The sequence below is a fragment of the Aptenodytes patagonicus genome, chromosome 12 (assembly GCF_965638725.1).
Source record: "Aptenodytes patagonicus chromosome 12, bAptPat1.pri.cur, whole genome shotgun sequence".
NCBI lineage: Eukaryota > Metazoa > Chordata > Aves > Sphenisciformes > Spheniscidae > Aptenodytes > Aptenodytes patagonicus.
Genome location: NC_134960.1, coordinates 3,410,821 through 3,674,293, shown reverse-complemented (window position 1 = coordinate 3,674,293; position 263,473 = coordinate 3,410,821). Strand labels below are relative to the sequence as shown.

Sequence of the window (263,473 nt, the reverse complement as noted above, 5' to 3'; positions counted from 1 at the left end):
TTTGGATCCAAGATCTCCACCTTCTGCTCCTCTGAAATTTGAGGACGTTGATTTAGTCTTTTCATCTCCTGTTAGAACGGGACTAAAATGAGGCTCATGCTGCCATTCACGCAGATCCACAGAGCGCTTTGCTGAGCAAGCTGCTTGCCACGTAGGCAGCCGGGTCCCATCCCATGCGCTTTTTGCACCGCAGGTCCGTTTGCTGGCATTGCCAAGACTGGAAAACACCGCTCCCACACAACCGGGACCCGCCACGTGAGCTGCTTCTCCGTTGCCGCTGAAGTGCGATTGCTGGAGGTGCGACGCTCAGCACGGCATGCAGGGGAGGAGTGGAGGAGGACCCGCTGCACCAAACGCCTGTGGAATAATCCTGCTAATTTCATTTCAGTTATTCTGGTTTGACATAGCCAGATAATCCACATTTTATGGGAGTAATTTTCAAATCATTTTTAGGCTATGTAGTTAGGAGCAAAGTCTGCCTGTAAATTCAAGAAAGCTGCAGCCATAATGTTTATTTCGTTGTGTCTATAAAGCCAGAATGGCCACCCCACAGTCCATGGGCATGCAGTCATCCATGCCAGGGTGGGAAAATAAGGGCATTTGAATTTTGGTCACAAATCAGACACTTTTCTGGTCAACTGTGGAAGCCAGAGTGGGTTCACCACCCTCAAATGCCTCCAAGAGCAGCCCTAGCTGAAAGCTCGGGCACTGTTCTTCTAAAGGAAGGAATGAGATTCCTGCAGCCCTCTCCTGGCTTCATGAATTCCTCCTTGCCTGGTTCTGCTCCTCTTTTAGCCATTTCTTGGATAGCTCGTGTGGCGTATTGTCTGCTTCTTCCTCCCTCTGTTTTCTCCCTCTGCTACCCACTGCATTTTTCTTTGGACAATCCAGTCCACTGATCCTCTTCAGCAATCATATTCATACCAAATCGCCGGTTATCTGCCCTTCCACGCTCGCTCATCTCTCTCCATTGCAGAGCATGCTTCAGTCTGCCCCATAACATCCCACCCTGGGCAGCACAGTCAAAACTGAGACTGGATGTGCTGAGCCGAGCCAAATCCCTCGTTTTTCTCACCCAACTTCCTCCATCCGCTCTCCCGGTCAGAGGAGCAACGCACATCTGGCACGGCTCAACTGGTATGTTGTCAGAAGCACCTTATATGATGAATGATATGATGAATGCCAGAAATGCGTCTAAAATAACTTACGTACAAGAAGTGGCTGGATGGATGAATGGACGGGACAGCTGATTCACTGGCTCATCAGCCATGGAGGGAAAGTACAACACACCAGCAGGACAACCTTCTGGGCCACATTCAGAAGAAAATACTTTCAGTACTGGTAGCTCCTTGCAGAGGGGATCCCACACTGAGCATCGCTCTCCCGCGAGCACGGAGGACCTCAAGGTTGTACACCATATTTGTAAAATAACACAGCAACGAGAGAGGCTCCATCATCTTGTAGGATAGGATTACAGCCCCTCCGCAGAGGACATAGCAGCTATTTATTTGAACTGACATTAACCCTTTTACAATAGGCCACTCTTGATGAGTACTGCCGGGTTGCTGAGCAGCCCCACATTCATCCGAGCCGTTTTCTGGTGAGCTCCACGGATGATAGACAACCATCGAAGCAACAACTCCTGCATGCCAGGACTTTAACACATTGTATATGCAACGCATACCCCTTTTATAGTGGTTATAGTCTTCAAATCAATCATACCTGGCAGCGGAAGTTTAACATTAATGACTTTCTTATTATGGATGGAAAAACCTCTCGGAGCTAATGAGCAGAAACAAGACCGCTTGGCTCCTACCTGAGGAGGTGACTCCACGGTCATGACCAACACTTGGAGCAGAGCTGTAGCGATGCTTGCTTTAGCACAGCAAATCCCAAAGAGTCGGTCTGGCAGGCTACGCCGCCTCTGCCTTTGGAGCCGAGACCTGCGTTCAGAAAGGGCTTTAGGGATCTCAACTCATGCCCACCTAACAGCAGGGAGGAGACAGCGCATTACCCACCACGCAGCCATCGACCCAGATGCATCACCCTTCCCTGCAACGCGAGCTGGGACTGCGGTCCCAGGGGAAGCCTCGCTCTCCCCAGCCATGGCACAGGGACAGCTGCCGAGGTGTGAAAGGGGGGGGGAGGGGGTTCAGTTTAATTTTATCTTGACAGCCAGGAGAAAACAGGACCCAGTGAGTTACACGTTTCATTCCCAAGCTGGTCGCGCAGGGCAGAAGGAGCGGGTGAGCCAGGGAGGGTGTGCACGGCATCGCATGGTGCCCCAGGGGGTGGTGGCATCTGCCCTGGCATACCTCAGGGAGCAGCACGTTGCAAGCCTGGCTGCTGGAGGAAAAATAAACAAATACAGCGAGTCACAAAGGCAAACGGCATATGACAGGGACAGGTACTTATGCAAATAGACTGTTAACACGCAGCCAGACAGAGCTGATAAGCCTCCTAGGCCAGCTGGAGGTTTCTCCATCCTGCTGGGGGGAGGAGGAGGAGAGCTTTAGGATAACAATAGAAAAACTGAAAAGCAAGAGCAAGGTAGCTCTGGGAAGGTTGCACAGGGCTGCCCAGCTTTGGTACCAATCTGCTGCACCCTGCCACGCCGGCGTGTCGCTGCGCTGCTCGGCACCAGCCAGGGCAGCCACGCTCTGCTCTGCTTCCAGAAGCATCCTCCCGTGCCGATGCGGGTTAGCGTGTGCCATGGCGCCCATCACCAATACCTCCTTGGGGTGGTGGGCACCTGCCAGCACGCATCTCCCTGCACGCCTGGGGCAGCAAGGTAATCAATCACGCAGCAAAGTTTCTCAGATTTGTGAGGCTGCAGTACAGGGGGTGCAAGGGGAGCTGCTTTCCCCCAGTCTTGTACCATCCCCATAACTCTTCCCCCACTCTCTGCTGACCAACCCCCTCCAGGAGCATAAATGAGGCAAATTATCCTTCTGCAATGCTGCCGGAGATCCCCCAGGAAGCTTCATATCTGGCCTGGCTGTGCCACTGATAATCAGATAGAGGGGGTTTAAAATAATCAAGTCTAAGCAGCTGAAATCCAAACTGGAATAGGTAATGGGGTCAGAAAATAAACACTGCAGCCAGAGGGTCTGTGGGGCCCGATGGACGGGGCACCACACACACACTCAGGGCAGGGTGAGCCAGGAGCTGTGGCACTTCTTCAGGATGCTGCCCAAAACCCAGACTCCTCACATGTGCTTTTCTAGCACTGGGAAACCTGCGTGAAAGACCCCACACGTGTATCACATGGATCCCCAGGGAGCTGAGTGGCTCCTTTCCCCCCCCACTGCATCCATCACCATAAGCCTGAGTCATAGAAGAAAGGATTTTGCTGCCCCAGAGCTCCATTAGTCTCCAGGGCTCCAGTCCCAGCGCTGCCAGCAGTTACTTCACTGTCACTTCACCTGCCTTACCCGTGGGCAGGGAAGAGGGAACAGAAGCACCAAGGAAAGGGGGGATTGCTAAATTCACAGAATATTTGTTTCACCCGCCACTCAGATTTCCAGCTCACATTAATGACATAATACTCCAGTGGTGAGAAGCCAAAGTTTGCCCTTCCTGTGGTGTTCCCTTAGGAAAAAAATATTACTGCGATGTAAAACTGAAAATTGAAACAGCCTGGTGATTCACCAGAGAAAATGCCTCTCCCCTTTCCCTACTCAGTGAGGTGGAGATGAACGTTGTGAGGTTTGAAAGAAAAACTGAAAAAGCCTTTAATTAATCCCTGGAGGCTAAACTATGCCAGATATAGACAGGATTTCTCCTCTGCCTCCTTTTTGGAGCAAGAACATGCTGCTGTCTTCCTGCTGCAGCTCTTTCCGGGGAATTCTCCGGTCCCCAGAGGAGGATCCAAAGCATTTTCCAAAGCTTTTTTGGGGGAGAGGGTGGCTGCCAGGGAAGCCTCGCTGCTGTCCCAGGGCAGCGAGCAGACCAGGAGCCCCCTCCAGCATTTCCCAGATCAGCGCAGACTTTTGGAAGCTCCTACCTGCTGGGAGGAAACTTTCCAAGTTCAAGGTCAGGTTTGTTTGTCTTCCATCCTGACAGACAAACTGTTATGCAATATTCAGGAAGTCACTTTTATCAGACTCGATTCAATTTATAAGATTAAGAGCATGGAAAAACAAATACTAGTGCTGGGTGGAAAGTGCTGGCACTAACCAGGCCAATGGTTTGTTTGGACAAGGATTGTTAATAGGGTATCTCTTATTTCCACAAGTCAGTAGGGGCAGGATACACAACGTGCTGCTTTTTATAAGGGGCTGGTGATGAGAAAAATTAACCCTTGCTTAGAGAGAGAGCAGAAACCATAGCAAAGTTGGTTTGGTTTTGGGTTTTTTTTTTTTTGAGAGCAACTTCTGTGGTTGCTACTGCAGCTCCTGCAGAAAGAGCTCTGGCTCGGGAGCATCCCCTGATGTAAAGCCAGGGCTCGACCCCCAGCAGAAGGCAGAGGACCGCAGCTGCATCGCTAGCAGTACCTGTGCTGGCCAGGTTTGCTTGGATATAGCTACCTTAGCGCCAGCAGGAGCGCGGCTGCAATACAGGTAAAGGCTTCGCTCACTAAAAACCCGACTCGCAAAGTAATGGGTAAAATGCAGAGCATGTGCAATTTTCACAGGGGTCGACAACAGTTGGCACAGCCAGATGACCTCATTCAGAAAATGCACCGGAGAAGAAATCTTAACTTGCAGAGGGAAAACAGTACCAAGTAAGGCCCAGGCTGGCCCCCTGTCTGATCTGCAAGTCCTAAAGTCTTTAAAGAAGAAAAGCGCCAGGAACTGCAACGGAGGAGCATCGATCATTCATCCCACGGAGCGGAGGCCCGTGCCAGAGATCACATCAGCCACAGTCCAGCAAACATATCTGCCTTCTTGACACTTTTTCCAACCAAGGCCCTTACAAAGTTTCAATAATTGCCGCTATTGAGACTAGTTCAGACCAGTGCTTTCTGTTGATACAGGAAAAAAAAAATTGGAAATTTAGTTTCCACCGTGAACTCCCTTAATTCAGTACCACGTATATGTATATAGATACTATACACAGAAATTAAAATGTAGTAATAAGGAGCTATGGACTTTGATAATAGCTAAGGGAGAGCCTGAGTTTTGAAAGAAAACTATTAGCAATAGCAGATTTGCAAGTTCAGTTATGGGAAGGACCACAAAATCTGAGCACATGCTGTACATCTTCCTTTTATTGACTGCTTTGTGGGGAGCTGCATTTCTTGTTGAAGTTGGGAGCTGCAGACTGCACTCTGTGTTGATTCTGATTATAGAGTGGTGGTAATTAAACCTCTGGAGCATTAAGTCACCATTTTAACCAAATGCCTGCATTTTCTCTTGATGGGAAATTGAGAGCAAGATTCAGTTTTTCACAGTAAATAAAAACTGTTGGCTGTTTCACAGATAATCAGTTTCCTCATCTTATATGTGAGCAAATCCTCCTGTGCAGTTTCTTCTTCCCTTTTGTGAATGCGCACGCTCCTTGAGGAAGCTCAGCAGCAGCACTGCCAGCTTCTGCACACTGTTCAGCCTGTAAAATAATAATTATAATCATAAATGTGGCTCCTTAACACTTTTAATCCAGGGACCAGTATCCTTATCTCCATGTAAGAAAACAGAAGCACACAAAGTTTTGCTCCAGTGATAGAAGTGGCCAAGGCCAAAGTCAGGAATAACCCAGCACCCAGGTTCACAGTCTGTCCACCAGCTGTATCCACTGCCTGGCTCTCAAGTAATGATCTCGCCTACAAACAGATATTCAAGGTGCAAATCTAGTTTATTCTTAGGCTCAGTTCTGTGATGACAACCACAGGTCTGTGTCCCTGCACACCTGTAGCTTAGGAATTGGGGAAATACAGCCATTTCAGGTCACGTAGATACAGGCTAGCCTTCTAATGGTGGTCATTTTCACTGCATACCAACCTGAGCCCTCTTGAACAAGGAACCTAAACAAGTGAATCCCTTAAATCCACTATTTTATCGCAATTAACAGCAATATATTGCTGGAGCAAGATTCAGATACTCAGCAGCACTAGCAAAAGGCTGCAAGGCTGCAGTGTGCGCTGGCTCCGTTTCTTGCAGGCAGTGGCGTTAAATACTTTGGGAGATCAGTTATTCTGATAATAAAACAGTTGCTTGTGCAGACGATTGGGCTCAGTCGCTTTCAAAGCACAGCCGTTGCCACAAAGGCTTTCATCCTCTGCTTTCGGAGTAAAGTGCATCCTCCCTGCCCAGAGCAGCAACAGGTTTACCACAAAATACTTGCAGCATTTGATGTCTGCAGAGGCAGGTATTACTCAGTTGCTTCTTATGCAAATGCGCTATCATCGCTGGGAGAGCAGGGTGAGGAGTCTGTGAATCGAGGGCTGCTGGAGATGCCCGTCCTCGTGTGTCATCCGAGTCCAAAGTACAGACCAGCCGCAGGGCTCGTCTGGGGCCGTATTTCTCAGCAGATAGTCTTCCTGTGGATCTGGGGCTTGACTTGCCACCTTATAGCATGTACCAGAATCCGAGGCTGCATCACTTCACCTTCATCATCATCATCGCTCCACCTCCAGCCATCTGTTCAGTGGAAACAACGGCTGTCACAGCACACGGGTGTACGTACACGGAGACGTCTGCAAAGCCTTGGGAGAGCTCCTGCCTGCACAGCTGCCTTGGCGAGAGCTGCCAGGAGGAGATGCCTCAAGCGCACAGACCCGCTCCCTCCCCAGCAGGCGTCAGCTTGGCCACGTGAGCCCAGACATGATCCGGAGTGTCACCTCCCGGAGATCCTCCCCAGCTGAGTGACACTGGCAGCACCGCTCCTCGCTCTCCCACCCCATCCGCAGTTTGGGAACTCCTCATGGAAACCCAAGCAAACTCAGAGCCAAAGTTGCAATGAAGGTTTCTCCACAGATAGAAATGCAGTTGTCACTGGTGTGGTTGAGAGTTAAAAATAGAGTAAGGCAGCTTTGTGTTTCTCTTCAAATCGGAAGAAGTGATTTATTTTGGAGAAATCCGTGTTCGCTCTTGAAATTATTCACATCTAATAAAGGAAATGAAAACTAAAGGAATTATTGCTACTGATGTCTCTGGATCCAGGATTTCATACCTTCTTTCCATCATACCATACTGGGATATGATGCTTTCCAAGTCTAACTGGTTGTATATACAGATATAATTCCCCACCCGTGTTCAACTATTCTGCACCCTGTCTTTGTACTCCAACATGAACAAACCAAAAAATATAAAAAGAATTTTTTTCCAGCCAAGCAAATGAAAGAAGGAAGACAAATCTACTTAACATTTCTAGATGCAAATATTTGGGGTAGGAGAAAGAAGTAGCTGATTATCTTCTGCATTTGACAGGACAAATATAAAAATATCTTCTTTGAAAAAAACTCATCTAGGCATTATTCTGCCTTCTGACATTAAGGGAAACGCTACTTGATTGCGTCTTTTCTCAGGAATGGGTAAACTGGTCTGGTGGTTTGGAAAAATATAAGTAAGCATATATTTTTTAATTATTTTTCTTTTTCCCACAAACCACTGCCATTTTTTGAGTGATGGCCAGAGTTAGAACGGATAAACCACCGCAAGACAAAATTTTCTCAAAGTATTTTTCTGCTATGAACTTCTGGAAATAGCAAAAGAAACCTTGTTTGCACGAAGTTGGTGTCAGATGAAGAATCAGGCTGACTGAATAGCCAGGATACCACCCGCAGTCACCCACATTTTGTGACGCTGGGTAAGTTACCAGAATCAGCAATGATAAAAATAAAGATCCATTAATCGAAGAATAAACTGGAAAAATACTCAAATAACTCAAAAAGACTGCAAACAGCTCTACAAAACAGCTCAGATCCCCTCCCGGTAAGCCAGGTGGAGGCAGTTCGCTGCCATCCTCCCTCTTCTCCTCCTTTCCTTCTCACCCAGGTGATATCCCATCTTCCCACTCACTGAGGCCCACAGTCTCATCCACCACATGCACAGACTGGATTTCTTTGGAATCATGTCTCAAGCTTGCTCTTTTTAACATCTCTAAGGCCTTTTTCTTAAATAAAAAAACCCCAAATATTCTCCTCCAAGCCTCCCTCCTCTCTTCCATCAGTTATTGCAATCTTCAGTTTTAACAGCTGCCTTCAAGACCACATCAATTCACACCACAATCATACAGTCCTTCGTTTACATAATTTACAAGCTTCTTGCCTTCTCCTCTTTATTCCTGTTACCTTTCCACATCTCCTCTTACCTTGCTGAACCAATAACCTACCTACCATACGGCCAGCCCATAACCTTTGCCCCACCAGCCTCTATAATCCATCTGTCAGCTCCTTCCCTAAGCACAGACTCGCTTTCTCCCCAGCTTTCTTTTAAGCCTGGGAAAACCTTCCCGATAAAATCTGAACAGCCACTCCTTTCTCCTCCTTCAAAACTATCCTTACAACTCACTTCTGCCAAAAAAACTACCAAACACAACCTTGGCTATGGCTGGGCAACTGATGAACTAAGTTTTTCTTTCCTCCTTTCCTTGCTCCCTGCTTCTGCTCTCAGCTAAGCATTAGCCAAACCAAATTACACTACCAAAGAAGGGTCCTTGCCTTATATATGTTTTTTGTATACTGTATCCCCATGGTTATTAAGTCCCTCAGGGCAGGGATTAGCCTTTTTCCTGCTTTTGCAAAGCACCTAGCACAACCGTGGCTCAATTCCCTGTGCATACTCCCAAAAATATGAACACATCCCGATAACTGCATATTCCCTGAAGAAATACGGCAGAGCTGGGAACCACCAGTGAACCGCAGCTGTCACTAGCACAGAACAGGAGGGCAAAGAGATCAGAGTAACTGGACAAGAGTGAAATAAGAGAGCACAGAGCACCGAAACTGGCGGTATCGCATGTGGGAGCAAGTGGCCACCAGCACCTCCAGAAGCTCCTGCATTTCTATGCTCCAGCCCATCACAAAGCTTCGACAGTTGGAAGTGTCCCAGTTTCCCTATACTTAAAGCAAACTTTGTTTTCAGCAAAAAACCAGTGCTTTCAAGCCTTCACTTCTAAACCAAACCCATATTACGATAGCTAAAATGTCAGAGCTAATTAAGAAGAGGAAGCTGCGCATAAGCCAGCCAAGATGTGCATCTGCCGCTGAAGAGAAAGCGCCTATTTTCTACAGCCCTCTCCAGGAGCCGGAGCACACAGCAAGTCTTCCCCTAGAAGCAGATAGCTAGCTGGCAGTTTGGTCAACCCCGAATTATATGCTGGAGTGCTAACTTCCCTTGCGGTTGCAAAAAAGAAAGGCTTTAAAAACATGATTTTAAATGATGCCCAGGGTATATTTAAAGAATAGCTAGCCAAATTCCACCCTGCCTGCCAGGGTGCCATCGGGCTCCAGTGGGGTTGCACAGCAGATAAGAGAGCACAGCGTTTGGCCAATTAGTTTTAACCATCATTATACAATATTGATGTCATATTGAATACACGTATATATTCTGGCATAGAGACTGAAATTACGTTGATTTATTAAGTTGATAGCACACACCGGTGCCAAGCTACCAGGTAATTGATCAACTGCCTGGGCTGAACTTCAACATGTAATTTCCAGCGCAATTTGACTGATCAGCAATACCATAATTGGTTGCAAATGTCCTTCCTTCTATTTGTTTTGTTAAGTGGCTTTTTCATTAACACAGCAAAGCCAAGTAAATAAATATGACTTTACTATTGGACTGAAGGCAGAGAATAGTTGAGAACTGGATACAGACTGGGACAGGACTGTGCGATATTGTCAAGCCAGCATTCTTTTTCTATACATTCTCCATTTCACCGCATTTAGGGCCCTGGTTGCTTCAGAAGAGACCTTTCAGCAAAAGGGATGTGGCCAACATTATGCTCAGTAAACCACAAATTTATTGCATTTATGCCCCCAAATGCCCTAAGTCAATAGGTTTATTATTAGGCAAAGCCTTAATGTCTCTACTTCGAATATGGTCCTCAGGTGTCCCTGCTAAGAGAGGAAACCAAGTCAAATCTCTGGGAACAGGCTCTTTGCTCTGGAGGGCAGCACACAGGCATCTGAACAAGCCAGCAAACCCAAAACTGGGCAGAGAGGCTTTAAGGGAGGTGGCACCTCCGTCCTCCAACCCGCTCTAACACCAAAACCTAAGCTGACCCGGGTGGCAGGTCCCATCTCCAGAGCCTCAGATCTGCTACTGCAGGCTGCTCACAGCCCTGCGCTTTTACAGGACCACGTGGACTGAGCCTTGCTATTTTAAAAGACCAAGAAGTGTCAGATACAGTCTGAGGCCAAGTAAGTTGCAAAGTCCCTGAAAATATTGACTCAAGCATTGTATCTGTGAGCAAGCGCAATTATTTGAACAGAAGGGTTCAGCTGCTGTGGCACCAGCTATCCCATGAAATAGCTCCTGTACGTCACTGGATTATCACATGCCATTTCTGATTTCCAATAGATATAGAAAACATTGTTTTCTGGGCATATCGTTCCTCAGTACAGGCTTTCTAATGCTCTTTCCATCTCTTATTTTACCCTATTCTATCGATGTCAGCCCACTTCTGGCTATATTCTAAACATCTGTAACCACGTTAGACCAGAGGATGAATAGGGTTATCTGGTGCCTTCACAGCAATGAAACAGTATTACAGACCTTTCACACTGGGTCACCACAATGCATTATAGGAGCAAAGGCAATAAAATAATGTCAAGAACAATAAAGGCATTGAGTCAGGAGAGAAGAACTAATCTGTTATTTTCAACTATTTTCAGCAGTTTAGAACTTTATACCTTTGATACTTTTCACCCACTGGACTCCACCAAATAGAGGCATTGTTTTTCTCCTGTTAGCTCCCTGAAAATATCTGACAGTGGCTTGCTCCAGTGTGAATAAAATTAAAGACTAAGCTACTTAACTGATGTGTGTTCTTTGAACTATCCTTTTTAAATCTCCAGGATACCAGCATGTTGCAAACAGGCACACTTCATTAGCTGATTCTTAAACCTGTCCACAAAAGAAATTGGGATGGAAGTGTTCAATACCTTTTTTTTTTTTAAAGCTTTTTCTGTTGCAGGCTTCGAAGGGCTCCAGACTGCAGCTACAGACCTGCAGGGCTGCCTGGAGCACAAGCCCCGCAGCAGCAGCAGCACTGGGAATAATGCAGTTTGGCTGAAGAGGTGGGTGGACAAGGCATCACTCCCTACCCATTCAGGGCATACACGGCACAGGGCTGAGGTTTGCAATTTTTGTATACGCTTTATGAAGAGCTCCGCATAGTTATTACTCAGCAAATAACCAAAAGAAACAGGTTTGTAATTGGTTTGTTCAGGTAGTTGTAAGTTATTAGTATTTACTATGCTCTGGTGCATGTACAACCCAAGGAAAAAAACACCCTTCTTGTAAGGGCCTGCCCTGCAACTTTTGCTCAGAGCATTTGCTCCTATAAGTGGGGTCACAGAAACCATCACGATTATTAATGTGATTAAGCAGCAGGCACCCTCCCCCTGTATTTAATTTTGAAAGTGCTCTTCAGTGCTCCAATGCCTGGATCATGCCAAGCCCCCACCTCCCTCCCATCCCAACACGGCTGCACAGCGGGCTCCTTCCCACATCACGGACTACTTCTGTCCCTTCAGCCTGCTTCTTCTGAAGCCTGAATCCCAACTTCACAGGAGCACAACCTCCCCAAAATCTAGGGCAGTGCTCCCGGCAAAGCACATGGCAAACCAGAAGATTGCTTTGCATGCAAAGCACAATAGATCTGCCCCGACTGATCGGAGGGGATGCGTTAATTGAGCCTTGAATTTTTTCACCCCTAGCTTTTCATGGGGAAGGAGGTTGGTTTGCAACAGTTCCAGAAGTTAGACATGAGGGGGAAAACGCGCACCGGCTTTCAATGATCTGTCAAGGGCAGCGGCTGCTTCTTGGCAGGAGCCTCTGCTGAAACACCAGCGAGCATCTCTTTCCCTCCCAGCACAGCACTACTGCCAGTGACTAAGCAGTTTCTATAAATCAAGCTGCAGCAGAGTTCAGAAGCCTAATAATAATCTGAAGATGTAAAATAATAATATGGTGGGTTTAATGTTAAGAAGGTCACAGATAAGTGTAATAGGCATTCTGATGTTGAGACTTGTAGCTTGGTTTCGAATAATTTTAGTACTCTATTTGATGTCTAGTCTTACAGCATTAGAAACTGGAATTAAACAATGCAATTAAAAGACAGCAAAGCTGTAATCTGATTTATTTTCTACATCTAGCTTTGCTGCTTCACCTTTTCCTCTGAGCCCTTCGTCTCTCACATGTTAAAAGTACTTGCCATTGCCTATTTGGGCTTTGGCACCAGTTTGCCTGCCGAGACACCAGCAGTGCCCCCGCTCCCCATCCCACTCTATGTAGCAGCAGCCAAGGCCACCACAGCAGCTGGATGTTCACGGGGTGGCTGTGAACCAGCAGCGTAAGGGTGCAGACGTCCTCCCCAGTACCATAAACATCCAAGGCTTTTGCACAACGCATCCAAAATGCCTGACAGTGCCTCTACAGCTGGCACAGGACGAGCCCTGCTTATTCCATTTACTGTAACTGTCTCATTATTACTTTGTTTATATTGGTACAACTTAATCCAACTAATTACCATCATGAACTGCCGCACATTAAGGCCCTGGCTATAAAGGACTATTGTACTGCACTAAATGTAATCCTTCTTAAAACGTCCTGTGTTTGTACCTACCAATTTTCCAAGATTACATCTGTGTAACACATCGACACCGAAGGCTTTGCAGACCTTTGATGTACATATGCTGAAGCAAATGTCTCCAAAGCAGGCACGGCTTTGCACTGCCGGCTCTTTTGGGGCAGGAGCAGTTTGTTACACGTATGTTCAGTACCGAGCAGTGCCAGACACTGTGGCTGGAAGTAATAGACATTCCTAGAGCAAGATTAATGAAAACCTTACGAAATGCCACCTGCATATTGCCATTGCTTTAGTTTTATCGGGAGAAGCCATTTTCCCCGGAGTTTCTGACCCAATCTCAAGCGCAGCGTGGTTCAGGACAAGGCAAGCTCTCCTTTCTCGACAAAGCTAAAGCATCAGCTCTGGATGTTTGTCAGGGAGAGCGGGGACCAGGGCCAAACACACCACTGATCCAGCTCAGCCCAACACAGGACACATTTCAGCTGTTCACATTAGCCAAATGAAGTTGTTCCTGATGGCACGAAAAAGCAGGTGCTTCGGCGATGCCCAAGCTTTGCGATGCCCTGCTGCGCAGAAGCGAAGGAAGGGCAGTTATCTCCGAATGCATAAAAGCATCCCACAGCAGCAGTATATCCGTCAGCTTTGGCAGCTTAGGGATGGATTCCCATGTCAACACCAGCCCTTTGCCCGACTGTCATCCTTTACTGCTTGCATACACCACGCACCCCAAAGCTATGCCATCATTAGGGAATAATAATGAAGAACTTAACCCACACATCACAGCGTAACATGTCACCACCATATTACCTTGCAAAACAACATCATGCTGATCAAGCAGCCAAATAGTCCAGCCCCGACAGCAAATAACACATCACACTCCTGTCACATAGTCAAAGGCCTGAAACTTGAACTGGTGTTACTGGGGAGGTCAGCAAGAGAATCATACCTTAGAGCAAGGCCACTCTAATAGCAAGCCAGGATAAAAAGGGTTAAGTTTGAAAAGAAGACTTAGTGATTCTGATGTTACTACTGAGCTCTGTGGGGCCTGGGACCACCTGCACCCAGAAGGAACCATTTTCCTCACAGTCTCAGGTTTTGCATAACTCAGGGTTGAATCAGCATTGTATCCAGCAACAGCACGGTAACATTCAGGTGCACATCGCGTCCAGGGTGCAAGAAATTATTTTACTGGAAAATAATCCAGCTTTATGCCACTTTGGTGTGGCGGTTAACTATTACCACGCAATTTGTGGATGGGGAAACTGAGGCACAGAAGGAGAGCACTGTGTTCAGTAGCTGGGATATCCTGCAGCCTCATCAGGCCAGTGGGAAGAGCCTCGCTGCTCCATCACACAATCCCATGTGTGCCCAGGCAGCTCCCTGGGGAGCCCTGCACCCCACTTCTGCCCTGGGTTCACAAGAGCCAGGCTCTTCTGCAGCTCAGCTGCTGACTGAGACCAAGTGTAGCTGTAAGATTAATCAAGCCCAACCTCCTGTTAATCCCCCATCCACCAGTAAGTACACCACCATTATTTAAGCACCTAAACCCAGCCTGATTTTCAGAGGTCCTGGATGTCTGCATTGAGTCCAGGGACATCTGAGGATCCTCAGAACTGCTGAAAATCAGGGTGCTATTCTTGAATCAATATTTATGTCTCTTAATATATAATCTTAAGCAAAGAGAATAACAGAAGTCCACAATACACTACCTGAGCTATAAAGTTTATGAAGTTGGTGTTATAGTCAAGGCATTGCAGTGGGTTATATGAAATCCTGCAGAAGTCATTCAATTTGTGTGCCCTATTTCCACATCTGTGAAATGGGGATAACAAGACATCATGTTGCGAGGTGCTGAGCCACTAAGAGTTATTACGGGAGCTGCAGAAGTTGCTATAAATACCTGAAGAACGAGGGCATTCGGTGTTACACTAATAGAATACAAAGTCTATAAAAGCCTTTGCATTTTAGAGATGAAGGCTTGAGATAACTACAGGAAGCTGAAAAAATCCTCCCAGACCTTCGTCCACAGCCACTGATATTTCCCTGCAGACCAGGGCATGTTGATACAGTGGGAAGGCAGTATTTCTTCTTTACAGAGATGGGGATCTAAGAGCCTTCAAGCTGGTGACTGGTTGAACTTAACTTTCACAGGGAGAAGGTTAGTTTCAAAGTAAGCAGCAGGGCTTTTGAGCTCACTTTCAAGTTCAAATTAGGCCAGGTTTGGAGAGACCGCAGACCATTTTGCCACTCCTGGCCTGGTCTCTTGGCTTTCTCCTGAAGTCAGGCTATGTCAAGTCCCCTTCACATCACCCAAACAGTACAAAAAGGCTTTAGAAGAAATCCATCCCCAGGCTTCCCACAGCACCTTTAGCCCTTTCTCTACAGCAAAAAGGTGCTCAACTCCTGCATAGCTGTGACCTCCTATTCCTTGGACTTACAGAGACTCTCCTGCAAGATCCAGCAGATGCAGATATAGACAAAACAAATGCATGAATCTTAAGGCGAGGGGAGGAGAAAGACCTGCCCCTGCACAGGTGGTGCAGCAAAGCTTGTCTGGAATCACGAACCTCCCTTCAGGTTAGAGTCTGTTTCTGTGGGCAGCTGCAGCTGGCAAGTCTCTGCAGCACAGCCCTAAGCCAGCGAAGCAGGAAAAAGCAGACTCAGACAGCAGCAGAGCTCCACCTGGTTGTACCTCCACTCCTGAAGGAGTGGTCTTCAGCCTCTCCAGCTTTGTGAACTCCCAATACTTCCCCCTGAGGGGCTGCAGTAGGTTTGCTTTCCTTAGTTACTCTTCCCAGACCCTTGGAAGGAAGCCCATGGACACCTCTCCACTTACCACAAGTGAAAAATTTCCTCTGGAGGAGCCTCAAGACTTCCGTAGATCTGAGGATCAAAAGGATTTTGAAGGGCTAATCCCCTTTCTCCTCCAGGAGAGTCACCATCCCTGTGTAGGTTAATTTAGCAAAAAGGCAGCAAAGGCACTTCATATAGGTTTTTTTTCCCCCCATGCTGTGCTAGTGGCTGTGATGAGAGACAAGGAAGAAAGAAGTGGGGAAAGCTGTCAATAATCCCATCCCACTGCTATTACCATCATCTGTCCTGTATATTATGTTGGCAGCAAAAGGGAGGTGCCTCAGGCAGAAAAATACCATGAAAAGTATTTCGCTACCCCCGACCTTGTCAGACAGTATTTGTTCTTGGTGAGATGTTTCATTTCTCCGATTCAGCTGTTTTCACAACAAATAGATCTACACCTTTCACCGGGTGCTTCTGCAGGTTAAAAATTGACTGAACACACCGATTTCATGAGCCCTCCGGAGCTGTAGCAGCTTTATCAAAGCTGCGATCAAATGTATTTATTGAGCCCTACGTGAGAGAGAGATTAAGATGAATTGTAAGTCTCTATCCATTAATTGCAGAGTCTGCCCGACTGCCCAGCGTGGGCTTCTGCATTGGGCCAGTCAGCGGGGCTGGAGGAATGAATATACTCAAATGGAGCAGCCGTGGTTAAAACGTGCTGGACAAGGTCAGTCTGAAGCACCGGCCTGGTGGAGCTGCTGCCCAGGTCCCATTCACATGGGAGGCGTTCAGCGGAAGGGAACGAGAACTCGGACCACTGGGCAGAGCTGCTTTAGACTGGTGAAAATCAAGTGCCTCAAAGAATGAAAGCTTTATACACCATAACGCACCTAAAAACCAGGCAAACCTCTAAGTTACAATTGTCAACATTCAGCCTCCAGTGAAAAAATGATGAATTTAACTATTATCCTGAATGTAATACATTCACATATACACGACCAGGAAAATTTCTGCTCTCTAGTGCATTAGAATCTGAACAAGCTACATGCTCCAGCAATAGCCTCTGTAAATGAGGCTCACAGGTTTGTTGGGAGCATGTTCCTACATGTTACAAAATGGGGCATTTAACTTTGAGTGTCCCCCTTAATTAGTTACATTTTAAAATTATTTAATTGGTTTTCTGTATTTCAGTTATTTACCAGCAAGAGAAATAAATACTAGTGTTGACTACATACTTTGTACTTAGTAAAAGAAATTAATTTATCTTAACTATTTAGAAAGTTTTGGGTTTGGTTTTTTTTTTAAAGGTACTTAGACATTGAAGACATCCTAGTAGGGTTTTTATAAGTGCCTCAGCCTCTCCAGTCAAGTGACACTTTCAGGTTCCCCACCTGTAATATTTACACCTGATATTTTACCTGGAACCACAGCAAAATCCATTCTGGCACATACTCCAAGCCTCTTATTTGGCCGTGTCCTCTGCCTTTCCAGGAACATACTCTGCCCTTTTCCACCTGCTGTTTGTCCCTGATCATGACAACAGGAGAAGGAACATTTAGGCAATACAGACCCATCTTGTGCACAGTAACTTTGGTTCTGTCGTCACACCTATGCTGCCTTTTTCAGAGGCACTGTGTGCTGGAGCCACTGGAAAGGTATGTTAAAGATTTCTATGTCATTCCTCTGGGCTTAATTCTTATTCATTTGAATATATTGCCATATAAAAGATAATTTAACTGTAATATTGATTAATTAATGGTCAATTAGTGTTCATTAAGGTGAAGTGGCAAACTCAAAGCTGATAAAATGTGCTGTTAGATTTGCTAGAGGAGGTCATGGCTGCTCATAAATCAGCAACAGTCAAGGAGAGACCCGAGTCCTAGGTGGGTAAGTATATCCAGAGCCACAGCCTGGGCAAAGAAAGATTTAAGCCAGTCCATGAGTATTAGAATAACATCTTGGGCAGGGGGAAGTCAAGGAGAACACACTTTTGTGCATGTTCCTGCCACCGCATCTCTTGCATCCTCTTCTGCAGTGTCTAGAGCTGACCACTGCTGGAGACAGGGTCAGGGAGCCAGCTGGACCACAGCGTGGTACGCTTTGAGACCTTATATACTTGACAAAAGCCCATCTCAACCACATGCCTATAGTTAGGAAAGAACCAGCTTTTAGAGACCTTGACTGCAGAGATATTTAGTTACATCACAACTAAAAAAAATGACCTCAGTAAGTGTCCCAGCTTTACTCCATCCAGCACTTGGGAAGAATCAAGAGCAGGGAGGATGCAAGGAGCAGCCTCACACCCTGCAATGGAGCAAATGAAGAATTTGGATCTAAAAGCCTCCAGGGTCCAGGGAAGTTCAGCTCCAAATTTGCGCTTTCCAACTTTACACTTCACCCTTGTTTGTGGTATCTCATTTCGCTTGGCACCGCTATCATGTTTTTCAAGAAGCAGATGTGGAAACCTATTGGGTTTGGTTCTGTCTAACACTCGGGGAAACAGTTCAGAAACCTGGAATTTAACTGAGACTCATGTCTAAGCTCCATCGAACACTTCAGGCACCACTGTTAGCATTTTATTATTAAAGTTTCACCCACTTCTCATCTTAAAGCCATGGATCCAAACCCCACCCCTAACCCGTCGCTTATCACAATGTGGTACTGCACTCTCCTCTAAAGAAACATCCATTTCCACCCATTTACAGAAACAGCCAGCTTATCTGTTACAAACCCAAAGCAGAATCAGCCGCATCTGGCTACAGCGCCAGTGTTCTGGTTAAAACACTTCTCAAAGCCTGTGTGGCACTCAGGGTGGCTCTGAGGCCACCACAGCTGCTCCTGGCCAGCAGCAGGACACTGGCCCCAAGTTGCCCCACCTCCAACCCAGCCCTTTCTCATGCACCTTGAGTAAGGCTCCAGCTATGCAACATCCTACAGCAGTCTATTTAAGTGCATTTTTAAACTTCCAGCACATGCATGTTTCCTGTTATTTCATTAAAGACTTGAATTTCTTTTTGGTGACATAATTTGTCAACACATGCAGTTCATAACAGAAAAAAGGTTGATCAAAGAACAGCAGGTAACTTATTTACTGCATGATAGCAAGCTAAATTGCTGCTATAGCTTTGTATTAGCAGCTCCACATTTAGTGCTTTTATCAGTATTTCAGCTGCAACACACTCTTCAACTTCAGATAGACAATTTAATAACCAGAAAAGAGGGTTTTTTTCCCCCTCTGACAGACAAAGCTCAGTGCCAGTGTTAGGATGCAGGAAACTGTTACTTACAGCTAGTGATTAACCCCAGACGAAATACTGGATTTGCACCCGATGCAGGAAGATGGGGAGCAATGCACGGCTGTCTAACCACGAGACAATGGCACAGGTCTGTGGGTGCTCATGGTGAGCTCCTCTACTTGTGAAGGGAGCAAAGGCAGCAGAAAGAGTTGAAAATGTAACAGCAAGAGGTGGATGGCAGTGGCTGTTGAAATTTAGATTCAAATTTCAATATGGGATAAACACTCTGTTATTTGGATTCATCAGTTCAATTACATACCAGAATAAAACCATATCATTTCCATATCATATAGCCTTCTTCAGGAAAATATCAGACATTAAAAGACTGCTTCACAGACATTGCTAACTCTGTCTCACTTCCTAGTAATACCAACAACCCTGGGTTTCAGTCTTGGTTTGGGTGCCGGGGGTCAGGCAGTATCTTCCACATTGATAACCTGGACATACAGTGCCTATGTTTTTAACCACGCACATTACCTATGATTATAATCCTTTTTTTGGGGGGGGCAGGGAGGGGAATTCATAATGCTTCAAGAGTACAGAGCTCCGGGGCCATATGGTGGCCCTGTGTCAGCTGGAGTCCGTGGGCTCATCTGAACACCCCACATCCCACTTTGAACACCCCATTGCCCTCCCACACCCCAAAAAAAGCTACATGTCACACCCCACACTGCATTAGTAAACCTAACCTATCTCCCCCCAAAAAATAGATATTTCATTTACCAGCTAGAAGGCAGACCTGGACAATGCCATCTCCCCAGCACAAGCCCCGTAGTCCTGGCAAAAAGTCCCATTTTACTGAATTCTTCAGTCCCTGCCATGAGTCATCTTACCAAACTTAATTTAAAACAAACAGATTTAAGGTTTAAAAGTCTTTACAGGGACAAGGAGGCAGGAGCCCAGCCTGGTAACACACCCAGCAAAGCCCTCAGTACCTGAGCGAGGTGAGCAGAGCAGATCCACAGATCACAGCCGAGGTTCAACCGAGAGCCCACAACATCAGGCAAGTTCACGGTGACAAGGCAGGTCTGAGAACAAGCCACAGAGTCAGCCCACAGGTCAAGGTCAGACCCAGTGAGGGTAACCCAGGTCAGACACCATCCAGCAATTCCATCACAGCATCGGGGCTGTTACCAAGTCCGCGGGTCCAAGCCTGGATCAACGTGGTCCGTGGCCAGCACAGGTATGGCTGTGGCTGAGCTGAAGACCAGCACCTCTCCTACACAGCTCAGGGAGGGACTGAGGGTCCCGGGTTGAGCTTAAATGGGCTCCTGGGCAGAGGGTGTGAGTGAGGCCCCAGCTGAGGCTGCTCAGGGCCATTAATGCCTGTGAGTGCCCTCACCTGACACTGGAGCCTACGGCAGTGAAAAGTCTCACTTTCCTCAACAGTAAAGTATATATGACAGTACCTAGACCTAGACCTAGACCTAGACCTGTATCTATACCATGCTTCAAATTATACTAAATCCAGCCTGGTCAGGATTAGCAATGTATTGTAAGACTCTGCTTCTAGGTTTCTATATGAACTGGAAATAATGTCCACCAGTTAAGGTATCTGTGAAGGAAACACACTGCGAGATGAGGCCACCTCCTCGCTTACGGCTACATCAAAGGCAAAGCCACTTCCTTCAAAGGCAGACAGAAGACTCTTTTTCTGGAGAAATCCACACCCCAACTCCTAAGCATATGTGAAAGGGAGGGTTTTTCAACTTGTGACTTATGTGACTTGAAACAAATCAGATGTTGAACCATATGGGTTTGGAGCTTTTTGAGACTGTAAACTTTTTTCATTACAGATAAAGCTAATGATGACGCAGCTGTGTGCTCCAGAGCTGCAGGCCAGGAGGTCTGAAGATAGACGGGTGGAGTGAGACGGAGGGTGATGCCGTAAGAATATATAAGGAGATAAAATTGCAGAAGGTGATTTTACGTGTTGCTGGGTCTGGCATGACAGCAGCTTCGTGGACATCACGTAAGGGCTGAAGGGCAAAATTTGCCCCACTGAGAGGCACGCTGCTGGCTGAACAGCAGACGAAGGGTAATACCTGAACTCTACAGAAGACAACAAACTGATCTTGCTCTCGGCTTTAGTTCAGCTGAGCAGCCCAGGCAAGTTAGAGGTCTCAGACCACGCATTATATCTGGTACAAGTGCCCATTAGTCACTCTGTACAACTCCAGAGGGCCATATTTTGACTTGTAAGCTATGTATTGGTCATTTATCGCTCTGCTTACCTCTGATTTTTTCTGTTGTGCCCATCTTTGCTTCCCCCATACTGTTGCACCAAGCCTATTTCAAAAACAAGATGATTGTTCGTTCTCCACAGTCCCACCCATTTTCCATCCCATATTTCCAGTGCTCTCCATTAGGTAGGTTTGTAACAGAGCAGTCGAGAACTGCAGACTTCCAAAAAAAAAGAAAAAAAAAAGAAAAAAAAGGATGGTTGTGTACCCTTACCTAAGCTGGCAGCGTTCAATGGAGTGGTAACATAACTTGAGGGAAAGAAGAAAACTTTGAAGAGGGGATGTTGCTTATCACAAACCAAACATTGATGCATCAGCAGAATAAAACTATCAGCACCAAGAAACTTCTCGAAGAGGCAGAGGGAGATAGAATTTTGCAGCTTTCATTCTATCTAGAATAAAGGCAAAGAATCTTTCTGCACTGTCAAATAATATTCATATTTTGACCAGAAACTACCTCTCTACTAATTGTAGAGAAATTTTATGATATCGAATCATCACAAAGCAGAATAAAAAGTGATTGCTGTAATTAAGCATGACCAGAATTTTGCTGTTAAGGAAAGAAGTGTCCGTGATGAGTGTTACAACACTGCTGACGTGCATAGGTAATGAAGCAGGAGGGAGACTTTTCACAGTTTTCTGGGAAGTGTAAAGGGGCATAATCCAACAGTCCAACATCTTCGTTCTTGTAAGTACGACCGCACTTACATCATACCCAAATACATAATATGTTTTGTTCAAAATATCACATTTTTGGCTGCTTAAGGAGCGGCAGAGGCAAATAAAAATGATCTCTCAGTTGCAGTCTTCTGCTGTATTTTGCATTTTGCATTAATTCTTTTCACTGCCTTTCCAATGAGTGCAGTGGAGACCTGCCCGTTAACCCCCATCAGCTCTACCAGCCTCACTGAGTTACGGTGAACGTCTCGATCGTGTGTCACACTGAAACTACCACTCCAGGACATTCAGCAAAGAAATTAGACATAAGAAAGGCTGTACTGTAAATATTTGAGGAAGTACAAGCTGCAAGTATAGTTAATGGCAGCTGTGGCTGCTAGAATAGCCTGTGGTACAAGATAAGAGGTTCCAGACTCTGCTATCTGCCTGACTGGCTAAGAATTGTATAAAGTGTTTGTGTTGCCAGAATTCAGTCTGAATTTGCAGCTCCCTGGCTATTCATCATTTTTTCCAAGGGTCATGAAGAAGATATCATTGAGCTGGCAGTGCCGATCCTAGGATGCACCCGGGATTTCACTATACCAGAAACTCAGCTATAAGTCTGCTTTACACATATGGAGCAATGGAAATAGCCTTAATTGAGGCTATAAACTAGCTCACGATGACATTTTCTGCCAGTTCTGTGTATCGCAGAGGATACGTGTGCACTGAAAAGTCTTAAATCACTTCTGAGCTGGAACATAAAATCAATCTATTTAAACATGTTGTTTAAGAGTAAAAGGTTCATTGAAAACTGCCTTCTACTTTCACGAGTAGAGACTCCACGGGGTGTATAGATATATCCTCCACAAAGTTTCTTCCCATAGGTTTTGTTTGAGATGCTTCTGTATCAAAGTTGAGAGTGGTCAGTTCCCCTCGCTGCATCATTTTCTAGAAGCTTATGTCAGCAGCAGGTTTCAGTCAGGCTAAAGATCAAAGGCTTTGCTCTCCATTCATCTTGACTTAACTAAAAGGAAGCCACATCTGGTGAATTTATCTAATTCTGCAAGCTATAAATATGTATGGTTTTGGTACTATGTAATTAATCAAAAGCCTGAAACTGAATACATGTGCTAACCTGCAAAGATGTTGGATTGCAAACTATAGGAACTGATGAAATATCTTCTGATGCATACTTCTGTGCGTAACTAAACCGCTCAGTCTTTTAGCACTTTATCTTTGTTTAAAGTGAACTCAGTACCGAGGATGCAAGCCTTCAAGAGTTCCTAGGAATTAGGTCAGTTATTTCTAAGCAAATACAAGTTTCCTACAGGGGAACAACCCAGAGCCTCTCCTTGCAGGATTTTGAATCAGTCCTCTCTGAAGACAGGGGCCTCAGTATAAAACTTGGATTTAGGTCTGGTTTTGAGCCCTGAATTTTTCATTCTCAAAACCTGGATCAGCTTACACGTCTGGATCCCATCTCTGATTTTTCCCATTTACTCCAAATCAGCCATAAACAGCACCAAGTTTAATCTAATCAGGCAGCACTTTTAAAATATGTAATCAGGCTCCAGTGGTGACTACCTACTTTAGTCTCCCAAATACAATTGATTTGTGCGCAGAAATGCTGAGACAATCCGAAGTCCTGATTAGCTGAATACGCCACTCATGTGGTTATTTTTAAGCTTGTGTACTTTTGCTGCAGGTTTTTCAAGAGTATGTAGTTGCTTTATTTGAAGGCTGTACCTAAAAGCGAGTGGCATTATCTACAGCTGTTGAAATGGCTGAAGCACGTGTTCGCAGATTAATGGCCAAAGTCTATGCTGGGAAACGGACGGGTTGGTAGATACGTCGTCTGGTTGGGAACCAGTCCCAAAAATTCTGAAGACAGACTGGAAAAATGAATAATGAGGATCGCCCGAAAGATACTCCCAAGACAAACAAGCAAACAAACAAGCATCGTGCTCTACACCCGCCTGTGCTGCTGGCTCTTGCTTCTGGCTCTTGCGGGGCACCACTGCTAACGAATCTCCGCGTGGCCTTCACCTGCCAGACCCAAGACCCAACTGCAAAAAAGATAAAGCTCAGAAAAAGACTTTTCTTTGTAGTCATCACTGTCAATGGATTCATTTCTCTCTTTTAAAACTCCTTTTCCACAAGTAGGGGGGAAATAACTGGAATGAAAGGCAAATATTGAGGAGCAGACCAGGACAGGTCTCAGTTTCCAAGCAACACAGACACTCTGATCATGACTATTATGATTTCACCTTTTAAAGAATCTCCTGTCTATGGCTAATTTTACATAATGGGCTTTACTAATAGTAATTAAATCTCACAACTCATGTGTGATGTAGCTAAGACATACAGTTTTGAGGCAAAACCCGGAAGTTACGCGGTTGTGAAAGGTATGAAGATTGTAATGAAGTCAGAAGAAGTACTCCTCCCTCCTGATTCCCTCGTCTTCGGGATCAAACCTAAACCTGCCTCCTCCCCGGCAGCTAGGACGGCTGCTGCTGCTGCTCGTGTTTTCCCAAGGAATGTTTAAGGCTCCATAGCCTCTCATAGCGTCCATCACCCGGCACCGATAACCACTCGAAGCTGAGCAGTGTCTCCAAACCAGAAGAAACGGAGGAAACAGCATCGTGCCATAAATCCAGCACGAATAATCACGTCTGGCAGACAGTCCCATCATACTTTCAAGCTTCTCCATGTTTTCCAGAGCAATTCCAGAGCAAGATTGACTAGACTAATTTACAAAGCAAAGACTTTTCCTCCCCTCTTTAGAGGACACTTGAGAAAAATCTGTTTCACTATTTTTGTCCCTGCCAAATATTTGCTACATGCTGTGAACAGATCCCTTTCCTTTGGTGTATCTCCTGGCACACCCAGAAGTAGGGGTGTTTCTCAAGAGGGGGGGGAAAAAAAAGTAAAGGACTTAGAGTCATGCTTACTCATGAGAAGACCAGCCTCTGGGGAAAATATCTCCTTACTTTGCCATATTTAAAGCAGGATACTTGCAGATCTCTAATTGGTATTCTGTTGACTCAGTATTCTTGTCCGTTCACACCCATCACCGGGTAATGGAAATTTGATTACTGATGGTTTGCACCACAAGAAAATAAATTTAATGCTTTTAAATGGTATGCTTACGTGGAGTCTGTCCATACCACTTTTTTCATTATCTGGCTTAAAGTAATTAATTATTATTAAGCCTTGTGTGCTGAGTTTGGGCAACCACTTTGAGCAGAAGAGAATTCCGGACAGTGAAAGGCACATTTCAAACCTGGTCTCTAGGGTTTATTTCACCAGATTTTTGCATGCTTGACTGACCAAGCCTGCAGTATGAAAACCCAGGGGCAACAGAGAAAGTTTAGCTTTACACTGGTTTTGAAAAAAATAAAATAAATCTAATACTTTAAAATTTATCCCCAGGGTTGCAAAGAAGAGAGTACTTTATTTGTATTGGATGTTTAATAATTAGTAATGAACAGCAACTGTCGAATCATTCCAGCAGTAGCAGTTAAATATCCTGTACAAGGGAAAGTAAACATGATGAAAAGACTGCAACAATATAGGTACCTCCCTAAATATACTTCCTTTACAGGACAGAGTCACCAGACCGAAGAGAAAAAAAACACACAAGGCGGCCAAAAATAGAGAAAACTGGTCAACGTGTGTGGCTGCATTGGTGAACAGGGTCACACAACCAGCCGTTCTCCAGCCTAGGTGTGTAAATCCCCACTGTAAACCCCGGAGGGTAAAGGAAAACCGTCCTTTCACTGAATATAACCCGAAAGCCAGCTTTTATAGATAACTCTGTATTGGTATCTTATTGATGTGTGACGGGCCTGACATAAAGTATCATCACAGCTGCGCTTGCTTCCCTGGCCCCTGCACGAGGAAGAAAAGGTTGACTTGGTGTTTAATTCATGCCTGTAGCAGATGCAGGCAGAGCTGTATGGAAGAGCTGTCTTTGTCTCCCATCCACGGTTTTACTCAAGGTCACTTTGCTGCTTCATGAGAGACCCAATGCTGCTGATAAAGTGCCTTCATAATATTCACGAAAAGCCCTGTCTGGGACTAATCCCCAGGGAGAAGGCGGCGGCAGCTTGTCCTTCATCATGCGGAGGCAAGAAGTGAGCAGGCACCCGCTCCCTGCTGACAGCTGCTAAGTCTTATACAATGTTCATCGGTTGGAAATGGCCAAAGGAGGCATCTGCTCTTGGGACATCCTCCTCCTGGCTTCACAGGGTTACTTCTCGTACCTGCTCTGGTCCCTGTGCCCATTACCCGCAGTGCCTGGCCAGTGCGAAACAGCAGGCAAAGGGATTTTGGTAGAATTTAAAAGCTCTGAACTGGGGTCAGTATTTTATTTGTGTATGCTCATGCACAGGAAGAAACACAAGAACCGCACATCACATCATGGTTCGTTCCTCGAGCAGCTCTACAGTCCATGAGCACCGAGACGCTGCTCCCAGCAAGCGGAAAATCCTTGCAGTAGTGACACTCTAAGTGGCATTTTATTTAGTATTTAAAGACCACTTTTCCTTTTACACAGGTTAGCACCCTCGAAACCCCTCCAATCAATACCAGAGGGGCTTACGACCTGCATAAAACCAAGGAGCTGCTGTGAATGGGGCTCCGCAGACACCAACCAGTTTTTGTGCACGGGCTCTGGCATTACAGCTCGGGAATGAGACTCTGCATTCCAGCTGCTATAAGACTGCTGGATACTCAAAACCACCCTCTCTTGAGCTCCGCACTTGAGGGTACTTCAGTTTATAGTTTAACCCTTGAGGAATAACGCCTGAGCCAGCGCACTATGCACAGGGCTCTCGGAGGAATGGCTAAAAGGATCACAAGGCATTTACTCACCCATAGACTGAGCGTACACAAAGATTTAAGTGGCGTATTAAATGTCTCCAGGCAATTCCAAGCCCTTCAGAACCCACACCATCACTCGGCTTCTGCTTTAATTTTGTCATATGCCTTCTGGGCTCCCTGGTCACAGGTTGCTTTACCATTCCTGCCCGCAACGTGTTTGTACCACTCCTCCCGTCGCCGGATACGTCCCCTCTTCACAGCACTTAAATACACATTTGCCTTTACTCCTTTCTGCTGGGGGGTTTCCACTGCCATCAGTCACTTGCAGAGACCAGACTTCCTCTGCCTTCCGCCCAGCTCAGCACCCTCGCCTCCTTCCAGCAGATTATTACAATAAATGACACTGGGTTGCTCCTCTCACAACTCTCTAAGCTCAGGCCTGAAGCAGGCAACATAAATTTTGAAACAAACCTCTGAGTCTTTATACGGCGAGGCATTAAATAACACAACAGCTTCATGAATTCAGGCAGAATTCGTAACTTTGATACAGTTGAAATATCCTAAACCTTCACTTTTTATTTCCACGCCTTGATGCCATAGGAGGCTGATGACTCTCCAAGGGCTTTGCTGCGGAAGAAAGTTGTACTGCTGCAAAACTTAACGCGAAGCCACAAACCAATACAGTTCGACTGGAGGGAGGACTGCGCGGACACTGATTTCCATATAAAGTAGCTTATTATGGGTTAGTCAAATGTGTTCCCAACCAGACCAGGAAAAATTGATATTACTTGTATTGATTTATATTTAGAGTTTAGTTGCCGTGAGATGGCTTTCTCCTGTAGATGACCTCCGCGATGCGTCGGTGAGGACAGCACAGCGAGACGCCAGCACGGGGAGCTCCGTCTCCGGCTACAGAGTAATTCTCTGGCGTCCCTGCAGCACCTCATCTTGTGCTCAAAACGCTGGTCCTCTCCCTGGCATATGGCTGGACAGTTGGTGCGAATGTGCTCGTGCCGTATCCTAACATCTATCTTTAGAAAACTCCAATGGTTTTACCTTCGCCTTATACATCTCACCTTGACTTCTGATGGGACGCAGCATTAGTAGGAAAAAAGAATGTACAGGACCGTGTTCAGCTGTTGCGTGGATGGAGCAGATAAGTAGCTACTCTTTCTCTAATTTCAGTGATTTTTTCATTAATTAACGTCTATCAGATTCAGAATCCTTCAAATTCATAGATAAAAGTAATTTTAAAAGCTCACGGTACCGTAAAAAGCAGGACTGTGCTTTTATAAAATCACACAGCACACAAATGACTTTGCTTCAGTAAAAAACTCTGAGTTGTGATTTTGTATTGTATCTTCTGCTACAGAAAAAACATCTAGGATCTAGGTAGCAGCTAACACAAAGAACGGTGGGTGAGGAGATCCCCATTTGAATGTGTTTTCCTAGTTATTTTAGTGACTTGTTGAGTAACAGCGCGCGAAGTACCCGCTCCGTTCCCTGCGCTCCTTTTGAGTCTCTGCGTTGTGATTAACGGTACTTCACGGCACTTCTGTGAAGCGTTCTGCAAAGTTTTCAGACAGAATAAATCACAGAATTATATGCATTACCATAATTATGCATGCGTACGCTGATGCATTTCTATTAATTAAGTAGCCAGCCAGGAAAATTTCAGTCCTAATAATAAGTCCTAATAGGTTTAGGCAATGTATTAGCTAAGCATGACTTGAAAATACATCTCAAAGGTGCTGTCACCTGGTGTTGACACCCGCGGAGAAGACATTTGCCCAAAGCAGAGGAATTGGGAGGATGGATCCATCAAGGCGAGACCCGAGGAAGCCCCTTCCCCCAGGACCGGAGTGGGAACAAATGGAAATAATTATTCTGGAGAGTAAGTAACTGAAATTCCTGTTACAAGGACTGTTTTAGCCACAAGCTAGTGAAAAGATGAAAAACTGCCATCAGAATGAAAAGTACTAGAAGCAGCAGAAACGCATGCAACTGAAAGGTTAGCAATTGGGTAGGAAAAAGGAGAAAAAAACCCCGCAGAATCTTCACTCTCAGCAAAAATTTAAGGAAAAACCCAACAGACTCTGTTTAAAGAAATGGTTTACAGCAATTTTCTTCACTCCCAAGTTATAGTGTGCATGTTCTCATTCCGGCTGAATAAGGGAGCCTTTTTGCTGATGCAGAACACATCTTACTAGTTCATTTTCAGTACAATGCACAGAGAATTAGGTGCACAATTCCTGGTAACAAGAATGGAGACTGCGCACGTCGCCTTCCTTCCCGCACATCGCGGAATAACTAACCAGGAGCGTAGGGCAGAGAACGCCAGGCACAGAACTCTTGCTTCGGTTATCAGGAGTCGGAGGGCTACGGTTAAAATCTATCCTAAAACAGAGGAAATATTTCTCTGCTATAGAAATTCCTCCTATCTACCATTTACAAGACCGATGACCAGCCTCAATACGCAGCAGTTGAATACAAATCAGGCTGCTAGCCCTGCGCTGTGCAAAACCATCAAAAATAAATGCCTGAATTTTACCTTCTCGGGAAATAATGTAAACATCAGCACAATCACATGTCTTGCTTCCAGTATAATCTCAATCAGGGCGCAATTCAACTCTGACGGGCTTTTGTAAATATGTGACTGACCTTTTTAAGCATGTGACATGGGCCTCAGCGAGGCTCCACTGGCTTCAATATCTGCCTGATCTGCCGAGGTGATGAGCTCCTTCCGCGCTCATTGAGCTCATCGGGATTTAAAGGCATGCAGACTCTCAGAGCTGGGCCCTAAGCACTCAATTCAGCATCCATGAAACAAGCATGACATTGATCCTTGACTTTGACGGACACATGGGTCTAAGCCAGATGCAGAGTCTGCATTCAGTCACTTAAGGAGAGAAATGTGGTTTTTCTTGCAGCAGAAAGGCAGAAAATATCTTATTGAGAAAATATTTTATGACAAAACTTTCAACCTACTCGTAGGATTATAATGTCTGTTGTTTTATAGCTTCTTCTAATTGGATTTTTTTCTTTTATCAAGAATGGGGTATATCTCTCCGACTGAACGGAGCATGCTGGACCCTTCCCCGGCACTGGGGCCAGCTAGCACAGGATGGCTATCAATCATCCTTATTTTTAAAGCCTTCCCCTCTTCGGGGCGGAGTGGCATGTCCAAACCACATACCGAAAATGGCCCAAACTCTTAAGCCCCATCTAGGACAGGAATGGTCTGGGAAAGTGCTGACCCCAGCCGAAAGCATGCCAGGGCCCAGCTAACAGCGGGAAGCACAGACGATGGCACTATTCCCTATTCCGGCACAGCCGCAGCCGAACTGCACGGGATGAGCCCCCCTGGAAGAGCCAGCGCCTTCCCAGCAGCATCCGACCACCACAGCCCCGCATCGCCTTGGACAGACAGCTTCTCGGATGTACAGGCTGGCACATTTTCAACTGTTAATTTCATCGTTGAGCCCTACATTAAGATTTCCATCCAGAGGGCCGGTTTCGCGCCAGCTGCAGTCGGCAGGTTGATCGGTACGGCCAGCTTTCAGCTACAGCCCGTGGACTCATTTTACGGAGGTCTCCAAGTAATGATTGTAGGGTTTCTAACTGGCAGTCTGAGCTCTGGAGTCCCCCCTTTTTTTTAGGAGGTAGCTAAAACATGACACCCTTTTACCAAATAACTGAAACAAACGCGATCTCTTTGTTTTTAATTCAAGCTGACAGCGATGAGTTAGACGCAACCGGCTTCTGTTGCATTAACGTCTCTTATGAAGAGAAGGTTACCGTATGCAAGTCCTGTAACTCTAGTTTCCAGAACTGGTTGACAAGAGAGAGAATCTTCCAGTAAATAAACTGGACCAAATTAATTCCTGAATTATACCCTATAATAATGAGAGGAGACTGCTCTTGGTGTAAAGGATACACAGCATCATTTCATTCTTTCTCTGTAAAAACAAAACACACTCACCAAGGAACATAAAGATAAAATTCAGCAGCGTCTGTATTGCTAAAATGTGCTATATTTCAGGCTCTCATCAAAAGCGGCTTCTGTGGCATGTCCACGTGTTCGTACAATCAGGGCACCCTGAGACTATGCCAGCTACAAATTGTGTGTCGCTTGCAGCTCTGATGAGGAATCGTTTTCATGGCGAACCGGAGAGTGGCCCTGCCTTGGAGTTCCTGTCTGAGCCTCTCCGTGCATCCATAAATAGCAAATCATCAGCTCCCCTCCTCTGGGCTCATCACACGCTCCCTTACTTCACCGCCTGCCTGCCTGTTGAAGCTGTCACCGTGACTCAGATCTCCCCGATCAGATTCCCTGTGCAGGGAGATTCCCCATACATTATATGGCATCGTGAAGCTATTAAGCTACTTAGGTTTATATCACCTAAGCTGCTTAGGTCTCTGTCACCAGAAGTGATATGCTGTTGAAGAACCTGACGTTTGAAGCAATGTGATTACAATTTAAGGTCTCAGAGCTCCAAACCGCTTAAGTTAACAGGGAGGGTCTGCATCATTTGGACGACAACACTGAGTGAAAATAAAGTGTCAAAATCCCAGACAAATGTCATACACAAACCCAATGACAAACAGAAAGCTACGACCATGTAGGACTCCAACATTTCACTGATCCTCTCGCAAAATCCCCTACAATTTAAGCTACCAGGCATCAGTCTCTTTCCATTACATCCAGCCCGCCTCCCCCCCCCAACAAAAATATTATTATTTACACTGTAAAACAAAATGCTCTGTTATTCTTTGCTTAAGACACTAATGAAGAAAGATGTTTCTCATTGTAACAGACTGTTAATTTTCAGACTTCGTTATAATTGCTGAAATGACTGTAACTTCAACACCAATCTAATCTAGCTTTCAAACTCCTGTAATGGTATTACTCATGTATTCATCAAAGCACTGGATGGTTTGCACTAGAAATCTCCAGGTAACCTGCTTACTCAGTGACGCTAGAGCTATCTGTCAGGCCCTGATATTTCATTTCCTGAATAAATGTTTCATAGACTCCATACTCTGAATGTGAAAAGAGTAAAATATTCTTTTGATCATTCGTTTGAAATACTTTCTTCGTCCTTTAAAAATGAATGTAAACCAGCCTGCTGTCAGCAGTAAGACAATTAAGTTGGATAAACTGATATACGGAGATTTAATGACATTTTGTATTCTTTAAAGTGATGTAAACCCGAAGAGTCTCGCTCTTCTTCTGCATACACCTGACCTCTATTTTGCCAGGTTTAGGGATGAAATGTCCCTGAAGATGCCGTCCAAACCTTCCATTCAAGCTGAGTGTTCATAGCTAGTCTTGACGCCATAGCTGGCATGTACCGTACACTCAGTGTCTGTGCAGTCCCACCCTTGAGATCCAGGGCAGATGTGGAGATTTGTACCCGTACGTGCCCAGCATTTCACCAACTAATATTGCCGTGGGTCCTGCCCTGCCTGTACCGAGTTCAGAAACAAGAAGTCTCGTGATTCATAGAATCACAGAATCACAGAATAGTTTGGGTTGGAAGGGACCTCTAAAGGCCATCTAGTCCAACCCCCCTGCAATGAGCAGGGACATCTTCAACTAGATCAGGTTGCTCAGAGCCCCGTCCAACCTGACCTGGAATGTCTCCAGGGATGGGGCATCCACCACCTCTCTGGGCAACCTGGGCCAGTGCTTCACCACCCTCAGCATCAAAAATTTCTTCCTTATATCTAGTCTCAATCTACCCCCCTTTAGTCTAAAGCCATTCCCCCTTGTCCTGTCGCAACAGGCCCTGCTAAAAAGTCTGCCAACATCTTTTTTATAAGCCCCCTTTAAGTACTGATAGTACTGATTGACCCAGAGGATGTCTTTCTCATAAAGTAAAAATACTAGAAAATTCTGTATTTGTTAGTTTAACCCGTACAGGAATGCTGTGACATTAATACCTACAAAACAGCAAGGAGGGCATAATTACAGGAGTTGTGAGTCCATCCTTCTTTAAGTGGATGTGCATCAGCAGAGCTAGAGAGCTGGCGTGGGAGCTAGGCTGCTTTTCGTGTTGACCCTCCATAACTTTTACCTGCTTGGTAAGCAAATACAGTTTGCGGGAAAGAACAAAAACAAGCAGCAATTTAACCTGTAGTACTTTAGAATACTTCGAAGAATCCTTTTAGAAACACAGAACTGCAGAAAAATAGAGGTGGAGATCACTTGGTCTATGAAAACCGTATTGTGTAACCTGGTTTTGGAGCCGAAATGCACACACTGAGGACAATCTGGCTTCTTACTTCAGGTATGCATAAGTCTCTATTTTTTTTTATGAAATGTATAAATTGCCAAACTTAGATTTATTTATTACAATGTTTGGTCACTGATTAGCAATAGTGAGACCACTAGTTTTCTTGGCAGTAATTATCATTTTGTTATTTTCTTTCCCTCTGTGCCTGACTGTGTTCCCTGTCATCACCTGCCTTGCACTTGGGCTGAAAGCCCTTTGGATTAAAGACAACGCACTGGTTTTGTTTCTGTAGAGCCCGTAGCATGTAGGCTCCTGGCCACGACCAGGAGTCTGAGACACTACAATAATTCAAATACTAATATGCCAACAGAATCCAATGTCATACATTGAGAACTCGCTTCCACCCTGCTTTAAAACACCAATAAATAAGAATTTTACTTGTGGTGTTGCTTATTTTGTGATGTATTTTTATCAAGGGAGCCAGTTGCAACAAGTAGAACCCTGAGCTGGTTAAAGCTTATTTCAAGTTAATTTAAAATAATGCACTCTCTCTCTAGACTCATACATCTTTACAAAGAAAATGGCAAGCAATCCAGAACATTCAAAGCGTAACGACATTCAGATGTGTCTAGACATAAATAGCAACTTCTAAACCAAGAATTTGCCTCTGGAGTCTTTTCAGTAGGCCCTCAAATAGAAAATATTTAAAGGGAGACCATGATAATATAATTTCTCTTTGTTTGAGGCAAGGATGGAGCGAATGTGTCATAAGGCACCGAGAAAGAACAAGAGAAATCTCAGTGAGCCAAAATGAAAGGACTTCATTATAGACAAAATCCTCACTCCATTTAAATCAGTCATAAATCTGCTGACTTCAGTAGCCAAGGATTTCATGACACAGCTTCAACCAAAAACAATTTTCAGCACCATATTGTACAATTTGAGGCCTCGATTTTCTCTTTTTCTGTAAAGTACTACGGATCTTCAACCACAAGAGCCGCAGGATCCGGCCATGTGCCTATCGCAGAGCCCAGGCAGAGCCCCCACTCGAAGCCGTGGCTGGAGCAGGGCTCACCAGGGGCTTCCGACGGCCCCTTGAGCAACATCCCAAACTTCCAGAATGGAAAAAACTCTTTCTAAATGTGAGTATACTTGGGATTTCTTCATGTGTTAGTAAATCATTGGAATTTCACTGCTAACAAGTTAGTGTTTTAACAAATTTACATTAAAGAGTGCCCTCGGGAATAGCTGGCACACAGCCCGCGATGGGGAGGCACTAACACTACCTGCTAACAGCACCCAGCTGTACCACCACCGACCTCTCCCAGGCAGGAGGCGTGGGAGACTGAAACGCTCCCCTCACATCCCCGTTTCCAGGGAGGGACACCAGCAACGAGTGAAACAAGGAGAGCTCTGCCTTTGCCTCGTGGGTTATCACACTGTAACCATACACACACACCCCCATCTACAAACACAGCGAGCTTGAAGCAGATGAATCGCAACGCAAACACCTCTAATTCCTCCCGGTTTCTTTCTTTATGCAGAAGAGCAAGCACACAAACAAAACTGGGAACAACAAATTGAGTTCTCCAGTCTACTCCTTTTCCCACTTCATAAAGGGTATGCTTTGCTACCACTTAGTTCAATGGAAAAATTCCTTTAGGTCTCCATGGGAACAGCATCAGGTCTATAATACTTAACCATAAGTACCGAATTCTATAAGCTTTGGCTGAAACTTTTTAGTGTCCTTTTAAAGATCTCCGTGGATAAAGAACTTCAGGCTCTGGAGTCAATAAAGTCAATGAAGCAGCTTTCACAGGCATCAAAAGTTCACTTTCAAACTTTTCTACAAAATAGTTAGTGGAATTTGGGGAAAGCGAGCACAAAGAAAACACTGTAATAACTAACACAATGACCCTTTCAACAAGGAAAGCGAGCAGCCTTTTTAATGAAATTGGACTTAACGTACGTTTGGACCAGACAGTGAAAGGAAATCTCTCACCAGCACATCACAAGGCCAATAATGTGTAAACAGATAATAGCAAGAGCTGTGTGGTTCATAATTAATTCAAAAGAGATGGCATTTCTGCCTTCTTCCCGGTTTTGGTCAGTCATTGAAGACAATTTGCCTCTCAGTCTGTGTGAAGTACCATATTTCAGAAGTAAATCCTTCTATTCCCATCACGATGGCAATAACATGAAGTAACAAAAATAACAATATTTACATTTACTGGACATTGTGCTTGTGTGGCAGAATTCGGGACAAAACCCTGAACCCATAATCTTCTCTTCACACCCAAATAAACTTCAAAATGAACAGAAATGTAAATAATAAAGAAATGGTGATGATAATGAACAGCGTTGTTAATAACCTGACGCCGAGACCGAGCAGTTCAAAGTTCAACTCATCTTTGAAAAGAACGTGGACGCGTTCACCGATTTGTAAGCAAAGGTCTATCTAGGACAGAAACGAACGTGGTGCTCGGGGTGACCTTACTTTGACCAACTAGTTCCCCGATGGATATGCACTTAGGTTCCCCTTTGCGCCCGAGCTGCAGGGATGCGGAGGCGCTGCCGTGCCAGGTAGAGCCTCTGCTCGGGCTGCAGTATCCTTTCCAGCTTTGCGGCTCTCCAGCTCAGCCTATGGTATGTGTACCAAATTGGCAGCTGTCAAAATTATTCAGCTTAGAAATGAATCAGACACGGCAGTTAATGACCCGAATTGAAAAACAAGGAGAGAAACACAAGATCTTTTCAGTTGTACGGGTTGAGGACTGATTACCCCCTGCTACAGGTGGAGGCTTGGGTAGGCGAAGTCCACCCACCTTCAATGCTAACGGCCTCTACAGCGAGGCCTCTAATAAATCAGTCAGCGACACCATACCATAATACTGCCTTTATACTGTAGTTTGACCCGGCCCTGGCACATGTTTAAGGGCAAAAATGATTTATTTTATGACATCACTTAATTCCCGATTAAAACATTCACATACTGGGATTTTAAAACGCACTTTCTTTTATACTAACATTTTCACTAGCTCAGAAAATCCCACGCTACGTGCTTTGACCACATCATAAAGAAAAAGGCTTCACTTTGGATGCTGAACAACATAGACTGTTAAAGAGTAGCATGTTTGCCTGCTGGCAGGATACAGCTTTCACACAGACCAGCTCAGAAACACGACTCTGACACAAGCATTAAGAACGGATTCACGCAGCCACGGAGGCTGGAACATTACCATTAGTGGGACAGTACCGAATACAGAAGATACCCTGTCTTAAAAATCTTTATTTTCAGTGCAGAAACATGGGAGACTGACAAGAAACCTTTAGGGAATATTGCAATTTCCATAGCTTGTGATGCTAATTACAGTCATTATCAGAGAGTCTAAAAAGTTCTGCGTATTTTTTGTTCTCTGCTCATGGTAGCTGGGCTGTGAGACAAACTCAAGGTGCAATAACAATGCTAAGCAAAAAAAACCAACAAACCCCAAACCCTAACCCCCATTTATTTTCAATACTACTACCTAATTATTTAAAGTTTCTATAGCAATCAACTCAAAAAGCCCTCTCCTCTCCCATGTACATACACACACATAATCCAAGGTATATTCTTTTCTAGAACGACAACTTCTATCCTTTGAATGCACAGGAAAAGCAGAGCAGCGTAGGGTTTTTAATGGGTTCTCTCCTTTTGATTCTTACATACTTCTATTTTTTTTAGGTTTAGCTCCTTTTTCCTTTACCTCTTACACCAGTCTTCTTTCAATATGAAGAGATTTCTAGAGATTAACTGTGAAGAAGACTCATGTTCAACAAAACTGTCCACACGCGGACAATAATGCACAATTCTTCTTTGGTCTCCTCGTTTTTGACTGTTTTTATCTCAAAAGCTTTTTTTGAAGTAAAAAGAATGCCTCCTGAATCACTCACCACTCTGGCTACGTGGCGTTCGTATGGCCCAAGGGCTGGATCCAAGCAAGGGTTTATAACAGTGACTAGCGCAACATCTGAGTTTACACCTTCTAAAGACGTCGGGTGCCCCGAGAAGGGTCTGCAAGCGATCCCCGGCACGGGCAGCAGGCAGCTGCCCGGAGCTGGGCAGCGGGATATACGCCGTATAGGAGAGTGCCTTAAATCCTGCGCTTCTCTGGTCTACGTGGACCAAAGCCAGTGTGTTCAAAACACAGGAGGAGGAGGCACCATCCTGTTTTTCTACACTCACACAGCAGTCAGAGGCCCGACTCCTTGCCTGCGGAATTTTGAACCCACAGCTCTTCCTTTCCAGGAGAATACTCCAATGCTACAGGGGGGACACATGTATTCTGTACTCTGTTGAAGCTCGTCCGTTAGAAAGATTAACAAAATCAGGGAGAGAAGGCCAGATAATTGTTTTATCCAGTGACTTAAATAACAAATTAAACAGAGTGCTGGAGCTGGGGCTGCTCACAAACAAATGCCTGCCCGCTCATCTGGCGTCTCCGGTCACTCGTTTCCCACTTGCAGTCCGACCAGCCTCTCGTTCTTCCCCGCACCGTGGAGCCCCATCAAAAGGAGAGGTGGAGAACGCCGCCTTGCCAACTCACACATTACAGCAGATTGTCTGTTGGTTACATCTTTCCTCTTCCAAAAAACAACTCTAAACAAATAAGGCATAGTATTTGCCTGGGACAGCTTCCACAAACAGTAAAACGCTCAAATAAAAACACTAGGTAGGGAAGTCTGGCCAGATGATAAGGCTCCTCCTCTCCTCTGCATTTTGATACGCGTCAGCAGCTACTCTCATGGAATCTTCACATGCTAAACACAAAGTATTTTTCTATCTGTCTATGTTATCCTACCTATTTCACTTTGAGTATTTAAATGCCACTGTAGTGATCAGGGAATCTTCCTTTTTTCCTGTAAATTTTTTATTAGGGACCTCCTAATCTCTAAATATTTAAAGCTTTATTTGTTTGACACATTGAATTAATTGACTATTAATACAAAACCTCCCACAAAGAGCAACAGATATACCACCTCAAGCTGTGATATACCACCGCAAGCTGCGATTTCTTCACTTCTCACAGCCTAAGGCCTCGATTCTGCAATTACACACATTTATCTGTACTACGGTGAAGAATCCCAATGGGACAACTCACACTAGTGAAATTAATCACATTCGTGAAGATCTGAGTCTCGCAGTTTTGGCTTGGGACTGTATTTGGATGAGACATCTTCGGGGAACCAAGATCTGAAGGAAGTAGCACCAGCAGGGCAGTGTTTGATGATGCTTATGAATAATGTTAGCGCGATAAACCTGAAGGCGAAGGCGTTCTCGTACTTGAAACTCAGGCTTGAGAATCGCCCTGAACGGCTCACGCCTACAGCCCTGCCACCGGCTGCCTCTTGACCTACACAAAACTACTGCAGATCTGGATGCCTCCGTCTGTCCATCTGTAAAATCAGGTGAATGACATGCATATGTAGCACAAAAGCACGGGGATGAATAATTTGAAAGTGTCTCCGAAGTGATTTTAGATCTTTATACGGAATCCCATGGAAAAGAAGTGGTTATGAACTGGATAGTATCGATGAACCACAGCCCCAGGAGAAGCTATAAAACCAAAATCTGTATACCCATCAGTACTCCCTTAATTAATCCCACTGTCCAAGCAAGCTTAGTGTATTACATTTCCTAATTAAAGACCAAGCACCCCAGGACACCAAGAAATTAACTGTACCACAAAGTTTATCGTGACTATACCATGCTCTTGTGAATCGGTATACTTGGAACTTTTTTGTCCTTAAATGTCATTGGACTCCCATTCTTTGTAGCACAAAGAGGGCAACGGCAGTATCTGCCCTCTTGCTGTCCGTTACCCACGCTCCCTACCCGTTGTTTTGGCAACAGAAAGGTCTCAGGACGCCCAGTTTATGCGTTTAGGGCATTTTCACTCTCTCCTCAGGAACGGGTGGATTACCCCTAACTTGCGACACCCGGGTGCCAAGCCAACACGGGCGCCGGCGAAACCCAGCCCGTGCTGTCCCCGACCCATCTCTAAAGGGAGCCTTCCCCGGTGGTTTCCCCGAGGACAGCCCAAGGCAGCCCGGCTGTGCCACCCAGCCGCTGACAGCCACGGGCGGCATCGGTTACGGCAGCTCGTCTGACACCACCTCCCCGGTGGCTTCCCCTGGCCGCCTCTGCAGCTCGACCTCGCACCGCTCTGCGGCCGCGGCCGTTCGGCGCCTTGCACCGCTCCCGGCCCGGGCCCGGCCGACAGGCCCGCCCCGCCCCGCCGGGCAGGGCCGGGGCGGGGGTAGGGCCGCTCCGCAGGTAAGGCACGAAGGGCCGCACAGCCCCGCGGCCTTCCGGCCCGCGGCCGCGGTGTGGGGCCCGGCGCCCCCAGAGCGCCGGGTGCCGGCGGGGCCGCGGCCCTGAAGCGAGCGCGGAGGCCTCGGGCGCGGCCCACAGGCTCCCCTCAGCCCGGGCGCGGCTGCGCGCAGGGCGCCTGCGCGGCCCCGCCCCCGCTCCTCCAGGGCAGACGAGGCGTGGGGCAGAGCGGCGCGGCAGGCGGAGGCCTTCCGGTCTGCGTGGAGCCCGGCTCCGGCGGCGGGACGGAGCGGCCCGGCGGCCGCGGGGGCAGCGGCGCGGCTGTCCGGGGGGGGAAGGTGCCCTCCCCCGCCCTCGGCGCGCACAGAACGCGGATCCGCACACTTGGGAATTCAACGGCTACCTTTGTCCGTAGGACAGCGGGACGTTTTCCTCCCGAACTGCCACCTGTGGGCTCCAGATCCCGCCTAGAGCGGAGACGGCGCCTGCGGGCCCCGCCCGGGGCCTGCGGCGCCGATGGCTCGTTAAACCTCCTCCTGCCCCCAATTCCGTTTCTCGGGCACACGCTGCCCCCATCCCGGCTCCACAAAAACGCTCTCCCGAGCTCCACCGGTCTGTAACTAGGCTGCGCCGGCTGCTGGGGGATAATCCAGTCATCTCCGAGGAACGGCAGACGGCATCGCGCGCGTGCCAACGGAACGGAGATAAACACTGAAACGGGAGGCAGAATTTAAAAAAAAAATAAATCCTCAGACTAATTCTTAGACACAGGAAGCTCTTCTGTGTCACATCTTGAACAAAAATTGTCGCACTGCTGCCGCTTCGAGCTCTGCGACGCTGCTCTGCCAGCGTTGCTGCCGCTCCACCAGCCAAAAGGCAAATGGGAGCCTTCGGGGCTTCTGCTAATGATCAGACGTGGACTGAAGAATTGGGAAACGCAGATTCACCCGCTCCAGGAAAGCAAACTGACTGACCACCATCGTAGTTTCGTGTTTCTTAGCACCAATGTTTCCGAGCCTTTGCACACTTAACTACAGTTTTCTAACAGTTCTTGGCTGAGGTGGAATAATTTTGCTCCACAAGCTACTAACGCGGAACAGCCGGACGAGTATTCCCATTGCCCTTTCTAAACTCGATAGCGCTGCTCCTGTAAATTGCAAAACACCTTTAGGAGCAGGCAGGAGGTGTAAAGTGATACTCCTGTTCCTCTGCACTAACAGAGACCAGGTTTTAGTAACGACTATTGCAAATAAACAACACTTCCTCTTCTAGCGGAAATAAGCTTCCACCGCTCTTCAGGCAACACTGAGCTGTGTTTTGGGATGGGATTTGGGGCTTTTAATACATATGTCATGCTGGTTGGAATTACGGGGATTACAATTTTGCTGCTGGGAGACAGGAAAAAAAAAAAAAGGCCTAATTCTGTACCGTAGTTGTCCGGCCTGGCTTACAGAATACAGTAAGGAACTACCACATCGACATCTACAAAACCAAAACCCAAACTTCTTTAAAACTGGCCATTTAAGAATACGTGGAACCTCCGCGATAGGGACGCGAGGCCTGACCGTGTGGTACACGGCCAAGCTCCAAAGAATAACTCCATCAAATCTGCAGGCGTGTTTTCTTCTGTTGGCGGTTAGTTTTTTCCCTACCCCCAAGGGAAACTAATGGGACACACCTCTTCGGTTGTTAGAAGATCTCCAAAACCGTACTACAGTGCCAGCGTGCGAGTATAGGACAGACGTAGGCGACGACATTTTACAACTTGGTAAAATACAATCTCCCTGAAAAATAAAAGTTATTAGAACACATCATCATCCAGCCTGGTCACCCCGCTCCTGTTTGCAACTCTGCCGCTGGCCCAAAGCGGGACTTTCAGCAGAACAGTCACATCTGTTTCCCCCTTTGTAAGCCGGCAGCTACCGACACTTCTCTTCCTCACACGACTGAGGACACACGGAATCAAGTCACGCTCCGGTGCGGAAGCAGAGATGTCCAGTTACATCACGGACTAACTTTTCCGTTCGTAAAGTGCGTGGTGTAATTAGCAGGTACCAAAAGGAAACGTGGACTAAAAATGAGCCCTTTGAAAGAGATACAGAGTGAGAGCAGAATGTCTTGCACTAAGGTTATGTATTTAACAGTTTTACATGAAATATTTATATATAAAAACTTTGTTAAGTGCTCTTCTCCAATTTAAAAATCTAAAGAATTCAAAAATAAGGCATTCAATATTTGAAAAAGTACAGATTTACAAAATGTGTATATTCTGTCATGAAAACTCCACACCAACATTATACACTTGGAAAAAAAAAAATACAAACAGGATATATTACAAATTTATGTAGCAATAACTTAGTTCATACCATGCAATAAAAAGTACGTTAATCGAGATACACAAGCTTTTAAGTTTCCTAAACTGGAGGGCTTAATTTTGTTTGCAAATGAGTTTTTATGCAGATTCTTAGAACTGTGGCACTTGAAATTTCTGGTAGCCTTTCTATTGAGAGTTAAATTGTACATAATGATTATGAGGATGGAGAGCAGCAAAGCAGCTGTTACGAATCATTCCAACTTTGTTCGACAATAGCTGAAACTCTTTTCTCATATTCACGCTTGTTCTCCTGATAGAGTTGTGCCGCCTGGCTGTTTGCTGGACTGTTTGGATTAGGCTCATCAAGCAGAGACTGTAAAAAGGGGAAAAACAAAACAAGTCAGGGAAAAAATCAACTTACAGCTTTCAAATCACACGTGTTTCAGGAGGCGGACGTGACTCGCAAGAGCCCAATTGAAAAAAAAAAAGTGAAACTCATGGTTAGGCACCCATAATTACACCGCTGAACCTCAAATTCTACATCGCATAAGCATTAGCACTGTGTACACTTCTGGGTTCACAAACCTAGCAGGTACGTGGTTGTCTGTGCCAGTTAGCAGTATGATGCTAATTGACTATTTGGTAATTGCACTACTGTTGTCATTCAGGACTAAAGCGGGGCTTAAGATGCTTCCTACAAAACTTCACTGTAGAAAAATAGAAACAATCACTCAGGAGAAAAGAAAATGTACATTTTTGCTGTGCCAGGCCATTTTTACTTATTCCAAGTAAAGTCGGTGTCAGCAGTATTGTCTCCTTGAGGACTTCATAGGGCAAGGCTTCATGATAAAGCTTAGTGTTTCAAACACCAGGCAAATTCCTACATCTGATGTTCTATCTTGACTAAAAACAGTTAAAAAGGAATCCAGATCAGTCACTGTTTTCCTGTAAAAAAAAAAATCTAATGGCAGTTTCGTAGCTCAAAAGCAGTAATTACACAGGTCAGCACCTTAGCCTTTGTTTGATCTAAAAAGCTACTGCTTAGCTCACAAGTATTTCAAGTCCCCCTTGATGTAGATACCTGCTAGCCACATCACTGAGCTGTGTATTCGGGAATGGAGATGAACAACAACAGAATTATTTGCTGAAATAGATGTAAAGTTACCTGAATTGAAGTTAAAATAGATGAAACATCGTATGTTGGACTCCAGCGATTCTGAAGAATATCTAAACATATGCTACCATCCGCATAAACTGTAAATACAACACAGAATTTATTTAGAAACTATCAGATTTATTTTCTAGTTTGTTCATTACATACCATTCAAGGCAGCGTTACCATTCCAATTCAGACTGTGCTTAAATTAATGCTTTAGGAAAGAGGACAGAAGTTATGTCTCACAACTTTCTGTAGTTTGACACCTTGTATTTTGAAGGAGATATATTGCTGGAAGTAACAGAACACCTAAGAGAAGAAGGAGGAAGGTCTAAAGGTTATGGCATTAGCACAGGAACTGGTAGACTTGGTTTGCTCCTCTTGTGTGACTGGCCCAGATACACACGGAGGTGAGGCCTCCCAGAGAGCAGCCAGACATGTACTGCAGGAGCGGAATCCACTGCACCGGCCAAGCGTCTCACAGTCTGAATGGACTCACGCATCAACGGAGGGAGTTCTTGCCCCGTTTTCACACACTCTGTGCTCACTATGAGAGACACTAAGGCAGACAATAGAAAATATTGAAAAGTGTGCCCAAAATCCTACTTCTGTCTGGGTACCTATCAGTAGTCTTAATACAAGAGTCTGTATGAAGCTGAGAGCGGCCAAACTCCCACACCCTAACCTTCCAGCTCCTTCATCCCAGTGAAAAGCAACAAAATACAAAAACCCTGTCAGAGGCATACTGGCCTGCGTATTACCTGACAGAGGAATGGTTAGACAGCACTGTCTAAAAAAATCACAGAACTGAAGCCAAGGTCACCTCCGTTCAAGGAGGGCTCAAGCTACAAGAAACGCTGTAATGGGCTTATGCTTCAGCCCTCAAATTGAATCCATACCCCCCTTTGCTACAGAGGGGCTTGGAAAAGCAAAAGGCACGGTTTGTGTTTTCTGCATGCAGGAATAACTGGACAAAACCTATCAAGTGCTGGAGCAGGAACCATGGCACTCTCTCATAACGCTGCCCTCATCGCTGAGTTAGGGTCAGCCTCCTCCTCCGCGCTCCCCTATGACTGTGCATTCTCACCTTCTTCCTTGCACTAGTGCTGGTTGGTACAGCGAGCCAAACGAAGGCACGGACTGGGCTGGAATCTCACCTGACAGAGGTGAGTAACACTCAGCTCGATCAGTTCCCTACTCCAATTCACGATGTGGCTGCACATACACGATAGCTGTTAAAGGGAAAGGGGCAGGAATCCTCAACCAGAATTACCTGTTTAAGCCAACCTAAGTGCAGCTGCTGCTGAAAATGCTCATAGGCTTTGCTACTGAGGCTATATATTGATTAGAAAGAGACAGATAGCTGCTTCTTAATAGCATCATAATTCTTAATTTTTCATCAAGCAGTTTGCTGTCCTAGACATCTACTTAGGAGATGGCAATGAAGAGAGATGGAGAGCTGTTAAGCATTCTGGAGCTTCGCAGAAGACATGACAACACCGTAATATTTAATGGGTATTATGGCTAAATAAAAATGATTTACTCACCATTTGGATGGAACATTTTTGATAAAAACCTTACAGTTGGAGGCTTATTTGGATATTCTTCTGAAAATTCTATTACTAGTTTAAAAGTACCTGTCCAAACAAACATAAATACCATCAGGTAACTAACAACAAAAGAACACCTCCAAGAACATAGACAAGGTAAATTATGTGCTTCATGATCAATATTTCTTCTCACCATTATATAAACAAACAACACTGAGCCTGGTTTCTTTTCGTATGTTTCAAGTGATAATGGAACTATGGAACTGCTACTTAGTGATAGTCATAAAACCAGCAGCAGCAGCAGCTAGGTAGAAGCTTGGAGACTCACTGTATACACGGCAAAGGCAGCTAGATCCAACATCAATTATCCCACTGCCCTCCCCTTTTTCTGTGACCCAACATGCCGGTTCCATGGAGTTCGGTGATTTTAAGGCGTTTCATTAAGGCGGCACTGTGGTGCCAGCAAAGAAACACTGGAATTTCATAATCAGCAATCTCAGTCTTTGGAGCTCGTGACTGATTCACTGAAAACCTTTATTATAGATCAGTGAATAATTTACTGTAACGCCTCCAACCCAACACAGAGGAAAACCCATCTGCTGCCGATTATTGCAATAATACTATAATTATTAAACTCATTATTCCTCACATGCCTAAGGGAGGTTCATTACACACCAACTTCCATGTTTATGTACAAATTCAGTATTCCCTCCCCCTCACTGAGTTCTATATTCAGAACAATTCAAGATTTTTCACCTGTTCTTCATTAGGAGAACAGAGATGAATCAAACATGCCACAAAGATGGAACCAGAAAAGCACACTGTCTTGTTGAGCTTAGCTATGGAGATGTGAAAACACATCTGGCAGCATTAGACCAACTTCCCCCACTAAAAGCTCTAGCGTACATGTATAAACAAGTCTTGATATAAGCGCTGCTTCGTAGCTTTCTAACTAACCATCAACCACTATGATAAGACACTTTGCTTACATCAAATTACATATTTTTATAGCCAACAAGACCTTACTCCTTCACTTGCTTGCTTAGTTGGTTCCAAATTATATACAGATAACATCTTTTTTTTTTTTTTTCAAAGCAGAACAATGTTAATACTGGTAATATTTGTAAGAATGACAGAGGATATAAAAGTTAGCGGCTTACCATCTTCAAAAGGTGTCCCTTCTGGCCTGAAAGGTTTTAAAAATAAACTCCAGTTAAAAATGATCACTACCTACTTCTAAACAGGCACAATAAATTTATTTCTTCCTCATCCTCCACAAGATATAGGTAGAGGCAATAATTTAAATATTTAGAGAAGTATCCAGAAGCAACCTCCAGGAGCTTTGTCGTATCTGAGACGCTTTCCCATAGTCAATCTGCTAGTCAAGATATGTATTGTTTGGGATGATGATAAAGTAGATATGCCATTACGTGACTAGACTGGAATTAATGAGCAAATTACTAGCAAGCATACCTCAGTTTTATGAAAGGATACTAAGCCAGTTCCTGTTCTGTAGGATATGTAATGTAACTTCCTAGACAGAACCTGTACCTCGTTCTACTGGGAATCAATCCAATCACTCCTAATACATCTGGATTTAATGGCCGAGAACACGTGGCTCTTATGTACTTTAAAGAGGAAGCCTGCTTTTTCATAACCCAACTCCTACACAGTCTAACCTATTTATTAAGCCATATGCAAGCTTTATTCAACAGAAGAGATGAACAAATTTTACATTTTTCTGTCCTATACATTTTGTATTACCCCTGAAAACAGAATTTTACCGCAACAGCACACTTGGTCTTTTTTCTAAGTTTCCTGACTTTACGTACATAAAAGAAGAGAATAACTGTAAAAACAAAACGCAGGTTTTGTTATATTTAGCCCTTTGATATAGAATTTTATAGTGATCAAAAACTCTTACCCAAATATAACTGCATTCCATTGCATTATATTATTCTCAGACGGTGCACCACTGACACCCACAGGAGGGTCTTCTTGTAATCTAAGAATTACAAATATAGAATGACAAGCCTTATATAAATGAAATACTTCCACCTGCAAGTATAATTTAACAGTAATACCCAGATTTTGTAAATATTTTCTCATCCCAAATCAGAGAATACACAAAGCATCACATGCAGACTATCAATACTTCACAAGACAAACCTACAAGACAACGCACATCAAGATTTTCTCATGTATTACATCAACACACTACAACGGTCCAACAGGTTAGATTAAGTGTGCAGGGAGCAAAGCATTAACCTTAAGAATAATTTAAAGCACCCCGTACAGCTGGGATTTACAGTACAGTTACATAGTGAACTATGAAAGAGCAATTGCTGCTGGCTGCCACAATGAAGAAGAGAACAAATTGCAGCCACGAACAGGAGCTGAAAACCAGGCAGTGACCCTTACACAGCAGACTTGCTGGGCCTAAGTGTCAGGGACTGACAGTGGAGCTTTTCCTGCATTCCCAGATCCGCGTGTGTGATGTGGCTAAATTTGGTATAAGCCTATTTTGTCCAGCAAGCTGATTGCTTCAAAAGGGAACAAGGCGAAAACTTGGGTACTGCTCCCTCTTACCAGTTCAACAGATGTGTTTATCTCTAAAGTAATCATGGAAGCATTTTAAATTATTTTTAGTTCCTTAATCCTTGGATGAGGGAAAAGCACGTTACTTACTGAAAGCCACATAAACTTGGACCAGACAGAAATATATACTGCAACCAAAGAATAGGATCCAGATACTCTCCTTCTGCCCATCCTTCTGTGTACCCATGTTTCTGCTTAAGGATCACAGAAGACCCTGAACAATGTAAACCAGCAAGCCCCAATCACCTGATGAGCGATTTGCCTGATCAAACCCCTTCAGTGACAACTCCTACCCACCCCGCCTATTCAGCCTCTCGAGTTATGCAAGAATAAAGAAAATGAGGTGATTGCCCTTGCTTCAAAAGCAATTCTTCAGCGTTAACATGAGGTTTGACCACATCACAGTACACTTATGAACAAGTTGCCACCAAAAGCCCTGCAGACCAAGGGACAAATTCTAACTAAATGTCGGTGTGTAAATGCAGATTTATTCAGAGCCGACACTGGTATACAGCCAGTAAATTCTCCTGCGCTTGCACTGCCTAAGTCTGTGCTAAAACTGCATGTGTACACAGATGCTGAGCAATGGCGCTGCCCTACAGAGACAGCCCAGAAGCAGGGCTCGCTCCGTTTGCGGCTCAGGCCCCCTCTGAACTCTGTGTTTACATCCTTGCTCTCCGAGCACACGCAGTTCAGACAGCTTAGTATCAACAGCATAAACCACCTACTATTTTGGTCAGGGAGAGCAGGAACGGGACTTCTTCCTACGCGACAGCCAGGCTGCACGCCAACAATAATGCCTAAGCGTTCAGCCCGACAAATGCATCTGAAGGATGGCTTTGGTTTTTAGATCAATTTAAAAGCTCACATGCACCCTACTGTCAAAGGGTCTAACTACAGAAAGGTTGTGGTAAGGACTGGAAATTAGACTGATCCAAAAAAGTGCCTGGAAGTCTTAAACAGCTAGGGAAAACGCAGTATTTGTAACACCTTTTTAACAGCAATAATAATAATGAATTAACTTATTTTTCTGTTGGTTTAGTCAAACAAATTAGAGGAGATACAAAATATGTTAAACTGTTCTCTCTTCACGGCTCTTGACAATCACAGTATGCAAAAGGAGTTTACATTTCACGAAATGAATCAGAGTTCACAGCACACGGTCTGCTTTTTCAGTATGAGGTACAAGTAACATAAGGCTAAACGAAAATACAACTTATGGTAGTTAGAAAGAGAAAAGTAAAAAAAACTGACGTGAAAAGGTTGCATAAGTTTTGGGGTATTAAAGTTGTCATATATTCAATAAATAAATTTGATTTACTTTGTGCTTATTTGGTTATACTTTTCCACAGCTTTAAAGCCTCCTCTCCACCTTAAATTTCAACATTATTAAACCAGTCCTTCTAAGATTATAAAATCATAAAAAACATGTCTGATTGCAATCCTGAAAAATTACTTAGTTCCTCACCCTGAAAAAAATCACTGTTTCATGTCATCTGTGTAACCAAATACAATAAAAAAGACTAGATATCCTGTTCTGATTTGAACAGGAATCAAGCAACACCCGCTTAGCAAACACCAACACCCGAATACAACAGAAGAGGTAGGCTCCACATCTCAAAAACGTCCAACTTTTTGTTGATTCACAAATCAGGCTTTTACCACTGTAGCTTTACATGCAGTCAAGTAAGGCAACTACATTACGCGTCAACTGTTTATTGACGTATTTTCAGGTACTGGTATAACATAGCTACGCTAAAAAAAGAGACGCTATCAAAGCTGACTCACCTCCAACAACTTATGAGCTACTCCAGCCCAGAGAAATCATACCACATATTGTAAAGCTTACAGAAGAGCCCCCCACCTTTTTACACACTCTCTGTTATAAGTTTGTTTACGTGTCAGACTGGAAATAAATTATTCTAGAGTCTGTGGTTCAGTCATTAACATTTAAGAGACTGCAACTAATAACTGCTTCTTTAGCAGTCTGTATGTATTACACAAAAGACTCCTCACGATTGAGGACATTTAGACAGAATAGCATGGGCATAAAAACATTAAAGGGCTTTTTGGTTTTTATTACATACAGACAAATGAAGCGTCTGCTAATTCTTTGTGCTTCGTTTTTAGACGTCCATCCCGAATACTTATTCTCAGAGAGACCGTCAACCCAACAAGCCTCAAACACATCTAAATTCTGCCTGGTCTCTTCAGAAAACTGCGCCAAACACCTTCGGTATTCAAAAGCTTGTGTGAGGAGGAGGGGGTGCGGGAAGTACGGCACAAACGTTTAGCCTCAGCCAGCTCTGCACCTCCGGGCCCTTCTAGGGCAAGGGCACCTGTAAGATACTCACATCTAACGCCGACACCCGACAGCCCACCGCCACCAGCGCATCTCCCGCCCGATTAACCCCCGCCTCACCGCCCCAGCCGGGCCGGGGCGGCACTCCCGGGGAGGCTACCGTGGCCCGGGCCCTTCCCACGCAGGCGGGGAGGCCGGGGGCTGCCCTTGTTTTGGAGTCACAGCTTCAACTTTTATCCTCAGACGCCCCCAGCCGTCGGCGCACGGGCGAGGCGGGCGGCCGGGGCCGCGGCGCCCAGCACAAACAAAGCCGGCCCTGCCCGGCGGGACCCCCCTGCTTACCCCCCGCAGGCACGGGGGCCGCCTCCCAGGAGGGCTCCCCGCGGCACCTCCCACCCCCGCTCCCCGAGGGGAACGGGCGAAGCCGCTGGCTCGGAGCGCGCCCCTGCCCCGCCGCCCGGCGGCACCCACCGGGAGAGGACCCGGGGGACGGGGGCTCCGCGCCAGCTCCCGTCCCCAGCACAAAGGAGCGGGGCCGCAGGAACGGCCCGGGACACGCCGCCCCCGCGCAGCCCGCTGCGGCTCCTCGCCGTGCCGCTGCCCGCAGGCACGGCCCCCTCCCCTCGCCGGGGCAGCCCGGCGGTGCGACCCCGAGCCCCGGCCCCGCAAACGGCCGGGTCAGGCCCGCAGCCGGGCGGCTCTGCCCGGCTAGCAGCGGCGCTTCCGCCGCTGCGCGGCCGGCTCTCTCCCCCGGGCGGGGCGCCCGCTCCCCGCAGGGCAGCCGGCGGCGGGGGCCGAGTGTCCCGCTCACCTCTTGAAGTCGCGCATCAGCCTGCGCCGCGCCGGGGTGGACATGATCGCCGCGGGGAAAGAGGCCGCGGCCGCGGCGCCGCCTCCCTCCGCCGCCTGCACAAACAACCTGCAATGGCGTCTCCCTCCGCGGGGGGCGGGCCGCGCCGCTGGGCCGGCCGACGTCGCGGGCTGGGGGGGGGCGCCTCGGCCCGGCCCGGCCCACCCCACCGCGGGGGGAGGCGCCTGCCCGCAGCTCCGCGCCCGCGGGAGCCCCTGACTGCCGCCCCGCGCTACCTCCGCACTTAGAGGCGTTTCGGAAGAGCCAGCGGGAAAAGGCTGCGGGATTGGACGCTGTAGTGCCCGGCTCCGCGAGCCTGTCACCAGAACGGCCTCAGCCCCGTGGAAGAGACTTTCTTCATCCAAAAAAACCCCCAAAAAACTGGTTTTTGTTTTTTAAAATTACAGTTTTGGGCTTGAACAAAGCAGTTTTTAGCAGGGGAGAAACAGCAAGCTCTGCTTTTCGTTTGGAGCTGCTGAAGAGACTTTAATTTGAACTGGCTCAAGGAGCCCCGGTGCCCGCAGCGCGGAGCCTCCCCGGCGGGCGGGGGGGGGGGGGCTCGCCGCGCCAGCCGGGGAAACGCGGCGGAGGGCGGGCAGGGTCCGCCAGCGCACCGCGGGGCTGAGGGAGGAGCAGCCCGTTCACACGGCGCGACAACTAAGAGCAGATGGATACAGTCCGAAACCAGCTTAGGGAAGTGTTTGTACCCCGTTGGCTTATGCTCCGAAGCAAGGCAGCGGGGAACCGGGGAAGGGATGCTACCTTTTTATTTTAATCCCATCACTCCAACAGACTCGAGCAGGTCTCTTTGAAGTCATGACCTAATTCTTAGCCGGAGCCTCAGAAGTTAGCCCCAGAACTTGGATTTGTGTGACTGCGTGTGCCTCCTTGCCTTTCTTTCGGATGATTTTAAGGAGGTCAAAACACCATGAGACTCGTAATGAAGTGACAGAAATAAACACGGTCTTCATCCTCCGCCCATTTGTCTCGCCTCCAGCCACCCATGTGCTTGAAGAGCATCGAACCTGGGTTTAATATAACACAAAGCCAGTAACTGCTTCTTAACAAAGTTCGTGCCAAGCCCGCGCTGCAGCAGCTCCGCTGACACAGGTTACTTTAGACACGGACTGACCCGAGCGCTGCTCTGAACCGGTACCTCACATGGGTCAGGATTTTACCCTGCAAGAAGGACTTAGGCTCCAAACGCTTTTTAACCCAGCGTCCCACCTCAGTGAAGATATTCGGATGCTGAAAGTGAGATGCAAGCATAGGAATTCCCGTAAAGCCTGATGGTGCAAGGGCGCAAGCTTTTTAAAGAGGCTTGGTAATAAGAAACTATCATTCCCCACGCTAATGAGTAATGGTTCCCGCCAAGCAGTCCTCTCTTCTGGATTTTCCTCCTCCTCCCGTCACATACACGCTTTAGTTTTACATTCCACTGCTGCTCCTCTAGCTTTATATGGTTTATATTTAGCTCCAGCTAATTCGTAAGGGAGAAGGCAGACTGTAAAACGCAAGTGCAAGCTTGGACCTGTATAAATAATTAACATCGGTTTAACAACATCCATTATTTCACTATCAACACACGCTCTGCTGCAATTGCCCGGACAGAGCGGCGAGAGCATCCCTTACCCGAAGGGCAGCACTCTACCCTTGGAAGCTCAAGTCACTCTCAAAGCCCTCCACGCTCAGAGCTCCCCTCCACAGAGGGAAAAAACCCCAAAACCCAAATATCAGGCATCAACCGAGTTAAATCTGAAACCCTGTGTTGTTTCCACCTGGCTCAGGAACATTTTCAACAACATCTCAACAGCAACAGTATTTCCTCTCCTCTGACAGCACCGGGGAACGGTGTATAGACATTAGCTAACGTTAAAGTTTTGGTTTTAACCCTACCTGGCAGTTACACAGGTATGGCTGGTAGTTTTATTAATAAATTGAAAGCTTTATTTTTTTCCTCTGAAGAACCAGCTGCAATTTCTGCTCTGTTGAGGGTACGGCACATGTAGGTTTTAAAATGAAGTTAACTATACCCCAAGCTAGTTTCACAAAAAAAAAAAAAAAAAAAGAGTCCCACTGTAAAAGAGAGCTCTGCCCTTGCTAAGGTCGTTTAATATGTCTCAAAATGAAATCTGCACTAAATAACCACTTCAAATTTGTATCTGCTGATAATTATTTCCAGTACTTCCTTGCTTAAATTTAAATGCATCACTGCCATTACTGTTTCATTTCACTATGGGCATTTTAGTGTTCACATTTTCAGTTTATCATATACTTGTAACTCACCGACCTCCAGAGCCAGGTGGAAACAACAATTTCAGAACTAACTTTTTCATTTGGTGTCTGGAGGGTTTTTTTCTGTGCAACCATTAAAACTATCCACTATAACAGTGCTTCAAAAACTTGGAAAAAATCCTTACACGCTGCGCAGTCTAGAACATGAATGAACGTCTTCCTTCTACAAACTTCTTGAGTAGTACTGAAATAGATATAACAACTTCCTGATCAGAAAGTTCTTTCAAGTCCTCTTTTTATCCCTATTTTTTCCCAGAAAATGATATTTGATAAGGGATGACATTAAATAAAAAGGTAGCATTTTGCAGCACAATCATTCTATAGTAATCTTGAATAAACACTACATATTTGTGTAGCATCTTGCAAAACCAAAACATTTCTAAGGTAACTTTGTCCCATCGTAAGATGAGAAGCTTGAGAATTAACAGTGAAAACAAACTACTTGCTTCTGTTTGTCAAAAAAATCCATCCTCCTAGTAACTTTTTTTTTTCCAGGTCACTCTCTCATGCTGCAGTGTCCCTCTGGGAAGAGTTATTTATATTAACATCAGCCAAGCCCAAGACTCCAAAATTAGGGAAATGAATAAGCCAAGTCACCTGTTAGAAACTATTTTTGTTCTCATTCATTGCAGCGGCTGCTGAGGAGAGACGATCCTTCTTCCCAAAGCACTCGGGAACAAAGATAATCCACCAGGTCATGTGGCAAAAAGATGGTTGATTTGCTCATCCTTAGCTCCAATATGGGAGCAAGTAAGCGGTGCCACAGTAAAGAGGAGAATTAAGGACCTTATTTAATCCACACAGCAGCAGAGCTAGAAGCAGCCTCTGAACCCCCACAGCTTATTGATTTACGGGTGTTACTTCAATGTGCCCATCCTGGAGAGTCCCCGAGCCTCCTCTGTGTCTGTTACTGCCTCCAACCCCACCTCAAGTTTTCAAGAAAAATACTAGACTCAGAAAAAAACACTGTGTGGACCTACTACTATTTTGACAGGAAACTATTGATGATTATTCTTTGACTGTATTTCAGTGAAGTCTTACTTACTTAAGGGCATACTACCTCCAGGAACTACGAGCACGACAAAACCCCAGAGCCACCACACCTGCCTCCCTCTCTCCCCTGAACCGGCTGGCCAGACGGTACTTAACACTTATTCTAAGTGACTCCACTTCTCCACAGGCTCCACGCAGCCACCTGCTTGAAGATTTTTCAAGAATCTAAAGGGATTCCCTCAAATTTTATGTATGCGTTCATTTATTTTTGCGAAGACCGGAGGAGGGAGATGGCAGTTCTGCCTCTGGGGGCAGCAGTTACCCCTTTCACCAGCCCGGCGCTGCTGAACGCCCTCCATTACCTGACGCCACGACCCGTGGAGGCAAAGGCGGCCGCGTCTGCCCGAGCAAGACGCGTTTAACGACCAGTTCCCGCTGAGAAGAGAACGGCGACACGCCGCCACCTCCGCGCCCGCCGGCGGGAAGCGCCGTTCTGAGGGAGCGCGAGGCGGAGCCCCGCCCGGCCGTGCGCCTGACGTCACTGCGGCGCCGCCCCGCCCGTTGCCGTGGCAGCAGGGCCCGGCAGCGCGGGGGGCTGAGGGCGGCCCCGGCGCCCGGCCCGGCCCGGCCCGGCCCGGCCCGGCCCGGATGGCGGTGTTATGCGCGGGGGCGCCCGGCCCGCTTCGCCCGTCGTCCCTCCGGAGCGGCGGCGCCGAGGCCGAGCGGCGGCCGAGGCCTCAGCGCTGCGCTCGCCGCAAGGAGAAGCGGGTGCTGAGGGGGCCGCCCCTGCGCGGCCCCCGCCGACACCGGCCCCGAGCTCGCCGCGCTGCTGGCGGGGCCGGGCCGGGCCGGGCCGGGCTGGGCCGCAGGCGGGGCCCGTTCTCAAAACTACCGTTAGGCATTTCTGGACCGGTGCGGTAACGCAGGTATCCGGGCCCTTCCCCGTCACGCTGGTCGCACCTTTTTTTCCTGGAAGATGGGGCCGTGTTTATTTTCTTTAAAGCTTTCCTTCCGCATTTTAAATGGCCCTTGTTTAAAGGTGGGGTTGGGAGATGCCTCTGTGAACGTGTGTGAGTGTGAAGCTGATCCTTGTCTGTCCCCATATATGTTTAAAAGCAGTTGGACGGAGGGGTTGGGAGCCTCAAGGGCGTGCAGACACACTGAGGGTAGTGTGAGCGCAGCTGTCTTCAGGTGTTACTCCTCTTGAAACACTGTCTATAAATATCTCCTTAAAGAACTGTATGTGCCTCAAATTAGTTAAAACTTGTCCTTACATGGAGAAATAAAAACAGATGAAGGTGTACGAGATCCTTGCCAAACTGGGAGGGGACAGGCAGCGGGCGTTCAAATATTGTATGAGAAATCGGAAAAAATCTGTTAACAAAACCACGATGAGAGCTGTAAAGTTTCTACAGGTTAGCAGCTTTAAATGTGTAAAACAAGGGGGAAATGGCTTGAAAACTAGACCTGCATCATTGCCAGGGTACGTGGTGACTTGCAGGCCGCTTACAGCGTGAAAACAAATTGTTTCTGAAAGACTTTGATGCCAAATTAAAATTAGCATCTAAAGTAAATTTAAAATTTGGAGGCAAAGTTTGGAAATGATGTTGACAAAAGCACTCCCTGTTTAAACTAAGCGGTGGAAGAATACGTGGGAGTTCTGCTGAGCTGCGCGTTATCCTGACCGGGAGTGGCGTTGCTGTGAGTACTTCTGCACCAGAGCTCTTGCCTGTCCTTGGCACAGGAGGGGGAAAGCAGAACGGGTGGAAAGGCTTTCCCTCCTGCTTCTGCAATGCAAAGGTCAGCCTTGCAGCTCACGTTGTGTCCTGCCCCGGCTTCCCCAGGTGGCCTTTTCTGTCAGCTGTGGATTACATCACTTTGCTTTGGCTCTCTTCCCAGGAGCCTCAGTGCACATTGGCCGCAAAAGGGGCGGTGTATTTATTATACCAGTTCTGTGCAGTCCCTAAACAGAGGAGGGATTATCTACAAATATTTCCTCACAAAGATATTTCGGCATTGTTACGGTGCAGTGGGGAGATCTCCCCTAAAAGCTCAGTGGTAATATTTGAGTTTAGACCTATGTCCACGAAAGGTCTGCAAGAATTTTAGTCTGGATGTAGGTTGTGTTGGATTTTCTCCTAGCCAGAGATTCCAGCTCTAAGACGAGCTTACTCTGATTTAATTGAACTTCTGCAAAGTATTGGAACAATAACGTAGTCAAATTACAAGGTTATAAATTTGTATTCTTACTTTTATGCTGTATATTCAGCCCACTTCCACTCTTTGCAGCAACCGCATGTTTTAAAAATTTAGTTCTCATCAATTTTTAATTAGGCATAATGGCACATTTTGCCATATGGGTCCCTCAACTTCTCTCGAAGTTAATGTATGCGGAGGAGGCCTTACCTCTAAATGCAGACTGATGTCTGTGGTCTCGGCAGAAAAGAAAATTATGGTAATTAAAAGGACAGATACTTTTGTACTGAGTTAAAACTAGCTTTGGTTTTCACCTAAAGCTGCTTCAAAATATCAACAGATAGTAATGTAAAAATTAAATGGTAAATGGACCTCAATGTGAAATGGTACGTGTTTTTAATGTGATTCTTTTAATATGTGAGTTCTTATCTATGATTTATTAGTATAAGTAAAACGCATTCAAGAGGATATTTTTTAAGCTAGTGAGCAGAGCTGCTCGTTTCTTTGCTATATTCCTGGCTCAGCAGTAGTAGTTCAGAGCCTGGAGACGCGCTGTGAAAAATAACTTGGTAACCCATATGTTTGAATATTGGAGGAAGGCTGACGGAGCGGAAACAGAGACTTTTAGCGTATTTTCAAAGTAATGTCAATCTTTAATTAAGCAAATTATAGTTCTTGTTATCAGCCTTTTAAAGAGGAAGTCTGTATGAATTGAAATAGAAAGCCATGGTAGAAAGTGTTTTTCTTCTTTTACAACAGCGATTTCATCATAATATTGTTGACCTGATTCACGTATTTAGGCAGAAGAAAAAGACTTCGAGTGTGTGAATTTATCGATCGTACAATCCTAGATGAGCTCCAGCATTATTTCCATGGATTGGATAACAAAAGGCTTAAAAATACCTTTTCCAGTTACTACAAGCAATTGAGTACCTTCACGACAATGATGTAAGAACTCACCTGCAAGATTGAACATAAATAAAATGTTAGCGCTTTCAGATCACACCTCTTATTTTTTGTAGTGTTTTGTCATACAGATATCGAAAGTGCTAATTCGTTACTGAGAAAAAGGTTTTGTTTCATAGTAATAGTTTACGGCTTCCAGTTGGCTTGAAATGATCTGCAGAATTGAAACGAGACATCGGACTAGATGATCGGAGGAGTACTTGGATAGTAGCAGCACTACTGCAGAGTATTTGGACCCATCTCTGAAATTCTGAAAAGCTAAAAATATTCAGGACTTTACCCAGCCCATTGCGTCACTGCTGTAGCAGCTGTCTTCCCTGCTGTTGCAGTACCTTGCTTATCCTTCCCTGCTCCCACCTTGTCCTTCTCCTCCGTGCTTGTCTCATCTCTCTTAATCGCTTTTGGTTTGTCCTGCTGTTGATGGGGGGGGGGGGGGGGGGGTTACCGTGCAGAAATCTGTTCCGTACTGTGCAGCAATCCTGCTCTCTTTCACTCATCACCTACGTTAAGCAGTTGCTAATTGTAGTAGTATGGGGACATCGATGACTTTGGGAAATGAGGGCACTGTGTGCCTCACAGAGTCAATTCTGAAGTAGCAGGAGAGTTTTTTTCAGTCCATGCTTTCATGCCTCGAGAACTGCCTTTTTTTTAAGGCAAACAGAACCCATTTCTTATTAAACTGATTTAGGGTTCTTCTGTTGTTGTGGGTCAAAGATACCATTACGCTCTGGTTCCAGCTTCAGTGAGAGCAGTGCAAGGTTTATCTTTAAATACAGTACTGTTATTGTATAAACCAAACAGATTATTCATATTTTTAAAAAATTCTCTAGGAGATGGTAATCCATGTTTTTCCTAGCTAAGCTGTGCCTGTTTGCCCTGCAGATGATTTTCCATATTATCCGTATCAAAAATGTCCAGTAGCGTTGGCGCCAAGCCCCTGTGATGGTCAGTGACAAGGGTTGTCTGAGGAGCCCTAAGGAGCAGTGCAAGAGGAGGTGGGGTAAAACTGAGGAAAGAAAGATGTGGAACTTCGGAGATGTAGCATGCGTGGTTATCTACATGGTGTTAGGTTTTTTCCAAGTGTGTAATTAATTCCCACTAAAGATTTTATTCTGTGTTTTATAAAATTCTGTTACTGTCCAACTACTATTATGAAATTCTGTGGAGGAGGTGTGGAGTTGCGGAGAGGAGTGGCAGTTCTGTCTGTATGCTCTTGTTCATGCTGTTAGATATTGATTACTATTATTCTTAGTAATAACAACAACAGTACACTGCAGTAGTTTTTCTGGCAGTGTTGAACTATATACATGGAGGTAAATAGCTTTTTAACAAGCCAGGATAATTCCTTTATTCTCAAACCTCAAATATAGTTTATAGTGCAGAATGAGTCAGCAGGAAGGATCTGCTTTTATGTAGACTTCTTCTCCGAGAGGAAGCACAGAGAGCAGTACAGCAGTGTTGCGGAGTTGGATTCATTTCAGTTTTGAAGATAGCAGGCTTTTTGACGAGAGATTTTTAATGTATTTTAGCCATCTCCATGGGGATACTAGAATAAGAACATAGTATACAATCTTTATATCTGTTTTAACCAGCTGATTTATTATCTGTTCATGATGTCCTTTTCGTCAAGCAGTTGGACACCTCTTCTTCAGAGCATTTTATAAAGAGCCCAGGATTTTCAGGGATGGTACTTCCTGAAGTCCAGCATCCTGAAAATGCAAGGAAAAGGTTTCCCCAGCTCAGTGCCTTACTGGAGATGCTGTTTCCTATGAGAAACCCCATTCAGTTACAGTCTGTCACCCTAACTCGTATGAGGAGTTCAGTGGGTTTAGTTGGGATGTCCACACATGAAGAATGTGGCACATCGGAAATTGCTAATTAGAGAAGTTGGGATTTTCAGAAATGCCAAGGAGATTCAGGAGCGTAAGTGCCAGTCCACAGTTTCATAAGTATTTAAGTTAATTTAAATTCACCGATGTTATAATTACTGTATTCACTGAGATGCAGTTGCAGACACTAACGGTTTTTAAAAAAAAAAAGTGTTCTGCTCAGACATTGAACCTTGTTTCCCCTGATGTCAGTGGGAACGGGAATGGATTTAGGGCTTGCCATTTCCATTAAGCAAAATCAAAAATCCAATAGGCAATTTCCTGTCATAAAAAGATCTGAGAGAGCAGATGGAGGAAGAATAATCTAATTGAGATGCATTTTCTTTTTTACTAGCTTGCTCCATTTCATTTTTAAGAGCATACCTAAAATGTCTGCTTCCGCAAAGAGAGCTTGTTCATTAAGCCTTAAAATAAATGGCAAGCAAAAAGCTCTTTTACAAATCCAGAATGCTAGTGGTGATACTAGATGTTTCTAATAACCTATTAACACCACGAAAACTCAAAACAAAAATTGATAAAGCACTCTGTTGAGTAAAGACCAGCGAAGCTTTCACCAGCAGCAGGCTTTTCTGACTCATTCTTTCTCTGGCAATAGAAAACGCAGTTGCTGCAGAGAAATGAAGGATCTCATTCATTCGTGGGGGACGGGGAAAAGGAAAGGCCAGGGGCCAAGCTTTCCTCCCACGGCTGAGTTACAGCGTTGGAGAGGGTTTACTCCTTCCCTCTCTGGTTCTGTTATGTCCTTCCAAATCTCTGGTAGTTGTTCCCATGTGTTTAAATTTCCCGAGTCATTGATTTTGTTGATGATGGGTTGACTTTGTGTTACAGATAGATTTTCAGAAAGTGTTAAGTTATGACAACTACGTTTAGTACGTAAAATGAAATGGAGCTTTGAAGTGTATGAGGGAAGAAAGGGAAAGCAGTTTATCCGTTAGGCTACTTTGATTCCTCAGAAGTCTTTGTAACCCTTCAAAATCCTTTGACAAACATTTCAACAGCTTCCAGGAGGATTTATTTTATTTTGTCTTAGTGTGTTTATTTGTGTTTCTTTTAGGTTTCCCGTGTTTAAGAGGCATCACACGGAGACAGCGTAGGAGGGACATTATAAAGTGACCCACTTTGGAAGTGGCCACCATCATCCGACTGTGGTAGCTGGAAGCGAAATGGAAATGGAGGGACAGAGAATGTTCTTTCAGAATTAGGACATGGTATGGGAAGCCGACCTCTTCCTATGCATTTACAGGGGTATTAGCCTGTCCATTTCAGACATCTGATTTGTTTAGGTTAGAAGAGTCTGTTTTTCATCCAAACAGTCAATGGAGAGAAGCAGAGATTCTTGGAAAATGCTTCACATCACCCCAATCAGGCAATAATTAAACTCTTGAATCAGACGTTCTAAACTCCTTATGGAAGAATGTCTCTGTTGGGATAGGGATCCTACCTTCCTCACCTGGGCCTTTTAATTTAAGAAGCTCCAGACAGGCAGTCTTAAAGTTGGGCAATACCCCTCAGGTATGCAGAAGAGGAACGTATGAATGTGGGTACAGTAAAATCATCTCTGGGAACACTGCTGGCAGGGACCCTGAATCCACCTGCGCTGGGCTGCAAAACCCTTGTATCTTCTGATGTGCTCAGAGAAGAAGGAGGAAGAATCTGTAGTCAGAGATGCTGCATTTTCCCGGCTGGCAAGAAGATCCAAGTTGATGAGCTTATGGTACCTTTCTCTTGTTTCCTATTCCATGCTCAAGAACTGCACGACTGTAAGAACTTCAGGCTCTGTTCGTGCATGTGAATCACATCCACAGAAGCGTAAAGGGTAGGGCAGCACATCTAAATGCAATTTGGAAATAAAGATATAGGGACAGATCACCGGCTATAGAGAGAAAGGGGCAGCATGGGAGGTGAAAAAGCCTTGAGTCGATGAATAGTTGCCACAGCTACTCTGACAGTCCATTCACAACCCCTATCTAACAAGTTAGAGGAGTATTTCAGGACAGTCCTCCGCCAGCAGAGTGCTCCTAAAGGGAATATTTTCTCCAGTATAATTTAGATAAAACTCTGGGGCCCTTACCTACCCTAGAACTGGGAGCTAAAATAATAACTCACCTTCCACCCACCCGCTGTACCAATTCAGAAAGATGAGCCAAGAACCGTGAACTAGGTTACACAGCAATAGAATGAGATCCAGACATCCTAGATGTTACTGAAGTAGGTGCAATGACACAAAAATTATGAGATAATTTAAGTAGAGAACAGACGCCAAATAACACTAGATGAAAAGATTCTTAATAACCTAATGATACGAATTTATGAATAATGAACAGATTGTCCTGGTTTCAGCTGGAATAGAGTTAATTTTCTTCCTGGTAGCTGGTGCAGTGCTGTGTTTTGGATTTAGCAGGAGAATAAATAAATAATAATTGAATAAATAAAATAATAAATATTTAATAATAAATTCATAACTATGTGCACACTGGTAAATGAGTCACTCCTGTAGATTGCAAACTGTCCTCGGTTTGTGTGTGTGCACAGCAAAGTAGAGTTACTCAGAGGAGCCGGGATATGTCCCAAAAAGTCCCCAAAAGCCTGCATTTCCCTAAAGTTCTATAAGATCTCTCACAAAACGTTAATTACATATTCTCCTGCACAAACAAGGGTGGATTCAGAGACACTGGCCAAGTCTTCACTGTGCTGAGCCTGCTCCTCATGCAGCATAAATTTTGTCATGGAAAAGCACCGGATCTGGCCCTTTGCAGAGCGAGGAGAAATCACACACTGAACAGTGAAGAAAAAACAGTTTGCTGCCACCCAGACGGAGGCTGAGTAAAGCAAACTCCACTTTCAAAATAGCAGATAACATGCAATCACCTTTTAATGTATGAAGAAAGGCCAACGGGTTATGGTAGCTTAGAAAATGCAATTTCTAGTTTTTAACTTGAACGCTCGGCTTGGCCACAACGAGGTTTTTACAAGAACCTCTAGACAGCTCTTTGTATAACACTTTTAAAAAACGTTTAACATTTTCCTTATGACATACTGAGGGTACCATGGTGTGATACAGCATTAAGCAGTGTAAGTTTTAGAGTGATTTCTCTAAAAATTGCTATTCGCTTCACCTGAACCTCCCCGCGTTGCGCTGAGCCCGCCAGCCACCAGGTGCGGCTGTGGAGCCTTTTGAAATCCATGGGATTTCTTTCATCAGTCCAGCGGCTGCAGAGAGATGTCATCCCTGTACCCACTTCTAACAAGGATATAATAACGCTACGTGTTTGCCTTCACCCTGGGAAATCCCAGGGCAACTGCAAACACGAGCGCCGTATGTACGGGGGTCTTTTATGCAGACGTAGTGTCGGTATTTTTTGCTGCAAAGGACTTGAAACTATTGGTTGTTGACAAGCTCCATTTTAAGATGTACAATGGGCATTATCCTTGGAACCACTCATGAGGTATTTGGCTCTCAGAGTTGTTAAATAACAGATTTAGTTTAGATGCTGGCATGTAATATTAAGAGAAAATATTCTTTAATGTAACTTAAAAGATCATTTCACTTTTTGCTATCAGATTCTTACCAGAGCTGAAAGCCAAGTTCTTACAAGAAACAAAATTAAATTCTTCTTCAAAGCACAGAGGGAATAACAAAGATGTAGCACTACTAAAAGATGAGAATTGCTGTTTTTAATGCCTGTCAGAACGGTCCAGGATTTGGGAAGGTGAGAACTGCTTTTTTTAAAATATTTACTGCTACATAAAATTGTTGTTGTAATTACAACACACTGGTGCTGGATTAGCTGTGTGTCTTCATGGGGTTGAACCTAATCAGTATCGTTGCAGTGGAAAACTGGATGTTGATTTCGAGGGGGGAGTATTGCCAATATTAAATAGAACAAAGTTAGCAGATTTTTAATCTGCCGTCTTGTTTTTTTGATATTTTAGATGGGACCTCAATTTGGTGGTTCATTTGCATTTGACAAAACAATCGAGCACATAGGCACTACAAGTGCATTGGGTTCAAGCACACGCTTACCTGCTTTTATAGCTGGACAACTGGACTGTAGGTTTAACCACACTGCTGAACCAGAGACTACACACCTCCAGCTAGAGCAAGTGCAGGGGGGAAAAACGCACGCAGGATCCAACCTCAAAGACTTCTCACGTTGATACTTTCCTACTTTTGCTGTCTAACGGTGTTCGTATTTTACAGGTGGTTTTAAACACCAGCATCAAAAACTTCTTCACTTGTTAGACGATCTTCCAGCTAGGGAACACGGGACATCCTTTGGGGGTCTGTGCATTATTATGGAATATTTCTCTTGCAGATGATCATCTGCTGTTTTATTCTAGGCATGTTAAGAAAACGCTGGACTGAGTGTTCCAGCTGATGTTTTGTCATAGTTTCCAAAAATAAAAGAAAGTAAATGAAGATTGTACGAAAGCGCTCGTAATTGTGGAGTCAGCAATTGCTGAGCTGACTTACACTTGGAATAACAGTCAGCAAAAAAACCAACAAAACTTGGCTCATAGAAGTGCCCTGAACTGGAACAGCCAACAGGATTATTTTTAGTTCAGGTTTTAACGTTTTATCATTTAAAGGGAAAACAGTTGCCAGATGAAAAACATTACGTACAGTTTGAACAAAAGGCATTTCCTTATGTGCTAAACTTTAAACAACGGATTTTTACAGGGCATGGTTTCTCAACTACCTCTGTTTCTTAAGTTATCCAGCCCCAGCATCATTAACAAAAATAAAGCGAATGTGAAAGAGTGAGAAGGGACATTTTAGCCGAAAGCTACTTTCGGTGTACTTTTACAGTGATGTGAGGAGGTACTAGAGTTAGTGGTCCACCATTGCCCAGGAAACCCCTTTACTCCTAAAGAGCGATTGTAGGCTGTAGCTTGGCGAGCAGGATGACAGGCGTGAAGGATTTTAAAATTTTTATTTAATATTTTTTATTATTAAATATCTAGTATTTAAATATTCACTGTGAAATTACCTAGTTAGGCTTCATAGAGTCTAATTTTGTATCTGTTTGTTCTGTATAATTAGAAGCCATATTTAGCTTTGGCTACAGCCTTTTATCCCAACAACTAAACGTGTTTCATCTACAAGTGTTCTGAAACTTTATTTCAAATTTGTTTCAAGAGGAATATTTGGTACAGCTTGATTAATGTTTCTTTTGGCAGCAGCGCAGCCTTAGGCAGCCCAGAGTCATGTTGTTTGTTTCCAGTCCCACATCTTTCCCTAAGCTGTGCTGGCGTAATTGCATGTGGGGTTGTGCAGTGAACCCGCTCAAGGACTTGATCTTGACTAAAATAACCTGTACCAAAGATGGTTATTTTGAACTTGGATCCCTTTCCTGCACGACGGCCTCACGAAGATGTGGTGGCACCAGTGAGACAGTCGCCTGGGAGGGAAGAGCGAGAGGGGCACAGGGAAAAGAGGGGCTGCTTCACCCAGGACATGAAACTGCAGCCCCGGCTTTACAAACTGAAACCCCCTACAATGACTTTGGCCCGTTCAGAATCTAAAGAAAAAAGGGAAAAAAAAAAAAAGGTAATTGCATAGCTATGATACTGTAGTCGTGTTTTAATTATGTTTCTCCAGTATCCATGTCTAAATTAACTGAATGTACTAGGAATTAATGACATGCTACAGGGATTAGTATACATAGATAACATATGAGGAATCTGCATAGTAATGTAAGATTAGGGAAAACATGCAAACAAGCATTTCTGGGAGGAAAATCTACTTGGAGAACGTAAATTACAAACAAAAAAACCTAACAGAAAATTAATAGGTATTTTATAGTCGTCTTGCTGTTTTCTGTTACCAGCCCTGATTGATGACGGGTCTGCAGCAAGATGAACAGTTACGCATTAACAGCCGAGTAACTACAGCGGGATTCAAGGGGCCAGGCAGTATCCTTGATTGTTGGTATTCACTGGGTGTGAACTGCGGATAAATTACCTGCAGAGGTGGTAAAAGAAGCTGGAACTAGAAAAATACCTAGTGGAGGTGAGCTAAACTGCTGTTCCACATGTTTAACTGAAACTGGTAGGATTTTGGGTTATATGGAAACTGTGTTATTGGGCCTGTATAGAAAGCGTTATTGGGGCTCTCTTGTCGACCCTGTATTTTCTGGGAAAAGCAATTTCTGCCCGATCATTACCTGGTATTGCGAGGTGTCTGTAAAGTATTTGAAGAATCTTGCTGAGCAGCAAAGCTAATACAATAAGGAAACTGAAAGAATTCATGAGCCGGAAGTCTAGAAGCCTTTGTTTACCATAGGAACGAGGAAGCAAATTCCAATTCTTATTGCGATAACTTTTTGTATTTATTGTCACATATTTAATTTTTTTTTTCCTTAGCTTTCCTCTGTTGCATTTTCCAGGTGTGGTCACTGACATTGCTAGGAAAAATAAAAAGGACAGACACCCCAAGCGAGATAGTAGGATGTGGCAGAAAGCTATGAAAAGCCTGGAATGTTAAAAAAATAAACTGTTAAAAAATAAAGAGCCCTACTGTTATGTTTAAGTTTAAAATAAATAGTTCTTTTATTTCGTGGCTTTATAGCATGGTAGCTGTTTAAATTCAGCAATTGCAATATAAAATCTTGAAATATGAACAGAGTTTTGGATAACATTTCATGGCAACAAAAAGTCACACCACCAAATTTAGGACAATTTGGACACATCTTAATTTCTTCCTATTTAGTCTTGCACTGTTTGTTCAACTTCAGCATCAGGATAGCGCACCCCTTCCGATTTTGCTCTCTGCCCTGCAATTTGCTGCCGGCCCGTTTATGCAGGAGCAATGCCACGATTAATAAAGCGTTGACTGACAGGTACTAACTGTAACAGCTGCTTTTATGGGTTATCACGTGTGGGTGTGAAAAAGCCGCACTGGCCCTCTGAAGAAAGCAGATTTACTGTAGATAAACCTTTAATGACGTCACCCAGGTGTAACCAACGCTTCAGAATGCTCCATAAATTTGTGTTTGTAAAGTGTACATCCTACACATGGCTCGTCCTTACCAACACTAGGCTAGTACAGCTCCATGCCCTGCGCTCAAATACTGGGACAATTAGAAGAGATTACATCAAGATTTAGATGCTAGGCTATTTTTAAAATCTCTTTCTCTCCTAATGCGTTTTCCCATATAATCCTATCTAAAAAATCATTTTGAGGGCTCAGGGTAAGTAGGGAACTGTGGGCTTAAAGTCACCAAATCCAGAAAAAGCTTACATGGGCTAAGGGTTAGAGTTAGAGCTCAGAAAAGCAGATTTCATTCACTGCATCCCAACTCGGGAGATGGAAGAGCATACCTTGAAGATCCCAGAAAGAAAAACAGTATCTATGAGGCTCAAAAAAAAAAAAAAGGTGTTAAAAGGAGGCAGAGCTAGCAAATCCTCCAAGAATAAGTAACAAAATATTTTCCATTTAAAGTGGCCAACTGGACCTGACACTAGCCTAGAAGACGTCTGGATTGTGTTCCCTCCTTGCTGTGCTGAGATGGTTTGGAGTAAATAATCTCACTGCTGAACGCATCAGATTCCCCTTCTGTGAAGTGGTATTGACTTTGCAAAGTCCACTGAGAGCTACTGATGGAAAATGCTATTCTAGAGTTGGTATTAAAATACGATGCTTTCCCCATAAAGGACTGGTATTTGAATTCTTTTAGAAATGTGCTCCATTTGTTCAGATACAAACAATTACCAGGTTTTAGAGGGGTGGTCAGAAAAGACCAGATGATCAACTAATCTCTGCTGTTAAATGCTTTGCCCCTGGGAAATGAGTAATTATTTGCCTATATGCTGTATGCCTCCCGCCACTCTGCCAAGTTAGCAAATACACCACCATTGAAAGAGGGAATCATAACGCAAGCAGGAACCTCCTTGCAGGAAGAAAACTGGGGGGAAAAAAAAAAGGTACTTCTCTGAGTAATACGGAAATAACTACTCAATTCAGAAATATCTGTTGCACTCACTGATGCAGCTGAAGGCACGTCCGGATCGCAGCACCACCAGCCATGGGCTATGCAAGAGGATCTAGCAGAGTTAGACCAACCACGCAGCTCAAAGAGTTCTGCTCTTTGCTGTCAGTTTCTATATGTTTGTTTTTAATGATTTTCTGCGGAGGAATTAATATTGAAATTGTTAAGTATTTTATTGCATATATGGATAAATGTTTAAGAAACACGCCACAGTTGTTCAACTGCAGCAGTGTATTTTCCAAGTGAAAAGATTGATTTTCAGAGACTGTTCGACAAAGAGTACCTTACATCAAGCTATTTTGAAGTGTTGCGAACAGATCTCCTTTCTTGTTGGTTGTGGGGTGTTACTGATAGTAAAAGCTGTACTTAACCCTCTGCTCAAGGGCATTCTTTAGATTCAATGGAGAAAAAGTTGCACCATCTGTTGAAACAAAATAGCTATTTTCCTAGTGTAAGTATTTTGGACTCATTGGTTAATTCTTTCCTTTCTGTTGCATAGAAAGCTTACGCAGACCGTGATGAGACAAAATTACATCAGCTATACAAACATCCTCTCAAAATTCAGAACTCGAATATTCCCTTGAGTCACTTGAATACAGCTGCTAATTATCTCATAGAATGCGTTTTGCTGCAGTTTGAAGATGATGCAGTTTGACGATATGATGCCAAAGGAGAAACTGTTCAGTAATACCGTAGGCTTTACTTCAACTGTGTGAATGTTTCCCCAAACCAGAAGCCCCTACCTTTTTATGGGGAGGAAGGGTAAGCTAATAGTTAAAGTAGAGAAGTGAGAAACAGCCAGCGCAGGAGACATTCCTCCACTGAGAGCTTATAGAGGAAGCATAGTGAAAGTTTTCCTTCCCTGACAAAGGGAAACGGGGAAAAAGGGAGTGATACGTCTCGTCTCATGCAGCAGTAGGTGAAGACTTAAGCACCACGTATCGGGTTCCCTGGCAAAACCTGTTGCCATTAAAGCAATGTTCTGCTTTGTTCTGAGAGAGGTGGGATGTGTTATATTCTGAAACTATTAACCATCTTATTTTTCATTTCCATACACTGGGTAGAGAAGCTTCAGTATGTCTGAAATGACGTTTCAGTAGTTGAATGCTGAAAACTGGAAAAACTGCGATCTCAGTGAGAGAGAAATATGTGCAGCTAATAAACATATTATTCTTTCATTAAGTCCTAGAAGCAAATGCAGCATTACTGAAGACGGAAACAATTTTGTTGATATCACTGGAGTTGAACACACTTAAGCCAGACTGAAACATAAATGTCCACATAATCCTCTGTGACCTCTCAATTATTCCCACGCAGCATAACAGTGATTTCACAGATTACACTGAAGGGAAGTGTAATTTAAACTTTCTACGGTATGTGTGCTCATCCCTTTAACTTATTCAGTAGTCATTGAGGCAAGTTAATCTGTAGTGTATTTCAGCTGGAGTAGGCGTTGCAACAGAGACACTTGGGCCCATTGTGCGTCTTTGTGTTCTTTCTAGTACTATTTTCCATAATGATTTCATCCCTATCCTAGTGTCTGATTATTAGAGGAATCGCCTTTGTATGCGGAAGACAATGTATTGATTGCTAGCCATGGTGGAGCTGCGTGGGAGACGAGTATTATGTACCTACAGCTGGAGCTTGCTGGAGTAAAAGAATCACTAGTGCAAAACATTTGCTGTAACTTTCCATGGATAAAAAACATTTCAGTAACGAAATACAGGATTCCCAAAATGTAGCTGAGACAAGTTTCACTCAAATATTTACAGTTAAGTATAAATATTTTCTGAGATTTAGGAAAACCTAGCAGTGTCCACTGCTGCTTATAAAATTCATGCCCCTACTTTCGGATTTTCTTTTTCTGACTTAACTACAGTAATTAAAACCCTGTCTCAACAGAAAGGAGAACGTTTGTTCTCTGAACTTCTGAAATTGGTTGCCATCCAAAGAATAGCATCTTAATTCCTGGAACTGGCAAAACATTCATTGATTTTTACCAGTATCAATGTTTGGTTTGGATTGTCTGCCTTAAATCTACCTATGAAATCATGTCAAACCCAGCCCCTCTCATTATACCATTCTTAATACTAGACCAGCTAGCTTGTGCTTGTTAATATCTACTCTTTCTTTAAACATATGCAGTCAGATTACATTGTCCCCCTTTGGCGTTACATCCACACCAAAAATCCACAGGTGTATAGTCAAAAAAAGGTTCACTGTGGGGTGGCATGTGAAATATATTGGCATGAAGAAACACCCTTTTTTAACTGGGTTGGTCATATGATTGGTATTTGGCAGAGACTCATAGCATGACGCAGTGAAATCTTTTAACGGTGAAGCTTCTCATATAGTAAACATTCCCAAGCACTAGACTGTATAGTTTTATTTCACTGAAGTAAAATCCAATTATATTAAATTATAATGTGGAAACATTCCCTACATTAATTTAATGGATGCAGCTCTTTAAGTTCTCACCATCTGTTCCACCCTTTAATTACAAAAACAAAAAAGTACAATTCACAATCCCGTCATAAAAAAAGAGGACTAGAAGTGATTGGGACGCACAGGTATGTATTATACGCAGACTGCCAGCATCTGTTACATACATGGTTTCGCTTGACAGTAAGCTGTACTTTGCTGGTAGCACCCCTACTTTAAAAATATGTATTGGTGGTTTCAAGCGGATAAATGGTTAGTCACTCCCTCACCTAAAAATCTTATTGTCCAGTGCTGTAGTTCTGACTTCATCTTAGATACAGCTGCTTTTCGGGATAAGTGAAATTACCTTTGTGCCTGCAAGCCATGGAACACTGCAGAATCTTTTGGGGCAAAAGAGGGTACAGAAATGCAGTAAGTGAAAAGCCACGTTATAGATACTCTTTGTCAGTATTTTTTAGAGAGGCTATGCTCTCTAAAAGGAATATATATTTTTTTTTTCTTCTGGATGATATGTAGAAAGCATTTACATTTAAAACAGATGAACAAAATGCAAGTATTTGCATTCAGTGACACTGCCCAGAAGCTTTTTCATTCACAGACATAAGAAAATAATGAGTTTGTTCGCCTAATAGTTATGACTTTTCTGTTAAAAGATACCTTATACTTTGAAGAAAGTGTATTTCAGTTTAAAAAATCTACTCGTATAACTAGCAAAATTAATAGTAGCTGTAACACTGCACAGAAGGGGAAGTGGGAGTTGAAATGGCCCTGAAAATCTTTAAACAGATACAAGAGACATCTCCTGTCTCCTGATCTGTTTGCCAGCCCATGGTGCCTCCTGCTATACTGGTTTCATAGTACAGAGTAAGAGCAAGGGTTATTTTCTTGAACATAGAAGTGTATTAAATAGTCACATAAAACCAGAAGAACTTGTTTTGGAAGAAGTCAGCCCTATCTCAAGGCTACTGTAATGTACACACCTTTATTGTGAAAATTCTTTCACTTGGTATATTATCTACACATGAGTAATTCTTGATAGATTTTGGTACATTTGCCTGACTGTCTCCAGTTGAACACCGTCAAAAAATTAGAGCAGTAGTAGCTGTACCAATAAAGTTTGTCTGACTACTAGAAGAATGAATATGAATGATTTTCCTCTGTAACAGATACAATTTTTCAAGGGAAGTGTAACTATAGTAAGGACAGAGAGGGCAACTTATGAAAAGGTACATGGGGGACTTCATCTAGAAACAGCTGCAACACAGGAACAGTAGGTTTAACACTCAAGCTGTTGAGACTAATTTGTGTTACAGCTTTGGTGCCCTGGAAGGTGCCGTTTCTGAAATAAACATTCTTCTGTGGCAGTTCAGCCAGGTTTTTGTAAGATTATTTTTGATAGTAAAATGTGAATCAAAATTAAACTTGCTGTGCAGTGTCCCAGAGCACTGGGCCAGTGATTCCGTGACAGAGAACCTCCCTTGTGATGCTGGCAAGCTTCTCCCTTTCATTCTGCGCAACTGAGATCAACCACTGTTGTAATAGACCCTGCATCACCTCTCCACTCATTCAGTCCTGTAATAAATATACATGCATTATGGAACTGAAAAATTCTAATTGCTCAAGTTAACGAGAGTTTTCTGAAACCAGTTGTTCTCTCTGATGATATACCTGATATCATTATTTAATTATGGAGTAATTATTCATCCAATGAAAACAACAGTCATAATTTCATTGATCTTTTCAGTTTGTAATCTGAGGAGGAAAACCACACTGGTGAAGTGTACAAATTAACATTATGCTTGTGCTAGATAGGTACTCCTGAGAGTAAATCTCTGTGTACCGTGGCAGCAAGCGAGGTTAGTACTAGCTCCTGTCTTTGAACACATAGAGACTGACAGCTTTTGGGTGCACTTACTGCCTGTGAGTGAAATTCAGCTAGTTACTCAGCCAACACAGGTAAAGCTCAGCGTGCACTTGGGCAGCCCAGCACAAGCCCAGCTTTTAAGCCCGCAAACTTTTAGGATTTGTTGGCTTGGGCTTCCAACATCTGGGTGGGTGTAGCATCCGTATGACAGACAAGCAGTACAATATAGTGGACGTGCGCACCCTGGGGCTAACACGAGGAGAGCGTTACTTTGCCAGTGAACGTGCTCAGCAGTTATCACTAATGTAGATACATCAAAAAGGAAGTCAGACGCTCTGTCAGTAAGATCCCAGCTCCAGCTGAAATGCCGAGAGTTTTGGCATTACCATCTACCAGTGAGATTAACGGGTCACCCTTCCTGGCCATTTCTCATTCTTTTGCCAAATGCGAGATCTTTATTAGTCAAATTTATAACAGCGTATTTTTTATTTTCGCGATATTTCTCTTATACACAACTTCAGGGAGAAAAGCCTTTCAGTTTAGAATGACGTTTCCAGAGCTTATGAGGTGTTGTGGATCATTTGGCTAAATCCGATTCAGTGAAGCTGAAAAGGGGAAAGAAAGGAAGCTATGCACAGGAAAAGGGATAGAGAAGAATGGTAATCGGGAACAATGATGCTAGCTGTGACGGAAAAAAGACATCAATCAAGGAGGGAGGTCACAGCATGCAGTGAAACAGGAGATGAAAAAATAAAATTTATTATTCAAATAGAAGTGGTCAGGGTTTGTTGTTGCTGTGATCACTGGGAGAGCTGGGGAGTTTGTTACAGCTGAAGGGAGGTATCTAATGTTCTCGGGATTGACCACTGCCTCTTCCCAACCATTTTTCATCCTTCCCGAATCACATGAGTTTGATGGATATGATGAGGAAAGGTGGGGAAAGTACTTTGCCTATGAACACAGTGTTACTAATGAGGAAGCTCAGGTTTATCAAGTGTAGCTCCATCTACCTGGGGATATTCTCTTTCCAAGTAATTTACCTAATTTTGCATGTTTATATATTTACTATTATTACACTCACAAATATTTTGACTGTCACTGAGTTGGCACGACTGGTAGTTTCGGCTTGGGCAATATAAGATTACCAAGGATGCTTATGCTTGGGACTGAGGTGTGCTGACAACACAACTTTATAATTCCAAACCTGAGTCAGTCCATGCATTTTTATTTTCATTAATATCATTAATATCTTTATTTTCATGAATATTAAACTAGCTCTCAAACTTTCCTTAAAAAGAAGAGACGGTTCTGTCTAGGCCCTGTATAACCCAGCTACACTAGTGCAAATAATTTCAGGTTGCTACAGCATGTTCTTCCACTCCACCCTTAAAATAAGGCTTTTGGTGAGAACACTTATGTAAGGCTGCAAACGAGATTTGGAACAATAATAATTATCCAACTTGCCACCCATTTTTAACACCTAAGATGGAAGGCACTGAAATTCTGAATGATAATATTCAAAGAGCAAAGCACAGCAGTGAATCCACCTATTAAAATGAAATCTCATTCAGTATTAGGTTAAAAATAAGGTCAGGTTATTATTTGTAACTAGCTATTACTAATAATACACTTGTTAGCCACAGTGAAGCAAAATCATGATCTAAGAATAAGTGTGCCTGTGCAGTGAATATATCACGGTTCTCCTTTGTCCTTTAGCATATACACAAATAGATTTCAAAAGAAAATTTCCCTCCCCTGTCTCTCTATTCAGAGGAAGCATTTAAGCAGCAGCCAGGACACAGCACTGCTTGGAACTGAGCTTGAGAGCTGATGCTGAGCTGGATGGCAAGGCAGCAGTTTAGCCAAGCCATCTTTAGCAGGTTGTGTGTACCTGTTTTGTCATGCAAGACATCTGTGACATCTCCAGAACAACATGGGTATTATATTAACACGCTTCTAGAAGTCATGAGTACTCCCCAACTGGATTCACGCTTCCTTCACAAGATACTGGCAGTGCTATGAAGGAAACATATATTTACCTGGCAGGAAAGTGAGGGAGGAATACCTCACATTTTCTTGCTGCAATCCTTTTTTGCAGTCTTTCTATAGCTTAACTCTCTAGTTGCTTGGCCCAGATGAAGGTCATTATGACAGTAACTGTGACATACTATTAACTGAAGAGTAAATATCTAAAAAAAAAAAAAGCAATAGCTATAATATGCAGAGAATCTCATTCATTCACTCAAATAAATAGGCTACAGAATGGCTACATCAGTTAGGTGTTGCCTGGCTTAAGCGTAACAGGATCTCCACAACAAGACAAGAAAAAGAGGCACAGAATAAAGGTAAGAGTCCTACTTATTGGTTGAACCTGAAGCCTCCCCAGCTACATTAGCCAGCTGCCTTCTTTTGGATTAGTTACTGCATTTTGCCATAAGTCTATGCACCAAGATGAAGAGAGATAATACATCCTGCAGAGGTTTTAGCCACAATTCAGCCGTCACATTGTGTTTAAGATTTCACAGAACTGAGCAGTACAGCCCCTTGCTAAGATGTTGCAACCTGAAAAAAAAAAAAAAAAAAATCTCTTACAAGTCCTACATTTTTCAAATTCCTAAAGCCAACCACCTGAAAGCCAGAAACAGTGGTTTCTCCATAGCATGCTGGCACAAAAAGCAAATACATATATCTATCCCATGCCTAACGCAGGAAAGACGTAGGAATTGTCTGTACAAGGCATGTGGAATGTGCTATGTTGGTGTCATTTATTAATCAAAAAAAAAATAACTTTGGATCATATTATCTCCATGACAACTGCTTGTATGTATTAATAATTTGTTGTGTGCTTAAATGTAGCTTATGGAAAAGACTGAACAATAGGAGAGCTTTTCCAAAGAAAGTACTTGTAACATGAGCTATGCTGATGGGAGCACCACACCAGCAATCAGCAAGCCTAAAGCCTCCTAGCACAAGCTTAGCAGGACATTTCAGATGTTTACATTATTTGTTTAAAAGGAAGGAATTTAAGCATGTGCCCGACTATCTATTGAACTGGGTCTCTACTATCTTGACTCTCAATGCTTCTGTCATGATTGGCAAGTTAGTTAACTTCAGTATCTGCTTCCTCAATGGGGCTGAAATAATTTGTTTGTCCATCTGGCAAGGACAGTGATAGTATTTGTCCTGGCAGTGGTAGTATTTGTAAAGTGCTCTAAAGATTAGAGCTGTTAGATGATACGTAGCACTTTCAGAACTGAGGAGGAACGCGGCCGTGTGCTCAGGTGCACGGCGATAGACCTACTTCACCAGTGCTCCTGCCCAGCCAGCCCGGAGACGGCGCCAGGCTGGACCCACAAGCTGAAAGCGGCGTCCAGTGCCACGCTCGCGGGGAGAGTGTAGGACACAAAGTATTCGCAAAATATTAAAAACCTAATATTTGTGAGTGAGCACTCTTTTTGTAGCTTTTTAAAGATTCTTGACTATGAAATATCTGCATCCATTGTGATTTGAAAACGTGATTTTCACAGTTCTTCTTTCAGTAAGACTGCACACTTCCTGCTTTCTCTACACCACCAGAGTGAACTATGAACTAGCAAATTTCAAGTAATAAGTTTTGTGGTATGTAAGGTGATTAATAATGAGATTCCACCCTTTACACAAGCCATTTAATTGAACTTTTAAAGTCAGTAGGCCTCTGTTGATAGTGGTATTACTGATGTCACTGATTTTGTCATGCACTATCTGGACTCTGGAATGAGTCAAATATACAGAAATAATATTTGTTCATGCTGATGTAACACAAATATCTGACGTAAATAGTTTCTCTTCTAGTTCCCATCTTTTGCAATCGTTCTACTAAAGATCACAAGATTTATCTGACTTAATGGGACTATTAAGACACAAAATGTACAGTATTTTGTCTCAGTAAGTGGCCAGTATCTGAATATGCGAGAGATTACGTGATGTATACTTCTGACTTCATCTGATCAGGAAAAGTCCATTTCCCCACAGAGGCAGTTGACTTCTATACTGAAGTACCAGCGTCCATACTCTTTGCTTACCAAAAAAAAAAAAAGTATTAATTAAGGAAGGCAGCCCTACATCAAAAGGTGGCAACTCATTATTACAATATTGTATAGCCTTTTAATTCTGCATTTAGTATTAAAACACCATAGCAACAGACACTTCAGACATGCATTGACAGATAATTGAGAACGAGTAAAATATTCAGAGCGAGGTAAGTGTGAAGAAAACTAATTTACATGTTCCTTACTCTACGATGCTTAATCAACACTACATTCACGTAGTTGTACGATGCCCAGCAATACAAATCTGCCTAGCTTAAACACTGACTGATGTCTCTCATACTACAATGGAAATGTTGGTGTTAGTGCAGTAACTGATAAGATTATTACAATTGCTGACACACACGTCAATGAGTTTGAGATTCATTTCAGACCGTTACAGAATTAGTTGGCGCTATAGGTGGTTTTGCAAAAAGGCTGAATAACCTACCAACTCGATGCGTGTACACATAAGCGCAGTCAGCTTGAACAGTTAACCTTAACCATTCCTTAAAAAAGGAATGCCGTACATACGAAACACTTGTCACTGACTCAAGCGCTAGGATCGTGTACAGCAGTATGGACTATCCTTGACTCATCATGGCTGCCACGCCCAGTCAATCTCCTTAGTTACAAACCGCACACACACAAAATCCTGGCATATATTCATATACTAAATACAAAGTATTATTACTGCCATCTCACAATTCACAGTTTAATCTTACTGTATATCTGAAGTACTGACAAACCCCCAACTTATGCAACGCAGGAGTTATTCTTTCATTATTTCATTCTCCTTTGAAGGCTCAGATAGCTATCTAAGAAAGAAGAGAAAAGCAACCGTGATTCTCTAAACTATTGATTATGACTCTCAAGTAGGAGGGAGGAATGAGATCTGACTTCTGATCCACACACGGACTATTCGAAACAAAATGAGGACAAAATACAAATCTAATACCTGGGATGGAGATGGAAACAAAAATTCTCCCCTTCTCTGTGGGTGTCCAGATAAGTGAATCCTGAATTGCCCGTGCCGAGTCCTGAATTCTCTCCCAGTCAATGGCACGGCTTCAGCTGCAAACAGGGAGTGCTAAATCACCTACCCCTTCCAAAGCGGGGTTTGTCCTGGCAGTTACGAGCTATGACAGAGTCTTTTCAAACAAAAAGGGTTCCTTTCTTAGGTGAGTACTTTAACGCTATGCTCCTGTGAAGTAACGGTGGGTTTGGGAACCGTCACACTTGCTCTAGAGACAGCAGCGATCATTATTGCAATCTGTAAGGAACCCTGTCTAATCCTCACTAGCTCTGCTTTCCCCACACCTATCAGATAAAACATCACAGGACTTTGGTTGTAGTTTCATAAGCAAATAAGCCAGGTTAATAGTTTCCTGCTGCTGAGAAGGTATATTTCAGCTCTCGCTCCATCTTTCCTATTCCAGAAACACAGCCGGCAGCAGGCAATGCAGTCCTGCCCCATTTTGAGCACTAGGATGGGCACCCAGCACGCCCTTTTTTTCAGCTGGATCAACTGTCTGCCACAGAGATCCCAAGAGTTACAGCTGACAACCTAAACCAAAGCCCCGCCTTCAGCTGAAGGCTGGACCAGACGATCTCCACGGCTCCCTTCCAAGCTGGCCCCTTCTGTGATCCTGACCCCATGCATCCCTTCCCGTGCCAGCTCAAACCATTAAAAAAAGCAGACAAGGGTACAGATGCAGCAAAGAACACTTTTTCAAGTAGATCAGGGGTTTTTTTGAATGCTCATTTTTGTTGGCAACAGAGGGAGAATAATGTTGAGAGGGGACTGCCACCACTGCCCTCTTCTTGTCAGCCTAAAGTGACCATCATCCAAAAGCAGAGAACACCTTGTTCTGGACCATGGACTCTGACAAGGTGCTGAAGCACTCATTTCTCTTGAGACTGAGGCACAGAGTAGCAAAATTGTAGGTTCAGATTTTTCTGAATGTTGTGGAAAATAAGTAAAAAATAACAGTAATTAGTTAAACTTTGTAGACAGAAGCATAATTAACTGTAAGATTGACAGCACGAGGAGTTCAAAGTTGCAATCTACTTGAGTTTCACCAAGAATTTCACTATCTGTATGGAAAATACACAGCTAAACGTGGTGTTAAGACATCTCACTATGCCAGAAGGTCAACAGTTATTAGGGAAAACAAACTTTAGCTTGGCAAGTTACACAAGAGATGATGGTATTACTTCATGTTCTTTGCATTTATTTATTCAGGATTATTTTGGGAGTATTAAGGAAGATGTGCTACAAAGTAAATTCTTGAAACCTATCATTTTTCAATGAGTAACACTTTTCCTTCTACAACTTTAAGCACAAAACTAAGAACATCTGAAGATGGAAACCTATGAAAAAAGTGCAAAAACATTCTGGAAGAAAAACAAAGCACCTGAGTTAGGTCATTCAAACTGCTCTCTACTAGGACAATATGACACCAAGAAACCGAGACTGACCTATGAAAGCAAACATTCTTTTCCCCTTGCTCACTATGTAATTGTTAATTTGCTTCAATAGTGGGCAAAGAATTTAACAATTTAGACTCTGTATCAGGCAAACCCTGACCGAGACAATTAACTAGGAAAAGTCCTTGTTGATTTGGTAATTTCGACAGGGTGTATTTTGTCCAAATTTTGATCCATTTAAGTGAAAGTTATTTTTTTAACTGATCATTTCATGTCTTTTGGAAGTTATTTTAGGGAAATCTTGCATTAATACCTCTATAATTTAAGATGCAAATTACAATAAAATACATAATCCATTACAGATCACAGATACATGTTTCTTTCATTCCTTTTTATTGCATCTTATTTGTCTCTATCTTACTGGTATCTTTCCCTTTAGGTAGAAAGCAAGTGTCTGAGTACAGTAAGGTAGCTGAGGTCCACCACTAGTTTCCTGTATTTTGCTGAAAGCTTATGCTGAGCCTCACTTACTCCTTCCCTTAAAAGGTCATAATAAACCCAAGTCTTCCACGAACTCTTTCAGCATAAGCTGTTTTAAAGAGAAGAAATGCAATATGGCCTTTATAATCTAAGCGCTACATGGTGGTACAACCGAGATAATATTTAGCGCTTCAGGCTTGAGCTGAAAAGATTTATTTCTAAGTACCTAACGTCAGCAAGTGCCCTCCGCTTCCCAGAGGGACACGGTAATCGTGCTCAGAACTACAGGGAGAAGCACAAACACTGCGGAACCAGATGAAGCGCGTAGGAACATCCCCCCCCGCCTCGACCCCCCGGCAGACATTAGGCAGGCCGGGCGCCCTGTCCGGCCCGTGCCCCCTGAGGAACCGGCGCTCAGCACGCCGGGGACAGGCCGCCTCGCTGCCCTCACGGCTCTGCCGGGCAGGAGGGGCAGGCACCGCCACGGCAGGCCGGTGACAGCGGCCCCCTCGCAGCAGCGCCCTTTGCTGCCGCCTCAGGGCCGCGGGCGGGCGGGACTGCGCCGCCCCCCCTCAAGCAGAGCCCCGCTGAGGAGGGCGCCAGCCCTCAGCAGCACCGCTGAGTCTCCCGCGCCACAGGCCCAGCGGACTGCCGAGGCGAGTGAGGCAGGCTGTCCCCGACCGGGACCGGGACCTCACGCCTCACCCACCGGGCGGGCGGGAAAGACCCTTCCCGGCAGCCCCCTCCCGCGCATGCGCCAGCAGCCCCTTACCCGCAGAGCGCAAGCGCCGCCGCCGCCGCCTTACCCGCCCCCGCCGCTTTGTGCCGCGCGGGGCTGCGCAGGCGCAGACGCGTCTCGGCGCCCTCCCGCCGCCGCCGTCCTGCCGGTCGGGCTGGTCCTGTTCGGTCCAGGCCAGCGCGCACGCGCGGTCCCGCCCAGAGGCTGCGCACGCGCCGTTGTCTCCCACGGCGTCTCCCTCCCCCTCCCCGTAGTGGAAGCCGAGGCGGTGACGTCAGGAGCGGCGGCCATTACACGGTCTGGTGCGAGGGAGCGGGCGGCAGAGCTGCAGCAGCGGAGAGTGCCGCGCCGGCCGCCCGCCCGACTCGCAGCGCTCCGGGCCGCTTCCGCACCCGCCGCCCGTCCCGTCCTGCCGCGTCGCGGCCGCCGCTGCCGCCGTCGGGAGCGCGGATCGCAGGGGCCTCTGGGGTGGTGCGGCAGCAGCCGGTGAGGAGGAGGAGGGGGAGAGCGGGATGGAGGAGAAGGTCTTCACCAAGGAGCTCGACCAGTGGGTGGAGCAGCTCAACGAGTGCAAGCAGCTCTCCGAGGGGCAGGTGAAGAGCCTCTGCGAGAAGGTGAGGGGCGACGAGCGGGCGGCGGCGGGGCCGCTCCCTGCCGGCGGGTGAGGGGCTGCGGGGAGGCGGTGGGGGCAGGGGCCGGGTCGCCGCGGGGAGGCGGCGCCCGGTGGGGGAGCCCGCGGGGCCGGGGCGGCCGGTCGGCGGGAAGGCGAGTGGCCGGGGAGCCGGGGAATGGTGCTGCCGGGCGGGGGTGGTGCCTCTCCGCCGGGTAGGGGGGGGTGTCTGCGGGCGGGACGCGGGAAGAGCCGGCGGGCCGGTGCCTCTCGGGCGGCTCCGCGGGGCTGGCTGGCGCCCGACCCGCCGGCGGGGGTAGCGGGCCGGGGAGCCGGGCGAGCCGCGGCCCCTCCGCGGGCGGATCCGCGCCCCCTCTCGCTGCGCTGGGAGCCTGGCTCCGCCTCCCGCCTTTTCATCGCCTCCTAAAATGGCGCCTCTGCTGGGATTCTCGGGAGAGACCCCCGAGCGCGGCCGCCATCCCGGGGGGGGAGCCGGCCGGCGGTGCACTGGCCCCGGCCCTTCCCCGCTGCCCTTTCCCTTCCTCGGGCCCCGCTCGGCGCGACCGCCCGTGGGCGGCCTCGGCTGGGCGGGCGAGTGCCGTGCCCGCGGCCGGGTCGTGGCTGCCGGTCTGGCCGGCCGTCGTGTGCGGAGGGTCGCGCGTGAATCGAGGCGATATACTGTCATGATACGGTTAAAATTTTAAAGCAGCCCCAAAAGTGTAAGTTATTACAATGAAAATAAAAGCTTATGGTAATCAGTTGAAAATTACACGGGGTAGAGAGCTGCTGCTTGAATGTAACAGCTTTGAGTTTGGGGTTTTTTTCACGATACAAATAAGCACAGACGCATTTATAACTAACTGAAGGGTAGATTAGCTTTGGGACTTTGGTTTCTCTGAATAAGATTCTGGGTTTCATGAAATTCACAGAATAGACAGTTGAGATCCCATATAGCTAGCTATTTTTATGGTGACGGATTGAAAATGTTGAGACTTGGATGTTAGAGTATTGTGTTGATTGAGGCATTTATAGTTTAGAAAGATCTTAAAATTGGCCCAGGATAGATTGCCTTTTGGAAATTCGAGGAAAAATTTGTTCTAGTAGCATCCAGCTGCCTTTTCCAATTGGATTCTAATTCTGGATGTAACTTAATAGCTGAGCAGTTTTTTCTGTTACTGATGTTTTTATGTATTCCTACGTTTCTAGACTGAAGAAACTAATTTTTGTGGACTGTTTGGGAACTAGAAATTAAGGAATGTGGGAAGTTATTGATGTACTGGGTTCTAAAGAAGGCTGCGTACCTGCCACGAGAAGTAATTAGAATATTTTAAATTTGGCATCATGCCTTCAAATACTACAGCATGTCGTTTTGGAAGCAAATTGTTTCCAGAGGACTGTCTATGAACTTATTAAAGAACTTGCAGTGGTTTTGGCTAGATGGGTTCTTGTTTGAGTCCAAATTTTAGTTGACTAGCATTCTAGCAACTTGAAATTGTTACCATTTGATACAGTTTGTGTATTTTAAATTGTGTTGCAAACGAGTGGCAATGTCGCTGCCTGACTATTTTTCATGCGTGTCTCTAATGACAGCAGTCCCGCTTCCTCCTTGTATTGCTTTGTTGGAGAGGCGAGTATTCCACTTGCTATCACTTATAAACTGATGGTGGTACAGGGTCCTGAATACCACAGGAGCAGGTGCGTTTTGTAAGGTTGTATGGTAATGTGCAGGAGCATGAGGAATATACAAAAAGCTTTCAATTTACTGGGAGTTCTCGATAGGTGAGGAGTAGGCATACCATTAGAAATTCCTTACAGAAGATACTGTAGCCCCAGTCATCACTGTTGCGCGAGATGACATTTTCATTTTTCCCCCAGTGAAGAATGGAAATGAGCTGTATTTCTGGATAAATGCATAATGCTCATCACCAAAATAATGGTGGATAAAAGGGAAGGTTACAGAAAGTTGTGTGTTTAGCTGCTGTGTTTTGAGATGGGAGACCACAAGAATGTGTGAGAGAAGTCTACCTGAAAAATACCATTTATCAGTAACCTCTTTGCCTCAAGTTGGGTGGATATGAGCCAGCTCCAGACCAAAGGTAGTATTTCTCTGGGTAGCGTGATACTGTGCTTGAGCTGAAATTCCCTATCTCTGACTGGTTTGTGGTCAGCACTTTGCAGGGTACAGCCACATGGCTGTTTATGTTAAGGAGAGGTGATTTATTGCTGGTAAGTACAGGTGGATTTACTAGGACTTCCTGCTAGGAGTAGTTAAGTTTCTACATGGTTGCTGATGCAAGGAATTGGAAGTAGGCTCCCGAAGTCCCGAGTTTTCCATGAAGTTGTCTCTGCCCCCTCGAGTGGGAAGCCGTGTTCGTGGAAGCAGGGCGTTAGTTGAATTCTGTGCCCTCCTGCTGAGGGACAGCATTCACCTTAACACGTTTCCGTGCTTCCAGCACTGACTCTCAGAAACTTTGCTGAGTTGCGCTTCACGTTTTGATTGTCTTAAGTAGTTTCGTGGATGTAATCACACCCAAAGGTTATGTTTTTCCATAAATAGCTTAATGTGTTAAGGACAGTGTCAAACACAGCTACTGTACCAAAGGACAGATAAAGGCCCTACTAGGTATAAACTGTCATTCTTCACCATGTTGAATTGTAGCTAGGGCTAGTTTAAATAAATAAATAAAACAATCTTTGTGAGGGCTTTTCTCCCGTAACACTATTTCATTGGGTGATCTTCCTGACTGGTATTTCTTGATCTGCTGGGACTTCATGTGTGCAGACTGGTGCCTGTCTAATAAGAATAAGCCTGAGGGCTCTCTTGTATTTCAGTATTGATATCTAAAGAACATAGCAGCTATTTACAAACGTGATAATTAAGTATGGCCATTCATGCATCCCGGTTACTTTCTTAGTGCCTCGTACCTTGTGCCTGGTTACCTGGGTGATGGTGGTGGTGGTAACTGGGCAGAAATATCTTCTAAGTCTAGGAATAATTTGTAACCATGAATAATACATAATCCTTTCACAGATGATTTGAAAAAATACGAACCTCTGAGTGGCAGTTAAGTTATTCTAGGCTTAATATGTGCTGTGTATTTTATGGTACATCAATTGTGTGACCAATTGTGTGTGCTTTGCTTAAGGATTTGATAGGTTTAAGTTTTGAAGAAGCGGTCAGTCAAAATGTACACTGTATAGTCACTGTTACATATCAGCAGTGTTTGTCCTGTTAATGCTGAATTGTTTGTTGACTGTTGTCTGTGAAGAGAGGAGAAAGGAAGTCCTTTATTGCCAGGTGAGGGTTTTTCCACTGGCCATTTTGAATGAAAGGATGCTGTTTTGGAGTACCTTTTCCATACTTTGTGAGGGTAGAGGGAAATGGTCTTGTCTCCTCACTGTGGTGTATAAATGCCCTTTATCCCAGGAGATGGTGTGGTGCATTGCTCAGGAAGGTGGAATGACAGTCTAAAAATGCACGAAGGAATGAGTTGAATTTGTGAATAGTCTCTATTGGTTAATTCAGAAGGTATCTAGTGCAGGTGGAGGCAGAAGTATCAGTGTCTCCCCTGGAAATACTAGTCTGTAATTAAGTGGGTTTGAACGTGGCATCCAGTTTTTAGAAAAAGAAGACAATTTGGTCATATATGCTGTGTAGAGTGTTCAGGGTTCTCTTCCCGTGTACTTGCATTACTAGTAAAATACATCTGAATAGACAGTGCTGCTATCCAAAATCTTTTAAACTAACTGAAGGGCTGATACTGGTAAAGGCATTCAAGAAACCTTGATTCAGGTCTTGTCTTCTGCAGCTTTTGATCTGTAACAATGATCTTGGTTACATTTGCTTTTTGATTTGTCACCAGTGCTAATTTTCATAGTATAAATATGTTTCTGGGCCATACTGTTCTCTGGTATGTACCTTGTCAATGGTGTATTTTTCTATTTTTTTTCCTGTTACAGAACTTCCACCTTTGTTTAACACCAGATCTTCCAAGTTAGATTTTGTGAGGCTGATTGCAGATGAGAACTAACCAAACATGCATGTACCCACTGCAGTTGTGTGAGCTGCTTGAACTCGTTCAGCTTATGTTAAGTGTCTTAGTTCTGGGAGGGCACTGTGTTGCTGATGAAGCTTTCTTTTGGGTCAAACCCTACCCCCCACACCCCCCGCAATCAAAGTTCAGTTCCTCTAATGCAGAGGACTGACAAGTTTTGTGGATCTCACTCCTGTGGTTTAAGCTATTACTGCCCTGAGATGTCTGCCCCACTTCTTTTTCGGGCAGAGAGGGGCACATGTTCCCTTCTGCCTCGTCTGCTGTTGGGGAGTTACCTTTCTTAGCTGATTATTTTTGGCCAGAAGTGAATGTTTTAAACTGTCCCCAGCTGCATTTGCAAGGGTTTTTCCATTAGCTAGCTTTTGCATTCCCATATCTTTACATGTAACCATCACATATAACTATTCTTCAAACCAAGATGATTGTAAAAATGAATGTTCCTATCTGAACTTGCTGTAAATGAACTGAAAAACGTGCCCCAACAGAATTCCCAGCTAGTGAGAGTTTTGGTGCAGTGGGCTGTGTATTGGACAAGTTCTGTGTCCCTCCACCCCTACCCCTGGCAGAAGAAGAATGTGGGTCTGGAAGGCACAGCATTTCAGTTCCTCCTTGCTACTGCATTGGCTTCTGGATTCACTAACTCGAACTACCGCCGATGGCGGGAGGGCCCTCTTCAGTGGTTCCAGGGGCTGTGGGAGACCAGAAGATGGTTTAGGACTCCTTCGCTGCTGCTTTGTTGAACATACCCGGGGATCAAGCCATTGGTGGGTGCATATAGTTATAGCTTCCATCTCTGAAGAGTTACAGGTGTATTGTGAAAAGCTTTCGGTAACATTTTAATAACTGTGTTTTAGATTATTCTGGAACACTTCCACAAAAAAAGATCCTTTCACTCCCAGTGTTCGGGGGGGGGGGGGCGCGTTGTGATGGTTGGTAATATAAAATGGAAATTATCTCTTTACACAAAAGGCATTTGAAGCATCAGCCTTGCCAGCCTTCTCGCCTAGTCCTGATTATACTTATAACATTTTGATGTGCGTATGAGAATTTAATCTTGTATGTCCCAATTCTTGTAGCATCAGCAGCTTTCTAATTTTTTTCAATTCTAGGAAGTTCTGTAAAATTGAGTTGTGCTGGCAGATAGGTGTGGGTTTTTTTTTTTAATTACAACATTAGTTGTGATCAAATAGGAGTGAAAGATATTTTTGTGTTGTTTTAGAGGTTATTTTGGGCATAGCTTAACAGAAGTAAGCACTTGTAAGTCAGAGCAAGTTCCTACTTGAGTTTTACCAATTTAAGGCTCAGGACATGGATGAGGCTGTAGATTGATGTCCTCTTCCAAATCTACCTGTGGTGAGGCTGTTGCCTCCTCCTCAGATCTGATGACAGTGCTGCTCTGTGATTGCTCCCTAGCCATTTTCAGTTAGTCATCTGGGTTGCCTTAAACAGTGTAATAACCTAACCTGTCTGGCTGTGTCTGGCATGTGTTAAGGAGACCTTGTACAAAAGGCTGCACAAAGGGAATCAAAGGAGCAGTGATTGAATTTCCATCCTCACTTAGGGACCCTTAAACACTACACCTATATTCAGTAACACAGTTGTTGCCCTCGGTTCCTTTTCTTTAGGTAGTATGTGAAGCTGGAAGAACAGTTTATTCCTGGCTAAAGAATAAATACTGAAGCTCAATTGCTCAGTAGTCAGGTCTCCAATATTTCTGCTGGGTATATAGAAAATACCTTCCAATATAGGTGTTACATGCTTGCTAGTTGGTTTTGAAGTACTTTTCTTGAGTTTTGATACATGTGCCTACCCCATCCTCCAACTGGTATCCTGTGACCGTACCTTTAACATCACCATGCCTAGCTTTGGTTGGAGTTATTTGAGCAAGAGTTGAAAACCTTTTGAGTTTATTACATGAAGCCGGACTTCCAGATATCAGGCACAACTAGTTTGGGAATAGCTTTAGCCTATTTCTTTTTTTTAAAAACTTGAACGATACAAAATGAGTACAACTTGTTTTACAGACAGGACTGAAGACCATCTCTCTGTAAGTGGTCAGCTTCATGCATTACTACTGTTGCTGTGTTTCTTGGAACTCCCATGTAGAGAGGAAGGCATCTGGATTTCCTGACCTATTTGGCCTCCTATATTTTTTTAAAAAGATTTTTCTAGACTTTTTCTTTTAATTCAAAGTTAAAGACACTAAGATCTTTTGTATGAAGCAAAATAATGACATGGAGTTCTTTCCATGTCTTTCCTCCTCCAAGGAGGAGCCCCTTCCTATCCTCATTTTCCATCTGGTCTTGTCAACTACTGATGCTTAAATAGCGGTTCCCCTTCTCCCAAATCTGCCTCTGAGGGAAAGAGCACTCCTTTCAGTTACACTGAGTATCTAAGACTGCTAATGATTTTTCCAAACTGAAGTGTTGAGGGGACTATCAAGGCTGCGTATGGTGTCAGTCATTACTTCGTAATACAAAGGAATAGAGGGTTATTTGGCAAAAGTTTACTGCCTGCATGCTTTCTTATAGACCTTCTAGAATTTACAGGAGAAAAAGGAAGGTGGTTGTCTCATTTAATCTTACATACAGTAGTGGAATTGGGATTGATCTTTTGGTCAGCTAACATCTTGTGTTTAACTGGACCCTCTTCTGACCAAACTAAAATTGCTAAAAGAGTAAGGGAGCAGTTGTTGCTGCGTTGTGGAGCAGTGAAGAAGGGTACTTTGCTGTGTGTTGCGAAATACAAAGCTGATTGGATTTTATGCTTTTTTTGTTAGTTAATTGCCTGTTCTTGTTCACTGACAAATAGTCATTGATACATAAGCTACTAAACTTTCATTTTGTGCACTTTGAATTAAAATAAAACTTCTGAGTTCGTTAGTTGTATTTGCCCTATCCCAAGAAAATTAAGGGCTACATGTGTAGTGACCACATCATGACACGTGTTCGCAGGAGCTGCACTGTGACTCTTGGACCGGGCATGCCTTGTTTTCCTTTGCTGACTTCTAAACCTTCAGTATCACTGGTAGTGAAAGAGATTAGAAACAGAGGTATAGGTGCTAGTCACAAAACCAGAGAGAAAGCAGATTGGTTATCCTCTGTTTCAGTCCTGGGAAAAGAGTATTTTGCTGCTGTGGCTTCTTCTATGTGGATGGAAATCCTGGTTTTACTTACTTTGGAATACTAAATAATTAAATGTCTGTGGGGGGCTTTGTATTTTAATTTTGTTCCTACTTACACATTCACATTGAACTCCTTAGTGGATTCCGAAGTTCAGCATAAATCAGTTTCCCATTTGTGTCATATCTAATCTGACTGCTGTCGTACCTTCTTCACAGAAGGGTGATACTGGAGGCCTCATTTCTCTAGTTTCGTTTAAAATGTCAGACAGGGAATGAAAATACCTTTTGCTCTAGAAATGGTGAGCCCATCTTTTCTCTGAACATGTTCTCTTTCCTCTGCAAGTACAGGGTGGGGGGAAAACCCTTACATTGAAGGAAACAAATGCATTCACTCAGCAGAAGACCTGCTGACTGTAATGGGTGACTTTGCTTGGAACTGGAATCTCTTCCAGGCCATGATGTTTGGCCAGCTAAAACCAGTATTCATCCCAATTAGCTGATCATTGTGCCTTTAGTCACATCCTGTGCGTCTTGACGACAGGAAATTATGGGTGTGGTTGAAGTCTTCAAGCTCATCAAAATATCTTTATGGTAACTACAAATACCTTTTTTTTTTTTTCCCTTGGTTACTGTGGATGCTTTTCAACACACACTTCACTAGACAGCATGGTGGGTTGCACGTGTGAATTCTGGTCTGCCAAGAATGACACATTACCATCTGCAACCATGACTTTGGAGCTATGTTGTCTAATTAAAATAATGGTTGCATTTCCTTTACTGAGTTAGTGGTAATCTTTTGATAAGGGCTTTATAGCACTGGTTTGCTGCTATGCAGCAGTTTCAAGCATTGTTCTGCAATTCTACAAAGGCACAGTAATGTTTACTGCATTTTTTTCCGATGTGCCCCAGAGTTTTTCAGGGTAGATATTTGTTTTGAGCTGTCAGAGCTCCTGCTAGAATGTATGGATCTAAGAAGGGGTAGGAGTAACTGAGAAATAACTGATATGTTCTGGAAACACAAAGGAATGTGGGTAAAGATGAATTCAGAGGATTGTTCAGAAATGGACCACTTGAATTCTGTGAGGCAAGGTTGGTGATATACTCTGCTCACGAGGGAAACGCACTTGTCCGTAGAGTGAGTTGAGAGCGAGAGTGGCTGGATTATAGCCTTTATGGGACTTGACTCTGAGCCTTGATCTGTGGCATATAGGATAAAAATATATGCAGGGAACAAGGGAAATAGGAGATACCTCTGCATACGTACAACCACTGCATCTCATTAAATAAAACTGTGAAGATCTGAAAATCATGTGGTAGTAGCTTTAATGGTCACAGGTTTTTTTAATTCTTATCCCTGACTGCTCATTATAAAATGCAGAGTTTACACTTGAATCTTGCATTGTCTTAAAACAAGGAAGCTAATCGTTGTATTTTAAGAACAGTGTTTTGCATAAAAGATGTGCTTTGTAAACAAAGGCAACAAAACAGTGCTTTACTGTTCATCTGGTCATTTAGATGACGTGCAGCAGTCCAGGAATGTTTTAATTTTTAAATACTAGATTGTATTTTTATGCAATACTATTTGCTTTACAATAAAGTGAAAATGTGTTGTTTTCTTGTGTGTTTAAACCAATGTTAGTTTTATTCTTCTTGTCTTTTGGGTGTTTGGGGATTGTACAAGTTGCCTCTTTCCAGAGAAATGGCTGAGTAAGCCAGTATTTCAGGTGTCAAGTAGGAAAGCAATCCAGTCACCATGACTAAGCTGAAGTCTATTTGATATGTGCTTATTGGTTGAACTTTGAGATTGCTTTAAGTAAAATACATGACTTTCCACCTCAGCAATTGTTTTCTGTGACAGCATTTTACTTGGTGGTTCTTATGCTCTTCCTGTGCAACTGTGTCTTACAGTTACATGTTTTTTCTGCGTTAGACTTTATTGGTGCTTGGCTGTAAAATTAGCATTTATCAATTTGAAATAGCGGGTTCTTTTCAGTCATAATCTGTATCCGTTTGTACTTGGTCTTGAAATCAGAGTGTGTAGTGCTGAAAAAATAGGCTGGTAGGGTCTTATGATTGTATGTAGTATGCTGCTGACACCAAGTTTTCGCTTAAGTTTATTCATCTTTTTAAAATTGTAGAATACCATCACAAGTTAAACTTTCTGTGGTGTGGGGTACTTAGGAGAATTGAAGACATACAGATGTTCGGGGCTGTCTTAATATTAAGAACTGAAAAAAGACTGAGACATAAAAGCACTAGTAAGTGTTCAAGAAAAATCTGTTTCAGAATTGCGTAACTGTTTATCCTGGTGATAGGCAATGAAACCTGGACGTTTCAAAATAGTGATGTCAAAATACTGCAAAGGCGTTGCACTATTATCCTTCTTGGCAATAGGTCACTGGGTTTTTGAAGTACAAGGAATCAGGTGTGTGCGTCTCTCTTCCCTAGTTCTCCCTCGTCAGGTGGTTTGACCAAGGAGTACTCCGTCTTGTGTTGAAAGCCGCTGAAATGCTCTGCTGCTTCCTCTCTGTGGGGAAGTGTAAGAGAGCCGCTGGTGGGAAGCCCGGCGTGTTGGGGGGGAGGATGGATGGGGATGGACGGGGAGGGAGTTGCATGATGTGGCTGAGCAAGTGGCGTCATCGTGGATCTTGAGGAAAGGTTCAATAAAGAGGGAGTGGAACCAGATGAGGTTGCACAGAGCAATGTGTGGTCCAGTACAAAGTCAGGGTCACAGATACTTCCGTAATATTAGCGATAGCTTAACTTCTGTGAAACTTGAATTGTGAAATTGTAATATTACATGTACTGTTGTCTTACCAACTTGTGTTTTTGTTACGTTCCAGTATATTAAAACAATTTTTGCTTTACCCTTTTATAGGAATTAATTTAATGTGGAGATTTGGGGTATGGTTGATGGACTACTTGTTGGTGGCTTGTTTTCAGGGTGTTATTTTTTTTCCCACTTTCAGCTCTGCTGAAGCTCTTTTGTAGAGGCAAGTATACTGCTTAAGCACTTCAGTATATGCCACCGTTAATGCTATGGGACATGGTAAGACTGTAAATGGGCTAAGCGGTTCATGAGGCGGTATTTCATGAAGCTTGTTTCAGAATGTGGAAATACTGAAATCCCTGCACCAGCATTCCTTCATTGCGGGATTTAAATAGAGATTGCTGTTTTGCAAGTTGACCTGGAACAGTCTTTTTCAATCAGAGTAGCTGTCTGACTTATCTACGTGTTTGGTCGTATGCATATCTGATCTAATACTTCAAGAACTGAGGAAGCAACAACTCCATTGCTGAGAACTATGCCATTTTAATCTTGGTCAGCATAAACGTTGCATACCTTTGATGAAAAATGAATGCTGCATTCTTTGTGCAGTGCTTCCAGTGTGTTAAGAAAATAAGGCAATAGAAAACATTATAAATTAAAGAGTAGGTTTTTTGTATTGAAGTGCTATACGTATCTGCAATGTTCTCTGTCAAAAGGAGAATTAAGATGGCTAATGCTTCTGAATGTAACTGGATTGGAAGAGGCTAAGGCTGTTAAAACACCTTCAAAACATCCGGTGTCACTGCATTAAAATGAACTTAAGTCAGGCTATCTTAAAATAAATCTACACTTATAGCATCTACCACAAGCCAGCAATGACCTATCTTTAGTACTAGGCACAGCATGAGTGGAAACTGTCATATGAGATTGACTTTTAATGTAAATATGTCTGCAGAGTGATTTAACTCTGTTGCTCATGCTGTAATATCTAAAGCTCTGTGCCGTGCAGGGTGCTTAACCATGATTGCATTTTTGCATTTCTTTCCAGTGTTGAATGAAATGTTGAATTTCATGCATCTCCATCATTAAACTATGTGTTGCTGGCACTTTTGTTGTTTGAAGCGGTGACCGTGGTGGTGAGCCTGGACAATATGCCGGAACAGTGAGACCACTTTTGGGGGTGAGGGTGTCAGTCACTGTCCAGCTAATGGCTTCATGAATAGGGTGGAAAATTGGACACAGCAATATGTTTCTTAATAGCTTGGCTCATGTCAATACCCAGTATTTAATATACTGTTTAGCTTGTAACTTTAAATATTTCTTTCCTAACCTTTTAAAATCTAATGCTCTTCAGATTATGTCTTTTTTCTAGTTTCTCAAAATACTTCTTTGCTTAGCAGGAAGCCCCCCCCAAATGAGTATGCTGCTCTAGTTGTCAGGTTGGGTTTGATAAAGTTAAGAAGAGTGACCCTGAAATGAATGTGGTGTTGCTCTTCCATCTGTCTCTTATTGGTGTATGCTTCAGAATATTTTGGATTCAGCATGGCCTGTGCATAGGTGGTATTTGGTGCTGTTTCTGCAAGTCTTGTAGACATCTTGGATTATAAAATTGAATGTAGTTTTTATATATTCTCTTGTCATTCTGGTAATGAGGTTAAAAAAAGGGATCCTTTTTGAGTAGGAACACTGGCGCTTGAAAGGCGTGGAAATCTTTGTAGATGGTAACTTGTAAACTTGTGACTGTTTATATTTCTAATACCCTCTTGATTGAGAAAATTATTGTGGCGTGTGTTTGGTGATGTCTAAGAACAAACTAACAACTGGCAGTGTGATGGTACTACTAAGGAGTTCTTGTATTATTTCAAAATTAACCTTTCTGATGCTATATTTAGCTTGTGCTTCTTCATATGAATTGCCTTTGAGACAAAGACAATTTTTATGTACAGAATTTTGTGGGAAGAAATGGTGACAACAAAGATGTTTCCCTACTTTGGTTTATAAAGACACAATTCAGTGTTACTGGTGTGTACTTAAACACAAAACTTGTTCAGAAAGCTTGTGCAGGTAAACCACCTGCTCTGCAACTGCTGGTACCACTGGATGTTAGTTATGTTCTCACTTCTGCTTCGTGTAGGACTCTCTGCCTTTGCACTCAAAGACGTATGTGTAGTTGGGTGGCAAACTGTCTTCTGAAGCAGGACATCTGAAGTACAGAACTCTGGGAGCTTTTGCTAGCCAATACGGCTGTGTTCACCTCCCCAAGGGAGAGTCTCGATTTGGGCTGTGTCTGAGTTCAGGCTTTGGGACAGTTGGAGATAAGACATGGACGTGATTTTAGATTTAATTTTTCCAAATACTTACGAACTTCTTCAGTTCTAGCAGTGATGATCATTGTTTTATGCTTCATGGAACTATTTTTGTAGAAAGTCTGAGGTGTTTTTTCTTTTTTCCTACACTGGAAGTTAATTCTAAAATACCCTCCTTGAGGAGGGAAAAAACCACCAAAACAAAATTCTGCTACTAATACAGGGTTGCATAAAGCAAAATTTAGTTTTAAGTAAAGATAAATTCTTACCCCAAGTGCTTCAGACAAGGAAGGGACAAGAGTTGATAAAGAGGGCAGGTAGTAGAGAGCTGGAAGTGGTAGAGCATACTTTGAATAAAATGACTGTTCATAGACAAACTCACAATTTCTGTGCTTTTTGTTTTATAGGCTAAAGAAATTTTGACAAAAGAATCTAACGTACAAGAAGTGCGATGTCCAGTCACAGTCTGTGGAGATGTCCACGGACAATTTCACGACCTCATGGAACTTTTCAGAATTGGAGGCAAATCACCAGACACAAACTATTTGTTTATGGGGGACTATGTTGACAGAGGCTATTATTCAGTCGAAACAGTCACGTTGCTTGTAGCTCTTAAGGTAACTTTTCTTCTTGGCTGTACAATTCTGTATAAAACGTATATAATTACTATCCTGACTACACTTAACATCTGTCATGATTTGCACTACATTGGTATAATAGGTACAAAAACTGAAATGTTGGCTGTCTTAGTTTTCTATGATACTTCTGGGAAAAAAAAAAAAAAATTAAGTTCAGGTGCCAGCCTGAACTTTTCTAAAAGGAGTGCTGTATTTATTTTTTACTTGCCTGAGTAGCAACCTTTAAGAATTTTCATGGAGAGATCAGCTTAATGCACAGGTATAGTGAAGTCCGCTAGTAACAATGAATAAAATTTGTAATTAATCTCAAAAGTATTTGACAGCTGAAGATTTGAATGAGTTATCCCTTCTTTTCTCAAAGGTTATAATTGAATCTTCGTCTTAAAAAGGGTTTGGTTTTTATTGCTTTATTGATCTATGACGGGGGGTGAGGGGTGCAAATTCTGTTTTTTGGGAAGACATACGTATTTTGATGCCTCTGAAGTAAACTGTTATGTTTAGGTCCGTTACCGTGAACGTATCACAATTCTTCGAGGGAACCATGAAAGCAGGCAAATCACACAAGTATATGGTTTCTATGATGAATGTTTAAGAAAATACGGAAATGCAAATGTTTGGAAATACTTTACAGACCTTTTTGATTACCTGCCTCTAACTGCCTTGGTGGATGGCCAGGTATGTTGAAATTTTACAAAGTTAAATGTTAGTTGTAAAGGGAGCTATTAATACTGTATTCTATCAGCTCTCAGCTTTAATGGAATCTCTTGCAGATTTTCTCCTAATCATTTATACTAAACAACTGTAATTGCACTGATACGATTAATGTAAACGAATGAGATAAACTTCATATATCTAACTCTTCCAGATTTTCTGTCTACATGGTGGCCTCTCTCCATCGATAGATACACTGGATCACATCAGAGCACTTGATCGCTTGCAGGAAGTTCCCCATGAGGTACTGAAAAATAATGTTCTAAACTCGTGGGATTCATGATTCAGCATATATTGGGTGGTTGAATACACAGGCCAAAAATGAAATTCAAAACAACTTAGGCAGGCACTTTCATGTTGCTTCCTGTTCTAGTTTTTTGAAGGAAAAGTAAGGGGGTTGTTCTTGCCTAAAGAAACAAACACATTTTAGTGTGCCTAGAATCTCAATGGGTACCACTTAATGATCTCAGAGGTGAGAACGACTATGAAAATTCTTCATTCAGATTAACTTCTTGATAGTATTTCAGGTGTTAACTGCACCAGCTGTTGTAGTTGATATGCTTTTTTTTTTTTAAAGTCTTAAAGGGATGCTGCAACAAGTTGTGCAGGGGTGGGGTGTGTGTAGGCTTTTTGTGGGGTCTCCGCTTCTGAAACATCTTCTACATCTCTTACAGGGTCCAATGTGTGACTTGCTATGGTCAGATCCAGATGATCGTGGTGGCTGGGGAATTTCTCCTCGAGGTGCAGGTTATACATTTGGACAGGATATTTCAGAAACCTTTAACCATGCTAATGGCCTTACGTTGGTTTCGAGAGCTCATCAGTTGGTAATGGAGGTAAGCAGGCTAGCCTGTGCGTTTAAACTCTTGATTGCGTAGTTGGTGCATTAATACTGTACGCTGTGTGTCAGAGATGTGCATGTGCTGCTGTGACAACTGATGATCCAGCTGAGGGTCTTCCAGAAACTCTGTTTTGACAGTATTCATGTGCTACTAGAGGAGTTTCTCAGTTTGACAGTGGAGTAACCTTTATTTTGGCCTTTTTTCTGAAAATTTACAGTAACGTCCCAAAACAGACTTTAGTAGTAGATGTGGTATTGCATTTCTGTGTAGATAAAAAGGTTCTTAAACGTAAATGCCAAGTCCTTTGATAAGAAAATGCACACAAATATGTGTGCCTTGGAAAAAAAGATGTATTTTTCCTTTTTACCTTGGATGTGTGTGTTTTGTTCTTAGTCTCTAGTTATCCCTGGCAGTTAAGGTCTTTAAATGTATGTCTGGATTCTGGTTTTGGTGATCGCAGCTAAAGATTCAGAACAGATTGTATACTTCAGAATTGCTGTTTTAATTTTTTTACGCTAATGCAATGGAGATTTCTTGCTGGTTTTTTTTTAATATGTTTAGCTTGTGCTTGCTAGTAACAAGCAACATAGGAAGGCCAAAATTCCTTTTTGCCCTTTTTGTCTCGAGAAGACAAATAAAGATACAGCCTTAATCTCCTTTAAAATGACACTACAAATGCCACTTAGGGTTTTGTGCGTTAAAAATTCAGTTTAGTAGTCAGATGGTTATATGGGGTGCAACAAATGAACTTGGCTGTCACTTTTTTTTCTTCTCCAGGGGTACAACTGGTGCCATGATCGGAATGTAGTAACAATTTTCAGTGCTCCAAATTATTGTTACCGTTGTGGCAACCAGGCTGCAATTATGGAACTTGATGATACTCTAAAATACTCCTTGTAAGTATGTTTAAAAATGATATTTACATTGCCCATGATTTTAAGATAGTTGCTGTAGCAAGATGCCACTTAATTATTGTGTTAAGGTATGGTTTTTCCCTATAGGCTTTTTGGGAGGTGAAGTGAATGTGGAATTGTTGGGTTAGTCGCATCTGAAGTCTTGCAGTCAGATATCTGGAACGGTTGTTGTTGACATCTTGTCTGTCAGATTAAAGCGAGACTCCTCGCTTTTGTTTTGTATAACTGGAGTTTAATGAAATACTATAGAGGTATGTGATTTGAGAGTAGGAGTACTCTGTCACGTCTGAGGTAATGCCCTCCTTATCAGTCTAGGGCAAGAGACTTTGGAACCTTCGAATTCTTCAGGTGTTAGGATGTCGGCTTTTTTAATGAGGTTTCTAACTTACTACCTCAGCAGCAACTTTACTAGTAAACGAGGCAAAAGCATCGTGTAAACTGCCCCCTTTGACAAGTACTGGAGACTTGAACTTTCTAAACGTACACTAATGTGTGACCAATTTACGACTCTTAAAGCTAAGATTCATTTCTCTCCAGTCCATAGTAGTAATCATAAGAGGAGTTTAGAACACAGGGATTATAAATACGTACTAAAAGGAGGAGTGGAAGAAGTCGAACACTTGTTCTAGAAAACTTTAACTGGTTGAAAAAACTTGAAAAGACTTACCTGTGTGAAGACCACTGCTGCTGTAATTCAGATATAAAACATACCTGAATGTAAACTGAACTCTTGCGGTTTCATTAATACCTGTGCTTTTCAGTTTGCAGTTTGATCCAGCACCGCGTAGAGGTGAACCGCATGTTACTCGTCGCACCCCAGACTACTTCCTGTAAAGAGATTTTAGACCTGTACAGTATTGCCATGAACCATATGTTGACCTAAAGAAAATGGGAAGAGCAACAGTAACTCCAAAGTGTCAGAAAATATTTAACATGCAAACTTGTTTTCACATGGACCAAAAGACGTGCCATATTCAAATACAAAGCCTCTTGTCGTCAACAACTGTGACCACTTTAGAATGAACCAGTTCATTGCATGCTGAAGCAACATTGTTGGTCAAGAAACCAGTTTCTGGCATAGCGCTATTTGTAGTTACTTTTGCTTTCTCTGAGAGACTGCAAATAATAAGATGTAGACATTAACACCTCGTGAATACATTTAACTTTCCATTTAGCTATAGCTTTATTCAGCATGACTGTAGATAAGGGTAGCAGCAAACAATCATTGAAGCTTAAAGAACATTTTTAAAATAAGTACCAAGGCCTCATATTTGTTCTGAAACTGTTTGTTTGTTTTATTTTCAGGGAATACTGTTTAATTTAATTGTATTGATTTTTTTTTTTGTCTGCACTCAGTTCCCTTTTCCACTCTTTGCCCTACCATATTGTCCCTTGTAATTGTCCAAGGATAGTGAATTACTTTGAACAGAACTGTTTTTTTCTGTAAAACAATGTTACTGCAGGACAGAGCTGCAGTGTTTTTCATAATAAACTTGTGAACTAAGTATGGAAAAATGTCAAATCCTAATTGCATCTCAGGTCAGCTGTGGTTTAATAAACTAACATGTAGCTGGATGGGTTTTACAAACTTGCATAGAAATTTCCACCTTAAAAAACTAGAACTGAGGTGATTGGAGTGTGCTGGAAAACTCTGACCTTTTGAATTCTGTCCCAGGGAGGTGTCTGGTCATTGATGTCATGCAGCTCAGAACGCGGCTCGCTTATTACTGACATGTTGCTCGCTCTCCCTCTCGGTGCTCTACTGAAATATTCAAAAATGGAAGAATATAGGATAACTTAATTGATTGAGTGTGGCTTTTTTCAAGTGTAAATCTAAGTTTGAGTCATTTACAATGTAGGTGCTAATACTTAAAATCATTTTCTGAAAAACTAAGAATAAAACCAGTTTTCTAAATATTAAAGGAAATAACTTGAAATTTAGTACTACGTGTATTGCCCAAGCTTCCCTTCTGAAAAATAGCAGTGTGTGTCTTATGTTAACTTCTCTTAAAGTATTTCCTTTCTACTAATTCGTTTCAGAATTTGAATCCTGATTTGATTATTTTGTTCAAAACAGAAATTCAGGTTTTATGCCGCCTTAAGGCTTGTGCCTGAAACTTAATAGACCCATCTTAAAAAGACGTACCTGGCTGTTGTTTTCATAGAGGACTCTTAATACTCATATTGTTTAAGAGACTTTAAATTCCTTGGGCACAATGTAGACTCTGCAACAACATAGAGGAATTTTTTTTTTTTACACTGTTTCTAAGGGAGAGTGCAGAAATTTTGCAAACGTCCAACTTACCTGGAGGCCTGGTCCTAGACACACTTTTTGGGGCTTTCTTGCTTTTCTGCTGGAAGACTGCTGAGTTCCTGAACTTGCAAAGAAGGCGCTGCCTTTCACCAAGCATTACTTCATCCCTTTTCGGAAAGGCTCGAGTGGTTGCTTTTTTCTCCAGCAAAGATTCAGACTTGTCCCGTAGGTTGGGTTCCAGATGGTTCTTCTGCAGTTGGATCTCTTAGAGGAAGAAGTGCATACTAAAAATAAGTGCATCTGAAGTGTCTTTTTTTAGTATATCGGGAACTTTTGCTTTGATCACTATTAAAAAAAAAAAAATCCTTTGCTGTAGAGAGTAGTTTGCTTTAAATTCCTTCTTGCTTGCCGTTCTCTGTAAATGTTTTTGTAGGTAGAACTTTGTGCCTTAATTGACACCATTCCTTCAAGACTAATGACTTTGCCCTATTTTCTGTCGTCCCTGTTATTTTAATTGGCGTGACTCATCTCCTGCTCTGGGGGGGAGCAGTCAGTTCACTCTTGAGTTTCTGTACGCGAATGCAAGCAGTTGTTAGTAGAGTCAATGGAAAATGTTGAAAGTCACTCCCGTTTTTGCACTTTCCCCCGTAATTCTGCTGTGAATGGCCCTTTGACGATTTCATTGGGAATTATCACGTTGTGAATGAAAAAAACGTTCCTCTGATGGGGATCGGCCACCAGCAGTACTGACCAGCTAAAAGCATGTTTGGAAGATTCAAGAGGAGACAGAAAACTCCAAGTAGAAGTAATTACTGTCTGATTTATTGGTAGCTGATTGATTAAAGTTCACCTCAGCAAAACTTCCTTCACTTCAAGCTGTGATGACGCTGGCTGCAGAGAAATGAGCGTAATTAGGATTTGTACTTGGTCTGGAGATCCGCCTTGGCGTTTCCTTCTTCACTACAAACACTGGTAAATTCCAGGAAATGTGAAATAGGAGTAGCTGGAACTCCTGTACTGTGGTAGTCCAATAATAATTTTTTAAGCAGGATCATTAAACCCAGTGGTTAGTGAGGAGGGCTAACGTTGGGATTTGACTTGTCAGAAGGCAGTCATGAATGAAACTTGATGCTTTTCTATGAACCGCTCCAAGAACTTCCCCTTTTTTCTTGTGTTTTCTCAGAATTTGGATAGGGTCAGTAGAATGCTGCTGTTGTTGGACAGTTGGGGGAGGGGGTTGAGCTTTCCACATTGCATTTTACCCGAGCCGCACTTACTGATATCCCATTGGCCATTTATCTGAATTCGTGTATCGGACTGAAGTAAACACCCTTCAGTGGTGGAGGCCTGCCCTTCTGCGCTGAGGGGTCACTAGGTCAAAAACAAGAGACAAAAATCACACTCCTACACAGGAAAACATTCAGTAACATTGTTTTTGAAAGGAAAAATGAGACAGATTTGAAGTTTGTAGATTTGCCAGGTTTTTTTTCCCCTTCACGCTCTCGCTACACCTTTCCTCTGCCTGTTCCGATCCGATGTTCTGTTCCCTCCTCCCACGGCCCCCTCTGCCCATCGCCTCCTGGCCGGCAATCCCCCATCTTCTCCGGAGCCCCCGACAACGGGGCTGGCCGCTGCAGCGGCCCCTGCTCCGCCGGTGACTGACGGGGAGTGCTGTGTGCGTAGATGGACATTTTCTCCGAGGTAAATCAGCGCCTGTGTTTGTCGCCTCGCGTCAGATTGTTTCCAGCTGCTGACATTTGCACACACGTTCAGCCTCCCTGCTTCGACGGCTCGGGCGGCGTTGCCTATTTCAGATCTTCTGACAATACCCTGGAAGGATACCTGGCGCACGGGCAAGCGAAGACACAGAGATCCGGTTACCCTGTTCTTCCCCCTGTGTCTGGATGATAACAGGGTAGATGCCGCCTTGGGAAAAAGGCGGTGAGTGCACATACTGCTGCCGAAAGCTTTGACATTTCATCTGCCTGTGTATTTCAGCCTGGTTAGTATCAAAAGTCCATCTGGAAATGTTAGCGGAGAAAAGATTTCTGAGAGTTACTGCTACCTCCTAATCCCTGCTTCCACGTTCCGTGTGAGGGGATTTTTTTTCCCTTTTTTATAGTAGTAAACACTGAAAGTCAGTTTCATAAAATGTGTGTAAAGAACCTGGCACAAAGTCTTTGCTCTGGCAATTTAGAAATTCAGCCTGAATCTTAAAGGATTTCCTCATGTACAATACAAAACCAAAACTTACGCAAGAGCTGGGTTTATTTTGGGCCTTTTTTCATAGGGCAACAAACACACCCCTCTGTTTTTCCCCTCCCACCCCTTCATTTGCTCAGTAATTCTGGAGCGCAGTTCCTGCTGTTGGAGGAGCTGTGACCTACGGAGCAGGAGGGGGCTGAAGGGTAAATGCACTTGTTCATTCTGGAAAAATGGTCCATAAGAAGAGGCGGGTGTGATCAAATGACAATTTTGAATTTCAAATTAAATGCTCCAAATTCAATTAATTGAAGGTGTGGCTCCCCTCTCACCACTTCCTTATGCATCTGTCACACACTCGTTTATCACTTACTCTTTAATTGCTTCTTTTTTCCCTCTGTATGCTGAGCGCTCCTGGAAACTCAAGATGTGTTTTAGGGGTTTTTGCACAGGTTAAAGGAATGTTTTCTGAAGTCTCGTAGAATGCCTAGGGTGCCTTCTGCATGCTACAGCGATCGCTACGCGGAGTATTCGTTCTCTGCGAGTTCCAGGAGAAGGTGGGAAACAGGTAAAGCGTTAATAGAAATCTTTCAGTACCCGTGAACGCACTGAAAAAGCCCTGCAGAGTAAGCATTCATGAGTCAGCCCGCTGTGGTTTTTCAAAAAGTTATTTTGGTGCTCTAATTCATTTGGCTGTGCTCCTTTTGGATGAGAATAAAGGCAAGCTGCTCTCTTGAGCAAGGGACCGGAGTTCTTTGGCACGTATACAGGAAAAAAAGGCTGAAACAACACTTTTGGTTTTAAATTAAGCAGTGCTGCATGTTTTAGCCTTTTAAAACCTGTGCTGTGGCTTAAAAGCTTTATTCTTTAAGATGGGTTGAACTACAGCTCCTGATCTCTTAATTACTCTACGGTGAACAAAACTGCTTTTGGATGAAGATTAAACCGATTTCTGCTAGTGTATAAAACATTAGTCACTAATAGTACTGAAATATTACATATACATAATTAGCCAACATATAAACCCAGGTTGGACATAACAGCTTTTAGAATAGGAGGGTGCCGTAGCACTGGAACAGGTTAACTAGTGAGGCTACGGAATATCTCGTCTTGGAAGTTTTCAGGGCTGGGCTAGGAAAAGCCACAGCTGAGCCGGCACCGGTGCGAGTGCTGCTTCAGGGGGGAGAGCGAGGTCCCTTCCAGCCGATGTTTCTGTGTTTAAAACAGCATCTTACCGGGTTGTGGTACACGAGACTCAGGATCGGTGGTTATCCTGTTGGCTCGCTCATCAAACTGCCGTGAAGCTGTCAAGACTTCGGTTGTGGTTTGCAAAACATCAGCTAGGAATAAATGGGGGGTGTAGGGGTTCCAGTAGCTTCAAACCAGCATCGGTTCGTTTCTGCTGACCCTGCCGATGGCTGCGTCGTGCCGGACTACGCTGCCCTGGGACTGGTGATGGAAGAGGAGCAGCACGGTCGGGGTGAGCATCCTGGATGAAAACTTGTGGGCAGGCGCTTCTGATGAGAAGCATTTTGCAGATGCTTGTATCATTGTATAGGGCTGTATAAATCACACTAAACCTTTGCTATTTGGTCCTCTTGTTGACTTCCGTATACATCTTCCTCATCAGATTTCCCCCAAACACAACTGGGTTTTTTGGAGGGGTTGGGTTTTTTTTTTTAATTTTCATTAAATACATAAACTGTTTTCTGGATTATGCATTTAAAAACAAAAGTGCTGAACCATCAACGAGGAGTGTACTGTTTAAACTGATAATTGCACGATTGATCGGGCTGAAAGGCTTTAGCCTGGCTCCCAACTGCCTTTATTTTTCAGGAGTTTGAAAAAACATCCACCACCACCCCGCCTAATCATAAATCTTGCTGTGAAAACCCCTTCTTTATCATAGCAGTCAGTGCAAGAGTGGTCAGTGACCACTGCTCTCTTCTGCCTCCCTATTTTATAAAGGAAGAGGGGAGGCCCTGGAGGAGCCTTGTCTGAGAGGATCCTACGATGTTCATTCCACGCTTGACCCGCTTTGCAGGCACCTTTTCTCCTTTTCCACCGCCGCGTTTGTCCTCGGGGAAGAGGAACACAGCCCGCTGCCGCTGCAGCGGGGACCCCTGCCCAGGAGAGGGGGGGCCGCGGCCCCGTGGGAGCCTGTTCTCCTTTCTTCCCCCTCTCAGAGAAAGGCTGGTGATGGGTTCCGTGTTGTGCCTGTTCGTGAGTTTATCTAGCTTTAGCTCAGCCATCTCAAAATGGCACTGGACTGTTCCTTTTTCTCTGCAATCTCTTTTTAAAATGCTTTGAATTAGGCTGACTTCTGAAACACGCTATATTTATTCCCATGGACTTTGAAACCTCAAAGCAACTGTACTCTTTTATCATCTGTGGTGTCAGAGCCAGCCCAGAATCTGCTTTTTGGACTTTGAACAGCTCCAGGGTTGGAGACCGGTGCTGCGCAACCCTGTAAAGCCAACCTAGTTCACTTACTCTCACGCTTGGTTACCAAGGATATTCATAATTTTATAGTTGCCACTTAAAGTAGTTCTTAAGACCATTTAAAGCGAGTCTACCCTTTTCGTTCAGCTCGCGGAATAAATGCGAGCCCACCTCTTGGGGGACGAGCCCTACGGACCGCTCCCCCCACCCCTGCCCCGGCGCCTCCCGTCCCTCGGAGCGAGCCCCGGCGCCACCGCGTGGCTGCGTCCCGCGTGTCCCCCGCCGTGGCCGCTGCGCCGTGACCCGGCGGGGCCGGGGAGCTGCTCGCCTGTCGCCCCGGCTCGGATGCACGCGTTTTTGCACCGCTCTCTGTAATTTGGCAGCCGAAACAGGCTGGAGGTGGGTGACTCTCACCCGGCAGCATCTTCCTCAGTACGAACGCAGCCACCGTATCTACGGGACCCGAGCTTGGCTCCTTCTGAGCGGTCCAAGTGGTTTCAAAGGATGCTGGGGCACAAACGGTACAAAAATCGGTCTGTTTAAGTATGTGGAGGTGGAGTGAGGATGAGGTTAGGAAGTAGATACTGCAAATATGCTTGAGGTAGCGTCGTGGTTTAACTCCAGCTGGCAACTGAGCCCCACCCAGCCGCTCGCTCGCTCGCTCCCCCCCGGTGGGATGGGGGAGAGAATCGGAAGGGTAAAAGTGAGAAAACCCGTGGGTTGAGATAAAGACAGTTTAATAGGGAAAGCAAAAGCCGCGCACGCAAGCAAAGCAAAACCAGGAATTCATTCACTCCTTCCCACCGGCAGGCGGGTGTTCAGCCATCCCCAGGAAAGCAGGGCTCCATCACGCCTAACGGGGACTTGGGAAGACAAACGCCATCGCTCCGAACGTCCCCCCCTTCCTCCTTCTTCCCCCAGCTTTACATGCTGAGCATGACGTCATACGGTGTGGGATATCCCTTGGGTCAGTTGGGGTCAGCTGTCCCGGCTGTGTCCCCTCCCAACTCCTTGTGCCCCCCCAGCCTGCTCGCTGGTGGGGTGGGGCGAGAAGCAGAAAAGGCCTTGACTGTGTGTCAGCACTGCTCAGCAATAGCTAAAACATCCCTGTGTTATCAGCGCTGTTTCCAGCACAAATCCAAAACACAGCCCCACACTAGCTACTATGGAGAAAATTAACTCTACCCCAGCCAAACCCAGCACACGTTGATAGACTGATAAAACTCAATAACCAAATTCTGTCAAGCAGACACCAACTGTTTTTTTTTCTTTATCAGCTTCTGTTTGTTCCTCTAATAACACTCATATTCCCCTTACATAACCACAGGGATCCAAGATAGTTTAAAAGACTAAAGATGGGGGGGGGGAGATTAAAAATAGAAACACACCTACCTGTGCTGGGTTTGGCTGGGGTAGAGTTAATTTTCTCCATAGTAGCTAGTGTGGGGCTGTGTTTTGGATTTGTGCTGGAAACAGCGCTGATAACACAGGGATGTTTTAGCTATTGCTGAGCAGTGCTGACACACAGTCAAGGCCTTTTCTGCTTCTCGCCCCACCCCACCAGCGAGCAGGCTGGGGGGGCACAAGGAGTTGGGAGGGGACACAGCCGGGACAGCTGACCCCAACTGACCCAAGGGACATCCCACACCGTATGACGTCATGCTCAGCATGTAAAGCTGGGAGAAGAAGAAGGAAGGGGGGGGACGTTCGGAGCGATGGCGTTTGTCTTCCCAAGTCCCCGTTAGGCGTGATGGAGCCCTGCTTTCCTGGGGATGGCTGAACACCCGCCTGCCAGTGGGAAGGAGTGAATGAATTCCTTGTTTTGCTTTGCTTGCGTGTGCGGCTTTTGCTTTCCCTATTAAACTGTCTTTATCTCAACCCACGGGTTTTCTCACTTTTACCCTTCCGATTCTCTCCCCCATCCCACCGGGGGGGAGCGAGCGAGCAGCTGGGTGGGGCTCAGTTGCCAGCTGGGGTTAAGCCATGACACAGTGTTAATCAGATTCTCACCCAACCGGCGGGGTCTGCTACCCACCATCTTGCGTTGTTGGGGTACAACTTGGATGAAAAGTGACACCTTCTCAAGGATGCTCCTGTAATACAAGTTTTGATGAAGTGGAAACGCAATAATTAGCTTTTTCCAGAGTTGTACCAAGAACAAGAATTTTCCTCTTCTGCTGTGTTGTTGCAAGATTGCTTGAAACAACAGTGGCACAGGCCTTTGAGCTCTGCAACGTCTTTCTACCATCTATCTCACATGAATAATTCTGATGTTTTCTGTTTTTACACCGATCCAGCCAGTTCTAATTTTTTTCCCTTGTTGATGTGGCTGTTTGTTTTAAAATATGTTCCCCATCTTTTGCATTCCTGAAAAAAAGGCGGATTTTTGCTGCGAGTCTCATCCTCCCCTACTGAATGTAGATTCAGTTCTCGTTCAGATTCGATGGTCACACCTCGCTTTCCAGCAAATCATACCTGTCTCTCTCTGCTAGAGCAGCCGTGCTCTCGGGACCCTTGAGTCCAGCCCTTGCCGGCCCCCCACCCCTGCGGTTCAGGGAATCCAGGCTGAGTTCTGTGAAGTTTCCCAGCTTGTTGATGGAGCAAAGCGGAGATCTCTCAAGCCTGGTTCTCACTAGGTTTTGACAACCCCACGTCACGCTTGTGGTATTGAAAACCACTCAATCGCTGCGTTATCACCATAGTCTCTAAATCACCACCAGCAGCAACATCCCCAGTTTCTCTGTAAAAGTGGAGAATGTGAGGTGTTTTGAGGGGCGGGGGGCACCGTAATTTTTGCCTGAGAGAAACAGCCAGGAAGAGAATCCAAGGTTGTGGAGCAGATGCAGTGCTGTGTCCGGGAGGCTGCTCTCTAACGTTCAGCGTGGTAAAATCCCCTTCCCCCTGCGGCTGCATCGCTGCTCAGCTGGCTTCGCCCGCAGCCCAGTGGTGCTGCAAGTATGTAGGTCAGAGCTCTTCTGGATTACGTTAAATTACGCTTGCACTGATCTTGGTTGCTCCAATCTTTTCAGGTATTTGCTTTAGCGTTCAGCTTCCCCCTTCCTCCTCTGGGTTCTCAGTGGTGAAAGGCCCTTAATTGTAGTTTTTCTGTGGCTGATACACGGTGCCATTATCTTTACAGCTCAGGGTGGCAATGCTTAGGTTTAGGATTATTTGCATTGCAATGATTACCCATGTGCGTAACAATTGAAATTGGGACACCCATTTTTTTTGAAAAATCTTGTTCTTTGCCTTGCAGCTTTAGTGAAGGGTGGGTCTTTTGTGTTATTAATACTGACTTACTCGCAGGACTTTGCTATCAATGCTGCAGCAGCTGCTTTTTCACGACAGATAACAGAAAGCATCTGGACTAGCTGGGGAGGTTCATTGTACGATATGTAGGGCACAGTGGGAGGTGGCCGTCCTGTGATTACAGAATATCTGTGACAGCCGTCTGCCGCTTTTTTTGGGTGTGGGGTGTTTTTGTTGTTTTAACTTTCCCAGACTTCTAATTCGACAGCTAAATTCAAAGTCTGCTGTGGACCGAATTTTCTCCTTCAGAAAGCTGTAGAGAGCTGTATCGAGTATAAAGCTCATCAATAGTATCCCTTTGAATTAAAATTCATACACAGATCATAATTAAGGATGGAACTTAGCTTTCTGCCTGTCCCTAGGTTTTATTAGATTTGTCTTGTGCAGAGAGCAAACCCCATCCCCCTCTGCTGAGCCTGATTTGCAGTCTGAGAGCTTGTGCTCGCTGACCATGAGCCAAATCAGAAACCTTGGTCTTTGGCAACACCGGGAAAGGGGATTTAGGATTTGCAGATATGTTTTCCACAGGCCACCTTCTGTCATTGTCTGATCCTCTAAACCAAGGAGTTTTAATATAAATTAAAAGAAGAACATTTAAGGAAAATAAAGGCAGCGTTGTTCCTTTTTTTTAGTGCAGTGAATGTGGTTCTCAGCATTGGAATACAAGATGGAGCGATTGAGGAGGAAAGAGGCAAATGTGGTGATGGTACAATCAAAAGGTCACATTAGGAATAGTTTGGAGGCTTCACACATCTATATATGTGAGAGAGAGAGAGAGAGATTAAAAATATGATAATTAGGTCCTAATGAATGGTTAACAAACAGCTTATCTGGTCACTAATACCAGGATCTTTGAGGAACCTCTGTTAGTGTCGAAGTCTGCTGTATAAGCATCACCTGACACCTTCGGATGCTCACTCAGCTGTCATGAAGAGTCCCACTGAAGCACACGTTACAGAAGCGTACAGCAATTCAGGCTGGAAGGGACCACTGAGGTCCTCTGCACCACACTCTGAATTTAGATCCATCTTCGAAGTCAGATCAGGTTGCTCAGAGTCATCTTCGAGTGTGCTGTAACTAACAAGCTGCTCGGCACCCTAAAGCCCATGAAACAAGGTTCCCAAGTCAGGCAGTCGTCTCCAACAGTTCTTTGGAATTTATACAGAAACCTATTTAAGTGGTATGACCTGATGTAGAATCGCCTCACTGTCACCCGAGCTCTAAGAGGTTCTTCCTGGCTGAGAGTCTGTCTTTGAGTCTTCCATCTCTCCGGAGAGTCAGCCCTAACCAAAAGACTATTTACTGTTAAATACTTCTAATACTTGTGATCTCACTGGTTCTGTCACTCAGGTAGAAAACTAAGGAAAGAAAGAAGACTTGATACTTCCGTGGCTAGGCTACTGTCCTGGGCTGTGGACTCTGAAATGACCAAAGCAAGCTCCTGAACTGAGAATTTCTGACTCTGAGGAAAATTCTTTATGTTAGAAGGTATTTTCTAGCGGGTACGACTGTCATTTGTTCAACAAGGTGTGTGGTGCACAGCCTGGGGCTCTCTGGGACCCTAAGGAAAGGGAAAGCTGTGACTTACGCCGTACTTGTGCTCTGTGGTGCAATGCTGTTGCGGGTACCAGTCTGCTTACAGGTAGCCTGGCTATGTCTGCATCAAAGTGCTGCGGAAACATACTTCGGTTCTAGAAACATTTTTAATTAAGTCTTGAAGTAAAGCAAATTGTCATAATCATGGGTTGTCACTGTGTAAATGTCTTAACTACTTAGAAGCCACTTGGCCATGGACAGCTGATGCAAAACCGGGCTCAACAGCGTAGCGTGGAACGAGTGCCGTGTGTGACAGCACAATGCTGCACCCCGAACGCCTCACGGTTACTTTGGTGGACTCATATCCCCATCTGCCTTCCTCGCTGAGCAAAAACCTTCAGATTTCTCTTTTTCTGAAAACCTACTGCCCGTCACGACCTAGCACATACTCGACCTTTCAGGAAATGTTACCTGCGCTGGGGCACGCCGCTCAGGTGGGGTGTTGTGCTAACGCAGCACTGCTTTGGCTGCATTTTGGTGGCTCCTAGCCTGCTCCTCTGGCCTGGTGGCTCCTTGCGCAGCTGGTGTCTGGAGATGCTTTAATGTGCTCCGGCCAGGGACAGAGCTGTACCTGCCCGAAATTCCTGGTGGGAGCCGGGGTAGATGTTCAGTGACCTAAATCCCTTTCTAGTGCTGGGAACTGTCCTTAGCTGTATTGCCACTTGAGGAGAGCAACCTGTCGTTGTGACAATTTGAAATTAGCCAGTTTTTCCAATGTAGTTTTTTAGTTAAAATGTTTTCTGCTGCCCGGGTAGCCGCTGAGGGTCGCGTGTCACTGTATTTACATGCGAGACGCTACCACAAACAGAAGCAGCCTTACCCAGCTCCCCGTTCCAAGTTCCCCTCGCGGGGATCGGGCACCCCCCGGGCCTTGGGCCTTCCCGTGAAACCCCGCTAGAAGGAAAACACCCAACGCGGGCTTTTTGTGGCCGGTCTGGGTTACTCTCCATTACCGTCTTCAAGTACACGCGGTGACAACCGCGCCCGCTGGCCGGTTGTTTCCCGAGGAGGGCACCGGGCCGGCCTCCGGATACCACAGGCCGCCCGCCGCGCCGGCACCCTTCGCCACCACGGGTGGTTTCCACGGGGACGCCCCGCTCCCCCTCGCGGGCTGCGGCACCCAGCGCCCCTCCCCCGGCCCGGCTCTCCCCAGCCGCCCCTCCCGCCCCGCAGCACCGGGCCCGGGGCCGCGGCGGCCCCTCAGGGCCGCGGGGGAGGGGCGCCGCAGCCGTTGGCCCGCCCGAGGCGCTCCCGCCCATTCTGCGGCTCCTGGCGCGGCCGCGCCGCCGCCTGAAAGACCCGACGGCCTCCGCTTCGCCCTCCCCGCCTCGTTTCGGCTCCGCTTCCCCCCTGTCCACCCTGCGAAGGGCGGTGCGGGTCCGCTTTTTTACCGTCAGCCGCCCTCCGCGCCGCTCGGGAGCCAGGGCGGGGTGTCTTGCCCCGGCGTTCACGGCGGGCAGCCCGGCGGTTGCGAGGCAGCGAGGGGCGGGTCCTTCTCCCCCTCCCCCCGCACCCCTCCCCCCCGCCATATAAAGCCGCCGCCGCAGTCGGGCCCCAAGCGCCGCCGCTGCCGCCGTCAGGTCCCGTCAGCGCGGAGCCGGACGTCGCCGCCTCACGGTGAGGCCTGCGGGCTCGGGGGGGAGATAGGTGCTCGAGGCGGCGGCGGGGCCCTGGCTGGGCCGCGGGTCCCGCTCGGCGGGGGAAGCGGGCCCGGCCTGGCCCCCGCTTGGCGCGGGCGGCCGTGGCGGCGGGGCTCCCAGGCGGTGGTCCGGGAGGGCCGCCGAGGGGGCGGGCCGAGGTCTGAGCCCTTCCTGGGCAACGCGGGGCTGAAACGCCGGCGGGCCCCCTCAGGGGGGCTGTGGGGGGAGAGGCGCCGTCTGCGGGGTCCGGTAAATACGGCAGCGGCGCTCCCGCGCCCCGGGCCGCGCAGCGCCTGCGGAGCCTGACCCTCCTCCGTGCGGCTGTCAGGCCGCTCCGGGGGCACCCCGAGTAGCGAGGGGAGCCTCTCCGCTGTGACTTTATCGAATAAATGCGGCGGTGCACCCAGCGAGGTGGAGGGGGAAGGAGCGGGCATCTGTCCGGAAGAGCTTTGGGAGGCATGGAGTGGCCTGGTAGCGCGGTTCTAGGTGGCTGAGCTCTGCGTTTCGGGTTTATACATGCAAATTACCGCTGCAATTCAGGTTTGTCTTTTGACTAGCTCCCAACCTGTTTCGCTGTTGTCGAATAGAGCTTTTAGGACTCGGCTGCTTAGTCACCCAATTGTGTTGCTAGCCAAAGCCCGTCTATTTCCAGAGCTGTACTGCAGTTTGCTAAAAATGACACTTTTTTTTTCTTCCAGGAGACTGTGCTCTGTGGTATAAAAATAAGAAACTTGGATGAAACCCTGATCTGTTATCAGTGATAAGGCAGTAGATTAACTTCGTTCTACCTGATTCAGACTCTAACAATAACCCAAAGGTCTTGATGAAAGCGGGCTTGGGTGATACGAGGGTCTCAATGCAAATGTTCTTGCAGGGGCTGGGCGCGTTAAGGCAGCATCCCTGTCGTGCTGGCTCCCTTGTGCGGCATTATGTAATCCTAGACACAAGCACAGGAAGGCTGGCATCTGAAGCCGGGTTTGTTCTTGAGTGCTTGCAGACAATCGCTGCAAGAACAGATGCGTTAAATCTGAAATGCATGCTTAGATAATTTTTTCTTTTCCAGAGCATCGTTCAACCTACTAACTCAGAACTATGGTTTAATCCAAATTTTATTTTTGTAGAGAGAGAGATACATATATTTGTATCTTTGGAACAATCATGACTGTGTCCCTCCAGAACACCCATCTTAATTAGAAGTAGTGCTGTCATATAGGGTTGCATGACTCTGTAAACATTAACTAGCTACTCGCTCTGCCAAATGGAAATTGAAGCAATGAGGACTTCAGGCTGGTGTGAGCTGCTTAATAATGTGCTTTGGCTGGCCTCCATTGGACTGGGTTTGTTGCAGTACTGTCAGGCTCAGCCAAACCGATGAGCTACAGGAGGCATTCAAAGAGAGATAATGTAAGTTTGCTGAAAGTGGTCCAGCTAATTCAATTCTGGTAGTTCAAGTGCTACTGTAAGGAACTGGCATGCACAGCTCTTAAGTTTGGTGGGGGAAGAACATTTGAAAATTAATTGAAATTAATTTGTGATTTTTTTTTTGTTTCTAGAGCTTCTCTTTACAGTGCCTTGCAGGCTGTATTTACAAATACATGCTTTAGAGATCTTTAAGCAGGTAACTTGAGGAAAAAACCAAAACTGTTGCAATGGTGTGCTGCTAATAAATATTTCGAGTGGTAAAGGAACTTACTGTAGCGCATCTGACTAGTTTGTTGAGAACTGATTTATAAAGTTTATGTGGCCAGGAAGTTATGTTTATCATGTCCTTCAAGTCAGCTGATTCAAGTGTCGTGATACCCAAACAGACTTCGTGTGTAGTTCCAGGCAGAAGTTGTAAGCTACTAGCTGCTGTATCAAGTGCATTACTTCTGGGGTTAAGTTGTTAAATATCTGGAAAGATGCATTCTTGTAAAGCTTGATTATTTTCCTGCTAGTGACATTTTTGAAGTCTGCTGCTTCTATTGTAGGTCTCATCACGGTTTGTTTGAAGAACTTTGTTAAAATGCGTAGTCATCTTAGTCTTTCCTAATGCTAACAAAGTGCTGATCTTTCTAAGAGTAGTATTGAATGCTGAAAGCTTTCCTCGTAGTGGCACATTGCTTTTTAATCTCTTCGGAAAACCAAACACTTTTCTGAAGGGAAGCCTTTGATCCTGAGTAACCTGGCCTGTTTGACTCTGGGGCAAGGGAGATTGGACTAGACTCTGTCTAGAGGGGTTCATTCCGACCTCAATTTTGTGATTCTGTTCCAGAGGCTATCACTTGAAAACTGCTTTTGAGATCTGACTTCATTTGAGTAGTCAAAGTGAGTAGCAATTGTTTGGATTTGAAGACAAGTAGTGTTTTGGAAGTGTTGTTGAAGGTTAATTTAGGAGAAAGATAGCTCTAGTGTTGCACTGTAAAAAATGGAAGCACTGTTGACTAATAGATTTTGTGTATTGTATGCTTTCAAACTAAGAAAAAAGTTCTCTTAAATTGGTGTTAGGCTTCTTTCTATCAGTCCTTGTTTCTTAAGCATGAGGATTAATGAATTTAGGCCTGTTGATTCAAGCAGTGAACAATCTGAGTGTGCTTTAAGTGGCAATGGGCTGTCTGCTGTTGATAAGAACCAATATAAATAGTAAAGGTAATGTACATCTTCGAGTCGGCTAAACTTGTAATATTTGCTGAATATTGTGTGGAAATAACTGTCCTTCTCTTGTAGATGCCTTCAATTAAACTGCAGAGTTCAGATGGAGAAATCTTTGAAGTTGATGTTGAAATTGCAAAACAGTCTGTAACTATAAAGACTATGCTGGAAGGTAAGAGCATAAAGCCTGGGGATCGCTAGCTCGTGCAGAGATAGCAGCGTGTTCAAGGAAGCCTCTTGAACAGGAATTGTGACCAAAGGGGACAAACCAGTACTGGGCTGAAACAGGATTCCCAGACCTATGAAGCAGCTTGCTGTCTTATGTCAGAACAGCTGGAACAATTGCTGTTGTAGCTTAAACTGTGTTTTGGGTGGATGTGCTCTTGCAAAAAGCGTGAAGTTCAGTCTTCTTGTTAAGAGCACTTACAGGGAGGCTAGTAAAATACAAGCACCCCACTGCCTTGCCTACAGCCTACTTCAGTTTTGTAAAAGTTAAGCAAACAGAACATCTAATAATATTAAAAACTAAGTTTATTTAATCATACAAACCAGTCTTACGATGTAAATATCTTTTAAATGGGGTGGGAGGTGATAAACCAATGCAGTGAAGGAAGAGCTAAAGTGAAGCCTATATTGTGAGCTTATGGATGCAGTTAAATTATTTGGGATAAATACTTAGTTCTGATCTCCTGCTGACATAAATTTGAAACAAAAGAACTCGTGGCGGGGGAGGGGAAATCTGCCAGATGGCTAGGATACAGAGCAAACTGTGTCTAATCCCTCTAGTGCAAATCCTCATTGTTTACTGGTGTTTTTTTCCAGTTTTTGGGTGTATTCAGGAATTAACTTGGAAAAAAATCTTTCTATAGATGTTGTTAAAATGATGCTCTTGGGTATAAATCTTTGGCTGGTTGCGACACCTTATATGTAAGAAAAACAAAGATAAGGTTGAAATACTCCAACCATTGAACACTTTTATTCTCTTAATAAGATGCTGTTGAACATGACTAGCAACATGGGCAGGAAACAGCAGTTGGTTGGAATACATTAGGGAGCACAATTCTTCTCAGTTTTCTCATGCAGAAGCTGTGTCACTGCTGGTGTTGAGTGACACTCAGGTGGTGTTGAAGGGGAAGTTACACATGGTGAGTGTTGTAAGCTAGGCACCATAAACTAGCCTCTTACTAATATGGGTGAGAACCAGTCTCCTAGTATGGATGAAATGCGTTTGCAGTACAGCTAGTTAAGCATCAGTTAAATAATGTTTTGTGTCTTGGGTGCTGCAGCTGAAAGGGGAAGGGCTGAAAGGTGGGGTTGTGTCGAGTGTCATGAGACCACCAATGAAGTATCAATTTTCTGATAACAGGTGAAATTGCTGGTTTGGAGGCGGTGGGGACAAGTTGAGCAGAGTTGACTAAACTTGAGATACTGCTTGAATTATTTCCCCATACCAACAATTTTGGACTGGTCACTTCTTACACTAGTATCTGCCACCATGTTCAAAGTATGCATTTGAAGTTTCCATGAATTGGTGACATATGCAGTACCCTTTAATGCCAGTATTTTAGTTTCTGAATCTATGAAGTTACTTATTCCAAACAAAAAGTAGTGCTAACTAATATCCCACTAATAACAACAGTAGTTGACTTGCCTAAATACAGAAGTATATGCTATTTTAATTGCACACAAATTTGATGAGTGATGATGGTGTGACAGTCATCTGTTCTTAAAAATTGAGTTCCTTGGTGATGTAGAATTGGCTCATCTGTGCATATAACGAGTGAAGGTCTGCGTAGTTACTCAACTACATAACTAATTACAAGATGTTAATCTCTGACAGCTAGGGTGTCATCCAACTGTTAGCATTTGTGTAATAAAAAAAGCATACCCTCTAATCAAAGATGGCTAATGTGGTATTTGTTCTGTGTATCAAGTCAAAATTTTAATTAAGTTTTTCTCTCAGTTTTTACTTAATTGTATCAAGGGGACAAAGTGACAAACTTTATCCAAATCTGCCTTGAGCATGCTGACAAGCTTTTAAAACAAGGAGTATCAGACACATGCTTTCTAAATGCTTTTTTGATTGAAGGATTTGTGCTGCTGTCTTAGCATGCGAACTTCTTCAGCTGGTAAGAATCAGTACAAGTGCTTGAGATGCCAGTTATCTGGCTACGGTATTTACTGCTCCTGTAGAGGACAATGCATTGTCTGTACTTACCACAGTAGATCTGAATTCTTATTTGATAATGAATTGAATGGGAGATCTCAGTTGGAACACTTTGGTTTAACTTGTGGATTGAACTGTTGAAAGTGGTAAAAATACACAAATATTTGTCTGATTCTTCAACATACCCTATTCCCAGAACACCGAACTAGCAAGTTCTGCTCTGAGAAGTAACTGACTGCTTAACCTATGGTTTGTTGATGCTCTTGTTTGATGAGGTAGCCTTATTAGCTACTTAGCCTAAACTTGGTATAACCTAGTATGTATAATGCAGCCAAGGCTCCACAAAGCCTCATTGAAGCTTTCTAAAAGCTTCTGACTTTACCAGTTGGAGATCCTTTGCTACCAATCCATTCAGCCTCAGCATTGTTAAAATAGTGGAGAACTGGTGAAGTGACCCAGTTCAGAGAAGAGTAAATGGTTTTGCCTGCCAGTTGCTTAGTCATCTTTCCATTTTTAGATTTGGGAATGGATGATGAAGGTGATGATGACCCAGTCCCTCTTCCAAATGTTAATGCAGCTATCTTAAAAAAGGTAAGATGCTGAAAGTGATAGTGTTGTATGGCAGTAATGAAATGTGAAATTCATGTTGGAGTTGGATATTATGAACTGTTGTATTAAAGATACTTCTCATGTGCAAGCTACAAGCCTAACCAATTTGAGGTGCCTGAACACAGGTATCTAGGGTATCTGAGAACTGGGCTGAGGCTGGCAGACAGAAAATGGCAGAAGACCTTTCAGGGGTGATCTTCTGGAACAGCAGCTGGAGGCCAGACAGGCTTCCTGAGGTGTTGAAGTGGTGGACATCTGTGCACACTAGTATTTCATGGTATTAAAAGCACTGATTTTAACTGGATTCCGTGAACTGAGGTGGCTGTTCATGAGATCCAAATGTTAGGAGAAAGGATTAAGGGACAGGCAGTGGTGAGAGTAACTGGCTGTGCCTGTGTTTCAGTTACAGTGCTTAAGAGGCTGTGCACACTTGCTGGTATTAAATTCAGTAATGGACCATGATTATTGTTGGATCAAGTGAGAAAAGTGAAAAAGTATGTTGCTGTCTTCCAAGATGCTTTTTGCTCTGAAGTAGAAAGTGTTGTGCCAAAACAAGCACTGGACTGTTTTGGGGTAAATACAGGGTTAGGAACTATTTCCTAGTGAACATACACATAAATAACTTCAAACTTGTGAAGTCTCTCAGGTTGGTGAAATGGAACAGGATTTTACTTGCAGTAGATCCCTACTCCTTTAATTGTCTGGGTGATGAGCTGGTGGTGTTTAAAAAAAAAAAAAAGCAAGCTTGGGAACATGCAAACTTTTGCCAGGTAAACTTTGTAGTGTGGTGAACACGTCCTGCTGGTAGCTATTACCACTCTACACTCTTCCCCTATGTAGTATTCTGCTTAATAAGAATTGTGTTTCTGCAAACAGATTAAACACCGCAAAATGAGGTTTAGGTTTCCTTTGTGCAGTCTTATGTGTTTTAGCGCAGGGTTGAGTAACTTTGTAACACCAGCAGCTGGCTTTTAAGATCGTAAGTAATTAACTAGCTACTGTCTGAGATGGGATTCTTGAAGGCTGTTGTACTTCAGGATTGGGGATCAGTTGTTCAAAGAGGAAAATACCGGGTAATGGAGCATGTTCATACATGATTCTAATATTAATCTAGAGAAAAAGGTACAGTTCTTCTAAAATGAAGTTAAGTTTTATAGTGGGGCCTAATGGGAGAATCATTTGGATAAAACTTTAATATCAAAACAATAATTAGGTGATTCAGTGGTGCACCCATCACAAGGATGATCCACCTCCTCCTGAGGATGATGAGAACAAAGAAAAAAGAACAGATGACATCCCTGTGTGGGATCAAGAGTTTCTGAAAGTAGACCAAGGAACACTTTTTGAACTTATCCTGGTAAGTATGTTCAAGAAGTGTAAAGGCTATGCCTGTGAAGTGTGCTCTATTTGTGCACTTGACGAAGTCTTTATGCTTCTTGAATAACTTCTTCAGGGGGGGATGTGGGGAGGGCAAGTAGTTCTGGCAAACTACTGGCTAAAATTGTTGAGGATGTTGGAATGCTTGTTAACCTAATGCTAGGCATTAATCTATCCTTGCTCATTTATCAATTAATACGCTTTTCTGAATATGGGGCCCTACAGTTGTCTTTATTCTTGTGGCTCTCGAGTTTTAGTTGAGGGCTTATTTACTAGAAATGGAGTTCTGGAGGTCTGCATCCAAATTAAAATCTAGCTTTGACTTTTAAAATTTGTACCTTATGTGGTATTGTGAGACAACATTACTTGTCTTAGTTAACAGCACTTCAACACTGAAGGTCTCGAATGTTTGCAGGCTTCTGAAAGCCCTTTGTAAAAGGAGGAGCAGGGGGGTGTCTTTCATGGTACAAATGGCTTTCCCTTCTGTTTGGCAAGCAAGTTTTCAGTACTGTTGCTTCAAGCTTCTAGCTAGAAGCTTCTCAAAGTGGAGATGATCTGTTTGCAGTTGCAGTATTCTGCAGTTTCAGTGTAAGCGTAACTTTGGTAGTACATCTACAGAGGCAGAATATTGATATGGAGGCTTTAAATTTGGTAACTCTTCCACAGGCTGCAAATTACTTGGACATCAAAGGTTTGCTTGATGTCACATGCAAGACAGTTGCAAACATGATCAAGGGGAAAACTCCAGAAGAAATTCGCAAGACATTCAATATTAAGAATGACTTCACTGAGGAGGAAGAAGCACAGGTACTTGATCTGGGTTTACTTATAATTTAGCTGGTTTTGTGCTGAATTGTGTGGTGCTTCAGAGTTTAATGTGTGATGCAACTGATTTGTTAACAATAAATGTAAACTAATGCATCAACTCCTCGTAATTGGGTTGCTATTGGTGGAAGACCTCTCAGTGCCTACGGTGCTTGCAGCCCATTACCTGAACAGGTCAAAACAAAGCATATTGACTTCCTAGTTCAAACGTGTGTCTGGTAAGAAAACATGTAGGATTGTTTGTGGCAGCCTTAGCTTGCTGTTTTGGAGCTGTAGTAAGAATGCTGAAGATGCATTGTTGCATGTGGCTAGAAGGGTAAGATGTTTGGATTAAGTAATGAACTCATCGGTCTTAGAACTTGAACAACAAACCAACTGCAAAATGGCAGAGGTGGGAAAGAGCAGAACAAGATGCCTTGTTTAAATACAAAGGCAGCGAACTGAGGACAAACTTAGGTTTGTCTTCAGTGCTATGTCATGAAACAAGCAATTTAGTCTTAAGCTAGTCCATTTGCTTTACTTGGTGGAAGAATTCAGTTTTGATCAAATCTAGGCATGAGAAATAAATTTCTTGGTTTAGATTGATAAACGGGTCAGTTTAGGAGACTGACTTCCTAATGACAAACCCTGTGTGAAAAATGAAAGCTGCTTCCAAGTTTATGCCTTCCTGCAATAAGTAATCCTGAATGCTTATGGGAATTTACAGCTAACCTTTAAAAGTTCACTGCAACATATTAACAGTTAAAATCTTCTTTTAGGTACGTAAAGAGAACCAGTGGTGTGAAGAGAAGTGAAGTATTGTGCCTGACACTCGAACACTGTAAGGATTGTTCCAAATACTAGTTGCACTGCTCTGTTCATAATTGTTAATATTAGACAAATGCAGCAGCAAATGAAGTTGTGTTAGCAGGATATTGTTCCTTTTGCATGTGTAGTGTTTTTTTTGAGTACAAATTTAAATCTTCTGAGTTTTTACTAGTGTAATTGGATGTCTTTTTACTTTACTCTGCAATGAATAAAACTGAACTAAGTGTGGATTCTGTATGGAAAGTAGCACTTAAGGTTGTCATTTTCATTATACTTTTAAACTGTTCAAGTCCAGTTACAATGCTAAAGATTGACTCCATTGTAAATAAAACCACCTATGACTTCTTCCTCAAGAAGAACAAAACACTTGTATTTACAGGGTATTGATAGCTTCAGAGAGAAAAACAAACTAGAATGTGTCTTGGGGAACTAGGTAAAGTAAAAAAAAGTCACTGATTTCTTCTAAAACCATTGTGGGGAAAATTAGTGTTACTTAAAGCTATATAACTTTCAAGATGGTTCTTGTCCTGCATTTAAAAAAACGAAATATTTGACCACTTTCTTGTCCTGTTAGTCTTGCCTTATAGACTAGTGAAAGATGTGATCTAGAACTAAGCAAGCTCCTGACAGCTAAGTTTGAATATTTCAACCATGTCTTGAAGACCTACCTCTAGCCGGTAGCAAATGAAAAGCGTGTTGCTCTATGCACAGGATGGGTGTGTTTTTATACATGTTACTGTTAAAAGTGGAATCCAGGTTTGACCAAAAATGACATTACCAAAGTTAATATTATTGACCTGTGCATGCCATTAGTGGCTCGTTTTTAGGCAATTTTAAACAACCCTTGTGATGTAGCTCTTTAAAACATGGTTTCATGTGTCCACAGGAAATCTTATGCCTCTATGTGATACTTCAGCTTGTAGAGACTTAATTATTGCATACAAAGCTAATGCAATATCAAGCTTAACTTCTTTGGACAAAGCCACTTGCAACTAGTTAAACAGTAACTGGTTTTCTGATTTTTATTTTTTTTTACAGTTCCCTTATAGGGAGTAGGGGATGGTTGTGTGGTAGATCTTTGAGGTGTGCTCTTAGCTTGTATTGCATTCCATTCTCTGTATAAACTTTAGAGTAGAATGAACCTTAATAAACATACTTATCTCACTTTAAATATCAGTGTTTCACTTCTGAATTAATAAAGGGCTTTTAAACTTTTGTTTGCAAATGGTTCTAGTTATTTGAAACTAGACAACCTGTCACTTACTACTGAGTGTCTGAATAATCGCACTGAGGCAGTGGTTAATAGAAATAAAACGGATGTAAAGAATTTGTTAAATGACTAATGCAAGCCACTAGTCAGACACAGCGGGCAACTTCTCAGATTAAGTTGGAAGTCAAATAGCAAGCAATCCAGATGGATATATTTTTTTGATGGCTTACCAGCTTTTAGGTAACCTTTGATGTGACCATTAATGAAAGCATTCATAACTTGCTCTAAGGCAGCATTCAAACCCATGCTTTGGATGCAGCTGCTGCTCACATCTGCTTATTCATGAGGTTGCTGGGCCTGCCTTTGTGCTGGTGTGTATATTATCTGGGCATATTATAGATACTGTATTGTCAGTGGGCATGAAATACTTCAGCGCTGGACAGGCATGATGAAGCCTTTCCAGCATCCTGTATTGCAAACAATACACCTCAGTTTAAAAGTGCTACTAGAGAAAACCTTCTGATGAGAATTCTTTCTGTGGCTGTATTTGTAGCTTAATATTCAGCTTATCCTGGATTCTTACAAGAAATCCATCCATCCGTGTGTGAAGTTAGTGTTCCAGAATACACTAGTTCAGCCTTGGAGTGCGGTGTTGCTAATGCAGAAGCCTATGCTGTCGTTGTGTTCAGTGGTAGAAGCCTATATAAATTCCTTCAGGTGCTCGTCATCAGACTAGGATCTGTGTGTGTTAGCAGCCGATGCCTCGCTATATGCTGTAGGATGAGGAAGAGACAAAGCACACAGTTCGTCTTCCTCACTACCTTGCTTCTACTTTGTTTGCCATACCTGCATAAAACACACCTGCGGTGAGACTCGGTAATTATTAGAACAGCTTGTCTAAAACGTAACCCTTGGTGGTCAAATGCTGTAAAGGTGGGGCTTCTGCTGAAGCTCCGGGGTCGTGCCAGTTGGCTATTGATACTGATGCAAGCGTGGAGGTTACGGCATAGCAGCATGCGGAAGAAAGGGCTGGTCCGGGTGCTCAAAGCATTGTATAGCTTTGACAGATTTCAGTATTCTTAGTAGTCCTGGTAGTCAGGATTCCCTACAACTTTATTTTCTCTAACTGAAATTCCCCTGTAGTACTGTCTCAGCTGTGTACTTTGAAATTCTTGAAAGGGGGAGAGACTGTCCCACTTCCCACTGTTACACTTTATGTTGCTGTTTCGCTTGTATGGTGCTGCCTTAACCTTTGTTTTTTTTAAAGTCATGGCATGATCGGGGATAGCTCTTCTTGGCTGAAGTGATTTAAGCGTGGGGGTCGGGAAGGCAAGGTGTCAGCAGGGATTGTAGAAGAAGGTATTTTTTTCTTAGTCTTGGTTTATTTCAGTCTTACCTGTTGAAGACTATTGGAAATTATTCTAAAAACTATTCATACATACAAATGCTGAAGGAAGGGAAAAAAAAAAAAGCAGGAAACCTCTTGAATTCTAAGAAATAGTTATTTGACAGTTTGATAGGATTATAACTTCCAGTGGCCTATTTTGAATAGCCAGTCTGGCAATTACTTTATTTATAAAGCTATAAACATATTTTGAACATAAAAGCCAAAAAATACAAACTCAATGAAGTAAAAAAATTACAACAAATGATGGATAGTCACTGGACAAATGAAAGTACAGCTGCAAAACATTTATCCCTGCTACATACATACAGTGGTTTTACTTGGTTTAATGAAGTGGTACTTCCATGACTTCTACATTCAAATTGATTTCAGGAATTCAAATATGTATTTCAGGAAGAGTTGAAATTGCTGTAAAAGAACTAAAAGAAAATTCTTGTTGTGATAAAAGCTTAAGGGCAAAGTTTTTCCTTCTACTAAAAAGGCGTATTAACACAAAATAGTAACACTTCATATAGCATTTCTAAAGACACTTTTTTGGTATTAATAACTTTGTTTTGGCATTGGTTATCAGCCGTGGGGCACGTAACAAAAGTTGGTCACGCTCACTGTTTTGTTTTGGAAATGGGCAGCTTAAAGTTCTATCTTGTGTGGTTTGGGGGGGGGGGGGGGGAAGGATTAAATTTTCTCAGTTACACCAGTACAAACTGACCGCGTTACGGTATACCAAGCGGATACTCTGAGTTTATACTGCGGTAGCTGTAAAGCACAGGGTAAGGTCTGGCTATAAACCTGTACGTGTAGAGCAGAGCACAGGGTCAGAACAACGCTATGTCGGAAAACGGGTGTAACTGCTCCAGCCCTGCGGCTGTGGAAACGCTTCCGTGCCGTGAATGCACGAGGAAAGGCTCCCGGAGAGGGGGGCAGTAGGTCTCCCTAAGGAGATTTTGCAGGAACCCGATGGCGTGACGAGGAGAGGAGGCTGTGATACAGACGGGCCTTTTGCCGGTCAGCGTGCCCTGAACCAAGGCAGGCATCCACAGCGCTGTGGAGGGGCCAAAGTAGCCTTGAAATAAATGGGTGAAAGTCCCGGTGAATTCTGAAATGAGTGACGGCTGGTCTGGGTACGCCAGTACTACTTGGTCCCTGGTCAGGATACACAGTTTAATACTGGTCAGGACTTTCCCCTAAATTTCCTCTGGTGTTATTTAGGCACATCTGCCTTTTTTTTTTCTTCCCCATACCTGCCTTTGCTTTGCTGCTAAGTTACGTGTTTCATCCAGCCACGAAATAGCAGTCGGGTATTGAGTCATGCCAGCTTTGCACCCAGCGTTGAGCCACGCTAGGCCGCTGTGCCTGACTCGTCAGCTGTGGCGTTTACAGTAGCTGACGCTTTTTCAGCACCTTGTATCAGAGGGTCTCAGAGCGACAAATGGTGAGCTGAGACACAGCTTTTTTTTCTTTTTTTAAGCAATTTTTTTGTTTTTTTTTTTTCTTTTAATCGAGTGATAAAAAGAGACTATGTCAGATCTGGGAAGAGTCTGCCGAGTTCCTCTGTTCAGCACTGGAGCAGGCTATTGTCTAAACTTGCTAAAATAATTTAAAAATGAGCAGATTGCGTCTTGATCTAGTGCTGTATAATTAACCCTCTGAGTGCAGTAAGTACATGATTAAGTGTACAGTTGGCAGTCGGTTCAGGTAATGCTACTTCTCTAAGGGTTAAAATGATTCTTTCAAACTTTTAAAACGACTCTTTTCAAACTTTTCAGGTTTGTGCACGTAGCTTTCATTCAGTGCTTCTGAAGTTACATTTACACAGGAGAGGAATAAAGCAATAGGTTTAGATCTTCTAAACTAAAACTGGAATTAAAAAATCTACACTACCATAAGCAAAAGTACCTAAATAAAGGGAATAAACCCAAAGCTGCTCTACAGACTAATCAGGTTTGGTTTTTTTTTTTTTACTTTTCAATCTTTGAGGCATAAACTTGTTTAAAAAGTTATGTTTAGTCCAATGTAAAAAATTAGGGTTTGTGTTTTTGCGTTAAGAAAAAAAATACAAAAATATTTTGTACATTATAAAGGTCATCTTAAATTTCTTGCAGTTCTACAATAATATTACTACAGAATTTGCATTCAGTACTCTAAAACCTATTCTGTAAAGTAGAAAAAAACCAGACCCCCCCTTCTCCCTCTGTGTGGTGTTATTTTTCTCTTCAGCAGTCTAGAATATATTTCTTTCGAGCAGGAAGAAATCTGCACCGGACTAGATGGTGGTCTCTGTGAGAATTCTGTAAACCTGAAGTAAATCAAGAACTTGGGATTAATTTGGGATTTACATCGGTTCAGGGAGATCACAATCGGTCCACGGTGTTTTTTGTTTATCAAGCTCAAAATATAAATAAAATACCAGAAACTGGTGAAGGTTTTCAAGCTGGAGAGAATACATTAACATTTGGCATCGTCATGGGGGTGGAGGGAGGATCTTTCAGAAAAAGCTAGAATAAGGTTTTTTAAAAAGTTACACGCCAAATCATGATAAAAAGGGTTCTGATCTTGCTGAGGGTACGTGCAGAGGGACGTCTGAAGCGAAGAGCAGGGTAGTGTGCCGTTCCCCTGCCAGACTGCCCTGGGGAAGGGGAGAGCCGAGCGGGGCGGCAGAGCTCGCGCCTCTCCTCCGCCCCGTCCGCTCAGCAGAAGGCGGCTTGTTGGGGCGGCGCGGTCCTCCGCCCCGGGTCAGCCTGCCAGGGCTGCGGGCTCCCTGCGCGCCCGCCCTGCCCGCCGCGGCGTAGGGGCAGAGTTAGGCCAAGGCCGGAGTCGCAAACTGAGTTTTGAGGCTTCGCCCGGCCCGTCTGGTGAGATTTCTGGCTGCCCACGTCTGCAGTGGACAATTCCTAACAGCAAGGGAGACCCTGCAGCTGACTGACGCAGCGAGCAATCGACCGTCAGACCTTCCAGCGGCTGGTCCAAGCTCCTTTTACTGTCCAGTTAGTGCTCCCTTTTCCTCTGCCATGCTGTACGCTCGCGGGATGGGACATGTCTGCACAGAGACCTGTTACCTGTAAACAATATCTTCCTGTTCTCAGACAAGAAGTTTAAAAAATTCACCTCGCTGGTTTAAATATTTCATTTCTCTATCATCCGATCAGATCAGAAAGCTAGCATCGCTACATTTAATTTTCAGACGTAAGGGCTTTTACAAAATGCTCCTATTTCCAGCTTTTCCGTCTCTGTGGTATAACGGCTACGAGAGATCTGTGAGTGAGTGACTATACTTTAAAGCAGCTCGGAAGGCAGGGAGTGGAAGGCAGTGTTAGACTGATAGCACCTACCATCTACTGCAGCAAGCTGGGGAGTTCGTCTCTGCTTTCTGTCATGCTTGAAGATAATGCAGTTAAAAAAAAAAAAAAAAAAGAAAAAACCCCAAACAAAAAAAGCGGCACAGGGCAGGGACAAAAGGCTTGTTTACTCATCAGCACTTCAAATTTTGGCAAGTACTTATTTTTTACCTTTTTTTTTTAAATCACTTTTCTATCTTTAACACCGCCCCCCCCCAAAAAAAAAAACAACCCAACAACCAAATGAGTTTTCCAGCATCCTTAAGTCATCCTGTTGCCTAACTTTGCACGTTTTACAGTGAGATGGGGAATTTGGATGGGCCTCTGGTCCTTTTCAATGGGCAGCGAAACCAGGTGGGAGAGAGCGAAGTGCCCAGTGTCCCGGCCAACGCGGCTGGGCGCGTGGGACTATGTCCCCGTGGAGGCCACGCTGTACGCTGGGGACTCTGTGGGTGCAGAAGAGCACCTGGTGGTCAGTCTGGAGGAGCAGGTGGCGGTTTGGAGGTGAGCGGAGACGGGGAAGGGGTCGGGCTGTTCTCTGTGTGCGGAGTCAGCGGGGGCTGCAAGCTTGTCTGAAGGAAAAGCAGAGGAGATGCATTGGAGTGCGTCCAGAGGAGAGGGAGGGGAGTCTATAGCACTTCCATCGGAAGAAACTGGGCTGGCACAGCGTCCTTCTCCTTGTAAGTACCGAATGCACTTCTTTTTCCTCCTAAGAACAGTGAAGAGAGTTATCTGTGAATAAAGCGTGAGTTCACGGTCATACACGAGACGTAAACCAGCGCTCGGCGCAAGTCGGGGGCGCGCAGCCAGCCGGGGATTCGCTGCCCCCCGCCCCCGGTCACCGCGGCCCCCGGCCGGCCCCTGCCTTCTCCCCGGCCGGGGCTCGCCCTCGAACCGCGGGGCGACTGCGCCGGGGCCGGGGCCGGGGCCGGGGCCGGGGCCGGGGCCGGTGGCTGCGGCCCCACCGCTCTGCGCGGCTCCGCGGCGACCGCCAGGCGGCGCCGTAACGGCGGCCCCGCGGCGCGGGCCGGGGGGGGGCGCTGCGCGGCCGCGCACAACCGGCGCTGGCGGCGCCCGGTCCGCGCCCCGCGGCTGCCCTGCAGCTGGCGGCTGCTGCTGCCGCTGCAAGAGCGCGCTGCTCTGCCAGCGGGATTCAGATGGAAAGGCTTCACCCACGGAACGCAGAGAGGAGCCCATAAGAACAATAATAAAAATCAAAACCCGGTAATAAAAATCAAAACCCGGTAATAAAAATCAAAACAATAATAAAAATCAGAATACGGAGGTCATTTCTCACCAGCCCAGCACTAATGCCACCATCCAGGCTTCTCTGCTTCTGGGGGGTTGAGTGGGGCGAACGTGCTCTCACTGAGTTCAAGACTAAAATGTCCATCGTCCCCCCCCCCCAGTGCATAAGCGCCCGCCCGCCTGCCGCAGAGCACGCGGGACACGCGTGTGCATGTGGTGTTACGGGGCACGGTCGGCTGACGTGCCACGGCAGACGGCCGGCCCTGGGCTGTGCCCGCTCGGACAGGGCACGCGGCATCGCTGTGGTCAGGAGTGCCAGGTCGTGCACTGCCAGGACACTGCCCCCCCCCCCCCCCCCCGCACCATTTTTGGCTTTTCTCCAAAGGCAACGCAAGTCAGCCCAAACTCTTAAGGTCTTGAGAGCGTCTTTGCCTGCGGCCCATTTCCTAGCACTTTCCTTGACTTGTGCCCCATATATCATCTGCTTAGCTCTTCCTTCTGCAGCAAAAGCCTCTGATCTCGGCCATCTCTGCCTCTCAAAATACTTTACATTCATTCCTGACACAGCTGAGTTGAAAGTGCTCAACAGAGGTTCAGGAAGAGGGAAGAAAATGGCTTGGAGGAAGACACGGTCCGAGGCTGTCTGAGGTCCTGCTTTGGATGTCAGACTAGTCCTGAGCCCTTCAGAAGACTTGTCAGTCTTCGGAGGGTAGATCACCTTTTAAACTGCTAACTAAGCTAAGGAAAAAATAGCCCCGACAGCGCAACTGTTCACACTTCAGCCCGTGGCTTTCCTGGGCAGGAAACGTTTGCTGCGATCTCTCCCTTAGGAAGCAGAGGTCCAAGTACAAAACACAACGTAGACAGATGCTGGAGGGAAAGATCAGGCAGAAGAAGGACCTGAATGAACCCGCCACTGTGAAAGACTCAGTTCCACATTTCCTTTCCGTGGAGCATGACAGAGCTCATCAGCCGGGGAAGATTTACTCACAAAAAGGTTTTTTTACAGAAAAGTACCCCGTCGGTGGCAACTCTCCTCCCCTCGCCCCACTTTTCTAGTAAGAAGTCCACTGGGACCGGGAAGATCCCAAAGACAGCAGCACCTGGTGAGTGGGGACCAGCCTCCCTTCATCCCCCCTGGAGAAGACATTCAAGTTCCCCACTTGTTCGTACGTTATCATTTGGGGGTCTGAAAAAATACGTGTCATACAGCATCCTTGCTGTAACTGGATTTGGGTATGATTTCTCCACATCCCTTGTGTCCCGATCCAACGTCAGGAGAGGTTTCGATATGATCCTGCTGTTTAGTATCGAAAACAGGAATATCTAGCCTGAGTTCCAGTTGTCATCTCATATGCCCAGATGACTTTAACCACTCCTGCCTATCCAGAGTCAGGCCCTCGCACTGTCTCATGTTGTCTTCACATACTCTGTGTTCAGCTGGTTTTCCTTCTCTTCATGTGACAGATCCCTCACGTCACCTGCTATGGGTCCTCAAGCATCTCAGTATAGTTTTAAACAAAAGAGCTCTCAAGATGTCACCTTAATAGTGGTGACGGAACAATTCCTCTGCTGGAGAGGGTATTAATGACTTTACAGCTACAACAGCTAAAAAGAACATCTTCCGCCCGCCCGGCTCCCTGCCTCGGCTGTCTCATTTGAGGAAAACAGATCAAATGGAGAACTTGCTAATGCGGGCATACACCTTTCTTTGATCTTACTAATGAAAAACTAGACAGTGTTAGAATATGTATTAACTAGTCCAGTATTAAACATGACTTTGCACTGGATGTGAACAAGAGAAGTGCTATTACTGCTGTCAGTGTCATCATTAGCCGTGGTGACCCAATTAATGCGATATTAAACACAACAGCCCTGCTGAACTGAATATTTAACTCGGAGGTTATTTTACACGGGCTGTAATTTCCCAGAGCAGACAAGCCCGAGGAGAAGCTGTATTTCCCATGGACATCTCAGGAGTAGCTGCAGGATGGGGAGTTGCAATGACCTGTTTAAGATGATACAAATCTGTCCATCGATTCACTGATTCGATTTAAAGTAACGGGGGGAAAAAGCAGACCTGATACTACAGATTGCTGATAACGAACCGGTTAGTGGGCTACAGTTCACGGTTGACGTGGCTATTACACAGCTAAAGGGATTTATCCCTCTCCCTCTAGGAACTACAGCACCCTGGGGCAGTTTGCCCGGGGTGAAGGGGAGGAGGGTGAAAGCTCTGGAGCAGGAACACCCAGTTTTAACCAGTTCACCTCTCCTGTGGAGTGGAAATCCTCCGGTGGAAGTTGCTCTCCGCGGGTGACCAGAGCACGTACGACAGGAGCCCTTGAGCCGGCAGCAGCACGTTAGTACGGGGAATTGCAGAACAGCTGTGACTAACCAGGGTTCGAGAGGCAAAGGTTAAAAAATAAAAGCATGCTAAGGTGTCCGAGCACTTCAGCAGCCTGTGTTAATCGGGAAGCAGTGCAGAAGAGAAGCTGAATTAAGAGAGTTCAGACGCAGGCAGAGTGAAGCTGGAGGAACTGGCCGCAGAGCTGCAGCCGTGCCCTGCGCTGCGGTACGGGGCGCTCAGCTCGGTGGCATTGCCGTGTAAGTGACGGGGGGTCACAAAAATCCTTCTCTGGACATTCAAGGTAAAGTATTAATGAGACATTAAGGAAGCTCTGTCCAGATTCTTAATCCATTAAAAATTGGTGCTTGATGACATCACCCAGTGTATAAAAGGCGAGCGGGGAGGTTTGCTGTTGCACAGCACCCCGGAGGCTGCAGGGAGGGGAGCTCACCTCGGGCTCAGCCACAGGGATCTGAGCTCCTGCTGCTGCCGCTCGGGCTGCCAGCAAGGGCAGTGGCCAAGCACCGTCAGGACACTGCAGGGCCGCGCTTTGGGGTTCAGATTTGGGTAGACTAAGTGATTTTAGTCACTTCAAGCTGCAGTAAGCACATTAAGCAATACTTTACTTCCAGCTTTTCCTGGAGTCCTCAATGCATTGGTATAAAAATGTGCTATGAACCGCAGACCTCTGTCCAGGCTGCTGCCCCTCCATGCTTCCGTGCCCAGGTCCAGAAGCCCCCCAGGAGCTTTTTCTGCCTGGCTGCATTTGCAGACCCCCTGAGCCAGGTAGCACGTGGTTGATGCACTAAGCTTTACTATCGCCTGGCCATGTCCATTCCCTGGAAGCCCAAGGCACAGGGCGCTTGCAAACTGTCTTGCTGCTTGAGGCGCTCCCACCCCATGGTGGGTACTGCAAAACTTCAGGGCCAAGAAGAGGTGGATCGCAAAATACATGGTTAGCCCCAGTATAAATAGGAAAAATAAACACATTAACTACTCACTGCTGGCCCTAGGGTGCTATTTATGCAATAGGAAATCTCTAACAGGGGAAAAAAGCCCCACATCAGCGTCACAGAGGTCTCCACCCTGGAAATAAGCTTTTAACACCAGGGAAGTCCATCAGCCAAAGAACATGTACAGCATTACACCAACATTGCCCGGGGTGGGGTTGTGTGTGTAAGAAACCCAGGGTTCAGCCTGACCCTTGCAGCTCGGACAACAACTCCTGACGATGCCCAGAGAAAACCCCATCCCCGCCTGGCCGGAGCAGCCCTCGCCGGTGCTGGGACGGCTGCAGGAGCACGCACGGAGCCGAACCCGCTCACCCAGGAGCACCCCAGCAGCGAGGAGATGCTGATACACACCTGCACGGGCCGCACCAGTCCGTTTGTTGGTTGAGGCCAAAGCGAGCTCTGCATTTCTTAGGAGAGGCAGGATCTGAACACAGAAGCATGCGTGGCGGAGAATGGGCAAGGCAGAGGCACAAAGAGGAGGAGGAGCAGGAGGAAGAAAAGAGGCAACATCATTTTAGCCACTTTAACACATAACTAACAGACTACAATCCAATTTTCTTTCCTGCAACAGAACGGTGCCGGCACCATCTCTCCTGGAAAAAAGTGATCGTTAGGCAAATATCAGTGATCACTGCTGGCAGCTGGAGGAGGAGGTTTGGGAAACGGCCTCAGCTCTGGGAAATACGGGCAATTACGGGGAAATTCACAGCTCTTTGAATTTCTTGAGTTTGGAAAAGCTGCCAAATCCCAGAGGCGCTGCCTGCCTCCTGTGTCTGCATCCTTACCTGCTCCCTGCCTTTCCAGCAGCGACTAAATGGGGCTGCCAGCGAGCTCGGACTGTGCACGGAAAAGAAGAGGAGGAAACGTTGCGGAAGCAGGCCGAAAGCAGAGTTAGTGCCAACAAGACCCAGGCCTGGATTATTCTACTCTGCCCCCCGCCATTCCCCTTCCAGTTTTCATGGAAAAGCTATTCTCCGCGGCCTTTCCTAAAATGTTGCAGTTTTGCTGTATAATTATGGGAGTCATTAGGGCAAAGCCCTATTTGCTTTCAGGCACATCATGGTTTTTTCTCTAGTGCTATAAATGGGATTATAGCACCCTCTTTCAGCCACCACCAGTGTCTCCTGTTGTGTTCGACCAGCAGTTGGTTTCCAGTCCATAACGGGTGAAATTATCACACATATGGCTATATAAATATCTATATACACAACATATAAGCCTAAAAGCTTGTATTCCCCTTATCAGTCTAGGCACTGAATGAGATCAACAGTGTTAACTAAACTGAAGATATTACTGGGACACAATCATGGAATTGCTTTTTATGGACAATTCAAAGAGGTCATCCAACAGCGATTCATTAAATTAACGAGATAGATAATCTGAACTTTATGAATTAATGCAGGCTGCAGGATTCTGGTCGCGTGGATGTGCAATCCACAGCAGTAACACCAGAGCTGGACTCCCATGTCCTCACCAACAACTGAACCGCCCAGATGCAGCCAGCTGTGCACCTTGGGGTCCCCAAAAGGTCTCGGGTGCAACAGGTCTTTGCATCCCCGTGCAGCGTGAAAACCCAGGAGAGCAAGAGGCTGAGCTGGGACCCTCCCCAGGGAGCATTTCTGGAGGGAGAGAGAACTAGTGTTTTGCTTAGAAAGCCAATAGCCTATCATCTGGATGACTTAATTTTATCCAAAAGTAAGAGCAATGAGCAGTAATGAACGGGTAGGCTGCAGAGCGGGAAAAGCTCTGTTTTAAGTCTATAGGCAAGAGGCAATCACAGAATGGGCATACTGGAAGAAACAGGCCGTCTAACTTCATGTGTACATGATGCCACGGTAGGCAAGGGCAGTCTCTCGATGCTTTATAATGAATATTTACTGGAACAGGTATTAGTTATTCCTGATATGGCAGAAATGCTTCAGAAACCAGCATGGGAATGGTTGATGGGATGTGTGATGTGAACACGTCCCTTGGATAGCGGGAATGTGCGTGTCACCAGCTGAAATCTGTCAAAAGGGCCTTTTCTGATAAACAGCGTGGTGCAGGGAAGCAGCTGATACTGGTTTTTAGCATGCCTTGACTTGAACTCTAGGTTACTTTGAAAAGAAAATGAAATTTGGGGTAGCGATCTTCAATCCTGTCACTGCATTTAGTCCCGCACGCAATATTGATGCATTTGAGAGGAGTTTTCTTTAATTAATGGTATCTGTAGGGCTGATGGGGACAGTCACCCTGGATGTTTTGAATAGATTACCTTTAGTGATAGTTTATATGAAGTGATGCACTTGCCAAAATCTAATCTTTTCAGTTTTCACGCACTACCCATGTTCTAATTCAAATATGTCTATGAAAAAGTTGCAGAAATGTTAATTTACTGCGTCTTAAAAAAAATAAACGTGTATTTCTTTAGTTAAGCTCAGGAGAATAAAAGAAAACATGGTAAAACACGACAACTGCTTCGGACTATCCCCTCTGAGCAGAAGTGAAGGGACAGCCACCGAGGCGCACGCGCGGCGGCACTGCCGCATTTACCTGAGTTGGAATCTTGCTGCTTTTCCCGTGTTCGTCTCTTCTTTTTCCCCTAAGAAATCAAAGGAAAGGCCGTTAGTCCGTGCTCCCAGGAGACCGAGCATGCCGCGCAGGGTTTTGGGGGATGGATCGGGCTGCTGGGGAAGGCTGCTGCTGCTCAGGCAAGCGGCCAGGTCCTCGGCTGCACACAGCCGCGGTGCCACCGGCTCTGCCCGTTCCAGTGAGAGATGAACTGGGAATCACTGCAAGGGGACCTGCTCAGGTTTATCTACGTGGACATCCCTTTCCTTTCCCCCACTGCCCAGTCCAGTGCTCCAGGAAAGAAACCCAGGAGGAAGTCTCAAAGCAACCACCCAAAGCTGTGTTTGCACACATGCCGATGGCTGCCTTTTACACGGCACAAATTTGCTCCGGGCATGCTCCTTTTCTCAGGAATAACCCCTCATTTCCAGTACCCCTGGATCCAGCACCACTGGCATTTTGATTCATCCCAAAACCACTCTGCGTACGCAGAAACAGCGACGGGAACTCAGAGGAGATGGCGGCCGCGTCCCTGCTACCACCCCCCGCGCCTGCTGGTTCTTCTTCCCAACACGCTGCTCCCCTGCTCTGTTTTATGAGTCCACGACCACGCTACAAACGCAGCTGAGACCCTGATTTACACTGCAGGCAGCGTAAGAGGGCGCAAGAGAAAACGTTAGTGAATGCAAAACGACTATAATAAACCCAGCGCCTGTGCCTGCGCTGCTCAGCACCTCTGCCAACTCCTGCTAGTCCTCCTCGGTCCACCCTGATGCGTCTCACCTGGGAATCCCACCCATTATCACTTTAATTAATTAATTAATAGATAATTTAATTAATAGATTTAACTAGATTAATAGAATTAAACAAGATTTACCACATGCAACGGAGGCAGTATGATCAACAGCTGATCCTCCTGGCCTATCCTTATTCCTCCTCCCTCTTTATGTTTCTAAAAAGCACTTGGACCATTTTAGCACCTTCCCTATTTCCAGTATGTGCTTTAATGTGGTGCCTTATACCTGAACAGAAATTGCTCCATAATGTGTTACCAGAAGGAGCATCCCTGATTTCAAATGGGAAAGAAAGTTTTAGGAAATCCCCAGAAATTTATTTTTAAACAACGCTTATCTATTTCAGTGCTTTTGCAGCTCTGGACCCATCTCTCATTCTTCTGTTTTCTTCCCTCACTAACAAGAAACCTGATTTTATCCCCAAACTGCCTCTCTGATTCACAACATGCAACAACTCCCGTCATCTCCTAATGAGCTTATTAACGAGGGCACAGTGGCGCAGGAGCAAATCTGGCCTGCGTGGAGCAGGCAGCTCACAGGGCTGCTTTTGACCCGTGACTTTTTATATGACTCCTTGTGGTTTGAGTGAAGGTGGAAAGCTCCGAGCTGCGGTAAGCTTTTTCTTCGGTGTGGGAGCAACTGTATTTCCTGCCCGATATCCGCATCACGTGCTGCAGAAGTGACCTATATTCCTCCTCCTCCTCCCTGCTCAAGCTCCAGAGAGAAAAGCATCTCTTGCAACGACCACAAGACCTGAAGCAGCTGCTTGCCGGTGCTGGGAGAGCCAACGTATGCCTTCGGAGCCCGCTAGCCACGGAGGGAAAACTTCTGGAGCAAGGAACCAGCCCTTGCCAAGATGAAGGACACTACGAGTTTGAGATTTCCATGGAGGATGCACTTGGTCTTGGAGGAAGATGGTGTCTTGCTCTCAGCGATGCCGCTGCCCTCCAGATACTGATGCTTTCCAGATGCTGCCGCCCTCCGGAGCTGCCCTTAGAGAAACTGGGGCAGCTTTGGTGCTGCCCCGGTTTCTCTAAGGGCGGCTCTGGAGGGCGGCAGCATCCAGCACTCATCCTGCAAAGCCGCATATGGATGCTGAGCTCCTGGTCTGTGCTTGCAAGGAGGCAGGGATATCTGTACTGCTGCAGGGAAACGTGGGCTGGGGGCTTCCCATAACCTCTGCTTTTTCTGCATCATCTCTGCCCTGTGTTTTTTTGGGGTGTTTTTGGTCTGTTCAAGGGCGTTTTCTCGCCCATGGTGGAGTTTGGGCTTTCTGGAAGGAGGGCTCCGGTCAGGGTGGGCTGGATGGGTGCTCGCTGTGCGGCTCCCAGGGGGAAGAAGAAAGTGGCTGCAAGGGAAATGACGGAGCCTTAGATCAAAGGGCAGAGCCCTAGAGTGGATGGACGGACATCTGAAGACTTACGTGTGCTTTGCTTCAGGTCTCTAATGAGCTCGTTAGGCATGTAAGATCAAAACAGTTGAGAAAGCCACTAGAAAAGACCCGGAGCTTCTGGGGCACCGCTACACCTATGCAACCTCGTTTAACACGGTGCTGCTGAAGTGATTAACATAGCTAAGAGAAAATGATTTTTTTTTTTTAAAGAGTAATCTTTAAATGTTCCACGGAGTAGTCTGGAGGCTTCCCAAGTGCTGGCCCTACCACCGTGAGCCGCGAAGCAGCTTTGTCCCTCCGGCCAGCCCAGGAGCTGCCTCCGCTTCTCCCCAGGGAGCGGGGAGCGCTGGGAGCCCCGGCCATGCCAGCATGGCCGGTCCACCACAGCCCCCCCCAAAAAGAGGCACTATTTCAGATGTAGAGTCAAGTCGGCTCTCTATAAAAAACAAACGCAGTTTTTTTCTCTGCTTATGCCTCGGGGATCGGTTTGGCATTGATTGCTGCGGCAATGTACATTGCCACAGCCAAAACTGGGGAAGATCAAGGTGGGAGCTTCCCTTCTTTCCCTTGAACGCAGGGAAAGCTCTTCTGGCTACGGGAACACATGATCCCAACACTCAGCATGTTTCAGGGCCCTCTGCACTAGTTAATTTTTACTGCTGAGAACCACTGCTATTTGCTGCGTGGCTCAGCTGCTCCACTCAGCAGCCACTGCCTGGTTTGGGGGATTTTTTTTTTCTTTTTTCAATCTGGAAAGGGTTTTTTTTTCCCTAACAGCAACCTTGGTTGGGAAACAGGCTCGCCAAAGAGCTGTGTTGAGCTCGCGAGCTCACAGAGCGAGCAGTGCTGTTGTCTGCGTTTGCTCAAATTGCATTTGAATACTTTGAAGGTGGTGTGCTTGATTTGGTCAGGGACCTCAAATAATGATCGGTCAGGGTGGGATCAACGTCCCTGAGGGACAGACAGAAGCTCAGTGACTGTCATCCTGCAAGCGCCACTTATGTGCCCTGCAATACATGGGGCTGCTGCTTGGGATGCAACCCCACGGAGAGAAATTGGACCTGAGCAGCCTGCGAGACCACCGAGGTTTGCACTACAACTCATACAAAGCAGCTTACACTTTCCTATTTTGCCTTTTAAAAAACTATTTCCCATTATTATTACGCTCCCATAAGCACAGCTTGGGCAGACACCCTGCACTAGTTTTAAACCTGCAGAACAGAGGCGTCAGCCCGCAATCTGGCAAATCCCCCCAAATCTGCAGCGTGTGCTGGGGCTCAGCATCATGTGCCCAAGGCTACAGAGCCCACCGTACCCAGCCCCATGATTTAAAGCTGATAAACGAGATGCTACCACAAAGCAAATGGAGCTGAGCAGGCTGTGGGTGCCTGTTCAGCCTCCCTGGCCATCCCACCCCGAGTTTCTCCCCCCCATCTCTGCCCCATGCTCTGATCCCACTGGGCCGATGTCTCAGCTGCTGCCCGAGATGCACAAAGCAGTAGGCTTCCATAAAATTGTATTTCCAAAGATCATCCACATCATTTAAAAGTTCCTCTTCCTTTCTACTTGTATTTACTTGGACAATAAGCGAACAAACAGTTGTGGTAGCTGGGGAGCTACAACATTCAAGCTATAGATAGGCAATGAGCCAAGAGGATGCTCAAAACACTCCTGAAATGTGAATTTCTATGGCTATTGTGCCATCAGGAACGGCATTACCAGGCACAGGCGGGTTGTTTGGCAAATACCAGTTGTCAGCCCCCCTGGGTCACTTCTGGCCATGCCATGGGGAGGGGGTCCGAGCCGCGGCAGCCACTCACGTAGTTGTCTCTGGCAGACCAGCCGGGGTAGAGCTGCATGTGGAGCTGCCGTTCCTTGCGAGCCAGTTCGTAGTACTTGGCCTGCTCCTCCCGGGACAGCGCGTGCCACTACAAGGACAAGCGTGGTGGTGAGACGTGGCCCGGCGGTCCCCTCCGGCATCAGCCCTCCCAGCCTGTCCCCACCGCAGCTGCCCCGTTCTGGGGCACATCTGATTCCGTGCATTTAAGGGATAAGAGCACCCGGGTTTGAAAGCAGGTACTTGTTACGTGCTTAAGAGCAGCTGTAAGGGACGGGGATGCCGCACTGGGACGATGGCACCGAGCCCCACATGCTCTTACCCTCCTTCCCAAGATCTGGTTGATAGCAGCGCTCTCCTTCAGGGTGCATTCGGCAATGACTTTCGCCCGCATTTCTTTCATATACAACATGAAAGCATTCAGGGGCTTCTTGATAGTGGGCTTCTTGGCTTCCTTCTCTCTCTTTGGTTCTGGTTGAGGTTTCCTTGGTGGGATCAAAAGAGGAGCTGTCAGCGTCAGAGCCACCCTCCAGCCCGGCTGCCTGGTGGCACCAAGCTCAGCGGAAGACTCGACACCAAACCAACCCGACGGCACGAGCGGATGGGGGGGCCTGAGAGCCGCGCTTCGGATGCGTGCCATTGCCTGACGCAGGCAGAGCTTAGTGTTCATCCATCCTCCCACCCATGCAAGCATTAATAGGGATAAATGAAATGGGTATTAAGGCGCTAACGCTGTTGAGCCCTGCCGGCACTTCCAACTTACATGTTTCGGTCATAGTGCTCCATCTCTTGCTTGCCGGAGTGGGGCACAATGGCGGGGTGTGGGATGCCGGTGGTGTGCATGCCGGAGCCCAGCATCAGCGGGTGAGTGAACCTGCAACAGAGAGCGGATGAGCCACGCCGGGAGGGCTGTGCCGGGGTTGCTCGGGATGCTCGGGCAGCTGGAGCGGCGTGTCTCACGAGATGGCACTCTGACGTGGCAGAAGCAGACGGTAAGCGGAGGACACGGAAAGCAAACCCGCGGGTGCTGCCAGGCTGGCGCGGGGCAGGCAGTGCCCACCACCCCTGGGCCGCCCCCGCCACGTTGGCAGCGGGCACGGCCGGCCGAGCCACAGGCACGTGGGTAGAAAGGGTCCGGGTGCCGCACAGTGGCAAGGAAACCAGCCTGCAGCAGGAGCCAGCCTGACCGAGATCAAGGGCGCTTTCAACCAGCGGTTTCAGCTACTCAGATCTCTGTTGCTGCAATGTCTTATTAGCACTGCAGAAAGGAACAACAAACTCAACCCAGGGTTTGGATGGGAGAGATTAGGACCACCCCGCACCTTTCTTTTAACAGAAATAGAATAAGTCTGAACATGAACCAAACTGCAACTCTAGGAGGTGCACCTTGCCTAAGCAATGTTCTCCACCAACACGGGACTGAGATCACGAGAGGTCTCGCTAGCTTTCAAGCTTCATTAGCTCTCTCGAGAGTTTTAGAGGGTAAAGCCAGCGCAGTCAGCTTTGCCAAGCTTGCCACTTTATGACTGCAGCTTGAGATGGCAGAATTGCCCATGGGAGATGAACTGTTCATTAGATATGCTGGCATGAAAAGAAAAGCTGTTTAATTTAATCCACCAGCACAGTCTGATCCTTATCTGACCAGGTGTATTTTCTCGGCTGCAGCAGCGCTGCAAAATCCGCCCCAAAATCCTGCGAGCAGAAGCTCCTGTGCCGGGCTCGGGGAGGCTGCCGGGCCTCCGCAGGGAACCGTTAGCTCCTCTCCGGCCTTTGCCTTCAAGGCTGGGCAAAGTGATGCCTCAGAGAGCAAGGAGGGCTGGCAGTGCTCCCTCGCCTCTGCTGCAGGGATAAGGGTTTGCATGGATCGAGGGGCGCATGGATCAAGGTTTTTGCATGGGTAAGGGTTTGCACGGGTAAGGGTTTGCATGGTTTTCCTGTGGGAATCCTCCACTAACAGCTCTTCAGGACAACACGAAGCAGAAGCGAAAGCTGGTGCATGAGCACACGCAGCGTGCACAGGCATCCCCGCAGCGCTGCCGTCCTCACTGGAGCCACGGCGGCTTTGCCCACCAGCACGCCCGGAGGGGCTGGGCTCTGTGATTTCCATCCACAGGGGATGTATTTTGCTCACCGGGACATCACTGGGGTCTGGGTATATTTACAGAGGGCAAAATTTGGTCCTGGGTGACCATAAACTTGCAGTTTGAATGGTCCAGGCCTGTGCTATGTGGCTCAACCCGCTCAGTATTTAAGGCGGGTCGTGCTGCAGGACCAGGTCCTCGTGGGGTAAGCAGGGCAGCGACGTGGCCGGCTCCTGCCGACCCCTTCCCGTGCGCAGGGTCCGGCCCATGGCCGTGCCAGCCCCGTGCTGCCCGATGATGGGACAGGGGAGGCAGGAGCTGCGCTTACATCTCAGAGGGCTGAGTTGTGCCAATGGGAGGACGGCAAATTGCTGCCTGCTGCCTGTCCTGCTTTTAAGGCTGAGACCAAATAAAACGGATCACTCTCTGCAGAGCAAAACTCAGCGGTGGTGGCGGCAGGGATATATTCATTATTAGGGTTAGTGACAAGAGGCAAAATCCTGAGCAATGGATTTCACCCCCTTTTCCCAGTGCTGAGCTGAAGGCAGGGGTTTCTGGCTTTGTTTTAACTTCTGCTGATTAAAACCCAATCGTTGTGCATCCTCCCGGGATGCTCAATATTCCCCTGGCTGCCCTTTGGACCGGGCACTGCCTAAAAGCTCCTTCCCTTCCCACGGCTGCCCGGGGAAGGTGCGTGGCCGTCCCTGGGTGGCCGCGGTCTGCTGCAAGCTCCTATCACACAAACTGCAAGCTGCGAGACCAGCCGAGCTGCTGCCCTGTCTCACACAGCTCATACTCACCTGGAGAAAGAAGCCCCAGCAGAAAGCGCTGACGAATACGGCTGTCTAAATCCACATGACGGGAGCGGATAGACAGACTGGCTCTGCCTGGGATCGGGAAGAAAGAGTCTATAAAGTATCCACAGCTACGTGGTGTTTCCTAAAGATACCCTTTGCTAAGGGGACTCAGAGCACCGATGCCCCAGGAGCTCTGCCTGGTGGGATGCTCGGGGTGTGCCCTGGGCTCAAGGGGCAACGCGGGACTTGGGACTTTGTTTTGGGGGAAGCTGGGCCTCCCTGCAAAGGTTGGATTCAACTCTGACCCCCCCTCTGTACCCGGTGTTGAGTAACACTGCAGCTTTGAGTTTATCCTGTTAAAACGCAAAATGCAGAGGTGTGCTGAAAAAATAGGAGACGTTGCTATCGTACAGAAGAAGTTGCTTAAAAGAGCACAGTTTGACCAAAAAACTAAAGCCTGGTCAGAGTCTCTCGCTGTGTGGTGCACAAGAGGCTGCACGGTCACGGGCTGCACCGAGAGGATGCGCAAGCACGGGAACCTCCCGGCGTCCAGAGAGAAAGCACCTACTCTGCCCTCGTACATGCTTCAGAAATGCTCTAATTTCCCCAGCACATCCTTTTAAGGATGCCCGTCATTTTTAAACAAGCCAAAAAGCTCGGTCCTACATTTCTTTTGAAAGTTGTTTCATACTGGGGACTGGGCATGTAGCAGACCTGGAGCTGGAAATTATTTTTGAAATAGTAAAATAACTATGCAGGAAGTTCCTCCTTGTTCCCAGCAAGGGAAACCCCCCACGTTTTCATACGGAGATAGCTCAAAAATACCTTGGCTTGTGCTGCAAACCTGCCAAAAGATGCTCCCAGCTTAAAACTGTGCATGGAAACCAAGATGCCCGAGGAGGATGCGACGGGGTGCTTAAACCCGTGCAGATGCTCGTGCTCCTCCAGCCAGCCTGCACAGAGCTGTGCCTAAGACCAGCACCAGCTATTTTCAGCTCTAATAAGCAAAAAAAGCCCATTATCATTAAGTGCGGTGCCACCCCGCTGCCCTGTGAAGGACCGAGCTCCTGGATGCCAGGGATTTTTCAGGGCTAAAGACAGTTTCTGCCCTGAAGAGGAATAACGACAGTGCCGCGGCAGTCAGGCCCTCCAGCCGCGCCGGGGAGGAAGGAGGTTTCTGTTTCTGCCGCTCCGGGAGCTGCTGTGTCTCAGCTTGACCGAAATCTGCAGCCTCTGTCTGTAGGAAAGGCAGCCGAGGCGGCGGGGCTCTGTTTACACCCTGCCAGGCAGAAGCCCTCTCCCACCCCTTAGATGTCGGCGGGTATAAACACACCAACAAACAGCCAAGTGCTACCGCGCATCGGGAAACCGAAACAACCTTTGAAGTTGAATGCGGCTGCCCCAGGGCCGAGAAAACACTCGGAGCTAATCCAGAAGCGACATGCGTTACTGCAGAAGCTGAGATACCGGGATAGAAAAGGAGCCGGGCACTCGCGGCTTCATTCAAAGTGATTCTGACGTGCAAATTAATGCAATTGCAAAATCAATCCCTGATGGTTGGGGATGCACGATTACAGCCCTTATCATCCGGTGATGCGAGGGCGGCTTGGAAAAAAGGCATGGGATGGCTGCGGAGGGGCTGCCGCGGTGCTGCTGCCGCTCGGCCCGGGGAGCGGGTGAGCGACACGGTTCGCAGGCTCCTGGCTGATGTTTGTTGCCAGGCTCCCACGAGCAAAACTCACTCGACTGGACTCTCGGAGACTTTTATCCGACTGTCATCCCAGCTAATTACAGAGAGAGTGATTGCAGCTCCTCCTCCCGAAGCACTCGTCGAGAACAAAGCCTGTTTCTGCCCAGCTCCTGCCCGCCAGCTCACGGAGGGAAAGCTGCTTCCCGCACGTGGCCACCCTGGCTCGGCAGCACCGGCGTGAGCATCCCCGGCACGAGCATCCCCGGCATGCAGTCCCTGCTGCCCGCTGCCTCCTGCACGGGGGTCAGCGCTGCCACTTCTGCACCCACCCGCACCGACGTGCTGAGCCTTGGCTGATGACTGGACACTTCGGGAGCGGTTTTGGGGCTCTTTCCCTAAATTTTGGGCAGGCAAAAGGATGAGCAAAGGTTCTATTAGACACACGCGCTTCGAGGTGCTGCTCTCTGCTCCGTCAGGCTGGTCTGCCGTTTGTTGCTTTACCGTATCTGCTGTTAGTCACTAATGAACATGTCTGACGAGGTTGCTTGAGGATGCCAAACCCCGCAGATGCTGGAGCAGCTCTCAGCAATGCAAACTCCCTCTGCCACCAACTGAACGACAAAACCTCGTGCAAACCAGACATTTTCCCCTCTGCGCGCCCAGGGCTGCCCTTAACAGCATCCCACCCCAAGAGCGGACCTTGCATTTGGCAAACAGGCTCCTTTCTCACCCCCAACTATTTTTTTCATGTTATAGCACAGTCACCCCAGTACTTGTTTTTCCTGAGGATGAATCACATCATATGAGGAGTTAACTCATCGCCCAAGAGTAGCAGATTTAGCACAGAAGGCAAAATGTAATCTCTTTGAAGCCGAACTCTGTATCAAAGGCCTCAGCCTCTGTTTCCTTGTGGTTAAATATCTGGAACATGAAATTCATAAACAAAACAAAACAAAAAGCTAACATTTTACTTTGTGTTTTAACATACTTCGCCTCTCCCATTTTGCAATACCTTCTTGTACCTGGAGGTCTCCGCCAGGCTTTGCTGGGGTTTTATCAGCCAGCACCAGGGGGGATCTGGCTGCCTGCCCCCGCGATCGCCCTCCCTGCCCTCTCCCCCCCGTCCCAGCTACCCCGACCCGCTGCCTGCAGCCACCAGCCTCCCCGCGAGCCTCTGCAAGGTCCCTGCGTCACCGACCAGGATTAAACATTAATCTGAAGAATGACGATGCCCACACGGCACCGCCCGCCAGACCTGCTCCCTCGGTGTGCTTACGATCACGGTGACAAAAGCCAGTGGCAATGACCACGGAGCACACCCCGGTGTATTTTTAACTCGTGTCCCTGGGGCAGGTTTCCCAACGGGCTGTGCTTTGTGGGATGCTCCTCAGGGCTGGCCCATGCAGGGGGGACTTTTTGGGAGTGCTCCAGCTCATGGTCCCTCCCTCCCTGTCCCCCCTGGGGCAGCGGGTGCTGCCAAGCCGGCTGTGCTGCAGCCAGGCTGCGGGTACCGGGGTTGTTTGCCGGGGCAGGTCTATGCCACAGTGTATTTTTTCCCCGGGTGTCAGACCCCGAGAGGCAGATGGAGCATCCCGCTGGATTACGCCACACCGGCAGCATGCTCAGGGAAAGCACGGGTTGTGTCAAAAACCCCAGCGAGGGAGAAAATTACCTCCTACTCAAAAAGAGAGGCTTTTCTTGTGATTAGAAGAGGTGGGTAGGAAGCTCTCCCTGGGTTTCCTAATCCGCACAGGCAGCTAGGTGTAAGGCAAGAGGTGGTTTTGAATCGGGCAGGTTGTAACCTCGCTCCAGGAATGGCCCAGCTGGGGCAAAGCCTTCAGCCTCTCCATGGATCTGCTCCCCATCTCTAAATCAGGGCTAAATCCTCCTCCCCATGACACAGCACGCAGAAGGGATGAAGCCAGGGGAAAGCACCGTGGAGGTTACGGAGAACGGCTGCACACGGTTTGTTCAATAAACCGTCCCCCGTACAGAGCAGCCGGTGGGCTGGGGGCTGCGCGGGGCCGAGCACTCCACACTCACCATCCCATCGACGGCGTGATCTGTCCAACTCCACCGGGAGGGAGGGGGTAGAAACCGGGGATGTCTGAGGTCTGGGAAGGACGGTGCACTCCTGGGAGAAGGGAAAAGGAGATGAGTTGGACCCAGCACCGCGCTCCCCGGCTGACCTGGACTGCTCCTGACCCCCTGGCTGCTCCATCTACGGGCACTTGTGGGCAGCAGGGCATATATGTGAAATAGCTGTCTGCAAGAGGCAGGATATTATAATTGCCCTTTTTATTGCTGTGGTTCTCACTGTGGGGATGTGGTGGGTCATCCAGGTTGCTGCAGAATCACAAACACTGGTGTAACGGGGTGGGGAAAGCAGCTTCCTCCTGCACAAGCATCATCCCTGTTCCGTGCCACCCTGAGGACAAGCAGCAACTTGCTTTGGTAAGGATTTGATGGACTCCGGACATCCCTCTGCCCTTCCCAGAGAGCCTGTTCAGGTGCACAACTGATGGTCAAAGCCGTTCCTACAGCCCCTTCCCATCAGTCACCCCCGGGACCCCACGTGAGCGGCCAGCAGGGATGCTCCAGCAGGCATCACTTCTATCTTGATTTTAAACAATTTGAGTCCCCGTTCAAAGCAATCGTTTTGCGGGCTCTGTGGGTGCCAAGGAACGGCGGAGGTGGGTGTGGTGCCAGGTGGGAATTCACCCTTCGCACGGGGAATCCCTGCGTGATCTTCAAAGCTGCTGGCATGGGCGGCATGGCCAGAGGAGACAGCCGCAGCATCTATCCGTTACTATGTGGACTTGAAAACAGCCTGCGGAGCCGGGGCTGCGGGTGGAACTCAGACGACCGTGGTGCTGCTGGCAAAAGCAGCCCCCAGCTGACCCCCGGACTGGAAAACTGGAGGGGAGCTGGGGCTGAGCTCTGCCGCAGCATCGTGTAATGCTGACTGCTAACGAGCCTCAGACAAAAAATCGTGTACAGAGACTGTCCAGCAGCTGTCCTGGGCAATAAATACATTGAATAAATTGGTGATTAGTTGCAAGCAGTTTGCAAACTCAGAAGTCTGGATTAATCTCCTAGGTGTATTAATGATAAATTATTAATTAGGAATGACACCAACAGATTTCAAACATCTTGTTAGGAGTTAGCTAAAATAAATATATAACTGAACCGAAAGGAATATATAACTTAGCATGAGATTTACCTACAGCTGTACTCAAGTGGGATGCAGCAGCCCCTGAAGGTCAAACAAAACCAGCATCCGCATTAGGCAGCTGCCAGGATTTTCTGAGATCTGGACCTCCAACAATACAAGTTGCGTAAGCCAGAGCACAAGTTATTCTCGCTGGCCCAGTGGTTGGGGCACCAGAAGATCCTGCTTGTATTTCCTTGTCTGTGTGTCCTTGGGCTACTGCGAAATACTTTAAAGGGATGCTGTGAGAATGAGTACGACAGCGACTCTCAAGCGCTTACACTAGGTGATAAAGGGAGATATTTCAGCAATGAAAATAGAGACGGGACACGTCCAGAATGAACGGGGAAGGAAACCCTCGCCCCAGCAGTGTAGGGATGGGGGATGCAAAGCTGATCACAGCTGCACCACGGAGGCAGGTCCCAGCTGAGGACGATGGTCTGAACCTCTCCATAAATAGGACCTGGGGGGTCGCCGGGATGGACAGACTCCCCCTGCCTCTGACGTAAATGTACAGGCTAAATGGGGAAGGGGAGACTGGAAAGTGCCTGCACTGAGGGTGCAGGCGGGTGTGCGGCCAGAGGACAGCTTCCCAGAATTACTGACCCACCGCAGAGACGAATGTTTAGGGACTACTCCACTGCTGATTATAGCCTCCACGGAGGGATATAACCAGCTCATCCTTGGGTGAGCTGCTCCCGTATTGCTCAAGGCTTTCCAGTGAGTCCCTGGAGGCAGCTCACAGCGAGGGGCTCTTGGAGGGGGCAGTGCTCTTGCAAGGCATCTGCAAAGGCAGCGTGAAGGAAGGTCTGTCGGGTCACCTTCCCCGGAGACTTAGAAATCTGCACGCTTCCTCTCGAGATTCAGAAATCTGTCATTAGCTGAGCTTTTAATAGGTTTATTTTGTTAACTCTTCATATTTTTTTGCTGAGTTTATTATGCTCTGGTGGCTGACAAGCAATGTGCTGGCTGGAAGAAAACCAGGATGTGCCTGGGTATCTCTTACACCGGACCTAAATCCTCCCCACCAGCATCCCTGATGAGTCCAGAACGTGGCCTCTGGGTTCAGACCAGGGATAATTCAGCATGTCCTCCAGCCAAGAGCACCCTCGATACCCCATCATTTTAGCAATGATGTTAACTCAGCGAAGCCGATGTCTCCAGGACAGTTTGGATCACTCTTGGGTGGAGGCCTTTGCCCAAATCACAACAGCTGGTTTTGTGCCTCCATTTTCGCACTGATTTCTGGGCTCTGATGGACCCTGAATCCCTTCCTGAATGTAGTTTGACACAAAACTGTGAATTTGCTTGCTTTCACATGAAATCAAGACCAGGTTTGTGCAAAAGCCTGAGTAATCTCAACGGATGTTGAAAGATGCTGTTGCATTAACGTAAGGTTGAGAAAAGTTTGATTTTACACTCAGCTTGCCAGTAACCCACGAAGAATAATGGGCTGGGGTGAATTCCTGTGCACATACCTATATTTTACAGTTCAGGGTTTAATCTCTACCTACTGTACTTTCCTCTGTAGCCTCACGAGCTAATTGACGTGTCCTGGACTCACACAGGAACCCAAAGAGCCAAACCGTGTGACAACCACATAACGTGTGGCTATGGACACACACATATAACAATCCAGTTAGCTATCAGACACCGATCCTATTTAGTCAAAATATTTCCTGTTTCAAGCCTTTATTTTCTCAAAATGACAACCTGACAACAGTTTGGGTATGAGTCAAGGGAAAGATTACTTTCCATTTTCTGGTTGACTCTTACGCATCATCTCGCAGGCTCTGGTCTGCTACAGGACAGCTTGCACAGAGAATTGAGCACACTTGATCAGCAGGGTTGGCACTTTCGATATCAAACTCCCCTTGACCAGGATTACAAAGCATTGCCAATAAGCTAAATAAACTCCTACTGCTAAGCAATGCCCCTGCTGACCAAAGCTCTTTGCTTTTCCCATTGATTTGGGACCAGGAAGGTGGCAGCCTTGATCCCAGTGGTCTCCAGCACTGTCCCCCTCCCACCGCGCAGATCCCCAGCGGTGCCATTACCTTGTTTCTGGTTGATGTCGGCGGGCAAGTGGGGCGAGTGGGAGCCGTGGCTGAAATGGTCGTTGCTGTAAGGGATGAGCGGGGTGAGCGGGTGGACTCCGTGGGACGGCTGCACGACGGGAACTTTGTTGGACTGCAAGACACAAGGAGGGAGAGGGCTCAGAAATCATCGAGCTCCATAAGCAAGGAGGGCTGGTGCCCTTTGCAGTCCTGTCGCTGCAAGTGAGGCTGGGAAATGCTGAAAGTCCCCAGTGTCTCTCAAGGGCAAACCAGAAAAAGCCCTTGCCTACTTAAATAAACATTGCAGCACCCTGCAAGAACAGCTGGAGACAATTGCATGGGTAGGTGGAAAACAGCTCAAATCAACATGAAGTTTTCAAAATTCAGAAGAACTATTTTTCATTAATTTCCAGTATCTTTCCTTCCAGGATGAATGCTACAAGCATGTTACCCAATGCATTGCTCGTTTTCTGTCTTGTGCTACCACAGGGTCTAAATCTGGACTTCCACATCCTGCACATTCACTCTGAAAGCCATGCTCAGGCTTTCCTAAGGGGGGCTCTCAAGCAGGGAGAGCCACACTGAAGGCAATGCCTTTGAAACCGTGATGTGGTCACCAGCAAGCCCTCAGGCTGAAATTCCCCTGGGTCCGAGCTCCAGCACTGGGAGAAGGACTGGAGGGAGCTGAGGCAGCACTAGGGATGCAACAAACCCAGGAAAATTTAAAGAAGAAAAATCCAATCTCCTCTTGCAGCTACTCCTGGTTACGCACGGCGAGGCCATCGGAGCCCAACATCTTTGTAAAAGGGTGCTTTTTTGTGAAGACAACTGGGAGTACTTCTGCGTGTTGGAGCAGAGAGAGGGGAACCTGTTCAAAAGAGCTGCACAGCTGTAAGGAAAACACACACACACACACACGCGCACACACTGCCGTCTACTGCCAGCCTCCTTGCCTCGAGCGTCTCAAGCTGCTCCCTACATGCCCGGTTTCGCCCATGGTTGCCTTTAAACCCAAACTGACTTTGCCTTGGTGGTGGAATGTTAGGATTCGTCCCAGATAAATCCAGAAAGAGAAACAGGAACTGACAGCACCCCAAAACAGGGAGAAAATGAGAACGGACCAGGTAAGACAGCTCTCCAGGGGCTAGGAGCCCGGTATTGCTAGCCAGACCTCTTGTGTCCCACCAGGACATCTACAGATGATTTGCTGCGTGACTTTTGACAAGTCATTTACGATCTCTGGACTTGATTCACTGGTGCCTTTCACTTTGGTAATGATTTTGCTTAGGCAGAATGAGCACGAAATGCCAGTTGGCTTTGGTGGAGGTGGTGCAGCTGGAGCCGATGGCTCTGGAGGACCTGCCCTGGACCTCTCCCTGCTGCAGCGAGATGTTTGCCCAGCAGCTCAAGAGCCCTGGGCAAGTCCTGCGTTTTGCATCCCTGCTCTGAGGAGGAAACCCATGAAGCGGAAAGGAAAACAGACCGATGGAGACACCGCTTTACATTTGTCTTTCCCTCAAAGGTTTGCTCATGCAAATAAAAACCAAGAGGCATGCAGGTTTGCATTTAAGAATGAATGAAAACCCTAATTCCTGATGCTTACCAGGTGTAGATTTACTGCGTCCAGTGGGATACTGGGAATGTAACCCCCCTCCCCAGAACAAACTGGTGTGGTACAGGCGTTCCTGTCCTACAGCAGGGCCATGGGCTATGTGGTTTTCCCATCCAGAGCGGCACTGGGCTGGCTCCTGCTTAGTTAAACACATGTTTGGAAATCTGAGCTTTCACTATTCTTGCCTGTGAAATGAGATGAAGAACAGCTTTTCAGTGATATTTCTAAAATTAGCTATGGTTTAGCTTATTTAAGAGCCAGAAAGCCTAAATTAGGGATATGCAGTTCTACATGACACTGGAGCAGAACGAGCTTGATGCTGAGCTGTTTTGAAAACCTCAACTTAAGCATTTCTGCCGTTCAAAGTGGGGCAGATCTTTCCTTCCCATTCACACCGTGCCTGATCCAAAGCACAGCACCATCCACCAGCCAGCCTCGCTGCCCCACGACTGTTAACAGCTTTCAGAGCAATGACAGAAGACACAGACCACTACAAAGGCAGTTGAACAGTCCTGATGCTGATCCACAGGATACCTCAACAGTGAAAAGCACAGAGCACGTGCGGTTACAGCAAAGGCATGGGTTGTCCTTCTTCCCCATCAAAGCAGAACATGGTAGCTTGGTGGTACAATAGGTTGCAGCTCAGTTACTCAGATTTTCCATCAGTTCAACATCTTGTTTCCCACCTGTAAGAAGAACTGGCCTTCTCCATGTGCCTTCTACATTTGCATTTGCCTTGCTCAAAAACTTTTCTCCTACTCTTTAAAGTCATAAAAAGCTGGTGGGGAAGGATGCTCAGGAGGAAGGCAAGACAAAAATCTCTGCAAGAGGCTATTCATCCCCCTCCCGCTTCCTCCATTCGGGAGTTCGTTACAGGAACCCGTCTCCCAGATTGAACCAACCAAGGGAAGGAGGAAATGTTGCACAAAGATCTGGAGAAACAGAGAAGACTCATGCAGTGTTGATCCCCAGTTTAAACACTGAAGCTGCTAATCGTCGGGGTCCATGCCCATGTCCGCAGCTCCTGGTCTTCACCAGATGCGCTGTGGCTGCCACACGCATCTTTGCTATGAAATCATACCTCATTTATAGAAACCTGTACGCCAGAGAAATGGTATCAATTCCTCTTTTTTACAAGGTCTAGATTTAGTTTCTGAAATCGGCTGCAGCACATGAACCTTGAAGAGGCTTTTCAAAGCCAGAACTTACCAGCTGACAATGTCTTATGCCATAAAATTAATCCCGTGTAAATGTTTTCTGCCCAGCGGACTGATTTAACATGAGGGCAGTTGGTTTGGTGTCCTCTCACAGCTCCCCTGGGAGGACGCGGGGTGGTGCTGGTCGGGACATCGGGGCGATGCGCTGCGGTTTGGTGAAGCATCTTATTGAGTCTCCTCCCTAAAGCCGTGTTTCAGTACAACTCAGAGCAGTGGTGACGGAGCTGCTCGCTACCCACCCGCCCAAAATAACGCAGCTGGTGCTCAGCGTCACGGCCCCAACCCCGAGTCACCCCAAGGCACCTCCCACCCTTTGGCAGCTGCGGTGGGACACGAAAGGGGTCTGAGGACAGCTTTGTCTCACCTCTCCCAGCACAGCCCTTTGAGGGCAGGTCGGGGAATGAGCTGTGCAACCACGACCTTGCTACAGAAATGTACAGCATTTACAGCAACACCAGAACGGTATATCCAGAGGGGACGGAGCAGCAGAATGGGTTTTGCAAGCCTAGAGGGCCTTTTTCCCCTCTCAAATTTGCTAAATTGCAACTCTCCTGAGCGCCCACCTCCCTGGTGAGCGGTGCCTGCTCGGGTCCCCGTGTGCCTCGTGCCGGCAGCCGGTGCTGCTCAGTGCTGGGGCACACACCGACCCTGCAGTGCATCACCTTTCTGGCATTAATCAGCCCCCATCAACCTGGCTGAAAATAATTAAACAAAAAAAAAAGACTGTGAGGGAAGAAGCTCCCACTTTGAAGCCAAGAAGTGACTTTAATAACTAGAGGTAATTGGATGAGCAAAAAGAAAACGCAGTCACATTAATTATTAAGAAAGACTAATTGTTGGCAAGGCAAAATTAGGAGACCTCACCGCTCACGCACGGGTGTCTGACTGCGATAGCAGCTTGAGGCTAGCTAGAAAACTCTCCTTTCGCTGAGCACACACAAACCCAGCAGGTCTTTCGCATGAGGATCACCCTCACCATCAGAGCCGCAACGTTATTCGGCTCCGAGGTGCCTGGTCAGGCACAGCATCCTTCGCCTTTGCTCCCATCCCACATTACACGTGCCCAGCAAGGGCTGCAGCTGGGCTGCAGCATGCTCCGGCCACCAGCAGCCGTGGGGTTATCCAAGCCTGCCAGCACGGTGCTGGTTGATCAGAACTATAAATGAGGTTTTTTTAAGCAAAATGTGGGTTTTTCATTAGAAAATGGTGAGAGATTGTAATCAAACGTTTTCTGGAAAGCACCTCGTGTTAGCAAGTATTTTGACTCCTTTTTTAAGACTGATCTGTTTAGTGGTGACATGTTAAAAATGAGTAGTTTTACTTTGCTGGCTTGACAGAATTTTTTTCTTTTAAACTAATTTTTTTCCTAAGCTAATCTTAGCAAAACGTAGCACAGGTCAAAAGCCAAGATTTGAGTGAAATGATCAAACCAAAAAATTTCCATGAACTGCAATACTCTGGGTTTTTAGCTCTGTGAAAGTATTAGAAAAAAATCGTAAAGAATTTTTTCTGCTTGGACCAGTTTAGGAAAAGAAACGAATAAAAAAAAAAAGAAGTGAATGTTTTGTAACCCGTGAAAACTATTCCTTGCTACAATTGAGAGCAGCTATTAAAAGCAGCAGTGGTCACACCAAGCTGCCTGGGTGGCTGCTGGGGACCCCAGCATCCTCCCGGTGCTGGGCTGCACTGCTGCTCCTACGGGTGGGAATTTTTTTAACTAATTTTCTGGTAGAAGACAATTCGTAACTAAAATCAAGCAGCTTAATTCTACTGCCCCTTCCAACATTTGGTGCCCAATTTAGCAAAAAAGGTTTTGCTAAATTTCACGATGGCTGCACCAAGCACCCAGGATCGGTCCTCGCACGGGGCGGTGGGGGCTGCGTACCCGACCCGCACCATGGCGAGTTGTTTAATACATTAAAGGAGAAGAGTAAACCTGTCTGCCACAGTTCAGATTACACCAACCGAATAAAGGAGCTCATCTTACAAGGTTGATCTTGATCTGCCCTGTTGCACACAGGCACAAAGCGTCTTTCCTAGGAATAACCCCTTCTCGGTTTCGATGACTGTATTTCAAGAGTTTTTACGTTTTCCCCAGATTTTGAACAAAAACAACCTAAGTGAAAAGCTGGCTTTTTCACAGTTTGTTTTTAAGGCAAAGTCACATAGATGATGCTGTTTTGTAGGAAAGAAACTTACATTTTACAGATTTCCCGTATGTTTGAAATAATAGAACGAATTTAATAATTTGCTCTCACTTTATAAAAGTCAGCCCTAAGCCCCCAGGAGACGTACTGCGCCGTCGGCCAATTCTGAATGTGCAAAAACTGAGTATCATTCACAGCATCACCCGGCTCCCCACCCTGAGTGGGGAAAACCCCACTCAAGTTTCTTCCACAGGATTTCTGGACATCTTAATCCTGCTACGCCACTTCTGTATGTTTTTTTTACAAGATGCTTTAACAGCTACTCTGAAATGAGAGGCTGTGCGTTTGCAGATGAGCCAGCTGGGGCTTCATTGCGGGAAAGCAGCTCCGGCATTCGGGCTCCAGCTGAGAACAACTTCTGCAGAGTCAGCATCAGAGAGGTGGGGTGCTCCCAGCTGATGGGGACCCCGAATGCATAGGGGATCTCATAGGCATAGGGGACCCCACAGGCACAGGGGACTTCACACGCATAAGGGACCTGAAACACATGGGAGGCTGCAGGCATTGGGGGTCCCATAAACACAGGGGATCCCATGCACATATGGGATGCCCTGCACATAGGGGACCCCGTGCACATAGGAGACTCCTCGCACATAGAGGACCCCATGCACATGGGGACCCTGCAGGCCAGGGAACAGGGACAGACTGTCAGGACTGTGCACAGCACCAGCGTGGCTGGGGCCCAGCACCTTTGGGGACATGACTCCAAGGGGTGCTGAGCTCCCCATGAAGAATAATGGGGTGCTGCCTGCCCCTTGCATGAACCTCAGCTCCCAGACACCAATCACACCCTGCCTGCAAAGGCACCGGCCAACACCCCAGACAGCTGAAATCCCTGTGGTCAGCCCAAAAGGCAGCAAAACAGGGACCAGCCTGTCAGAAAGCCCTGCACCGCAGGAGCCACCGGCCTTCCTGCCAGCCCCTCCACAGATGCAGATGAGCTTGCAAGGAGAGGAAAGCCCCATAACCCCTCTGTGATGCCTGGAGCCAGGTGCCCCCATCACCCCGGGCCGTGCTGGCCCTGGCGGCTGCCTCCTGGGCGAGGGGAGGCTGGAAGCACCCCGGGGGGTGCAGGATTCATCTCTCACGGCACGGCAGCACGAAGCGCCCTGGCGCACGAGCCGGTGGCCAGGGAGAGCGCTGTGGTTTCCAGCCTTGCCGGGGAGCCGAGCCGCGGTGAGGCGAGATTAGTCACGTCACTTTCAAATTTTCCCACATTGCCGGCCCCAAAAATAGCGAAACGAAAAAGCCGTGGGCCAGCCCGGCAGCGGCCGGCGTGGGGCGAGGGGCCCGGCCAAGGGATGGCAGCTTGGGCTGGCGGTTGTGCCACGCCAGCAGCTGACACAACCAAGGCAGAGGAGGGTTTCGGCAGCCCGAGAGCCCCGTGCCGCCGGCTGTGCCATGTGTCCACCTTCTGGGAGCAGCCCCCAGGGCCAGTGCTGGCTCAGAGCGGTCAGATGGATGGGGTGAGCGCTGAGCACATCTCTGTGCTCCTCTGCCCTGCTCGGGTGTCTCCGGGGTGAAAGCCCTGGGTGCAGCACACGTGCTGCAAACTGCAGTCTGGCCCCAAGTCACCCCAAATGTGTTTGCTTCGACGTCACTTCTCAGAGAGGGCGAGATGAGTCGAGGCACCGGCTATGAAAAACAAAACTTATGAAATTTTGCTGTTGCTGATTCAATGAGGAATTCATTCCTTTTCACTGCAAAATTAGTCATCGTGCCACAGAAAGAAAGGTATAAGGTCAGGCTGCACTGAGCATGCACTGCTGCTGGGGAAGGTACCCGTTACTGGGGGGAATGTGCCTTTTGCTCTTTATCCAACAGTCAATCCAAATTAGCTATTTATTAGGGACATATTATTAGGGACATTATTGGGTACATCCCACAGCATTGGATCTGCTTCTGGGAGGGCTCGCAGGGCAACACTGTCATTCAGGGTGCTCGGGGACCCGGAGCCTCTGACTCAAATCCAGCCCTGCACAGTTTCAGGGCACCTCCAAGTTCTGATAAAATCTCCCAGCTTGGGGCCCCAGACCGTGTCAGCAGACACCTTCACCCCTTGTTCCCCTGTGGTGTTGCACCAAGAGATGCTGCAATAAAAGATCACCCCAAATACCCACTGCAGACTGTTTTTGGCACTGACTGCAAGCGCCAGGGCCGGAGCCCTCGGCAGCCCGCGGGTGAAGGCAGCGTCGACTCATTTCTCGTCTCAGCACGTTTTTTTCTCTTTTCTCACTTTTGCTGCAGTCACATTGCTCCAGCCCGCTGCCGCAGCAGAAAGGAAACAGGGAAAGTTAAAGCCACCCACGCTCAGGCGCTGCCCTCACCCAGCCGTGCACCCCTCCAGCAAAGCCAAATTTTAGCAGCAGCAGCATCTCCCTGGCCCCTGCTCGGGCCTGGGTCACCCAGTGCAGCTGCAGCACGGAGGGCTGGATCCGGCCCTTACCCTCAGCACCACCAAGGGTTCCTCCAGGGACCAGAAGACCATGTCTCCCATAACCAGAAGAGCACCGCTGCCCTGCGCACCCCATCTCTGGCTGGCCCAGAAGTGCTTACAAGCACTGGTAAAACAAAGGGGAAAGCAATAATTTGCAGCTATTAATTCTTGCATTAATTCTGCATGTGAAATGCAGCAAGGAGCCGGATCGGTTTAAGATACACATCGCACATACAGGCAAATATTGTCCTCGCTCAGGTTTTTATCCCTGCACTCTACATTTTGTGGTTGATGGAGTGTTATTCCCTCAACTCTTCCCTTTCCCTCTGATTTCCTTCAGCTTCTTTAAAATCCAGCTCTGCTTTGAAAATGCTCATAAGGCACCTGAGCAGCCCTGCTCTTTTTTGCACATCGAAGGGGATGCGCTCGCCTTAGTGGCAAAACTCAGCTCCCGTGATGCTGACTCTCCCCTGCGACTTGACGCGGCTTGGGTATCAAGGGACAAGTTCCCCAGCATTTAACACCTTCTGTGCCCCAGCACTCAGAGAGATGGCCAAGCTCCAGACACGATGGGGACAAATACAGGGAAAGAACTTCAAAACCTTTTAAAAGTTCTCAGTGACCTTCTGTGCTGCTGCTGGTTTCTGTTTTTAAGCAATGATGGTTATTATTTTTAAGTTAAACTCTGCAGGGGAAATAGCTGAGCTTTTCACCGTTTACGGGCACAGGAAGAGCCGTTTCACTTCTCAAGTATTTATCTTCTAAGAGAAAGATGTAGGTGGTTCTTAATGAAAAAAAGAAAAAAAGGCGTGGAAAAATAAAGATCAAAAGTCCCTCCCAGAGGCTGCTCTCTTACGGTGACAGGGGGCAAGTGCGGAGGCAAGTACACCCCATACTAGAGAAGAGAAACCCCCTGAAAAATGAACTTTTGGCATCACCGCCCAATGTTTACAGTCACATTCAGCAGAAGGGCCACCTCACTCCAGAAGCCTACTCAACCGTGCAGAAAGTCCCCTTGCTCTGCGCTCACCTTGCTCGGGAAACGTTGCCGCTGTGATGCTAAAAGTAGCTTCACAGTGGTACATCTGCTAAGGAGGGGACAGAAACACCCCCCGGTCCCGCAAAGGGTGACATTTGGCTTCGTGCAAACAAATGCCAGGGCAATATAACCCAGGGGCTGCACCGCAACACCAAACCTCAGCTAGTTTCTCCCAAATGCAGGGGTAATGTAACGGCGGGGCTGCATCACCCCCCCCCCCCAGCTATTTCCCCTGTTCTGCAACATCCATCCCTGGTTATTGCCTCTCCCGTCTTCTGGGCTACAGAGAAAAAAAAAATCTCCGTCCCCTTCGTGCTAAGCAGTTCTGCGAATTTGAATCAAAAGCTGCAAACCCTGGAGTTACCGGTAACACTTGAGGCTTCAAATGAGAAGGCACTTACTTGACCCATGGAGGCTGATAATATCTGACCTCCTTTATTTCGCTCTGCTTCTCAAAGACGAGCGGTCGGTCTGATACCCAGAATTAATCAGGAAAATGTCCAAGAGGGCAAGGGAGGAAAGCAAAATAAAAGTATGACACAGAGCCAAGGCCTGCCCTTCGGTAAAGCTCGAGACACCGTTTCCAAAGCACCAGAGACATTACCCTCTGTGTGCCCGGCTCGCGGGCAGCACCAGGACCGGCTGAACCACAGGGTGCAAAGGCTGGGTGAAACGCGGAGGGTTTGCGCTGTACGAGCCGTGTCCCGTCTCAGACACCAGCGGCCTGGGGGATTTTCACCGGTTTTGAGAAACCATTTGCAAACCCCTGCCCTAGCTGGGTCCTGGATCTGAGCCGAGGTGGCTTTGACGCTGGGTTGTCACATCCCTCCCTGCTGAGGACACGCTGGAGCAGCGGATGGAAAATCCTGTGAGATTTCTGGGTGCATCTGCCTGCGAATCAGCCCAACAGGAACCCTCCAGGTGCCAGTGCCGCGCAGTTTTTTGGAGGTGAATGTTTGCTTACATGTCCCCTGGGCATCAGGAGAAGTCTCCTGGCTGCTCGGCTGGGCTTTTTCTTTCCATTTAAAACAAAAACAAAACCAGCCCATGTACTTGAAAGAGCACAGGGGAGTTAACAAAACACAAAACCCAAAAAAACTCTCATGTGATTTAAGGCGTTTCGATTCTCCGAACATCAGACGGGGTGAAACCTGCCCCTTCACACTGCAGCGGTGCCGGGGTGCACGGCCACCGTGGGTGACACCGTCTTGCTGGTGTCACCATTGTCACCCCGGGAGCTGGACAGGAGACACGTCACAGGACTTTTGTCCCTGTCTCTAGGCTTGGGATGGGACGGCTGCCAGCCCCTCCTGGCAGGCACTACACTTCCTATCCTATCCTATCCTGTCCTGTCCTATCCTATCCTATCCTATCCCATCCCATCCTATCCTATCCTATCCTATCCTATCCTATCCTATCCTATCCTATCCTATCCTATCCTATCCTATCCTATCCTATCCCTGTTCAATCTGCTAGGCTCAAAGCCCAGCTTCAGGAGGGATCTCACCATGTGAGAACGTCACTGGTTGAAGAAAAAGACAACAAATCAAAAGTGTCTCACCCCGTCTGAAAGTAAATCCCCAACTCGGTGACTGTGCTGTGAAAAAATAATAATAATAACAGTAATAATAATAACAACAATAATAATGATACCGTAATGCTGCTGACTTGTTCAGAGAGAGCTTTCTCCCATGGCATATGACCGCCGAGGCCACGCACTCGCACAGCATCAGATGACACCAAGAGAAGATCTTTTAACGTGTCGGAGGCGGCTGTGCCCAAGCACATGTCACCGGCTAATAAACAGGTAAGACGAAACAACCGGAGATGATAATTTGTAATAGTTATCGTCGTTCTTGGGTACACACTTCCCTGCTACGCTGAAATCCTTTGATACTTATATGGATGTCAAGCGCATTTCCAACACGGATGGCCACGAATGAATGAACCGCGGCTGCTCCGAGCCTTCTCCGGGGTCTCTCCCAGACCTTTCCGCAGCATTGCTGCCGGGCAGGAGCGCTGCCGGGACGGCACAGGGACGGCCGGCTGCAGCTCGGGATGTCGCTCCCACCATAGCATTAATTTTTCCAACCAGCTGTGAAGCCCAAGGGGCGAGGGCTGGAGCAAGGGACATCCCTCCCCACCGGGCTCCCCCAAAATCCATCGGGGACCCCTGGGCAGGAGAGGGGAGAGCTGCCCACTGCCCAGCCCGGAGCCACCCCCGCATTATGCTAATCTGTGCTCACACTTATTTCCCAGTTTCCAAGATAAACGGCTCTCTGGAGGACGTGGAGGGAAGATAATCCCCTCCGGAGCCGGAGGGATGCTTTATTGACACCCTGCAGCTGTAAGGCGATAGCAGCTTTCCTTGTTGCTCGCTTTCAAGGGTGACGTGTTTACAAAGAATGCTACAGCCACTAATCCTGGATGATACCCTGTGTCTGCCTGGGAGAAATCCTAATTTTCTTGATAGGAAGAATTAGTTCCTTTAATGCTTAATACCCCTTTTTTCCTCTGAAAGCAAGCAAGCGTTATTGTGCAGAGCGGAATAAACATTTTAATTAAAATGTGGAATTTATCTTCCAGTCGAACTCGTACGAGCCCCTGACGATACGTCAAACTCCGCTTTCCCATTTTGAATCTTCCTCTGATCTCTTAATGCGAATGGCTGAATTAAAACCTGGGCTTGGTGGATTTGCATATAATTAGAGAGCAAGGGAAATTAATAGGGAATTGAATGGTTTTCTCCTCTGCCCATCTGATGTTTTTACCAGATTAAGAAGGGTTGATTTTTTTTAGTGACTGTAAAAATGTATTAAATATTATTTATCCTTTTTCTGTTGGGGGGTGGGAAGCACACAGACTAAAGAAACAAACTTATACATATGATAATGAACGCCTCCTATCGTGGGAAGCAAATATCATTGTAATTAGGATTAGAAAGGAATCCTAATTAATCTTGTCCTGCCACTTGACTTCTAGAAGTTCCTTAAATGTTACCTCCAATGAGATGTAAAACAAGGAGCAGTTTAAAGGCTTGCCAGCTAATCCCTGCATACAGCGGTGAGGAGCTGTCGTGGCCGTGGCCACCAGCGGCACGGGGCGAAGGCTCCCCTGACCTCCCAGCCGAGAGCCGCCGGATTTAGGACTGAGTGGTCTGATCCTGGCACGTGAGCTGGATTCAGACTGAAGGGGAACACGCAGTTCTGCTGCCTGAATTTCCCAATTCCCCGTGACGAACTAGGTAACGAGATAGCAAGCCAAGGGGGATGGGATGCACCAAGTACCACAGCAACGCCTGACTCCATACAGGGATCTTTTCAGATCGTTTACCATGGTTTTTTTCAGTATTGTCAAAATAGTTTATTTAGCAATACTTACTGGGCTCGTTTTCAGGATGGGACTCAAGGTAAGGGATGGGAATAAACGAGGAAAACTCCAGCGCTGTGCCATCCCCACCCCATGCCTCGATTTGATCTTCTCTACGCTCGTGATAATAAAGATTACCTACCGTGCTGGTATTAAGTCATACATATTTTAACTCGGCTCTTGTCATGTGTCATCTAATCCTGTTTTTCAGGTATTGAGATTCAGATTTAATTGCATAAGATTTTACTACGGGAGTGGATGGTCATGAGATTATTTTCATCTTTGGGTCTCTGCATGGAAAACAGTTTTTAGAGAGCTGGTTTCCAAACTTCAGACCCTGGCTGAAGGTCTCGTTTTCTAAATACAGCTAAATACAGTGCAAGGAGGTGCCGTAACGGGGGATTATAACTTGGACTAGTAATGAAACAGAGCAAACTTTATGCTTTGTGCTAAGTAATAAGTAATAAATGAATCCTGCTATAGCTAGGCTGGCTTCTCAGCATATTTCTTCCAAGAGGTCCAGTAAATTTTTGGCTACGGCTTTACGAGAGCGACTGTGAATAACAGCCTGGGAATAACATGGTTAGTACAGACATGAAAAATTTTCACTTCGAACCTGAGACCACACAAAATGTGCCCAGTCTTGGATTTCATTTTAACCCAGGCTGATCAAAAGTTCACAAGGCAGGACTGATCAAAGGCTTCACGTTGAAAAAATGAGAAAGTCACAATTTCATATGGTTTTGATGAGAAAAATAATTGATGAAACTTTGCTCTTTCAACTTGGTTTTGCTTTGAGTTTGGGGTTCATCTGAATACAAGAACAGGCACAAAGCCGCAAGGGCTGAAATCTTAGTACAGTTTTAATGATCTAGTTCTTACTATGGGAGCTCACCACCTGTTCCAGGACTGCATGGGGTCAGGAATTTTAAGCAACATTATTTATTTCTGTCAGAAAAACCAAGTAATGGAAACCACAACTCTTCGTAGGGTGCACCTTCACCAAAGTTTTGTTGGGAAAAGTTTAGGTCCAGGACAGTGTTTCGAGCCACCTCCTGGCTGATGCACTCGCCTTCCCGGGAGGCAGAAGACTCAGATACAAGCCATGCTCATCCTGAATCTTTCTTTTTATTTTCATGCTCTGATGAGATTGCAATAGCAATCTTCTGCAGGACTGTGCCGCTTTACATGAACCACGCTGGCCGACCACCAAGAGGGTCCCAGTGGCCCAACCCCGACCGGGGAAAGCAGCCCGAGTGTGGTGGCTGGTGGCACGTGTCCGTTCCCATCACCACAAATTTGAGATATCACGACTTCATGCAGGTGGTAAAGGGGAAAAACACCAACTTTTCTGGCTGAGGTCAGACTCGTTTTCCAAAACAGCTCGCCCTGGGAGCTCGCCCTGCCCCACGGTCAGCTGCGACACAGGACTCCATGAAAAAGGTTTTCCAGAAATGTTAAACAAAGCAGAACTGAGCAAACAGAAGGGTGTGCATGCAGCCCATCCCACGCTAGGTAGGGACCAGGGCTGCTGAAGTGCAAGCAGGCAGCTGCGTCCCAGCGCATCCCTGTACATCGCTGGTGCACAGGTCTCTGCAAGGTCTGCCTCTGCCCGCAGAGGACCTGCCCGCACCATGAGACCCCAGCAATGCCACCGCGCAGGACGCTGGTGCCACCAGAAGTGTCCCCAAGGCAGGTGACTGTTTTCCTTTAGGCAGCGCATTTTGGGGGATTTGCTGGGAAGTGGAGGGTGGTTTCTTAGCTCTTCCTGGGGGTCACCTCAGGAGAGTGTGGGGGCTTCGGCCCTCTTTGACACGAGAAAAACCTCGGGGTTTCCATGGAGGCGTTTGCTGAACTCGCTGATTTGGGTCCTATTCTGTGCCTGCCGTTGCCATGAAATACAAGCTGATTCACTCCAACTGCCACTGCATTTACACCCATTTAGATGAAAAGAAGAAAAAGAATTCAAGAAGAAGGAAGAACAGATGATAATCCAGGGTACCATCAGTATGTCAAGCTTCTGGCATAGATTTTTTTCCTAACCAGATAATTAACTAATTTAACCCACTACCAGGGATCAGCTATTTAACTGTAGGTCAGTTTGTAACACAGACTTTTTTTTTTTAACTTAACTGTAACTTTGTAATGTCCTCTGTTCTATTACAATAACTGACAGCAGTAGTTGCTGAATGATGAAACTGAGGTTACACAGAACATCAATTATACTAAAAAAATATATCTACCACACCTACATGCACACAATCTCCACATGCCTACAGTGCAATTTTTTAGCTTAGGTATTATTTAGGGCCTGAGCTGGAAGTCCATGTGTCCCACATCTGCTTTCGGAAAATCTGGGAATGAAAAACTTCTCTTGCTATTAGGACAATGATCCACAGGCAAAAAAATCCTTGCTTCAGGACATTACTACACGATCAAATCCTATACTAGTATTTAATTTCTTAAAGTAAAAGCACTCTTCATAACCAGTGGATTGTACGTTTGCTGAAAAATCCAATTAAAACACTATTTCCATTGGGTTAGGATTTACATTTTTCCCTGCAAAGTTTGCAATTAAAAAATAAACCCATCTATCTTACGGCCATCATCTAAGCTCCTTAGAATGCAAAAGGTAAAAACCATATAGATTATAAAGGATTACGCTTTTTTACACCTCTCTTGGTTTTAACTGAGGTGCTACACAGAGAAAGCAATTTCTTCTTAAAACACATGCTTAATACAATTTCTTCCCTTTAATTTCTTGGTTGGCTCTCTCCACTATTTCAGGACGTAAAGCAGCCTGCGACTTTCTGAAGAAATAAATCCCCAAACGCAGCCAAGACCCAGTCGATGGGATTTAGAAGGAAACTCCATCTCAGAACAGGCGAGTCCATAAGTCCCCAGTTGAAGAGTTTGGGGGTGACCCTCCCAAGGGCAGAATAATGTGCCCGTATGCTCAGGTCACCGCTCCCCAGCCTGCACCCACATCTCCTGCACCGGCCTCTGCAGGGACACGCCGCACCGCATCTCCAAAGGGCTTTTAGCAGAAGTGTAACAACTGAGATACTAGATTTATTAGATACAGAATAAGATTTTTAAGTGTACAGGATGCTTCTCTAATTCAATCCATGCCAAAGTCAATGAAAGTTTTTCCACTGATTTATCTCACCTAAGGCCAAAGACATGCCGTTATCTCCAGTGCTGGCAGGCACTCATTCAGGTTTTGAGAGACTGTCGAAGTGGAAAACGCTATACCTCACGGCCTGGGAGATTTCAGGTGTTTTATCCGCTGCATTTTCTTTTTGTAAATGTACATAAACAACGCAAGGTGCTTTCAGCTTGTCAGGCACGCCAATTATGCAACACCGTGCACGGTAGAAGCACAGTGTAAATAGAGAAAATCACTCTTAGATTTCTAGTTTAACAACAGCAGGAAATTTTAGTCTGTTGAGCTCTGCACTGTTTTAACACCTCTGCTTCAACTCGAATTTACTCATTTCAGAAACCCGCTTCACTTCCCGGCCGCGCTCCTCGGTACGAGGAGGCACCTGCCCGCGCCGGCTCTGCAGCTGCAGGCGCTCCGTGCAACGTTCCCGGCTCCGGCTCCGCGGCAGAACCGCCCCGATCCCGGTTCCCAGCCCCACCACATGAAAGGCGCCTGGTTTTCGGAGGGGCTGTGTGCTGAGCAAAGGCCACAGCGCTACATCACCGGTTATCTCCGGTGTTCGGGGTTCCTGTGTGAGCCCCACCAGCCACCCGAAGCTTCCCACAAGATAAATACTTGTTTGTTGTGTTACGAGGAGACTGGTGACACGGCCCATAAAACGTTGCCTTTAGTCGAGCCCTCTTATCTTCACATCTATCTGCCACGGCGCGACTGTTTCGTATTTGTATGGGGCTATATTCAGACCAAGAGTTTAACAGCAATTGCATTTCTTAACTGTAAAGTGTTTTTTTAGGGCGGAGACCTGTTATCTCCTGCATCTGAACAAGATCGAGCTCAGCAGACTCGCTTCTGGTTGTGATCTTCGCCATGCAAACAGTAAATATTGCTTATAACAGAAGATTTTATATAAAATATTTCTATACATTTTATACAATAGTGTAATAATAACTACCATTTACCAACCAAGCTCTTACATTCAGCTTGGAGGCGTTTGTCTGTCTGTCTGCCGACCCCGGAGAGAGGAGTGGGGAAGTTACCGAGAAACAGAGGCTAATGAGCATTTTTCCTGATTTTGTCTTTATGACAGCGAATTTTGCCACTGATTTCAACAGGAGTATCATCTGGCCATTAGCATAAAAATTTATGAGGATTAGAAATTGGTTACGAAGAGCATAAACACGTGCACATACACACACGTCAAGGCAAACACGTGCACAAACACACATGCCAAGGCTCTCCTGCGCACTCCCCGCACGCCATCCCTCCATCCCAGCAGGAGCTGCAGCACATTTCCAGTTTGCAGGCAGCAGTTTTGTGCAGAGAGGTCTTACACCCTGCAATCCACGTGCTGCAGAAGACGCGACGCTGGCACGGAGACGCTCAGCTGAACTGTTTGGTGGGCTCGTTTCCACAGGTCTGCAGCATCGCAGTCCGACTGCGTGCTGGGGACCGCGTTTTCCATGCTAACAGAAAATGTGCAGCCCGTGCAACTGCGATCCGCGCCCCTTAGCCATCCCAGAGCTGCTGCACGCAGTGTTATCTGTAGGGTGCCTGCACCAAGGCAGCATGAAATTATTTTGCACCAGTTATAAAATGGCAATAAATCACCTGGCCCTTATGGACAAGGCATGGTGACCCCCCAGCAGCACACCTCCAGTACAATACTAACCCTGACCCTGTGCCAGGAGGTGACACAAACACGAGGTCTTGATGGCCCTTTTCCAGCAGCACTCCCACCCAGCAGCACGGCATGGGAAAGGATGGCACATCGCCGCCCAGGCAGTTTTTGGGCGAAGGAGCTGGGCACAGCCCACAGATTTGGCCAGGCTCTGGGGATGGTGCAGCTGGAGGGTGATTCGGCCACGAGACTGCTGAGGCTTCACCGACATCGACACAACTGTAACACGGGGATGTGCACAAACTACCAGGTCCCGGAGACCCGGCGGAGAAAACAAAGGAGGGAAGCCAAGATAACATGTACCGGTACTGCGTCACTCCTCTAATCAACACCCCGGCTCCCGGCACAGCCCACGGCCCTGCGTGCCGCTGGCCCTGAGCCCCCCATTTGCCTCAGAGGGGCCAGCGTGGGAGGGAGCACAGGAGCATCGGGCAGAGAGTGTGATCCAGGAACATCCGATGAGCTCCCAGCGAGGAGGGAGGAAAAGGTGCCCTGCATTCCCAAACAAGCTGCTGGGCACCGGCACGCTCACCCCATCAGTCCCCGAGCACTACACCCGATGTTACTGCAAAGCAGAGGAGGGAGCACCCCGCCAGCCCTCCTCATTAATCCTCGGGCTCATTAGGTTACCAGGACCCAACTATCCCCATTAAACACAATCCACTCACGCATTCCTTTTTTTAAAAAGTATTAATAATTTAAATTACTATAATTTGTGCTTAGGACTAATAAATCATAATTATTCAGCAGAAAACAAATTGTAGTGTGGAATTTAATCCCTCATATCTACTCTATCTACTATAAACTAGCTACCAGTGATCTAAGAATGAGCTACCTGGCAATCATAGATTACATGATTTGTTTTGGGTTTTTTTTCATTTTCCATTGGGTATTATCTGAATACCTGCAGTGCCTCTGTTCTCACCCAACGTGTCCTAAGCTGCGCTGGCTGCAATGACATCTGCTGGTGGTTACAAACCTTCTCAGCTGGCCTAGGTACTTTTATTCACTGTACTTAAGAGAAGCAGCTATGTGCTCCTGCACTTTTGGTTTTGTTGTTTGGTTGGGTTTTTTTCCCCCCAGCTCAGTGCAGAGCTATGGGACGGTATTTATGTGAAAAAGAAGAATTTTGCTATATCTGAATAAGCTCAAGAGGTAAAACTCACTGACCCAGCAGTCCACGCAGCACAGCGCTGCTCTGAAACTTCTCAGTGGTTTCTTTAAAAAGCCCATGTGCCACGGTTAAAAAAGGAAGGGGCGGGTTTCACCGTAATGGAAGAGTCAGTGTAATTATAAGTTACAGGATCATGGCAAAATCCAGAGCAAAGAAAGGCATTTCCAGTGGCAGATCTCCAGCAGTTTCAAGGAAAGATAACCTCAGTTCTGTCTTTGGGTGGCAAAGACGCGTGTTGGGAGCAGGGCGATGGCAAAGGACCACACGGACTCGAGTTTTGTAGGGCTCCTGAGCCCACAGACTAGAAAACATTTTCCTTTTTCTTGCTCTGCTAATGAACCTCCCCTATCTCCCAGTGAGGCTGCAGCAACCCCGCTCCCGCTGTGCTGGGTACTGCTTCCCAAAGCACCGCAACGCACAAGGAGCCCATGAACTGTTCCCAACGGGGCAAGGCTCTGCCGTGCCGGGTGGACCTGGACTGTACGTGTGCTGCCGGGGCTGCGGGGCAGCCGGGCAGTCACAGCTTCCCTGCAGTGCCACGCTGCGCATCGGGTGCCCAAGCACCTTTAAAAAAATTTCCTCGTAGGGTTTGGGTCTCACGGAAAGCTAATTATCTTTATGCTAATAGCTGAGTCTGAATCCTGGTGCCCTTTGCACCAGGACTCCTGCTACCAAACCCGAGGTGCGCAGGGAACGCAGAGGAGGAGACACACCACCAAAGCCAATGCATTTCAAAATCTAGAGGCACGCTGCAGATGCCAATACATAAAGGAATTTGTCATAAACAATCCTTGAAATAGGCCAGCAGTCACAGAGGGTGGTGTTTGATGGCGTCTTTTTGCTGAGACTGAATTCCTCATGCTTCTGCACCACAGACTTGAACACTGATTGCAACACCCCTGCCCTGACCAGGGTAAGACAGCTGGCACCCAGGCAGGACACTTAAGGAAGTATTTACAGTCATCCCTGTTGCTTGGGATTTTTTGCTAGAAGGTACGTTACTAGAAGAAAAACACCGTAATATAATTTTAGAAATTTCTATATAAAGTTAGCCCCCAGAGTAGAAAGAAGGGAGCAGCCTGATACCACAACTACTCTACATAAGGGAAATACATCTCATCACCACTTACTACATGTGATGGGACCTCTCTCTTCCATGATATTGCAATAACTTGAGTAACTTAAATTCTGGAGATAGCCACTTAACGATTTTAACGGGAGGGGGCTGCAGGCAGATTTCTTGCAGGGAGAAGCTTTTAAGTCCAGCAGCCATCCCATGCCACAACGTGACCCAGCCAAGACCTTGTGGACTTTCAGGCCATGCCGAGAAGCGAGACGATGGGTGAGATCACGGCACGATGGAGACTGAGGGACGCAAAATGGTTGTTAAATTTTGCATGGCACTGAAGACTACCAGTCTACCAGCTTGGGAGCTTTGAAGAGCCAGATTTGTAAAATCGAAAGAAATGAAAATAAAATAATTAAATAACTCAGATGGCAGCCAACACACTGCTCACCTAGCATTTTCCCACCTCGGGCAGGAGCTCTGATTAATGCTAATTAGCTTATCTTCACATTAGATCCTGATGATTCATCACTTACTACCCCAGGAATTATGACGCACTGAGGAGAGATATATTTGTAGATTCCATGGGTGTATGCCATGTCTGGAACACTAAAATGATTTTGGCATGAAAAGGGACCAACCACAAGCCCAGCTAATCAAACCAGCATTTCTCAACCAACACCTTCCAGTAGTTATAAAAAAGATTCAGAGCAAAGACAAGACTATGGCACTGAAGACAAATTTATCTGCCTCATCAGTGGTGTACAATCGTTGCAGAACAAAGGGCTTTATAGGCAACCTGCCAGGAGCCTGTGGCTGCTCCTCGTTTGCATATAAATTTAAAAAGAATTTTAATAAGTGTTAAATGCACATGATTATTTTTTATTTATAGCTGAAAGTAGGTGTATGCAGCACTTTATAAAACACAGAGAAAAGAAAAAGCACCTTTGGAAGTCTGAATGGAAATCAATGGAAAAACCTGTGACTGCTCCTCTGAACTAATGTCTGGGTATGCGGCTTTATTCTCCCGTGGCCACGGGCACAGCGGGGATGGGTTTGAATACGAGCCTCCTCCTTTCATATGTGATGCATCAAATCAGAAAGGATGTGCTCACAGATGTGTGCACCTCCCGGGAGAGGCGCGCAGATGGCCGGCCTCCCCCGTACCGCTGGGTGACTGTCACTCAACACAGGTTTGGAAATGGAGTAGCGTGTGCTCACGCAGCTTTGATGGGGGGGGGGGGGTCTGCAACACGGGGGCATGCAGTTTGGGGTGGACTTCGGCCTCAAGTGTCATTGCATTCAGTTGCTAGCAAGCATGCAAACAGCCTGGAGCTTCTCTTCTTCTGATAGTTTTTGAACTGTTGATTACATAAATCCCAAACCCTCTTTTTATATGTAAAACAGGAGTAGCTGTCATACTCCTTCCAACTGAAATTATTCTATTCTATTCTATTCTATTCTATTCTATTCTATTCTATTCTATTCTATTCCTATTTCTTGAGCATTTGTCACCGTGCTGCAAGAAAGGGAAGGTCATTCCTTCGCACTCATCACACCACTGGGACGTGCCACCTGCCTGCATCTGCTGTAAGCAGGATAAAAAAAAAAAAAAAAGCTGAATTTTTCTGTGGGGGTTGAAGATTCAGCTATCTTTCAAAAGCGATGTGGAGTCATGAAACAGAAGAGATTAAAGACTTATTTGCGAACTTTAGAGCTATTATTAGATACGGTATCTTCTCAGTCAAAGCATCTTTACCTCTTCTGGAATTCAGAAGAATTTCCTCAGAAGTAGATCCTTGTGCCACTGCTGAGCTGCAATCCATCAAAGCACCTTATTTACAGGAGGTTAATTAAGGAAACTGTTCTAGCCCAGTCATCTCACAGTGATGACATCAGATACTCTTCCTTGAAGCCTGTTTTTTCCAAGGAAGACTTTTGTCATACCATGCACCTACGGTACCAGTTTTTATTTCATCCGTGTGAGAGCAGGCAGGGAAATCTGGGACAGGACGCTCCCCGACCCACTCGCTCAGAAAAGCAGCACCAGTGACCAGAGGCACGCCACACCGTCAGCAGTCTCCCATTTTTTCTAGCTCATGACTCCTGTGAAACATGAGCCTAAACGAAACCCTAAACTTGATTTGGAGAACGATATTAACACCAGACCCAACCCCAGTCCCAACTCATGGGACTCTAGATCTTAGTGTAGTTTCTACCAAAAAAAAAAGCATTCTAGCAGCTCCACCTGGATCCCATTTTAAGGCAGGTTGAATAGAGCTAGCATCTTTATGGCTCTGGCGAGAGTTTTGGTTAGGGTTAGTATTTGACAAGGGAAAAGCAATGGCATTGAGGTTGAAGTAGGTGTTAGGATTATAATCCAGGCCAGGACGAACAGATGAAGTTGGGTTATGAGAAGGTTCAGTGGAGGCGGATGAGCAAAGTAAGGGGAGAGGACACGGAGCTCTTTGAGACCATTTTCTTCTGGGACTGGTGATGGCTGCACGGGTTTGGGAAGGTCCAGAATTATGGTTTTATCAGAAGAAACTGATGGGCTAGGGTAATAAAGGGATTTGGGCACCAAAACTGAAAGCTCATGTTGAGTGAATCTGTGACTCCTTTGAAATCTGGGGTCACCAGGAGTCACTGGAGCAGTGAAAAGGCTGAGGTTGAGGTCAGGGTTAGAGTTTGAGTCCAGCAGATTATATGGTGGACTCTGAATGTGCTGCCACATCTGGAGCCATTATATTTAGTTTGGGAACTGGGAGATGTTTCTAGGGCTGGGCTGACATTGAGCGTAGGATTAAGGCTTGAACCAGGAGAAACCACTGAGACTTCCCTACAGAGGGGTCACTAAAGCAATCTCAGAACTGCTGAGTGCCCCTGGGCCACACTTCCAACCATGGCCAGCAAGGCACTGATGACCAAGGCTCTAGGTAGTAGGTAAAGCTCAGAGGGAAAGCGTCAACTCAGTAGTCTATCATGGGAATTCAGAAGCAGCTACACTGTCTCACGGCTTTTCTCAGCCAAATCTTAATCCTGAAATTTTCCCCTCCTATCCTGTGTCTCCTAGCAGCCCTAACCCCCATGCAGGTCAGTGCTCTGTCCTGGTCCCCAGGCTCACTTCCAGTTGTATCTTGTGCTCATTTAGTTCATAGGTCTCTACCAGCCCAAACCTTAACCCTAACACATGCCTTATCCTAACTCAAAGCCAGATTTTATTTTTTTGCTAAATTGTACATTCAAGCCAAATCCTCACAAAATTGTTGCCATGTGAAAAATGATCATGTCTTGGTTCTCTGAATTGTGGCTCTTGTTCTGTATTCAGCTCATTGTGGGTCTTTGCGCCCATGAAGAATACAAGGAGTAAGTGAGAATGAGAAACTACACATGAAATCTGTTTCCTCCAGGGCAGGTTGACTGACCTGTGAAACCCACACGTGTTGTGTTACAGACTGTAAACCTTCAACACTGTAGGAGGAATCAAAAATAAAAGCAATTATGAATGTGGAAGGCAATTCTCTCACCCACCCCATTAATGCATAATGATAAATACATCCAAGTGTCCTTTGCATAGAGTCTACACTGGGAGGTCTCTTTTTTCCCCCAGTCCCAAAGTGGAAACTTTCCATTTCAGATGATGCACTGTAGATCTGGTCAACCATACTTTTCCCGCTGAATTTTTGAGTAACAAACAAATAATACCACCAATGAGATTCACATCCTGCCCTTCCTTTCAAAGGCACAAGTCACTGGAAAACAGGCAGCAGCTGTAACTGTGCTGCTAAGGGACAGGACACGAAAGGACTCCTGACCTTCCTTGTATTTTCGGGCTTTACTCCCTGGATCTTGATCCTCAGCATGTTTGGCAGCAGAGCAGAAGCAGCCTAGAGGAGTCCTGTACACAAGTAACTCTTCCCGGCTCTCTTGGCTCCTGCAGAAGGGCCATACCCTACCTTTTCCCTGCCACTTCCAAGCTGGGAAGATACTGTCATCCACATGGGATGCTGAAGTGTATAGGTCTTGTATGAGCAAAAGCAAAGAAGATTTTTACACCTTATTTCTGGGAAAGCACTTATAAATTAGACTTACGAAGACTTGAACTTGCCTACAAAGATTCATAGAGGCTAAATGTCTGTTCAGGTTTGTACAGAATATGGCTAAGGTAATCTCCACGAGTGTTGACTCCCTCCCACCGCTGCAGTGAGCTCCTGCCATGCAAAACCCTCACTCCACGGCTGGGGGGGTTGGAGCTCCGCTCACCCACTGCTCCCAGGTGGCTCCAAGCTGCTGCTCACTACCAACCTAACCGCTCTGCAAACAAAAATGGTACGAGGAAATCACCCTACAGCAGCATGTGTGTGTGTGTGTTTATCTGTATTTGTCTGTGCGTACACTGAGGAAGTTAATTTTAGTTTCACGTCTGAAATTCTTTGCTGCTTGAGCTACACCGTCTCCTCTGCCTTCAGTCTGTGTGTAGCGAAGTTCAGGTGAAAAACACTATGTCTGTATTTTCCATGGTAAACCACAAGGGGTTTAAATTCACATCACTGTATTTGCAAACAAGCAACTTCTGCATGCACAGAATCCTGTTTCATTTGAAACCCTCACCCCCAAAGTGTCTTACGTTAGAGCGCATTCAGAAAAAAGAAAGTTAAATTCTCAACCACAAGCAAAAAACCTCACACTGGCCCCACTGTATCCTGTGTACCATTAGCGAAATAGGAGCCTGTGTTTTGATTTCCATGCCATGTTGTCTTTCTGGTCTGGCTAGGGTTGGTCTAGACTGTATTCTGAACAGAAGGAAAAGCTAATCCTTCACCTCCCTCCCCTGTGCATCTCTGTGATACGGGATGAGCCCAGGCGTTCTCAGGCACAGGAGCAGGAATAATCACCCTTCAGGACCACACATTAATTTGTTCTGCTCTGTTCCTAAATTCAGTCTGCTTCCATTATCGCTCTTGTTTTCCACCCAACCCACAGCATGAGATTTTGCAGGCTGGGTATTTCAGGCTCTAGGGCCCAGACCCTAATTCCCCATCTCTGCTCCTGGCTTCCCATGCTATGGGAGCCTTTTCTTTCCTCTATACATTGGCTGAAGAATGGAAAGCAAAACCAGGGCTCTAAAAACACTTTTTACCACCCAGACACTTCATTATATTGCTCCCTTTTTAGCAGGTGCTTTAAACAGAAACATTCGACTGAGGGAAAAGAAGATTAATCCATTTGTGAATGACCAGATACTCTCATTAGCACTGGCTGCTAGTCTTTTCTTCAGAAAGTTGCACCACTGAATCTGGCTTGCCTACATTCTTTGTAGGTAACGTAATCCTCATTTAAAAGAGAGTTTGTGGCTCTCCAACGTCACTTGTTACCTCCCTTCCACAAATAGCAATGGAAGGCAGAAGATGCAGAAATTAGACTTTATCGTAAAGGCTTAGTTTACCATGACAGAAGTGAACCAAAAAATGGGGACAAATAAGCTGAATTCCTCGTCCCAGCTCCCGCAGCATCAGCACTGCGGCAGCTCCAGGCAGCGATGCCCAGCGTTCGGGGACAGGATGAATTCGGGATACACCCGGCCCTCGCCACGGCTCCATGTTCCTCCCTGCGTGCTCCCTGTGAGTAACGAGCATTATACCCTGCCGACTCATCCATTACTCACAAGTAAATCCGTGCGTGGTGGCTTAGAAATGAAACATAAAAAGAGATTTTTATATAAATATCTATCTAAACATGTTGCTGAGACTATTAGCTAGACTGAAAAGGAAAGTACTGTGCAAGGCCACGTTAGCAGACATTTGCCGGGAGGGTGCAGGAGTTATTCCCGGCGTTTCCAAGGAGTGGCCCACCACTCGCTGATGGATCGTTTCCAGGCATTTCCACTCCTACCTGTGATTACAGCAGCTCAAGCTTCTTCCCTCCCTCTCTCCGGGCATGTTTTTGGGCGACCCAGCAGCAGCTTGGATCTCCACAGCCGGTGGTGGCCCCAGCACCTGAGGAAAACACTTCACCCATCCTCTCTCCATCAGACAGCAGAGCTGACTCCCTCTCCTTTCCAGCTGATTTTACCCATCTGCTTTGCAAGGAAAAATCCAAATTTCTGTGAACCTGTTGTTTAAGGGAGCAGGAGAGCAGAGACCAATATCCAGCAGCTCTCAGCATGCTCTGCTTATCATTTAAGAAGCAGAGTTTTAAAAACTACATCAGAGTAGCAACATTTTGCTTCTTTTCTGCTCTCTCCTGATCCGATGCTCACGGAACGTGTTATGTCTTAACCAGGCGCACCGATGGGCAGAGCGATGCAGCCCGGTCAATCACCCTAAATAGCACACTACATCCTACAACCGAAGTGACAAACCAGACAGCCATTTCTGCTGCAGATGGAAGTCAGGACATTCCACACATATGAGACACAGATTGAACCAGTTGATATAAAACAGTTCTTTCCATAAAGCTGATCAAAAACACGCTACGCTACAACGTAGGGCAACGGGCAGTGCTGCGGAAACAGCAGAACCCCAGCGCGGTACCTGAGGATGCTGCTGTCCTCAGGCACTGACCTCATGAGCTCCCCTGGGAGTTTGGTACGCGGGATATTGGTGTCACTGGATTAATTCCCTGTTTTGTAAGCACCACTGTGCTGCTGCACCTCATCCCTTCATGTGTGATCTACCTGCTGACACCGCGCCAGGAATGGGAAAACAGAGAGGACAGAGTGGCCCGGGGATGCAGCCGGGGAGCAAGGGCTCAGCACCAGGTGGCACAGGGATGCAGGAGAAGGATGTGCTGGAGACACAGTCCTCTGCCCCAGGAAGATGCAAATAAATACCCCCACTGCCACCCTGACCTGTATCTTCCCCCAAGGGGGGAATTCCTCTGAGGACTGGGGAAATCCCACAGCAGCTCTAGATTTTCTGGGAAGGCTGGAGGACAAAAAAGGCACCTGCCTCCATTCAAGTCTCTAAAACCTTAGAGGCCTTTCTGCCAGCGGAATGTCAATGAAATAATACGGAGTGGTTTGTGAGATTTTGAAAAAGCAGGATCACCACCACCTGGCAATAGTGTGAGTCAAAGGTACATCTGAAGTCCTCTTCAACTGCAGAAGAGGTGCTCTTAACAAAGTGAAGTGGTCAAAAGGAGATACATTTACAGTTGCTTTCCAAAAGAAAGTAAACTCTTTTTTCTTAGTTCAGGTGGATGAGCATCAGTAAATGGCTCCAAAAAATGCCCAAATTGGGTTCCATGGTTGTTAGCTTGTGATTTCATGATGCAATTCCAAGACTGACATTAAATGGCTGGTTTTTTAATGTTAGTCATGCAACCTTCCTCTGGGATCTGAATGTCAAGCTGGGTCAAGCTCTCTCCTTCCTCCACATGGTCACCAATTCTAAGGAATATATAGGTCAAATTCTATGCAGACACTCCTGTAAAGCTATTATTTCAAATTATACGTCAATTATGTATGTTGAATTTAGCAATTCTTCCTTTTAAATGCAAGCTTGCTTGAGGACTTTAAAACTCTTGGTATCTGTAGTAAAATATTTTGCCTTACAGTTGTTGTCCTGAATTCGGACAGGACCAGCAGCGAATGAAAGTTGTCCTCTTCAAGGAGCTGTGTGGTGGCCTTTGAAATCAATTTCTGATGGTCACAAAAACTCAGCCAACAGAAAATCTCAGCACCACAGTTACTCCTAGCACCAAGAGGGAGGCAGAGAACTGAATGGACAGAAAAAGTAATGACGTTTGCAACCTGAAAGAAGAGATGTTGATCTAGAGCTTTCTACCTCTTTAGCAAGAACCTTTACCTTCAGTGATGTAGAAAAATTGTACAGCGAAGAAAACTACGTTCACATGTAACTCAGGTGGAGCTGGGGAGGCTGGATTAGAGTTAGGATCTAAAGAAAACATTAAAGAATCATATTCCTTGTTTTGCATAGGGCAGTACACATGAAAAAACACCTAAAGCACAGAAATAAGCATAATTCATTTTCTTTCACCTAATCTGGTCATCTGCAAAGAGACCTGGATAGCATTACACACACGGGAAACCAAAAATGTAAGAACACAAGCGCAGCCAATGATTTCAACAATTAAATGAAGAAATTCAAGCAGAATGAGATGAAGATGAAAGAGAATTTCTGAATGACGCTGGTCGGAGTCGTTTTGCAGGCCTTTGCAGCATCACATACTGGTTGGCTCCAACAGCAGGACATGAGATTTTACTACTTCTGTATTTTTCCTTCATAAATGAGATTATAGATTTGTGGGTTAATTACCTAGAACTAATTCCCTTTTATTGTTGAAGCACAATACTGACAAAATGACAGAAATACGTGATTGATCAAGCAAGAAAAAACCCATTTGAAATGTGGACAGAGTCAAACTGGGGGGAAAGGCGCCCCCGACTTTCCCAAGCAAGATTTCATTTAGTTTGATGATCTAACTGCCCTACACTTAGTGCACTGCAGATTGCAGGCTCCTGGTGAATCTGGAGAATGCACCGTAAGCCCTGCCAGCTCCCAGACCACATGAGTCATGCCTTAGGATTTTCAAATTCAAAACGGCAAGAAAAATGATCCCTTTTGATACCACGGAGGTCCTAAAATGTCTTCAGGACTGGGATTTAGCTTTCTCTTCTCTGCCTGTTGATGAAGTCCCCTCCCAAGTGCCAGTTTGCAGCACGTCAAGAAGAGCTTTGGCCCGTTGCAGCGATGAGGTGCACCAGGGTTATCACCTGGGAACATTTCGGACATGTAATGATAATGAAAACAATGATGGCACTCGGGGCAGGTTTCTTCCACGTCTGTCAGAGGTAGAGGTGTCAGGCATGTGAGCAAGTGGAGAATTCACAAGCTAATTTAGCAAAGGAAAGGAAGTTTGACAGGCTTTGAGGTAAAGTCAGTTAAAGTAATGGTATAGTACTGAGGTAAAATAACCAAAGATATGAACCCCACATCATCCTAATCTTTGTTTAATCAATTCCATTGAAAGAGGCTGAGAAAGAAGTCTATACTTCATTCTGTATGAAATGTGCAAATTTTTTTGAGTCTAAATTGCTGGCAACACAGCATTTGAAATGTGGCATCTTACAGGGAGCTGACCTGCTGGAATATCCTTCAGTTTATCATAAGTTTTAAAATGTTATGAACACCTATGTGTGCTCAAGAGAGGCGTATGAGTGGTTGCTATTGAAATTCAACAGGACTTATGCAGCAGAGACCTCTGAATACCCAGTCAACAAAGCTTTTATGTATCAAAACAAAAAAATTTACAAACTAAGTCCTTGATCTTGCATGTATAAATCCAACGCTTGCAAATACATATACATACAAATAATTTTATGCACAAATTGTCAGGCTGGTTTTGACAAGACCATCCATATGTGTGAAATCATATTTACCTACGTGAGCATCTGCAGGTTTGAGCCTTACGCACAGCAAAGGCTTTGGGAATGTTGCCCATGGAAGGGGCAGTAACCATCAATTTAGTAACACCAGGCATTGATGGCCATAAATCTTTAGTGTCCATACAAATCAGACAAGACCTGAGTTTTTAATAACTAATATATAGGTTGTGCTGCTTGGACTTCGGTCCTCTCTCTGTGGGACCCTTACCCCCTGATGGTGAAGCTGCACTACTGCAACCCTCTCTTGTAGCCTGGTTGTGCAGTGTAAGCTGCAACTTGTATCACAAGCTTATCCCAGATAGCCTGTATTCATTATTTTAGAGAATTACAGAACTGAAAAGGGATTAAACCAATAAAATACGCAGACATTAAACAGCCACCTTCAGAATTTTATCTAAAAACCTACACTATTTTTAGAGAATGATACCCTTTGTGATGAGCATGTTAACTGTGGTATAGAAAGGAGTGAAGAATTATATCTCTGAATTGTATTAGAGAATTACACTCCCTGCCACAGAATCTGTAGGCTAGAAAAAACACACCGTAAAAAGATGATCTTAGATCCTCTGGAAGTCTTGCACATGGGCACATCTTACCTGGAAGTAAGCTTCTGAGGAATCTGAGGACACGGCTCTTTTTGGGAATAATATCATAAGCAAAAAGAATAGCCAAAAAGTAGGAAGAGCTGCTGCTGGAGAGAAAGAGCAAAACTGGACCACAGAAACCAGGGGAAAACATGGAGCCCCGGGATAAGGAAAGCTTCAGGGCTTTCCCAACTGCTGACAGTACGCAGACCATGCCCATGCCAATTCACTGCAGCTGAACATCCAGCCCTAGCTACAAAGGTAGGTATCCAAGGATGTCATTCCAGCTTCGAAGCTAGAGAAAACAGATTACCCACCAGCAAAGAGATCATTTTTGCCACTAACGTGTTTTGCAAGTGTAGGATACAGCACTCCCAGCTTCTGCCTTTACTTGTCATTTTGTGTGCATAGCAGCAGATCCAATTCTTTCCTGATGAGATAAAGCACTTCTGCGCAGCGCTTGTACTAAAGGCAAATTGTAAATGCAGGGTTATAATTTATTTATGTACATTAGAAACTAGCTAATCTGCACTAGTGACTAGATACCCTATTGGAGGTTTTCATATTTTATGAATCAGCAAGCAAGCTAATGAACAAACAATTAAGGGGTGAACAAAGAAATGTACTTTGTTACTTTTAGTGAGCCCTAATAATATATTACATTAGTGAATACATTTGGTTCAAGTGATGCAGTCTAGACAGTAACCCACACCATGCGCTAAGATATTTTAGAAAATAAGTGAAATGTCTGCACAGGGTGCAAGGCAGGGCTGCCGGGTGCTTGTGTGTGAACCAAACACTGATGGGTGAGAGCAACAGGCAGGCAGGGAATTTCTGTCTGATGGGATGAGCTGACGACCGAAAAAGAGGAACGCTGCCTTGAAAGGTCCAGGTTTATATCCTTAAATTCAGCTGTGGGTCAAAAAACATGCAGCCGTCATTTGCATAGAGAAAATCAATGTATTTAGAGAAGGTAGAAATTAAAGCAATTTGCACAGGGTGTTGTTGCGCTGCCCGGGTAAGCGCGGATGCTGCTGTCGGCTGATGAAGTGCAGGCGGTGGGAGGGCTGCGACTCTCAGCTCCCAGAAAAGAGGTGAAGGGAGGTGCTCCGGCAGCGCATCCCCCCCTGCTTTCAGACCAGCCCGGTCCTCTCCACCCCCAGCAGGAAGCATGGCACATCTGCACCCCACCGTGCATCCCGTGGCAAAGGCACCTTGCCTTCCGGTACGGTGCTACGGGCATGCAGGCTTCACACGAGATGTACCCGAGAGCTCCGGGGCGGCTGGCGATGGGGCAGCCCGGCCACCCCAACCCTGCTGCCAAAAACTGGGGCCACGGCTGCGTGCCAGCGGCTCTGCTCTGCTGCCAGCTCCCGTGCCCAAAATATCCTATCTGGCAAACAAGCCCAGCAGCTCCACTAGCTACCAGCAGCTACAGCTCGCTGTAGCTTTTTAGGCCAGCTATAAAGCTGGTAAACACTTGGACTCGTCTGACAAAACATTTGAGCAGGAGGAAATGGGGTGTGTGCAGAAATACTCCATTACATATTGTAATGGCAGACATTAATTCAATGTTAATAACACTTTGCACTTTTCAATCACATATTCTAAAACCCTTTAGATAGGTGGGGAAGCATTTGGCTGATGATTACTGGGCAGAGCCCAAAGGTGTATTCTTCCCTTAGGCACGAGGAGATGAAGTGACTTGTCAGAGTGCAGAGCTGGGAAGAGAATCTACATCTACCCATTTCCAGACCTACATTCCCATCTAGTTGCCAGAAAGAGGAGTTAATTTAAATATTACCGTTTGCTGACCTACTTACAACACTACCATCACAACTTGGAAGCCGTGATCAAGTATATTCCCTTCTATACTTGGGCTTTTTTAGGATAACGCTATCTTTGAAGTATGCCTTTCAGCTGCATTAAACAGATGGATCATTATTATTTGCTCTACTTTCTAACGAGTCCCTGTTTGCTGTGATTCTGCCGCTGCAGACTTTGGATAGACTAGCTCAGCCTTGCAACCCTGAAAAACGCCTTCCCAGCGCAGCAATTGCTCACTGTTATTATCACCCTATGGCCATCGTCACACCTTGCCCAGGGAGCCGGCAGTACCTAAAGACACAGCGCCTGCGCAGAAAGAGCAGAAAGTTTGCAGCCATGCCTGTACCTGCTCCTGTTTGTCCTCTTCCCCTCGGTTTTCTTTCTACACAACCTTCTCCTTCCTCAACCAGCCCATTTTCGGTACTTAGTGGGCCACTTTGTCACCTTTTATTGTCAGCCTTCCTCCCCTTCACCAAAACCCCAAACCCTTTCCTGCTTGCAGAGAGAACTACAGGCACAACCGAATGTCAACAACCACAGCATGCAATGTGAAAGACGAATTCAAAATACACGCTGTCTCCTTCCCGGCGGCCAGCATCACCCATCACAGCTCTCCTCCTGCGGTTTCTCGGGTCCCGATCCCCCACAGCCCGTCGGGCATCCCGGTGTCAGGCAGGGCAAAACCCTGCCGGAGGTTTAAGCCGCTGCACTAGATTAAAAAGCTGATAGTGAAAATTTGAAGTAAGAGGACAGAGGAAATGGTCAGCGTTGTGCCCAATTTCGAGGGCTGACCAGCGCTTCCTAAGTAGGGCATGCCATGTGGAGGGGAAATCACTGTTGTCTGACCCCGCGCGGGCTGAGCTGTCCCAAAGCATCTCCCTGGGAATGGCCACCCTGACCACGCTCTGCTCATCCCACACGCTGCCTGGAAAGCCGACCTGTGGAGCCACGGCATACAGTCGCAGAAGGGCAAAATCCCGATTTTAATTACACCGGCTCCCCCCAGGCGATTCCTCCCCAACAGAAACGCCATCCCCAAAACTCTGTGTTTCTCTCCCTGTGCTTGCCTGGGTCGCCAGGAGCCGTTAGACGTCCTCAGCCTTGCCGTAACCTCACTCTATACAAACTGTTTACAGACATTTTATCGAGGTGCACCAGGTGTGGATGCGGTTACCGACTTTGAGACTGTTTACCTCATCCTCCTTTCTGCATCACATTGTCACAGACTGTATATAAAAATCAGATAACAATGGTACTTTGGTCACAGCCAGCTCAGCCTCTGCACACTCGACGCACACATGCGCTGGAGGACGCGGCGCATGTACAATCCTCGCAGCAAACCACACATGAGCTGCTGCAATCAAGTATCTGCCTTATCTCATTTTTTGCTGAAGTAAATTACACTGAATTTTTTTTTTACCCTTTTCAAAGCTAATACACAAATGACAGGATGTTGTTGAAGGAAAATATGAGCTTTCATAAGCTATTATTATTAGCACATGCGCACCTCTCAGCTGCTTTGATCTTACTGTAGGTTCATGTTTATTCCTCCTGACTCGGTACCAGCTGAACTCAAACCCGATGTCTGCTCCGATAGAGATCACGAACAATTAAAGTTGGATTTGTTAGCCGCAACATCGTGGAGCCAGAGCTACGGGATAATTACAAGGGTGACATTTGGCCGAATACACTATATATAGTTTTCCCGAAGTCTCTCGGCTGTGACGAGGTGTTTGCTGTAAAACGGAAGGGTGGTAATGTGTACTGGATAAGCACTCTTTGATATTTCGCATGTAAGTTAGAGCATGTTCAGGTTTTGTTTGCAGTGGAACTGTGCTTCTTCCATTGTTTTCAGAAAAAAGCAGCAATGTTCAAAAAAGCCATTACAGGCTGCCTTAAAAATGCTGTCAAGGATTTGCAGCCATCTCAGCTGGTTTCAGTGACCAAAGTAAGTTTATATATATTATTATTTATGGGTTTTTTAACACTTCTGCTGGCAGCGCAGAGTCAACCCCGCTGCAGAAAAGTAATTCCCAGGCTGTTTCTGCTTCGGTCATCAGGGGAGTTGTTTGCCGAGTGCCAATCAATTACACGTCCACAACCTCAGTGAAGGCAGGGGAGTTGTACAGGCAATACTCAGGGCATGATTTGGTGGTGATGCACAGAAAGAAAAAACTAACTTGGCTCTTAGTCCCTGGACTAAACGTGCAAGATCAGCAATCAGAAACAACCAAGCAGCTGTTCAGTGACCAAATATGACCCTATTATAAATTAATTCCTGAAGACTCCTGTACCCGGCAGGATTCATTTGTGCTTGGTGCTGTACAGGCTTATAGGACCAGAGCCCTTCAGCTGTAAAGCCAGCTGAATACAGGTAAGTGGAGGGAATGAGTTAAAGAGAATAAAGTAACAGGAATGGGATAGGTGATTCTATCAACTGGCTTCATGCACAATTAGACAGTAATTTTAGACAGCCGTGTTCAAAGCCCAGCCACGCTCTAATACATCAACAGGCCATGAAAGGCAGCACGCAGGGATGAAACGCTGCAGCGGTGAGAGACCCACGTCTGGAGTGGGGACTCGTCCATCCGTCCTTCCCTGCATCTGCTGCTGCTACAGCCCGTGTGCCCCGGCTCCCCCTCCTTTGTCCCCATGGGGCAAATGGACATGCATTAAAAATAGCCCTGCAAAATGGGGGGGTAGGTTATTTTGAAAAGCCTGCTCAGCTCATTGACCTCAGAAGTGCCCCGCCAGTGTTTGGAGCCCCAGCCACGCTGCTGGCACGTGAGGGCTCGGGCTCATGCAGAGAGATGCCACCGAAGCGTCAGTGAATGCCACCAGGTTTGGAGGTGACACACAAGGTGGCAGGCAGCTTACAGCGTTGGCACAGGTCCGCTGCAAAACCAGATGCTATTTGTATTGAAGGGCGATGGGAGGCTGTGCGACAGTAGCATCAGGAGGCTGGAAACAGCTATGTGAAATATAGATCAGGGAAAAAAAGTACATCAGGAAAAAAAAAAAAGATATTCTCAATGAATGTTTTTGTGAAAATTCTGACCTGGTGAAGAATGTTACCTATTCAACAAATGGAGTGAAAAACACCAACCGAGCACGGGCAGTTTTTGAAAAATACCGCAGACAAGAAGTTTGCAGAACTCTGAAAATTCCCCATCAGCCCTAGCGACTGTGGAAAGGGAACCGGGAACAGCAGCAATCACAGGAGACAGCGGCTGCCAGGGCTGCTGAGTGGTATTTACATCAATGTCCTGCCAACAATACCATTACTGGATTATCAGGGCGGATTAAGCCTTTAGCCAATTACCCCGACTGGTAAATTGTAGATTGTCTAGACTTTTTCATGTTCAACAATATGCATGAAGCTTCTCTTTATCGCTACAGCATCACACGATGCTCCTGTGGGATGTAATCCTGCGCTTCCCCGGGAGGTTCAGGTGAGCCGTGCCTGCAGCTCTGGGTTGACTTAGTGTGGCCCTGTGCACAGACAGATTTATTTCAGACAGGATTCTCATAAATTCAGAACGACTTCCAAATTTCTTGACTAGGAGATCAAAGAGGCAAGCATTTGCTTCATGCCATCTGTGGAGCTGCTCAACAGGGCAACGCAGTCTGGGGAGGGGGGAGGAGAAGGGAAAAAAGAAAGTCTCGGAGATTATGCCCTCAAAAACAAGCTCAAATGCCACCCTCACATTAAAAAGCACTGGTTGGCAGTAACAATTAATTTCTTAACTGAAACCCGCCCAACTGTGTCCAAGTGTTTTAATTTGCCTATTGCTACAATATGCAAGGGAGCTGGCAGTAATGGATTTGCAATTAAAACTAAAACTGGCAAAGAAATCGCAAAGCTGGCAAAAGAGCTAATCTGCAAGCCATGATCACAAGATTACAAAGTGTTTATGCACATGCTAATTACCCGAGTACATAGCTGAGAATGACTTGTAGGAGAGAACACTAGGTTTGCGTGATCTAAACCCCTGGATCCGCATGGCCAGCCCAGCTGGCACCCTACCTACTTCCCATAGCTCCCACGAGCTGGGGAGCACAGGGGGAATTGCCATGGTCCCTGCATGGAAGCTGGGAGAGGGACAAGGGACAGGCAGGCGGGGTCCCCCCGGTGCCATCCCGCATCGCAGCTGGGGAAGGATGGCAATTGCTTCTCAAGCAGGTCAATGCCAGCAGTCACCAGGAGCCATGTCCTTGACTGGAATATGGAGCCCATCGGTGTGAGATTAAAATCACGCTAATAAACTAGCACCCAGTTATTCACCGTATGTGCTTTCATCCTGCTATCTCTTGGCTCTAAAAATAGTTATTTCAGCAGGTCCCTGGAGATCAGCAGGTTGCAGAGCACATGGGCCTGTGCTGCAACCACCGAGGACAAACATGCACCTACGGCCATGAGCACGAAACCTGTACAAATTACCTGCAAAGGACAGGATGGGAAGGGAAAAGGACTTAAAAGTGATCAAACATCCGTGCAAATAGCTCATAACAGAAAGCAACAGTGGTCAGGGGCACCATGAAGAGCAATTTTGAACCACAGGAGAGAATTTCAAGGAGAAAACAGAGTGGAAGAGTAGTCCCAGAATAAAAGGCTGCTGGGAAAACTGAGATTCTTTAATATATAGGATTAAGGATTGCCAGTATCCTCAGGGAGGAAATGCAAATGGGGTTCAGACCATTTTTTCCATAAAAATTAGGAAGGAGAAAGAATAGACTTTGAAGTTCAACATGTTAGTAAATGAAAGCAACAGCAAAGGAGACACAAAGAGAAAGCAAGCCCTGCACGCCTAGAATTATGTCTTAAACACTTGGTACTGAAAGACAGAACCCGAGGTGATGAGGAGACTTCCCTTCATGCCACGCACAGATCCCAGAAAATCTCTAGATTAGAAACTGCCTGAGAAAAAAGTATTGCACAACAAAGGTAGGATGGAGTACAGCATTCAAATGGGATTCTTCGTGCCTTATTCAGCCAGCCCGGGACAACGAGGCTGCGAGGAGCACATCAGTGAAGACCTGGTGCATATGCCAGGCTGCTCTTGGATGCGTAGAGCAGAGAAAGGGTTTCTGGACAGTGCTCTTTGCTCTACAAAATGGTGGCTGGAGTTGGTGCGGAAGGAGGTGACAGCTAATGGACATCTATGGAGATGCCAGAAATCCAATGGGCACCTCTACAGAGGTTTGCTGGCTTGGCTGCGTTGATGGGGGCTGATCATTCCCGACACTCTCATGAAAGCCAGACGGTTAGTCCAGGCTGCACGGAGGCGGTGAAGGACCAGAAGGACATTGTAAGGACGCACAGCAATAGTCATTGCTGGGTCTGGCAGAGGGATGGATGGTCTTTGTGGTGACTTCTCGGAGGTATCAATGGCCTTGCTCGATTCTGGTAGCTGGCTGAGGTGGGCAATTTGTATTTGGCTGATGGTCATTCCAACCTGTGTGCTCGGGTAAGGCAATTACAGAGTGAGTTCAACCCATCGTTACTGGTGACCGTGGAATGCCATGTGTCAGGAAATGGCATCCGACCATCACCGACGCAGATAAGCACTATGGAGTTAATTAGCACTACGGAAAGGGTGGTTCAAGGGAGAAGTGCTTCAAAACCTGGCTTGGAGATTAATTTATCCATCCCTACCTGTAATGCACTGTCAAGCAGTTAATGGTACATCCAGCTATTGGGGTAACTGAGTGAAATTCAGGAGTCCATGGCATAGAGGAGATGATACGCCATGGTAAAGAGGAGATGATATAACGTTGGGTCCTTCAGACTATAAACTCTATGACTCTACAGCTGTTCCTTGCTCCAAGTGAGATGTGTGGACTGTAAGAGTCTAAAGAATGTAACACAACCACAAAGTCTTTTGTTGTTTTTTGTTTTTTAAATACATTTGGGAGAATTTTTTCCTTACATCCAGAGATTTGGTTGGCTTCTCTGTACTTGTTAGCCAGCATCTAAGCCAGGCTCTGCTGCTGGGGTCTGCCATTCTGCCTTTCGCAAGGAAAGCCCCAGATACAACTGTTGCCTACTTAAAGTCATCTACAAACCAGTTTAATAAAAGCTGACTGCATCTGCTTCCATGTTATTAGTTCTGCCCCAAAACTCTGTTCCTGGCAACACAATGTTCCACGCTAATGAGCCAAATCTTCCCCTCCCATGGCAGTACTCCTAAACCTCCACACCATTCAGTTCACAAAGTTACCACCCTGTTTTTCCCTCGGGGGAGGGAAGGATTGCAGCTGCAGAGGGGGTTCTTCAAATAATATGAAGGCCAAAGATCTGTGGGAAAATCTGCTCTCAGACAAATAGCACTTGGGGGCATCTGCAGAGTGAACCAGCCCCTCTTTACTTCTGTCTGGGTCCCACGTCCTTCTGGCAGCAGAATTTTTTATGAACCGGGCTGCCATTAATCCCCTGCCAGTTCCTACACCCTACCATCCTCTGTGGGTAGACTGCACGGAGTGGGAGATAATGCTGCAGGGAAGTGGTATTTACTTCAGCTGGATTTTGTGGCTTCATGGGAGACTTTCTACTCGGGGCAGTTATTTCTCACCCGCTTCTGCTGCAAGAAGGAGGGATTTGGTATAGATTAGGACGACTTTCCTCAGCTCATTTTCCAGCGAATTTTCACCCGTTCTTGCCACTTCTCTCCCTGCAGCACCCAGAACGAGATAAACAGCGAGTCGAGGTTATCACGCTGTAGCGATGCTGCTCAGATTAAAGAGAAATCAGATAACTCTCATTACCTAACTGAAACTCGCTGCTAGACTTTTATAGAGAAATGATAACGTCTGAGAGCTGGAGGACTCTGCTGCCCTGGCAGACACCCCACGGCACCCCGGCTGAGCTGGGAGGGCTGCACCCCGGCTCTCCCACCCGGCTGCCCCTGCACCAGGGGTGCAGAGATGCCCGGGATGCGGAGATGCCCGGGGCGCGAGGCAGAGCCCCAGCCACGGCGAACACATGTGGTTTTGGCCTCCGCGCGCTCACACCTGGAGCCTCCAGTAAGGAAAATTTAGGCTTAGAAGTTGACATGGGCACGACTGATGGCTTTAATATTTTACAAATGGATGCACTAGCAAAACGGCTGTCTCTACCCCATCATGCTGAGTTTCCTCGTGTTTCTAAAAGTTGGACTGAACTCATCTGACTGCCTCCTCTAATGCTTTCTGTTATAAACCTTTCTGCACCACATGCGACAGCAGCATCTCCCTGGAAAAGATTTGATTCGCTTCTGACTTTGCCTCAAGCCATTAACTGACAAACTGGCAGCTAACTACTGTTAACAAATGATTTCCTAGAGATTACTGTTTAAGTAAAAAAGGTTCCAAGATAAATAGACTCATTCTTCATGACAAGGAATTTGAATTATGCATCCAGGGGTTTGGTACATGTGTCCAAAAACTACGCCGTGCAATCCTGGAGGTTGTTCTCATCAGCATATTACAAGTGGGTAAATAAGACATGACATTTTGTCCTCGGTTTAATAGTGCTGATTTGTACGGCATGTGTATTTGAGACAACGTGTTGGACCATCCAGTCATCGTGCCCATCCAACTAATGCCACTCTATGAAATTACCGTTTCGGCTGAAAAAGTGATTTGTTTCTAAAGCAAGAAAAGATGCCAACCGCCTTGAAGGAGTTGTGGTTTTAGGGCCACCTGCAACTTGCTAAAAGATTATGAAATTGCAATTTGTTTAATATCTTGAAGTAAATGGTCTAATAAGCAGCACAGCTTACTTTTTTTGGCTAGTCCTTCTCTGATTGTTTCTGAAACATCCCCTCTCACAGCAGCCTGTGTTGGATTTTATGTTTTTTTTCAGTATCGACGTGGCTCTCCCTGCAGTGCTCTCCAAACATCGCTTACACATGAAACGATAAAGCTTCAAAACGCTCCTGGGGGAAACTGAGTCACGGAAAAACAAGCTCCCGGGGGACTGGGAGCAGAAGCTGGGATAAAACCACGCTTCCTCCGCCGCAGCCCTGCATGGCAGTTACAAGACTATCCAGTTCCTCTGCTATAAAACTTGGTAACATGCCTCACTTCTTACCTGATTTTGAGAACATCCTGTGTTAACACATAAACAACTGGTGTTACTAAAGTCTGTTTATTTGACTATTTACATGCGTCTGACACGGCACCTGGCGCTCTCCGGTAAGAGGATCGTTCGGCTCCGTATCAAACGAACTCCCAGGGCGCAGGCAGGAGCGAGGCAGCTCCCACCCACGGCAAACAGCAACGCACCCGCCCAGGAGTCAGCCATTTACCACGGCGCTGTTTTTAGAAGCAAATTTGGATGAAGAGTGATGCTTTTGGATACACAAGCTGATCTTTCAGGGATTCACTGCAGCCTGCCTCATCCCTCAGTATGCATTTATATGCAGATCCACGTACTAGATCTGTACAAATAGTATATTATTTAAAACACTTCATTTTGCAAAGTTTAAATATATGCATGTAGTTATATACTATTTCCAGTAAATGTCAATAACCAAGCAACTGGCACTGACATATTAGGTAATTTTCTGTCCTCTTGAGTGAGGAAATTAAATTTTCTCTACAACAACTCTTGTTCAAGTGCTGTCAGAAGTCCCAGCCAGCACACATTTAGTGTTTTTACCTAAATTCTGCTCCTAGCAGGAAAAGCACAGTGTTCACCAGATAGCAAAAAACTTACATTACCAGATATAACCCTGGTTTCAGCCATCAAATTAATTACAGAAAACACAAAAGGACTTAGGCATGATGTTAACTTCAAGCCGGAAGCGTTCAAAAACTTTTTGGCTTTTTCTAAACATCAGTATCTGTTGCATTACACAGAGCACGTATGCCAACATGAGCCAACGTTTCTTAGCACTTAGTTGGAAATCTATCCTTAAATTACTGCCGACTGCATTTAGAAATGAATGCATTTACTCTATGAGGTTTAGATAAAATTATTGCCTTGTCAAGGTGTTCCCACCTCCCCCTGTCCAGCTGCTTTACGGAGCTAAATTAGCAACAGCAAACACATTTCTGTGATGTCATTTTACAGCATTTCATTCTTCAAAGTTGCTAACAGCCTGCAGGAATTCAACTGATCGATCTGAAAACTTGAGAGCCTGTTTCCATGGGAAAAGGACTCCAGAGCTGGACAAGGGACAAGAGCTGCCCTTAAGTTAAAACAACCTGGAGAACGACGGCAAGTCTCAGAGTGAATCACTCTGAATTGCACTGCTTGAAGAGTTTGTGTCCTGCCCCATTACAACCACAGCTACTTCTGATTTGAATGAAACTTCAGACTTAATGATTTTCATGCCAGCTATTTAAGAAGCAATGTCATTTTCTTCAACACCCTATTATTTCATTTGCTATCTCCAAAGATTTTGCTCCAATTCCAAAAGCAAACTCATTTTGAGGAAACAGGCTGTTTCCAACTGGCTTTAGAGGGGCCACACACTTAAAACCCTGGACAGACTTAAACCACAACCTTCAGACATCCTCGTGTTTGAGGGTGTACGTCTCCAGCATCCCCATCTCTACTTACAAAAGAAAAATGCAAACAAGAGATCAGCACTGAAGATTCAAACGTTTTTCTGAAAACTATCCCTATAGTAATGATTTCAAACAAATAACAAGCTAAAACCAAAACACAACAGTAATAAAATAAAATCTGATGAGCTCTTCAAAGAGATCTCCAGTGATATCAATTGGCAGGACTCTGTTGTCTATCCCAGAGCTATGGCAGTTTATCCCAGCCAGGGCTTTGCTGCAAACACACCAAAGGCAGGAGGCTGCATCCTTTCATATTTCAAAACAAAAGCCAAGTTCTGATCACTGGGACGAGGAAGAAATTTTTTTGTTGTGGATACATTACTGTATAATTACTGTAGATTTCATTTACTTTCTTTTGAATACTACCGCAGATACAGAGGCCGGGTAGATGTGGCAGCTCCTCGTGTTATCATCTAATGCTCTAGGTTTACATTTTGACAGTTAGCCCTCCAAAATATCAGGGATGTGCGCGTCTACTGAAGGGAAAAGAAAATATTTCCATTGATAGGAGACAGGGAAATATAACTGATACTGTCAACTGTCAAACTGATAGCAAGGAAAGAGTTTCATGTAAAATTAAAAAAAAAAAATTTACCCATTTTCTCAATGAAATCAGGGTTAGAAACATGGGGAGAAGATCAGAAAGGAACACCCCGGGTAAGAGACTATTCATGGGACCAGAACGTGGAAAATTCCATAAAGCACAAACGTTGCTAAGAATATTCAAAAGTCAAAGCTTTCTGTGGGTGTGCATGCATAGAGATGTCAACACAACTATTTCATGATCACCGAAATTGCTACTAGCCTGCATCCTCTCTGAATGGCTATTTTTAGGACCCAGCCTTTCATGTGGTATAATGATGTGGATTTTACAAGAGCATTTATAATGTGTTTCATATGGTGTACAGTCCCGGAGAAATTGCTTTGTATCAGAGAAAGTTAAACAAAAAGGTTTGGGTGGGTTTTTTTATATTTTATTCCTTATTTAACATTCTTGCTTCTGTTTTGGATTTAGGTTAATATGCATACTTTAATTTATCCTATGTGACAGCACTGGCTGTCCCAAAGGAATACTCAGCACAGCACGACGCGACCCTGCAAAACGTCACCTGGATTTCTGAATCCGCACGTCCCTTTGGACAGCCGGATTTCAAAGCTGGCAATGCCACACTCTGTAAGTTATAGCAGGAAGCCAAAGCTCAAAGGCCAAATTTCGACCTCGGGTATGCTCGTGTCGGGGGTTGTGCACTGTCTCCCACGTTAGAATCGGCCTTTCTTCTTTTAGGGCAAAGTCATACAAAGCGGGGTTTGTAGAAGACAACTCCTCCTCGCTACCTCCGCTCCTGCGCCAGTAATTCCAGGGCAGCGGCACGTAACGAGAACCAACTCATCAGCCTCTCCGTGCTAAGAACAGATTTTCATGTGGTAGATCTTACGATGGTTTATTTCCTAAACATGAAAGCAATCTCTGCAGTGTCATCTCCTCCGTGTTAGAATAAAAATTCCACATTTCTGATCCTTTCGGAGCATTTTGCTGGGAAGAGCATCTCCCCAGCACTTCTTCCACAAGTGTATTTATAATTGTGTCCCCCTCGTGCCGAGTCAAGCATACTTTATGATCTTGGGCTTTCACATTTTGCTTTTGCGCAAGTCCCATCAGAGGAGAACCTGTTCACGCTCGTGTATGCTATTCCTCAGAGCAAACCACAGCAGAAAACAAATTCAACATATAGCGTGTAAGTTGAATCACTTAAAAAAAGTCTTTTTTTTTTTGGTCAGTCCATGATTACTGTGTAGCTTTTCAAGGCAGACGTGCACTTTGTATATTATAGTTCCAGATTCTCAATAGAACAAAGGAGATACTGTTGAGACTTTTTTTGCCTATCATTTAATCAAATGTCAAGTTGTTATAACCGGAGGGGAAAAGTGCTCTAGATTCTAGTATCCAGTTTTACTTTGGTTTTGAAAACTTACCACAGCATTGTTGAGTTTATTGTTTTGTTTAACAAAATACTAATTTTGGGACCCCGTGAAACACAATGAACCAGATTCTTTTCATTGCAGCCGAGCTGTGTTTAGCACCGAAGCGGCGGACGGGAGAGGAGCGGTGGTTTAAAGCCACTTCAGTGACCTCTTGCCCAGCGCCTCCAGCCAGCAGGATGCTCTGGATGGGTACCGCTAGTTCTGCCAGGTTTTGCTAACCCTCCCCATCCTCAGTATTAACTAAATGTTCCACTTTCTCTGTGAAACAGCTTCACAGAGGCAGCGGTGGTGGAATAGTCCTTCATAACTTTGGGAAGGGTCATAAATTATAAAGACCCAAAGGCAAAAATCAGAGAAAAGGGCCACAGGACAGAGCAGTGACAAGTTGCTCCGTAAGGAGGTGAAGGTGAGAGCTCTTTGTCCAAGATCATTGGGAGGTGACCAAGAAAAAGATCCTGCTGTTATCAAGGCTCAGAGGCGCATGATGTTGCAATCGCTTCCTTTAAGAAATGAAGTAGGTGGGTTTGTGAGCCAGCAGCATGTGCTGAACCGGCAGTCCCAAGGTGAGAACGAAGACCTCGGCTGACATTTGCAGAGGGCTTGGTACAGACTTTGCAGGTTCCCAGGACATCTCATCATTCACGCCATGGAACACTCGCCCTGCCTGGGGGCCGGAGGGAGCCGTGCCCTCCCGGACAGACCACTGGACAAGTCAGCAGACAGAACAGGCGTTTGGTCTTTACTGATTCAGCTGGATTAAAACTGGAAACTAGGAAACGAACAGCCCTGTATCCTGTTACCAACCCCCTGAGTCACCCGTCCTCCTACTGAACCTCTGTTTCATCCTCCAGACACAGAGACTAATGAGCAAGTATCATGTTATAGCCTATTTTTAAAGGGAGATTTGGAAGAATAGCACCTGAAAGAGCCTGTGGAGGGGGACTCACACGTCCCACCTTGGCACCAGCCTGGGATTTGGTCAGGCTGAGAAGTTTTCCCCTCCTGCAGTGGCTCTGCAAAGAGTTCAGGAAGCAACTTGTACCTACTCTCCTACTTCTGTGCCCTCCACCCACCATTGGTAAATGATGAGGTAAGAGCATATACACATCAGGCTGGGAGAGATGCTGACGTAAGCCATCTCCTGGCACCAAGAGCAGTGAGCTGGAGCAGCAAAGGCATGGGAAACCAAGGAAATGAGCAGCAAAGGAAAGGAGAGGCATTATGTGATGGCTGCGGACAGCCCAAAGCCTCGGAGGGGTGGGATGGGGAGAAGCTCCCTCAGCGGCAATGCCCTCTCCAAGAGGGAAGTGCTGGGGATGTCTGGCATCTAGTCCCTCTTCAAATCAATGCAACAGACAGAAGACAATCCTTGAGGATGTCTTGAGGAATCTGTGACTCACACATGGTGCAGGAGATTTTAGTAACTGAATGGCAGCACATGCTCGCCTGTTGTTCACCCAAACCCACCCTGTCCAGCACAGCCTCTCCATGAGCATACACAATGCTCACAGATGTATGGGTCCTTCCTTCACCTTCTCTACGGTAAATTAGCGAGGGGGCTCAAAGGCCAACCCGTACGAAATGAAGGCTAAATTCTGTCTCGCTGAATCACTCACGGCCAAAGGGCAGACAAAGAACTGCGGGTGCGAAATTAATGGCAAGGTGTAGATGTTTCCTCAAAACTGTTGATGTTTCTCAGCACTTGGCTGTGCTTTACCAATAAGCATCATGTCATGTACACACAGACACACACAGTCCGGACCAGCTTGCAATCTTAGGTGTGCAGCTCACACCACCCGTATCCTGAAAACCTGCTTCACTTGCAGATCACGCTACAGATAGAGAGGGATTCAGCCTGTGATTAGGATCTGGCCCTTCACAGATGATCTGAGAGCAGAGAGTCATCCCTACTGAGTCGGCAATGTCTGTTTAGGCACAGGAACACACGCGTGGTTACTTGAATGGGTACCTCCGAAGAGCAAATGCCAGCACACCCGACCGTACAGACTTCTCAGAGTTTCCACCCGAGCGCAGGAATTTAATGGTGCCTGTAGAATTATTGCAGGAAAGGGACTGCAAGCTGCGAGGCGACACACGTCCTGCCGGCGAGCAGCAAGAGCATGTTGCAGAGCTCCTTGCCACCCTCCTGCCGCTCGCCCCTTCTCTCAGTTACAGCTTTGGATACCAGACCAGCTCTGTTCTTTCATCTTGGACATGTCGTGTGCCGCTAACCCCCACATCACTTTGTTCTTCACAGTTAAAATTTCAAAAATATTAATCATTAACATGGATGAGCTTTGGGAGCTTGGGCTGATGTTAGATTTTGCTTTTCTCTCCAAATTCTCAACCGGTTGAGCTAATAACATTTCACAAACAGCAACAGTTGGAAGCTGGCAGGAACGGTGCCTTTACCATACATAATCTCATAGCAATTCCCCACTGACAAAGCATCCCGTGCCTGGGAAGCCAGCTCCAGGGTAGCCTGCGAAGCAATCCCAGTGGGAGAGCCGATATTGAACTGCCTGGGTCACGTGCACACTTATTCACATGCATGGATTTACATAAAACTTGCTTTTGTTTCCCTGTGACATTTTTCTTTCTCTTTTTTTCATTCCAAACAATTTTAAAAATAAGGTTATATTAGACCACACACAGGCAGTGCTGTATCATGTCACTGCTTCTTAAGCAGAACTCTCTAATTTATTTCAAAGGGAAGTTCTGCTTCAAAATTGAGGGTGTGATATGAACTCAGAAATTAACGCAAGAATTTTCCTTGGGGGAGAACCAAGGCTGAATCAGACATGCAATAAATGACCTCGGAAGCCCTGTGCCTTGGTACATCCACCTATCCAACATTACGCTTTAATATAAAAAGTTATTTTCACCATTATCCTATTTCAAGCTAGGTAGAAGAGCTGGAAGAAGTGGATTCGCTCTGGTCAGGAGGGAACAAATTACTCATCTGTCTGTCTGCCAGGACGTCCATCAACAGCCACCGCACTCCTAACGCTTTCTGCCGGGAATATAACAATTTATGGGGACAGAGTACTGTCCTGGCGAGGTCCCGTAGTGCAAGCCCTGCCGCCAGGGAACCTGGCTGGGAAGCTGCCAGCGATGTTGCTCTCCCACAGCAGCAGGCACTTCTGGTAACACGTGGAGCTACCGTTTGCTTGCAGCTGCCCTCCCTCCATGCACAACATCTGGAGAGGGATGCAGCAGCGACAAATCCCCATCACAAGGCGACTCCAGGGAGTTTTCCCACTGGTTTCAGCAGGATCAGAACTCGACACAGGAAAAAGCAATACTAAACTATTGCCCTGATAGGGCAAGCTAGGACAGAAAGACTTCTACGCAGAAGCAGCTGAGCTGCATGTTTCCTTCCGCCAACTGCTGTGGGGGCAACAGCCTCCTCCTGCAAAAGGATGGAGCAGCCTTGGGGGAAGGGGGCTGCAGCAGAGGTAGCCGTGTCCTAGGGCTCAGCTGCTGCTGCTTGAGCTTCTGTCCGGCGAAGGGCAGCAGGAGGCTTTCAGCTCCGTGCTTTTCGACCTCATGATAGGCATTTGGGACCTGTGGCCCCAGGCCAGCAGTAACCGCACTTTCATCTTGCCCTGCCCAAGGGGACATTCCAAACCCACTCAACGGGAACCAAGCTCAAGGAGCCCAGCGGACCGCAGGGAGCAGGCTCCGAACATCGGCATTATTTCCTAGGCCTGCCACCTCATTTGCGGACTTCAGATGTGTAGAGCTTGGGAAGGTACCACCACCCTTCTGCTCCTATGTGAGCTCTGGTTAGACAACTTAATAATTATGAAAATCAGGTAGTGTCTGTTTTCCAAAGAAATAGAGGCTCTTGGACCTCTGCTTCTCACACAGACAGAAAGTCCAATGCCTCAGCTTTATATATAAACATTTTAGTTCTGCCTTCACACACCTTACATGCTCACTAGACACAACAGAGGTGCACAGAAGGTGTGAAGAGCTCCTCCGGGAGCTCTCCCATCAACTGGAGTGGGGAGAGCTTGTGCCCTACATACGGGACAGCACAGCTCATTCCCCTATTTTATAAACCTATTTACAAAAGGAACTTAAAGGAACTTGTAAGTGCTCCTTCTACCATTTAACTACCACATGGTACAAGATATAACAATGTTCAGAAAACCCCCTCAGGTCTAAACTCAATTATACAACTGTAGCAAGAAAAATATTTTAATCTGATCAAAGTGTTAACATGTTTGACCATGTCTGACCTCTAATGTTTGTAACCACCTAAAAGGCTGATGTTCTTACTAAGGATGTATCTTAATTTGATTTAAAGTCATTTGTACTATTTAAAAAAAGGATATAGTTTTATGATTTTATATTTCATTTAGAAAAACAGTTCCTCAACTTGTTAATTTTCTTTGGAAGTTTCTTGCAGATTTTTCACCGGCAAATCCTATATATTCCACTCTAGGAAAAGCTGGACTTTGCAAGAGTCGGGAGAATCAAAGCAGAGTCATGAACCATCACGCACGCGACACCCGAGAGCCGGGTGAGAAACGGTTCTCCTGGTGCCTTGCAAAATTTCAACATTTCGGATGCATGCACAGTCTGCGCTGAGATGCTCTTAACACATTTGACCGAGAGCGTGCCCTCCCCAGCCCGGCCAGCCAACGGGGGCTCACAGCACGCTCCCAAAACACAGGACACCCGGGCTCAGCCCGCTGCCTTGTCCCCAGCTCCAGGAGCAGCTTCACCTGCGCGCCCTGGCCACCCCCCAGCCCTCTTTTCTCTCTTTGATAGCTCTGCTGCCAGTCGAGTCTACTTGCGCGTGCTCAAACCAGCATCACTCCAGCTGAATTACCCTAAAGTGGCGTTTGCCACCTGCAGCAACGGTGGCCCACCGAGCCGAACGCCCAGGATCAGCCCGCTGCAGGGTGGCTCTTGCCGCATCCTGCTGCTCACTGGGGATATCAGCTGGGCTTGGTGCTGCTGCTGATGTCAGGTACCCGGACATGTTCAGTGCATCACTTGGGAGCGACACCAGAGCATGTAAACAACACAAGTGGGTGTGTTTTGGTAAAAAGAGACAATTTTGGCTGGGGAGATGCGGACAGCCTAGCAGGATGCTGGGGTGAGCAGTGTAACAGTTAGTGGGCTACAACCACCTTGAGGGAAACAAAGCAAAAGTGATGCTGCTGAGAAAATAAGAAAGAAAAAAGGAAAGCAGCACACCAGTAATGCCGGTAGCGACACACCCACCCAGGCAGGCCCTCCAGGCCGGCTCCAGCGCCGCTCGCAGCACCCTGCCGGGGTTCGGAGGGAGCCCGCAGAAAAAAAAAAAATGTGGTTTTATGGTGCGTTGCAGGGCGGGGGTTCAACCCACAGCCTCAGTGCCGGCCACCCTTCGTCTTTCAGGGAACCGAATTATATTTTTCAATCAGTTAAATGTAAAGCCCTGACAGTTTGCCAAAGTACTCCTGGGTTAATTTTTTAATTTTTATTTTTTGAAGATTCTGAAAGTAATCCTAGCTGCAAACAACCATTTCCAGGAAGCCCCATTAACCAAAATACAATCTCCACTACCAAGAGCATGCATGACTGTGATACATAATCCCATTCACTCACAGAACCCTCCTCCCCGACTCTACTTGTGCTAAAGTGTTAATTAAACACACTTTTATGGATGGTTAAGTATCTGCAATCTTCGGTCACAGATCTGACCTCCTCAATTATTGGAAGCAGCCACCAGATTATAGCCCACACTTTACATAGTATACACAGCAGCAATAAATCTATATGAGAGCAATACATACTTTACTATGATAACCTTTGCGCAGTCAATATAAATACAAGACAGAATTGCCCAGAAAGATGTATCGGAATAGCTATTGTACCAAGTTGAAAAAGTGAAAGACCGGCCTTTATCTGAGGAAGAAATCTTCCCATGTCTGTTAGGTAACAGATTTTTAGCTGAAAACATCAAATCAGCTTTTTAAGGCACACAACGTAAAACACTGCAGGATTCGAACAGGCCTAAGTAAAGCTGGCTGAGGCAGCGGATGATTTCCGTGGCCCTCAAGGGGACGGGATCATTCCTTCTCTGCTACTTAGTTTTCTCCCCTTCGAGTTCTGCACAGTCTATTTACTCCTGTCTGTTGCTCCGACAGTAACCTCTTGGGTTTTTATTACATTATCAAGGCGAAAGGCAATTCACAAACCACAATCTACTTTTTAGCTTAATTGCTAATAAATAGGCTATTGCACTTTGTTGCCCATCTAACAAGGTTTTAAGATTAAAAGAAATATTCTACTACAGCAAATAGTTGCCGGGCTAACGTAACTCTGAATTTACCCAGATTCTATACCAGGCAGCAAACTAAATGCATTTAAGTAAGACAAATTTAGTATCATCATTTAAAATGTATCAAGAAGAGAGCAACTTTATATTTTAGAGGGGTGAGGGGGATGCCTGGTACCTGGAGGAAGGGACACGAGGCAGGAAGCAACAGAAGAAATGCTGATTTGGATTACAACAACGTATATTGGCCCTGCCTTGCAAACGCATCTTTTCTTGCTGTAAACTGAAGGAAGACTTCAAAATTTAGGGACAGATCCTCAATATCTGCAAACCGACTTCAGCAAAGTTGCAACAGCCTGCAGCCGGGGAAATCAGCTCCTCCAAGAAGGGCTGTGCTGGGGGTACGGGCAGGCTCACGGAGGGACCTGTCTCCCTCCCTCTGCCGCCCAGGCCAGCAGGGTCGGGCGGGAGGCCACGGCAGCGATTCCAGCGAACAATATTTTAATCACACTTTAACTTGAGTTTCATACCCCACAATCCATGAATTTTTCATAACGCCAGCTTAACATCCTACCCCTCGAGTGAACAAATGGTTGAAATTAAGGAGGGCATTATATATTCTTTCAAACCTTATCCCTCTACAGGTTAAAAACTAAAACTGAAATAAGCCAAATGATGTTCTGTTCTCATTTACCGACTACAAATGCAGAATAACGTCTGAAATGAATGCAGCAATGCCGGCTCCCCAGGAGCGACACGAGCACTGACTATCTGCTGCCGTGTCGTGACATTATTTTCTGAAGTTCTGATAGAGATGGTGATGGGACAAGACAGCTTTTGTAGAGAAGCCTTTAGTTTAATTATTCAGATAGCAAAACTTACAAACATTAGAATATACAGAATTACTAAAGCTGATTTGACCTGAGGGGGAAAAACTTCACAGGAAGAAGATGGGAATAGCCCTCCAGCAGCATTAAGCCTTTTTCTAAAAACCTCTATTGCCATTTTAGAAGCACAAGATCCACTTTCTGGGCCATCGTCCACGACAGAGCCCTAACCAAAGGCAGACCAAAACCTGGCCATTTTACAAGCAGGTAACATCGAACTAAAGTTAAGCTGCGGGACACATCCCTGAACACGAACACCAGAAGCTGCTCACCTCCAAAGCCTGTGACCCAGAAAAAAGAAGGGGCATCCTTACATTAGATATTAGGGTTTGATTGCTGGCGGAGTAAAGGCGAACCTAGAGGATGGGGCAATTGGAAAAGAAGCTCCTCCAGCAAATCTGGAGCAAAGCAGGCGCTTGCTGCCGAGCATTTTTCCCCCTTCCCACTCCTTCTCCCTTCAGCTCGGAGAGGACAGCGCCTAGGCATTTTAGAAACAGGGCTGTAATTTGTCAGGAAAAAAAAGCACGTCTAGGTGCCTGCACGATACCTGCAACATACTTCAGCAGTGAGAGAGGCCATGAAACTTCTCCGTAAGGAGAGGATGAACTCACCAGAGGTGACATAGATCCATTTGGCAGATATGGGTCTGAGAGCATTAGGAAAGGGTAGCCAGAATACGCAGATCCTTTATACATCCCTGGGTCCTGATGCTTCATACCTGCTAAAATTAAAGTTCCCCATCAAGATTCGCCTTACGACAGGTGATTCCTCTGCCTGTTGGGCGCCCCCAAAGAGGTTACAGCACATTTTGGGAGTCTTTTTGTCCCGTACTCAGAAAGGGTGTTGGTGGGGGTGCCAGGGTCCCCCGGGGGTGCGGGGCCCCACAGGGGGTGCATTGGGAAGCCTCATTGCTGACAGGAGCAGCTTTCCCCTGTGGCAGCCAGGCCGGCATTCCTCACTCCCAGGGGCTGCAGTGCAGCGGGCTCGGGGACCAGGGGGTTCACCCACCCCGGGACTGGCGAGCGCTTGGCCGGCTCGGCTGGACGGGGCGAGCCGGGGGAGGCCAGCGGGGACCGGGGATGGGGGCGGGGGCGCGCACACACACACACAGACGCGACTAACCATCATCCATGTGGTCCGGGAGCTTCTCCTGATAAACCCTCTGCGGATCCTGCACACGCCTGATGGCCTGCATGGGGAGGAGAGAGAGAGGCAGAGCGGGGGGTGGCGGGGCGGGGGGCGCGGGGCCGGGGCGGGGGCGGCGCGGGCGGCCCGGCTCACCTCGGGGTCAGCGGCGGCGGCGGCGGCGGCGGGGCTGCCGCTGCCCTCCGACTCGTTCACCAGCGAGGACTTGAGGTCGGCCAGGTCGCGCTCCGTGAAGGCGTTCTCGGGGATCTTCTCCTCCTGCTCGCCCTCGTCCTTGAAGGCCAGCATCTCGTCCGTGGCCCCCAGGTCGTCCCCGCCGCCGCTGCCCAGCTGCGGCATTTTCCTCCCGCCGCTCCCTCCCGAGCCGCGCAGCAACTTTCCCGGCGAGTATTGTTCTCCGCCGCCCGGATCAAGCCCTTCGCAATTATTTTTTTTTCCTCCCTCAATTTCCCCCCCCCCCTTGAAAAAAAATGATTTGCTCCCTCTTGAAATTTTTCAAGTTTTTTTTTTTTCACCTTTCCTTTTTAACTTTTAAACTTTTTCCTTTAATTTTGTTTCCCCTTTTCAAATTCCCTGCAAATCCTTTCTTAAAAAAAAAATTAACTGTACTTGTTTTTCCTTCTTAAATCTTTTCCTTCCCCCCCTCCCTCCCTCCCTCCCCCGGCGGCTCGCGGGGGGCTCGGCAGGCTGCGGGCGGGCGTCGCGGGATGCCGGGCTCGACAGCCCCCCCCACCCCCCCCGCCCCGCGCCGTGCCGCCCCCCACCCCCCCGAGCCCCGGAAAGTTTCCCTGGGAGCAGCGGGCGCCGGCGGCGGCCAAAGGCACGGAGCGCCCGGTGCCTGTGTGCGAGCGCGGCGGCGCGGCGGCCAAGGGCTGCCGACATCAAAGCGGCCGCCGGGTGATTGGCAGCTCCGGGGAGGGGCCGGGGGGCGGGCGCACACGCACACACATGCACACAGGCGCGCGCACACACAGGCAGACAGCGCGCGCGCACACGCGCGCGCACGCACACACACACACATGCACACACCGCGCGCACACGCGCACGCACACACAGGCAGACAGCGCGCGCACATACGCACGCATGCACACACCGCGCGCACACACGCGCGCGCACACGCACACACCCGCGCACACACAGGCACACACCGCGCACGCACGCACACACGCGCGCACACACACGGGCACACACGTGCACACACCCCACACACGCTCCGGCGCGGAGTGCCTGCCTTAAAGGGACCGCCAGCCCGCCTCAGCCCCCCCCACCCCGCCGCGCTGTAGCGGGGTGACCCCGTCCCCGTCCCCGTCCCGGCGGTGCGGCACGGCCCGGCACGGGGAGGAGGGACCCCGCCGGCCCCCGCAGTGCCGGCCCGGCTCGGCCCGGCTGCTGGGGGGGGAGGAGGGAGGGGCGGTTTGGGGGTACGGGGTGGTCTGACGGTAGGCAGCTCTGGGGGCTCGGTGCAGCCCCCGGTTACGTGCGCACATCTGTGCACACACCTGTGCCCACACGTGTACACGCCCATGTCTGCACGTCTGTGCTCACACGTCTGTGCACACACATCTGTGCGCACACATCTGTGCACACATCTGCACACATCTGCATGCCCACATCTGCATGTGCATCTGCATACGTAGGTGCTTCTTTGCACACGCACATCTGCATGCACACATCTTCACATGCATCCACGCGTAGCTCTGTGTGCACACGACTGCGCGTGCACGGTCTGTACACATGTGTCAGCACACATCCACATCTGCGCAGCCCCACGGACGTCTCTACAGGTGTCCGTGTGTACATCTGCACACCCATCTGCACACGCACATCGGCGCGCACATCTACACATCTGACACACACGAGCACTCACGCACCTACACACACCCCAGTGGGATCCACACACATCCCCGAACACGTCAGCACAAATGAGCAGGCAACTGCGCACATCGGCAGACACAAACACATCTGCACGCACAAACACATCTGCACGCACAAACACATCTGCACGCTCACATTTGCCCGCGAATCTGCAAGGACAGATTGGCAGCACACAGCTAAACACAGAGGACAGAAGTCTGTACATGGAGCTGCAGACACATCAGCATGTATATATGTGCACACAGACACACGTCAGCACGTATATGTCTGTGCACACAGACACGTCAGCATGTATATGTGTGCCCACAGACACACGTCAGCACGTATGTGTGTGCACACAGACACACAGCACGTACATGTGTGTACACACAGGCACACGTCAACACGTATATGTGTGCGCACACAGGCACGTCAGCATGTATATGTGTGTGCACACAGACACACATCAGCACGTACATGTGTGCACACACAGGCACACGTCAGCACGTATATCTGTGTGCACAGACACACATCAGCATGTATATGTGTGTACACACAGGCACACGTCAACATGTATATGTGTGTGCACACACACGTCAGCACGTATATGTGTGTGCACACAGACACACATCAGCTTGTATATGTGTGTACACACAGGCACACGTCAACACGTATATGTGTGTGCACACAGACACATCAGCACGTATGTGTGTGTACACACAGGCACATGTCAGCACGTATATGTGTGTGCACACAGACACACATCAGCACGTACATGTGTGCACACACAGGCACACGTCAGCACGTATATGTGTGTGCACACAGACACACATCAGCACGTATATGTGTGTGCACACAGACACACATCAGCACGTACATGTGTGCGCACACAGGCACACGTCAGCACGTATATCTGTGTGCACAGACACACATCAGCACGTATATGTGTGTGCACACAGACACACATCAGCTTGTATATGTGTGTACACACAGGCACACGTCAACACATATATGTGTGTGCACACAGACACATCAGCACGTACATGTGTGTACACAGGCACACGTCAGCACGTATATGTGTGTGCACACAGACACACATCAGCACGTACATGTGTGCACACACAGGCACACGTCAGCACGTATATGTGTGTGCACACAGACACACATCAGCACGTATATGTGTGCACACACAGGCACACGTCAGCACGTATACGTGTGCACACAGACACACAGCACCACATACATGTCCGCGCGCACGTGTGCACACAACAGTTGCGTCTTCAGGGCCGTGGGTGCGCACGGTGCACGCAGGCGCGCGTGGGTGCCGATGGCCACGCACAGTGTGGCCGCAGAGCGCACCCGGGGCACGGGGCGAGGCCCGCAGCGCCCGGCTCCCCGCCATCGCTCCCTCATCCCCGGCCCCTTCGGAGGCACAGATGTGACGTCGGATTGCAGAAAATTATTAGTTTTCCTGACTGGCCCCGAGGGTCAGGAAACATGAAATTACCATCTTCGCAGCCAATTTTGAAGACACTAGACACTTCTGTGTCGGCGTCGGAGGGTTTTTTTAAGCAGTTCCCATGGAAAAGGAAACTCCCCATCTCTTCTGATCACATACGACAGGTCCTGTGCATGTCTCCGGTAGCTTAAAACAACACACCGATATTTATTTTCCTTAATTAAGATTGCATAAGATAGCCCTGGGTCCTGGAGACTTTTCTACAGACTGTAATGACGCCATGTAAATTGTTTTTGATGACCCAATATACTACATATTGTCACATTCAGCCCTTGAATAGGAAGCTAAAAATCTCGGTCCCTATTTTTCTTGTTAATTAGGGTATTATTACTAGGGATATAATCTCATTACTTTTTGGGGAGGAGAAGAACTAGTTGGAGCCACTTTGAAAAGTACTGAATATATTTAAATGAAGCAAAATCCGTCTTTCTGCTAATTGCTGATTTTGCATGACATAGAATTCTTGTTCTGATTTAGGGGGCACGGTTTACGCTAGGCTAAAGGAGACGGGAGAGGGGAAGGATGCTGTTTGCTTTTTTCCCGCTCGGCTCTCCCATCCAAACGAACGAGCGGGCCGCCCCATAGGAAGCTCCGTCTGCAAATTTCCATTCTTTTAAACATCACAAAAATAAAATAAGCTGCAGCCACTTTGAGTAATAATCATTTGAATGAAATATTTGCTACTTTAAGATTTTTTTTTTTTTTCCTTTCAGAGGATCCTCTTGTTTTGCATGTGAAAAAAATCGTCTGAGATTTACAGCCCTCCCAAATGGAGATAAAGCCTTGGCAATGAGTTGGAAACCTGTTGTAATCTGTGATCCAGGAAACAAAGAGCCTCATTAATGCAGAGACTTTGGTGAGCCTTTGATGTTAGCTAGCATAGCATTCACTCTCAGTTCCATTTGCATTTAAACATTCATAAAAACATCATCTCTGCTTCCTTTGCCTTAAGCAATTTAGGAGTAAAGTATAGCTTCTATTTAAAGAAACCCACTGTGGTGAGGCTTAGAATACAAATATCACATAATCTTCAAGCAGAGCAAATATTTTATCCTACATTTCTGGTGGGCACATTTAATAATGTTATATTTAAGACCCAAAATAAAAGATCCATCTCATTTTCATTAACCTTAGACCACATATTCGAGTGAAAGAGGGAAGGGGCCCTGTTAATTCTAAATACACTACATACAAATTTGTGGAAGTAAGAGAATCCAGAGGATTTTACATTATTCACAAGAGCTCAGTTTTTGAAAACTGGATGCCTACAGCAAGGTGCCTAAATCTGTATTTAGGCACACAACACTGAAAATTTTGAACAAGGTTGGGTTTTTTTACATATGTAGTTTTCTGAACGGCAGAATCTTCATCCTGGTTTTAGAAGGGAGTAAAAAAAGATTTTTAAAATTTTTTTTAGTTTTTAATATTTTTTTACAAACAGAAGTGTAAAAGCAAAACACTAAAAAATCAGACTAAACCTAAAATGTGGAGATTTTCTTCCAAGAGAAGGCACTGTTGCTCCCAGACGGCATCCTGAGGGAATGGCAGCATGTGGGGAATTTGGGGAACCACTTAGAAAACAAAGGCCTATCTATGTTATTATTTTCAAAAGTATTATTCGCCAACACACCTATGAGAAGTGGAACAGTGCTAAAAGTACTGGAGTCGGCTTGGCTTGATGTTTGGAAATATTCAACTCAGGTTGTCCACGTTCACCGTACCATTAAAAGTAACAGAGCGAGTTGAAGTTGATCCCGTGTCACATCGGAAGCTCTTTATGTTTTCACTCTTAGGAGCAAATATAAGGAAATCTTTATGTTTGGTGCTGTGAGTCAGTTCAGCCAGACTGATGTTTTAAGCATTATAAGCAAGTTTCCTATATGATGAATATCCAAAATTAAAAACTGAAATGGAAAACACTTAAAAACAACTTTACCTTGGATAAAATATTTCTGGAGCTGGATCAAAGTAAAACAAAAAGCCTGGCTTACTTGTCAGATCATATCTGCACTGAACTTCAAGGTTTGATTTGTATTATTTACATGGAAAAGGTCCCAAGAAACCAATTTGGCACTAAGTATCTTCATTACGTTTTTTCGCTTGTATGGGTGATTAAATCAATCTAGGGTTCCTATTTTAATTTTTTTTGAAAGGTGCAGCCATCTGTGAATTGAGGAACTTTTCTGATGTCATCTTTGTGCTTCAGACATACTTTTTTTTCCCTCCTTTTTTTTTTAATAAGACGACTTTTAAAGGAGCATGTTTGTTTCACTATTAGAGTTGCTCACTTTCCTTCCAGTAACTGTTTAGAATTAAAGGTGTATAATAACTTTTTAGAACATTTTGACTGTAACACCTGCAGATAACAGTAAGCCAGATTAAATTATAACCAAGTCTGTCTGTCTGTCAGTCAGTCCGGCTGTTCCTCATCCTGCATTTATCAACATGTTCTCTGAATGCTGTGTGTGAAACTCAGCACATGTATTTTTGTACCGCGCTATGCACAGCGGCGTTACGTGGCTTCACCATACGCACTGTATTAAGTGAAGCCTCTCCTTTAAAGTCAATGTAAATGTTGCCACCAACTTCTCTTAGGCTAGAGTTTCACCTTCTGTTCTTTAACAGGGGCTTCAGAGTGAAGCACTTGGATTTATTTAATTGAGTTTATTTGTTTTTCTCAGTTTTTTGTTCATTTAATAGAATCAGTATGGAGTAGCTCCCATTTTACTCTCTCTGGACACATTTTATCCTCTCATACAAGTTCATTTAATGTGGGTGAGGGACACATCTATCCCTGGCAGGTTGAACATCCTACATCTGCCTTCCTATTTCAGGGTATTTGCAGCAAATATGTTTCCCTGATATGCGTACCCAAATCAAAGTATGCTTTAATTTGAAAACAGATTTATTTCAGCATGTTTTTTCATAGCCAATTAATCAATTCTTTATTAACAGAGGGACCTTCTAAATATTTACCATTCTTTTGGAGAAAAACATTTGCACGATTGTCCCATAAGGATGCCTTGATTGATATATTGGCAGTGCAAATGTTTCAGATGAGATGGACGAAAACTCCTGTGCGGGTTTCCAGCTGGGAACAGGAGCTCCTGGAGGACAGGCTGGTACCAGCTGAACTAATCCTGGCAAGTGACCAGCGTAAATCAGGCCACTGAAAGCTCTGTTTTGCCCAAAGGGGTTTACACTGGTATAATTATCCCAGCATAGTCATAGCAGGAACATTTCCTTAGTCTAGACAAGCTCTAATAGGTAAAATAGATCTATCGTTTGCAACTGAAACATCTCGACCCAGCTGAGGCAAGCGCAAAGCCTCGCGTTCTTCTTTCCACTTTGCCTTTCCTTCGCTCGCATGCGCCCGGGTGCAGCAGGATTTTGTGTTGGTTTGGAGCATCCTCCAGTTTTGTCGGTCTGCGACAGAAAAAAGGGTCAAGCAGTTGCTCAGCCACTTCCCTACTTGACTCACTCTGCCCATCTTAATCTTGCATGATTTTAAGTGTTTATTTGACTTCATGCATTGATCTAAGCGTACTTAAAGGATTCACTGGCAGCTGCCAAAAGATTGCTTTTAAAATGCCAACAGAAAATTGACCCCCTGACATTGCAATATTTAGGTTGCTTTCGAATGTCTACATGCTTTTCTGGAAATGTTTCCAGCTGTTAGGACTGGAGATTCCTTTTTTCCCCTTTGGGAAGCAAGTAGTGAAGGCACTGCAGTCTGCCGACTGGGGCCAGCATCCTGCTTTCTCCGGGAAAAGAGGATAATCTCTCTCAAAAGACTTCATCAGATGTCAAAAGCCGTAGTGTGAAATCCATTTTGGAGACTGTGATCTTTGGACGACTCCCTGCATGTACGGCACAACATGGCACAAGCCATCGTCAAATCTCCCAGCGCAGTTTTTAGTTTTTCCTTTGTTTACGTAAGATATAAGATGCATATAAGATATGTAAGATACTCTCTGTTTTGATTTTGTCAGGTTGTAAGACCGTCTCTTCAGGCAGTTTTCCCTTAAAAAGTCTTTTCTTTGTTCCTGATACAAACAACGCTTCAGTTTATTAAAGGACTTTAAAAGACTCATCTATTTTTCATTCTGTGTGTTTTGTTCACCTCTTGCTGTTGGAACTGGACCAAGCAACTGGCATCGTGTTTAATACTTCTTATTACTTTCACTGTCAGGTTCTCAGGCGCTTGCCCAATGCTGAAAGATCTGAGTTTCAAACAGGAAGGAGCATGTTTATTTGTTTACAAAAACACTTTTCCAGGGCTGCATCCTGTGGTCATACAATCATCCACGTAGTCCCTGCTGCGATGAGTCATGCCTCTAAATTAAAAGGACCCACGAAGACGGATTTGCAGGATCACACTCATTGCTTCCCCAACTGTTTTTCCCTAAACCATAGGGAGAAGTATTTTGATTTTTGGGTCTATAAAGCCTTATTTTTACCAAACCAAAGTACTGGGTTCCTTTTTTCTCTGACAGTGTCCTTTACATTTTAACAAAATCCTTACAAGCCGATAGAAGTAGCCCCTTGCTGTATGCTTGGTACAATAGACTTAAAGCACACTTTGTCCTGGGATTCCTGTTTGTACATTGGATGGAACAAAGTACAGGAGAAATCCAAATATTGTTCTTTTAGCTCAGGCTCTGGTCAGACATGCTATCCAGGCTGCAGCTGAGCCTGGTTAAGAGGTTGTTATCCAGAGCCAGCTTCCAACCGCTTCTTCCCTTCTTGCACATCTCCCACTGAAAGTGACTGTGCTCCATCAGATGGGGCAGTGTAATTTCACACGTAAGCGTTCCCCAACCTGCTTCTGTCCGAATGAGCCCGTTTCTAAAAGACAATCCTATTGTTAAAAGGGCACTAACAAGAATAATTCAAAAAAACCTGGGTTAGATAGATCTGAATGAGGATCATGGCTGACAACGGGGCTGGACGGTGGCAATGAACTGCTGAACTGAGTGGCAGACAGTGAAATGGGTTTTAGTTGTCGTGACCTGGGACATCTGAATGGAGAACTGCTGCCTCTGGATGCTCAAGAGGGCAGTGAAAGGAACGAGACCCAAACTAGAGGCTGCTTCGCCGGGAGGTACCTGCGGGGACTGGTGCTGCTGGGGAAAAGCGAAAAGGGGTTAGGATTATTATGACAACCTTGGCTGCAGCTCTTCCTGTGATCCCCACATTAGCACATCAAACTCCTGCAGAGCAGAGCTGGAGGCTTTGGCAGTCTCCTGCCTTACACGAACAGGCATTTGAGTCCCGTGGCAGGAAGCCCTCCCTGAGTGTCTGCAGTCTGATCACCCCTTCCCAGCGCCAGAGCTATGCAGAAAGAAAGGGGGAAAGAAATGGAAACAGCTGGTAGGAAGTGAGACTAAAAGGAAATTGTCAAGATAATGGTGGTGGGATAGGGTGGCCAGGTCGGAAGCCAAAGGAAGATGATTCCAATGTCTAAAAGCCACCCGTATCATGTGGGGCATATTGATCACTTCTGATACATTCAGCACCACTCCAGACCCATGGCAAAAGGTGTCTTCCTCTGCACTTATCAGGGGTTTTTTTCTGCATTGTTTTTACTTTATGATTGTTGCCTGCTGTGAGAAAGAAGACAAATAATTGAAGAGATGAGAGGGAAAATGAATCAGGGAAAAGAACATGGGAGTAGGGGGGAACGCTGAATTTACAAAATTATTGAAAGGAAAAGGAGGAAAGAACCAAACATATTTACAAATCTGAATTCAGCAAGGCAGAGCTTTCTGCTAATCAATGCAGAACACTTCATTTCCTACTTGGAATATATTTTTATTTATTTTGCAGATGTTATTTCTTTCAGATCTTTACTGATGACTTTCTCAAGACACACTGACAACAAGCCAGGGTGAGCTTGTCAGCATCATACTTCTCTGTACTTCAGACTGAAAAATGAAAGAAAAGTGAGGAAAGGTAAATGCGGAAGGGAGGCTTGTATTCCCGCATCATTTATGCCGCCCCCCTTATCCTTGCCATTTCCCTCTTGCCAACCGTTTCATCGCTTCCCCTAGTTCGAATAGAGGTGGGGGACCTTGTGCAAAGTACAGCACGGTTGCTCCCACCTACTTCTCTGCACTTCTGAAGTGGCTATAAAGAAACCAGATTAAAACAGCATTAAAAGCTGTGCTAGAAATCCTACCATATTAAGCAAGACAATTCTTATAGTTGTTTTGGGCTAGCTGAGCAGAAGGGGTGCCTTTGAGTTGAACTACATGTTTCAACAGTATGTTGTTCTGAAAAGTGTTGTATATGTGCCGACATCCGCTGTTGGCATGTGTACAGACTGAAGCTTGCCAGCTCCTCCTAATCTGGAAAGAGGAGACATGCAGTGCTAAATACATGTGTCATCACTAGTCATTCCCCCCCCTCCCCTTCCCAATTTTATCATTTGATTGTGCAATATATTTGAACCAAGTCAGCCCATTTAGTTTAGATGAACTTAGGCCAAATAACCGTACTGGAGCTGACTTCAGAGGCTTGAGAGGAGTTGCTGGAGTAGCTCTTCCATAAGTAAATGCAAACACTGTTATGCTCCTTATTCTACTCCTTAGACCAAGGCCTTTTGGTAGGGTTGCAGTCAGAGGGAGGGAGGGAGAGCCCCTAAGAAAACAAACTATGCAGCTCATTGCATCATATGACTTTTGACTCCCATCATGTTAAATCTTATAGGCAAAACAGGGCCAGGCCTAAGCAGGGCTTACAAAGGGGACTCTAAGGAAACCCATGCTGCAAGGGATGGTTTTGGTGACTCAGTAGGTGAGAAGGGTTCTCCTGAGTCAGGACTGAACCAGCATTTTTGCATGACGTTAGCACACCCGAGCTTAGGATGTTTTTCAGACTGAAAGCCTGACTACTTATGCCAGTAAGGGTCCTGGGAGACTTTTGCACTCATACAGACGGTGATTCCAGTCTCCTGGTCAAAGTCCAGCTGTATTAATTGTGTTTTCCCTCAGTAACCACTTTGTATAGTGTCAATTATTGCCCCCTTTAAGGCTGTGACCATGGTCTATACCACAGCCCTGAAGTATGATTGTAGCTGGTTGTGATGCACCTTTAACTAGTTAGATGGAAGCTAACACCTGGGCAGCTACAGCATCACCTGCTCAGTATTTAGGCAGGGGTCTCAGGGCTCCCTCCTCTCCTCCTGATGATGGCTAAACCACTAGTGGTATGCGAGCTCGCTCATTTAAAACAAGCTTGTGTATGTCCACAGGGGCTGTAGGCACACCTTTGGGTTTCTGGGCTGACTTGCGCTGTCTTGTGTGGCTCTGCTCTTTACCACCAGCACTTCACTGACCATGGGGTATGCTCAGGAGTCACCCACAGCTCTCTTCTGTTTTTCTTAAGTGGCTTTGGTGCTCCTTATCTTGCCAACAAGTGGGCTGATAACAGAAGCCCTGAATACAGTCAGGAGTCCAGGACAGGGTTTGGTGGATCCTGGTCCAGACTTTAGCTCTCGAGACCCTCTGTTTTGGACTGATGTGTGTGGGAGTCTGCGTCCTTAATTCTGTGGTGAATCTGCTAGTTGTCTGCTTGTGATGTGTATGGATCCAGGGATGATGCAGTAGTAGCAGATGATGCATTTCTGAGGGCTATGGAAGTGTGAAAGGCATGCAGTTGCAATAGGCAGCTTGGTAACAGACAATTAGAAGTTGCTAAAAGCTTTGGTGATTAGAGAAGAAAGCACAGAAGCAGAGACTTTAGAAGGACAAGAAGAAAAAATACGTAAAAATGTGATCACCCATTTTAATGGCTAAATATGAATTATGTTATGAGATGCTTTCATCTTAGCATAGGTTAGCATTCCCTAGCTTTTTATATTTGTATATAAATATTTTTCTTGAAGTAAAGTCAGCCTAATTGGAAGTAAGAGCTATTCTATGTCGTTTATTTTAATACTCTAATATATTTCCCCTAGTTAATCATTGCTATTTCTAAATATAAATTTCCTTTCCTTTTCTTTCAAGTCACTTAAAATGAAAGGGCCTGCTTTGCTCTTTGACCTTCTCTAACAAGCAGACCCTTGAAATGCAGCATTTCCAGAAAGCAAGCTGTAGGAACGACAGATGGATTTAGTAAATTACAGCCTGCAGATGAATTGTATGAGGAGTAAGTTTGGGATGGAGGCTTAAAATACACAGAAATTTTCTATGCTGTAGCTTGTTTCTTGCTGTCAAACACTGCCTGGTAAATGCATAGCTTGTGTGATGCTGGCTTTCTGTACTGATTGATTTGTAGAAGCCGTTCCATCTCAAATTACCAGCTATTTGGGTCTCATCCTGCAACCCTACTCAGCCAGGAGACTCTGTCCTCTAGGTACGTTTCAGTATTTTGCATTTCTTCTATTTGCTAAAGCTATTCTGACAGACTACTTACACTGATCAGCAGATTCTAAAACCTGTTTGTGGTTTCCCAGGGATTTCACAGACAAATTAGTGCATGTGTATTTGCAGGCAGGTGACTCCTAAATGATAAAAATGTAGTTTATAATCAAAGTGCCTTTCCTGTAACAATAATCTTGAGTTAGGTGTTTGCTTATCTTCCAAGGTGTTAAGCCTTTTCAGGATTAACAACTCATTTTTCAAAGTGTGGTCTTGGTTCTGCAGACCTTGCTAACATAACTAAATCGTACTGAGTTCACGAGGTGTAATTGTGTGCAAGGGCTGCAGGAGTGGACGTCACCTCAATAGGTTTTCTCGACGTGGTTTAGCTATTGCTCTGAGGTTAGAAGCTCCGTAATGTATTTGGTACAGAGTAGCAGCAGTAAGTTGTCATTGTGATCAAACACAAAGCTTCTGTGGGGAAGAATAAATTATTTGCATGGATGTGATGAATGCTTGAAGGGAATTTGATAAGTTGCATGTTGAGCACTGGGAAAATTTCTGAAAACGATCCACGTTGTTCTTTGCAGCGTCAGGAACTTAACGTTGAAAAGAGATCATCACTGGCTCTGGTTATTGCACGGTATTATTAAAGGTCTTCTGAAATTAATATATCTAAGATAGCATGGCAATCAATACAAGATGAGGTAAGCTGAGAATTTTTTACATAAATAAGGATTTATTTCTACTCTTATATCCATAAGATGGTCAACACACTTTACAACAAGTTCCTATGCTGTGTCTGAGTTTGCAGTCCTCAAAGTCACTTGCACGTAAATCAGTCGTGTGACAGACTTCAGTGAATCTCTGCATCAGGGTTTTGCATGGAACCAATGTTGTTCAGTATGGGACTCACAGGAATCGTGTCTGCTTTAGCTAAAATATGATTCCCTTTGGTAAGGAAAAGATGCATATGGTAATAATGAGGATGGTAATAACAACAACCTTGTCAACACTTGGGAAACTTGTGCAAAATATTCTCAGTGCTGCTTTCTGCTTGCCCTTTACATGCAGGCTGCAGTATCAGCAGCTGCACTTCAGTACTGCCCACTGCCCTGGTTCCCAGATCTTACCGACTGGGGACCTCTCAGCATGCAGCTTGGCTCCCATCCCCAGGCATGCCCTGGCTTCCTTACAAAGGAAACTAGTGCATGTGGGGGACGGGCGTGCACGCAGATCTCCTCCTGAAACAGAGACGGTGTGGGGCGAGGGTGTGTACCTAGGGACAAGGATTGCAGGGTGTATTGCAGGGAGCATCTGCCCAGCAATGTAGATACTGCCTCTAGGGAACCTTCCTTTAGAAGAGTGTCTAGCATTGTAAATGCTCTGCTTGCAGAGCAGGTCTCAGTGCTACAGTATTCAATGTGCTGGTAGCATCCAGCGACCAGGCTACAAATGCCATGCTTACGCTTGGTAATGGTGTTACAAGACTCTGCAAAACTTTCCCATAACTCACAAATCCAAGCAGGACTGCTTCTATGAGAAACAGTGGCACAATGCAAACTTTAACAATTAATTCCAGTAAAACAACAATCCTAGCCTGCACCTGTGAGTTTCTTCCAAGGTAGACCCTGTGAGTGAAAATACAATCTCGTTTTGTTTTGTTTTTTTTTCTTTTCAAAAGGTCTATCCCACAACAGTCATCTGCACAGTAGGTTTCACTGCATTCCTAGGGCTACTCACTTGTAAAAGGGCTGCAGCAATGCACAGTAACTGGAATAGTTTTTCCGTAACGTGATTTGTTACTGCTCTAAGGTTTGCAGCTCCATATTATGAGTCATTGATGCAGAGTATCAGAGTTGTCACAGTGATCAAACAAAGTCCTTTTCTTAAGCCATTCAGAGCAAGGCTACATAACGGTTTAAGATCTGAAATGTCCAGCTGAAACTCTACAGAGAACTGCTTAGGGAGGCAGAATGTAATTACCCATTTGGAGTCTGGCCAGGTTTCCAAGGTTAACACCTTTCATCTCGACATCAAATCTTTAATGACCACATGTGGTAAAGACATTTGTTCAACATCTCGTTTGGGAATATAGCATATCCAGAGTTACTGTGCCTCTGTTGTCATGCTGGAGTATTGGTTCAGTATTGGTCTAAAGGAAAATTGCTCTCAGTTGCCAGCAATATTTCTCGGACAACCACACATTTCCTCTGGAGACTCCTATTTGAGTATAACCAGGACCTGCTGGTCTGATTATTCTTTCCTCCAAATGATCTGATCCTCTGTCCTTCTTACAAGCTAATAGCAAACACTGCAATTACCCTTATTTCCAGGTTGCCACATAAAATAATTAGAGAAGTAGGCATTGTGATTTTGGAAAGGTAGATTAGAAAATGAAGGGGAGTGATGACAGCATGTTCTTGCAGTGCCAATTAAAACACTGCTGAGGAGATTCAACGCTACTTCCTGGAGATCCAAGCAGACAAAAGAGATTCACAGGGATTCACTCAAACAGAAGGACTGCAGAAAGGCTCCCTTCTGCTTCTAAGCATATGGCATATGGAAATACAGCCAGGGGAATAATCTATAGAGTGAGTTTCTTTAGCAGTATGTACCATTTAGAAAGTGGATGGAACAATCTGAAGCATCTTTAAAGAAGATTTGTTGTGATACCTGAGATGGTCTAGCTGAAGCAAAGAATCATTAGTTGCATTTGCCTATTAATTAGTCTTGTTTAGACTCTAACAAAGTCTTCTCTTTATGACCATTAAACTTTCCACTTTATTAATCTCTGCTTAACTGTAACTTTTGCTTAAAAAAATAAATAAATCTAGGTTTATGAGGGTTTGAGGCACATTGAATAAAAGCACAAAAGGAATGTGTGCATGGGGGCAGAGGAGATCACAAATACCTCATAGTATACTGAACACAAACCGTATCCAGGCTGTAATTCTTAATGGACGTGGAGAAATACCTCTTCTTCAGCAGCAGTTTTAATTGCCGAATGAACAACTGGATCCCAGTTTTCTCTTATAATGAACGATATGATTGTCTCCACATGCCAAGGTGGTGCATAAGGCTTCCGTCTAAGTCTTGGGGTTTTTCCCTTGATTGCACATCCATGATGTGAAGGGCTAGTCCAGCACTTTACACCCACTGCTCTTTAGGTACTTTGCAGTGAAGGTATGTAAGTACTTTCATTTTACATACTGGAAAAGTGAAGCGTAGATGTTGCTTGTACAAAGTTAGTCACAAACTAGGTTTTTTAGCCTCTCTTCCAATACTGATACTGGAGCACACCACTATAAAACAAGAGGAAGTTGGGTTTGTCCATCTCTAATAGCACAGCATCTCCTGAGCTCAGTGTGAACCTTCCTGGGTTCTGTACAATATATTTTTGGTCATATGAAGCAGCATTTGAAGTGCAATAAAATTCTAACTTGTGAACTGAAGCTAGATAGGGCTAAACTTGGGTTAAATTCTCCCCTTCAAAAGGCCATTTTGTTTTCAGATTATTGACATGTATCTGTTTAGCAGATTACAAATTGGACTGATAAGAAAGTCAGTCAGTCTCATTTCTACCTGGCATCTGTCACATTCAAACATCTATCTGCTATAGAGAGCTCAAATGCTCACAGGTGTTAATGTGAGCTATGCAATTTTGCTATGCCCCTGTTTAACTGTTTCTCTGGACTCTGTGATGGTGTCTCTCCTTAGTGGGCGTAAAAGATCAGGAGTTCGGTAGTTTCTTTTGTAGAGTGTGACCATGCACTGTGGCAGTTTTCTTAGGAAGAGGTGTTGTAAGCCAAGATAGAGAAGAGGTTTGTAAAAGCTCTTGTAAAAAGGGTGGTGAAACACTGGCACAGGTTGCCCAGAGAGGTGGTGGATGCCCCATCCCTGGAGACATTCCAGGTCAGGTTGGACGGGGCTCTGAGCAACCTGATCTAGTTGAAGATGTCCCTGCCCATGGCAGGGGGGTTGGACTAGATGACCTTTAGAGGTCCCTTCCAACCCAAACCATTCTATGAAAGCTTTGGCTGCTTTCCCTTGAGGCATGTACATCCCATTTAGCCAAAGAGAAGCTACAGTCGTTCTAGCAGCAGCCATAACCACTGCGTGCCACCCCTATTGGTGTGCTGCATCCTTGTTGAAGAGGAGCGAGAAGACCTCCGTGTTCTGTGCAGGTCTTGCTGGGGATGCCAGTAACTGTTCAGTCTTGATGGTGTATTTTGTAGCAAGGTGCCATATTCTTTAGGAAAATATGAGCACAATGACTCTCAAATACTAAATACAGAGGTGAAAAGAAAGGAGACTGGAGCATCCAGGACAAAATAGGTGATAGGTCACATGCAGAGTTGACCATCTAGAGACTACATTGAGACCATCTTGTATATTATAATAGAAGTACCTGCTGTGAAACAGTTTTCCTTCCTCGTGGTTAAACAAATGCATGCCTGTATCCAGACAACGTTTGGGATGTGGTTCCTTTCAACCTCCACCAAATCTGGTCATGCGCTTGTTTCCTATCTTTCTGTCAGTGGCACTTCAGCAATTCAAAATGTCTGGGTTGGTACATTTTTGGCTTTTTTTAGAAATAATAAAAGAAGCACATGTTCTTCTTCAGCTGGTGTTATGCTGTAGCTCAATACAAGCTCATGAGCATGCTTTTGATACCACAAATAGCTGCGAGGCCAACCTGGAGCCGCTACCTAATGTCCCCAGGAAAAGGGAGAAGTTTCGTAAACACTTTTGTTTTAAGGTATTGGAAAGCACAAAGTTTCCACCTGAGCCAGGGCTGTCCTGTTCCTCTGTACTCCCTGCTCTGCTAACCCACTCTTGCCCATCTTCTCAGGTACTGAGTGTTCGGGGCATAAAATGTCTGTTTGCTCTTTGCAGTCAGTGTTTGTGTCTTAATGAAGCAGGAGACTGCTGACTGGGCCTGGGGTGAGCCTTGTGCTGGCAGCTGCTGTGCTGTGGCAGCAGCGCTCTGCCATCTCCAGGTGGGTCTCGCGGTGCCGGGCGATGGCATCTGTGGTTAACCCACCTCGGACAGGCTGCCTGCAGCTGCACGGACTCCAGCTGGGATGGCCGCTGCCTTGTAGGGCTGCACGTGGGGCTGAAGCCAGCAAAATGGCCGCCCTTCCCCTCCAGGCCAGTGCCTGCCACCCTCTGAGCGGGAAGACAAAATGGCTGACAGGCAGGGTGGGGAGGAAGACTGCGCATATATACAGGCCTGCGCTTGTGGTGGCCCTGTTTCTCCAAACCTGAGAAGGTTAAATGCAGAAAAGCGAGGTGTTCTTGCTGTTTTTGATACTGTGGGGTTGGCTGACACGCGGGGCTGGCAGGACTGTGGGTGCTCACTGGGAGGCCGGCACTTGCTGAGGGGCCACCTGTCCCTGCAGGGCCGGCAGAGGAGGAGGCTTGGGGACAGCCGTGCCGCTCTGTCCTGCTGTGGGATGAGCTGAGCTGGCCTTTACCCCTCCTCCTGCCCCCATGGTGCTTGTGTTGGCCTCCTTCCACATCCAGCGGGCTGTTGAATTTCAGTGCGGCCCTGCCGGCAGCAGCTGGTGCGGGAGGCCATGCCTCAGCAGGCGCTGCGCCTCGCTCCCCAATGGCCCGTGCCCAGTCCTGCATAGCTCCTACACTCCAAATTTTATCCCGAGTCTTGTGAGAATCTATAAAGTCCTTGCTCCTGCGGTCCCAAGGCTTGGCTTACTTTCTGTCTTTTAAAAAAGACATACTAAAAATTCTAATTCTTGTGACTCCAAAGAAAAGCTTGGAAAAAAAGACCCTGATGTCTGAACCAGAAAGGGAGAGAGCCTGAATATCTTTATCAGTTTTGGGGCTTTTTTAATATCTTTTTTTTTTTTAATCAAACCTATTTTTCTTTCTTTCTGTGTGCAGTCTGACTAATGACTTGTAAACTTGTGTTGGCAGAACTAACAACAGCTTAAATAAAATGACTAATTGTTTTCATTCATCAGCTATTCATTGCAAGAGCAATTATAGTTTCAGTGTTCTGCCCCCAAATGAGGGCTAGATCCTGCAGTCATGTATTATTTATATTACCTGTCTCCCTATTTACATTCTTTAGCACATAGATGGCTCTATTCAGTGTCCAGGCCCCTTCTTGTAAAATCTGGTTGCTTCAGATTCAGGTCAGAATTTGGGCAATCCAATGTACCTGCAGCTCACTGTGATTTCAAGCAAGAAATAAATTACAATCTATTCTTGTAGCTTGATTTGTTCATATGGTGGTAGGTGGCTACTAAAATGTTATGATGCCCTCACTTGCCTTTTTCTGTTAAGCTGAAATTTAGCACCAAAGGCAAGTTGCCACACTATCACCAAGACATCAGGTTCATTTTGTGAAGCATACTAAATATTTCCAGCTCATTAGTAATTTTTTTTTTATTTTCCTACATATAAGATTTAAGAAAAAAAAATCCCCATAGCAAACCTCAGGTTTCCTTGGCGAAGCACACTCAGTCTGTGAAAGAACCAGAAATAGTTCAATTTGAAATGGTTAAATAAAAGACTAATCTTTCACCTGCCTGTTTGACACGAGTCATAGGACAGACTGAGTAAGCTGCTCTGGGAATGGAGCTCGTGTTCCCTGATGCCCCGGGTAGGGGTGAAGGATGAGTCTCTAAAGGTCTCATTGTCTGGGATTTTGTCGTAGTTGTGTGGTTAGAAACTGTACCAGGATGGAACAGCTCAGCAGGGATTCAAGTCCTCTGTCTTCCGTAGGTCCACTTGTGGTCGCGTATGCTGTCTGCCTGGAGCACAGGGAGTGTTCAACCCGCAGGAGCAATGGGAGAAATGTGTAGGAATGGAGTCATGTTGCTATAAGCACATCCATCTGTGAATCTTTATTGCTTTTCGTGCTACTTCACTGCAATGTGGAAGAGGCACAGAAATTATCTACTTTGGTTCTATCTTAGAGCTGAAATTGAGCCAAAAGCCCGAGTAAGGACAGCTTTACTGGATTCTGTTGAATTCTGGACATGGATTGAAAGTTTGTAATGTTCCTTTGTCTTTCTAGTGGGCAGAAGGAAAACTGAGGCTTTGAAAATCATTGAAGCCTAAAATAGGTAACATCTCATATAAACCGAACTTCATAGCTTGATCCTATTTCTGCTTCTACAAACTACATTTCTGTGTATGATACCCTGAAAGGTACGGTATTCATGCCTAAATCCCTTATCTGCTTCTTGTCCACAGAGTAGCTGTAGTTGATAGCAAGTAGTTCATGGGGGGGGGGGGGGGGGATCAAAGTGAAAATGGTAATCTTAACACTCTACTTTGTACTTGGTAGATCTCAAAACACTTCGCAAAGTGTTTTGTGCCTAATTTTAAATCCTTCAGCCACCCAATGTGCTAGTTAAGAGGCGTGAGGAGAAGCATTTGTTTGTAACTGAGTTATTAAATGTAGGATTTGTGTCTTATGAAGTGGCAGTGTTGCTTTTCAAGGCTGATTAGGAATGGTGAATAGATCTGGGTTCTACAGCCCTTGAAATGAATGCAAAACTCACTCCACTTCAATGAGAGATGGATAGAGAAAGTTGTTCCTATTCCAGCATCTTCCCCTGTGAGTGTCATGAGTAGCGCTGTCTTGAATTGCACAAATATTCTACCTAGGTTTTGAATATTCTGGAAGTAATCCTTAATGCTAATGGGTAGCAAAGTGATACAAGAAATATGAATCTCCTAATAATTTAATTTTAAACGCTCCATCTGACAGCAATGCAATTCTATTACAACATCAAAACTACTTTGCATATATATATTTCTCTTTTTCAAGGCTCTCAATATGATTTATGAGCAGCAATTAACTAAACCTTTTAACACCATGTGACAGAGGTGTTGCTGGGCCCATTTATGAACTAGGCAAGCTGAGGCACAGAGGTGTCAAAATGTAGCTTGGCAGCGATGGTATTGCAAAACGAAGACCAGAACCCAAGAATCCTGAATCATAGCCCCTATTCTAAGAGCTCTCCATTTATTATTAGAAGATCATTAAAATCCACTGGGCTTGTCTAGCAAACATTGGAAACTTATCCATGCTTTTAAATGCAGAGGGGTTATCTTTATTAGATGATGAATGTACGTGGGTTTTAACATAACGCTGAAGAAACATCTAAACCATGGTGGAATGAGAATCAATATAAGTCATTAAAAAAAGAAATCCTGCTGGAATGGATTTTTCCTGTCATTCAGCAATGTTTATATTCTGTGTTCCCTTTATGCTGCTCTACCTATGTAACATAAAAGCCTTTTAAAAATGTAAATGGCAGATGGCTTGTAAAATACTGTACTTTAGTGCTCGCAGACCATGGGCTTCTTTCCCCCTCTGGTCAGCCGGACTGAAACTGTTCGTATCATAGCCTTCAGCGTAAGGGGTAGGTGTGGGCTCTGTGTGTGTTTTGCACTTACAGGATAGTCTGCGTTTGCAAATTCCTGTTGGAAGACTGGCTCCCATGCTCTCATTGGGAACCTCACAGGATGGTATAACGCTCCTGACTGGGGAAAGGGTGCTCCAGTCAAGGTAAAACGTACCTCTGCTTAGCTGAGGCCACAGCGGTACGCAGACCTTGCAGTGTCCCTTGGATACCATGTTCACCCTCAAATGCACCGCCACTGGTGCCGCTGTAATGCTACGGAGGCAGAGCTGGAATTAGATAGGAATATCTGCTTGCAGTCATGCTCCCAAGAGGGTCTGCTCTTGCAAGGCGTTCTAGATCGGTAGAAGAGGTGTGCTAAGTATCAGTTAATGCTGAAATCAGGATACAGCTGTGTGTTTTAGAAAAAAAAAATGGGTGTTTGAACCTCTCTTTTACAGCATTATGTACAAAAGAAGAAGAAATTTATAACACATCTTGTACTTTCTTACGTGCAAGTACATTCATATTGTAACACGGTGAGAATTCCAGAAGATCTACCTTGCTAATTGTGGAAGGATAGAAACATGTGCAAACTTGATAAATACAGCATGGGGACTCGCCATGTGTTTAAATGTTGGAAAGGGAAATGCTTTATTCATGTCTGAAACAGCTATGTAGTAGTAGAAATAGTACTTTTTTTGTTGTACGGAGATTTCTGCCACATGGCAGATGACTTAATCAGGGGATTTTTTTTAATAAAAAAGGAAAAGTAGAATACAGATGTGGGTAATTAAATATAGGAGATCCTATTTCTGGTTTTAGTGTAAGTGCATTTATTATTTGTAAACCTGACTCATTTGTAAAGACACACACAAAAAAATGGGCACACACTCAGAATTATCCAAGTCCTTGTATGAGTGTGAGCAGTATTTCATAAGCTGGTATCAAAATGTTCCCCAGTAATGGTCTGGGCTACCAGTACAGTTATTGCTGTCGCTGATATACATGTTCTGTATGTTTATTTTCACATGCAACTATATTAAACTCTGGGTAGTATTTTATCCTTTGCAGATAAGTACCTAAAAGAGAATCAGGTAAGCAGATAATATTGCTGAAAATAAACTCAAAGACATAAAACCCATTCTCAAATCAAAGGCAAAACAAGTAGCTTTTTAGGATCCTGTAATCCAACACAAACTTTGCAACCCATAAGACTGGATGGTTTGACGATCCTTATGTTGCTCTGGGCACCTGATTCAACTCAAAATCCTGCAAAATTGTAAGGCAATCCCTGCCTATTGTTTGTTTGGTGTGTTGTTTCTTTTTTTTCCTCTGGCTGAAGGTGCAAAGCAAAATTGGCCTGTGGTCCCGCTCCCATTACAGCCTGTGAGAGTTTGCTTACACTGAAGTCACTGACAAAACCCTCAATAGCTTTAATGGGGGCAAGAACAGGCTCACCGTGATTTAGTCTAAAGTGTTCAGCTCAAGGCAGAAAGACGGGGGCTCTTTGAAAATGACAACTTGTGGGTTTTGGAGAGCTCATTAACATATTTGTCATGGGGGAAAGAGGGTAAATAAGGAACTTGAAAAGAAAGACAGATATTAATTACGCTTCAGACAACATTGTTGTGTGCTGATGACATACTGTAGCTCTCCAGACGACTATAATTTGCAAGTGAACCCAACGAGTATGAGACTTTACAACAAGCTGAGCAATTAGTTCTTCCTGAGTTGCAAGAGTGACATCATGTGTGCAAAACATGCCTTCGCCTTCAGCTAACAACACATACTCATTTATTCTTCCTGTAGGATCAGTGTTTGCTGTGAAGACCATTAAATCATACCTCTGATGGATGTGCTAACTTTCAGAGTCTAGTGAATAAGGGTCCCTGAAATGCAGATAAACATACATGTGTCCAAAGCACCAGCTATCAACAAAAGCAACTCCAATATCTGATTCTATGCCCTAACGCTGGTCTACCAAATTCTTGTATTCTTCTAAATACCTTAAGTTATTTTTCCAGGGTCTTGAAAACTTGTCCCTGTTGAAGGGATCTGACCTGATAAGTGTGGTGTTTATTTTTTTCTTTTGGTTTGGAATTTGTCAAGACGTTGTTGGAAAAGGTGAGGGGTTGCTTTTATGAGCTCTTTATATAAACTTCTGAAAAAAGCATGGAGTTTACTTAACTAGGAAATGTAATAGAAATGAAATACTTGAACAGTGTTAATATGCATGTGGGTATAGATTTCCAGTAGCGTGTGTGTGGTTTCATAGGTTGGATCACTTAATGTTTTGCACTGCATGAGTTTATCAAAGAGACTATAAGGATCCATCTGATGCTCAAGGAGGAACAAATTATGGCATTGATCTATAGATACAATTACACTTATTCTTTAATCAGATACGTAGTCCCACTGGAGCCACATACTACTTACCTGCAGTAAATTAGGCTTCTGTGTAAGTGCTTTGTAGAATCAAGAGCCAAAAAAATCTCATGAAGTTTTTTCGCCCTTTTGTCTGTTAGAAGTGTGATGCAAATTGTCATGTAGTTTTTGATATTTTTGCTGGATTAATGAAAAAGAAAAATGGGATATGAATGGGCTTGACTTTAGAGATATATTTCAGTGTGTGAAAAGCTGCTTAACCTTTTGAAGAAAACTGTTTCTACAAATGCAAAATGAGCATTTCGCCACTACAGTTTTTTCTAAACATAGCAGTGGGCACGAAGATCTGGCAGAGCAGATGCAGAATGGGGCCACAGCTAGCACGGCACAGAGAGCTGAGGAGCCTTGCATCAAATGGGAGCAAGTTTCTCCTGCTGCAGTGAGGTGCCAGACAGGGCTGTACACATCCTCGTTGCCTTTCCCCAGTCCTGATAGTGTTTGATGCTCAGTGTTGGTTGCTCTCAGTACACCTCTATCTGTCCCAAGTTTGCTGTCTCACAGTGAAGTAGGTGGGAAAGCTCCTCTTTTTAGCAGCAGCCCAGTCAGACCCATGATACTCCTGTGCTGCACTTTGTTCTGCAGATCTGTGAAAGTCCAGGGCAGTGACTTCAGTATAGCAGGGTATTTGGATCTGATCACCCACCCCATGCTTTCAGCAAATAATCTATATGGTTCTCTTGTTTGTTTCTAGCTCACATGTTTACATAGTCCCCAGAAGCTTCTAAAATTAGAACCTGAGGAAAATAGAAACCTGTTCTCTGAAGCCAACAGGATGTCTTAATAGGAGCTGTTATTGCTATTATTAAGAATATTAATAATCTTATGTCAACCAAGGCAGGAATGAATCTGGGATGTGTGACATGTCTTTACGTCCTTCCAAAGCTGTGGCAAAAACCATCCAAGAGAAATGGTAAAGCTAAAGATGGCTGTTACATAGAAAGCCATGCAGCAGGGAGTTGTGCGGGGAGCTGGGCAGCCTTTTAGTCTCTGCCGACACTGAAGTTTCTTGGTATTTCTTCTGTTTGTGACAACTCATCCCAGCATAGAGAGACAGGTCATGTACAGCATTCAATTTACAGGAGCTTTACTGCAGAAAACTGTTTTGATCACAGTAATGAAGGAAGGTAGACATTGAGAGTGTGACGGTAAAAGTGCCATACAGAGCCTGAAGGGAGGAAAAAATTCTGAATTCTCTGAAAAAGTTTGAACCGTGTTCCTCAGCTTCAACTGCAGGGACTTTCCTCTTAACTGAAACCTGAGGATCCCTTCGTATGAGCCTGTTCAGTTAGCTTCTTTATCTGTAGCTGCCAGCATGGCCACAGATGCGATAGGGGAAACCATTGGTTTTGGTGGTGTGGTCAAATGAAGAGTAAGGCGTGTTTGCATGAACTGTCTTTTTGGCTAACAAGGTCTGCACAGCCTGAAGAAGTGAACCTCCCACAGAGCCAGAATCTGCCTGCTTCATGGACCATTCTGGTTGAATTATTCTTCTGGCAATGCACCCCCTGAGCTCAAGTTTAATAATGTAAAGCTGGTGACAGGCTGGTTTAGGTTTTAAGTGCATGGTTTTGATTAATTTGCTACGTTTCAAGGGCAAAAAATGTGTAAACTTGGTCTTTACTGAATACTATGTCACTCTCCATGTTTTGTTGACCTACCAAAATTGTACACCTTTTTTTGCCTACCTGGCATGCTTCTCCACATACTGGAGAGACAGAGTTGGGACACTCCACGTGTAAATCAATACTTAACAATCTACTTGAAGTTGCACAGGAAAACTGAGGTTGTGTAAGAATGAGGTTGGAAGCTTTCAATCTTAAAAAAATGAGTGTGTGAGCAGAAAGTGCAGCTACTACAAAACATACATTCTTGTCTTCACTTTGCCATAGTGACACATGTATACAGAAGTAAAAGTCCTCTCTCTCTTTTCTTCTATATACACCCATGCATGTGTGCCTATATGCCCATGCACATACCCACCAAGCTCCCCACGCAGCATGTAAGAGAGAATCTACTTGGTGGTTTTAATGAAAATGCAGTTTCATAGCTCTAATCATCAACAGCTGGGAAAATGCATGCTTTTCTCCTTCATCTCTAGACTTATTTGAAAGATTTTTGTTTTGTGGCTTTACTGGGTGACTTTCCTGATGGACTGATTTAAAAAAATCATTTAATTTCTTCGAAGACCATAATGGTTACCATAGAAATACGCTAGCTGCAAAACAAGGAATAATTAGTTTATGTTTGTTCCTTTGTGCCTCCTAATTTCTTCCATTCAGGATTTTTAAGCGTATAATTAAAGGGATTATTCAGCTTTGTGATCCCCCCCCCCCCCAAAGTCATTTAAAGACAAAACTCTGTCTCTAGAGCATAAGTACTAATGATTATATGTGGTAATTAGTCCAACCTGTTTGTCCACATAGCAGAAAACAATGTATTTTCTGTCGAAAGACTGCAATGCTGACTAGTGGTCACTCTCAGCTTCGGCTGTGGCATTCCCAGTTATCTATCTCATCCCTTACGGCCACTCAACTAATTACCCTTAACAAAACATGGTTCGGAAGTGGGTCTCTCCAGGGCACACAGGACACCTTCTTGTGTCATTCAAGTTCTCGGGCAAGCTAAATTTGAGAAGAAAGGCATCAGCAGGCTGCAGAAGTCTCTAAGGTCAGGTGACGGTTGAGCAAGGACGGGGAGTATTGCGACACTGGGGTTTAAGGTAGTTATTTAACACCTCTGCCCCGGCAGGATTTGCCAAGTAGGCAAAGTTCTGCCTGTCTGTGCAGAAGGGCTGAAACTTGTAGGACTTCTCCAGCAACACTTGTGATGGATTGGGCTTTTTGCAAAATGGCAGTTTTCCCTGAACACAGGAAAGGGTGTTGGAGCCCTTCAGTTCAGAGGTTAAATCACTTTGCAGCTATTCTCCGTCGGGAGAAATGTTCTTTCTTTAAGCTCCAAGATGAATAAACAGGAATAAGAGTCTTATCCCAGAGCTACACAGTCCTGTTCCCTTTCTCCAGTCCAATCAGTCTGGAAATGTTCCATACTAGGTAAGGGGAAAAGGTCAAGAGCGGGATTTATATGCAGCCCATCAGACCAGCCTGCAGTTTGGTAGCCAGGATGCTGCCTACGGAGTGGAGAGAGGTATGGCCATATGCTCCCGGCATCCCAAACCGATGTCCTAACCTCTGAATTCTTCTATGGAAAAGAGAGGAATGCTGCCAGTACCCGATCTGGTAAGTATGTTCCAACAACTCTCCTGGATCCAGCCTTTCAGGAAAAAGAATAACAGTCAGTGTCCTGTGGCTTTCAAGGGCTCAGATCTGAGCTAGATTCTGAGATGCTTCGCCCTAGACAGAGGGGTTTTGGGTATGTGTTAACTTAGTCACCTGCAAATGGATGGGGACTTTGAGCATTACTATTTTGAGTGTTGGGCTTTAAAGTCTACATTAGCCCCGCTTTATCCATCTTGTTCCTTATTTGGCCATAATTTTCAAGCTTCTCTTTCGCTCATTTTACATCGTCCCTATCACCTGGGAACAAAAGCACTCAAGTTCATCTGAGTGTCCTGAAACCCATTTTCCGCTCTGCTCACCGTGAACCCACCCATGCCTTCATCTCAAAACACAGCTATTTATTGAAGGGCCTAAATATGATTCCACTTAACTACAGAAACCAAATTGGAAAGCTTGAGCCACGCTGGCAGGCTGTGAAAGACCAAACTGGGACGGGTCCCGAGGGCTGGGACCGCCACGAGTGACACAACCCACGAAGCGGGGGGGGGAGGGGAAGGGGGGCTTGCTCGCTAATTGCTTTTGCGGCGGCTCCAGGGCCGCTTTCGCCCGTGGGTGGTGGTGGAGCTGCCTTTGCCGTAGGCGGGGCAGGGCCGCTCCCCGCGCCGTCCCCTCGCCCCAGCAGCGGGGCTAGCGAGCCGGAGGGGCGCGGGGGCGGCGCGGCTGCGGGGGCACTGCGGCGCCCTCTGGCGGCCGGCGGCGGGTGCCGCCTCTCGCAGGCAGCCGGGCTCTTTCCCGCCTCGGGTACCGGGGCGGGGGGGGGTACGCCAAAGGCTGCAGGACCGCGGGGAAGGGTTGGTGATTATCGCTTCCTTTCGGAGTGATCCTGCCACTCGTCACGGCTTGTTTCCCACAGCTAGTATTTAGGGCAAGCGTGCGATGGCTTGCTGGGGAGGGCTCGGGGTTCAAACCGTGTCAGGGACACCGCTGGGCTGGGCGAGAGCTCTGCTCAGTGGGGTGCGGGAGCCCTGCCTGCTTCCAGTGATCAAGGGGCAAAGCGCAAACCCCTGGTTCTGACGATGCCTTCAATGAGTTCTGATCTTATACAAACCGAACTGGCACTTTGACGTCGCCTCTGATATTCAGGACTTAATTTCCAGTGTTTTTTAAAATGTTTTACATGTGCGCACTGTCTGCTTTAGCTTCTTGAAATACAAAATTAACTTCCTAATGCAAGGATGACTCTTGGTGATAGAATATAATATCTGGGAATAGACACTCAGAGCATTCCACTGAATGCAATTCTTGCACAATTACGAGTTGTTTACCTTAAACATTATTCTGAGGAGTAATAAAAAAAAAAGTAAAGAAAATTCAGGTTAATAACCTGGGCAAAACAATTATCCTGCTAAGACTCTTTATTGAATCATGTATGCAAAACACAGAAAGTTTTCATAACAGATGTATTTAATCTTCGTGCAACGCTTGGTTTTAACCCCACAGTGTCTCACAATTCAGTCAGAGCTGGACTGGTTCTGGTGTGCTTGAATAGAAAAGGCTGAGCCAGAAGCCTCTGGGATCACAAACACGACTGTGCTATTGTGGAAGCCCCTCAAAGTCTTGTTATTATCCAATAGTAACCATAATAATGAAGGCCTGGGAGACCATTTATATAATAGTTCAGTGGCTTAGTTTTCATAACTGTCTGCAACAGGCTTTTGGAAGCTCTCCCAGTGTTTGTTGAAATAAATGTCAGGGCAAGACTATTGTGTTGTTTGTGTCATAGATGTAAACTCTGGCAAAAGGAGAATAACCTAGTGGCATGCATTGCTCCAGAGTTTTACCCTTCTAGGGAGAGGGCAGCATCTGGCAGCTCTCTCTGCTCTTTGGTTGCTATCCAGAGTAACACTGCTTATACTTGGCTGCTGCTGTCACTAACAGTAGTGGTCAAGTGTCCCGGAGCACAACAAAAGCTCCAGTCCGTGGAGCTGCGTCAAAGACTGGGCGCGTGGAAGCAGAGATATCCAGAAAAGGCTCCCCTAAAAGCGAGTGTGTTAGACTTTTCTGCATTGTGGCCCATGATGTGGTCAGGTATAAATAGAGCACTAGATCTTAGAGCTGGCAAAGCATTAGTGGGTCACCTAGACAATTCCCTACTTCACAAAGGACGATTCTCCTTGCCGAACAATTATTAGGGCTTTATCGTGCTTGCTTTTGAATTTTCCAGTGACGGAGTTTCTACAAATGACCCTTTTGCCCCCAGAATATTTGATATTCTAATTTTCTTCTTTAATTTTCTTTCCTCATGTTGAGCCTAAATTTCTTTTTATTCACTTTCCTATAATTGCTCCCAGTTATCCATCCTATCCCACCCTGAACGCTTCCCTCCCCTCTGTGAGGCTGATACCTGTCAGATATTCCCAGACTGTTTCCTTTGGTCAAAGATATATACATATGCAATTCCTCTAATCTTCCCTCTACCATCTGTTCCCTCAGGCTCTTCATTATTTTGCTAGCCCTGCTCTGAACTGCTTCCCATTTATCAATATTATTTTATGATGATTTCTGAACTGCTTGTGCTGCCTTCCTGGCATTAGTCTCTCCCCTTCCCACGTATGCGCAACCCACGGAGGTTGTGTTCTGTGTACAGACCTGGCTGATCCCACTCTGTTAGCTAAGGAAGCTTTCACGACCAGAGAATACCCTGTCCCACCATGTAATCACAGAGTCTGCAAACAGGAGTGTGGTGCATCAAGTACTACTTGCAGTTAAATATTTACCCAGAATAAAACATCAGTGGCAAGCACAACTGATGAGGGAAGAAGACAGTTTTTCCTGATCACAGAAAAATCCTTGTCTGAAGACTCCTCTAGTGTCTGAGATCTTTGCTTGCCTGGCTCTTTTGCAGGCAGGAGCAGAGAACAGGAGCAGTCGCTGAGACACAGCTATAAGTCATGTAACTTGCTTTTTAAATCACTATTTAATCTCCATCGATATTGTCTGCTGAGTGCTTTAAGAGTGTCTCCTGTGTGCTGGGATTCTTGCTATCATGGTCTTTCTTGCGACAATAACAGAATGCGATGCATTTCTGATGGGGTGTGGTGTATGTGCCTGTGTTGTTGTTTTAAGGGCTTTTAAGCTTATCTGGAAAATAAGCAGTTAGAGTCTGCAAGTGAAGTTGGTTTTGAGTAAGAATATTTTGAGACTTTACTTTGCCTTAGTCTCTTCGATATAACATTCAGGTTTCATTCTGTAATGGACAAGGAAGACTGGAGAAATATATGTTTAGGAGTCTTTTTATAGTAAACAAATTATGTTAATATGTAGAACAGAAAACAACTTTAAAAACCACTAAGTGCTAGTAGTGAAATATAGTGACCACCAAGTATTTCATTTCTGAAAATAGACCACCAGAGAATTATATTTCAAAATGTTTTGCTGGCTGAATGTCTTTTTAAAAAGTTAATCTTTACAAGAACAAAAGAAAAGGCTTGAACAATAAGTCTACATGAAATAATTGTGTAAGTAAATATCAAGCTAGTTAAGGGAGCAAAACTTGAGTGAACCTCATGCACACAGTGTGTGTGAACAATAAGCCAGACCGTGACTGAAACAAGTGGCCAGACTCTCCTTTGGGATAAATCACTGGCATAACGTGTGGATTTGGCCCAGGGTTTATGATTACAATGTCTTGCTCCCGGTTGAAGTGCAGGATGTTCTGTTGGTTGTTTACCTTTGCCTTGACCAATGCTGAGAAAAATAAGGGAAGGATATGGGCAGAAGGCAGGAGCTCCTGGGACGGCAGTCGCTTTGCTCAAAGAATGTGCAGTTCTGCTGCCTCTTTGGCAGTTATTGTTATTCATCTTTTTGCTAGTTAATGTCTTCTTTTCTGTTAGTGCTTGGAAAGGCTGATCTCAGAAATGATCTCTGTATAATGGACAAAATCTTAATGTTCTTGTCAATGTTCAGATGTTATGTTGATGGAGGAGCTCTGAAGGTGGTGGGAGAGGGTAAGGGACAGCCAGATGGTGGGTGGGAGTGGAAACAGGATGGCATAAGATCTGAGAGATCTGTCAATGCTTTTTTTTGTTGTTGTTGTTGTTAGACAAAGATTAAGAAAGAAAATATGAGCCCAAGCGTGCCACGGAGATCCTTCTGTGGAAAAGTGCTTTGTCACTGGAGCTCCATCCTTCTCACTCAAGCCGAGCCAGTTCCTTGAGAACTCTGTGGGTCTGGAAGTGAAAAGCAATCAAGGTGGATGCTTCCCTGTTCCCACCATAGACCTCTGTCAGCAGAGTGGAATTGCATAATCTCTGTGGACCTTCTGGGCAAGGTTGGCCACTAACTGTTGTTGAGGGTTTAAAAATCCAGGATGTTGTATCATTACAACATCCATGAATCTGCAGTTGCATTGTGCTTGGTTAAGTGTTCGCTTTGATCTTCCCAGAGAACCTAACCATAGCTAGCTGTTTAATAAGCAAGAAAGGACTTCTCAAGTCTTCTGACCCATCCCCTGAACCACTACAGGAAAAACTACCTTTGTCGTTCTGGTGTAAAACTTTTTAATCTGTTCTTAAAGACTTCCCACGATGGGAGCTCTACAGCGTCTCCAGTCAGCCTATTCCAGTGCTTCTCTCTCACTAGAGGGTTTTCTTGAAGTCTAACCTAAGTCTTTCTTGCCAAAATTTGTCTGTCCTCCTCATTGTATCACCTGTGGATGTGCCCAGTAAACTATTTTCTTGTTTGGATGCCTTTTAGGGACTGTGTTCATGTTGTTCCCTTGCTGATGGCCCATTCATTGAGCCATCAATTTTCTCAGTCCTCTCCTATGGGCCATATTTTCAGGTTGTCTGATCATTCATCTCTTTGGCTTTTGCACTCTCTCCAACTGCTCCTCTATCTTTCTTGAAGTTGAAGCCCCAAAGTTGCTTGGCAGTACAGCTGAGACTGCACTGATGCTGAACGCAGTCGATGCATTTCGTTGTGTATCCTACAGGAAATACTGCATATACATGCCAGTCCGATGTTCACTTTTCTGGAAACAACCTGCAATTGTTGACTCCTGTTCACTATAATCCTCTCACAAGGTGCATCTGCAGGTGCGTATTAGTGCTTGTCCATATTGAACTTCATCCATTTTTATTTCTATTATAAAGATCACTTGGAACTTCAGTCTTGTTCTCTGATATGTTTGCAATGGCTTCCACATTCACATCATCTGCAAATCTGAACGTGCCCTTTCTGTTTTATCATCCCTGGTTTTAGGGAAAACATTGAACAGAATTGGATCGGAGACAGTTTTCTGCAGGTCTTTGATGAATCAACTTGATAACGAGTTGTTGATGTTCACCCTGTGGGTATGGCTGGATACCCAGGTACCTGGGAATGGGCAGCCACTTTGGCACCCATGCTGAAGAATCACTCAAACCTTATGAAATCAATAGGGCAAAAAGTGGCCAAGTACCCCCCTCTGTTTTATCTAAATCTGACCAAATCTGAGGCTCTTCTGTGCCTGAAAAATTATGTTTGTTGCCAGTTCAGAATGGGAGCTGCTGAACACCCCTGGGGGCAAAAACATTGCCGCCTTTGGGAACTGGAAACAACCTGAGAGCCACAGTCTCATGCGATTTCCAGCTCGTACAAACTAGCTTCTGTGTGGGTAGGAAGCATTGTGGTAAAGGGATCTGAAGATGAGAAGGGGCAGAAAACTTTTGAATGTGAAGTGTGAACCAAAGCACAGTGAAGTCAATGGAAACTCTCTGGTAGCTCATGGCCATGTGGAGGGCTGTTAGAAAAGCAGAGCAGAGAAAGAAAAAATATACTGTTGAAGCAAAAAGATTGTTAAGATAGGAGAGGAAAATAGATTTCTGTAGAAACTGAGGGCTGTGGAAAGATATCCTTCCAAAGGCTACTTGGAAATGTTTAGAGAAAGCCCTTTCCAGTTAAGTAATAATGATAACACAGGACCCGAAAGAGAGAGAGGAGGTGGAACAGAATAAAAACAAAACAGAAATACAACAAATTTAGAAAAAAAATTAAACCAAACAAACTGCTAGCTTTCTGAAACTCCAGGTGGTGTGTACCAGCCTTCCCACGTTTTAGGGTTTCTGTTTTGAAAATTTACTTTCTCCTGTCTGGGTAGTGAGCACATCATCGGTGCCGTGGGGGGAACTGCCCAGCTGTCTTCTGTGCAGAAGCAGCAGCTCCATCAGCAGCAGGGATGATGGAGCCGTGGGCTCGGTGTGTCTTTGGGACCCAATGCCATGCAGCTTCTTTCCCGTTCTCCTCTTTACTTGTGCATTTTGCTCCCATTCAAATAAAGGTGCTGTGATGTTGCTGGTTTGCTACAGCATTTTCCTCAAACAGATAAATACTCTGCCTCCTGTCTTGTCCTGCTAATTGCTATTAAAAGTGGTGCTGTCGGTGCCTTTTGTAGGCCTGCATGTGTACGTGTGCTTTATATAAAAGTCTGAGGGTAGAATTTGTCTACGCGGTAACATTTTATCAGCAGTAGGGTAGCAATCGGAGGAGAATTAGTCCCTGGCTGCTGTTTGGTTTCTACAGCCTGTTAGACTAACTGCTTGTTACAATAATGAGAAATGCAAGTAAGCAGCATCGCATCAGCACTTGCAGTCCCACTTTCTATTGCTGTCATCAAAGGCTTTAGGAAAGTTTGCACTGAGAGTAGATTTTTTTACAATGCACATATGCATTTGCACAATACTGTCTGGGAAATCCTGTACTGTAGATAGCAACTTATGGCTAAGGCACGATTTGGGTTTGGGCACTCGGTTCGGTGGCCACGGCCAGGTTGAGAACCAGGATCGGAAGCAGAAAGCCAAGGTAAGTCCGGATGATCCAAGAAGGAAGTGTGGCTGGGAGCTGGATCATAGCCAGAAAGCTAAAAAAGTGACGTTGTACCTCCCCGGAGTAGGAAGCTGATGTGGATTTTAACCAGAAAACTGGAATCATCTTGACTCTTAAAACGCACTTAGAGCAAACATGCTTGGAGGATTGCAGATGCCCACACTTTGCAGATGACTCTCATTCATTTCTGCCTTTTTTTGGTTTTGGGGAAGCGGAAGCTTCGTACTGGCTAAAAATAGCGGTACTTACAACCACTTACACACTTTTATTGTATTGCAGGAACAGAATTATTCCTTTTAGCCTGGATTTCCAGCTACTGAAGAGTTAGTGTTGAAAACTGGAGGTAAAATTCCACGGTGATTTCCTAGCATTGGATTTCATGCGGTGCTTTCAGGTTTACCAGCCACACAATAGGCTGGATAAAACTGATAGTGATAAAATTAGCAAGAAATGTGTTGCTGTAGAGAATCCTGAAATGGCATCAATAGGAGCCCCAGGAACGCATCAAGGGGTTATGAGCAGCCTCTGTTGTGGCCAAAAATAAAATATTTACACAACACAGACCCTGAAAGTGAAAATCACAGAAACATTTGCTAGGAATGAGAAATTAATCAACTGAAAAGTGACACTTGCAACCTAAGAGTAACTTGTTGCTTTTAAGAGCAAGGATTTTTTTTATTAATCCTTTTTTTGCTTTATTTTTCTCCTTTTTGCTTCATATTGTCCCTCCAGCCTGGAACAAAATAAAGCGAGGGACTGTCACAAAATCTGTGCAGCTTTTATAGCTCATGTGAAGTTTGAAGAAAGACATAAACAGGAGATACTGAGCTGGCCTCCTCTGAGTGCCAACTTTGACTCCCAGTGAACACTCAAAATTTGTATTTTGCATAAGATGAAACACAGCAATATGTTATATTAAAGGATCTGACCTTGTTACTTGTGTACCTAGCTATATGTTAGATTTTGTCCTACACTCGGAGGCTATTTTAGATGTCCAAGAAGTACTGAGGTTTCAGAGTACTGCTTCAAACCTCCAGGAAGGCTTTGGTTAAACAGGTTATAAACTCTCTGTACCAGAGCACTCTCATTGTACCAAAGTACTGGATGGCATTTTAGCATTGTCATTGGATTTTTTTTCTTTTTTTACCCACTGGTAGGTTGCCGATTTTAGTGTTTTAGATCATATGCCCTTTTTTGGTGTTCTCCAGGAATATCCTTTTTTTTTTCTTCTCCCCCAACCCCACTGCCATACAGCCCTTCCTCTACCTGGGCACCTGGGGGAAGTCTACTGGAGAATGGAGTGATAAATTTGGAAAAAGCCTTCAGCCTATTAATTGATGTCTGGTTCACATTCCAGTTTTACAGACAAGTTTTGTTATCAAAGTTGTGCTTTTTAATCCTTTGTTACAAAGACCAAGGAACCATCAGCTATAGTTAAAACTGAACTCTATTGACCATGAGGGAAGGAGAAGGCTCTTGAAGCTATCTGATTTCTTTAAGAAAGCAAAGTTAGTCAGAGTCATCATCTGGATTTTATTGGGTTTATTTATTTCATTTCATTAATTTTTAAAGTTTGGTTGCAAAGAAATATATATCCTCTTTGCAGTTGCGTAAGTATCGGGATGAATATTTAACACACGATTCCCAGAGAGACGGGGCTTTGAAACACACAATGTTGTAGCTATTACAAATTAATGAATGTTCTCTTAAATATTTCTGTTTTATATCTTTGCTTCCTTAAAGCCTTGCCAGTATAGGGGAAAAGAAAGCTTAATAAAAATAAGCAAATTGCTTTCCAGTTTGCCAGAAGTGATTGATTTCTGTGGACATTTGAAAGGCTCTTCCAGCAATGCTGGGAAACCAGTGCATGGTTCTCATGGGCTTCTGAATCAGGTCCTACAGTCTGAATTGAATCTTGTGTGAGTTGTCATAGTCCCGCTGAACTCACCAGAGCTTTGCCGATTCCCACTAGCTGATGATATAGTCTCTTTTTCCCCAAAATGTGTGCTGAGTTTCTTATAAACTGAGGCATGAGGTGTGTTAGAGGAGCATCTTCGCTGCAGGCTTAACCTGAGTTCTGGGATTTGGTACAAACCCCACCTGTCCTCTGGGCAGACAGGGGCACGGTCCCCAAAGCCACAGGGACAAGCGGTGAAGTGTGAAGGCTACGGGTGACAACCTCCAGCCAAACTACGGGTAATAACATCTAACCCGACTGTGGCTGTTGGTTTCAGGGTGTATAAGCTGGGTCCTGTATCAGAGCATCTTGCAGCAGCAACGGCTATCGCTGGCTGCTGGCAGCGAGCCTGGGGCTAGGTCACAGCAGCAGCATGGTAACAAAAGGCAGGGAGAGGCAAAAAAAGAAAGGAGAGGACTGGATGTGTTTGGTTTGTAATCTGGTAGGTATCTGTTTTCTCCAGTTTGGAAAATGCTTGACTCTTCCCATGTAAAATTAATTGGAGAATGATCCTGACTTTGCTGAATATTCATTTGATAGCAGTGAGAAGGGGCGAATGGACAGTGGAGAGCAGGACTGCTCAGGGAGGTCCATCCATGACCGAAGGTCCCACACAGGACCCTGGCCATTACACCGATTATAAACCCATATTTCTCAAATTTTATCTTGCTGCTTTAGTTCAGCTTAAGATTTTCCATGTTGCAATCACCTCACTCAGTAGTTCAGAAATTATTTTTTTGCTAAAAAAAAAAAAAAGTGCTAAATGCCAAAGAAATATTTGAATCAAAGACAATTATTTCACTTTTATATATGTTTGGTTGTGCTTTAGCGCAGGTCAAAGCCAGGTCCAGAAGCCCACAGCTGCTGTGCCACACACCAGCAGTGCTGGATGCTTCGTGATCAGCTGTAACTCATGGAAAGCGTACAAAAACTTATTACTAAAGAAGTAAGAGAGAGAAATATAGAGTTCAGTACACTCAAACTACGAATTTTAAAAGTTTCCATTGTTTACTTATCTAATTAAGAATCTATCTCCATATAGGCACACAAACGGCAGGTACAAATATATCTAGATGTCTATCTTTGTTCCACTGTACGTTTGCCTGCAGGTCTCTATAGATAGAAACATAAAACGGCATGTATATCCTGCTGGCTTTTGAAACGTACAGAAAATTACCAACAGTTTCTTTTCTCTAGTTTGCTCAAATGCTTGTGGTTAGATATTCTGAAAGTATAGAATTAAAAAAAAAAAAGAGAGAAAAAGACAAAAAGATTTAGACACTTTGAAAATTAGTTGCTTTGTTAAAAATGCTTTTTTTATTTTAATAAGCCAACACACTATTTTGTCAGCCTCTGCGTGTCCTATTTGACAACATAAAATCAGGTAATATTGCTGATAAATAGCAATTCAGAGCTGGAGTCACGTACAGTGTGTGGCATCCGATGGCTGGAATTTAAGAGCGATATGGTGGGATTTACAGAGCTGGGCTGGATTATGTGTTTGTTACCAGGAAAGTCTGAATATAATAAATGAAGATTTTGCTCAGAGCACCCAGAGCCCTATTGCATCTTATTAACTGTCTCAAAATCCAAACTAAAAGGAGAAGTTGAAAAGAAAAAGTTTAAATAACTTTTAGAGGACTACTCCTTGTAATTATTTTATTCAAATAAAAATCAAAACGTTTGGTAGCAACGCTTAAGCATGAAGAGATAAATAAAAAGGGAAAATTCCTTAATGAAATTGTACCAAATGAACATAATGAACAGAAATCATATTTAATAATTGAATTAATCCGGCTTTCTTATCTCTTGGTTAAATTTGATTATCTTCCTGATTGTCCATTAATATTCAAAATCTACAAAGAGTATGAGCACACCTGGCCTTATTTGCTGAAACAAGACTGAATCAATGGAGCCAGCACTTTGAATGTGATAATTCACATCAGTACTTGAAGACTCAAAGGAACAAAGATCTGTAATATGTTATTTGAAGCAGTTTCACTTCGAAAGTTATTAAAAAATTGGCCATAGATTAGAATTCAGTTAAAACAAACCCTTCACTCTCGTACATTTATGATGCTGTAGTGCTGTATATGAACAACCAGTGTTCCCATGTTTTAAATTTTTTTTTCACTGCTGTGTCATGTAATACTGAATTAATTTGATATTATTTCTAGTTATAAATCTACTGGGTTTTCTTATTCTTCATGCTGTTAGGTTTTATCTTATGCACTTTTTAATTATATAAGTCCATTTCTAATGACGTTGGTATGAATTACTACAAAAAAGTTAATGGTTTAATCCTGATATCCTCAAATAAATGACTGAGCAATGATTTCAGTGACGGGAGGATTCCTCCAGCTTTCTTTTGTGCTTTATAGCCCTGATTTGGGAAAGCTCTTAAGCACAGGTATTAAGTAAGTTAACCACTCTCCTAGTTCCCAGTGATTTCGGGGGAATTTCAGTATCAGACCATTGGGAACATGTTGTTAATACTGCATTTGTGTCAGCTGCACCAGAACAACCAGTTCAAATCCAGCTGGCAAAATCCATCCAGTCTTGTGGGGAAAAAACTTCACTAAATTTACACAAATAAATTCATGATTTTCTGTATTAATCTGAAACGGTTCTAGCTCAGAAATGAAGACAAACACAATAGCCAGTATTTTAAGGGGATAATTATTTGCTGAGTTTCTCTTCCTCCAGCCGTGTGCTCTGAGGGGTTGAGCCGTGCATCAGGTGTCTAAGGAACTTGCAGCTTTTTTTCTGCTTCAAGCTTACTAGTTACAACAAGTAGCTCAAGAAAGGCTTTTACAAGCTAAGTGAATTTATGACTAGCCCAGATCTAAAATCCCAACTGTTATTTAGCTGCAACTGGCTAGCCCTGTTGTAGGGAATTGTTCCTTGACTGAATGGTTTTAATTTTCAATTTACTGCCATGTGTATTACAGCCTGCAAAATGAAAACTTGCTTTCTGTGAGCATTGACTGTAGTAGAAGAGGCTCACACGTGTCAGTTGGAAAAATTAAAATAAATAAATCCATGAGAATAGGCAGAATCGAGCAGTAACAGATGCGTACGGCGCTGTCTTTGGTGAGTCTCTGTCGCTGTGACCTATTCCTGTGCTTGGGTGCGCAGCCTGCAAGGCTCTGAGGGGCCGTGGGTTTTTGAGAGGAGCTCGCTGCCACTGTCTCATCAGCTGCAGGTTTAGGTTGGCTACATGCAGGTAGCTCTAAAATTGACTGTTTTGAAGGTCTGACCCTGTGTGGTGCTGAGCGCTGTCCCCCATCAGCTGGGGACCCTCATCGCTGTGCAGAACACGGCCCGGGAGAGAAGTTCAAATCGTCTCCTGGTAGTGCCTTGGTGTGGTGGTTTCATGGTAATCGATCAAGACGTAGATGTTCTCCAAGGAGAGCGTTCTTCCTGGAGGACCATGTCTCCCTCATTGGATGCATATGCAGAACTGCCTGTGGTTTCGGTGGAAGTTCTTCGTGTGGACTTAGTCTGGGCTATGAGAGAGCTGATGGCATGAATTTGGGATCCACAGTTTTGAGGAGAGCTTTGCCTCAATGAATGAGCCAAAGCAGCTCTAAGTTATTCACTTGTTAAATTGTAACGTGGAGCTATGAACGAGCTGTATCCCCTGATACAACCTGGGTTTAGCAGAGCTCTGGGAGGCCTTTTCTTAGCAGGGCTTTTGAAAGAGATGGTTTGCATTAGAGTGTAAGGAAAATTGAGGCTTAGTTTTGTGTACGCAAAGGCACCGTAATGCGACATTAGGGGTGGTCAAAAGGAGAAGGCATCGCAAGCATGCAAGAGCAGATGGGGATGCTGGAGCTGGAGATCTCCTTGTGGCAAGGAAGGGACTGAGCAGGGCCCTTTGAGCTCTTCATTTCACACCTGGAGACCTGGGCTGGAGGGTGAGCCGCTGTTCCGCAGATGGCTGAACTGCTTCCACGATGTTTGGTCAACTAGTTAGACTTTATCCAAAGGTATGAGTAAAGAAAAGTTTGCAGGGGTTCACCTTCAAGACAGTTGGCTGGCAGGCTGTGTGTGAAGGAGACGGGCTTTCAGATGCAATTTTGGTTGATCGCTTTGGCAGAGCGCTTTGGGAAGTCTCTTACAAATGGTACAATTCTTGCCAGCACCTCTTAGAGCTGGGCTGGACATCGGGGTCTGGTGAGGGGTCTGCCTGCAGCGTTCCCACCCAAATCTATTCGCTTTCCTTTCTGCTGCAAAACAGTCTGCACCGCTCACGTGGAATCCCTCCTGGCTTTCCCTACTGTGGGTTTCCCCATCGGGCTTTGCAGCTCGGAGGAGCCGGCACACTGGCATCGTCCCCCATCTCCCCGGCGGTGTCACCCACAGGGGAGAGCGCGGCACGCAGCCGGGGCAAAACCAGGATGTCTTAAGCCATTTTCTCCAGCACCTAGTTTCCTTTGCAATTGTTTGGGTAGTTCTGTTAGTGAAAATCATAACGAAGGAAAGTTTTTTAATTTGAACAGTCAGACAGACACGCACACACAAAAAAAGAAGAATGATCTGGAAAAAAATCCCCCAAACTCCTTTCACCTGCCACGCAGCGAGAAATGGAAAGAAAGGTGGCCACTGCCTGTACTCGACAACGCTGCGACATGTGATATTTTCGGAGGTATCTCGGGAGCATCTACCACATTTTACAGCATGTGAGGCATATCATCTGGAGCTGTTTTGATCTCCTGTAACCTGTTCACAAATGCATGTATTTCATAACAGGCCCTGCGCCCCGATAAGGATCTCTGAGTTTCTTCTGCGCGGTATCTGCAAACAATTCAAAGCTGTTCCACACAAACAAATGTGAGAACCCCCTGACCACAGACTGCCTTTAGAGCAGACCAAGATTTGATGTTACTCATATCTTCCAGTACCTGTCAGAGTTCAAACAGGAAACCTGGTTTTTCCTCTCATGTCAACAACTTTTTTTTCTTCTTTTTTTTCTGAACAGGCGTTCGGCAGCAGGCTCGTGCTCGAGCAGTGGAAGTCCTGTATTTCTTCAGGACAAACAAGTACTTGCTCTGGTACGTCATTGCTGACATTAACAAGAGCTGAATATGTGGTTTTCGGTGATCCTGTGGGTGCTTCTATAGAAACGGACATATTGGCTTTGAACAATCACACAAAAAAGGAATTCATTCATACAGGATATAGGTAGAGCGCAGTTGAGGGCTTGCCGCAAATAGTGCTTTGCTTGGGAAAGGTCAGAAAAAAAAAAAGGGTGCTCTTTCTCCTGGTACCGCTATATTTTGTGCTTACACGGTAACACTTTTTATAACTTCAGCCTGTTTGTCATTTATATGATATCCTGCTTGCCAGTGCCCCAGCGATGTCATGTGAAAAGTTTAAACAGAATAAATATACTGATGAGGAAGTTTCATCTGAGCATCTCAACTATTAATTAATTAACATGTCCCCAAAAAGGCGTGAAAAAAGCCTCATGCCCAGGTCAGAGATTTGGCTGTAGCCACGCATGTGTGTTTTGGCACTGCTGGGAACAGAAATTGGGAATTATAGCTGACATAGATCCCCCTTAAGGGGTACTCATTACTTATCTTTCATAACGCTGATCAATAAATGTAGTCAAACCTGAAACTCAGCACTTTCCAGTCCAGGGCTGGAAAGGCTTTAGTAACATTTAACTTCACCTCCCCGTGAGCGTGGGAAGTGGGAGCTTATAATGGAGAATAATTCTTGACATCGACTAATATTTGTGACAGAAAACACTATCAAGGAATGGGCTAGTTCTGAGGATCATTTTTCCCCTTTTGATTTATGCTTGACAGATGCAAAAACCATCTCAAATACAGCTGCGTTAAGAAAAGAACACACAGGCGTTTCCATGGCTTTCATCTTGCTTTGTATTTATGTCATTATAAAACATGCTTTTGTGGCATGCATAATCAAGGGGCAGAACATCTGGTAAAGTCTTGTTACAGCAAAATGTCCATAAAGTTAAATAAGATAGTTGTTGTCTTTTTTTTTTTAACAACAACAAACAGCTGGATAATATTATGACTAGTAATAATGCTTACTGTGAGTGATACATGCTGAAACAATGGTTATAGAGTCACAAGATGGAGAGGCAGAGAGAGGTCACGGAATTTCTTGGTCGTGAGCTGGGGCAGACGAGGGCGCGACGGTGGGTACCTCTGAGCCGCCCTGCGGGACACCAGGTAAAATGGCCTTTGTGAACCGCCAGCCACCCTCGAAATCACACAGGCCATTCCAGTAATATGCTTTATTTGCTCTTTATTTCTACATTTCCAGTAGCATTTCTGCCCAAATGATTAAGTTATTTTGATTCCATTTCATTTTTTCCAGTAGCCATTTCAGGAGCCAAGCACTTTATCTAAAGATCAGCTGCAGACCTGAAAAGACCTTCACCTCTTGCTCCCTCAACCCATCTCTGCCTTAAATGCTTGTAGACCAGTGGCAAGAAGAAAGGAATTATTTGCATTCAATAAAATAAACGTTTCCTTTCTAATTTTCTTTCTAAGTCTTAATACTCCATGAAACTTCAGTGAAAAAAAAAGTGAATTCCAGGTATGGACTGCTTACAAACCTGATTCAGAAAAGAAACACGTACGTAGGGTACATGGCCAAAGCCAAGTACGTGCTGTAACAACCTGCTGAATAAATAAGTACCTGTGGTTCAAATCAGCAGCTCGTATCAGAAATGAGTATTAAAGCATTTACAAGCCCTTAATTATTTACTTTCTGCTTTACAAAATATCTGTATGTGTCCACTCGGTTGAGGGCCCACGTTATCCATAGGTTCTTCACCTACTAACCGCGATTCACCAGGGGCTGAGCCTGACTCTAAGGATGCTGGTGCATGAACGTGGGTTCTGCAGATGTGGCTGGCTGGGCGTCCCTCGCTGCAGGGTGACATGATGCAGGGTGGCAAGGGATGGGCTGACCCTGGGAGCCAGCCGGCGTCATCTGGGTACTGATTAAATGGATTAGTTCTTGGTGCTCACATTCCCCAAAGGCAACTAAATGCTCCACGTGCACCACCATGTTCAGAGGTAGCTTCACGAAAGTGCTGCTGATCCCTGCTTAGTCAGGGGTGTGATGAGCTGCAATTAGGTAAATATAAGTAATTACAGTCAACTGCTGTTTTAGGGCAAACTGAGCTTTACCCAGTAATTGTAGGTATTACTGTTACCAGTATGCATACAGCGGTATGTATTTTTACGGTTATGAAAGCTTTACTAGTAATTGAATGATAGATTATTGCCACTAGCCTGTATATCTGGGAGAAAACAGATAATTTTGTTGCTTTTTCATGGGTTCTGTTACAAATAGGAGAACTGATCACTCCCTAATATTTAGAAAACGAATGGGTTCACCTCGCTGGAGAGTAGCATGTGCATTAGGAGCGTATGCTCATGTAACCCAGCATCCGTAGCAGTTGTGATGAACATATGCATTTGGATTTATGGAGGGTTTTAAACTGATTGAACGGGCCTATGGAGAATGTAACATCATGCCCCAAAGAGCGGCGCATGTGCAGTGGGTGTGCCCTGAGCTTCGAACGCCGCCAAATTCAGCTCCCACCAGCACGGCCAAGCTCTGGGAATTCAGTTATTATAAAAACTGAGTGTTTGTAACTATGCTTTATGCTTTTATTGGGGTCATTGCACGTTTAAATTGCCAGAGGCCAGCCGAACAGCCTGTCTGGATGGTGGTCTTACAGGTGAGTCCCGGGAGGTCTGGCACTGGTGGTTATGTCAGCTACGCTTCCCGTTAGCGCAGCCAGAGCCACGGCAGGGTCAGCCGTATCCTGATGCTGCGCTTGTCAGAGAAGGAGCTGTCCTGGTGCCACAAACTTGTTTATATTGGCTGTTAGGTGGCAATTCTTTTGGCCTCTGGGCTGGATTTTATCTGGTTGAAATGGAAAACTGTATACCAATATCCTTTCGTTTAGCTACCTGTAGTATTTTACAGTACAGACGGCAAAAAGACCGGCTGCTTGAATGAAACCAAATGTTTTCCAGATTCTGCTCAAGAGTGATGGTCAAGAGCCTTTGCTTGGTTTCTCAGACTCCACAGGGTAACAAAAGGCGATTTGCTGGGGACCCCTAAGCCCCCGAGAGAGCTCAGAGAGGGACCTGGGCTGGTGCACGTGTGGCAGCACGTGGGTTCCCTCGGGAGGGAGGGCTGTTAAGCTCCTCTGTGGCTTCCACCTATGGTGATTCTGGTGCTGTCTGCTCCCTCACGTGCTGGGGTTTTTCGTTTTGCCAAGGGCAGACCTGGGTTTTGAGGCAGCACGGGGTACATGCACTCAAAGCAGCGCAGGGAAGGACTCGCCTCTGCGATGCACTGCTAACTGCCTGCCTTACACTGGCTCAGCAGGGCGGAGAGAGATACAGGTGGGAAATCACAGCCTGCCCCGTGCTGGGTCGGCTGCATTGGGATGTACTGATGGGAGCCTGCAGAGCTGCTTCATGTCTTCAAGGCCATAACCTCGGTCTAAGATGTCGGGGTGACATGTGGCGGGGGAGAAGATGGTCCTGCCTTCCTTTTCTGCTCCCACACGTTCATCTGTGCAGCTCCAGCCACACCTGGACAGGCTGTCTGCAATGTGCAAGGCTTTCAGTGGAGAAACAACGGGCGTCCCGTGCTGCTGCGCCGAATCCTATTTTGGCTAATATCAATGACAGCAGTCACATGCCGCGAGATCATCACTCGGGCCAGTGGCAGTCTGCTGAAAAACTAAAGGGTTCCTTAATAGTCGAGATAGGAAGATAAGGCACGGCCGTGCTATTTAAAGCAGAGTATTTATGCCTGAATAAAGTTACTCCAATTTTGGAGCAGCGTGTTTGCCTGGAAAGCCGGTATTTGCATTCCACCCCAGGGACCGAAGCGCCCTTGCACACTTTCATGTATCTCCGTTCTTCAAAGTCGTATGCCTTACCTACAGCTTCATTACTGCCTACAATTACAACGTACGCCTCCCATCAATCGTTTTGTAGCTTTTTTTGATAAACAGTGGTGGCATGCACAGAGGCATACACAAGCTACGTCTGTACCTCATTACCCCACTTAAAATGTTGTGCGCTTCGGGACAGCCCTGTGAGTTAGGAAAATGGTGTGTTTTACAGATGGGGAGTTGAGACAAAGAGCGGGTGAGCGCCTTGCCTGGGATCCCACAGGATGCTGGCAGCAGGGAGTTGTATTTCTGTCTAGTGCCCTAACCACTGAACCATCCTGTCTCCTGCTTTCGGGCGAGAGAGTCTGAAAACATCATTGATTAGAAAGTGCTGGTGAAGAAAGGTAGGGCCGACTAGACTGTACTGGGAGACATGCAAAAATAGACAGAAGACAATAAACAGCGTGATGTAGATTAGCTTTGTAAAACTTCTTTCTGCTTTAATAATCTAAGATGCTGTTTAGAACACACAGGCAAGGAGATGTCTGGTTTTTTTAAAAAACAAGATATGATTTCAACCAAATAAAATCCTTTTAATTAATCTGAAAGTTTTGCTTATGTTTTGTGACATGTTTCCATGTGCATGCCAGAACATCAGGGAAACATAGAAATCATTGACAATTTGCAGCATTCACTGCTGAGATACAGCAGATTATTGCAACGAAACCTAGATAAATTCTCTGCTTGTAGAAAACATTTGTTTGGTGGTCCCTTTCCTTTGCTTTGTCATCTTCCACTGCACATCTGTTCTGGGATGGAATAAATGAGCCCATGCTTGAGAATCAGGTTGTTTATATGATGCAATATTTAAATGAATTTTGTTTTTCATAAGTCTGGAAAAATAATTGTCATCTTGGTGGCACGGGTTACGCTAACGAAGACCTCCTGTTATCACGGGCGAGCTTGGGCTGCTATGGAAAACAGTTTTCTCCAAAATAGAGATGCATTTGCACTCAGTTGAACTGATATGGGGACAAGGCTTCTTCTAAGGCTGCTCAGCACCAAGGTGGTCCCGAAGGGAATTTTGGAGTCTACCATGATGCAAGTGATGGGGATTATTAGTTGGAATAAAACCTCAAGACCTCTTTGTTCACACACGTCCCTGGAAAATGTGCACGAATGGGTGATGGGGAGGCGCTGGGCTCTCTCCTGCCCCGCTGAAGGTGTGGGGCATGGGAGCAGCTCGGCCCCTGCCGTGGGGCTGGGTTCAGGGTGAGCAAGTACTGGGGAAGGGAACGATCTTGCGTATTTTCCATTTAACTAACCACAAGCAGTTTGTTTTCAAGCACTTCGGTTATTGCGCTGCAGTAGGAATGGGCTGCATCGCCGCGTATCTCCCATCGCCGCTTCCCTGACAGGCTGCGGGGCTCTGGGGCCGAGAGCTCAGCCCTGGCCGGGGAACCATCTTGTGCCTGGCTCGGTGCAGGGCCGGGTTGAGGAGCTGCAGATGCTGAAAGCGCCTGCTTTCTCTTCCTGAAACCCTGCCTTTAATCTTGAAAGACTGAAGGTATTTTCCCCAAATCTCTGGTTGCCTCCATGAGGTGTCTGCTTGGCTCCGAGCTTGGCTGATACTCCTGGGGACACCAGCTCCTCTCCACCCCCAGCTTCTCCAAGAAGGGTGACGCGGCGTTGACCCCAAGCACTAATTACTCATCTGTAAATTGGAACGATATTTTCCCGTCAGGTTTTCAAAGCTGCTGGGAGGTTTGGCAGCCATAGGCGGCAAGCTCAGGTGTCACCTCTAGCAATCAGACAATTTGTCGAGGTCTACGAGCTGCAGAAGCAGCGCAGTGAGAACGGGGGGGGGGGGGGGATTTGGAGAACTCTGCCCAGGAAACCACAGTTTGGGATCCGTGCCTCTCGCCTTGCTGCCCGGCTCCCAGCCTGACGGCCCCGCTGCGTGCCTCGGGCTGGCACCACATGGGGAACACAAAAGAAATATTATAGCAGAGAAACACCCGCCTGCCTCCGCTGAGGCCCCGCGATGGGAACACAAAGCAATTTTCTTTTCTTTCTGAATTTCTTTGCTGCCTTTCTTTCCAAGGTGAGAGCGGGCGGTTGCGTACGTGAGCGGACTTTTGGCCTCCGTTTTTCACAAAAATGCCTGTTCAGCCAGGAAAAAGCTGGAGCATCACTTTGAGAAGGGATATTGTTTTTATTTGCACCTTCTAACGTGGCATTTTTTTCCATAGCTTTGCTGTCCGCTTCTGGGCCCGTGGTTCCACCGGAGGAAGCCTTAGCTGCCGAGGACACCCTTCGCCCTCGGGGGCTCCCTCCGTCCCTGCGCGGGGACTCATCCATGTCAGATGTCCCCGTGCCGGCTGCTCCCTCGGGAGAGCTCTGGGCCTCCCAGCTAATGCCAGGGAGGGAACCCCAGTGCTAAACAGGGGTATCGGCAGCTTCTGCTCTCAGGGGTTATATGGTCTTGGAAGAGGTGAAACCTCGACTTTCCAGTCACTTACTGGCCTGGGTAGGAGAAGAGCTGTGCAAATAAATGCAACATATAATAAAAGTGAAAGCTGTCAGAACTGGGTATTTCACACTCACTGTAAAACCGAAACCTAATTTTTTTTTGGGGGGGGTGGTGGTGGTGAAAAAATTCATTGGCTTTTTTTTTTTTCCATTTAGAAATGAGTTATTTTTGAATAAAGAGATGAGGCTTTGTTTAGAAATGAGTAAAATTTGTCCTATCTTTAAGCAAAGGGGATTTGCAATGGGAATATCTCGGTTTGCCCAGTGACATACGCGTGCGTGTTCCTATGTGAGAACTCTGCTCGACAAAACAGAAAACCGAAGCTGGGCAATGGTGTTTGCAGCATCAGCCAAAAAGGGATAGTGAAGATGCTCCGCAGATATGCTTGCCAGCTGTTTGCCAAGTCAGAGAAGATACCCTTTTCTTTCTACACGCTCAAATTGCGTTTTTATAAATGTTTTTTCTTTGGGCAATTGGGCGGCAGAAATGTTCCATCGCTACAGGAATGCCGGCCACGCTTCCTTAGCGTCCCATCCTGCTAACAGTAAATGAGCACGATTTACGTTAGTGGTCTGAACGATCTGATTTGCTCTCCATTCGCACTATTCAACTTGACAACGGCTCTCCTCCGTTTGCTCTTGTATATGAGACGGCAGAGCCCTGGCCTGCAGTGCCCGCACGGTCTGATCTATGGGGCTGCTGCTTTTGGACAGAGGAGAATGTTTCTGCTGGCTGAAGGAGGAGCTAAACAAAGCCCGAAGTCAGATATTAATACACGTTGATAGTCGTCTTATTTTTCAGAATTACCCACAGGATTTTTTATCTTTCCATCTTTGAAAGAATATCATCTTTCCCGTACTTTTGCAAGTCTCCTCATTGTTTCTGCAAGCTCTCTGTCCTTTCCAGCTGCTCCCCTCTTTCCATCACGGCTGCAGCTTTATTTAACAGAAGAAAGAAAGGTGGATTTGCTGTCTGCTCTGCGGTAATTATGGTGATCACTTCAGTTTTGCTCAGTGTTGCGCTGCAGCAAGCTGTGAGCTAGCACAAGTATAACAAACAGCAGGCCACAACTTGCATATGGATTTCTTAAGAATCTGGGTATTGTTGTTTTTTTTTTTTTTCAAGTTGGGCTCCTCATGTTTTAGCTGGTGTTTTGGATGAGAGAGCTACAGTAACAAGATAACCAGCCAAATGTAAATGAGCCCTTAATTTTATTTGATCAGAGATGACAAAGATTATTAAATGCCAGGAAAAGGTTTCTCCTCTGCTACCCATTTATTGAAAGACTTGCATTTTCTCGAATGCATCATTTAGGTGATTAATACAAAACGAAAGACAAATCCAGTATCTTATAATGTGTCATACTTGTAGATGAAACAGGTAAGTGAACCTGTTCATTCTCACACAGCTCTGACTTCAAGAAAGCGGCTAAGGAGCCTTTCGCAGGCATAAAACATCCCCTAACGCCAGTGTTCGCACAGGAAGCAAACCAAGGTAACCAGTTACAGTCCAATTCCTGCTTATCAGCGCTGGTGCCGATAGATTTTATGGATTATCTGTAACCACCCAGTTTTACTGAGTTCAGCATTATTTAATGGACTGCCAGAATGCTGCTGAAATGTTACTTTGAACGTGCTGGAAACCAGTAGCTGGAAACAGAAACGTGTGTTGCAAAAGCAGCACAAGGGCAGTATCCAGGCAGGTCCACAGCAATAGCTCTTAGACGGGGGCTCCTCCTGTGCTGGGGACAAGGGGCAGAGCAGTTTAAGTTGCCCCATGGAAGGTTACCGGCTCCATTCGGGAGCGACGGGTGAATCCCACAGCCCAGAGTGTGCTCCATCTCAGCCTGCGGGTACCAGAGGTGCAGGGGAGCAGGCACAGGGAAATGAAGATACATGGAGTTTAGCTACTTCTGGTGCGGGACATACAGAAATAGCTCATTTCACAGTTACACCAAGCAGGTGTATTCCCTCACTTTTCTATTTATCACTAAACCACCGCCTCCTGGTGCTCTTGACCATAACACTGCCTAAATGAATTCTCATTCTTTACAAACAAGAAGTGCTAACTATTTATTTCCAAACGCTGTTTTCAGTTCACAGTGGCCTTGTACTGGAGATGGGGTTCTCTCCTGGGTAGTTTAATTTCTGTGGGCACTGTCACCATCTAGTGGCATCTCGCTATTGGTTTGCAGGGGCAGCTGTTGCATTATCCTCCCGTGGGGTTTGCCCCACGGTCGCTCATTTCTCCCACTTACCAATACCGGCTTTGCCAATTCTCAAGTTAAAAGCCTGCAGGTGTGGTGGCAGCTTTATCTGGCAGATTTTCCCTCTGCCCCTGCTAAGGAGCAGCTCTGCCTGGTTGAACGAGGAGGAGTTCCATGGTAAGGTGTCTTTGGAAGACTGGAGGGTCGCGTTTAAGGCGTTTTGAATTCAGGAGGAAAAGCTTGTGGGAGAGTTTTCTGCTCTTGAACACCCAGGCTATTGCAAAGTGGGAATGCAGAGAGTTATGACGAGCCAAAATAATCTCTGGCAGTAACACAGCAGGGATGGGGGTAGGTGTGTGTTAATCATACAGCTGTGATTATGGTATTTACTGGTTTCCTTCAGTTCATGAAGGAAATGTACGGTGAAGACACCCCCTGCTTACTGCTCAGGCCTCTGTGCCATCCCCTCCGGCGTGAAATTTTCACTTCTCATGATCAAAGCCCAGCTCTCACTTTCCTGTCTAATGCTCAAAAGTTTGAGATGAGCAATGCTGTGTGTTTATCCTGGATTTCTCCCCCCTTGCCATATCCTTGACAGACCTTAGTGGGCTTCTGTGATGTCCTACGGGTGGGTGATGTGTTCGCGGCTGCTCCTGTGCAAGAGCTGGAGGGTGACACCATATGCCGCGTGACGGTGCCTCGATTTTGCAGGTGGCGTTTCCACATAGGAAAGCAAGCAATGAACCCATAAATCAAAGCAGTAATTTCCCCTTGCCAAGGCTGAGAAGGGACAATAAGCAGGACAAGGGCTGTGGCACTCTGCCTGGTATTGTGGGTTTCTCAGAAATGATTTGCAGCCCTATAGATCCCACTCGCTTTACATAATAATGCTGCTTTTGGGCGTTTCTTCCCCATGTGCAGCTTTGGTTTGAGTTGTCTTTAGTTGTGAGTCACTGGTGGCCCACAGCCTGTGCATTAACAAGGAATACAGTGATCGGCTCTGTCGAAAAAGCAAAGCCTCGACTGGTCGATCCAGCTCGCTCTGCCTTTCCCACAGACACCGTGCAAAGCCCCAGGGAACCGGGCTGCTTGCGAGGTGCTCCCTCGCTCGCTTAAGAGAGGAAGGAGTCATAAAAGTAGCGAGGAAAAAGGCAAAATTGGACTCTCCAATATGGTCTGCGCAGCTCCCGCAGGGGTCCCCGCGGGACTCCCCGCAGCCGCCCCTGCTCTGCACCGGCGCTGGCCGCGCACCCTTGGGCGCGTAGCTCGGTGTAGGAGAGACCTTCAGAGAATGGAAAGGCACAGGGGCTTAACTCTGTAACTTCTCCTACTGCCAACGTCCGTCCGTGCAGCTGAAGGACTGGGAGGTCTCAGCTCCAGGAAGGCAAAAGGCGATGCGGTCAGGCCGCCTCCTCGGGGCGAGCCTCATCCCCGCGTGAAAACGCCATCGAGGGACCCGTGTGCTGCCCTGGTCCGGCTTAAAACAGCCTTGCAACCTCAGATAACGCCACTGCTCGTGTCTCATCCATAACACTGAAAAACTCATGTGGTTTTTCAGTTTTCTATTTTTAAATTTAAAAGATACCTTCCCCTATCCATCTGCCTCTCCAGTTAGCAAGTGCCCTGCGAGCAGGGGAGAGAGAGAAAACAAGGAGCTATTCTAAGAAAAACGAACGTAACCACATCTGAAAAGCAAAAGCATAACCCTCACAAAGAACAGAAAATGAAAATGACTGCTTTTAGACCAATTAAGCTCACTGTCAGGTTTTTTGTTTTTTCTTAATTTTTTTTTAATTATTATTCCTGGCTGGAGCTCGGAGCTAATGAAGCATGCTGAAATAGCAAGCGGAGAGCTTCCTTGAGACACCTACTAGCTCCTTCTATGATAATTTGATACAAACTACTGAAAAGAATTGTGTGAGTTCTGGTCAAACTCTGAATTAAGTTATAAGAGCTAAGCAATTACGAATTGTATGCTATATTGTATATATGACTTATAGGACAGGGAGCTGGAACCTGTGGGGTTTTTTTTATTAAATGTGGTTATAGTAGCGTACATCTCTCTATGGAGCAGCCATACATTTCTGGCATTAGCATATTTTTAATGGTGGGGGGAAAAGGAAAGAAATGAATAAAATTGTTATTGAGGAAGGTAAACGTCTGTAATTCTGGAAAGATCTTTCAAATGGGAGCATTACTGGTGTCTCCCTGGAGCCAGGGTTGGATAAGTAGTTAGGAGTTTGTCTTGAGAGTGGCCCAAAACACTAAATGGCAGTTCTTTTCCCCAGGGTATATGTAGAGTTTCTCTTCAGCCCGAGTGGGATGTACGCAAATAAAAGAAAACTTTTGGCCTCCACTAACTTTACATTGTGCTGTCAACACTGAGGCTTTGCAGCACGTTGGTGGAACTACAACCCCGTGGAAATCGGAGGTGAAGCTGTCATCTTCACCGGGGTCGCCTCCTGTCTCCTTTCCTCCCCCAGGAAAGGCGCTGTGCATCAGCGTGGGGAGGGGACGGGACCTGTGCTCGGGCAGCGAGCGCATGTGCACCTCGAAAACGGAGGGGGGGCTTTTATTGCGTCGTCATGGTATTTGGGAGGAATGTGCATCTTAACAGCATTGATAGCACATTCATATTTATTCACCTCAAAATCTCAGCTTCAAAGGAAGAACTCGCTGTTCGTTTTCCCTTTATTGATGCACTTTAAAAAAAGAAAGCGACTGTATTCAGGAAACTTACTTTTTGGGGTATTGCCAATTAAAACATTTAGCAAGCTCAGTCCTGATTAGGAGGCAGCAAACGGAGGTCAGTTTATCTACAGGTACGATCCTCAGCGCTGCGGGTATCGGGGCGTGGAAGGGGAAATCATGCTCACCAAGCAGTTGAGGAGTATTAATCCTCAGTTGCAGCTCTGTTCCTGTAAGGTCCAAATCTACCTGCAGGTTGCCTTAAGTACCTAAATAGCTCTTCATCAGCTAAAATCAGATACCTACCCCTTGCACCCTCCCTCACTGAAAGCCAAGTGCCAACAAGGGTTGGTGGGGCTCTCCGGACCCGGCAGGAGAGGTTCCCTTCGTCTGCTCACACAGCAGAGGATACTTAAAGCCAAAATGTAATTAACTTACTGGTATTTGACCAGGATGCTGTGGTCAACTCTTGTGAGAGGTCATGAGGTCTCCACTGACCACAGGAACTTGGTTTTGCATCTCATGGCAGGTATGGTAAACCTTCAGTTAACGTCTCTGTGTAATGCGTCAGGCTTTGATCTCTCTCCGTAGCAATCCTTTACGCCCAGCATAATAAACCCTGTCTGGTGCATGGGGAAAAATCCACTTACCTCTTCTGCTGACTTTGTCCAAAAGATGAATTGGACACCTACTCTGATACTTGCTTCCAAGTTTCTGATTCTTCTCGCTGGTGTGTTTTGAATTCATCTGTAGAGAAATAATGACTTATTTCGTCTTCCCTCCCCATGAGAAAAGCAAAGTGAAGGGGATATAATATTTTACACAGGTGTTCTGTAGAATCTGTTTTTTATATCTTTTGTGAGAGGAAGTTTGGGGCTTTGGCTTGGTTTCAGTTGACATCTTGCTACCGCAGAGCCGTGGTACATCTCCTGGAGAGCTGGAGCACAAAGGGCTCGGTTAGGACTTGCACAAATGGGTAATGGACTTAAACCCATTAAATGCAAGTTCTAACAGCGCAGGTCAAACTCGTCTGTGTCAGCCTTTGGGTTCCTCCTCTCTCATTCTCCTAATTGGGCTCATTTTCTGTTTAAATATAGTTGGCAGAATTTTATGATGTGAAAACAAAAATAAGGCAACTGCTGCTGAGATCTGTGAAGGCAAAACGTTTTCATGCGCTTTGGAGTTCACATAGCGCATCGTTTGACAGAAAGGTTTGTTGAGAGATGCGTTTTGTCGTGACCTGTTTTCGGCTGGCAGTTGGGAGTACAGGGGGCTGCTTTCTGCGACTGGGTGACAGAAATATGACTTTTCAGTTTGGATCATGTAAGACAATGCGTGTAGTGATGCCCTGTGGATCAGTCAGGACCAAGCAAAAAAACCAAAACCAAACAAACCAAAACCCAAAGGGGGTAAAAACCCAACCCACTCTCCCCATTGATGTCTAAAAACTCAAAAAAATAAGGAAAATCAGTCAAAACTTCTTCCTTGTCATATTTTAGAGAGCTTCCTTGCCACAGTGCTTGTGAAAGACAAAAATAAAAAAAAAAAAGACTCCATCGTCCCCCAATGCTTGGGGACAGGATTTTCACACCAACCAAATCCCGGCTCATCAATTAAGCTGCAGTCCAGCTTTTTGCCAAATGTTTGTTTGAAAATAATCTGTGTGGACTTGATCTCTTTTAAAGAAGACGTCCCAGCAATTTACTGGGAAATTAAAAAAAAAAAAAAAGAGGGGAGGGAGGAAAGAAAGTGGGCTGCTTGGACGGCAGCAATCCTGGATGGGATCACCACCTGGGCTGCCGCAAGAGCGGACATAGATTCGTGGTGCTTGGTCCTGCGCTGGAGCAGGGCTCGGGCACATCTGCGCCGGACACCCAAGCGTGTCTGAAAACGGGCAGCTGTCTCCCGCCTCTTGTTCTTGCTCCAAGGAAGGAGCAAGCTGTGCTGCAGCCACGCGTGGTCCAGCGCGTGGTCCAGCGTGCCCTGTGGTGTGGTGCCGCAGCCAGGAGATGCCTGCCCCTGACTCGCAGACCCGCTGCCTGCTCTCCTCTCTGTCTCTGTCCTATCAGTTTTCTGCAAGGTATTCCTTATTCCACGCTGTCCGCTAAATCAGTTCTGTGAATGATTTATTTCTGTGCACTTCTGAGCAATTTATGGGTGTCTTGGGATGGCAAATCCCTGTTGTTTCCTGCTGGATGCATATGTTGCCTGACACGCTTCTCCCTCTTCAGGAGTAGGTATTTCTAGGTTTCAGCATCTGGTATCAAGTTCAGTGTGATGAGCTGAAAATGTGTATTTTGCTCTTATCCTGAAAATACGGGATTACAATTTGCTGTCTTGGGGACTATTCCCAGTGGTGGATTTATACATTTAGGCTTGGCATTTCACGGGGACTTAATGGAGTGAGCTCCCCATAACGGAAATATTCCTCTTGGGCATCTCTCCTAGAATGAGTCCAAGGGATAAGGCTGAGTAATTCCTTGAGAGTCCTCTAAAAACTCCAGCCAAAATATTTGGATTAAGCCAGCACAAATGGCTGTGAAACTGATGGAAGGTTATTAGGTTAGAGATGGAACCAGCAATTCACAGTTTGGAGGAAGAGGGGAAATAGTGGGCATGGTGGTGTTGGGTTGACGGTTGGACTCGATGATCTTAGAAGGCTTTTCCAACCTCAATGATTCTATGAAATAGTCACCAGTGTTATTCTACAGGCTGGTCTAGGCGATGCGTTGGACGTGCCTTGGCAATTAGTGGTGTGTTTTTTTTTTTTTTGTCAGAGTGAAATTTGCTGCTTTGCCAAAGTCCTGAGCAATACCCTTTAATTCTCACAGTCTAAGGGGGATTTAAGTGAAACGCAGACCTTGCACTGACTTTGTCCGATAATGAACTTCACTCCAAGTGAGCAGAGGGAATTGCTAGAGAGCCCTTATAGCTAAAGACTTGTATCACGTGAAGAGAGGCACCCAGGGGCTTTGGCCACTCCTAATGTACAGTTCAAACCCCCGAGAGTCCCTCTGACACCCAAGTATTGGAGGGAGTTGTAGAATTTAATATGACTACAAAGTTTCTGCTGGCTTTATAACCATCACATGAATAAGGATCAGTCAGTCCTATAGAGCTCTACAGGATGCATCAGGAGAGAATATAAGCACAACTCCATGTTTTTGCAGCATTTTTATATAAAGCCTTGTAATGTTTTTATAGCTCTGCGCTGCTTTCATCCCCATTGCATGAGGGTTTCTTACAGCCAGTGTTCTGGCAGCGAGGAGCTGAATGGCTGATGCATGAGTTTTATGAAGTCATTACCCCTCTGTCTGCATCCCGTTGGAGTTGCCCATGAATTTGCGCTCCCTTCTCGGATCTCAGATGCTGGAGGCACTGCAAGGGCTGCTGTTGCGCAGGGTGATGAATTCTTAGTTGAGAAAAAGGAGCAAAGCTTGTGGAATATTTTGTCAGGTCTAGCTCCAATTTCAAACTGCAGTAGCTTTGACAATGGCTTGGCACTCCTCTTGCTCTGCACAGATATGTCAACTGCCAGATTTGTTTTTATCGTATGAGGAAACAAACTGTTTAATGAATGAAACCAGATGCGCAAGATTGTGCTGAGAGACCTACAGTCACTTTGTAAAGAACTCGAGCCAGAAACCTTGGAAAAGGCACATAAAAACATTCATGGAATTTATTCTTGGCAATTAAAGGTAAATATGCATTATGCAGATATTCTCTTTTAACTGCACTGTACTCATTCCTTGCGTTTCCACGCAATCCGTGTGGTGTAGGACTCCAGCACGGTCTCTCTGTTCCTCATCATCCTGCGTAACTCATCGTGGGACATGGGCCAGGAACAGGGCTGGGGGTGGTTCCCTGGATGCTTGCTTCACAGAACAGAAAGATCCAGAAACACAAGTAGCTGTGAGAAGAGCAAGTCTTCAGACACTAGGTAGAGCAAATGCGAGTTAATTCTTGACATGAAACAGGCCAGTATAAAAGCTTGCACAAACAGCTGGTTTCAGTTTGGACAATTCCTATTGACCTGGGTAGTTTCTCCAACAGGACCCACATGGATTAGTCGGTACAGACCGCCTGTCATCCACCATGCAACCAGCATGTGTTGCAACATGTTATTCCATGAAACAAGCCAGTTAAAACTTCCTGAGAGCTACTAAACTGAAAAATAAAATGCCTTGTTAAAAATTGATTGAATCAGAAGATACCTTGCAACTTTATTGTACAGCCCAAATCACTTTAAACTTCTTCGGTACTCATTAATACCAATCAGATGAGAACCCCATTGTAACTTGGGTGAGAGACTGTTTTGGTGGTTTTTTTAATACCCGAAGTTAATGATTAACTCTTCTCCGAGTCTTACTTTCACCTTAATATAGCCAGTAACTGCTATTAGAATATGCTGCGGTGACGGACTTGACTGTCAGCCAAGGCGCTGTCAGCCAGCCCCCAGCCCGGGTTAGCAAACAGGCAGCAATGGCATCTGGGACGGAGGTAGGATGGGTGAACGCGGCTGATGCCATTCCCATGACACGTGGGGACCGGCACAATAAACGGGAGAGCCAGAATTTTCCAGGTGAATCTGAAATGAAATTAAATCATTTGTGTTTGCTTTAATATAGGGATGTCTGATATTATCTGTCTACAGCATTAGTCTGTGCTGCTGCCTTTGAAGCTAATAATGGGCATTAGGGTGGTGTGTTAGTTTCCATGTTAGGCATGATTTTGGAATGAATTTCAGTTATCCAGACAAATGGGCATTTTCATGGTATTACCCACTACCACATGATGTAACATATTCCTCATCAGTGGCTGTGTTCAGGTTTGGGCATCACCGGGGTTTGGGGTTTTTCCTTAGTTAATTAAGAGTTGTGAGAAGGGCAAAAATATTTGGGGTGTTGGAGAAGAAAGGTTAAACCAGCAACACACGGCGAGCTTGGCCAAGCGATGCTTAAGGTGGTCACGGCTTGTGATGCTGAAGGGGTTCAGCGTTGGGGATGCCACCATTCGTTAGTGCAGTGCGTGGAGCTGCAGTTAAGGGTGGGGAGAAGCAAAATGTAGATGAAATATCAGGATGTGCCCTTGGAAATGAGATCTTTAAAGCCCAGGTTAGTCCCTTGAAAACTACATTGCTACAAATCTCAGGGAGGTTTGGTAGAGAGCAATCCCAGCGGGAGAAAGGCAGGCTGGAGGAGCCCAGGAGCTCTTCATGGGCTTTGGTTCTTTGGTTTTGGGTGTAACTGTTGACTCCATTGCAATGGACTTGCATTAGGTATGAGTTGGATCTGGTTTGTGCAATGGCTTGAGTTTTTTGGATTACGAGTTCTTAGATGATGGCCACAAAGGAATTTTAATTAGGAAAGTAAGAAAGGTTCTGCTGGGAGATGGGCAAACCACGATAATTATTGGCAGTGAGAAAGTCACAAAGAGCAAGCAATCAGGGAATTCGTAGAGGTCTTATTGAGAATTACCTAAATGTAACTTTTAAGGATACCCGTCAAAGAATCTCTCATGAGGGAAAATGACTTAAAATGACAGTAATGTCCGCTCCTGTGCTTTATCCAGCGTCCAGCTGTACTTACAAGCTTTAATGAACGCACAGCTGAGGATCAAGCTAGCAGTGTGGTCACCGAACACATAATCACCACAAATGTCAGGATCGCTGGAAGAACCCACCAGGGGATGCCGATTCTGCACCGGTGTCAGTGGAAGCTCCCAGGCTCTGGCAAGGCGATCGAGATGCACAGAAGAGAGCTAATCTGTCTTGCTGGGCAATGGATCCAAAGTCCTTTCACAAATGGGGCAAACTGCAGAGTTTAAAAACAATTCTGTAGGAGTCTATATTTCCAAACGCGTCTCTCTTGAAACCAAATATTTACACATCAAAATAAAATGACCCTTTACATTTTTTCTTTAGGAAATAGTGGGTACCTTTGTTCTCCTCTCCAAGATCCTGAATACCAAGTAACCTGGGAAGGAGATCGTCACCATGCCAGCATAACACATCCCTTGCGCTGAACTCTGAGTTTAAACTTACATGACCAACTTCACATGAGAATGCTCTTGGAGTAGCAAAGTGCTTGCTTGGCTAAATCCAGCCTCCTACTTCTGTCTGCAAAAACAAAAGCTGCGCAAATTCTCCTCTGCCACTTCTGTATATGACAGTAGGGTCCAAAAGAGTCACTCTGTGCTACTGATAAAGCTTTAACTTTTCTTCATAGGTGGTCAGTTGACGGGATAGGCAGAATTGCCACGTACGCAGTTAAAGGCTGGTATGACTACAGGATACCTTTACTGGTCAGGGAACGACACCCACAGCTTGACCTAGAAGACATGCCTGGACTGAGCAATATGCACACCTACGGTCTTCTCATGGGAATAGTTCTTCCATCGTAAGTAAGGGCACTTCATGGCTTTTGTGGTATCACATGTTTCCATCTTGCGGAAGTATCTCGGCAGAAACATCTGAAAAGATCATACCCTTCTTGTTCCAAGTACCCTCTTCTGGCCCCGGCTGAGCTTTGGGTAAGACTCTTCCAGTAGTGGAAATGGGTTGCGCTTCTCAGCTGTATTCAGAAGATCAAATCTGATTTTCTTAGACTCTGTGACCTCGTTCTGCTCCCTGCTAAGGGTTACCTCTCTGTGTATCAGCAAACGGGGCTGCTACCGAAGGCATAGGAGGTTTGTCTGTAAGAACAAAACCAGTATTTGCAACAGATGTCTTCCCGAGAGGATCCGGGCTCTGACACAGGCACTGCACAGCCTCACGCTAACCGCTTGGGGCCAGACTGCCAAGGTATTTAAGTGTTGGTCACCTTTGAAAGGCTGGTCTTTAACCTCTCTTGATCTTGTGTTCAGAATGAAACAGGAGGGGTAGCAGGAATTTGCACTTTCTGATGTGGATTTTCCTAATTAGTCCAAATGCTTCTATAACACATACGGATATTTAAGGCCATTCACACCATTAATGCAAACTGCTTACTTGTAACGGAGTAAACAGCATTGGATAGACCACAGTGCTAACACCAGCAGGCTCCTGACTCAGGAGATTATAAAAGGTTGCTCACTGTGCCCAATGCATGTGGGAAGTAGGTTTTGCAATGGTGCAACTGCATATTTTACTGATGTCCGGTTGTTGACAAAAGCAGCAGTGGTAGGTGATCACAAGAGACAGCATCGCACACTGCTGCTGCTCGGAGGGGTATCGGATACCCGCGTCTGTTACTCAGAGCTGCAAAGCCTTTGCTTCTCCCTTGCTGTCATGTGCATGTCTGGGATCGAGGGGCGAAGGGGCACCCCAGGAGGTGGTGGTGGGGTTGGTACTTGGTGCCACCCTCGGACGTGAACCATGGAGCCCTGGCTTTGTCCAGGGCAGAGACTGGATGAAACGATGTTCTTCTCCCATTGATGAATGCTGCAAAGATCAAAACGAAGCAAGTCCCTTTGTAGCGGTGGCTGGTCTTTCGCTCTGTACTTCTTCCCGTCTGAGACTGTCACACACACTGAGGAATTGAACCACTTGGCCCTTGTAAGCACCCTGCTGGTAGGTGCTGCCTGTAGAAATAAGGGAAATGGCTTACCAGAAGTCATACTATGAGCTGGTAGCTCTCGACACTTGTTACGAAGCGCATGACGCATCAGAAAAAGGCAATGGGACCTACAGCTTTTCGATGTAGAAAGCAGGTGATGCAGTGACTGTGGCCTAGCTGGTGAACGTGCGCTGCGTGCTGCAAGCAGACCCTGGCAGTGCCAGCCTCAGCACGAAACCCGGTGGAAGCTTTTCTTATAACAGCAATTATTTGCAATGGATTTGAGAGGTCTGGTTTCAGTTCAAGCCCGCATACCCACAGCCGGGAGTACTCTGACAGATGCAAGATAAAGGTGCAGGCTGGCAAGAGATGAGGGGGGTGAAAGATGGTAAAAAAGGAGCTCTTGTCATCTTCCTGTTAGACACGTGTGTTGAGTCGGGTGAAGCAGCTGTAGCCTGATACACAACCGCACTTCTGTAAAGACTGCGGTTGTGTCCAGCTTTGCTTAAATATTTCTTGATCAAATTGAATGGAAGCTGCTCATTAGCTCCTAAAAGCCTGCAAAGCCCACGTGCCATTTAAGTGTCAGTTAAAATCTCCGGTCTGACTAAGGTAGTATAAAAGGGCCTCAGCAATTCACGAGCTAGTTTAAAGGGAGAAGGGGACTTGCGACATAAATAAGGTATGTGGTAGATGTCGCAGACTGAAAACATTGATCTGTGAGGCTTTTCTCCATATCATTAGAGACTGTATTACCGTTAAGCACAGAAAAACAGATAACTCCTTTAAGTAGTTAATTTGAATATACAGAAGCAAAAGGAAGAGTAGGAGGAAGATGTAGGTCAAGTGCTTCAGGAAGATGCCAGGCGAATGTTCAAAGAACAGCAAGATGGGTTTTTACCAGCGTCAGAAGTAGCTGCATGCACTCCAGCTGTTGGTATGGCATTCATTTCGCTCCCATTAGAGGGGGAAAAACAAACAAACAAAAAAAAAAGGCAAATAAGTAACACTCGGTGGTGGTGCTGCTGCTGTGCAATATGGGGGCACCTCGCTACAGCTCATTGGTGTCCCTCCGTAAGGTGTCATACTCGTAACCTGGGCTGTGCTGCCGTCAGTGCTGCCGTCAGTGCTGCCGTCCTCCCGAGCCATCTCCGTCACAGCCTGGCTTGACCGATCGTTGTTCCTGCTTGTAAGAGCATAAATAGCTGAGGCCAGAAAAGAGTTGGAGGGAGAAACTGCTTTCGCTTTCCTTTTTAGTATGGTGAAGGAGTAGGATTTTATGATTGATTTCCCTGATTTCAGAGGTATTAGAGGATGTTTGTGAGTCTGTATGAGACTGGGGAAATTTGGGAGGCTGGGCAAAATCTGCTACTAAGTCGCTTTTTTCTGAGAGGCTGAACAAAAGGGCCTTTAAATCTTGTGGGACCGTCAGACTGACCCAGAAAAAAAACCATCTCAACTATAATGGCAAGGATACGGGCAAGCAGTGCTTCAGCTTTGCTGTTTGACCTCCTCCAGCCCTGCTGGCACCAGCTGCTTGCTTTGTCAGAGAATACAGGGGTTTGGATCCAGTTTAGTTGTGCTCGGGCCATGCCTCTGCCACCCAGCTCACGTGGTTTGGGCTGGCAGGCTTAGCCTAAGAAAAGCTCCGCCAGTGCGGCAATTTTATTTGGGGGCTGGAGAGACCTGATGTTCATAAGGGAACTCTGCACAGACACTGCTGCCTTTTATGAAGAAACCCACTGAACAGCCATCATTAAGAGGAATTATTTTTGCTTAGTCTGACTTAAAACAAATAAAAAAACCCCCAAAAACCCCAACTCCTTGCCATAAAGCTAAAAGCTTTTAGCCTCTTCCTTTTAATATGACACTGTTCCTGAAAACGGTTGCAAATGTGACTTTGGCACACTGCAATAGCCGCTTCCACCGTGCGTTCCTTGCCCACATAAAGAGTACACGATTCTTCTTTTGAGAAGGGGAAAACCTTGCGTTATTTCTCCTGTGACCTACTTGGGTCTGAGAGGCTCCACGCAGAGCAGCGCTCTGCACCTTCGCTTTGATGCTCTGCCGGTCCTACTGCTTGTTTTGGGGCATGTTGGGCGGTTCTTGCCAGCCCTTCAGCTGCTTGGTCTCAGCCTGGGCTGTCCTCATGGCACGGTCTCTGGCTCAGAGACTGCCGAGTGCGGGCAGAGGTGTGAAGAGTCAGGGCAGGAGATGTAGCAGAGCCAGCCCCATGGCTAGAGGCTTTGAGCTGGACGGAGAGTGGGATGGGAGGAACAGGGTGACCTCCCAATCACTGAGCTGCTCCATAAGAGCTTGTTTAGGCCAAAGGAACTAAAAGAAAGAGAAAGGAAGACCTAAACTAGGTCAAACTTGGCTTCAAAGAAGAACCAAATGTTAATGCCTTGTGTGTGATCTGCGCTGGGAAAGTTCACAACCCGTTTCCACTTTGGGGTTCAAAGGGTAACGTATGTGCACCGCACATGTTCACAGCCGAGCCGCTGCCGCAGATGATCTGCGAGAGCCTGTGAACAGGGCACCTTCCAGGAAGGCTAGGGCATGAAGGCTGGTGTCGGTGCCCGTCTCCAAAACCAGCCTCAGAAGATGTCTTTTGCACGCTAATGTTAAGAAAAAAGAAAAGTGAATTTACCCTTTCTTCTCCCTGGTTCCCCTGCACACTGCAGACTCAAACAAGGAAAAGCTTGCAACCTGGGAAATGCCATCCATGGCTTTGAAAGCGATGAATGTGAGTTTTACTCTTTGGGGAATTTCTAACTTGTCATCTCTGAATTATGAAGTTAAACCCAGAGCAGCTACAGGGATACCCATCGAATGTGGGCAGCTGGCAGTGCAAATCTTACTGGTCCTAAAATGGGAATGAATTAATTTCTTTAACTCATGCCTCCATCTACTGAGAACTCGTTGAAGGAGAGCTATGACAACCGATCTCCCCAAGGGATGCAGGAAAGCTAAAACCAAGTGATGTTTTCTCCCCAGAGCGTAAGAAGCTGTTAATTGGCAGGATATATGGCACTGGCCATAATTTTTGAGGGCTTTGCTCATTTTTTATGACTGTTCTTAATCACACTCCTGCACTTCATAGTTCATCTTGTTGAAGTCCTGAAATTAATTTAAAAGGGGACAAGACCTAATAAAATCTGGTGATGTAAAAATATCAGCTGGTAATCACAAGTTCTAGGAGTCATCCTCGCTTCATCCCATTTCTCACTCTAGTGGAGGTCTGGTTTTGTCCACTTTGAAGCATTTTCTATACCTCAGCAATAAAGGCAGGCTAAGATTTTGTCTCTACTGTGGTGGAAACCAGGGAGGGGACTGCTGGAGCTGCAGAGGGCAGCTCTGAACTCAGCAGAGGAAAAAGCGAACGGGCATCAGCTCCGCTGGAGCTAAATCCCTATAGAAATGTGGCCTGTAGTTGAAGAGATTCAAGCAATGCTTCACAGCGGTGGGTGTTTGTGGACGTGGAGCCAGTCAGACCGTGCCAGGCTGTAACGATTCAATGTATTTAAAACCTTGCAGTTAACTCAAGAGAGTGGTGCTGAAGGTACAGCTCCCTGAGGAACACCTGCCACCGCTGGAAACGACCAGCACAATTTCATCGGTGCGCACAAAATGAAAGAGAAACTATCTCCGAGTTTGTGAGCAGCCTGCCAAAACCTCCCCAAACTTGCAGTTTTATGCGGACTCCAAGCTCTCCACCGGGAGATGAGATTTTTTGCAAGAGAAGACACCTGAGGCAGAAGAGAGCAAGGCTCCTGAAGTCCAAGCCAAGCAATGTCGCCTGTTGCCGCACCGAGCGGACGACTGTCACAGCTGGAGTAACGTCAGACGGAAAGAAGAAAGGTGCGATCCCAGCCTGGGTGAAGGAACCCAGCCTGGGCCAAGAGGATGGAGACAGCCAGGCTTTTCAGAGAGGGGAGAGGCACCATCACAGCAGGGATGGAGGGACTATCAAAATATGAATGCAAATGGGGTATTTACGGCTTTCAGGCTGGCAAGTGATGAGCACCTTAGTGTCTTGCCAGAAACAATGCTCTTAATGTTAAAAGAAAAGCTGCAGGCCATGGTAAGTGAACAAGAAGAACTCAGGGCTTTCAGGGATAAACTTAAAGAAATATGAGAGTAGGTGTGTAAGGAAACGAGAGATAACATCTTCGGTTGTTTCAGGGAAAAGGGCAATCATTTGGGGGTTGAAAGTGAGTCGAACTGTTCATCTTATTACTGAAGAAGCAGGGGATTAAATGGTTTAGCCACCAGGACGCACACCTGGTGTCTTCCAGGCCCTATGGAAGGTCTCGGCAAACTGCAGAATTTGAAACGGCCAAGGGAAAAAATCAGGTCACATCCCCTAGAGCCAACCCCTCAAGGTGGCTGAAGACACATGTGAGAGAGCGGCTTTCCTCCTTAGGCGGCAAAAACTGAGTCCTGCCTGTAGTGAAAGTCTTCGGGAAGGAAAATGTTGATCCATTCTTCCCCTGTGTCTTGTGCTTTGAGAAGGTGTTTCTTGGAAGAGTAGGTGGACTACAACAATCCTGCGTGAGATGTAATTGCCTCCACGAAGGATGAAAATATCCTGCAGTAAAGCAGGGTAAATGGGGGCATGAAAGAGCAGTTATAGGTAAATATGGAAACTTGTTTGGACAGATTGGACACAGGCAAAGAGCTTGTGTCACAGCTTTAACGAGTTTTCGGGATTAGAGGAGCCCTGGGCTGCAGCCCGGCCCCTGTGCCCTCGGCGCAGTGTGGCTGGCACTCTGCCCCACCGGCACAGCTTTACCGCCCCGAGTGACAGAGCCCGGCCCGGCCACGGATTCGGTTCTCAGCGAACCTCCCAAGGTGGCAGCCAGATTTGCACCCCTCTAATATCCACCCCAAAATGCATCGGAGCCCGCTTTCCTGGGCAGTCACTCTCTGCCCTGACCTTCTTGGCTTGTTTTTTCTGCTGTTAGCTGCTCTGGAGCATGCTGCTCGCCCCATTGATTTTTAATAAGCTCTTGAGGAAGCGCTTCTTTGCCAGCACTTGGCAACGAGCGCCGTGGTTCTCCATCCCTCGCCGCCGCCGCATGAAATGGTCTCGAGCCCATCAGCACAGGAGAGGCTGTTGGGCTCCGCGGCGTCTCCCTGCCCATCTCCTCCCCAGCCCAGACGGGAAACTCTGCACAACTCGTTCTGCGCCCAAGTGACAAATGCAGCAGTAAGCGTATTGGCACAAGACACTTCCATTTTTGCTTTAATGGTTATTCCCACATCCTCCTTCAGTCCGTGCCCTTCGAACCCACTTCCAGTAATTAAAATGGTAATCCCAACGTCTGCCCTTCGTTTGCCGCCTTTGTTACTTTGCCCCTATAAATCCTACCGACCCCAAGGCTTTGATCTGCATGTATGCTCTTCCCCCGGATAATGATCCCAGAACATCTTTGATTAACGTATTTTTAAAAATCTTGGTTTTTCTTCAGATTTAAGCTATTTAGTTTAATTATTCTAGTTACAGAATAGTTATATTATTTACTTTTTAGCTGTTTGGTTATTCGAGTTTTGCCAGGTGTATTTCTTGTATACTTGCATGAAAGAGGGTATGGATTTGAACACAAGCCTTGCTACTATATGTGGGAAATTTGGCTTGGGGTTTTTTTTGGGGGTCTGGGTTCACATCACTCCTAAGCCCGTGCACGGGGGGGCTGCACCGGCAGCCTGGGGCTGTCAGGGCTGACTGCGCCGGGGAAGTGCCACGTGCCTGCCCAGCCTCGCCGGTGGCCATCCTTGTGGCTACGGGCCCTCAAACCTTCCTGAGTATTTTTGGTCCTGCTCGGAGAACTCCTGATATATGAAATATCAGCATCACTAGATGGCACATGTGAGCTGTTCTTGTCTGACTAGCACAGGACAAGCCAGGCAGTGAGGTTGCTTCCCTCGACGTTATTTTTTATACTTCTGTGGCTGCTTCTGCCAGCAGGATACATACAGCACATCCAAACCTGCCCTATAGCCCCATTAAATACTGTCCTGCTATACAGCGTGGCTCTGCCACCTCCCTGTTCCTCCACTCTCCATCCCAAGGGTGGACTAGGATAGAGCTGTTACTCTGCCATCCTTCGCAAGCACTAAATATAAGCCCAAGAGATACCATATAATAAATAAAACAAATTATTTATCTTTTATAAAGATTGTCTTTTAGCATATTTTATGAATTCTGTCGTTGTATAAATAATTGCTTTTGATCCTATTTTATGAATTCTGTCCTTGTATATTAACTACCTGCAGAAATATTGGCAATCGAAGTCTAAAAATGCAGAGTAACAGCAGTTTGATGGTCTGTGCTGGCAGGGAACAGGGTGGTGGCTGTCCCACTGCGTGGCCCTGAGCAGCCGGTGCCCTTCCTCTGGGATGTCTGTCCCCCCCGCTGTCGCTACAGGGGTGACATGCATCTAAGTTATGGCCTGAAGTGGCTGAAACCAAGTGTCAAACGTGCTCCTAAACTGCCCCCGGGCTAGCGTTAACATCTGCTGCTTAATGGGACCTTTGTCACATCCACAAAGAGAGGAATTATTCTGTTTATTGGGTGCCTCGTTCAGGGCTCGGCGTGCCAAGTGTTGAACTTGTGGAGGAATTTCCTTCGCTAAAGCCTTCAATCAAAGTTTAAGACCGAAGATCAAAAAGAGGCTTTTGGACAGAAATAAAACGCTTTGATCAAAAGAGAGTAGAAATTGGTAGCGCTAATTATAATCAATGAAATAAAGAGGCTGATGTGTATGTGCACGTGTGTGCATGGAGTCTGAGGGCAGTGTTTATTGTCAACTTCTGCCTTATTCTTTCATAATAATTTAACTGTATTTCCATGCTGTGACTGACGTTTCTCAAGGCTGAGAGGAAAATGGCCTTTTCCTTCTCTAAGGTTGAGTAGATCAAAGAGCAGAATTTCTTCCAAAAGAGGAAACCCACATCCTTGCAGGATGCTCTGCAAGCTGCTATTACTGTCCTGCTTGCTGGACTTATTCCAGGCTGGATGCAGAAAGGAAAACAAATCTCTGCCGAGCTCTCGAGGCCAGCATCCCCGGGAGACGGGCTGCTCCCAGTCTCAGCAGAAGTGCCAGACGTCGGGTAATGCTTTGGCCTGTGCTCGGGAAATAACGTCTGCTCCAAACCCCGGCGGGATCCACGAAAAGGCTGCCCTGAGCTCAGCTTAGTGCAGTGAAGCATCTGAACTATTTTCTCACCTGTGTCTGAGCAAGTAGGTGGAGGTTTTGCTCTGATCCTCACTCCAATGTGGAAGGGAAGCCCTCCTCGCCTCTCCCTCATGGACTTAATTTGCAAAGTCTTTTGCGCCATCGTTTTGCAGCATTTGCACCCTGCACCTGCCTTTATTTTTGTATAAACACCAAACCAGAAATTTTAAGGGTTCTTGGCTCAAGTCACTCACTGATCATCCCTGCAAGGCTCAGTGGCCCCAAGGTAACCAGCAACCCTCATCACCAGCTCTAGAAAATATTTCTTTAGGAATAAACCTTTTTCTTAGGTATTTCTATAAACGTAAAGCGGGCTGGAAAGGAGAGCTCCCAGCTAGCACTTCGCAGGAGATCCTTGGCTGGCAAGTGTGAATCGTAATGACCATAAAGAGCCCCGTTCCGAGGAGCCTGGAGCAGATGTGGTGACAGACTTTCTCGGCAGCGTGGCACAGCCTGCTCCCCCGACAGCAGGATCTGTGCCCTCTGAGGAACGCTCCTTCGCAGCTGAGCCATCTTCTTTCATCTTCCAGAAGAAAAACCCCTCTTTCCCAGAGCAGCCCCCCAGCTTCAATTGCAAACGGCGATTTGTCTTGTGCTAATGCAGTCCTCCCGTTCCTGCAAGGGATCGATTACAAGTGCACTCGATACCCAGCTTTAATCTGATGCCAGGACTTGCTCACAGGGCTGTGAAAGGTCTTTTCTCTTGCAGGCTCCTGACCATGTAATCCTTCCTCTTGGGTTTCTGATATTACACCCCTACTATTCTTGCCAGTCAGTTGTTGGCCAGTGCTAATATTTTGAGTTTTTTTGAAGAGGAAAACCCGTGTGTTGTGGAATTGAAACGAGAACTCTGGCTATTCCTGTATAACGCCAAGGACGGGTCTAAGCCCCCAGTGAGGTGGGAAGGACGCACTGGTCACCTCTGGTCCTCTCCGTGGGTGCTTTGCTTCTCTGCGGTACTGTGTGGGAAGGAAACTAAAAAACGCAGCTCGTTGGCATGGGCTGTTCTTCCCTGAACCAGAGGTGTCCCCTTCTGCCATGGGAAGGAGTAGCTCAAACAGAAAAGCTGAATATAAGATAATATATACTCCAATAGGCACCCTGTGTACACCCTTCTGTATGGGTGTACCTATCTTATTTAGGACATCCAATAATTTAATGAATGCTATTTATTACATTAAATAGGTAAAATTATTCTACTGTCCAAGTCCGACGGTAGTTTCCACCGTCTCCTTCAGTGCTAGTCACAGTTGTATCCACTCAGCAACAGCAGAAACAGTTTGTCACAACGCTTAGAGAAGATCTCGTTTATATACTCAGTTTTACCTGAAGGAATTTAAAGACCTGTAGCCTAAACCTACGTGCCCTATTTTATTGGGTACTGAAACTACAGCTGCATTTAAAGCTGGGGATGCGCGCGGATAACCCAGCCACATTTAGATTTGATCTCATGCGTTCGGTTTAACTGCACAGAATAAACACTGCAGCTGATGAACAGATGTTCTTAATTTTGTTTTGTTTTTTTTTTTTAAATAGTGTTACGTTTTGTCTGTATTTGCAGGATTATTCAGGCAGCCTAAATATGACTTGATTAAATAATCACTTAAATAGAACTGAACCACTTGCATTTTTTTGGCAAATAACAATCCAATGTGAATATTTTGCTGCCAAGCTCCTGTTTGCTTCCAGCAGTGTTCTAGTGCTCAAACTTCATTTGTGAAGATGACAAAAACAAGCACCCTCTTAGCTCCAGCAGTTCTTCTTTGCCAAGGTGAATTTTCCTTGAACATTTTACATGGCTATGAAACCTGCTGCCGTGCCAATGACGGCGGTCAGCGGCGTGCCTCGGCGGCTTCTTCCTTCCCTGAATCTCTCGTCCATCACTGCAGCTCCCTGGCAAACGCGCCGAGGATGAGCCACGATTGCACTTTTCATACCTAGCTAATCCGTTGTGCGAGGGCTGGTTTCTCTCGAACGAGTTTTCGATGTGAAATACTGGATATCTTCCTTTTCTGACCGTGTCCTTGCCCGGGAACACCCGGCGGTGAAGCTCAAGCTGTGCTCGGTGGCTCTGGCCATCAGCATCAGGCTTTGAGGTTGCATTTCGAGACGGTGAGCTCAGAGTGACCCACTGCACACCCACCCCCTCTCCCGTGATCCAGCCCCACAGGGGCGGGCAGGCGTCATTGCAAGGTGCTTGGTGTCTCTGTGCTCCCTCTTCATTGCAAACACATTTCCTGGCGAGGCTGGAACGGTTATTTGTACTCTGCTTTGCAAATAGGTTCAGCAGCCAGTGGCCAGAAAAATCTCTCACCTAGAGGCCAGCGTCTGCCATCCCCCCTGCTTGTAACTTATTTGATGAATAGGTTTTTTCCAATTCTATTTAGCAGTCTGGTCCTGGACAAGCGAAAGAAGTGTTATACTGTATTGCTAACAATCATGTTTGCAGCTCTGTAACCACAATGTGGAAGACTTATCTGCCAAATTAATACCAATGCTTCCTGAATTTAAATAGCCTACAAATAATGTTTTGCTTGGCATGTATTTATCACCTGTTTATCTTACATACCATATCTTTGCTGCTTCTCTAATGCTGCTTTCAAGACAAGATAATCATGTATATTTAGAAAATACTGTGGCTTGTGAAAACTTTGGTTTTGATTTTTCCTTCTCCTGAGAAGCGAAGAGGGCTGTCGTGTCCTTCAACATCTGTGGAAAAAATGCAAGCCAGGAGGGCATGACTTCAGCTTCTTTCCTCTTTTCTTCTCTGAAGATCTCTTTGGTACCTGCAGTCACAGCTCCTTGCACTGATGCCACGCTTGATGCCTCTGTGTCACTCACCGCTTCCCCGTGGTTACTGATATAGTCCGTGCTCTGTCCTCAAAGAAACAACTATTCCAGCCAGCCTCGCCTGACATATTAAATTTCCAACTCTCCCCAAACAATTCAAGTTGTAAAAGCCATGACATCTGTTTTGACAGCCCGCACCCAAGGCTGAGGGTGCGTATCACCTTCCCCTCTCCCCTGCCCGGGGAGGTGCACGTTTGCCTCGGCAGTGTGAAGATGAGGTTACCGAGACCACGGGAGTTTGTGCTCTTGCAAACAGCTCTGTTTGAAGCAGACTACTGGTCCAGGACAGGCGCGAGAGAAAGCATTGCAGCCTTTGCAACTTTTGTTTGGAGTGAAAAGGAAAATATACAGTGACGGAGAGGCTCTTGGCTTTGATCATTGCTGGTTACGGGAAATAAAAACATAACCCAAAGGGAGTGAGTGAGGGGTGTAATAATGTCAGGTCAATCTCTTTGTTATTCTCTGAGATCAAAAGAAGCTGGAGGAGTTTCGCTTTTATTGCCTTCCCCTTTTGTTTTCTGCTTTTTGGCTTTCTTCCTTAAAAATCAATACAGCCCTCTCTGGGCTTGTTACACCCCCGTGCCCCCCACCCCTGCTAACCCCAAGCCCACTGCAGACTGTGTGGCACGGCGCTGGTGTAGCACACTGATCAGGGATGCCCATCACTGGTCAGCCTGCTGGGTGCTGCTTCAGTACAAATACTAAAATAAGCCTTTCTTCCGGGCTTTGAACTGGGATTTATTCTCTCAGTGGAGCTCACCCTGCCGTGTTGATGAAGGGTACTTGGCTGCAGCCAGGAGAGAGCCTGAACAGGGTTCCATCGCGCTAGAGAGGCGCTGATCCTCTCAGCATCCATCCACAGAATTCAATTAATAACATCTTTTTCCTTCATTACCAGCTATGGTGGGTTTTGTCAGCATCACAAAGGATTGAGCCTGGTGCGCTGGGGAAAACCGGGCTCTGGGCTGGTTTATCTTGCTAGGGCAGAATATAAACTTCTGCGGGTCCATATCTTGATTAAGTAGCTGAGCAGTGCCTGGAAACTCCAGGCGGGTGATGGACTGGACAAATGGGAACGGGAACAACTAGCGACCTTTCTGACCTGAGCCATCTCTGCTGGTCATCCAGAATCCCTATCACCGCACAGCCACATTTTGAACCCGCTCGTCCCTCTCCCTGTGCTTACCCCAGGGTACCTCCAGCCTGCCTGTCCTGGCTGCAGCTGGGCTGGCTTACGTGGTCGCTATCGTGGC

The 263,473-nt window shown here is 45.8% G+C and overlaps 4 protein-coding genes and 2 long non-coding RNA genes across 17 annotated transcripts; 3 read left to right on the top strand and 3 right to left on the bottom strand.

The window, feature by feature from the left end:
* Positions 1 to 41,190: 41,190 nt before the first annotated feature.
* UBE2B (ubiquitin conjugating enzyme E2 B) lies at positions 41,191 to 49,931 on the bottom strand. The gene is made up of 6 exons (XM_076349681.1): positions 49,808 to 49,931; positions 46,021 to 46,101; positions 45,257 to 45,282; positions 44,094 to 44,183; positions 42,556 to 42,644; positions 41,191 to 41,763 (listed from the first exon to the last, which is right to left on the bottom strand). The coding sequence occupies exons 1-6, from the start codon at positions 49,849 to 49,851 to the stop codon at positions 41,635 to 41,637; spliced, it is 459 nt and encodes a 152-aa protein (XP_076205796.1). The 5' UTR covers positions 49,852 to 49,931; the 3' UTR covers positions 41,191 to 41,634.
* A 4,054-nt stretch (positions 49,932 to 53,985) lies between these two features.
* On the top strand, positions 53,986 to 66,100 carry LOC143165848 (uncharacterized). Of its 6 annotated transcripts, none has more exons than XR_012996325.1 (5): positions 53,986 to 54,060; positions 56,131 to 56,278; positions 59,240 to 61,895; positions 64,017 to 64,198; positions 65,630 to 66,100. It is a non-coding gene; the product is annotated as an uncharacterized LOC143165848 (long non-coding RNA). The 6 variants fall into 6 exon arrangements; XR_012996327.1 differs by lacking the exon at positions 65,630 to 66,100 and adding an exon at positions 64,575 to 64,749; XR_012996326.1 differs by lacking the exon at positions 65,630 to 66,100 and having other exon boundaries at positions 64,017 to 64,749.
* On the bottom strand, positions 57,590 to 78,290 carry LOC143165849 (uncharacterized). Its single transcript, XR_012996329.1, has 3 exons — positions 78,229 to 78,290; positions 66,171 to 66,313; positions 57,590 to 58,005 (listed from the first exon to the last, which is right to left on the bottom strand). It is a non-coding gene; the product is annotated as an uncharacterized LOC143165849 (long non-coding RNA).
* Positions 78,291 to 78,492: 202 nt separating this feature from the next.
* Positions 78,493 to 95,670, top strand: PPP2CA (protein phosphatase 2 catalytic subunit alpha). The gene is made up of 7 exons (XM_076349669.1): positions 78,493 to 78,809; positions 91,468 to 91,677; positions 92,200 to 92,373; positions 92,564 to 92,653; positions 93,084 to 93,245; positions 94,029 to 94,147; positions 94,927 to 95,670. The coding sequence occupies exons 1-7, from the start codon at positions 78,708 to 78,710 to the stop codon at positions 94,997 to 94,999; spliced, it is 930 nt and encodes a 309-aa protein (XP_076205784.1). The 5' UTR covers positions 78,493 to 78,707; the 3' UTR covers positions 95,000 to 95,670.
* Positions 95,671 to 107,505: 11,835 nt separating this feature from the next.
* SKP1 (S-phase kinase associated protein 1) lies at positions 107,506 to 117,239 on the top strand. Its single transcript, XM_076350487.1, has 6 exons — positions 107,506 to 107,585; positions 110,315 to 110,411; positions 112,924 to 112,997; positions 114,229 to 114,372; positions 115,059 to 115,199; positions 115,976 to 117,239. The coding sequence occupies exons 2-6, from the start codon at positions 110,315 to 110,317 to the stop codon at positions 116,009 to 116,011; spliced, it is 492 nt and encodes a 163-aa protein (XP_076206602.1). The 5' UTR covers positions 107,506 to 107,585; the 3' UTR covers positions 116,012 to 117,239.
* Positions 117,240 to 118,585: 1,346 nt separating this feature from the next.
* TCF7 (transcription factor 7) lies at positions 118,586 to 194,037 on the bottom strand. Of its 7 annotated transcripts, none has more exons than XM_076349803.1 (12): positions 193,767 to 194,037; positions 193,608 to 193,674; positions 193,097 to 193,206; positions 142,996 to 143,128; positions 139,771 to 139,861; positions 136,041 to 136,127; positions 133,923 to 134,033; positions 133,482 to 133,644; positions 133,143 to 133,250; positions 129,118 to 129,166; positions 126,937 to 127,009; positions 121,419 to 122,683 (listed from the first exon to the last, which is right to left on the bottom strand). In XM_076349803.1, exons 1-12 carry the CDS (start codon positions 193,968 to 193,970, stop codon positions 122,383 to 122,385), a joined length of 1,497 nt encoding a protein of 498 aa, XP_076205918.1. In that variant the 5' UTR covers positions 193,971 to 194,037; the 3' UTR covers positions 121,419 to 122,382. The 7 variants fall into 7 exon arrangements, with proteins under 7 accessions (XP_076205925.1, XP_076205918.1, XP_076205919.1 ...); XM_076349804.1 differs by having other exon boundaries at positions 193,097 to 193,203; XM_076349810.1 differs by lacking the exons at positions 121,419 to 122,683; positions 136,041 to 136,127 and adding an exon at positions 118,586 to 119,058 and having other exon boundaries at positions 126,935 to 127,009.
* Positions 194,038 to 263,473: the final 69,436 nt, after the last annotated feature.

Bases quoted from the DNA above. Each gene is read 5' to 3' on its own strand.
- UBE2B (XM_076349681.1), bottom strand. From the start codon at position 49,851: ATGTCCACCCCGGCGCGGCGCAGGCTGATGCGCGACTTCAAGAG. The intron at 44,184-45,256 runs GTAAGCCGCTAA...TTGTTTGGACAG, and splicing joins AGGGACACCTTTTGAAGATG to GTACTTTTAAACTAGTAATA. The intron at 42,645-44,093 runs GTGAGTAAATCA...TTGTATTTACAG, and splicing joins AAAAATGTTCCATCCAAATG to TTTATGCGGATGGTAGCATA.
- PPP2CA (XM_076349669.1), top strand. From the start codon at position 78,708: ATGGAGGAGAAGGTCTTCACCAAGGAGCTCGACCAGTGGGTGGAGCAG. The intron at 78,810-91,467 runs GTGAGGGGCGAC...TTTGTTTTATAG, and splicing joins TGAAGAGCCTCTGCGAGAAG to GCTAAAGAAATTTTGACAAA. The intron at 94,148-94,926 runs GTAAGTATGTTT...TGTGCTTTTCAG, and splicing joins GATACTCTAAAATACTCCTT to TTTGCAGTTTGATCCAGCAC.
- SKP1 (XM_076350487.1), top strand. From the start codon at position 110,315: ATGCCTTCAATTAAACTGCAGAGTTCAGATGGAGAAATCTTTGAAGTT. The intron at 114,373-115,058 runs GTAAGTATGTTC...ACTCTTCCACAG, and splicing joins CACTTTTTGAACTTATCCTG to GCTGCAAATTACTTGGACAT. The intron at 115,200-115,975 runs GTACTTGATCTG...ATCTTCTTTTAG, and splicing joins CTGAGGAGGAAGAAGCACAG to GTACGTAAAGAGAACCAGTG.
- TCF7 (XM_076349803.1), bottom strand. From the start codon at position 193,970: ATGCCGCAGCTGGGCAGCGGCGGCGGGGACGACCTGGGGGCCACGGAC. The intron at 193,207-193,607 runs GTTAGTCGCGTC...CTTTAATTTTAG, and splicing joins CCCGGACCACATGGATGATG to CAGGTATGAAGCATCAGGAC. The intron at 134,034-136,040 runs GTGAGTATGAGC...TCTCTGTTGCAG, and splicing joins GCTGGGGCTTCTTTCTCCAG to GTTCACTCACCCGCTGATGC.